Below are 270312 nucleotides of genomic sequence, written 5' to 3'. Positions count from 1 at the left end.
GTGCTGGAGAGGAATGCAATCAAACCCCTCCTCGCTAGAGATTAAGAAAATTGCTTCAGTATCACACCACTTCTTCACCTGCGGATCAAAAGAGTCATGATTTTTGTTGTCTTGAAGTTGTGGTGGTTGTGCTATCAAACCAAGCTAGCGGCAGTCATATTAAGTGCTAATGTGCATTGTTGAAAACTGGAGGCTGCAACAACCAGATAGTTCAGTAAGAGAGAAAAAAGACAACCACCCTTCTGAGACAATAAAGTGAACTTCTGCTTACCCCTGCAATTCATTGGTAGGAGGGAACCCTATTATTTACATTTGAGTGGTATACCAATTTTTTTTCTTTTTAAAACGGCAGAGGACCAAGTAAAAGCTCCTAAAAGGCATATATTCTCTGGAGTGCTGACCTAGTTTTTGCACGCTGATGAACATTCTGAAATGTTTTTGTTACAGATATATTGTAACAACAAAAATCATCTAGTGAGCCTTGCAATATTTGGGTTTTTTAAGTCATGCAAAATTACTGCTTAGCAACTGCACATCAGACCTGGAAAGCTTATGTAATACAAGAGAATGAGGGTAGGAAATATGTTGCGGATTACAATGATTGCTAAGCAAACAGGTATGAAGAGGAGTTCATTATGCTTAGGTAATATGCTATAGTTGCAGGAATGTAACAACTACCACCACAAAAAGGAAAATTTGTGTATGACCAGACTAACAGTAAGCTTCTTACGGTGCTTTCTGTTGTAATGACAGAAAACCTCCAAGTGATCTTCATTGTACGCACACTGAATGCTCCAGGGTTTGTTTATTTAATTTTTAATCAAACTCAAGTCTTTAAAGTATGCTTATTGGGGTTTAGATGATGTAAAATTAGTGCTTCATACTCACCTGATCTGCACCTTGTGGGGCAAATCCTGACTTGTCTTCCATGGCCACAGCAGCAGAATGAGGGCAGGATTTGGGAGGTTCATAAAGGAGGTCTGTACCCCTGTGCACCATGGATCCTAGCTATGCGCACATTAAGATCTCTAGTCACTCTTCTGTAAATACTGGAGATCTTTGTAACAGCAGGAGCTGAGCTTGTTTTGATATGCACCGCTCTTACACATAGCATACCTGGATATGTTTCTTTGCATTATGTAAGATTCTAATTACTAAATCTGATTCACTTTGGTTTATGATTAAAGTTAAAACTAGAACAAGATTTTAACTGTTAAGCAGTTAACACTGCTGCTCAGTAAGCACAAATCAAGTCTCAGTTTGCTTCCGATCACAGAAGAACTCAAATTAGACTGCTCTCCAGAGTTCTTATAAAGTCTGCTTTATTTCCTACCTATGGCATCTCAACCCCTCCCTTGTTTTATGTGGACAACATTGACATAGACCCCATACTGTAACTCACTCTTCTTGATACAAGTATTCTGACAAGAGATCCATAAACTGCTCCAATCAATATTACTGATTCTACTTTTACAGAACTGAATCTCCTAATTTGTTTCTCTCAGGAGAGATACCAGTACACTGCTCAAGGAATTTAAGGACTCTGTTTAATTTCTCTATCCTTTTGTATTACTCACGTGTATTTTGTCTCAAAGATAGATTCAACTCCCTCTCATATTCTCTAGATCACTGTGTTAGTCAGGTCTTTATTTTCGGAATACCGGTATATCTACTTTATCTCCATGGATTGAAGCAAATGGTTTTCAAGCTTTTGGGATCCTTTGATTCATGCTTTCCCTGAGGCTACTGGGGATTGTTTTTGAAAAATACACTTGGCAGCCAAGAAGGATTTACTTTTTAACTATTAAGTGAGCTCTTTTTTTTCCCCTCCTTATGGTTTCTGGGATTTTGATTTTGAGTTTTTGTTGTGTGTGTATCTGAGGTTTTATAATTTAGTAAAAGTGCCAGTTACCCAAATAGGATTGTCCAAGGCCATTTTGGTTATCCAGATTGTAAGAGTATTCGTTACCATAATGCACTATCATGAAGCTCACTTTAAGGATCCCTTCACTAAACCCGAAAGAATATAGCAAAGTATTAACACATTCATACATTGTTGGTTGTTGCTTTTCTGCTGTGTCTGTTCTGTAAAGAAGGGCTTTCATCATTTTTGTGCACCTGCCCCCTTCCCTGTTTAACTACTTTGGCTACAGACTTATCTGCCAACATTATTATATGAGCTATACTGTGCAATATAATTCATGTAATGTAGATTCTTCTTCAAGTGATGGTCCCTATTTGGTATTCCACATGTGGATGTGCATGTGCGCCAAGCACCTGAGTCTGGAAGTGTTTCTTAGCAGTGTCCATTGTCCCGCATGTGTGTAGTGCGTCCCTCATGCTCGCAGACGAGAGTATAATGGGCAGTGCGGATCGCCACCTCTCCAGTTCCCTCTTACCGCTGCTTCGCCTGAGTCAGAACCCTTGTTTCTGTGTGCTCTTAGTTTTTACTAAGGCTACGTCTACACTACAGACCTTACAGCAGCACAGCTGTAAGTCTCCTATGTAGCCGCTCTATGTCGATGAGAGAGAGCTCTGCCGTCAGCACAGTTAAGCCAGCCCCAACAAGCAGTAGTAGCTATGTCATCAGGAGCGCGTCTCCCACTGACATAGTATGGTCCACACTGGCACTTTTGTTGGTGAAACTTATGTCGCTCGGGGGGTGTTGTTTTCACACAGACAAAAGTTTTACCAACGAAAGTTCTAGTGTAGACGTAGCCTAAGAGAGTGACTACTGTTCACTTGCTCTAGATAGTTGTATATAGTTATAGATAGTAGTTTTAGAGTAGATAGTTGAGTTAGCAAAGTTCTTTCCTCATTTGAGGACTACTCCCCCCCACCCACATGGGGACTATGCCCCAGATTCTGGGATTTAAAAACTGTGTCTCCTGCCCGTGCTTGTTCTCCAAGCAGTGACTAGCAGCAGAGGCGCCTTCATTGCCTCGGTGAGGCTCGCATCACAGCTCACTGTTCCATTTGCAAGTCCTTCCCGCCCCAAACCTGGGAAGCTTGGGAGCTCTGCCTCCATACTTTTTTAATGGAGGAAGCTATGCGACCGTGTGCACAGTTGGATCTGGGACCATCGGACCCCCCCCTGTACAGCAGCCATCACTGGCAGTCACCACAGTTGCTTCCTCTTTGCCAGATGAGGTGCTTATTTCCCTCTCGCACTCTCTGCCCGATGACCACCGTCAATACCAGGACTTGCTCCAGTGGACTGGGGACTCCTCTGGAGGAGGTTCAGGCCCAGCACAATACGCTCCTAGACATTCTCCAAGCTCAAGGGCCCTCCAGGGTGGCACTGCCTATTAACAAGGCCGTTCTCCAACCAGCGTGGGCAGTGTGGCACTCCCCTGCCTCCTGTGCCCCCACACCTAACCGGGCGGAGAGGAGGTATTTTGTACCTGATAAGGGGGTGGATTTTATTTTTTCTCCTCCAGCTCCTCCTCCAGCTCTCTTGTCATCCAAGCAGCTGCAGAGCAGCCACACCAGCACTCGCAGAAGTCGGCCCCTCTGGACAGGACAGCGAAGCATATGACCCTGTCAGGGAGGAAAGTATATTCCTTGGCAGCCCTACAGTTCCTTCCAAATCGTGAACTGTCAGACTCTGCTAGCTCAGTATGATTTTAATAACTACACTAGACTAGCAGCGTTCAGGGACAAGCTGTCGCCGGACCAACAACAGCAGTTTCAGGCACCGGTAGATGAGGGGTGCCTGGTCACCAAGGTGGGCCTCCAGGCGGCTGTGGATACAGCTGACATGTCTTCGCTCGCGCGTGCACAACGGGGTCGTCATGCGCTGGGACTCATGGCTCCAGTCATCCAGCTTCCCCAGGGAAGTCCAAAATATGATAGAGGACCTCCCCTTTGATGAGGTCCTCTGGCAAGACGGACAAATCCCTTCACTTGTTGAAGGACTTGAGACACATTATAGTCCCTCAGAATATATACCTCCGCCCTGCAATGCAGATAAGAGAGGTAGCCGTTCTATCTGCACCCACACAGTCCCTACCCAGCCTACTACCAACACCAGCAGGAGGCTCCATGAAGATGGCACCGCTGTCAATGACCTCACTTCCCTGCATCTGCCACAACCATCTCCTCGACCCTTTTCCAGAAGCAGCCAAACCTCCCCCAATGCCACCCACACCGCCCCATATTGTCTTTGGGGACCGTCTTTCCCCAGTCGCCCACAACTGGGGCAAGATCTCCATGAACAGTTGGGTACTAGAGATCATCCACCATGGATACTCCATAGAATTTCTGTCATTCCTGCCACATCAGCCCCCTTTTCCCCCCACCCAGGTCCCCCTTGGGGACTCTTTCCATCAACACATTCTCCAACAAGAAGCAGACACTGTCCTCCTCAAGGGGGACAAAGACCATGTCCCACATCACTACATGGGATGAGGCTTCTACTCCCCATACTCCCTCATCCTGAAGAAAGAGGGAGGGCATTGCCTCATTCTTGATCTTTGTGTGCTGAACATCAGAAAGTCCAAAATTCTGTATGGTGACGCTGGCATCAATTATCCCATCCCTCCAGCGGGGAGCCTGGTTTGTGACTCGACATGAAGGATGCCTACTTCCACATGTTTCAGAGTAGCAGCCGTGTTAGTCTGTATTCGCAAAAAGAAAAGGAGGACTTGTGGCACCTTAGAGACTAACCAATTTATTAGAGCATAAGCTTTCGTGAGCTACAGCTCACTTCCACATGGACATTCACCCAGCCCACGGCAAGTTTCTCTGTTTTTGGGTAGGACACCAACACTACCACAGAGATTGCTGCTGAGTCTTTTAGGTACCCCTAACACTCCTCTGATTCAATGCAGCAAACTCAGTGAGGATCAACAAACAAAGAATTAAAGTCAACCCATGAACCTAGTGCAAGACCATCATAAAACATACATTAAAGAATAATGTTTCAAACAGGCTGCATTTTCTAAGTGAGATAAGCTATAGTTTTCAAATCCCTTCACCCCTCCTGCAGAGCTGTAGGAAGTAGTGCTCTTCCGGCAGCATGAAGCGTTGCTATTCCTTACATGGCAGCTGCATGTTGTATTTTGGGGGAAAGACATTGTTTTCAACGTTGTTACAATAAACATTATCATGGTAACAGAAAGTTTGCAGGTATGGGGTTTAGATCGCGAAAAACTGGTTTGCAGAAGCTGTAGAGGTGCTTTTTAAAGTCAGCTCTTTTCAAAGAACTCTACTTTGATACAAAGTCCACCTCTAAAGGAGGCCATGTCAGCAAACTCAAATATCACTTGGCATGTGAATGAGTAATCCACTCCCTTGATAATAGGGAGCGGGAAAAATCACCTACTTCTGCCAACCAGTTTAAAGAGCTGTTGATCAGCTTTAAATTGCATCCTGACCTTGGCTAGACATTAGTGGGTCTTCCATAGGTCTTCATTGGGAAAAGAGGTGTGGAGAACTCAGGGCCTGATTCTGATCTCCTTTATCGCGGTCACTGGAGTTACACAAAGGTCACTGACATCATCTGTAATGTAAATGACTCACTGGAGAAGCTGGGAACATAACTGCTCATGTGGGAGGCTTGGGGTGGTTTATTAGATGTTCCATTCTTATGTGTGAGTGTTTTTATCAGCAGCCTGTATTTTCCTTAGCTTAGGGGTCTTAATCTCTTTGCTCTGCTCTGTGACCTGGTGGGAGGAAAAAAAACCTGTTGTTTTAACCAAGGTGTGTTTTCCATCTTTAGGGGACAACCTGTCCACTAAAATGATTGTTTAAAATTGATGATGGTGGCACTGGTATGAAATGGAAGAAATAGCCACCCTGCACTTTGTGAGGACAGCTGACATCTACAGCCATGTCTCTCATTGTTGCAAATAATTCCAATAGGGAGCCTATCTCAAATCTTTATCCCAAAGGTTGCTCTTGCTCTAGAGTCATAGACTCTTTTCAGTATGATGAATTAAGTGGTAAATACATTGAGGGGGGAAATACTTTGCTTCTTTCATCAACAAATGCCACTTTACAAATGCATAAAGCTACTTGTTATGGGTATGTTTATTATACTGTAACTGGGGTCCAAAAGAGGCCACTCATGTGGGGTCTTTATGCTGTTGGATGTTTAAATGCACATTTAAAATGCAAGTATTATCTTCAAATATCTGCTTACAGTTAGCTGAAACCTCTTGCAAATATTCCATCTTCTCTCTCCACTCTTTTCATGTACACAATTGTCCCCTTTGCATAATCTTTTACAAGCAACCATCACTGCCCATGATGATTTCTAGCATTTTTACTATAATTTTATTACAAAATAAAATCTAACCAAATTTTAAAAAAATAACTTATTGCAACAATCTCCTTAGTGGTTAATCTTATGTGAAACCCTCTCAGGATTACTATGTTACGGTTTGATTAACTGTAGGATTTGACCTCTCTCATAGTTGTCTCATGATATAAGGGCTTGTCTACACACAAACTTGCATTGGTTTAGTTAAACCAGGGCAGCCCCTTGTGTGGGTACACTTATATCAATTTAAATCTAATTGATATAGATTCAACTTCCTCTGTTAACATACCAGTGTAAGCTGATTTAAATCAGTGAGGGTGTCCACACACAAAGTTCCGCAATGTAATTAAATTGGTTTAAAATCACTCTGGTTGAAGCAGTTCCACTTTGTGTGTTCCACAGGACCTAAATGGATGTGCTCTTGTGCTTTTACCATCCCTTCAAAAATCCCCAAAATAGCAAAGGATGGGAGAGAATGTTCTCTACACCACTCTGTAGTGATCTTCTCTGGTAGATGTCCTACCCAGCGCTGCTGGGATCCAAATAGGGTAACCAGATGTCCTGATTTTATTGGGACCGTCCCGATATTAGGGGCTTTGTCTTCTGTAGGACCTTATTGCCCCCATCCCGATTTTTCGCCCTGGATATGTGATCCAAAGGGAGCTGCAGCCATCCCTCCTCATTAAAAGGAGGGACATCACAATGTGATGGAAGTTTTGTGGAGAAAAAGGAAAGAGGGATCCTTCAAGATATTCCCTAAAAAGGTTCTTCATGTCCAATAACTGGCCAGATTACATTGTAATAATTTTTCCTAAATGGAGAATTAATTCCAAAAGATTTTAACACATTCAGACAAATTATCATAATAATAGAAAATAGAGATAGTAAAGACCTTTTAGATCACTGAGTCCACTGTTCTGGAAAAGCAGGGTATATAGAAGCCCCTGAGAGAAGAGGTGTTATATATTAAATTCCTGTGTGTTAATTTTCACTGAAACACTCCATATCTGCCAGGAAGATGAGACAAATATCTGAAAAAATGCATTAGTCATTTTAAAACGATAAAAAGCCTCTGCTCTTTGTTTTGATGCTGACTTATCTTTCACTTATATTGCCTTATTGGCCTGTGATGGGGCATCTGCCTCACACTGGCCCATAAGGGGTTAATAGAACCCTAGGGAAGTTGTGTAGGAGGCAGCCAATTAGAGAGGGGCTGTGAGGACCATCCAATCAAGGCAGGGCTGGTCCATATAAGAAGAGCTGCAGGGCAGAGCAGTTTCAGTTGCTCACAGGAGCTTAAGGAGGGAGAACTGGCTGCCTTGCAGGTAGAAGAAAGCTAGCACCTTTGACAGAGTGATGGGCAGGATCAGGGGAGTAAGAGTGAGCTCCTGGCTGACTGCTAAGACTGGCATGCTGAGGCCCTGAGATAAGGGCGGAGAAGGTGTGGGGGCTGCAGGGAAGTGGCCAGGGAAATAGACTGTGAGGTTGGAGGGGACGCAGCATGTGGCTACCATCTACGGGGTCCCTGGGCCAAGACCCAGAGTAGTGGGTGGTCCCAGGTTCCCCCCACTCACCACTGAGGAAGTGGCCAGACAATGGGCTGAGGGAAGTGGCTGGACAGCAGACTGCAGTTCCCCCGGAAGTCAGGAGTGCAGAGTGTGGCACAGCCGGAGAACTGTGTCCTGAAGAAGACGGCATGATCCTTGGAACGACACAGGTCCAGGAGCAGAAGTGACGATGGCAAGACATCACCAGAAGAAGGCACACTGGCTAATAGAGCTAATCCCCAGAACAGCCAGCAGGAGGTGCTGCAGTAGTGAGTCGCATCTCATCAAATGACTATATTATGGCTATATCTACTAATCTATTCCCAATAACTGTCTTCAACTGAGGGAATTTAGCTGTGAGAACATGTGTGTAAGGTAGATTTAAGGTTGCTGCAACACCACAGAGCCGCCTTCTTCCCATGCCAAAACCCAGGTATTAGAAAACGGGGCAATAAATGTTAATGTTACAAGAAAACACAAGCCACAAACTCATAAAAATAAGGAAAATCACCACTAGGGTGTGCTTCACGCACAACACAACCACCAAGTCTTGCCTCCAGTGCTTCATTTGTACCAGGGCTTGCCAGGTTCTGAGCTCGGGAACCTCTAGGTTTGGCAGTCCGCAGCCCCAGTATCTCTGGGCTTGCTGTGTCAGTTATGAAAGTAAAAAATATTGCTTAAGCCTCAGCACCTCTCTCATTACAAATTAAGCACTGCTTTCCTCTGCATTCATAGTGATCGTTATGGGGACCGGGAGCATCACAGTACCTTATCCCCATCTGCAAAGTGCACTTCTAAAACTGTTTTTTAATTCCATAATAAGGAGCTTTTGGGCCTGTCTTTGAGTTTTTATTAGTTATGGATCAGCAGCAATTTGTTCGATGTTATATAAGAAGCCATGATCTTTGCTGCAAGGATCTTACAATCTGGTTAAACCACAAAACAAACAGTTCAGAATGCGCTGGGTGATCGTACTCTACTACCATTAAAAAGTCCATATTTACCACTCGTTACCAGCAGAATGTTGAGCCCATATTGGTAAAGTTCCTGAAATAAGCAGGAAAAACACATGCTTTGGTGTGAAGCCAGGCACTAATGAATTGTGTGCTGAGAAATTCAAATATAGTTTGTCACATGGAGAGATGAAATCAGTTCCTGGGACTGTAAAATACATTTACAGTATTTCCTGTTCTGACCAGAGAGAAATACTGTGGTATCTCAGATAGCACAGTGAGGTGAATGTTGACTTTTAAATGGCAAAGGTTGTAGCCTTAGGTGAGGTGAGGTTCAGACCAGGGGTGGCAGAGCCTTCCCAAAAGTGTGGGGGGGGGACCCAGGGGCCCCTGCTCCCTCCCCCTCCATGGCCCTGCTCCACACCTTCTGCCCCAGGCCCATCCCTGGCCAAGCCAGAAGTCAGACCGGTCTGGAAGCCGTGGACCCTCCAGCTGCCTGGGATGGGGGGCTGAGAGCAGCCCCCAGCCTGTATCCCTGCCCCGTGCCCTTCTCCTGGCACGGGGATGGGGCCTCAGAGCTGCAGCCTGGCCATGGAAAGAGCTGCGTGGCCAGATAGCTGTGGGGACTCGGGGCACAGACCTTCCACCTGCTCTGGGTGGGGGGCCCAGTGGCGGTGACATGGGCCGGGGGCTGCTCTTTGTCTCCCAACCCTGGACAGGTGGAGGGTCTGTGGCACAGCGCCCCATGCTGCCCAGGCTCCCCATCTGGGGTCCAGCTTCCAGCCTGGCCAGGGGAGCAGGACCTCAGGGGGGAGGAGGAGGGGTGGGGAGGTCTGTGGTGAAAAGTGGACAGGTCCAGGCCCATCCACTTTCAAAAAATGGGAGTGCCTTGGCCCACCTCGTTCCAGTGCCCTTGGTTCAGACACTTTGCAGAGGTCATTGTTAGATCATTTCATTCAATAAGCAAGGACTTAAAGAGAAGACCTACCGTGTGTGAAGAAAAAGATGGAGCTAGTTCTAACCCTAAGTGCCATCTTGTATATTTTCAAAATATATTTTTAAAAGCTGAAATAACCTAATCTCTGCAAATGAATCCAGTAGTAAAAGAGCCAGTACTGTATAGCTAGCTGTTCTGGGGATCTATCAGAGTTACAAAAGCATTTCCAAGGTTATGTATGTTTATTTTGGTTGCCCAGTGCTCTCTTAGTCCAGATGTGATGCACAGTGATTTAACAAGTCTATCTTTTACTTTGATGAGAGCATTTCACTGGAGGCAGACAACCTCCCGATGTATGTTTGAGTTTTCAAATCCATAGCTCAGATTATTTGTGGAATAAGTCATGTAGCGCTTGACATGCCAGTGAGTTAAGACCTGTTATTGGTTTTGGTAGCCATGATGTTGAAAAAGGGGTTGTAGTTAGGGCTGTCAATTAATGGCAGTTAACTCACATGATAAACTCAAAAAAATTAATCGCGATTAAAAAAAATTAATTGTAATTAAGCGCAGTTTTATTCACACTGTTAAACAAGAGACTAACAATTGAAATTTATTAAATATTTTGCATGTTTTTCTACATTTTCTTATATAGTATTCTGTGTTGCAATTGAAATTAAAGTGTATATTTTTATTACAAATATTTGCACTGTAAAAATGATGAACAAAAGAAATAGTATTTTTCAATTCACCTCATACAAGTACTGTAGTGCAATCTCTTTGTCATGAAAGTGCAATTTACAAATGTAGATTTTTTTTGTTACATAGCTGCGCTCAAAAACAAAACAAAGTAAAACTTCAGAGCCTACAAGTCCACTCAATCCTACTTCTTCTTCAGCCAATCGCAAAGCAAACAAGTTTGTTTACATTTACAGAAGATAATCCTGCCCTCTTCTTATTTACAATGTCACCAGAAAATGAGAACAGGCATTTGCATGGCACTTTTGTAGCCGGCATTGCAAGGTATTTACATGCCAGATATGCTAAACATTCTTATGTCCCTTCATGTTTTGGCCACCATTCCAGAGGACATGTTTCCATGCTGATAACGCTTGTTAAAAAAATAATGCGTTAATTAAATTTGTGACTGAACTCCTTGGGGGAGAATTGTATGTCCTCTGCTCTGTTTTACCTGCATTCTGCCATATATTTGATGACCTCGCACATGTTGTTCATTTTAAGAACACTTTCACTGCAGATTTGACAAAACAAAAAGAAGATACAAATGTGAGATTTCCAAAGATAACTACAGCACTCAACCCAAGGTTTAAAAATCTGAAGCGCCTTCCAAAATCTGAGGGGGATGAGGTGCGGAGCATGCTTTCAAAAGTCTTAAAAGAGCAACACTCCAATGCGGAAACTACAGAACTCAAACAGTGGCAATAGAACCTACATGGCCAGATTTCAAGCTTTAACCACTTAGCCCATGCTGTGTGGGAAATTTAATTTTCTATGGCCATACTTTTGTGCCTTGCAAATCTCATCCATCTATGTAAAGAGGAACATATTGCCTGCCTGTTATACAAACAGCTCAAAACAAGCTGCTCTAGCAATTCTACTGATGCTGAAAGGGCCTGGGCAGTGGATCTAGCCAAAACCAATGGGGAAATGTTTAGATACACACTAGGCCTGCACCAGGTCACCATAGTGGCCAAAGTATCCTTAAAATCCCAGAGCAGTTTGGATGCCTTTTACAATGAATTAGCCAGGACTGTGTGATCCAACATGGTGCACTTGTCTGTTAGAATGGGCGTCTATTGGGCAGCCCTCCCATGAGTGCAGTGCTGAATGATTTCTGATTTCAAATATGGAGTTTCATGAATGCCAGCTAGGATTGGATTTACCTTTCTCAGTCATAATAGTGAGTCATAAATGCTCTACCTGGTACATGTCTTACCACAGAAAAATCAATAGCCGTCTGTATCAAGCTAGCAGCTGAAACAATGGACTCTGTTTTCATGGATTGACCTGCTGGGAAGGTATTAAGTGTGTTTTACTAACTCTCTGATGCAGGTGGCTCATTAGTCTGTACAGATATAAGGGAGATGGGCCTAGCTACCTTGAGAGAGAAGACTGGATCCAACAGTGCAAAGCAGGCTACCTGAGGATTCCCTCAATGCAGGAGAATTTCCAAGAAGGAAAAGCCCTGTTGTAGCTAGCTGTAATCCCTTTTCACTCTTCAAAGTAGGAAGCATGGCCGGGGAAACAGCTGGAGTACTGCCATGCCAGAATTCTCCCTTGGGAACTGGAGGTAGGTGCAAGCGAGAGCAACCCTTACAAACTGGGGTTTTGACAACTTTCCCCCCCAACCCAACTAGGGTCTAACCCTGGGTGCAATTCAGCTAGCACCAGAGTTAAACCCTAGTCCTGAAATAGGAACCCTAGAAGCAGCCGAGTCTAAGAAGATGGCTTGAGATGAATTTGGTATCTCATTGTTAATTTCTTTATTAATAATCAAAACTCCAGAAAGGGGGCAGACTTTTGATTCTACATAGTTTTACACAAGAGGGCTGAGCCATGTCTGATATGAAAACTCCAACTTTTGAATTTCCTGATGTTGGCTAATTGAATTAGCCCATAATATTGCACTAAAATAGGCATTTGCGTGAATTAATGCAGTCACCCCCAAATATTTTTGTCTGCGTCCCCCCTTATCTGGTCCGTAGTCCCCCAGGAACCACGCTCTAGAGCTGGGGCTGGGAACAGGGCCGCAGTCAGGAGCGGAGCCAGCGCTGCAGCTGGGGCCTCCGCTAAGAACAGGGCCAGGAGCTGGGGGCCGCGGCCAGAAGCTGGCCCAGAGCTGTGGCTGGGGCAGGCGGTGAGGCCAAAGTGGAGCTGGGGGCAGAGCAGGGCTGGGTGGCACTCCCTCCCCACCCCCCATGGGGACTGGTCCGGGCCCTAGTGGGCCCACTGGAATGTTCCTTTGCAGCCCCCTAGGGGTCCCACCCCACAGTTTAGGGACCACTGAATTAATGTTTAGTCCTTGTGCTGTTCTTAAAAATACATTGGAAGGAATGTGAAAAGTGCATTCCGATGGGATCTCAAGGTTGTTAATTCTTTGACTGCGTCTCCTGTTGAAAATCTGTATTTCCTCTGTTTTGGTTTTCCTGGTGATTGTTTGTGATAGTTATCTCTTAAATACCATTGATGTGCCCACTGCATCTTTTCTAACCATCTGTTGCCACCTGCTGGTGATATTATTGAGTTGCCAGACTAGAGTGTGATGGTTTCCAGCAGAAAAGGTATGCCATACTGTATATAACTAGGGGCAATCTGGTATCAAACACATGGCAAATGTACAAATTACTTTTCAAACAATCTGCCTTCTGTTATCAGAGAGCGCCATAATCTACTGTCACCAACAATGCCATTTTTCGCATATCAAACTGAATTAAACACTGTTAAGGTGTTCTTGGTTTACAATTATATATGAAGTAAACAAGCTTCTATTATTTATTTCTCAGCTCTTATCCCCCTTCATTCTCGTGACGGTATAGCCAGTTACACTGGCTTAATGCTTTTATACACAAACACATGCACTGAATACCCACCCCCACCCCCCGTCTCTTAAATGATGGATTGCACTGCAGATCCATGTGAATTAAATAGCCTGAGTTAAACCATGTAATAGAAGTGGTTTGGAGACAAAGAAACCTACCCGCCCCTTTTCCCTGCCCTGTTTGAAATTATCTTTATTCCTTTTTTTATTTCATTTCTGGTTCTCATGTCAACAAGTGACATAGATGAAGCTGCCATTTCGCCTCGTCTTTCTGTACCATTTCTTCTCCTCCATCTCCCACTATAGTTCAGGAAGTGACTACCTGCAATGTGCGTATGAATTTTTAATGTTTTCTAAGTCAAAGTCCGTGTTCTCCAGCATTCCACCAGAAACATTTAATAATCAGGCTGAAACCAGTTTAACTTGTAAACTGATTGTTTACATTATGCTGGCGCCCTTCTGCAGTGAAGATTTACCTTCAATACCATCAGTTCATTGTGGGGGTTTTGAACTCAGGCCTGCTATTATTCACAAATTCAGATAAAAATGTAAAATCCTAAATTCAGACAATATTGAGTTAAAATTCTTCTTTATAGCCTGCCTGGATGGGAGCCATCACTCCATTCTATTCACTTGCGTGGTTAAAGCACCCTAGGCCATGGCTCCATCTGAGATTGGGGAGGCAGTGCTGAGGGACCAATGTCTCAGAGACCAAAAGGCTGAGGTTAGGTGGAAATAAGTCAGAGCAGGATTTAGCTGTCTTCTATTAGCAAATGATTTTTGTAAAGCATCTTGAGGCTTTGAAGCTGAAAACAGTTTTCTTAGCAAACTATGGAAACCAGGTGTTGTATTGCATCTCTGTAAATCCAGATAAATTCCCACCACTGCTCTTTTCACTCCTGTCTGTTTAGTTTCACCAAGACAATAACTAGTCATACTACATTGTTAACAACAAACAACTTTCATTTCTCTCAGTGCATATTTAAAATTCAGAGTTCAGCTGGCCTGAGCTTCTGGAGGGGAATTTTTTGAATCCAGACACTCTGCCAGCTAAACTCCACCCCCCTTCCATTCAGGCTGTGGGTCCCTATAGGTCTTTTTTGAGAAAACTACTCTTGCAACATCCTTCAGATGTGGACCTCTGACTTTCAACCAGTAAGTTATAGCTAGCTATCCCACGTACAGCAGTTTGCTCCAGAAATAAGGACTCTGTTTTGAGGTCTACACAGCTGCATGAAAAGTAAGCCATGCTGAGCGCACAAATTTTCTGCACCACTTACACATTCCATGTCTGGCTGATTCCAAACAGAACACAATAGTATAGCTAGGCTTTTTGGAATGGTTGAACCTTATGTTATCCCAGACCTATAATAGGCATAAGACAATGGTAATTTTTTGACTGCCTCTGTTTGGGACTGAACCTGCCATTCCTAGCTTGGATATGCAAGGAATGCTGGGACAGACAAAATGTGCATCTCTGAAGCTGCGTGGTTAAGATTCCAGTGATATCATCATGAATTTGTATCTTTGTGCAGTGTTACGCTGGGGGTTGGGTGAAACTTGGCTGAAGCTGGTGGGTATAATGGCCACCTTTCATTTGGAAGAAGCAGTTAATAATCATAGAGGCATAGAGTTTAAGACCAAAAGGGACCACAAGATCATCAGGTTTGACTTCCTGTATGTCACAGTCCACCATTACCATCCAGTACCTACACATTAAATCCAACAATGGAAATGAGACCAAAGGAAATGAGACCCATAAGAGACTAGACTACTATGTGCCACAGGCAGATTATAGAAGGAACTGGGTGTCTGAGGGCCCTGCAATGGCAGGGAAATGATTAAGTGAGATATTCACAAATAATCCTGGTAAGAGACCCACATCCACACACTGCCAATCTGAGCTGGGGGAAATTCCTTCCTGAACCAACATATGGCAATGAGTTAGGTACCCTGAGCATGTGAACCAGAGCAGCCAGCCAAGCACCTGAGTGAGAATACTCGGTGCCACCTCAGAGCCCTGGCCTGCCCTGCCCTGTGTCCCATCTCCAGTCATGACCACCCCTGATGCTTCAGAGGAGAGAGGTAAAAAAACCCCTTCCATTGAGGAAAAAATCCGCAGTTAAGCTTCTTTTGGAGTAAGAGAGCTAAAACAATAGGAGCCACCAGCCAAAACACAGGCCGAACACAAGGCCAGTCAGCACCTGAGCTATGTGGGCAGAGGGCTTTCACTGAGGCTGAATGCAAACACACACAGCTGGGTATTGTTTTGGTGGAGCTCTGTGTGAGATCAGATGCAGTGAGAAACACCACAGAAACAAGCAGGAAGGCAAAAGTAAGCACCAGAGATGTGCTTGTAGCCTGGGAGAAAGCTAAGTGAGAGAACTTTTTGGTAGAATGCTGGCTGGAAAAAGAATCTTGAAATACTGAGCAAGGAAACTGTCTCCTGTTGTTTGATTCCTACTTTGTACAAAATCCTGTGTCCTTGAACATTCTTTGTAAATAGGATTGCATCAAAGAATATCTGACTCCAGCACCAATTTCTCCTCCTCGCTGAAACTGACAAGACCCCAAATTCAGCTAACCACTCAGGTCAAAAAAGATTATGTGCAGCTGAGGGTTTTTTTAGGTTGGGAGTATTCTAGTTAATCCTTACTTGGACGCTAAGTTACTTTACAAACAATCTTCCTTTTACCATGGAATGTGTTATGCTTAGAAAAAAATATCCCACTGTAAACCAGAGAAGATGTTTGACTGGGCAAATATAGCATGTTGCTGTTCCTGCACTCTCAGCTGTCATTCCCATAAGCAGGTGGTGTAAAACAATAGCTCAGCAGTCACATTTTCCAAGCTGTGTATCAGGAAGCAGCAGAACCCTCCTCAGTGCGAGACTGTGAAGACTTTGAGGTCCCCGCTAGTCTGTGTGTCTAGCAGAGACAAAAGGCCACACAATGAAGTTCCACTACACACCCCTCCTCTTCTTTTGCTCAGGTAAGCTCATTTCAACAGTTGGTTCATTTTTGGTTTGGTTCATTGCTTAATGTGTGGCCCACTGCTCCTTGTGTATAACGTGAACTGTGTTAATAAAGCTTTATGAACTTGCAAGGATGACATACAAAATTAATAAAATACTGGCTTCTAAGTGCAATGATATCAGTTTATTCACATTTGAAGACTGAACAAGTGGAGAAATATTCAGATGATTTAATCACAGTATGCACTGGGTTCAAAAGGCGAGCTGCTTTCTCCCCTCTACATTTGCTGCTTTTTTTCTGCCATGTGCCATGTTTTAGCACAGAACAAAAAAGACTTTGAAATCTTTGGGGATTTTTAGCAAATATGGCTTGAAATGCAATATACTTAACAAACATTTTCATTTATTTGTGGGGAATACTGATAAGGATACTGAATTGATTGGCAGCTGCATGTGTTGTGCTGGGACCTATTAATAATTCCAATTGAACTGTCCCCTAAGAGATTAAGTATTTTGTAATCTTAAATATTTTTCACCAAATTAAAAAAATTGCTATATTCCTACCAAGACCTATTAGAATAGAACTGTAGGAAGGATTTTGTTAATTGGATTAATAGAAACCAGTGTAACTGTTGACCTAAATATGACTCTGTGATCATAACATACCGTCTGAAACATGACACCCAATACTGCCCTTCCTGTCAGTGGAAACAGGAGCTGTTTGTCTGCAGCAGAATGTGATGTAAACTTCCATGTTTTGCCATCCAAGCATCTTAATAGCAAGAGTTGTGTCATTTCAGTAAATCTGATCCATTTGGAGAAAAGAATTTCATACAGTACAAAGCAGCTGAGACCCAGGAGCAGATTACAGCTGGATCCTCAGATTCCCAGCTCAACTATCTTAAAGGACCTGAGAGTAAATCAATTAGAAACCGAGCAAAATCCTGGCCCCACTTTAGTCAATGGCAACACTCCAATGGACTTAAATGAGCCAAGATTTTGCCCTAAGAACCTGTTCAAGAGTCTGAGCTCAGAAAAAGGATTTTCAGAAGTGCTAACCTCTGACCTAAATCTGCTCCCATCACAGTCCATTCCTGTTGCTGGATGAAAAGATCACTGGGAGCAAAACAGGCGGCTCTGCAGAGCCAGCTTCGCCTTCTATGCTGCTACCTTTGATACTGAGTACAAGGAAACATGTTGTGCCCTTGTAACACTGCATTAGCCAGGCTGCAGTATGGTCCCTTGTAGGTAGTGGAATTTAATTTAACGCTTTCTCAATCACATGACACACCCCACCTATTTTCACAAGTAGTTTTATTATGTGTACTCTGCCAGTGTGAAGAGAATGAACTGACTTGTAAAAATACGTTGTTATTGAAAATGTCAAGTTGATAGCAGCTTCTAGATGTAGCAAAGGGCTTTAGCATTGTATGTTATCCCTCTCCTAACTTGTGAGGATTTGGGTTTCCACATTATGCAAAATCTGCAAGGGCCATTTTTACATACCAACTGTTCGCTTTCACTATGACCTGAAGCAGATGTACACAACCACTTTCTAAAGAAAAGATGAAAGTATGTAGGAATAAGACTGCAAGATGACCGATCCCTTGTGGCTCTCTCAAAAATGAAATGGGAACTCATCATGAGGGTATGCGATTGATCAAAATAATTTCTAAAGCAGATTTTTTTCTGTATATGTCTGCTCACTGAAAGCATGAGTGAGCAAGATATGGGAAGAGGAAATGGAATCAACATTAAATAAAGATAAAGTGTTAGGTCTATCTTGTCTGAAGTCACACGAGCCTTTTAATTAAGAGGGAAAGCCTGTTTCCTTTTCCATGTGGATTTGAAATGACTGTCTTGCATGCTGTTGCACTTGAAATTCAGATATAAAACAAGATGAAGCTGGATCAGTCAACAGATGTACACAGGGAGCAGATTGCAGGAACATAGCGTTAATGTCTTCTTAACCACACAGCCATGCTGAGAATCACTCCCAACAATTCCCAGCATTCAAAGCTTAGCATAAGCTTACATAAATAAAAAACAACCAACAAGCCACAAGGTGGCACTTTTAGCTAAACATACTAACATTATTTGTGCATATTCTTTAAACCTCCCGTGTTATGGGCAAGGACAAGAATGTGGATCCAAGAAAAAAGATGCAAGAAATGCCTGGCAATGAGTCTTCAGTTTGCCTAACTATCCAAAAATGCAGGGTGAGATAGGTTTTAGGAGTTTCATGAAGCCTGATTCCAACTTTGATGGTGGGAGTTCTTGATGTTTGTTGGTCTCCTGGATGGAACTGTATGTGTTTTGAATGATACTTACTCTTGCAAGCAAATATTACTCAGAATCAGAATTGGTTATCATCCCTGATGACTATGAAACAGCCTAAGACATGGTCTACAAATAAAAAGAAGCAATGAAATAGTAAATAAGCTTTGTTATGGTTAGAGTCCCTCACTAAACTGGCACAAGACTTTGTATCAGTAATATTTGCAGGATGTCCTTACCAAGATTGCAATATACTCTATCACTGTCTTACGGATGACATATTTGCTGTTCTGTAGCTGGTCTGATCCTGTGCTCTGAACATGAAACTCGTCTAGTTGAAGATTTATTCAAGAACTACAACAAAGTAGTGCGCCCAGTGGAAGATCATCGTGAGGCTGTTGTAGTCACAGTTGGGCTGCAGCTTATTCAGCTTATTAATGTGGTACAGTATGAATGATGATGTTTAACTGTGTTTATTTATATGAGCTCATCAAACGTTTCTTCTGAATAAGCTTTTTCCCTAAACTTTCTGTTTGTTTTTTGAAGGATGAAGTAAATCAGATTGTAACAACCAATGTACGCCTGAAACAGGTAACCTCTGAATCTCATTATTCTTGCTATTCCAAAGCAAACCAATGCCCTGGACCTAATCAGGAATGTGCTACTCTCCAGACATAAATATTACACGTACAACATTTTCTGTTATGGTTTCCTGAAGCAGCTTAGGCAGATGGCAGAACTGATTGATGATTTCTTTATACAGTCCTGGAACCTTGAAGTTCCATTGAACAACATGGAGCTCCTGAAAAAAGACACTTTGCATTTGACAAGATGTCCTTCTCTGATATTGTTTCAAACAGCAGATTTGTGTTACAGTTATTTTAGATTATTGAGGTAATCATCATGTATTGTTTGAACATATATAAGAAAGCAGCATTGGTAGAAGGACACATACAGTACTTTTGTGCCTATCTACATGTATCAATGGTATGACAGTCAGTAGATCTTGGAAATATTTTATTTAGTTCCAGCAATACCAATAACAGATTTCCACTAGCTAAAATTCTTCTTATAGCAATGGACGGATGTCAACCTAAAATGGAATCCAGAAGAATATGGTGGGCTGAAAAAAATTCGTATCCCATCTGAGATAATCTGGCATCCCGATCTTGTTCTTTATAACAAGTAAGTAGTGCTAATGGTACAAAAACTCTGCATAGAGCCTCATATAACAAAAAAATACAGAATCTGAAGTAGAGGAAGGGGACCAATGATCAGCCTGGTGTTTTTTCAATACCTATTTGAACACTTCATATGTGTCTGAATGGCTAGCCGAGCGTCACTTGGATTAGTAAATGGAAAAGATCGGGAGAGAGAACGTCTAAAACAGGGTCTGAGAGAGTTATAGTAAATCCAGTGCAGGACAGAAAACCTGTCCATCTTTTGAACATCAAGACCAAATTCTTGGCACGCACGCCTCCTCATAACCTAATGACAGGGGAGTTACACCCTGATATTTCAGATCTGAATTTGACCCATAGGTTTTATATTCAATGAGCCAAATTCTCCACGCAGTTACTTCAGAGCAACCCCTTTACCCAGTATATACCCTTTCCAAGTTTCCTTCAGATAGATACTGTATTATATGTATGTCAGTTATGCTATCCATGTCACTGTTAATTTCCTCTTCCTTTTGCAGTGCAGATGGTGAGTTTGCTATTGATCAATTCACCAAAGTTCTTTTAGAACATACAGGCAAGATCATCTGGACACCACCAGCAATTTTTAAAAGTTACTGTGAAATTATAGTCACACACTTTCCATTTGACCAGCAGAACTGCAGTATGAAGTTGGGCACTTGGACGTATGATGGTACAGTGGTTATCATAAATCCGGTATGAATCAACTTTTTAAACTAGTAGACATTGAATATTTTAACCTGAATTCTTTTTTCACACACCTTTTTTCTTTCTTTTTTTTTAAAGTCTCAGGTTTAAATGTTAATTGTAAACTGCTCTGATTGAAAAATAAACAGGTACTAAATTACTGAAATTATTAATTACTGATGCCAAAATATAGAGTGTACTACCAGCAGTATTCAGCACTACCGGTCTTCTAGAGCTATTCTGCACACATTTAGTGCATAAACTTCATTGTCAACAGCATGGCTAAAACTCAGAGAGCCAACTCCTCAAATTGACACAGTTCCATTGACTTCAGTACAGCTATGGCAACTCTTTGTTAGCTGTAGTAGTATTAAGGCTTAGTATTAGGATACAGCCACTAGATTGTGATTACACATGTATCAGGATCTCACTCCTGGAACAAAGAGTTCCCTCAATCATATACATTGTTTGTCTCTCTTTCTCCCTCTCTCTCATTTTCTACGATTTATTGGTCAGTAGCTCTAATATTGAAATATACTATTTATACTGTCAGGAGAGTGATCGCCCAGATATGAGCAACTTTATGGAGAGCGGCGAGTGGGTGATGAAAGATTACCGGAGCTGGAAGCACTTCGTTTACTATGCCTGTTGCCCTGACACCCCATATCTGGATATTACCTACCACTTCCTTATGCAGCGCTTGCCTCTCTACTTCATTGTCAATGTCATCATTCCCTGTCTGCTCTTCTCGTTTTTAACTGGGTTAGTGTTTTATCTGCCCACTGATTCAGGTATGTGCATTTATTACATTACTGTAATAAACTCCTGATTCCTCAAAGGAAAGAGCAATAACTAACAATTAAGTCAATGGGACCTGTCAGGATCAGCCCCTAAAGTGATGGACGCTATAAACCTAGCTGAGAAACAGTTTAAACTCTAAAACTGCTATTATATAGGCCTGACCCAGCTCCCTTGGAAATCAGTGGTAAATCATTCATTCAGTTTCACTGGGAGCAAGGTTCAGCTGATTGGTTTTGTGCCTTTGAAATTAATGTATTGAATATGTTAATAAACAATCAAAGGGTGACACTGGAAACCCTGATATAGCATGTTTGGTTAGGGGATTGTTTTAGCCATTAGCTTCTGTGATGGCATGAATAAATATATTAAGCAGCCCTGGGCTCTTTCTGTGCTCTCTAATCTGAGAAAAGCACCTATTCACTGCAACCATTTCCTGGTGCTTAATTTGTTTTTAATCCATGCCAGAATTTTGTCCCTTATCCTTGGTTGTTTTTTTCCTTCAATTTCCTTTTATGTAAGGTCTTATCCGGAGCTTTTTTTAAAAAAATGCTTGCCACTGGACTGAACAGAACAAAATGAATGTTCATTGTGCTTTGTGGTTCAGTTTTGTCATCCTGAGTTCTAAATAGGGTTGCCAACCCTCCAGGATTGTCCTGGAGTGTCTAGTAATTAAAGATTAATCTTTAATTAAAGATTATGTCATGTGATGAAACTTCCAGGAATACGTCCAACCAAATAGGCAACCTTAGTCCTAAAGGAAGTCTCAAATACCGACTGAGCTCTAAGGCCGTGTGCTCTCTTGTCCATTCAATCAGCCCCCGGTAAGGCTGCCATTTATCCAGAGCAAAAAACAAAGCCACCCAATGGAGCTGAGGAAATCAACCCAAAGGCGCAAGCCCTGATTAGAGGCTGAGTTTACTCACTTAACTCCTGCAGCACATACTCATGCTCATAGCAAGTGAGTTGTCAGTACCTTCAGCCTGTCCCCAGTCCCAGTTTTGTCCCGGAAAACTCCAACTTGATGCTGGGGGCTTGATCCTAATTTGATCCCTCCACAGTGGCAGAAGAACATGAATGACCAGCCAGGTTTGCTGCTTCTTGTGATGCAGGGAGATATAAAAGTAGTCCTGATGTATAGGTATACATTCAAGTATCCAAAATGTACCAACAACCAATCATCCATGAAATCACACTCTATTTCTCTCCCTGATTAACACCCTCTGCACTGTACCACATTAATGGCAGTGTTGTTGTTTTGTTCTGTGTGGCAGGTGAGAAGATGACTCTGAGCATTTCTGTTTTGCTGTCTTTGACTGTGTTCCTTCTGGTCATTGTGGAGCTGATTCCTTCTACTTCAAGTGCAGTGCCCTTGATAGGCAAATACATGTTATTTACCATGGTGTTTGTCATAGCATCAATCATCATTACCGTCATTGTAATCAACACCCACCATCGCTCCCCAAGTACCCATATTATGCCACAGTGGGTGAGGAAGGTGAGAAGGATTATTTGTGAATTTCTCTGCTTGAGCAGCGCCTTAAATATTTCACTCTGAGGTTTATGTGTTAAAAATCTCAAGATGTTGGGAGGAATTTCCTAATCCAGATAAATCTCAGGGCTCCCTGGCTGGGCTGCAGAATCACTCCTTTAAGTAGCAAAATTGCCTGTTGTTGGGTAGACTATCAGAGGGAAAAGCCAACACCTGGAGGCAGATGAGGCAAAACAAAGTGGCAGCTGTGGACAGAGAAGGAATTAGGTAGGTTGCTTATATAGCTGTTTATGGGAACTGACAGATTATCAGGCTGCATGACTCCTGGCCCAGCAAGTGGCCAACTCCATCAGCCAGCTGCCTGCTCGGGTGTTCATTGTGGATCCACAGAGTGGAGCTCAACTGGGGCTCCCATGACAACTCCTCATCCCATTCCCTACTCTTCTATGAACCAGCATTATTCCACAGCTGTTGGGAAGGGAGGGAAATCTTCCTCTCCAACTTAAATGATGGCCACCAGACCTTACCAAGACTCATGGCAAAGTTGTGGGTATGTCTCCACCAGGGGAACCCAGACCATCTGTGGCCACTCCTGCTAGTCTTTCCATTACCCAGCTTGCATGAACTGGCATTAAACTATGTAGGCCAGACCTACCACATACAGACCTATATCTTTAAAATTGCTCCTGTGTTGCAGTAGAAATTCTTTTTTTTTTTAATGGAACTTTAAAAAATATTATTTTATCAAATCCCTGCAAGGCAGAAAATCCCCTGCAGAAAGTGAGGAATTTTAAAAGGCCATGTCTGTACATGCTGTGTGATCAGGAAGAAAAACCTCCACTGATTTAAAGAAGGTAGTGAAAATCTGTGTTTATGTAAGTGAAACAGGATAGCCAACAAGAAGAAGGGACAAGCAAAAGCAGGCCAAAAGGATTTCTCTGCAACAATTCTAGACAGTGTGGGCCAGATCCTCATTTGGTGTGTATCAGCATAGCTCCATTAAAGTCAGTCAAGTTACGCCAGTTTATGCCAGTTGAAGTTCTGGTCCTGGGTGTTATACTCTGGTTATGGTTGGATCCTGTTAAATCAGTATACATTTTATATAGCAGCAAGAAATTGTTTCTTGAAAATGTGTGAGAGGCGTGTGTATGATTCAGTAAGCTCCAGGGCCTCAGATTTATACAGGACAAGTAAAGTGTGACTAAGGCTTGGGCTGTGACATACTTTCAAACAGGGAATTTCTGGCAAATCCAGGAGAGGAGATTATTTGGTAGTTAAGAATGTTGTGCCTGCTTTTGTTTGTTGTAATGCCACATCAGTGAGACAATCTCCCTAAACTAATACAATTTCTTTTTTCAGGTCTTTATTGACACAATCCCAAATGTTATGTTTTTTTCAACAATGAAACGACCATCCAGGGATAAACAAGAGAGAAGGATTTTTACAGAAGACATTGATATTTCGGAAATCTCTGGAAAACCATGTCCTGCTGCCGTCAACTTCCACTCCCCACTTACCAAAAACCCAGATGTGAAAAGTGCCATAGAGGGAATCAAATACATTGCTGAAACCATGAAATCAGACCAAGAATCCAGTAATGTAAGGCATTTTTTATGTGTGATTCATCCTTCGCTTTTAAAATAAGACACTTTATTTTCTGGGAATAATAAATCTTTCCATTTCTCACAAGTACACCCCAAACATAGTTTCTGCTGTATCAAAGAGCCCTGTTATTCCCTGATGCAATCTGTAAAGAATGATAAATAAAAGTTACAGATGACAATTGAGTCTTTGAAAAAAATTATGCACTAAGATTTTCCAAGTGTAGTACATGAACTCAGAGAGGAGTGAGTACGGATAATTAGAATGGTTTCAAGGAAATTAACAATATTCCCAAACAGATTCCTAATGTATTTCATGCAGGACATTTTCCTAATATAATAGGCAGTTTGCAGTACACTCAAAGCTGGGAAATAAACCTTAACAAAACTCCATGCTAACAAGAAACATTTTGATTTCACCACCTCAGATCTTACATGTGATATGCAAATGTTAATTCCAATTTTGGTAAGCTTTGATTTTGTGGACTCAGTGCTCCAAATAATTCCTATAGGGGGGCACATAATAAGCATCTTTTAGAACCAACTGGCCTTTTCTACTGTACCACCGAAATGAAGGCTTAGACAGCATTTCCCAGGAAAAGCTAGCTTTGCCCCTCTTCTGTAGAAAGTTAAGTATAACTTAGTGCTAAAACCCTTATTTATAACGCCTGGTTATATACTTCTGTCCTGAGTCGTTTCTAATATTTGGAGGTTAACTTTAATACTAATACAGCACTTATCATTTTGAAGGATCCCAGAGACTTCTCAATTATATACAAAAAGCACCACTGAGATGCAGATGTTTCTGGATGGGTGGCGGCAGCAGCTTGAGCTTGGGGCTTGTTGATGAGAGAATTATTTTGGGCACCCCCAATTTAACTAATTCATTTTGAGCCACAATATGAAAAAAAAAGCACAAAATTCTCACCTGAATGTTCGACTGCAACGGAAATGCTGGCTCAGCTGAGATAGTTAGAGGTTCAGTCAAATACTCCAGTTTGCATCTGAGTTCATTTTGTGGGTGAAAACTGCACCTGAAAAAAGGGAGGCCCGACCTCAGCTCTTTTGAAGATTTGCACCTCATTTGTAAAAAAGGCTCTTTGAGTCATTGCCAGCCTTTTGAAGTGGAGCTCAGCTGTCTGTGTGGTCTGTGCATCATTTCTAACATTTACAAAAGGTTTCCAAGGCAAATTGCAAAACCAAGCCAGGGGTTGTAGCCATTCTGGTGAAATGTAGCACTTATGAAGTACTTGAAAATAGTAAGTGATTATCACAGTCCCACTGGGAACTAGGTAAATCTAATAGTCAGTTTTACAGATGGGGAAACTCAGACAGAAAGGTTGGAAAAGCCTTAGGTTACAGAGAGTCATTGTCATAGGCAGTATTAGACTGTATGATTCCTATGTGCCCACTCCCATGCTTGGCACACTACTCTGTGCTCACTCACACTGCTTGTCTCCCCACAGAAGTTGCTTAGCAAAAGCCCCAGCTCTGAGCAAGTAGCTTGGAGGTTCTTGTACTGACAAAGCCAGCTTGGGCACCATTGTCCCCCACAACTCTGAACTGAGTTTGGCTCCCCACAAAAATCCAGGGGCCTATAGAAAAGGGTGTTGTGTCCCAAAGGTTGCTGGGTGGACAAAATGGGGACCATGAATAACCTAAAACCTTTAGGAAAAATGGTGACTGGTTTTGAACAGTCACAATTGGCATACACTTTTAAGGCTCATTTTGCAGTCTAAAGGGTATTGAGGTTGATTTTCAAAAGAGCCTGAGGGATTTAGGAGCACGTGTTCCATTAAAAGCCAATTGGAAGGCGCTTTGAAAATCTTCTTTATTTAAATTAAAACCCAGGCTAGCTTTGATATTTATAAGTCCCCACAATCAGGAGTAAGCCTGTGGCCAAATGTTTGCAGTGCTCTGAAATGCCCACTTTGGCAGCTGTCCGCACACGGCAGAGTGGTGTGTGGGAAGGGGGTGGGTGTTCAAGAGTCTTGGCTGAAAACACCACGGCAAATCTCTGCTCTTACAAAATGAGCAATATGATCTTTTAACCACTGTAGATCACACAGGACCTCTGTTCTTAAGGCCGCTGTTGAAAGGAAGGTTGAATCATCCCTTAATTTGAATTTGTGAGTCCGGCTAGCATAGGCATCGCAGACCACTAACTTGTCACTTCAAAGAAAGTGAATATTTTTCCATAATAATATTAGAAGCCAGAGAAAAGCTTTCCTTTGCACAAGACAGTAATTGCCCACACTTCCATATCCTGCCTTGTAAGGAATATAGCTCTCGGGAGGTTCTAACTGTCTCCTCTTTCTTTCATGTCCAGGCTGCAGAAGAATGGAAGTTTGTTGCAATGGTAATTGACCATCTTCTCCTTGGTATCTTCATGCTGGTTTGCATTATTGGAACATTGGCCGTGTTTGCTGGTCGTCTTATTGAATTAAATCAAGAAGGATGAACATTAAATCTAAAATGTGTACTATCCCTGGCCAGGGTTAGCACATCTTTATTCACTTCGTAGGCTTTTATTGAATACATTTCATTGTTCTACCTGTTGTGTTCTTCCCAGCTGTCTGAAGGTTGCACAGCTAAGAATCACTTCCCATGGGGAACAAATAAAGGAAAAATTAAAATGATTTTTCCACACTTGGCATTTCTGAGCCACTTCCTGGTGATGTCTCTTTTGTCAAAAGAAAAAGATCTGTGCCACTGACAATGTGAAAATGCTATGGAAATGGCTGTAAACCAGGTTCTGACCCTTTTTAATAATCTTAAAAAACATTAATGTATAAATAGAATGTTTAACTTTGAAACATATTAAGGGCCAGATTGTGCCCCAGCTGCAGCCCATGTCAATAAAGTCTAACTGATTATAGGATTCTTCACTTCATGTTTTATCTGTGCTTTAGATCATTATCTAAACTTAGCTTTCAAGCTGGTTTTAAATCTCTGATATGTGGTTTCTGTATTGGCCATGTCACAAATGACCCTTCCATTAGCAAGAGAGGTGCCACCAGCAGAGGGCTCTAAAATTCCATTCTTAAGTGTGACTTTCAACTACAGGTGACTGTGTGAAAAGTGCTTCTGCCCCTGGAAACTCTGCTTGGCTCAGCAAGAAGGGGGCAACTTTCTTTTCAGGTGTTGTTGGTGGAATCCAGCTCAGTACAGGTGATCCGCACAAGACCTCCTTGCTGCCAAGTCCTCAAGGAGCCACGTGCAGGAAGTTTCACAGGTAGAGCAACTGTGCAGAGGTAATGTGCACCCAGTGTTCACAGAGCAGGTCTCTGTGCCTGTCCCAAATAGCCTGCACAAAAGGAAGCTGTTGGAAGCACACCAGGAGCCAGGTCAGTGTTTAAAGTGGTGATTCTAAACCACTTTAAACTAAACCACCAGGGCGTGGCCACTTTTGGCTGAAATAATGGGTGTGGAGAGGCTGCTCACGGGCTGGTGTCAAGGATTCCTTCCCTTGCCCCACCATAGAGTTTCCTGAGAAACTAGGTGTAGTAAGATCTATTCCTTGGTCCCAGATCTCCTGTCCCCCTGCATGCTCACTCCCCCCTTCCAACCTCAGCCTTCTTTCTAAGAGTGTATCTCTACTTCGAGCTGCGGGTGTGATTCCCAGCTCGAGGCGACATACCCGCACTAGCTCTGATTGACTGAATACATTAAAAATACTGGGTGGCTGGGGCAGTGCGAGAGAAGTATGTACCCGTCCAAGGCAACAGGCATGTACTCAAGGCTAACCCCTCCTGCCATATGCACTGCTACGGCTATGTGCTGGTTTTAGCACACTATCTCGATCAGAGCTAGTGTAAATTTCCTCCATCTGGAAATCACCCCCACCCCCAGCTATAAGTGTCAATGTACTCCAAGATGTAGTCATGCTGAGGAGGTAACTTATGTGCTTGTAGCCCCTTTGTGTCTGTGATTTCTCCAATTAATTCTTGGCCTGTAGATTGTTCCCCATATTCAAAATTCCAGCTGTGTTGACACACCCATGGGTAACATGGAATTGTTTCTGTTCCTTTACTGTATGAGAGCCATTCTTAGAAGCAGATTGTGGATACTTATATTTCTGAAATCAACATTTGCTCTCAATGAACATGCTCTAATGTTGGCCTAAAATGTTGTGCCATTCCTGCCTTTAATATGTTAACTGGCATATTCTCTGAAACTAACACAAAAGGAGTGTGCACACAGGGGAAGGAAATCCAGTTTCTTTTTGGATCAGGTAGTCACAGCATGTGTTTTGATGTTTCCACACAGCTGTGTTGCCAAAATAAGAACAATACTTCACTGTGGAGAATGGGAGCAGGTTAGCCCATGGCACTAGGCTACAGAACCTCTCAGCTTTAGGTCGCTGGTTGAAATCTAGATCAATTGTGTAGTGACTTATTCATTAGCATATGGTGGCTGTTGTTTGGCCTGTGTACAGGCCCAGCTTTGTAATTTTGGGGGGTGAGCATGATCCTGGGAGGGGAATCAGGCCATGATTTTGCTTCCCCTTGTAGTCCTGGTGCTAAATAAGGAGATAGGGCCAGCTGGTAAATTGCCGAGCTACAGCAGGATGTCAAGGTGCTATGCAGCCTCCTTTTTCTCCTTGTGCTTAACCCCAGCATTGTATTTTTGTGAAATGTTATTCTCCCTTAAATATGTTTTCTAAGGGAAAAATACTCAAGCAGGCCATTTACAAAGTTAACGTTAAAGAAGCAAGACGTGTGTGATGTACTACTAAAATCACCAATGCTGTCATTATTAGTTCATTTGCTCAAGGCTTGTGATATGGGAAAACCCTTGGACCGAATTATCATTCTACCCCTGTTCCTACTAGGTCAGGAATAAGGCAAATTGGCATGGGAACTTGCTTTGCCACTATACTGATCGTACTTGGTCTCTGGATAGACAGAGGACTCGTGCTTCTCACTGAAGCGAGCTTGAGAACACTGGAGACTAAGTCACATTAGACTGCTCAGTATCTCTATATACAGCCTGAAGATGTTTCTTTGTAAAATGTATCTCGGAGGAGACTTTAATATAATATTAAGTGACAAAATGGTGAAATAAAAATACACCATTTTGAATAACAATAATAAACCAGAGCAAACGTGCTACTACTCAGATAAGTTAGACAGCAGCTCCATCCTGTGGTAAGACTGAGTACTGTTGCTTTAGTGAATGTGAGCCATTTCCGAAATATTTCCTATTGTAGGGATTTTTTTACTCAACGTTGAACTGATGTCGGCAACAAGCATCTGTTCACTAGTTTTGGTGATACACTATTAGGCTTGAAATTCTCCCTCTGCAGCCTATTTCTCCTGAATAATGAATAGAAATGAAGGGGAAAGGACTGATATTAATTACTATTCATTCAAGACAGCGGCCAGGCAGGTAGTATTGCTATCTTAATGGTGCTGAAGAATTTGCTGCAACTTTAACAAAACAACTCTGAATGTTCTATTGCTCTGCAAGAGTTATATTGTGTGTTTGCACGGTATAGACATTTGCAATATACTGTGGACTAAATTCCTCCCTGCTTTAATATGTAAATCTCTGCCAAACAAGAGGTGGTGGAAGCTCAACCCGAAGGGGGAGGGCGAGGTTTGGGTATGGGGATCTGAGCGGAGGAGGGTGCTGCGCAGAGGGAGCTCAGGTTCTGGCAGTGACAGGGGGCGGGGAGAGAAAGGGGTAAACACTCACCTTGACCTTGGAGGTGCACAGCCAGCCTAGGAAGCAGCACACTCAGGCACCTGCCGCAGAATGATGTCCACACTCCCTGTCCCAGAGCAACCGCCCATCTAGCTTCCCATGCTGGCTGCTGCTTTTATACAACTGGCAGAGGCTTCTGCCCTGGAGGGGAAACAGGCCTCCCCCATACCCAAAATGACTCAGCTCAGCCTAGCTGTCCCTTCCAAGCCCAACCCAGCTGCACCCCCACCTCCAGGGACTACCTCTCCCTGTCAGTGAGCAGCCTGGGCCAGAGGAGGAGCAGGACCCACGCTGCCCTGTCTTGTGCCCTCCCAAGTACAGAGGAAATATTGCATCACCCCCCACAATGTTTCCCTCACTAGCCCCCACTCAGTTCTGCTGCCCCAGTGCCAAACTGTATGCTCAGTGTTTTCTGGCTGACTGTTGTTTTGGTGAGCTACGGCCCCAAAACACAACTAAATAAGCTTGCTGTCTGGACTAGAGTCCTGCTATTTGCAATACTCCACCAAGAGTTTTCACTACCTGCTCTTCCCTATTGAAATTATTTGAGAAGGAAGGGAAACTCCCAAGTCACATCTTGTCATTCTCCCACTCCGTGGTACCATTGAGTCTCTTAGCCCTATAAACCACCCCTGAGAGTTAAGTATCAAGGTGAGGTAGGTCTCTGGTGGCATGGTAATAGGGCTAGCTGTACTTCTGACCTCTCTGTGGTCACTGAGTATGTCTTCACAGGTCTCAGGCAAAGTACACAGGGTACTGTAGTCGAACAGCCAGTCTATCTAGTCCAGTGCTTATCCAGCAGGTCTGACTAGATTGGGTACCTGCAGCATTCTTCCCTTTGAGAGCTTGTGACCAGCAGTGAAAACAGTGACCAGACAGCCTTCTTAAAACATTGTTTGTTCTTAGCAGTAGGAACAAAGCATTAAACCTAAAAAAAAAGGAGGATTTTAATATAGCAAAAGGTCTACACATCTATCTGACCTTGAATCAAGCCATCCTCTTGATGGGGACCCCAGCATGTCTAACTTCTCCCAGACTCTCCCACAGCAGGCTGTAGGTTCTCAGTCTCAAAAGGCTGGCTCTTGCTTTGAGGGAGTGTGTGTCTCTTGAGTCTTTTGACCCCTTCACAGACACCGATTTATTCCTGGGGGAAACCTGTCTGGCAAACCAGCAGGAGGTTGCACCAGAGCATCAAAACAAATAGCTCTTGCATTGTCTCATGAATGTGTGCTGAGAAATATACATCAGGGTTCACCTTCCCCTTCCTGGGTGCATTTCCTGACAATCCTGTAACTGAATTACCACAATATATGCATGCAGCAGACATCACAAAAACCCCACACAATATTCATAAATTATGACAAGCAGTGCCAAATCATCACAGCTGGTATTAGTGATTCCACATCCTCCCTTGGTGGCTTGTACCACTGCCCACGGGTTTGCTTCTGTTGGCAGACGCAGGGCACAGAGCTCAGTTTATAGTCACAGACTAACCCAGAGTAGGGTGTGGCAATTCAAAGCTGCCACAGCCAGGTAGCCCTGTCTCAGAAGCAAGCAGTGCCAGCCATTGGTTACGCGCCTGTTGAGGGATCTATTCTTTTTCCATTTTAGATTAAATACGTTCTTCTAACTCTAACCAAAGAAGGGGGCACCCCAATTCTCTTAAGATGCGCCTTGCTAGGAATGAGTTATACTTTGTTCCCCCAAAAGTCCCTAGAGGATATTGAGGCTATAGGAAAGTGTCCAGTTTGTACACCCAAAGAGGCAGTGATGGGCTCTGAGCTAGTCTCCCTGGTACAAAGGGGCCATCTCCACCATGGTCTGAGGAAGTAGACTCCTCATCAGCCTCTGAGGTTGGATGATATGTATCCTGACCTGAGCATGCCCAGCAGCCCAGCGGGGTGCCTGCCCATTGCCTCCCACTGCTAAAAGGTGGAGAGAAGATATTATGTCCCTTCACAGGGATTTGAGCACTTCTATAACCATGCTCCTCCAGGCTCCCTGGTAGTTGCTGCTGCTAATGAAAAAAAGAGACAGGACACCAGGCCTCTACCCCCCCCCAAAAAAGCAAAAAAAAACAGACTTATTCAGCAGGAAGGCTTATTCCACAGGGAGTTTACAGCTTGTGATCATGAACCAGCTGACTCTGCTGGGTTGATAGGATTTATGTCTGTGGGATAATATCCTGAAGTTCAAAGCCAAGCGCCCTGATCAGGCAAAGAAGGAGTTCACTGCTATGGTAGATGAGAGCAAATTTGTTGCCAAAACAGCACTGCAAGCGAGCTTGGATGTGGTGGACTTTATGGGCTCAAGCTCTGGCTTCTGCCATCACTGTGCAGTGTTCATCTTGGCTGCAGTTGTCAGGTCTTCCCTGGGAGGCAACAAATGATTCAAGACCTCTCATTTGAAGGCCCCTGGTTCTTTCCCAATAAGACAAATGAGACCCTTCATAGTGTTAAGGTTTCCAGGGCGACCATCTTAGGATTTATACATCAGCTGCAAAAGAAAATCATTCTACCCACAACAGTCCCAGCTGTTTCAGCCCTTCTTGCTGCATACCTTGGACTTATCTAAAAAGAGGAGCAGAAGTTACAAGACTGTCGTCCTCCTCTCCTACAGCTGTCAGTTCTTCTAGGCAAACTAGTTCCTTCAAACTATCATTTTTGACCTGTTGGTTGAGAGCAGTTTACCACTCACCAAAGTACCATCTTTCCCCACGCCAATTTTTGCCAACTGCCTAGCCCGCTTCCTGAGTGCTTGGACCTCCATCACCATGGATCTGTGGGTCTTAAGCACAGTGGAGCTGGGACATACCCTTCAACTTACTTCTATCCCCCCATTGCCCCATCCCTCTACAGAGACCCCTCTCTTGGGAGAGTAATACTTCAGGAGCTCTAGGCTCTTCTCCTCCTGGGGGTCATAGAGGATGTTCCCATGTCATTCAGAGGGAAGGGATTTTATTCCCATTACTTCCTAATCCTAGTCCTGAATACAAAGGGGAAGTAGTGGCATGAGGCGCTCATGCTGCCCCAACGGGTACTGCTGAGAGGAAACTCTCCAACAACTGAGCACAAGGTGCACACACCCTACAGTGCAACACATCTCAAACAACAGGTAAAGAAAAATCGGTAACTGTTTTATCTGACTCTCCAGACTAACAAGAGTGCCGATCTTCTGAGTAAGAAGGTGCCATTTGCACAGTGAGGAGTACTGTAAGTTAACTGACCTGCACTTTTCATTTTCATCCTCTTGCTTATTAAACTGTTATTGTTCCCTTTAATCCTTTGCTTGTAGTACTCCTTCATGTGCTTTTGACGTTACTCTTCCATATTGTCAAGGCTGAATCCCCACTCTGTCACTCCAAGTACAGAAGGTGAGGGCCTGCAAGGATTCTAAAAATTAATACTGGCCACTCCAGGCTTGTATTAAACTCCTAAGATTACAGCTTTTCTCTGACCTTGGCTTGGTAAACACTGCCACCACCCAAATGCAAAAAAAAACCAAAAAACCCTTTGAACCTAGGAAGGAGCACTTGGGAATTCCTTCCTGGGGGGTACCCTCAAGCCCTTTCACCCCCCTCTCTCCTCCAGGGAAGAGCTGAGAAAGAAAACAAAGGAAATTAGCTGTTGCCGCCAGCTAGTCAAACAGCATGTGAACAAATCTGTTAGGACACCAAAAATCCAATCCTGTTCTTAAAAAAGGTAAATTTTATTAAAAATAAAAAGAAAGAAAATACATCTGGAACTTAGGTTTTTGCTAGATTTTAAAAGAGCAATTCCAAAAATCAAGCACCCAAAATAGCTTTCTTGGGGGTTCAGCTTAAAGGTTACAAGAAAACAAAAGCATCTGGGGTGAGCACCGAGGAATCCACGAGCCAATAAAGAATAAAAGAAATAACCCTAATCGTGTCTTTCTAGACATTCCCTAATTTTACTTACATATCTGAGGCTTCAGATAAGTAGGTTCGAGGTCTGAATTGATAATCTATAATTATACCTGGTTTAAAGCTGCTTACTGCATTGCTGCTTCACCCCTGCAGCCCAGAGAACAACAGACAAAGGGAAAGTTTCTTTCCCAATTTTAAAAAGTTCTACCTTCCTATTGGCTCTTTTGGTCAGATGCCCACTTTTTTTTTTTCTTCTCTACCTGGGGGACTTTTTAACCCTTTACAGGTAAAGCAAGTAAAGAACAGCTACCAAAAGGAGTTTTACAGCCAACTGGCTGGCTGGGTGTCCATCAAAGGGAGCTATCCCCCCACTTTATTTATCACACATCCTTAATTCAGCATCCCCTTGTCACTTTTCTAGTCTACCTTATTTTTGGTATGATTCTTTTTCTACTTTCAAAGGCTCTTTTAACCATATTGGCCACTAACTCTTTCCCCTATGCACTTAGATTACTTTCTAATGGTGCTTTCTTGGATATTTTGCCCCCAGAAATTTCCAGCCATCCTGAATGTGTCTTCTTCTTCAGCAATTATTCTGTCCAAGGGACCTGACCCATTAACTTGAGGGGTTTTTTAAAGTCTACATCTTAAAAAGGCCATTAAAGAGTTCCAGAGGATCATTTCCAGTGCTGCTTGTGCCTGGAAGCAGCAATCAGAATGGGCTGCTGCTCTTAATATTCACAGTGCAAATAAGCTAAATTTGACGGCCTTATTTAACTTCCTCAGCCAGTTGTACCTCAGCCATGTGACATGCAGCTGAGTTGAAGTGGATATGGCAGAATGAGCAGGGAAACAACAGCAGCCTACTCTAAAAGCCTGCTTATGAGCTCAGATATGCCAAAGGTTGGAAATATTTCCTTCTGAGCACTCACCCGGGACCAGTGATTGGAAAAGCTTACTGGTCCTGAAAGCATTCGTCCAGGTCCTGCCAAAGTGGTTCTGGCTCTGTCAGGTCATGAGCTATTAAACATTAGACATTAAAAGACAGGTGTCACTTGATAATCTGAACACAGTGCAATACATTGGTTTTGAATATTAGTGTCTTAAACATTCTCAGCATTCCCCCAAAGCTTAAGATTCTATTTGTTCCTTTGCTGTGGTTGCCTGAGAGGCAATCTGAGTCTCATGATGTTGCTGAGTAAGCAGTTTCTGTTTCCACATTTAAAAGGAGCCACAGAGACGTACTGAAATTAAATGGAGAAAATACTGGATTTAAGGATGGGGGTGGGGAGTGGAGGGAGATAATGGGACTTTAAGAGGGACGTATGTGGTGCATAAGCATTGAGCTGGTTCTCTGCCTGGCGGGGAATTTCACCACTAAAGAATTTGTTTTCAGATGTGGTGATCTTTACAATATCAGACTTCACAGCTGTCGTTGGTCTCTCGCATTAGCACTGCTTTTGATATTGGTCCAGAATTTAAGATAGCAAGACCCAGGTCTGAGTAATTTTTGATCACCAGATAGCCACACATGTATCATCAACACATAGATTTGTGTAGGAATCTGAGCAGTGCTCAGTAACTCACTGCGATCCTGACACCCTAAATATATGCTTTGAGACAGCTAGCCATCCTCCACATTTGTGCCTGGTGTTACAACCCTGGAGGAGTTCCCCATGGTGGACACTCACCAGGTTGCTGTACTTGGATTCATTCACTGGACCCATGTGCTCTTAGGCAGTTGGGGATGGATAGAGTCTAGGAACAGTTTCTGGCTCTGGGCCTCTAGGGATGCAGATATTCTGGCTAGCACTCCCTTTCTGAGAGATAAGGACTCCACAGTCCAACTATCCAGACTCCAAAACTAGAACCAGCTCTTCCAAGCCTTCCCACCAAACCTGTGGACCCTCTGGGTTACTTTGCTTTCACTGCCAGTCCCAAAGAGAGAAAGGAACACAACAGATTTTGCAAAGGAATTTCTAAACCAATCACACTTTACTCCTAGACAAAGCACAGGAGATATGCAGATCTATGGCAAAATAACAAACACCTGCACACAAAACCCTGCAATGTCTTCACTACTTCTACAGCCCTTTGGGTTTTGGTCTGTACATTCAAGAGTCCCGGACCACCACCACCACCACCTCCTCCTCCTCCTCCTCCTCCTCCTCCTGCTGCTGCTGCTGCTCGCCTTACAGTTCTAGTCTTCTCTCAAAACAGCCAGGGAGAGAGCCTTTTTTTAATACATTTTCAGTCCCCCTCACACCACTCCAGATGACTTGCCTCAGTAGCATCAAGTCTCTCATTAGCTGCTCCATTTCTTGGTTACAAGTCTATCTGGGAGAACTGGTTCCTTTGAGCAGCAGCAAGCTTATTGTCCTAGGGTGCCTTAATTTGAATGGGAGACCCTCCAGGTTAATGACACTTGATTGCTCTGCATTGTGAGTCATCTGCTAAGTCCTCCTGGAATCCTAGTCTAAGATGGAGGTAAAAAGGCAACACTGAAGGCACAGAGCAGCATACACTCAAAAGGGCATTCACAAAACAAAATGAAGTTTGTAGTTTGATATAGACATGGACAGACATAATCTGTCACATGTCATGTGACTAAACAGAGAGGATCTTAGTCTTACACCCATTATTCATGTAGCCTCCTTTCCTGTCCCCCTTTCATAGGTATGGAGGGCGTTACATGCATCAGAATCAGTGCAGATCTGCTGATGGTAGGGGGAGGTTTTGTGGAGCCCACTTAGAGCAGGCACACCATAGAGCCCGGCTTTGTGGGTGAGGCTATATTCATAGGTACATGCAGTGTGTCTGAGGGGTGGGCATATGGTGAAACTGGGACAGGCTAATGAAATTTGCGACTGTTTGGATTGACCAGACACTGACCATGCAGAGAAGTGCACAAGGGCTGTCTATGTAGGCTACTCAAGCCTTGTGAACCTGGGATAGTGGCTTCAGAGCTGCATAAGAGGGTGAATTCTTTCCCATTCCCTCTCCCTGTGGATTCACATTTCCTCCAGCCCAAGTACTTAGGCTGGGTGCTGGGAACAAGATTTTCACCAGAGTCTCAAATGAGTTGATCTGAAAAAAAGTATCTTGATGTAATTTACTCCATACACATTGTGGAATAAACATCTCATGAGTTCCCTCACATGGACAGTCCATAGGGAACAATTTACCTACATCAGTTTTAAACTGCTTTGAGCTAACTCAGTGACCCAAATGCAAAATCTGGTACTCAGGAGCCTCATGTGGATTTGTGACCCTCTTTAGCGGTCCTTGTGTTTGTGAACCCCGAATGGCTGTAAACACGTATCTGCTTTTTTCACTTGTGAGCTTTGTAATATGGATAATGTTCTTCATGTGTGAATTAATCCAACTATAAATGGGGAAAATAGACTTTTCTCTGTTTAAACGTTGCAGAGCACTATGTGTGTAATGATACAACAGCATAGAAATGGCTTATAAACGTGTTTGAGGGCTTTGCAACATTATATAGCAATACTATTCCACTAAGTGAGGTGATACTGCTTTGGTTTGATAGGAATGCAGCATGCCACATGATAGTGCAGCCCTCAATACTGTCTTGGGGTAACTACTAATCTCTTGGTGAAAGCATGAGCGTAAGACATAACTGGTTTGTTCAGGAACCAGAATACCCAATCTTTGGTCTCATAGTTCTATGAACTTTTGGGCATACATAGTCCTGAGGAATCCAGAATGTATTCAGATTTCTTATTTCCCTGTATGTCTTTCGGCAGAAGCCATGGCTATGCCTTTTTGATGAGGTGTCCACCCCACACAAGGCCTAAAGAGGTTTAGGTGGCTAGATGGGGCAATTAACTGCCCAGGCTGCACCTGGAGGAGGACCCAGGGAGTAGGAATTAATTAGCGAGGAGGCTCAGCTGGTCAGGAACAGGAGTGGCCTGTATGAAGCCCAGGAGCTGAGAGCAGAAAGGGGGCTACAGGGAATTAGTTTGCAGATATTCCCTGGGTGAAGGGAAGTGTATTTGGGACTCTAGAGGGTTGTCTGCATCTACAATTTCTTCCAGGGGGAGGGAATTTGGGCTGGCAAAGCTAGGCAGGGAAAGGGCAGTTCTCCTACCAGACACTGGGAAAGCAGCACAGACCAGGCAGTGGAGAGCAGACTGCCTGGGACAGTTTGCCCTGAAAGACTTTGATAGCCTGTAAGAGGAGGACCATAGTGACCTGGCCAGAGGGCTAAGTCATGAAGAGGAAGCTGTAGCTCCTGGAGCAAGAGGGGCTGCAGGGTGAGAGAGGTTCATGGGTAGAGAGACTGCCAGAGAAGGGCACAGCACCTGGAAGGAGCTAACCTGCAGAGTGGCCAGGAGGAGGTGTCACAAGTGGTGAGTGGACCTGTGATAGTCTCATATAATACCATTTGCAGTTGCTGAGGTGGCCAGGGTTTGTACAGGGATCAAATGAGACAGGTCAGTTAAAAAAAGGAAGTCTACAGCTTGTTGTACATGTAATGTGCATAAATGGAAAATAATTCTCAGAACAAAGGTATATTGGAACAATCATAGAAGATTAGGGTTGGAAGAGACCTCAGGAGGCCATCTAGTCCACCCCCCCCCCCTGCTCAAAGTAGGACCAACCCCAACTAAATCATCCCAGCCAGGGCTTTGTCAAGCTGGATCTTAAAAACCTCTAAGGATGAAGATTCCACCACCTTCCGAGGTAACCCATTCCAGTGCTTCATCACTCTCCTAGTGAAATAATTTTTCCTAATATCCAACCTAGACCTCCCCCACTGCAACTTAAGCCCATTGCTCCTTGTTCGGTCATCTGCCACCAGTGATAACAGCCTAGCTCCATCCTCTTTGGAACCCCCCCTTCAGGTAGTTGAAGGCTGCTATCAAATCCCCTCTCACTCTTTTCTTCTGCAGACTAAATAAGCCCAGTTCCCTCAGCCTCTCCTCATAAGTCATGTGCCCAAGCCCATTAATCATTTTTGTTGCCCTCTGCTGAACTCTCTTCAATTTGTCCACATCCCTTCTGTAGTGGGGAGACCAAAACTAGACTCAATACTTCAGATATGGCCTCACCAGTGCCAAATAGAAGGGAATAAATCACTTCCTAGATCTGCTGGCAATGCTCCTACTAATGCAGCCCAGTATGTCATTAGCCTTCTTGGCAACAAGGGCACACTATTGACTCCTATCCAGCTTCTCATCCACTGTAATCCCCAGGTCTATTTCTGCAGAACTGCTACTTAGCCAGTCGGTCTCCAGCCTGTAGCAGTGCATGGGATTCTTCCGTCTTAAGTGCAGGACACTGCACTTGTCCTTGTTGAACTACATCAGATTTCTTTTGGCCCAATCCTCTAATTTGTCTAGGTCACTCTAGACCCTATCCCTCACGGACGCTGACTTCCCCTCTGCCCTGTGGGTGCTCATTGCCCAGCCCCTGTAGCACCCTCGCCCTGCCCCAATTCCACCCCCTTCCCCCAAGTCCTCGCCCTTGCCCCGCCTCTTTACTGCCACTTCCCCTGAGCGAGCCGCATCCCCACTCCTCCTGCTTCCTCCTAAATGCCGCCAAACAGCTGTTAGGCACCAGGCGGGAAGTGCTGGAAGGGGGAGTAGCAGGGACTTGGTTCCTCCCGGGGAGGAGGAGGTGAGAATGGGGTGGGGGGAGCTTGGCTGCCAGTGGGCGTGGAGCACCCACTAATTTTTCCCCATGGGTGCTCCAGCCCTGCAGCACCCACAGAGTCGGTGCCTATGCTATCCCTACCCTCCAGCATATCTGCCTCTCCCCCCCAGCTTAGTGTCCTCTGCAAATTTGCTGAAGGTGCAATCCATCCTATCATCCAGATCATTAACGAAGATGTTGAACAAAACCGACCCTGGGGCACTCTGCTTGATACCAGCTGCCAACTAGACATCGAGCCATTGATTACTACCTGTTGAGCCTGACAATCTAGCCAGCTTTTCTATCCACCTTATAGCCCATTCATCCAATCCATACTTTAACTTGCTGGCAAGAATACGGTGTCAAAACTTTGCTAAAGTCAAGATCTATCATATCCACCACTTTCCCCATATCCACAGAGCCAGTTATCTCATTATAGAAGGCAATCAGGTTTGTCAGGCATGACCTGCCCTTGGTGAATCCATGTTGACTGTTCCTGATCACCTTCCTCTCCACCATGATTTTTCCAGGGACTGAGGTGAGGCTGACCGGTCTGTAGTTTCCCAGATTCTCCTTCTTCTCTTTTTTAAAGATGGGCACTACATTAGCCTTTTTCCAATCGTCTTGGACCTCCCACAATCGCCATGAGTTTTCAAAGATAATGGCCCATGGCTCTGCTATCACATCAGCCAACTCCCTCAGCACCCTGGGATGCATTAGATCTGGCTTCATGGACTTGTGCATGGCCAGCTTTTCTAAATAGTCTTTAACCTGTTCTTTCACCACTGAGGGCTGCTCATCTCATCCCCATACTGCGCTGCCCAGTGCAGCAGTCTGGGAGCTGACCTTGTCTGTGAAGACCGAGGCAAAAAAAGCATTGAGTTCTTCAGCTTTTTCCACATCCTCTGTCACTAGGTTGCCTCCCCCATTCAGTAAGGGTCCCACATTTTCCCTGACCACCCTCTTGTTGCTGTAGAAACCCTTCTTGTTACCCTTCACACCCCTTGCTAGCTGCAACTCCAATTGTGCTTTGGCCTTCCTGATTACACCCCTCAGCGCTGGCTCTAGGCACCAGCAAAACAAGCAGGTGCTTGGGGTGGCACAGTCCTAGGGGCGGCATTCCGGCGCCGGCCCTGCCGCCCCTAGAAATGTGCCCCCGCCGCCCCAGCTCGCCTCCACTCCGCTTCTGCCCCCTCCCTCCCAGGCTTGCCATGCACAAAACAGCTGTTTGGCGCAGCAAGCCTGGGAGGGAGGGGGAGAAGCCGGTGTGCTTGGGGGAGGCGGCGGTGGTGGAGCGGAGGTGAGCTGGGGTGGGGAGCTGTTCCTCTGCCCCCCCTGCCCCCCGTTACTTTCTGCACTTCCCCTGCTCACCTCCACTCCACCTGCTTCCCTGAACACGCTGCCTCTCCCTCGCCTGAGAGGGAGGGGGGAGAAGCAGAGCGGCGGCGTGTTCAGGGAAGCAGGTGGAGGGGAGGTGAGCTAGGGCGGGGGATTGCATGGTGGGGAGCCACAGGAAGCAAAGGGCGGGGGGAATGTGGCATGCCCGGGGAGGAGGTGGGGCTGGGGATTTGGGGAAGGGTTTGGGAAGGGGCGGAGTTGGGGTGGAGCCGGGGGCGGGGAGGGCACAAAAAAAAGCGGGGGTGGCCAAAAATTTTTTTGCTTGGGGCAGCAAAAATCCTAGAGCCGGCCCTGACACCCCTGCATGCTTGAGCAATATGTTTATACTCCTCCCTAGTCATCTGTCCGAGTTTCCACTTCTTGTAAGCTTCCTTTCTGTGTTTAAGCTCACCAAAGATTCCTCTGTTAAGCCAAGCTGCCATTTTTGCTATTCTTTCTACATATCGGGACGGCTTGTTCCTGCACCGTCAATAAGGCTTCTTTAAAATACAGCCAGCTCTGTATTGGGCTCAGAGGGACAGTAGCGCACAAAGGAGAGTCCTTCTCACCCTTCTACCCACAACAGCTAAAAAGTGGTGCCCTGGATAAACCCTGCTAAGCTACTACGTCACCAGCACTTTTGTTTTGAGAACTATTTTATTCAGGTACTCAGCACTGGGCTATGAGGCATTATTAACAGAAGTTTCCTTTCTAGAAAACTGGAGGAAGCCTAGGTTAAAGGAAGAAGAATCTGTTGCTTGCCTGCCAAAGCAATTTCTATATGAACAAGTTAATTGAGGTAAGACGACAAATCCTGCTCAGAGGCCTCATGTGGAGAGGGGTAATTGACCTCCCCACATATCTCCTTCCCACTGTTTAATTATGTTTGTTTTTTCTGCTGCCTGCCTCTCTGCCTGCAGCATCATGTCTCCAGAGCTGCACTACTCTCCCCTGCTGCCTGATCTCAAAGCTATCCGAGGCAGGCAAGGCCTGGGGTTGAAAGACCATTCTGTTGGGAGGGCTGGAACTATCTTTCAACCCTGATTCAGATATGCTGCTATTCTACCTGGAAGGTCAGGGCAATGCTAAACTGACTGAGATAGCATGTAGCACTTTCACTTTGCCAGTGGAACTAATGGCCACATAATAGCACTGAGGCCAAGAACCCAGCAGGATTCACCAAGTGATCATCCTGTCTGGATAAGAAGTACTTCCTGAGTTCAAGGGGGGAATCTAAAAAAATAACAGAGATTTGGAAGGGATGTAAGCCCTCCTGCTTCAGGCCATAACCTCCCTCTAACAATTGGGGGTTAGGAATAAACTTTCTCTGGGAGCAGGCTACCCTGTAACCACTTACTGGGGAGTTTTTTGTACCTGCCTCTGAAGTATCTGGTGCCACTCCTGGAGACAATTGGTCTGATCTAGTCTGACCATTCCTATGCATTTATGATGGCAGGAAATAAGTTGGCTTGTTCTTGTGACCTGGTTATAACTGGCTTTCTCCTCTTGATTCTCATACTCTGTTTGACTCCCATGCATGGTGTTACTGGGGTGGAGTAGTGAGTGTTGCTGGAAGAGTGTGCTGAATGCTACTCTTCACCTTATAAGCTTTTTCATTCTTTTTTATCTGCCTGCCCACTCTCTAGTTACTTCTAAGATATACCAGTTTTTCCCAAACTTTTCTCCCCCTATCGCTACCCAAATCCCCTATTTACCTGTGAAAGGACACTTTATAAACAAAGGTTTCAGAGTAGCAGCCGTGTTAGTCTGTATCCACAAAAAGAAAAGGAGTACTTGTGGCACCTTAGAGACTAACAAATTTATTTGAGCATAAGCTTTTGTGCTCAAATAAACTTGTTAGTCTCTAAGGTGCCACAAGTACTCCTTTTCTTTTTATAAACAAAGAGGATATATTAGATGATGTACAGTGCCTCAAAATGGGCCTGTATCCCTCTTAACTTCTGAGAATTAAATATATGGCTAAAGGTTTTTATATGCCTCAGAAAATGCCTTAATTATACAATGTGTCGCTATAAATTCTATGGGATTTTAATATAACCCCTGGAGTTTGTGAATGCTGACCCCTGTCATAGGACAAGGATAATCACTTTTGAATGCTGACTGGATCATGTGATGGCGGGGGTCATGAAGAAAGTTCACTTTTATATTGGCATCTCTGTGTGTGTGACCTTTATTTAACAAGATCCTTTAGAAAATGCCTACCCTCCTGTTTGCATCCCTGGTCTATGTGAGTGCACACTCTGAGATGTGCTATGCATGTAATGCCTTTCCTTCAAACTTCTGTCCCTGATCCATTGTAGGGCACGAGAGGTGTAGTACAGCCTACACCAGCAGCTGTGCAACCGCCTGTGTTCATACACACTCCATAAGAGAACTCATCTGAGGGGTGTTGTTTGGCTGTGTGCCTGTTCCCCCTGTGTGATGCCCCAGCCCTGCACAGACAGCTGGCATGGCAGACCTTGAGCGAACTACCAATGTCTTAGTCTTTCTTCCTACTACATTCCCCTGCTTTTTGTCTTTTTAGGGAGAGGATGTTTACCCTTTGTCCTGGAAAAGTATAATGCATCGACTGAAGATGGATACTCTTCCAAAAATGATTAACTACCTGCTTTTTTCCCTTGGCCTATAGCAAGGGCACCCTCTTTCATCTGATTTCTTCTTTGTCCAGTTTGTAGACAGTCTTTGGAATGAGAACAGCCGCTCCTCGGCAAGCAGGTTAAGAGTGAGGGGCAGGATGTGTGAACCCCGTCTATTTATTATCTATATGGGGGATAGCTGTGATGGTGCATGGGTTGCCCGGGGGCTGAGAGTCACCTGGATACCCCCTGCCTCCCTTGAGAGAGAATTGCTTGCGTTTAACTGGGTGTCACCTCTGGCCACCACCAGCCCGTTAAGAGCCCAGGGGGGAGAGATTGGGTAACTACCAGATCTTACAGGCCGCCAGTTTAAAAAAATCAAATCTATTAATAAAACACTGTTCAACTGATAGGCGGGTCAGGCAAAGTGAAATTCAGCGTTTCATTTTAATGGCGGGGAAATGTGGATTTTATGGGGGTTTTTGTGGGAGAAGTTTGTTGTTAATCACAGAAAACAGGCGCGCCTTGCTGATGATACTGAAGGATGGAGGGGAGGAAATACAGCTCCCGCTGTTTAGAGTCCAAAACACAGAACACTTCCTTTTTAGAAAGTTAAGGGGCAGCCGTTTTAAGACCGTAACATTTCTTCAGCGGAGCCGAGGCTCGAACCCCCGTTGCTCGCTCCTCCTGCGGGTCTGGTCCCCAGCTCCTGCCCTTGCAACAACGGGGCTGGGCTTCCCGGGCAGCGGAGCTTGCGAGGAGCCGCTCCGTGCCAAGGGCAGGCGGTGGGCATCGGCCCTGCCGGCGCGTCACTCGGCTAATGGGCATGTGCAGACACGTCGCACATGCTCATTCGGACCAGCTCCGGAGTCGGGACATGTGCAGAAGCAAAGAGGGCTCCCTGGGCAGGTTCTGCTCTGGCTGCTCCGGGGGCTTTTCCTGCGGCTGCCCAGCCGCTCACGGGCTCTATAAATAGTTTCCCGCCCCAAAATGCTCCGGCCGCTACAGCGGCTGGCTAAGAGGCGGGCGCTGCCTCCCTCGCCCGGGGCGTAGGGAGCCCGGAGGGATCCAGGCGGAGTGCGGTAAGGGGGACGCGGGGGCGGGAGCGTTGTCTCTGGGTGGGGCTGGCAGCGCGGGGCGCCTCGCTCCTTGCCCGGGGGGTAAATACAGGGCAGCAGCTGGAGCGCGGCGCTGCCGAGTTGCCCGAGGCGGCGGAGGGCTCGGGTGCGGGTCGGAGCGGGAGCAGGGGAAGCTGCCGGCTGGGTTCGGGGCTTGTTTACTGCAGCGGAGTCCTGGGGGTGCTCGGGGTGCTCAGAGCCGCGCTAATGAGCCCCGTCCCTCACCCGCCGCCCACCCCCGCGCGGATCGCCGCAGAGCCTTGCGCCGCTTGCCCCTGGCTCCCGTCCCCGGGCCAGGAGCTGCCTCCCGCCCCGTGCCTGCCCCCAGGCACCGGGGACCCGCCTCGCTCCCAGCCCCCAGGCCGGCCGGGGCGGGCAGCCTGCTGGCTCTGGCCCGGAGGCGCAGCCTTTCGGGAAGCGCTTGAGCTGGGCTGCTCGTCCAAAGTTTGCGCGCCGGGGGAAAGGTCCCTGCCTGCCTGTCACAGCACCACGCCGCCGAGCCGTGTCTGGCGGAGCCGCGGAAGGAGGCGGGCTGGCCTGGCCAGGCTGCGAGTCGGGGACTTCCTTGTGAAAGGAGCGAGCGAGCGAAACGGCGCCTGTCTTACTGCGATGACACTGAAGCTGAATTCTTGCCTATTTCTGTTTTCCAGACCTGTCTGTCTAACCCTTGGATAAGCTCCCTGCATTCTGAAGCAGCTCCCGTTCTTCCCGGCCGTCTCCATAGACTGTGTGCCCTTTTATTGCCACCCTTTTCTGATTTTCCTTTCCTTGTGCTCTACCTTCTGGACTGCTGCCGTTGGGGTATTTTTGGAGGGGCGGCTGGATGGAGCATGGTTGGACTGTCTATTCCAGGGGTAGGCAACTTATGGCACACGTGCCAAAGGCGGCGGGAGAGCTGATTTTTCAGTGGCACTCACGCTGCCCAGGTTCTGGCCACCATTCCTGGGGGCTCTGCATTTTAATTTAATTTTAAATGAAGCTTTTTAAACATTTTAAAAACCTTATTTACTTTACATACAACAATAGTTTAGTTCTATATTAAAGACTTATAGAAAGAGACCTTCTAAAAACGTTAAAATATATTACGGGCACGTGAAACTTTAAATTAGAGTGAATAAATGAAGATTCGACACACCGCTTGTGAAAGGTTGCCGACCTCTGGTCTATTTTGTTAGTAAGCTGTGGGGCCAAATGCTGCCCTTCCTTAAACGCCATAATTCTGCCCTACCCTAAGTAGATGTGTTCCAGCTAACATCAAAATGCCTGTTCCTGCCCCTGTAAGTCCCATGCAGCCAGATCAAACTGGAGGAATTGGGGGAGGCCGGGACACATTAAGCTCCTTCCGTTTGTGACACCAAACTAAGATGCTGTCTCTGTAGATTGTGCAGATCTAAGAAAAAAAGAGGGATGCCCATCTTATGAAGTGCTTTGATCAGTAGTTAAATGGTATATGCTGGTATTTTAAATTGTCTAATTAGGCTTCAGAGTTAATACCCCATGGAGATTGATGGAGCAATTCACCTTTCTGAGCTATTTTTTCAGGCTTGCTTGCTTTATTTATTTGTAGACTCAAGCAGAAATCACTAAATCAGTTTACGTTCTCTTCAGAATCTGAAGTGTGTTGTGTGTTTTGTCTTTTGTTTCTGCATTTGTCATTTGTGTACAACCAATTGAGCCAAGGTTGGAGCAGAATTTGGCCCTGTGACTTTGGGTAAGAGAGGTTCAGATTTCCAAAGCATGAAACTTCTTGTTATCCCTTTTTTTAATTTTTAAATGTTGCTTGAGAAGGGGGAATACATTTGGCTAGAGCCAGGCATACAGGAGTGATGTGCAAGATTCTCCCATGATGCTCTGCCAACTTGCCTCTCTCCTGACCTCCTGCCCCCCCTTGCCATATCTTTCCTCGGCAGAGTCTGAAGGTTTTGGAGATCAGACATTCACCAGGGAGCCAAAGTGACCATCAGACTCCTTTCAGGTGTTGCCTAGATAGGTGATTTTTGTGTGTGTTTTTTTTTTTTTTTCATCTTCTCTAGAAATGGAAGGCTATTGCTGAGCTGAGGCAAACAACAGCCTGCAGGCCTAAGGGTCAGAGGAAAGCTACACAGGAAAAATAACTTTTTTTTTTTTTTTTACAGAAAACCCTCCAGCAGAAGCCTGGTAGGTATGTGCTTTCCTTGTAGGATGGTTAGCTATTTTTGACAGTCTCTGTGGTTATTCTTCTTCCATTCTTTCTGTCTCCAGCTGCTGCTGTTTTTTTTTATCCTGCCAGTACTTTGGGTATATCTATAGTACAGTGGTACTGATGCAGCTACACTGCTATAGTCCTGTAGTGTAGACACTTCCTACAGGAAGGAAAGGGGTTGGTCTGTCACTGTAGTAAATCCACCCCCTCGAGAGGTGGTAGCTAGGTTGACAGAAGAACTATTCCATCTACCTAGCAGTGCCTATACCGGGGCTAAGGTTAGCTTAACTACATCTCTCAGGGGTGTGAATTTTTCACATCCCTCAGCATGTAGACAGATCAACCTACATTTTAGATGTAAGCCAGGCTTTTGTCTCTTCCCCACTTCTCTCTGCTGCTGCTTTTCTGCTCCATGTTATCTTCTTCCCATGGAGTTCATTGGGATATTGGCCCTTAATGTGTGTCTGTCTCTTGCATAGGTCCTTGAGTTACAACTTAAATCACTATGTTGTCCAGTCTCTCTTCCAAAATCAGTAAAAACGAATGTACTAGGAATATTATGTGACACACACTAAAGCAACCTGTTTGGCTGTCTTCTCTTCAGAGTGGAAACTCTCTGGGGCAGGGTCTGTATGAAACATAGAATAGTTAGTTTAGCACAGTGAGGGGCCTCATTCTTGGATTCAGTTGGCAACTAACCACAACCATAATAAATGGTCATACCTCAGTTATTCCTTTTCAGATGCACACACTCTGTATAGCTAACTTGAAACTAAAGGTGGCGAGAACCAACAGTTCTGCAGCTTTTTGTTGTTTGTTTTGCAAATCTTTTCGTAATGCTCTGGATACAGCGTAACATTTTCGTTCAGTATTTACCATCCCATCTGCCTTGAAATGGGAATTACAAGCACTTAAGTTATCTTGGTGCACTCCAGTATTTCTTTAATAACTTGAATGTCCTCTACTGAAATGTAACTTTCTACAGTAACACACCACTCATTGAATGGCAGCAGATATCCTTATGTCTCCTGTAGGAATGAAACTCCAAGGGACTATTCTTCCTTTTTCACCCCTAAAGTACTCACACCAGGATCCCATAGCTGCATCTGGATTCTGGACTCTAGCCCTCTTACTTACACAGTTGCTTCTGCGCTTAGTGTAGACCCAAAGAAAATCTGAACTGTATTGGAAGCAAGCCATTACCTCTGGCAGATTGTGCTCTTCCATTCCCCCCAGCCCCTGCAGCCTCACGTAAGACAAAAATAAGACCCTAAATGTAAGATACCAGAGGGGCTAATGACAGGTGGGTGCTATCCTAGCCTCTTTGTGAAGGCTGCTCATTAAAAGACGGTGTAGTAGGACTGCCGGCAAGACTGAATCTCCATGAGACGAAACTTAAAAGGGAAATGACCTGGCTGAGTCACTCCCATGTTTGCCCAGGTGCTCTGACCGACCTCACCGAGGTCAGCTAAAAGAACACCCTGGAGTACAGCGACAATGGCTACCAGTCATACTGCACTGTCTGCTGCCAAAAGGCAATGAGCTGCTGCTGTGTAGCAATGCAGTACCACGTCTGCCAGCACCCAGGAGACATGCGGTGATGGTGAGCTGAGCGGGCTCCATGCTTGCTGTGGTATGGCGTCTGCACAGGTAACCCAGGAAAAAAGGCATGAAACGATTTCCTGCCGTTGCTTTCATGGAGGGAGGAAGGAAAGGGGGAGCCTGAGGATATGTACCCAGAACCACCTGCAAAAATGTTTTTGCCCCATCAGGCATTGGGATTTCTACCTAGAATTCCAATGGGCAGCGGAGACTGCGGGAACTGTGGGATAGCTACCCACAGTGCTACGCTCCGGAAGTCGATGGTTGCCTCAGTACTGTGGATGCACTCCGCCAACTAAATGCACTTAGAGCATTTGTGTGGGGACACACACAATCAACTGTATAAAAACACTTTCTACAAAACTGACTTCTATAAATTCGACCTAATTTCGTAGTGTAGACAGCCTCAGCCTGCAACATCCCTTCTTTATTGTCCCTTACCATTATCTCACTGAAATTCTTACATCTACCACGTTGTTTCTCTGTTTGTAAAAATTGCCATGCTTTCTTGGAAGCAGAAAAGACTGTACCTTTTGGCTGGTGGTATAGTAGCAACACAGAAACAATAATCCATAAGTCTCCCCAAGGAACAGAGCTCTTCCTTAAAGGCACATACACTATCTCCAGTTACATCATAGTGGTGCCCTTGCATTACAACTCAAAAATCACTTCAGTCTTGACTAAATTGAATATCTGGACCTTTGAGTTACTGTTTGGAAACAATGAGAAAAGATATTGCGCCTCCCCCCCCCCCCAAAAAAAAGGGGGGGTGGGGGGAGAAAACTTGTCTAAAGAATTTGTGAAATGGGCAACACATGTATCCAAAGCCTAACAATGAGCTGCTGTGAAATGGTGTAAAACTTCCATTCTGATTAAAAGTGGGTGTTCTCACTGATTTCTCTTCTTCTTCTTGATAACTTGACACCTCAGGACTAATTTAGACACTTTCTCCTTTGTGACTTCATTCCTGCATGTGGTGTAGTTTTAACTTTTTAAGCACTGGATCTGGTGTAATATGTATTTGTGTCTTGGTTCACAACTGCTCAATAAGTCTCCGTACGTTTGAGAGAAATTTCAAATAAGCATTGCTGTTATAAGTTGCAAACAAGTCTCCTATTTTGGGTAGGATAGCTTTTATACTTGGCAATATTAAAGGGAAAATACTAGAACTGGCTTTAAATAATAGGTCTTGAAGATATACATCGTATTGCATCAAGCGCATATCAAAGTGTTCACATTCTTCTATTTGATGTTTCTTCTTTCAAAGAGGATCATGAATCATCTGTCAGTTAATCAGCCATGCAAGTTGCTAACTTATACTAGTTATCAAATAGCCCAGGGAAATGCATTATAAAAAACCTAATTTAACGAAGTTGTCTAGGACGCTGCTTTGTAGGGCACATATTGTTGAACAAAAATAATGAAATATTGATGGATTTTTGCAGTAGCCATTCCTCTTGCAATATCAGTTTGATGCTCTGAGCTGTAACATTGACACTGTGTAGATTAAGGCTGAACATGAGATACAGTTTGGCCACTAGCATGCGGCATGATAGATACAGCATACGAAATCTGCAGAACTATTTCAAGAAAGCAGCAATAAATATATTTTTTTTTCTGTGTGGAATTATTAGCAAAGTACTGGATAGTTCTTGCATGTTTTCTACATCTAGATACTTTTTTTCCAAGAAAACATACAATGAAATCAGTGTCTGGACCACAGTACTCCAGTGTTAGGGGTTGGATAATTAAATAATAGAGATGGTCTCCGCAGCATTTAAAGCTAGAAGAATAAAAACCGACTGCTGTTGAGTCTTAAGATTTGAACCTTTAAAGGATGCTACAGAGCATTCGACATGGGGGTTTTGCAAGATGAGGAGACTAAAGACCCATGCCTATAACAGAATGACATACAAAGGCCTGAAAGAGCTGCTCTCTCCAGGCCCAATCCAACTGCCATGGAAGGCTGCCTGCCACTGACTTGGAGGGTGTCAAAATTATATCTGGTAATATCGACCTCCTCTCTTGTGGGTGCAGGTTAAACCAAATTTGAGAGAGTAATGAAGTTGAGAGTAGTAGAAAGTTTGCCTAGCTCTAGTAGGAGATAAATTGGAAACACATCAAATAGCTTGACCTGCCTGTTTTATAAAGTGGATTATTAACACTGTGTCAAGTTATGATGCCTGTCTAGGATGTATTTCAGCATTTGGTTCTAATTACAGATAACTAAAATTTGGATTTAAAACTCCTAATTTTGTAGCTAAATTACCTTCCTGAGATAAACTCAAAGATTCCTTTGGCTTATTAAGATGTTTATACAAGACTTGCCTTCTTGAATCTTTCCATAGCGTGTATACACTATCCTGCTCCTCTTAGGGCTTGTGTCCTTTGAAGACTACCCACCCTCCACACCATTATTACATCGTTTTATTTTTGTTTAGTGCAAACTTTAACATGCATCTAACCATAGAGAAAATACAGGATGTTCTCTGTACTGTGGAAAAGAAAAGAGGCTAAACAAATAGCCAATTGCATACTAGACCTAGGTGCCTTTCTTAGCATTTTTTCTTCTGGCTTCAAATGTCTTGTTGCACATGCCACTATACGTACATTTTCTGAAGGGGTGGGGCGGGGGTCTCTCTCCTTTCAAATATTTTTGATTAATTTAATGGTGATTAAAGGTGTGAGATTGAGATCACCCTGGAATGCGAAGTACTCTGACAGCTGTATAGGTACAATGTAGGAGCAGCAGAGCTGACTTCTCCACTAATATTCTTCAGCCTTGACCTGGAGGGGAGAACTTCTAGTCTTGAGAGGGGAGTAAAACTTATGTGCCCATTCAATCTTTGGCCTCTCTTTGCTGAGACTGCTATTAGGGACCTAGCTGCCATGTGGAAAGGTGGCCACTAGGAACTGGACTGGTGGTAGACACTGTACAGATTCCTAGAAAGACCATCCCTACCTCCAAATAGTTTAGACTCCTAAACAGAGAAGCCTTCCAAAGAGATTGGGGGGGGGGGAGGGAATACAGAAGCACCGAGAGGTGAGGTGATTTTCCTAAGGTAATACAGCAAGTTTTGTGACAAAACTGGGAATGCAACCTAGATCTCTCGACTCCCAGGCTAGTGGATTATTCACTAAACTACACTGCTTCTCAACATAAGGCTATCGCCTCCCACTGCTCAACTTTATAAATCAGTGAACAGCAGGGGTTAGTCCACTTTATTGATCTTATATTGGTTACTCATCTGTCATGCTCTATTATTATGTTTTAATGTTTTTAAAAGTCATCCACAGAATCAGTTTAAAACTTGCATTTTAAAAAATAAAATCTCAAGAAGTCTTTTTTTAATGTAAAAATTGTTTAGAAGTAAACAGAGCAGCATATGCAAGGGAGCCTTTTGGGAATTAAGCCTGCAGAGTTAACTGTGTCTCTGTTTCGAATTCCAAATGCTCTGAACAAGGGCCCATTCAGCTCTTTGGTTATAAGTTATGCTGAATTGTATCAAGAAGAGAGAAAGTGAATCATAGAGAGAAGCTTCAACTTAGTGTTTAATTCTGTTGCTTTTATTTCAGTAGCTCATTTTTTGGGTGATGAGGCAGGATTCTACTTTCTTTCCTGTTTCATTGGCAAAATTATTTGCCTAGAACGTAACTTGTGCAGGTCATCTGCTAATTGCTAGCATCTGTGAAACTCTACTAGGTTATATAAGCATAGCTAAAAAGTCAGTAAAACCTTGCATCGTTCAGATTTGTCCATTTTATACTCCATAATAAGAGCTTGACTTTGTGATTAACTCGCAACGGATAGCAAAATCTTAAGAGGGCAGAGGTATGAACTGAAAGCTGTGAAATCCTTTAAGTCACAGAAATGATATAATAATGTGTCATTTTATTGTCAATACAAGTGTTATAAAGATCAGACAAAGTATTGTGGTGCTATATTGTAAGGAGAGTTGTGTGTCAAGAGTTACTCTAGCAGCTGAGTCTGCCAGATAAATAAAGCTGAATTGTCCCTTAGCCAGACTGCAATGTTAGTGATAAACCAAAAGGCTTGTGCTCTAAAATGTATCGCAGATTAGACACTCTCAGTGACAGAGCAAGCTGAACTATTCAATCTTTTCTAAAAGATGAGCCCTCAAATGGGACACATGTACAGTAGAAATAGTTGACTAGAGAAATATCCCTCCATGTGAGAGATCGTCCAGGGCTCACTGATCCAAGTTGGTTAAAGTCCCAATGTTTATAATGCTCAATATGTCTGAGACTTCTGTTTACCAACATCAGCCACTAATTACTGATACCTAAGGGAACAGTACTTGTATCCGATGAAGTGGGTTTTAGCCCACGAAAGGTTACGCCCAAATAAAGTCTTTAAGGTGCCACTGGACTCCTTGTTGTTTTTGTGGGTATAGACTAACACGGCTACCCCCTGATACTAAGGGAACACAGTCAACTTGAAATCTAATGAGTCAAAATTTTAGTTGTAGATCATGTCCTCTCAGTCTCCCTGCTGACTTGTGTTATACAATCACATTTTCCAGCTTTGTGGTGTTTCCCCTTTGCTGGCTAACAGACCCTCACAGACAGAGGAGACCATGGAAATGACTGCATACAAAGTGCAGTCAAATGTGCAAAACAACCAGAAAAATATTTTGTTTTTTGTAACAGTTCTCTTAAGTGTTTAATTGTAGCAATTGAAGGGGAAAGGGATTTCAAAGAAATGTGACTTCAGTTGGGTGTCCATTTTTAAACCAAAGGTCCTGCACTAATAGATTAGAACTGTGTGCTCTGGCTTCACACTCGGACTACTAAAAGGAAAGGAGGACTTGTGGCACCTTAGAGACTAACCAATTTATTTGAGCATGAGCTTTCGGGTATTTTTTCATGCTTTGTGTGTATAAAAAGATCTTCTACACTTTCCACAGTATGCATCTGATGAAGTGAGCTGTAGCTCACGAAAGCTTATGCTCAAATAAATTGGTTAGTCTCTAAGGTGCCACAATTACTCCTTTTCTTTTTGCGAATACAGACTAACACGGCCATTACTCTGAAACTCAGACTACTAAATCTTTAAGCCCTATAAAGCCAGCAGATCCAGCCACCTGAGATTTTCCCTGCCTAGGAGAATCCCCTGGGTAGCACAGAGCCTTTGTAGTGGCTCCTACACTACTGCCCTCTATTCATTGATGAAGGGTGTCCCGCTTGGGGCAAGGGGCCATGGCTGGGACATTCCTAGACCCTGGCAATCCCCAGCTCCTAGAATGGCCTTCTAGAGCCATGGAAGATGGATGTAAATTACAGCAGCTTTTTGCCCCCCTTCTGGTCTTGTACTGAGTGAAATGTGCGTGAGCTGAAGATCTGAGCCAGGGCCTTGGCATCCATAACCTGTTTTCAGCTGAATTCAAGATGATACTTTTTCAGCTCCCATTAGCGCAGAGAACAGTTCATTCAAATCAATAGATGTGTGGCTTCTGATGAGAACTTCCCATGAGTGCAGGAAGATCCTTCCTTTTTGTAGGTAACCCAACCTGAAATCTAGCAGGTTTCATATCTGGTGTCTGCTTTCTTTAATACTTGAGAGAGGTGGGAGAAGAGAATGACCCTCTCTCCTCCTTTTGCTTAAAAAAAAGACTCAACCCCCAAAAGCTAGTAGTAGTCTGTTGTGAAAATGTATTTTCTGACCAAATTTACTGGACTGATCAGCATTTGATCTGTATGGACAAGGTCAACAATTAAATATTTAGCTCTTGTCTCTTTCAAATCACTTTACAAACATTAACTAATCCTCCCAACTTGAGCACTGTGACCACTATCATTTTGGCATCCTGATAGCCACATTGCACAAGCAACATTAATGCTGGTATTTCCTTACTTTTCTGAGTGCTTGACTTTGTGACCTGAATGTTCTTCTAATGTAGTTGTTTGGATCTAATTTCCTACAGTGTTTGCCTTTTAAAAAAAAGAGAGAACCTGAAAAACATCATGTGGAACATTCTGATTCACCTTTAGATCCACCAACTTCTGCCACTTGAGTTAACAGGGTAACTGATAACAATAGTAGGTTATCATCCTCTTTATGGGTAGCCACTAGAGGGAGACAATACAGGCTACATTTTTTTCTCAGTGGGTTTCACAGAGAGTTGCTGACAGCAGATGAATGGTGGGACTCGGGAATCCTGAGCTCTATTCATGCTTCTGAGAGGGGAGTATATCTAGTGATTTATTGTCCCACTTCACCCTCCCCGACTCCGCTCCATGTCCCCCTTTCTCCCAGTCCACCTCCTCACCCTTCTCCATTCTAGCTGCCTCCTCCTGTTCCACACTGCTTGGGTACCATCCAAGGGGGAGCTTTGAGGCATGGGAGAGACAGTCTTCCTTCTCTCAGTCCCTGTGTGTGACACCATAGTGACCCATGGCAATTGCAGGGGAAAGTGTCTCAGTCCCTGCAGTCCTGGGCTGGAGTATGTTCAATGCAGACTGAATCTTCAGCTACCAAACTCTATCAAGTCTCTCCTGAGCATAATTTGGGCTGATTTGCACAGGGACAGCAAAAGCACATCCCTGACATTAGGGTGGCTTCTCCCTGCCAAATTTCAAGCCGTTGTTCCAAAGCATGGAAGCGCGAGAATCTCTCAGTGAAATGATAGTAAGAGTATTTTAACGTGGGCGAAACAATGTATTTTTTTCAGAACTAGGTCAAGAAAATGGCTGAACCACTTTGGATGAACTATTCCTTTTTAAAAAAATCGTCCTGAGGCAGTCACCCAGCATGGAAAATTTCAACACAAATAATAGTTTGGCCCAGTTATAAGCAACTGAAAACAGGGTCTTATAATGGGAAGCGTCAGGCAACCTTAACCATGGGCATCGCTACCTGTACTACCTATTACAAAACCTTTAAAATGACCTCGAACCACAGAGCGGGGAAAATAGCTAGTCTATAACTCCATGTTCTTATTGCTGTTACACTCATGCTCCTTCTGTTTCTTACACTCACTTGTTACAATCTAATTTAAGACTAGATACAACCTCTGTGGGACAGAGGCTGTGTTTGTACAATAGGGCTCTGATCAAGAAGCACCGGAAGCTCCCTAAAATCGGGGGTCCACCAGTGCCTGGACTGTGGACCTGCACCCCACTCTGCCCCTTCTCCCCCGAGGCCCCACCTGCACTCATCACACCCCATACCGTTTGTTTCCCCTCAGGCCCTGCTCGCTTCTCTCTGCCCTACGCCCCCCCGATTGCACACCCTTAAGGCAAGGGGGAAGTCCGTCCCCCCCACTTCTTCTGACACCCCTGCTCTGATCCTAATTGTGAGCTATGGCAATTCAAATAGTAACACCCTAGTGAGGTAGGTTATAAAAGTATTCCTGTTCTGATCTTACACATAGTGAAATCAAGGGAGAGGTGAGGGGAAGCACCCCAAGGCCTCAGAGAGTGTGCACATCAGAACCTGGTCTAGAAGTCTGTAGCTTCTAATACTTGCTCAGAACACCTAAGACCCTTACTGTTTGGCCTCAGAGTGTTAATATATTTGCTAAAACAACATGCAGCTGTGCCAAACAATTGCTCAAATTGTATCTAACACCATAAAGCTACAAAGGAAAACAGACCGCTCCCAGCATTTTGCTTCTCTAAGAAGAAGCCACAAACCACATTGCAATGGCCACCCTGAGGACCCTGCTTCTGTGTTCTCAAATCAAAGCTCGGTGTTTGTTCTAAACAGGTGACTCTGGGTAGGGTGGAAAATAAAGGAGTTATTTTTGTTTTATAGCAAAACTCATTTTAGAAGTTCTTTGGATGGGCTGGGCTGGCATTCTAGTGGCATCACAACATATTATCTTGTGGAGAGTCAAGTTCTGAGTCATTTTTCATTTGGGGGAGCATGTCAGGTCTCCAGGAGCAGCATGGATGCTCTCTGAAGTGAGCGGATTTAGCCCTCCTTTGCTAAAAGTGGGACTGTAACTCAAGTGAAGAAAATGAAGGGGCTCTTTGAGGTTTCAAGAAGGGTTTGGAGGAACCCCTAAAAGAGGTAATTTGATTGAAACGGTGAGTGTAATTTTTTTAATTTTCTCTCTTTCGAATTCCCCAGTATGGTGCACTTCAAAGTGAAGAATATAAGGCCACATGCTTCCTTGTACCCCCGAGACACCTAAAGTAGATAAAATGGGGTCAGAGCAATAACTAGAAGTGTCCTGGTTAATAGGTAGAGCCCACCTACCACTCCCAATCAGAACCCTGCATAGTCAGGCCCTCTGAGATTTGGCATGGTCTCTCTTTCGTTAGCATGTCCTGAATGTGAGTGTCTGTATATTCTGACTAAAGTGAAGAGGAAGACAAACTACCCCACTGTTATGGGGAACTAGAATGTGAAGTGTTCCATGACTGACAAACAGCACAAGATGACTGGAAAAGTTCCTTTTTTATTTATCTAAAATGAGAAATTGCATGGTAGAACATCTGCGCTCTCACAAGTGCATTGCAGGGTAAAAAGCTGTTGATGCATGTCCGTGTGAAGGCATGTTAGAGCCCAGACTATAATATTGTAGGCAATTCACAATATCTTGATGATAAATTCTCCTCTTAGGAGAGGCAATGGTGATTTGAATTGCTTACAGTTGGATTGGTGCAAGACAACGCCATTCTTAAACTGAAACGACTTGGTTTTTGGCTAAGATCTCCCTTCAGTGCTGATTCCCAGAAGTTTGTGTTGCTAAGGGATTCTGTATGGCATAATGCCAGCTATAAAATTAGAGGAATTTTGTTGTTGAAAGCATAGTTGTACAGGGGGTACTATTTGCTTTGGGAGCATCAGACACAAATAGGCAGTCAAGAATCTTCAAAACTAGTATTCGCAATGGCAATTGATTTTAAAAATACTTCTACATGGGACTTTTGCTTAATTGGGAGAATAACTTTGGACAATTACTAAACGCATCAAAGAGTTAATGTAAATCTAAGTTATTAACATATCAGAAGTAAGCTTGGCAGAATTCAGTTTTATTTCTTTTCTGTGGATTCAGCTGTTAATATTGATGATTTTTATCAATTCTAATAATTTTTTTCAGTTTTCCAGCCAGGGCTGCCTACTACTCTCTGTAGCGCCAGGGGCACTGGATCTTTGCAAGCTCAAAGTATGGGGAAGGCTGTGGTCCTGGTGGGGTAGAGCAGAGACCCCTGGCCAGGACTGGAAGGAGGACAAACTGCTGGACATGGGGGAGGCCATTCTTCTGCTGAATGGTTCCTGCCAGGGGACAGCTTGTGAGTGAGTGGGGCCATGGCAGCAGTACTGCAAAGGGCTCCCTGCGTGGCCCCAGAGCCGGGATACTGTATCCTTGTGGGCGTGGGCTACACTCAAGGACTGCTATGAATGGATATTGTTTTCACATATTTCTGTATGTCCGGTGAAATCAAAATTGACTGATGATTGCCAACTTAAATTGAATGTGCCAAGCCTATATGTAACCCGGTAGCTATAAACATACTGTCTAACAGCTGGTTTAGCACAGTCCTCTGCTGGTAATAACAGGGAAATGGATGAAGTAACATTCTAATCTCCTGTAGCACGTGGTAATGCTTGGAGGCATGCCCACAATACTGACAGCATACCTGCCAGTCAGTCCAAAGAGCACCGTACCTATGCCTCTTATGCCTTAAGGAATCTGACCCTTAGAAAACTCAAACAATGAGGGAGAGAGGGTTGGCATAGAAAGAACCTCCATAAAAACTGTGAGTCTTGCACCTCAGTGCCTTTCCCACTCCCGGGGCACCCTACCTTGTAAAGGAGAGGGGATGTTTAGCACTATCCCTTGGCTGATACTCTATTCTCTATGCTCTAGGTTTACAAGTATAGTACAGCCCTGAGGGAAGTAATCTTAGTTAAGATGAGTTTTGGAAATTGGATTATAGTATATTTTTACTCTATAAGTAATAACCTAACAGAAATCTTCAGACAGCCTACTTTCAAAATATACAGTGATAAGGGTCCTCACTGCCCCAAGATAACATTGTTCGAGCATATATCCATCTGCTCAAGCACAAATTCAATATTTCCTTTCTCCACTGAGGACCTAACCGTCTACTGTTTATTTTTTCATCTTTGAATAATCAGATGCTTACTGTCTTTTACACTTAGCTGCATTATTCCACGGAACTCCTGCTGACTTGACATTGGTGCCAGATTGCTTGAAGCCAGAACACCAGATGAGTGCCTTATATTTCACTCTTAGGCTGCATTTTAAGGGGCTCCTCCTGCTTGCCAAATTCAGTATGGAGCCCAGTCTATCCAACCCACTACAGCCCCTGTCTAGTGTTGGTAACTCTTTCCTTCTATTTATGTAATGGATAAAATTCCACACACTTCTCTGTTAAGATAGAGAGGTGGTCCCCTAAAACTTTTTCAGGTTTAATTCACTAAAAAATTGGTTGAAGGGGGGGGATTTGGAGCCAAGCACTGATAATGGGCAGTGAGCCTTTTGCTTCTAGATTAGCAGTTTGAATCTCAGCCAGGTTAATTGTAACTGAACATCATTGCCATATAATGTCTTTTGGATGGTCTACGTGAAATGAAACACAAGGTGGGTGAGCTCATATCTCTTGTTGGACCAACTTCTGTTTTGGTGAGAGAATGAGTGAGTTGTCTCACATCTATTTCCAGTGGGACAGGTGCCCGCGTCAGAAGAGATGCTAGCTAGCTTTCATGTTGAAAGGCATGAGGTGGTCAACGACTGAATCCGCATAAGTCTAAACTGCTCCCTCAGCCAAAGCAAACGTCCATTTCAGGACAGGGCATGTGCACACTGGGCATGGTGATCTGAGGAAATTTACATGCATGCAGCCAGTGCTACATCCCTAGGGCTTAAGTGGGATTTCAGTGATGCATAGGCCTTGAGCCTGCCCTCTGTATGTGCCCTCTCTGAATAAAATGGATCACATCAGTCTCCAAGGCTAATTAATAGCAATCATTTTTTAAAAGCTAGTGGAAACCGACTGTGATCTTGCATTCCTCACTCAGCCAAAGCTTCTATTCATGTGAAATTGCTAGCAGTTTTACATAAGAAAGGAGCAGAGGATGCTATCCGTAACTCATCAGAGGTGCAAGTCACTATTTTGTTAGCAGACGGTCACACTGAGATACACACGCTGCAATCTGAGGTGCGATATGAAGCTCAGGTAGACATATCCACAGCTATTAGGAGAGATACACAGGTGTGGGTTTTCGCGCAGGCTGTACAAGCATGCCAGGGACCCTGGGTACCTACTCACATTTTGTCGAAGCCTGCACTGCCGCATATACACTACAATTTTTAGCCATGCTAGTTTGGGTGTGTCTACAGTGTAGATGTCCTCTCTGGTTCCGACTGGTGATAGCACAAGTGGGAATTTGTGTGTGTGTGTGACTCACCCCGGGTCCAAATTCAGGCGGGGTTCAGATAGAAACAAATTCATATGGCAGTGTCCTTCTCTTCCTCGACCACTGTTGTCATCTTCTTTCTTCTCTTGAGGGGCACTCCAACCCTGTGAACCAGGTTGCAACACCCGGAGTGGGCAGCTAGGCCCATCCCAGTGGCAGAGAAGCTGCTGCTGTGGGGTAAGCTTGCTCTCCACTTTTCCCTTTGCCCCAGGCCTGAGACCCACCTAGAACCTTCTTGTGCCCCACTAGAGGGTCACAGTCCTTTTTTTTTTTTTTTTTTTTTGGGAAACACTGCGCTAGATGATCAGTAATATCCCTTCTGGCCTTAAAATCTTTGCCTCTGTGAAAGTTACATTAGCGCACAAATTCTAAGGGCATGTATGGGGGAGAATGTATATAACTTTGTTAATACATATTTTTAAAGTAAAAAAACTGGACTAAAATGAATATAAAATATTTTGTAATTCAAGAATTTGGAAAAGAGAACTATGTTAATCTGTTCTAGCTGAATGGTGGGTCTCATCTAAGGTCAATGGGAGTTCTGATTTTGTAAAGAATGCTGCATCCAAGTATGCAAGCTACAGAAACTCTTGAGATCACATCATATGGTTTCTGGTATGAATAATCTTTAGAACTCATGATGTCTGCTAATAAGGAATTGCTGCTGCTGTACTAAACTTCTTCCTTTTACCATCACCACAATCTAAAGGCAATGTAGCAGAAGGATAAGTAGCTAGCAAATATGCCACTAGCAACCCAATATTCTAGAAAAATGTTGGAGGGATTCCACTCTAATGCTTCCCAGAAGGTGAGTGTGGCACAAATTCTGATTTCACTTCCAAGGGTTTTATACTAGTCTGTACAATGAAGTCAATGTAGTTAGACCCCTGATTTGCATTGGAATAAAGGAGAGAAGTGTATGGCCCTATATTTGTCTGTAGTAAAAGTGGCCAATTTTTGGGTGGGGGGGGAAATGACTAAAAATAACCAGAACTATTTTTTTTTTAAATGCTGCTGGGTCACTAACTCCCAGTCTTTTGGATCATATCTTAGGGCATGGCTACACTGGAAGCAGCAGCGCTTTGAAGTGCGAGTGTGGTTGCGCACGAGCACTGGGAGAGAGGTCTCCCAGCGCTCCTGGTAATCCACCTCCATGAGGGCATTAGCTCTAAGTGCTGGGAGCCTGGCTCCCAGCACTCGGAGCCTGTTTACACTAGCGCTTTAAAGCACTCTGACTTGCTGCACTCAGGGGGGTGATTTTTCACCCCCCCTGAGCCAGCAAGTTAGAGCGCTATAACATGTAAGTGTAGCCAAGCACTAACTCTCTATTCAGGTGTGGAGTACTGTCTATAGAAATGCTGCAGACTCAGAAATCAAATACTATGTGGATATGAACAGCCACCAATTCAGCTAATCATAATAGAAGTCCTTTGTCTGTCTGAGAATCATAGAATATCAGGGTTGGAAGGGACCCCAGAAGGTCATCTAGTCCAACCCCCTGCTCGAAGCAGGACCAATTCCCAGTTAAATCATCCCAGCCAGGGCTTTGTCAAGCCTGACCTTAAAAACCTCTAAGGAAGGAGATTCTACCACCTCCCTAGGTAACGCATTCCAGTGTTTCACCACCCTCTTAGTGAAAAAGTTTTTCCTAATATCCAATCTAAACCTCCCCCACTGCAACTTGAGACCATTACTCCTCGTTCTGTCATCTGCTACCATTGAGAACAGTCTAGAGCCATCCTCTTTGGAACCCCCTTTCAGGTAGTTGAAAGCAGCTATCAAATCCCCCCTCATTCTTCTCTTCTGCAGGCTAAACAATCCCAGCTCCCTCAGCCTCTCCTCATAAGTCATGTGTTCCAGACCCCTAATCATTTTTGTTGCCCTTCGCTGGACTCTCTCCAATTTATCCACATCCTTCTTGTAGTGTGGGGCCCAAAACTGGACACAGTACTCCAGATGAGGCCTCACCAATGTCGAATAGAGGGGGACGATCACGTCCCTCGATATGCTCGCTATGCCCCTACTTATACATCCCAAAATGCCATTGGCCTTCTTGGCAACAAGGGCACACTGCTGACTCATATCCAGCTTCTCGTCCACTGTCACCCCTAGGTCCTTTTCCGCAGAACTGCTGCCGAGCCATTCGGTCCCTAGTCTGTAGCTGTGCATTGGGTTCTTCCATCCTAAGTGCAGGACCCTGCACTTATCCTTATTGAACCTCATCAGATTTCTTTTGGCCCAATCCTCCAATTTGTCTAGGTCCTTCTGTATCCTATCCCTCCCCTCCAGCGTATCTACCACTCCTCCCAGTTTAGTATCATCCGCAAATTTGCTGAGAGTGCAATCCACACCATCCTCCAGATCATTTACGAAGATATTGAACAAAACCGGCCCCAGGACCGACCCTTGGGGCACTCCACTTGATACCGGCTGCCAACTAGACATGGAGCCATTGATCACAACCTGTTGAGCCCGACAATCTAGCCAGCTTTCTACCCACCTTATAGTGTATTCATCCAGCCCATACTTCCTTAACTTGCTGACAAGAATACTGTGGGAGACCATGTCAAAAGCTTTGCTAAAGTCAAGAAACAATACATCCACTGCTTTCCCTTCATCCACAGAACCAGTAATCTCATCATAAAAGGCAATTAGATTAGTCAGGCATGACCTTCCCTTGGTGAATCCATGCTGGCTGTTCCTGATCACTTTCCTCTCATGCAAGTGCTTCAGGATTGATTCTTTGAGGACCTGCTCCATGATTTTTCCAATTCTAATTCTTGATTTCTAATTCTTGAGATTAGACTAAAATTCTGAGTTATCTAATCCAACATAGGATTTCCACAGCTATCTAGATCTTTTGGCAGCAGTAGGTAATGTGATTACTGGATCATAATAACAAAAAAATGTACAGAACTTCTTCAGGAGTTTACTGATATTCATGATATTTCCTTTTTTTTCGAGCCAAACAAGTAGCATTTCCAGAGCACTATTTGTCAGTTTAGCAACTATTACTCACTTAAAGTATGTGGGAAAGCTTACAAGCTTCTCGATCTCTTCATGGTACCAAGCAAAGATTTAGCCATATGACTGGGCGTCCTGTAGCTAAAACAGTGGGCGGAAACTTGAAAACGTAGTCTCCTCTTTGCATATGCCTCTTAGCTGTTATAACTTTAGGTGCAAACCTCTAAAGAGCTTGACGTTTACGTTGGAAAAGCATTCAAAATTTGCTTATCTGAACCTTTTATGAGCTCTCCATATTAGGTTTTGATGCAAGACTCCTGGTTTCACAGAAATGGCATGAGAACAATGTCTTTTGTTTTTGTGATGTTTCAGTTCTTCCAAATGATATCAGCAGAGATGAGTGAAAACTTTCTTTCTAAAGGAAGTTACCTGAAAATTTTTGGCCCTCAAAGGTTCAGTTCAGGTTCTTTTTGACTCGGTTCACTCATCGTTCTACCATGTAAGGAATGGGAAAATGTGCTTATATTTGATATTTGTGAAGGAGCCTCTTGGGCATCCATTAAATATTTAAATCTCACTACAAACCATTGATGCCAACAGGACACCTAGCCCTATATCACACATGCTCTAGTTCACCCCAATACCAAACTCCCACTGTTTACTAATCTACAGCCCCCATCTGTGCTGATAATGAACAAGAGGAAATGGAAACAGCAGGGATTATAAACTATTGAAGTCCCAATTTCCATGCCTGAACATAACTCTCTCAGCATATATTGCCTATCATATGCCTGCTTTGAAGTTTGAACACCTCTCTATTAGTGTCCCAATTCTTGTGATATTGGAAGATTACTGTTGAATATTAAAACACAAAAACGTTAAGAGAACCTGTCCTTAAAATATCTGTGTATATGTTGGCCTTTGAGTGTTAAAGCAAAGCAGTATGTTAAGTTGTTAAGGTTGCTATTGAATTAAGAATGGAAGTAGGAGGTTATTTAGCCCCAATATGAAAATGCTGTCCTTTTAAGAACCTCCTCACAGGATCATTGTAAATATTTTTATATGGAAAAATGCTTTATTTTAAAAATGAAATAGCTTTTAAGATAGATCGACAAATGGCTTTGCAAGCATTTTAAACAATTTTCTGTCAGTAATTCTGACTTCAATCCCAAATTGCTTCAGACAAGAGGATGAAATGAATCGTGGAAATAAGATATAACACTACTTACTATATTCTGAAGTTCCTCAGAAATATCTATGCACATATCTCTATATTGTTCTTTACTTAACTGTTAGCAGTTCCACATACTGTAGTGTTCCTGCATTCATTTATATCTTGCTTGTTAAAGTTCAGGACCAGTTATGGCTGTGATTGGAACATTAGAAATAGAAAATATTTCTCACAATATTTCACTAATCAGTGTGTATCCAGACTGTCATATTAGTTAAGTATATGTGAATTTCCACATAACAAATATGCCTGGTCCAGTTCTCTGAGGCGGGCACTAGATCTGGCATATTTACCACAAGTAAACTCTGGGGCTAAGTATTCCCCTTTTGTGCATATTGCATTGTCCAATATACTTGCAAGTGTTTTCGTAAACTAGTGGTGCACTTGTTTTCAAGTCAGAAACCTCAAACACTCTATGATTTTTCATTCCACACTCTCAACCCATCTGGGACAACAAACACTGGTATAACTTGTCACTATGGCCACGGGTATTAGCATCTTACAGTAGCATATCTGCTTGTGTTTATAATGGATGGTACACAGTACTGGTACCTATGCTAATAAGCTGCACGGTGACCTTTGGCTCAAAGGTTCAATCAGCCTCTTAAGTGTGCTGGTGTGGCAGAGCATCATAATATGACATTGCTACCACGGTTCTCATTGGTGTGTATCACAGTCCTCTGTGCTACATCCACGATTCACTCCTAATAGGGGTAGTCTCTTTTTCAATTGTAAGCTACTGTAGTATCAGTGAGGGAAATATCAGGACCAACTGTAAAAATCTGTCCTTTCCTGTAACTTACTGTCTTGTTACTGCATATACCACCCCTTCTTTGGTTATATGGGTGCGCACCAGGAGGAACTTAGTTATGTCCTGCCCTCAAAAGAGGAAGGGATGACTTTGTTTCACAGTGTACATAGGACACACCGCATTAGTTATAAATGATTAGCTCACCTCATAATGTGTTGGGTAACCATAGGGAATCCACTGCGAGGGACAGCAGTACTCCCAGATCTGCCAGAGTACAGCTTCCACATTGCTGGCGTGGAGGGACAATATGATGAGAGAGGAGAAACAAATAGTTTGTCTGTAGCAGATGGGCCTAATGGCCTTCAGATGCATGTTTCCTTCCATATTTTGGAGATGTGAGGATGGACCTGACAGACAACAGGATAGATCCTTAGGCTACAGTGGTGGCTCAAAGCACCCAGAAACCAGCAGATCCAGCTAGATGGGAAGTGTAGTAAATTCCCCTGATGGCACAGGAGTGGCATAGCTAGAGCTCCATCACCACCTCAGAACAGGGAGAGTAATGCTGGAGTGCTGCTGCACGCCGATCTGTGGCTGTGGCATGGCTCCTTGGGAACAACTGTGGCCAGGCATAATTGTAAAGCAGCTCTGAGGTTGCTGTAAGTCAGGGGAGGACAAACTTTTTGGCCTGAGGGACACACTGGGGTTCCAAAACTGTATGGAGGGCTGGGTAGGGAAGGCTGTGCCTCCCCAAGCAGCCTGGCCCCCGCCCCCTGTCTGCCCCCTCAGAACCTCCCATCCATCCAACCCCCACTGTTCCCTGCCCCCTGACTGCCCCGACTCCTATCCACACCCCCACCCCCTGACAGGCCCCCTGGGAATCCCATGCCCATCCAACCCCCCATCCCCTGACCGCCCCCGTCCCCTGACTGCCCCCTGGGACCTCCTGCCCCTTATCCAACCCCCCCGTTCTCTGCCCCCTTACTATGCCGCTCAGAGCAGCATGTCTGGCAGCCGTGCCACCCAGCCAGAACCAGCCACACCCCCATGCTGCCGGGCAGGAGCTCGCAGCCCCACTGCCCAGAGCGCTGGCGGCAGGGCATGCTGAGGCTGCGGGGAAGGGGGAATAGCGGGGGCGGGGCCAGGGGCTAGCCTCCCCGAGCGGGAGCTCAAGGGCCAGGCAGGACGGTCCCATGGGCCGGATGTGACCCGCGGGCCATCGTTTGCCCACCTCCGCTCTAAGTTATGCTGAGGACAACCTGTTACCCAGAAGATGGGAGTACAGAGCTACGTATGCGGTCCCCTCTCCTACACCTGCCAGCTGCACCAAGCAGAGCTCTGGCACAACTGAGGATCGAGCTTTCTATCTCTAACGAGCAGTTCCCATGTTAAATGTGCCACTATAAATGGAGCCCTTTTTCATGTGATTAAAAAAAAAATCACCACTTGTCAGCAGTGACTGTTACTCTTGAAAAACTTCTAAAGGATCGGTTTAAGCTGAAGATGAGTACAATGGAGCAGTGTGTTGTGAACAAACATACAGCAAGTTCATGAACTTTTCAATTTCCCCTTACTCCTCTAGTGCTGAAGCATACAGAGCAGAATGTCTCTGCATGCTCACAGAGAAAGATTATTTTAAACGAAGGCATTTCATAGTGTGCTAAATCATCTTCCAATATAAGTAATACTGGGCCCTTTATTTGGGCCCAAATTTTCGATTGTGGGTGTAGCAAGGGCGTCTGCATGCGCATAGTACAACCACAGGAACTTGCAGGTGCATGCACAAACAGGCACTCGTGGACCCAAAATGGGAATCTCATGCGCAAGTACCCATTTTGCAGGCAGGTGCCTATTTTCCAGTCACACTTACACACACATTTTTGTGGGTGTAGTTGTGCCCTCTTCTTGAAAAATATAATTCTCTCCGCTTTCATGGAGGATTGTTTACATAACATCCAGGGGCCACATTTTTTTAAGTTTTGAATTGGCATTGCTTTCCCAGTTAGAATGGATCTGTTTCTTTCTGAACTCCTCCTTTTATACCACAACAACTGATACCAGTTTTGGGCAATTTTCCTAGTGATAAGATCACAGGGTTAGGAGGCAGATCTGTTTCCCAGTCACTCACTTTACGACATGAGGCAAGTTGTCTGTACATAATTTTTGCCATCAGTAAAATGGGTTTAATACTTGCCCATTTGAGGTAAAGTGTTTTGAAGTCTTCAGATGAAAGGCTTATTATGTAAGTATGTGGACATAGCACCCACCTCATGAGGACAGACCGTACAAAAGGAACTAGAAATGGCTTTTTGTGGAACTGGGGAGGGGTCGATCATCTCTTTTAGATGAATGATTCCTTCCACGTTTCAGAGCTCTTTGGGCAGCCAGAATATATCTATTAAGAAATTACACTGCATTGTTGCCCCTTTTAGCCTGAGCAGTTAGCCAATATTTGGGACCTTGTCAGATTGCATCAATTTCTCCTGCTAACAGAAACAATGAGTCAGCTATTTCAGTTCTTGTTAATTTAGCCTCCCCCCCCCCCCAAAAAAATGCAAAAAGTGTGGTTTCCCTGAACATAGTAGAAACAAACAGGAAGCAGTTTCCTCATCCAGAAATCCAAGTCTGCCTTCTCTGCAAGTATTGTGCCCAAGCTCACGCTCTGGACTTCCTCCTAGGCCATGCTCCCATTGCTTCTCTCTCTGTTTGCACACTTTTTCTCCTTGCTTTCTGGTGTCTTTCGCATACATAGATACATGCAGCTGCAGAGCAGTGCCCTAGCCCCTGTATTTGCAGTGAGGCTCTAGGGAAACCCCTTAGTCCACATGGCTTAGTTTCTACTCAGGCCTTGCCATGCTGGAACTTGCCTTCAGTGGTGGCTTCTGTTGTTTCCGTTGTCACAAAAAAAAAAGACACATTTAATTATTCCTTTAGTTAAGCCTAAATGAAGGATGCTTAGGATACCTATCTTTTCTTACCAGGTCTGTGATTGATGGCCACTCTTAACACCTTCCAGCATAACAATATTTTGTTTCTCCTCTTTCCATGCCTTCTCTGCTCCTTTTGTGATGGCAGTTTTTGATACTCTTTCTCTCAAAAACATCTGTCTCTCCTTCCATGGTGCCACTTAGGACTGAAATGCTCTTTCAAATCCAATTCTTAGGTCTCTATCTTGACTTCAAATCACGACTGAAAACACACTTCAAAAACACTAACTACTGAGTAACCATGTAATCATATCCAGGACTTTCACCATCCTCCCCGTACCCGTTGTATGTTCTATCCCAGCTTGTTTGTCAAGTCCATCGTTAGATGGAGTTACTTTGGATGTAGACTGCTGTAAATGAGAGGAGAGTTTGGCTCTATATTTTCAAAGCACTTTATAAGCATTAAATAATTACTCCTACAGCAGCCCTTTGAAATAAGTAAATTATGTTGATGGAATGATGTGTGTGTCTTAGTCTGTACTGAAGACAATTATTTTCCCAAAAAACAAATTTCTACTACATACTGCCTCTATGCAAAATGAATACTTCAAGCCTAAATACTACCACTCTGAAAAGCCTATGAGCAGATATATTCAGATGGAAATTTCCCATACCCATGTGCTATTGCATTAGTGCAAATCTACCTAATTACTGCCTGATGAGGCCATTCATGCTTCCTTTAAGAAAAAAAAGCCAGCTAATGATATTGTAACAGCACCATAATATTCTAAGTGCAGCATTAATATAAATGAGCAGCATACAGTGATCCATTCAGTCCTTTGGAAGCAGCCCCCAAAAGAAATGTACTGGGTGTCTTTCTGGCTATGCAGAAATGTATGAACTGTTCATCTTGACATTGTGGTTACAGTATGTTTGTAGTTCTTCATATGCTTCTGCCAAGTAACTGAGGCAAGTTTAACAAGGTGCGGTGAGGAAGTGTGATGTCACATGCAGCTCTTACAGGAAACAAGCTAGAAGATATTTAGGGGAACTTCAGAATTTGGTGATTTCCAACGGATTAAACAACAGGTTAGTCTTTCTGAAATGGCTGTTTCTACCCGCTCTAAAGATGTGTAATATGCATTTTTAAAGGTCCCTTTTAACAGTTGATTAGGAGGGCTTTAGCAGAAAACTTATGTTAGTAGCTGTTTGTAAGCATGACCTATTACAGGAACAAACATGGAGACTATTATGAGCATGAAAAAGTAGCATTTAGCATGGCTTGCTGTATTGGGATGGTGCAGACTTGAATTGTTTAAAAAAATATGAACTTATTAAATTAGATTTACACTGTGGAAATACTCCTACTATCTGTTTTTGTTTGTTTGTTTGTTTTGTCGTGGAGGGGTCTTTTTAGATTCTTTATATTGAACAAAGGAATCGATTTTATAAAACGAAAGTTCAGGTGCTAATAAATACAGTAAAGTACTTTTCAAAAGGTAGATACAAATTGTCAGCTAGTGTAAGAAATTTTGATATTAAATGGAGAAAATCTACAATTCCTTTTCTTTTAACATACATAAATTCTTGTTTAGTCACTTAGTGCAGGATTCTTATTTTTCCTTCTCTCCATTCTGCTCTTTTCCCACACCCACCCTAGATTTCCTATGGAGATTCTTTCTCAATCTTTCCTCTACTTTGAGTTTCCCGTGCTTGGAAATCTGTAAGTGTCTAAAATGAAACTGAACCAATATCTTTCATGTTCCACCTGGAATACACAGGCAAATAAGTAGACAGAATGAGATCTTCTTCTTTCTAAATTTTAAATCCAGACTAAATTTTTCTTTTAAGCGGTCAAAAGATATGTAAAATTTTAAACATTACTAGAGCATTGTATTTTAAAAAACCAAAAGGTTTTTGAAAGTCAGAAAACTCAGCATGAAAGTTAAAAATAAAAGAAACCTCTGAAAGGTAGGAAATAGAATGTTGTACTAGTACTTCTAAAAAATCTAAGCAGAGATCCTGAAATCAAGATAGAGACATATTCTTAATTGAGTTATTGCATTCTTACCCAAAAAAAAAAAAAAAAAGAGGAGTCCTTGTGGCACCTTAGAGACTAACAAATTTATTTGGGCATAAGCTTTCGGGTTTTAGCCATGAGTATAAAATCATTCAGCAGCATGTCAAGGACCATGCTGTCCCTTGCCAGGCTGTTCCTCCTACTTGCCCCTGGATAGTAACACAAGATCCTCCTACAATGGCTGTTCCTGTGCTACTGCTCCTCTCCTCATCCTAGCAGCACATGAAAGCTCCTTGCATTGGTCCTACATGGAGCTTTGAAACTCTGCAAGGCAGAAGCTCCTGCAGAAGTCCAGCTTCTGTCAATCCTTACTTGAGTAACTCTCAAGGTCTGCAGAGTTTATAAACCCAGGAGGCTGCAAGCAAAAGCTGTCCGATTCAGGTCTGAGAAGTTTTGTACGCTTTGTTAAAAAGGCTCTTAGCCCTAGCTGAGTTTCCCTGATCCTGCAGAACTCAAGTTTTGCAAGCTCCCAAACTCATTAAGAATCTCTGCTCCAGTGGAGTATATAGTCTTTACCAGGACACTGTGGACTCTCTAAAACCCAGGTACTTCTCAGAGGTTCACCAATAAAATTAAAATGAGCACCCCTCTTCTTGCAAAAAATAAATAAAGGCATTACTCCTCATTGAGGATGGAAGAATAATCTGAATGATGAAATTTCTTTGAATTATAACATACTCCAAAAAGATAGGAAACCTCTCTTTTAAAAAATAAAACTCTTTGATTAGTTTTCAAATGCCTTGTCATGTTACTGACTAGACTTTCAAAAATCACCACTTCTGACAGGGGACTAAACAAGAGACATTGACGGCAGATTGGTGTAGCAAGAGGACAGGTAAAAATTGGGCATATAATGTAAACTTAGTCACAGTATAAACTATAAAGAAGTAACCATCTCTCCATGATAGCTAATGCGTGAGTTTCATGGGATTGCCGTATAGCTAATTGTTCCGATATTACATTGTGAGGGGAAATAGTAAACAAAAGTAAAGTATAAGAATGGCCATAATGGGTCAGACCAAAGGTCCATCTAGCCCAGGATTCTGTCTTCTGACAGTGGCCAGTGCCAGGTGCCCCAAAGGGAATGAACAGGTAATCATCAAGTGACCCATCCCCTATTGTCCATTCCCAGCTTCTGGCAAACAGAGGCTAGGGACACCATCCAATTTTCCATTTTCAGACTGTGTTATTTTAGTTAAAATCCCAGCTCCTGGAATCATATATATACTGAGAATTTCAGCTTTCAGTGGAAGAAGGAAAAAAAAAGTAAGATTCTACCCATCATGGTCACAGAGAAAAGATAGACACATGAAGCCTAAAGGCTCAAAATCAAAAGGCAAATAAAAGACCCAGAAAGCTGGTGTGTAAGTCAATCTCTCACTTTTTGAATGCATGGACTTGGCAATACTGGAAAATGTTAAAATAAAAATGTTAAAATAAAACTTTCAGTCCATAGGAACAGTGACATTTGCATGGTGTGTGTTCTGTTAGTCAGAGATCGTATGCTTGTCTCCATCAGCTGGGACTCTTATTTCTGTGCAGTTCTTCGTAGTGGGCACATCAGTGGCTGGCAGCTTTTTTGTTAAATATGATACAAATGTGATTAAATCATGAGGTCTTCCCAACCGTCCCCATCGTCCGTCCGTGTCCCTGTCCCCCCCACCGCTGCTGCCATGCTCCTTTTGTGCTCAGTGTGAGGCTTAGGTTTTGTCTACATGGAGAGCTGCACCAGTTTAACTCAAGGTGTGACTCTAAAATGATTTAGTTAAAACAGTGCAAACCCTGGTTGGACATTATTTCAGTTTAATAGTGGTTTAGCATAAATCAATTAGGAATTAATGTAAACTAAATCAAAATATGCTACTCTTAATCCAAAATAAGTGTGATCCACACTGGAGTTTGCAGCTGGTATTTAAATCAGTTTAAAAATGAATTTTGTTAAGCGACTGCAACTTTCTCATGTAGTCAAGGCCTAAGTTTCATTCTGCCACCAAGAGTGAAGGCAAATGACCAGAACAATTAGAAGAAGTACAAAAGAAGGGGAGCTAGGAGAATCAAAAATCAGAAAGCAAACAATGGGGTCAGGAAACTTTTTCTATAAAACAGGCTACTGTGTCAGTCTCTTATATAGAAAAGGGGAAAGAATATTAATTTTTCAGACAAATTAAAAAGGAGGGCTGCAAAAAGAGAATAGAATATAAAATGGATCTCGAGGGAGAGAGAAACTAAAACAAAATATAAAAATAGAACCAGATGGGGACAAATTCTGTGCTCAGATAAATATGCATCTTCCACTGAAGTTGATGAAGGGGGGCCAGGGGTATTCTTACATCTGTCTAAGGGTATTATTTGATCCTTAGCTTGTAAAGTAGAGAATTTGATTTGTTTGTGTTTCTATCTATGTTCTGGTTGAATTCTGCAGGGAAGAAAGCACACAACTCTGTAAGTTTGTGGTAGTTTAGAAGTGACCTGCAAATAATAATTAGGGCTGTCAAGTGATTAAAAAAATTAATCATGTGATTAATCGCACTATTAATAATAGAATACCATTTATTTAAATATTTTGGATGTTTTGTACATTTTCAAATATCCTGATTTCAATTACAACACAGAATACAAAGTGTACAGTGCTCACTTTTTATTTATATTTGATTACAAGTATTTGCACTGTAAAAAAAACAAAAGAAATAGTATTTTTCAATTCACCTAATACAAGTACTATAGTGCAATTTCTTTGTCATGAAAGTTTAACTTACAAATGTAGAATTATGTACAAAAATCTGTTTTATTTTTTAATGCAATGTGAAATTTTAGAGCCTGCAAGTCCACTCAGTACTATTTCTTGTTCAGCTAATCGCTAAGACAAACAAATTTGTTTACATTTTCAGGAGATAATGCTGCCCGCTTCTTGTTTACAATGTCACCTGAAAGTGAGAACACGTGTTCTCATGGCACTGTTATAGCCAGCGTTGCAAGATCTTTATGTGCCAGATGCGCTAAAGATTCATGTGTTCCTGATGCTTCAACCACCATTCCAGAGGACATTCTTCCATACTAATGATGGATTCTGCTCGATAACAAAGTAGTGCGGACTGACGTATGTTCATTTTCATTATCTGAGACAGAAGCCACCAGCAGAAGGTTAATTTTCTTGTTTGGTGGTTCAGGTTCTGTAGTTTCTGCATAGGGGTGTTGCTCTTTTAAGACTTCTGAAAACATGCTCCACATCTCATCCCTCTCAGATTTTGGAAGGCACTTCAGATTCTTAAACCTTGGGTCGAGTGCTATAGCTATTTTTGGAAATCTCACATTGGTACCTTCTTTGCATTTTGTCAAATCTGCTGTGAAAGTGTTCTTAAAACGACATGTCCTGGCTCATCATCCAAGACTGCTATAACATGAAATATATGGCAGAATGTGGGTAAAACAGAGCAGGAGACATACAATTTCCTCTGGAATGGTGGCCGAAGCAAGAAGGGGCATACAAACTTTTAGCATATCTGGCATGTAAATACCTTGCAATGCCGGCTAGAAAAGTGCCATGTGAATGCCTGTTCTCACTTTCTGGTGACATTGTAAATAAGAAGAGGGCAGCATTATCTCCTGTAAATGTAAACAAACTTGTTTGTTTTAGCGATTGGCTGAACAAGAAGTAGAACTGAGTGGACTTTGTTTTGTTTTTAGTGCAGTTATGTAACAAAAAAATCTACATTTTGTAAGTTGCACTTTCACGACAAAGAGATTGCACTACAGTACTTGTATGAGGTGAATTGAAAAATACTATTTCTTTTCTTTATCATTTTTACAGTGCAAATACTTGTAATAAAAAATGTACACCTTGATTTCAATTACAACACAGAATACAGTATATATGAAAATGTAGAAAAACATACAAAATATTTAACAAATTTAAATTGGTATTCTATTGTTTAACAATACAATTAAAACTGATTAATGGTGAATAATTTTTTAAATCGTGATTACTTTTTTTTAATTGTATGAGTTAACTGCGATTAATCGACAATCGTAATAATAAAGTTTAAGAAATTCCAGATTTAGAAATGTGCTGAATTTTCCCCACAAAAAGGAGTAATAGGAGTGTTTAGCACAGGGGTGGACAAACTTTCTGGCCTGAGAGCCACATCGGGGTTCCAAAACTGTGTGGAGGGCTGGTGTAGTGTATTAAATTGCTCCCCGTAGGAATATGCTACTTACGGTGTACTACTTATGGCTCTCGCAGCCTTGCTGCCCCGCAGGAGCATGCAGCCCCACTGCCCAGAGTGCTGGCAGCATGGTGAGCTGAGGTGCCGCGGGCTAGCTTCCCTAGCCGAGAGCTCAAGGACCAAGCAGGACAGTCCCGTGGGCCGTAGTTTGCCCACCTTTGGTTTAGCACAACACTTATTCACTCACCAATTCCTGCTGTGTCTGAATCCAGCTTGCATTGTGCTGGTGACTTCACACCTGTCACAGAACAAACTGCTATGGCTTGAAGCTGACCCATCCTACAGGGTCTGATGAGTGAACAAAAATGCATAGCATTGTAACTAATATGTATCTGAACCTAATAGGCTAGAGTCCGAGATTAGAGCAAGCTTCCAATGTGCATTTCACTTGATTAGTATAGTTCACCCAGGGACATCAGATGGAGCAGGAGTTAGTCTGGATGTTTGACATAAAAATATAGGTAAGTTTTATAAGTTGTTAACCTGCTGAATGATCCCCTTATCCTACCCGGAGGGGCATTCACTACGCTATTCCAGAGTCACTGGATTTTTAAAAAGACAATTTTCAGATCTTTTTTTAAAGCCGTTTCATTGCCTATAGCAATGTGCCCCATCTGCTGAGTTGGCCAACAGTATCTTTTGCCTGTTGTGGTATTTGCAGTACTTCCCTCACATGCCTTGGTCCCCTCCCCTTGTTTGAATTCAAGTTCTGCAAATCATTTCTGTAAGCGGCTGTTCAGGGTGGCTGGAGGGCGTGGGGGTTGGTTTCAGCTTTTGCAGGCATTTTTCTATAGTATTAAACTTCAGAAAAGCCTGTTTATTATTAACCTATTCACTGAGTCTTGGTTCCTTCAGGGGGGCAACTGCAGAAGCACCATTCAGTCTCCTCAGAACATAACCACCCGCACATGCTTGTTGTGTCCGATTCTGCTTTCACTTATGTTGGTTTTTACACTGGTGTAAGTCCACTGACAGACTTACATTCATGTGGGACTAAAATCAAGCTCTTGCCTTATTAGAGTCAAGTATTGCCTCTGAGTGCGCACACAGCATCTTTGTGCCTTCACCAATTTGCCCAAAGAAAAGGGGGAGCATCCCCTTGGCACAACTGCCAGAGTTTCCTGTACAAATTCTCACTGCCCTGAGCAAATGCATTTCCTCCCTGGTGGCAAAAATAGATGCATGTATAAGTTCAGGGGCTTCTGATAATTTGGCCCTCTGTAGATACCAGTTCCATGCTTTTGTCCTGTTAAACCACTCGACTTTGGCAATGTCAACATTCTCTTTAACACAGAGCCCCTGGTATGTGTGGGAGGCTTGGGATCTGTGGCGTGGGGGTACATAGAGCCTGAGGTGGTGGGGAGAGTTGCAGCGAGTCCTTGAAAGATAGAGGGGTTAGGTAGGGTGGCATAGAGGGAGCTTGTGGGCGAGAGTAGAGGGGTGCAAGGTGACAGTAAGTTCAGATACAGAAATAACAAAGTGTGTGTGACCTACTAGTCATTACTTTTTAGAAGGTTCCTTATTGCACCAAAAAAAAAAAATTGGAAGGATTTTCCTGGGGAAGAATTAATGGCGATGTTGGCGGGTTGTTTGAAATCCTTCTGATGTGGCAGTTTTCTTTCCTGGTGCCACAGGAATTATTTAAATTCTGGCTGTTCCAAGGTTAAATGTATCAGATCCTGAGCCAGACCCACAAGCAAATTGGCATGCACAGTATGTTTTTCCAAAGTTAACTGCGTCTTAGAGCTGTAAGATTGTATCAGCAGCAGATCAGGAGCTCACAGAAGGGCTTGCTTTGACCAAGCATCATGAATTTCTACTTGTCCTAACTCCTGAATTTGTATAAACAATTATTTTGCAAGTTTGCATATTTGGATCCATAACTATAGCTGTACTATGAAGCTACATCTTAAGATTGGACTGGGCTTTTTTACCAAAGAAAAACCACCTTCTCCAGTTAATGCTTCTGTGGTAGAAGGCTTGATGGAGGTGCAGTTTAATGGACTATGATATGCAGGAGGTCAGAGGACTAGATGATCGAATTGTGCCGTGTCTATAAACTCTCTACAGATTCACAGCTGGTTGGCTAACTTAGCTTGATGTAAAGGTGATGCATTCTTTCCATGGGTCTTTACCAATAAATACAACAATCAGTAAGTGTCTGTTTTCAAATTCATTTTGAGTAGGTGCTAGTGGGAGCTTGGCATTATTCCAGGGATCCACAAATATGGACAAAAGTGAAATTTTATGTATTTCTTCCTTTTGTGCCATCAGTGGCAGAATTCACCCTTTTGCTGAAAAAGTGGCAGGGATTTAGTAGGATTCCCTGTTGAGCCACGCTGCTATCAAAAGGGTGCCATCCCCCCCCTCTAGTGCTGCATCTTTCCTTGATTTGGGATGCCTTCATAGTTTCCAAGATCAGAAGGTACCACTGTGATCACCTAGTCTGACCACCTGTGTAGCGCAGGCCAGAGAACATCCCCAAAATAATTCCTAGAGCAGATCTTTTAGAAAAACATCCAATGGCAAAGACTTAAGATTTTGTCAGTGATTGGGATTTTTATTCTCCATGGTCATGTTGCATGCCTGTGTTTATAAGACCCATCAAACACAGGCCTTTAGCAGACTTTCTGCTTTACCTTGGCAGGAAAGTCACTGTCTCAAGGGCAGAGATGATGAACAAGTTCTTGGAAAGAGCTAGAAAAGAGAGCACATCTGTAAGTTTGTATGGCTGCAGCTATTTATTATGAAATACCAGGTCAATACTGTCAATATGTCCAAACTCGTGCGTTCAGGAAACTGAATGTTTTTATAAGAACACTTGCATTTCTCCCGAATTAGTGGCGATGTGTGCTGTAACGGAAAGTTTAGTGCTGTATGAGGGAGGAGTAACACTGATGCATTGTCTTACACTGGTCCTATTCCAACTTCACAGTGTATGGCTAATTTCAGAGTCTCTGTATTGACAGCTTACTTTGACATTGCTCCAGCTACTAATGAAAGCTGATGGATTTATTTTTAAAGTGTGGGGAAACAGCAAACTTTATATTACTAGAAAGGCAATGAGAACTTTCAAATGTATGGTACAATAGTATATTCAATGCTAAAACATTTCAGAAAGTGTAACTGACATGTTATTGCTAGGTTCCTCCTGAAGATTTGACTCTCCTAGTTTGAAGTCATCAGATGCATTGGGTTTGTTGTGTTATGCATTGTGACAGAGTATGGAGGTACTATCCATCACCAGCACCCAAAGGGTTAACTCTAGGTCTCTGCTATACACAGATGTTCATAGCAAGGTAACAAAGCAGGCCTAGAAATTGCAAGCCAGAGGCAGCAGTTAATTCTATGCCCTGAGCCAGGACCCAGACACTAAGAACTAATATTTACACTGAATTTCTGGCTGTGTAAAACCAGTTTGTTTTGTTGTAAATAGAGCTTCCTAAAGAATAACAAGTTAATGAGGAACATAGGTGGCATGAAGTGCTGTGGTGTAAGTGGATGGAATCTTTTTCACCTTCCACTGGCTTTGTCCATTGTGGTCCTTTTCCCCTCTATAATTTCTCACCATTGCTGCTCTAAACCGGATTAGATGAACAGCACCTTGCCTACATTACACTAATGAAGCTACACTAGTGGTAGCAATAGCAGGAAATCTGAAGGTGAAAGAAAAGCTAATGTAGACACAGCCTGTGAGTCACTCTGGTTGATTAAAAGCACCTTGACGAATTCAATAATTGCGAAGTCCAAATCTTGCAAGGTCTTTCTGTCTCTTGCAAGATCACCATCCTGGGCTGCAGTGTTAGGGTAACATTTGCTCTCTTGAGAATAATGCTTTCATGACTGAACAAAGGACCACAAAAGCCCCCTGCTAGTTATAGAGTTGACCTAGACACAAAGCTAGAGATGGGTCTGGGGTTCCTCCATCCCACTTGAAGGTTTGGGGGCTCAGGTTTGAGGTGGTTCTTCATTTCTATACCTGTATCTAATTCAGAGATTTGAGGAACTGGGCTTCAGTCCACATATTCTAAACTCCATTTCCAAACCCATTTAAATTAAACCCAATTTATCTTTGTCCATGCTGTCCAGTCAATCATGGTTTAACCAGAGTTAATCTGCACAGGTTTTAAACTATACATTTTAAACGTGCTGAGCAAATCTGGGACCCAACACCGTGCTGCTGCTTGCCATTCCCGTTATAAAGAGGAAACTGAAGGGAAGACTAGCTGCCATTCCTTGAGTTCCTCCAATTTAGGGACTACAACACAAAACATGCCACAGTCAATCTGTAAATCACTTTCTCTTGTTGCGAGGGGATATTTCTTTATGCTGTTGAACTTCAATGTGTTAGTAATGATTGAGATGTTAAACACTGGTCACGAAATTCAATTGTTTCCCTCACTATTTGTAACACCTCTTCCTTGAGCATAGTAAGTACTTTGCACAGGTACTGAAATGTGCATTTAAGAGTATATAATGTATTACAGTGTGTATATAGAAAAGGAGTACTTGTGGCACCTTAGAGACTAACCAATTTATTTGAGCATGAGCTTTCGTGAGCTACAGCTCACTTCATCGGATGTGTGTATATATAGGTATATATAATGTACTACAGTGTGTATATATAGGTGAGTTTGCATGTGGCTTCATGTGTGCTGGGGTTCTGTCTCCTTCAAAATGTGCAAAATTATAAATAGATGATTGGAGGAGGCCCCAGGAGACAAGGGCTCAGTGTGCCTGGTGGCCGGAAATGCCACCGAAAGTGTCAGAGACCTTAAATTAGGGGACTCAAACTCAAGTTACCTTAGGGCCAGTCCTCAAATCCTCCCAGCGGGCCAATAATGTCACTGAAGATTAGAAAAGAAAAGATTTGATTAGATTCAGAAAAGAAAACGTTTATATTGTATTTTTTATTTCAAATTTCTTAGAAATAATAAAACTGCCATACAACTTTATACAATTCGTCACCTGCCAGAGAGTTTTCAGTGTTTGCCAGACACCTGGCATCGCTTCAGTTCTGTCGGTTTGTTGATGTTTGGCCTCCGTGACTGAGCAGTTGAAACCTTCAGGATTGCAGCAAGGTGGGCATCAGATAGTTTAACTGGCTTGCTGTCTGGAGCAGAGTGTATTGTGCTTATGTGTAGTAGACGGAGCTCCCTCTCCATTGTACAACCACTGCCGATGAATTTCACTGATCTTGAACAATTATTTTTAAACCTAATTTCTCATCTGGAAGTTTTACTGAGCTTCTCTTTGGGCTCTGAGAACACACTTGAGATACTTTAGCTCAAAGGAGGACTTCCTTCAGCTATTCTGAATGCCTGAGAACATGTGAATTCATGTGTGCTGCGATTCTGTGTCCTTCAGAGTGTGCAAAATTACAGAGTAAATCTGTAATGAAAGTGCCTCCTCAACCATGCAGAAATTAGTAGTGCTCAGGAGCACTAAATGAATTTTCATATATTCCACTTTATTTCTCACTCAGCTTGTGAAATTGACTGATTTAGTGAACCTTTCAGAGTGTCTACGCTGCAGCTGGGAGTGAGTCTCCTAGCCTGGGTAATAAATTTGTTAGTCTCTAAGGTGTCACGAGTACTCCTTTTCTTTTAGCCTGGGTATACAGACTTGTGCTAGCAGGGCTCAAGCTAGCATGCTAAAAATAGCAATGCGGATGTTCCAGCTCAGACAGAAGCGTGGGCTGTGAAGTCCACCTGACCTCTTAGGCTTAGGAGCCAAAGCTGGAATGACCACATCACTACTTTTAATGTACTAGCTCTAGGGTTACCATTTGTCCATATTTTCCTAGACATGTCCGGCTTTTTAGTTCTTAAATCACTGTCTGGGAGGAATTTTTAGATATCTAAAACGTCTGGGATTTTGCCACATCGGTCGGGGATGCCTTTTGTCCCAATATCTGGGACCGCTCACCTCACCGCGCGCACCAAAGTCCTGGGGCAGCTCCTGGTGCCGACCTCCAGCAGGAGCATGCAGTGTGGGTGGCCCCTAGGCACAGAGGTGGAGGGGGGTCTCCGTGTGCTGCACCGGCTCCCTCCTGCCCAGTCAGAGCTGGGGGGGTGGAGCTTGCAGGCACCAGTAGAGAGCCCTCCCCCACCCCCCACCCCCCACCCCCCGACCCGACCCTAGGAGGAACCAGAGGGACCTGCCGGATGCTTCCCAGGAGCCGCCCCAGGTAAGCATCACTGGGACTCCCCACCTCGCCCTCTGGCAGGTCCCTCTGGCTCTTAGGGTCAGGGCGGAGGGCTCTTTGCACGCTGCCGGCGCCTGCAAGCCCCGCTCCGCAGCTCTGGCACGGAGCTTGTGCTTGTGGCGGGTGCAGCACGTGGAGATTCCTCGGCTGCCCTGATCCTAGGAGGCAGAGGGACCTGTGGCAGCATGGCTGAGTAGGCGACTGGGGTGGGGTGAAGAGGCAAGTGGTGAGCCAGCAGTGGGTGGAGGGGGGAGAGTAGGTGAGCGAGGGGGGGCCAGTGGCTGGCGGGCGGGCGGGCAAGGAGGCAAGTGGCGGACGGGGAGGGTGAAGAGGCGAGCGGTGAGGGAGCCAGCAGCGGGTGGGGTCCAATGGGGCAGGGAGGGGGTGGAGTTGGGGCAGGGCTGGGGGGCATGAGCAAATACCCCCCCCATGGAGTGTCCTCTTTTTTGAATATTCCAATAGGGTAACCCTAGCTAGCTCAAACCCTGTTAGCACAAGTTTATTGGCCTAGGCTACGATGCTCGCCCCAGCTGCAGTATAAACATATCCTTATAGTTGGGTCCTGCATTTCTGAGAAACCACCTCTTTCCATGTTTTAGACCAGCAGCTGAGATCATGTGGGATGCTCAAGCTGATAAACCCAAAATTTACACACTTGGTGAGCCTTGATGCTGGATCTTGTTTCCTCCTTTGGTCTGGCAGAATTGTGTGTTGACCATCCCCTCCCAGCATGTTGTAGGGCTATCAATTCATGGAGGTCTATAATTCATCATTCTTTGCAGCTTCCAACAATCCTCATTCACTAGTCAAATACTTAGTTTTCTGCAGCTTGCATAAAACATTTCTGAAATGAACCGTGCTATGAACTGGAGCCGTAAAGGTGCACTTCTGTAACCTCAGCATGGGAAAGTCTCTCTTGACGTTCTTGCTGTGCCTTAAGTAGTATATTTGATGCCCCAACATGTGGGCCCCCTGCTTGCCTATGCTCATGTGTTTGTCAATGGCACCCAACTCATCTAATTTAAAACTGGCTGACCACCTTATATCTGCTGTGAAAAGGTTCAGATGGGCAGGCTGACTGATGCTGCAAGTGTTCTGGGTTCTGTAATAAATCCCTCTGCTGGGCCAGCAATGCTGTATTATGTGACAGAAGAGAACCGTACTGAAGCTCTCTCCAAGACAAACCTTTGAAAGCAGTGCCTTAAAACTATGAGTTTGTTTAAATTTAGGTGCCCAAGTTCAAAAAATTTGGTGTGGATCTATAGGTGAATGTGCTAAATGTTTCTGGAAGAAAATGATGGAGTTCTGTAGATTTCAGACACACACACACACAGCAGGAATAGAATACGGTTCCTCTCCATACGCAGAATGGGGGCTTTAATCTGGCAAATCGAGTTGACAGTGTGACTTAACTTCCACCTAACGTTAGCACTGCTATGAACTGAAGAGGAATTACTTGTTTAATGAAAAATTTAAAAGTACCGCATAAAACTGATGGAAAACAGAGACTCTACTTGGTTATCTGCTGCAGCAATAAGGGGAGGAACATCTTTCTGGTGTGTCTTTTTATTTCATAAATGCAGTGTTTAGAAACCTACTTTAATTATGGGACTTCTAAAGGGACAGTAAAATTGTTAGATTAAATGGGGGTGGCTTAATAGGCTGTCCAAATTTGTGGTGTTTATGCAGCTGCATTAATTGTCAACTTAAAGTGAGCATTTCTGTAACTATGTGCGAATTTCATTGGCCAAATGCCAAGTTCAGCCATCCCATTAACGTGCCCACATTTTAAAAACTGGGCTCTGTATTTTAATCTTCTCTCATCTCTCTTGGGGCCAAATTCAGTAAATACAGTGCTCCGCCCACTTACATTTTTGAGCAAGACCCAGAAAATACATAATTATGGGCTTGCCCAGCCTTGCCAAGTTGAAGTTTTGTTGAATCTGAACTTCCATGAGTGAAATAAAATATATTTTGATCATATTTACACTATTAAAAGCTAAGTGGAAATTAAGCCAGTGAAGAACAAAGTATATTTGCATTAATGAGACTTTACTGTATGAATCAATTTATAAAACATTTATGAAAAATGTGTTTAAAAAGTTCACCTCTCTTTTCCAAGTGCCTTATGATGTGATATTTCTTTTTTTCCAAAGAGCAGCCCTGGAAATACTACATACAAGACTGAATGTTTTCTATTACTCAGGGTTATTTTCCAGAATGGCCTGGAAGGAAATATTGGGTGATGGGAACAGCAAACGAGCATTGATGGCTAAACTACCTGCATAAGGATAAAATATCAAATGCAAGTACTGAAGGCTAAACCAGAGGTTTGGGGTCCTCTGCGGGGCCGCGAACAGGTTTCAGGGGGGCCGCCAAGCAAGGCCAGCATTAGACTCACTAGGGCCCCGGGCACAAAGCTGAAGTCCCAGCGCATGAGGCTGAAGTCCAGGGCCCTGAGCCCTGCCACCCAGGGCTGAAGCCAAAGCCTAAGCAATGTAGCTTTGTGGGGGCACCTGCAGCATGGGGCCCCAGGCAGTTGCCCTGTTTGCTACCCCCTAATGCGAGCCCTGGCTTTTATATGCAGAAAACCAGTTATTGTTGCACAGATGGGCCGTGGAGTTTTTATAGCATGTTGTGAGAGGGGCTCAGAAAGAAAACTGTTGAGAGCCCCTAAGCTGTAGTGTCCTTATTCAGTGCATTAGAGGTGAATCCGTGGACTTCCAGCTGCTATTCCATCAGATAGGCTGGAATAGCAGTCACTTGGAGGTATTTTGGAGGCAAATACAGACTAACACGGCTGTTACTCTGAAACTTACCCTTCTGAGTCTCCTGTGTAGGAATTTCTGGATAGAGCCACTGGATCTATGTAATCACAAATCCAGTGGTCCCATCCCTAATCTGTTCCAATGGCTTGTGGCTGGTGTGGCACACCCTTCACAGTGCACAGGGTATGGAGGAACCCCCATTCAGCCATTCCACCTGCAATACTGCATGCTTTTACAGGGATACCACTGGGGCTTCTGCAGGCCCCCACAAAGCTGTTCATTTTACCTGACGTGCATTGTCTGCAGAACAACATGTAGACATGGAGGGCACACCCATGCTTCCTGGGTTTATCGACTGGGGCCTAGATCCACAAAGGGACTTAGCCATTGTGATGCTGAGCTTTGCAGAGCCTAACTTTCAGGTGCCTAGAAAATCATGGAACAACACTGTGATTGACAATGCCGGAGTTAGATGCTCAGGCTCCTGTACAATGAATGGGGGGAGAGAGGCACTTTAGACTGTGATCCACAAAACCAGCATGCTAGCTGGGGAGCCACCTAAGCTAATCAATGGGAGAGGGGGCATGAGCTGAGTTGAGCCCTGTCCCCACTCAGAGATAGATGCCTGAACTGGGGCTGCAGGAAGGTGCCTATCTCTGCTTGCAGTCCTTGAACGGTGGAAAGCTAGGTGTTCATGCACTAGGCTATAGAGTCATTCTAACTCTCTCTGGCCCAGTTAATATTTAATTATCTAAATGAGGGAGAGATTTAGGGATACACACATTAGAATAGCCCAGTGGTCAAGGCACTCACCTGAGACATGGCAGATCCCTGTTCAAATCTCTCCTTCCCTTCAGAAGGATGGGGGAGTTGAACCAATGGCCTCCCACATCCTAGCTGAGTACCTTATCCTCTAGACTAAAGCAGCTTATCTGGCTCCTCTGTCCATTTGTGTGAACTCACCTGAGGGGGCCCAATCCAGTAGGCATCCTCTGAGCACACATGCCAGAGTGGACCCTGTGACTGACAGTGCAGGGAGTGAACCAGTGAGCCTGCACTCTGATCACTTAGATGTTAATCAGTTCCCCTTGAGAAAACTGACAAGGGTAATTAGACAATCTGGATGGATGGAATAAGGAGCCAATTACCTCCTCCACCCCAGGTTGATAAAGAGGCAGGAGGGAAGTGCCGAGAGGGGAGCAAGAGGGGAACAGGGCTAGTTGAGCTTAGTAACATGAAGGCTCAAGGGAGGGAGAACTCTGTTTCTCTCAGGTCCTGGGGAAGGGCCAGAAGGTGCTGCTGGCGCTGTAAATAGACTATGGCACAGGGATTGTTGTGGAAATGATGGAGGGAACTTAAAAGAAAAAGGACAGGGTGAAGGCACAACTCCTGGAGTTCATGCAGTTTCCACGGGGAAGAAAGCGGGAGAGCCACACCCTGTGACCAGGGTTGGCTCCAGGCACCAGCTTTCGAAGGAGGTGCTTGGGGCGGCAGTTCATGTCCCACGGCGGCAATTTGACAGCAGCTCTGCCGATCTTCCCACTACTGTGGCTTTCGACAGCGGCAGCAATTCAGCAGTGACTGCTTGGGGCAGCAAAATTGGTAGAGCAGCCCCTGCCTGTGACACGCCCACACATGCAACCGAGCTGGCCAAACACTTATCTCCCTTGGTTTGTGAATCACTGTGGAGCTTAGGAAGGAGACAGGCATTCAGTCATAGAGGGACACAGAGTGTGCGTGCTCAAGGGCAGAAACATAGGCACCAAAGAGATGTCACTGCAAAAATATAGGCACTGAGCACCTTTAGGCACCTACAGGGTAAGATGGCAGCCGAGTGGGAATTTTGTGGATCACAGTGGTGCCTAAAAACAGGACTTGGCCACCTAAGTATGTTTGTGGATTGCACCCTATATAATTACTCCATATAAAATATTGCCACTCTGGAATAGTCTTTCTCCTCCAGAATCCTACCTCTGACAGTGGCAAGTGCCAGATATTCAGAACAAGGCATAAAAACCTATAATGCATTCAGCTGTTCAGTGTTATACCTGGGGGAGAGAATTTCTCCTGACCCCAGCTAATAATCTACTTGTCCCCTGAAGTTTAAACTGATAGCCCTTGTAATTTTATTATAGCTTCTGTAACTGAAGACTTTGGACCAGATCCTCAGGTAATGTAAATCTGTGTAAGTCCATTGACTTCGATGGAGCTATGCCAATTCAAATCAGCTGAGGATCTGGTCTTCTATTTTTATTTATTAAGCTGTTTGCCAGATGTTTATTAAGACAATGAGATAATATAGGTAATGAAATACATGGGATAAAAGCTACATTTTAATAGTGAAAAGCTGTTTGGACTTTTTTAAGTAAATTGGATGTATGTAATATGGATTTTTGACCAATATTTAAAAACACCAGTTGTGATGCTAGACCTATTTAAATTGGAGTTAGCTGAACCATTTGTTTGGCTTGAGCCACCTACTGATATTTTGGAACTGTATTTTTGTTTGATGGATTTTTTTTTTAACAGCATCATCGGCATATTGCTTCCTTCATGCATTTCTCTGAAAAAGCTTACAGCAGAAGTTCCTGCTGGACAAATGTCAGGCAAGCCAGCTGATGGTGAAAGAACATAGCTGGTAAACTCTTGATTTTTTTTTCTTTTCGTGGCTTAAAATTATATCTCATTTGCTGATATTGCTATGGAATTAGGTGACGAAGCAAATTAAATTTTAGTAGAGTTCAGAGTCCAGTTTTTAAAACCAACCCCTTCAAACAAAAACAAAAAATCTAGGTCAGGATATTTAGAGTTGAGATTAAACCCTTGCATTTGAGTCACCCTGTGGGGTTGTTCAGGATGTTTGCTTGTTTGTTTGGGGTTTTTTTAGTATTGCAGTTCACATTGTATGTGTGATCACACCTCCAACCGTAGTACCGAAGAACCGCAGGGTCAGCTGTGGACAGTTTGAGGCTTAATTCTGCTCTAGTTGATTAAAGCAGATCCTCAATTTATTTTAGATGCCTTTTGCATGGGAACTTCCTCTTTTTTCCCTCTCTCTTTAATTTTAGGTTTAAAACCGCTTCTGAAAATTTGTTTAATTTGTTGGACGTTCTAAAATATTTACTGAAACTGTAGTGGCATCTCCAAATTTAAAAATGTGCTGTAAAATTAAAGGTAAAATCCAGATGAGGCTAAACTTTAGAGGGCAGAGACTTAGTTCAACCAGGCAAAAATGTGTAAGCACAGTTACTTTAACTGCTCATGCACAGGGATATATTGTCTCTCGTCTCTGTGCACATACAGTTATTCAATCTACATGCACATGTGCACAAGCATCTATGACATACAGACCTCTGACTCCTTCTATAAAAATAAATGTGGGCCAGAGAATTACCCAAGGGCATACTTTATTTTTAGAGGCTCTTTTGGAAGGAGGGCACTTGATAAAATGCCATTTAAAAACAAACAAACAAACAAAAAAAGCTTTCAGCATGCAAACATTAATAGTGTAATTTGGACTAATTTGCACTTCAATAGGTAAAGCTTTATTTTTAACTGAAATTTTGCATTGTTTATAAACTTGTATTTGGTTTCTATCAGTTATTTATATTTAGTAGTTTTTGCCTTTTGAAGTCTGTGGATATCTGGGAGCATGAGAAATGCAGGCATATGCCCAAAACATGTCTTCGCTTAGTATGACATCAGTTCACAAGCCCAAATCATCACTACTTGTGTGCAGGAGCACAGAGGAAAAGTCACAGGAAGTTCTTCATCTGGCCCCAGCCCTTCCATGCAACTGGCAGCACGTGTTGCAGGTTGCTCTCCCCAACCCCAAGAGGCAAGGTGCCAGCTGTGCTGAACGGGACAGAGGTTATATTTGAGCAGATTGTGAGTGTGGCCCCCAACCATCACCTTTCCTCCCCAGCAAGACAACCAGCACTGAGGGAGCACAAGACATACCTTTACTAATAAGGAGTAGTAGTGGATGCTGGTTAGTATATTCCCCTAATTTAGTATAGTGTTTGTGCATGCAGATGTATAGCTTGATGCCTTATCAACAATCTGTGTGCACAATCACAATTTAGTGACTCAACACAGTTATCTTTGCGCACCTGATCCCAAACATTTTGAGCCCCAGCTTCAATATCCTAAACATGCCATGAGCCTGAGCAAACTGCCACTAAAGTCAATGGGAGTCTATCCATTGCCTCTGAGAGTTGGATTAGACCCTACATCACTGCTTTCAGGGAGTTATGGGTGCTTACCACTTTGCAGGATCAGGCCCTATGTATATCTCTGTACTTTAGAACATGAAATACAATTTTAGCTATCTACATATCAATTCATTGTCTCCCCATACTCCAGAAAATTGACTGATATGGACTTCCACATCACAGACTTGTAAAGTACTTGGATTATAATGTTCTGGTACCATGGCAATCTTACTTAGTTGGAATTTTCCACATACACAACTCTCCTGGATTTCCACGATGGAATTCTTGGTTGCCTCGGGCTGGTGGGGAACAACTGTTGTGGACCAATAAAATGTTACTGTGTTGGTGACAGCTATCACTCAGCACATATCTGCTCTCATACTGGTTCTTTACATGCAATTTTGTTTTGCCTTTACTTTCTTCTGAACTAATGTACTTTGTTTTATTGGATCTGTTCTGGGGTCCTGTGCGTGATTTGTTACTAAGTACATTGAAATTTTTGAGAGATTTGGAGAGGGTAAGGAATTTTTCAGCAGGATAATTAGGGTTAGTGTTACCAGAAAGAGTTCACTGGGTTCTGCTGGCTCAACAGTTATAAAAGAAATGGGTCTAATTCTCTAGGAGAAGATCTGAGAGGAGCCTTAAGAGCAATCATGCTCGGGGGCCAGTATGAGCTGAACGTTATCTTATTGTTGGGGGGAGGGGGTTTATTAGAGGATAAACATCCAGGAAGGGTGAGTTTGGACTCCATAGCATGCCTAGATTATTTGAACAGATATCTAATCTACCTCGCCCTACACATAAGAATGTAGACACATCCTACCCATTCTTGCATTTTTTTTCAAGAACAAAAGTTTTGAGTTTTATTTCCTATTGTGTTTTGTTTTTCTTTTTTTATGCTTGTCCATGAACCATCAAATACTTGTGGTTTCTATGTGTCTCAGTTCATGCTGCTGTTTGCAAGAGGAAAAGGATTAAAACATGGATTAAAATGTTGTCATGTTCAAAATTTAAGCTGTGACTCTGAAAGAAATGAACATGTCTCTCTGCAGTCTGACTGGGTCTGGAAAAACACTTACCTTGACATTGGTTTTGCATTCGCATATTTCCGAAGACTTCCCCACACACTGTTGTTAAAGATCTCTAGTAGCCTGCTTTCCTACTCCCTACTTTTGGATGCCTGTAAAAGCTCCAATGTTGTGTGAAACGGGCTACCCTGGTCAGTACTGAATTGTTCTGTTTTGTAAGGGTGAAATTCACTCCCATGCAAAGGGGCTACACAAGACCTGTGTGCCATTTAAATCACATTAAGCCCTGTTTTGAGGCCTTAAGTGTATAGATGTATAGGCCTTGTTTGGTTCTCTGCACAGGGGTGAGAGAAGGGGAGCTCTGAGTTGGGTCCCAGAAATGAAAGCAGATGCTCAGTATGAGTGTCAATCCCTCTCTTACTTCGTTGGCTCAGACTGCTTCCTTAGCCTTTCAGTGGTACTGGAATTTTACAGAGGCGGTGGCGTGTTTGGGATCAGGTCTCCAGCCAGACAATACCACCCCTCTTTGGGAACTGCCTCTGCTTTCAAATAAAGTCCAAAAGTCCCAGAATAAATGAACTTCCCCTTTCTGGAACTGTCTTCTCCCCAGAATTTCCCTGTGTCTCTTGTGTCTATGGTAACTTCCCTTTCTGTAGCTATCCAGTTCTTTACAAGGCCTTTTAAAAGGCGAAATGTCTACATCTCTTGTTCCTTCCCCAGCTTTCCCTGTAGTGCAGGTTAGTAATATTTTTTTTCCTCTCCTCTCTTTTCCAGGATAATTTGCTGTGAAAGCCTTTAATGCTCCAGTGTTCTTCCGGACTACGAGTCTGGTATGCCTTGCAGCAGGAGCGGGACAGACTAATGCTAGACCCCAGGCCTTCCTTTTAAAGGTACATAAACTTTGTTCATATGTACAAAGTTATTGAGGGTAAACTATCACTTTCCCTTTACTGAGCTGCCATGTTTTCCATGGAAGATTATTTTATTTTATATTTTGCCCCCAAACCAATTTTTTTTTTTTGGCCTGAAGGCTGAAATATTTCAATTTGGATATGCTGCCCTCATGGCAGCTGTCCCCATTCTCCTCTGTATGCCAGGCCCCCTGGCCAGACTGCATCTTCAAGGATGCACTTTTATGGTGCAGCTCTCTCACCAGGAAGGGTCACTGATGCATTGTGTGGGAGCTGGAGTTTGACCAGGGTCTCTGGTCAACAGAGGAGAGCGGGGACATGAAGCACCACAGCAGCATTTCTATAGTTGAATTTTTGCTGAACAAATCTCAGTTTCCCATGGAAAATTGAGATGAAAATGAATCTTTTTTTCCCACGTGCATGGACGTTATCCATGGTGAGGAAAGCCCGTTTTCTGACCCACTCTAGTTCTGAGTTGTGTTTTAATTGTGATGTTGTAACTCTGAGGCTTGCTCTGCCTGAAGGTAGCGACATTATCAAAGTTGTGGCTCATATTACCCGCTTTCCTCTAACACAGCACTTTTTGTGTTCCTTTCCTCTGTCATTAGCAAAAACCGTTGGGGATTTTAACAGTCCCAAATCAGTGCTACTTTGGAAATTAGGCTCCTTTTCACAGAATAAGGAAAGTCTTGAGAGGGACAATCAACGGTTTTGACTGGTGACTTCATTTTTTTCCCCTCTTAAGTGCCATATTATTTTCTACAGTTTGTTGTTTGTTCCTTCCTCTTTCTCTGTTTGGAAATTAATCATACAGGAAATGATTAACCACAGCTAGCTCTCTGTCTGCCTGTCTCTGACTTAATGTGTCATATTAAGAGAGAGGCCTGAAAGTGAGTTAAAATGGATGGCTAGATGCACACAACATGCTTTTGTACAGACTTACAATCCAGTTGTTCACTTTGGCCATCCCACACAACTAGTCATCCGTTTAGTTTTAGTAGAATAAGATGTTTGTTAAAAATAACTTAGAACTACAAAGTTAGAATCTGAAATTGCCAAAGTTTGGGGATCCAGGGTCTCAGCGGGCCCATTTCTACTTAATTCCCTTGCAGCTTTCCTTTGTAGAGTGTGATGTCTATAAGAGAAGTCTTACTTCTACCTTTAGATTTTTAAATGAGATTTTTGTTGTTGTTATGACATGCTGCATATCATGACTGTTTTTTATTCTATTGTTGGAAATGATATGATGGCTGTCTAACCAATAGCTGGTGGACTTAATTAGCACAACAGTCAGGCACATTTAATTACTCCTGGGGGAATTCTGCAACTTGGCGCATGTGCGGAATTTATGTCCCCCGCAAATTTCTTTGCTTCCCCGCAGAAAAAATTGACTTTCTGACAGAGAAGCAAAGGGAAGCCACAAGGGTGGTCATGCAACTCTTCTCAGCAGTATGTTTCAGGTTCCCAGGGCAGCCAGCAGAGAGGTAAATCACTGTGGGGCAGGGGGCGGGACTGGTGAAGAGAAGACCCGGCTGATGGCTCCTACCCTCTGCCTGTCTCCGCTGCTATTCACAGCTGGGCTAGAAAGGAGGGGACTTCCTCTTCCCCTGCATGGCACCTGGGGCCTGTTCAGACCCATGCCAAGATTTCTCCCCCTGCTGCAGGAAGCTCTGTAAACCCCCCCCACACACACACACACACACTCTCCGTTGCAGGGAGAGGTATCCCTGTACAGGGAGCTGCTCCCCCATACACCCACACCCCATGCATCCAGACCCCTCATACTCAGACCCTCCCGCCAAGCTTCACCCCCTTCCACATGCAGGAAACCGCCCCCCCCATGAGCCCCACTTCCCCTGCACCCTGGACTACCCCACCAAGCCCCAACCAGCTGCACCTGGATCCCCACCCCATGCTCCCAGCATCTAGACCCCGCTGAGCCCCAACCACCATCGTCTGGACCCACTTGAAGAGTCCCATTACTGTTGCACCCAGAACCTCCAACAAGCTCCTGTGCATCCAGATCTCCCTGCACCCAGACCCGCACTGAGTTGCCCGTACCCAGATTGCCCCATAAAGAACCCTCTCAACCCACACCTGGATCCCCCCATGTTAAGCCCCTCCACACTTGGATCCTGTCTGTGACGGGTTTGGTCAGAGAGACACCCCCCACCCCCCTTGGGACTCTTACCTGACATACTGGAATTACCTCTGAGCCCGTTTTCCACTGCCAGCTTGGGACTCCAGAACCCTGCCTCGTTGAGCCAGACATGCTAGCCTGCTGCAACACAGACCCAGGTTTGGTCTACGCCCCCAAAACTGCAGACTTTAACCAAAAACTGCGCAGCAAGTCACCTATCTCCAGCACCCAGACACCCAGCTCCCAATGGGATTCAAACCCCAAATAAATCCATTTTACTCTCTATAAATACAGTGTAAACTCATAAATTGTCCACCCTCTATAACACTGATAGAGAGATATGCACAGCTGTTTGCTCCCCCAGGTATGAATCACTTTGGGTTAATTAATAAACAAAAAGTGATTTTATTAAGTATAAAAAGTAGGATTTATGTGGTTTTAAGTAATAACAGACAGAACAAAGTAAGTTACCAAGGAAAATAGAACAAAACACGCAAGTCTAAGCCTAATTCAGTAAGAAACTGAATAGAGGTAAATCTCACCTTCGGAGATGTTCCAATAAGCTTCTTTCACAGACTAGACTCCTTCTTAGTATGGGCCTGATCCTTTCCCCTGGTACGGTTCTTGTTAGTTCCAGCTCAGGTGGTAACTAGGGGATTTCTCATAACTGGCAGCCCCCTTTGTTCTGCTCCACCCCCTTTTATATCTTTGGCACATGGCGGGAATAATTTCTCTCTCTGGGTTCCCACCCTTCCTTCTGAATGGAAAAGCACCAGGTTTAAGATGGATTCCAGTTCAAGTGATACGGTCACGTGTCCTGTGAGATCCCAAACCTCCATTCTTTCTGGCCTGAGTCACAGGAAGGCTTACAAGTAAACAGAGCCTTTTACAACCAATTGTTCTAGTTAATGGGAGCCATCAAGATCCTAAGCCACCATTAATGGCTCACACTTTGCATAATTACAATAGGACCTCAGAGTAATACTTCATATTTCTAGTTTTAGATACAAGAATGATACATTCATACAAATAGGATGAACACATTCAGTAGATTATAAGCTTTGTAGTGATACCTTACAAGAGACCTTTTGCATAAAGCATATTCCAGTTACATTATATTCACACTCATTAGCATATTTCCATAAAATATATGGAGTGCAATGTCACACTGCCTTGCTGGGCCTACCTGCCCACACAGAGGAGCAGGGCCCTGGGGTGTTTCTGGGACAGGCCAGGTCCTTGCGCTGTGTTGGCGTTGGGTGCAGCCTCACTGCTGAGTCTGTGTCGGGTGGGGGGAGGAGGGGGCTGCACAGTAATCTCCCACCTCTGTGTAGCCAGTGGCATGTGCTCCCCAATGCCATGCTAGAGCCTCCACATTTACTTGACAAACAAAATTTTCAGAATTTTTGTAAAGGATTTTGGTGCAGAATTTTAAAATTTTTGGTGCAGAATGCCCTTGGGAGTAACATTTGGTAATTTGCAAAATAACTTAAATTAAGATCACAGCCTCCCTGCACTGGTCCTTAGTGTGCAAGATATGTGAGTTTTAGTGCAGTTTTTAGTTGTTATCACCACCTAGTGACTGGAATAAATGCCTTGAAAGAGGATGAAAACATATAATGCTGCGTTCTAATCCTCCTCTAGGTGACTTTGTAGCGTAGATGCTTTTGGATTTGAGAGTTTTTAGTTTTAGTCTCAGCAGAGGCAGATTCCTCAAACCAATCTGTGATGGAATCCCTGGGATGGTCTGTCTGATATTAGTAACACTAACCTGATGGATTATAAACCTCAACAGGTTTGGAGGGTTTTTTTGTTTTTCTTTGCTTTAAGAAAGGGAAGAGTTGGAGAAGCCCAAAGAAAATGGAGAAAGTCTATCAATATTCTAAGGTATATTTAAAAGGCATAGTTATACTGTGGTAGCTTCTTATCATTCCAGTCCTTGATGAAAGGTGCCAGCAACATTTTCAGCAATCCTAGAGACAGCACTCGGGTATTTCTGTTATTACTTTGCACATGGCCCATGATTTTGATTGTGGAGTCATCATAATGTATTGGATTTGTCTGTGAGGTTGCCTCACAACTGTTGCCCTGTCAGCTATGGAAAATTCTTCTTTTAGCACAGATACAGACCTTTTTTTGGAGCTTAAGGACCGGGTTTCTAGTCTTGGATGAGATGTGTGTATTAGGTTCCTGTTATTGTATCTCTTGTCTACAGCACAGGATTCACATTACAGTGTGTGCTCAGATACTGGCCCTTTTAATTTTTATATATAAAATAGCGGTAATATACAGTACTTTCCCGAAATAAAATGCAAAGAAATTAACCTTGGATTGCAAAGATCTATGGTCCTAAAGTGTCAAAGCCAGAGACCCTCATCCTTTTGATTTGTAATGTGGTGCTTTGTCTCACTGTTCATTAGTGTTACAAGCACCTTCACTGTTTGCAACTACAGTAGGTACATTTATTATTGCACCAACAGAAGTTAACATAAGAAGGGCCATGCTGGGTCAGACCAATGGTCTGTCTAGTCCAGTATCCTGTTTTCTACCAGTGGCCGTTGCCAGATGCTTCAGAGAGAATGAACAAAGGAGGGCAATTTATCAAGTGATCCATCCTCTATCACCCAGTTCCAGCTTCTGGCAGTCAGAGGTTTAGGGACACCCAGAACATAGGGTTGCATTCCTGACCATCTTGGCTAATAGCCATTGATGGACCTATCCTTCATGAATTTATCTAATTCTTGTTTGAACACACTTATGCTTTTGGCATTCACAACATTCCCTGGCAATCCACAGGTTGATTGTGCGTTGTGAAGATGTACTTTCTTTTGTTTGTTTTAAACCCGCAGCCTATTAATTTAATTGGGTGGTCCCGGGTTCTTGTGTTAAGTGAAGGAGTAAATAAGACTTCCTTATTCGCTTTCTCCACACCTTTCATGATTTTATAGACCTGTATCATATGTACATCCCCCTTAGTCATCTCTTTTTCTAAGCTGAACAGCCTTGATCTTTTTAGTCTTTCCTCATTTGGAAGCCATTCCATACCCTTGATCATTTTTGTTGCCTTTCTCAGAGCTTTTTCCAGTTCCAGTATATCCTGGACAAAGTATTCAACATGTAGGCGCACCATGGATTTATGTATTGGCATTATGATATTTTCTGTCATATTATCTATCCCTTTCCTAATGGTTCCTGACGTTGTTGGGGTTTTTTGACAGCTGCTGCACGTTGAGAACTATCCACAAGGACTCCAATATCTCTTTCTTAAGTGGTAACAGCTGATTTAGACCCCATCATTTTGTATGTATAGTGGATCTGCTGTTTTCCAATTTGCATTACTTTGCATTTATCAACATTGAGTTTCATCTTCAATTTTTTTGCCCAATCTCACAGTTTTGAGATCCCTTTAACTTTTTGTAGTCTGCTTTGGTCATAACTATCTTGAGTAATTTTGTATTATCTGTAAACTTTGCCACCTTACTGTTTATCCCTTTTTCCAGATCATTTATGAATATGTTGAACAGCATTGGTCCCAGTACAGTCTTGGGGAACCCCTCTATTCTCTCCACTGTGGGAGAAAATGACCATTTATTCCTACCCTTTGTATCCTATTTTTTTTAACCAGTTACTGATCCATAAGAGGACCTTCCCTCTTATCACATGACTGCTTAGATTCCTTGAGATTCCTTGAGTGACCTTGTCAAAGGCTTTCTGAAAATCCAAGTACATCTTATCGACTGCATCACACTAATCCACATGCTTACCATCACCCTCAAATAATTGTAATAGAATGGTGAGGCATGACCTCCATTTACAAAAGTCATGTTGACTCTTCTGCAATATCATGTTTATATATGTGTCTGATCATTTTGTTCTTTACTATGGTTTCAACCAGTTTGCCTGGTATTGAAGTTAGGCTTACTGGGCTGTAATTGCCAAGATCACCCCTGGAGCCTTATTTGAAAATTGGCATTATATTAGCTACACTCCAGGACAGGATTACTGGACTAGATGGACCTTTGGTCTAACCCTGTATGGCCGTTCTTATGTTCTCAGTAGGATTTTACTTCTGATTTTTAAAAGATGTCTTTTTGTCTCTATCTATCTCTTTTCCTCTTTTATTTAGCCATGGTGACACTTTATTGGTCCTCTTGCTGTTTTTGTTTTGTTTGGGGTGTACATATAGTTTGAACCTCTTTTATGGTGGTTTAAATTAGTTTCCATGCAGCTTGCAGGCATTTCACTCTTGGGACTGTTCCTTTTAATTTCCATTTAATTAGCCACTTCCTTTTTTGTGTAGTTCCCCTTTTTGAAGTTAAATGCTACTGTGGCGTGTTTTTTTGGTATTTTTCCCTCCCTACAAGGATGTTGCATTTAATTAATTACGGTCATCGCTTTTACTCAGCAGTTCAGCTATATTCATCTCTCAGACCAGACCCTGTGTTGCCACTTAGGACTAAATTAAGAATTGCCTCTCTGCATGTGGGTCCCAGGACTAGCGTCTCCAAGCAGTCATTAGTGATGTCTCTAAAGTTTATCTCTGCATCCCATCCTGAGGTGACATGTGCCCAGTCAATATGGGGATATTTGAAATCCCCCATTATTATTGGGTTTTCTGTCCTTTGTGACCTCTCTAATCTCCCTGAGCATTTCACGAGCACTATCACGTCATGGTCAGGTGATTGGTAGTATATTCCTACTGCTATACTCTTATTATTCAAGCATGGAATTTCTATACACAAAGATTCTACGGTACAGTTTGATTCATTTAAGATTTTTATTATATTTGACTCTAAGCTTTCTTTCACATACAGTGTGCTCCCCCACCAGTATGACCTACTCTGTCATTCCTATGTATTTTGTACCATCGTATTACCATGTCCCATTGATCACCATTGTTCCACCAAGTTTCTATGATACCTATCTTATCAATATCCTCATTTAATACCAGGCACTCAAACTCACCCATCTTAGTATTTAAACTTCTTACATTTGCGAACAAGCACTTATAAAATTTGACAGTATTTAGTTGTTTGCCTTTGTTGTATGATTGAATGAGACTCGTTTGTTTGATAGTTTCTCTTCAGCTCCTACCTGTACTTTGTCAACTTCTATCCTCTTCACTATACTAGTATATAAAGTTTTCCTTTTAATAAATTGTCCCCTATTGGATGTGTCTGTCCAAACTATGCACCTGTTGGCCTCCCCCAGCCCTTCGTTTAAAACTGCTATATGACCTTTTTAATTTTACATGCCACCAATCTGGTTCCATTTTGGTTTAGGTAGAACCCATCTTTCCACTATAGGCTCCTCCTGTCCCAAAAGGTTCCCTGTTCCTAATAAACCTAAATCCTTCCTTTTGAACACCGTCTCATTCACGCATTGAGACCCAGCAGTTCTGCCTGTGTAACTGGCTCTGCACAGGGAACTGGAAGCCTGTTGGAGAATGCTACCATGGAGGTCCTGGACTTCAATCTCTTACCTAGCAGCCTAAATTTGGTCTTCAACGCACCTTTCCCTGTGTCATTGATACACACATGTGCCACAACCACCAGCTCCCGCCCGGTTCTGCCTGTCCACCTGTCTAGACGTCTTGAGAGCTCTGCCACCTCCACACCTGGCAGGCAATTCACCATGTGGTTCTCCTGGTCATCACAAACCCAACTATCTGTCTTTCTAATAATTGAATCCCCCATTACAGTTACCTGTGTCTTCCTGCTAACTTGGTTTCCTTCCCCTACCCCAGAGGTATCCTCAGTTCAAGAGGATACCATGACATCATCTGGAAGGAGGGTCCCAACTATGGGATCATTTCCTCTCTGTTCCAGCTTGATGTTCTCACTGATTTTATCCTTTCCCTTTTACCACTGATGTTCACTGATTTTATCTTTGAGCTGCCTAGATGCATGCATTTTATATGTAGTGTCATTAATTTGCAATGACTTACCCAAACTGCCTTCGTTAGCTTTTTGCCATAGCATTTACATGAAGACAACAAATTATTTCCCATTTAACTCAGTTGAAGGAGTTAAGATTTTCTTATAAGTGAATAGCATGACTATTCCCTCCCGCCCCTCTTGGTATGATGACATAGTAATTGTGCAGGCAACTGCAGCTATGAAAAGACTGTATTAAGAAACAGGATGGTTATGGTTTGCTGTCAGAACTAATTTTCCTGTTGACTTTTTTTTTTTTAAACAGGAAATTGAAGAACAAAGCTGCATATGTCTTAATTAGCTCTTCTGTTAAATTTCAAATTTTAAATATTGAATTTTAGTATAAGAAGATTGGGAATGGATAGTATTTTGTTCACAATTTTATTTGATGATCATAAGAGTTGGAAATATGCAAAACTCTGAAAAGAAATGCCCAGAACTGACTGGGATAGTGTCAATTAACGCCTACTTCTGTCTGGAAATATTTCACCTGCTAATATTAGAGGTAACTCCTACAACTACAAAGATCAAAGAGCATTTCTATCAGTTTGGTTTGACAGCGCTGCGTGTAGACTCAGTAAGTTAGTCAGCTTCTCCTTTCATTTGCATTTGTGTCTCACAGAGCAACAGGAGAGAAACTTTTTTTAAAGGAAAATATTAACCTACAAACATTAGGAGAAAGACTCCAAGGCAAAAGTAGTGCCTGAAACCATTTTGAACTCCATTTTCTCCCCCAGTTAGTTAGATTTCAAGATGTGGTGTGTTCTCCCCCTTTCTTCTCCCTGTTGAAGACTTTAGGCAGTATTGATTATGGTCCCATTTCAGGAAATTACTTACACACATCAATGGGACTGAAGCACATCTTTAAAGTTAAGCGCATTCCGAAGTGCTTTCTTGAACTGCAGCCTATGTAAATTCCTTCTCTCCTCTCCTCTCCTCTCCTTTCCTCTGTGTAGCATGGATTTTGTTTTAAGTGTATTTGGAATGCTTTTTATGACTTTACAAATAACTAGGAAAATAAGTTGTTTTTCCTCTTTGAAACACACTAGCATCTTAAGATCTCTATTTCTCTAATAGAAATCTCTATTTCTAAGCAAGATTTTTTCCTAACACACCTAAACCTTCTTGTCATTTCTGAGATATTACAGAATTGCAAAGTGGTGACTCGAATCCAGACTAACAGCTCAGATAATTAAATTTCCCTTTTCTAGCATTAATCTGATTTTAATCCATGTATGCTATCTAGCATGAGGTAGAGCTGAAGTGAGTAGAATGTGTTTTATGCAAGTCTTGTTTTGAGACTTCAAAAATAAGTGTGGAAAAAATAAGCTTTGTGTATTCCTCTGAATAACTACTGTGGGTAATATTGCTGTCAGCACGGAAGCCTGGAGGGTAACTTTTATGCCCACTCCCATGACTTTTTACCTGTTCTGCATAGGTATGTTTTGAGTGACCGACAGTGGCACCTTCTTCTAATGCCTGTTTATTTGAACAGGCAAAAGAAAAATATATGGGAAAAGGAGGCATCTTAAATAACAAACTAGCTTCCTGTTCCAGAAACCACTTCCTTTTAAATGTGTGCTTGTTACCTCCACTTACCTATGGCAGTGAGGCAGGCAAGTGTATAATGTTCCCATCTGTGGTGATCTCTTCTTTCCTGCTGCTGCAGCTTCTGGCCCAGGAATTTGGTCTTTCCTTCATTCAGCAGCAGTCAGCATGTTGACCCCATCCTGCTTCCCCCTCCTTGTCTAGTACTCAATGGCTAGGCTTCTCCGGAAAGGAGCAGCTGATTATAGAGGTAGCACTTTCTTTGCACTACCAATTCCCTTCGTCTTCCCACTCCACCCTCTGCACCATAGGACTTGCTGGCAGTCTGTGGGACCTTCAGCCCTAGTTGGCGAATCATTGATCTTAAGGATACCTCTAAGCTAATGCTTCTGAATGCAGCTGTGAAAAAACAAATAGAAAAGTTCTAGCACTTCTGTTCCAAAATGCCATCTGTCAACACTGGACTTGCACAGAACCTTTTTTTTTTGCTTCTTAAAGTCTGACCTACACTTTCGCCTTAATGAGATCTGCAAAAAACCCAAGGTTGAACGTTTTACTTCCATCTCTTCGAATTATCCAAGCATGAGATTTCAGATCACGGGAATGATGGGAAATCTGTAGTGTGTTTTCCTCAGAAGCTGAAACACTCGGGGGTAGATCTACACGTACGGTGGCGTGTTGAGTACAGACACTGCACATCCAACTAGCAAGGGTACAAATATCAGCATAAATGGTGAGGCGCAGCTAAGGCGAGTAGACGGCCCTCCACACTGGGGCCCCCATGTGTGTACCTCATACAACCCAAGCAGTGCCACCTACCTCTGCCCTGCCATTTTTAGCAGTGCAGTGTCCTGCTGCCTGCCTGCTGCGAGAGCCTATCTTCACTGCAGTGAAAGGCTCTGGCAGGAGGGAGGAAGCTTCTGGAGCCTTTCGCTGCAGCATGTAGCTACACATGTAATGCCTATACTCCGCACACCACCATAAGTGTAGACATAGCCTAGGAGAGGCTGCAGAGGGGTAGTCTATTCTCTCTCAGTTGGGCAATTTTGTGCAATTCTCTTCCCCCCTCCGTGTTTATTCATGAAAGTGTCATTTGTGCCTGTCGCTGATAACTTGCTGTCACAGTATTTGGTAGGAAATCTTGCTCTCTTCCACACCCACTCAGTCTGTTCCTATACCAAGCTGAGATTTTTCTTTTTAAAGTACGTTGTACTGTGAGGTCTGGGTTTCTGCTACAATAATACTTTGCATTAATATGGTGCTTTTCATCCTTGCAGATCCCCAAATGCTTTGGGCTAAACTGCCCCTTACCCGGCCATGTGCGGAAGTAAGGCACCTTCAGCATGGCCAGGTAAGGGCAGCACTGACTGCAGCTCCAGTGGAGTGAGGGAGAGAGTGGGCTGCTTGCCTGATGCTCCCTCGGTGAGGAAGCAGGTGGGCAGTGAGAGGAGCCGTGGCTGGGCATACTACTGGCCCGCCAGAGTAGCTGGCTAGGCACACCGCAGGGAGTAAGGTGCTCCCAAAGAGAAATTAAGTAACATACTTTCCCTCCCCCATACCAGTCACGTAGGGTAAATAGGGAGCAGAGAAGAGGCACAACTATTTCCTGGCGAAGCTAAACGTTTCCTTAAGTCAGGGATGGGCATGAGCATGAGCCTAGTGTTTCACTGTAGCCCTTGATAAAATACAAGTTGTAGATGTAGCAGTACTTGCAAGCTCCATCGTTTAAATGGCTCTTAGGGGACTGCATCCTTTTTTAAGTATGAATTTAAAAGTTCTAATAGCCATGGGTGTTTTTTCAAAGTGATGCTTGGAGATTTAGCTGTGTGACAATCCCTGAGACTTATCCTGCAGTGCTTGCTCAGGAGAAAATCTCATGGGATTCCATGGGAACTTTGCCTGAGCATTATTTATTATTGCACGTTCTAAAATGCCTGCCACCAGAGCGAGTAGTGCAGAATAAGGGCCATCAACAGGAAATGCACAACTGAATCCTCACACACTGCATATACATTGTGGTGGTATTGCCCAGTAATAAGACATCTTTACCTGATCTCACCTGGAATTATCATAGCTGCAAGCCACTGAAATCTTGTGTGAACCCCCAGTTTATGTATGTCACTACTGCTAATACTTGTAGCTGTTTCTTGTCAAAGTTTAAAATATGAAATATTCTCCTAACACTGATTTATGCTCAGAAAATGTAGCTGCTAAATCTGTTAGCTAAGCAGGTGGTTCGGCAGTCAGGATAAAGTGTGAATACAAAGATTATAGATTGGTTACTTTACTGTATCTCATTGTTGTTGACAGGTTTCATAGCAATATCGGGAAAAGTTCCACGATAGACCATGCCTGTCCCTCCCCCTCCAGCTCCTCCACCTCCCCCAACTCTTGCACTGGTAAGTTTCAACTTAGAAGTAGTCACATGAAATATAAATGTAAAATATTTGTTGTTACAGTGCACCATGTGGGTCCTATTTAAAGGGGCAAATTCTGGACCTTTGTGCACAGTCATGTATCTCGGACTCGGGTGAGGGATTCCCTCAGTGGTTGGAGAATGTACGCTTTGCAGGAATACAATCAGTGCTGCTACTCCTTCCCCCTGACTGACTGCATTACTGTCCGCACCTGCTCTGCATCCCCTTGCTCCCTCCATACAGGTCGGTTAGTCTAATATACGGTTTCTCAACCTGGGGATCATGGCCATGTTTCAGGAGGTTGTGACCACCTTCTCTATCATTACAGCTACATGGGAGGAGGTTCGTGAGACTTTTTCTCTGTTGTAACATGAGGCCATCCTATGGAGAAGGCTGAGAACCATTAGGCTAATGGATTGTCCTATTCGATGAACCAGTGGCTTTGATCCATCCCTGCCCCACTTCCCCTTTATGCTGCCGCTGAAAGCTATGCCACACAAAGGGTGCAGAGGCGTTCTGCTGTCCCCACTTCCTGGGAAACGTCCATGTTACTGAGCTGGCAAATCAGGAAACCATTTCAATGATCATTAAATGATCTCAAAACAAATTAGGTTTTGGGATCTTTTCTCAGCTGCGGTTTTGCAACGAAATGGATCAAAGAAGGGGAGAAACCTAATGCAACAAATTGAGTCTGAATGAGTAACATGTGTTTTCCGTCAATCATGAGAGGCTTTAGAAACGTCTGGAAAGTTGGAACTCTTATTTTGTATACCAATACAAAACATTTCTTCTCTTTTTCTAAACTTGTCATTACCCTTTCTGAATGCTGAGGTAATGCAAAAGTTACACTCTGAAAAGACAAAGCAGATGCAACTGAGGTTGGGAATCTTAAAACCTTGACTGGAAATCAGAAAGGCCTGTGATTTTTGAAGTGGAGGATCAACATTTTCCAGATAGATTTTAATGAAGAGAAAACAGTAGCCAAATGCTTAATTTCCATCCGTGGCATCCAGTGTTTGGATATGATGTACTTCAGTATGATTTTTTTTTTTCAAAAACTTCAATTTTTCTGTGCAAGTCCGTGGTGTGTATGGTTTGCTCTTGTTCATTCTCCAAAATAGCAACCTTTTTATTTTCTTCCATCTTTTCAATTATATTTTTAAATTGAGATTTCTAAAAAAGACAGATCTATCTTGGCTTCATATGTATCAAACATGGACTCTGAATGCTGGGTGGAAGAGAGGACTGTTTCAAATTAGACCAGTAGTGTGGCAATGGATCTTGAGTGCTGAAACAGAAGTAGATTTTTGGGGACCAGAATCTTTGTTTGCAAGGATAACTGCTTTTAGTGCCACGTTTGCAAGAAGGAGACTGTGACACGAAACTCATTTTGACTGCTTTGGGGTTAAAAACAGAGGTATCCATTTCTCCCCTTACTTCAGCAGGTTGCTGCAGTTTTATTCATATCTTTATTTATTGTTTCATTTTGCAGGCAAATACCGAAAAGCCTTCCTTAAACAGGTCTGAACAAGCAGGGCGAAATGCTCTCTTATCTGATATTAGCAAAGGAAAAAAGCTAAAGAAGGCTGTTACTAATGATAGAAGTGCCCCTATCCTAGATAGTAAGTACAATTCTGTTTATTTTAATGTATTTAATGAATGATGAGTTAATATGCAAAATTAGAGTAGTTTTTATAATCAAGAGGTGAAGAGATGCAGGGTGGTCAAGCAAAATAAATTATTGTAAAATGGTCAAATAATTTGCTATATTAATTCATGTATTAAATCACTTGAGATATCCATTACTGTTTATAAAGTGTGTATATTAATTTGTGTGCTAACTCTGGTAAGTCTATAGCAAAATGTAATTGGCACAACTAAGTGTAGTGGTGGGGAATGGGGGAAAAAAGTGTCTTCCTTTCGAGTTTCGCAGTACATGCTTATTTTAAAGGCAGACTGCAGTGATTTTTTTAAGTACTTCTTTAGATGGCTATAGAAAAATATTCTTAATTTCAAAGCCGTATCTAAAAATATCTTCACCCACCACTGATATGAAATGGTCGGCTGTTTTAATAATTACAAAAGGAACCGCATCTTGATGTCAGGACAGGATGATGAGAGCTGCTGGTATACAGATAAATGCAGATAACTGGCTCTGTGGATGAAGGGAAAGCAGTGGACGTGTTGTTCCTTGACTTTAGCAAAGCTTTTGACGCAGTCTCCCACAATATTCTTGCCAGCAAGTTAACGAAGTATGGGCTAGATGAATGGACTATAAGGTGGATAGAAAGCTGGCTAGATTGTCGGGCTCAACAGGTAGTGATCAATGGCTCCATGTCTAGTTGGCAGCCGGTATCAAGTGGAGTGCCCCAAGGGTCGGTCTTCGGGCTGGTTTTGTTCAGTATCTTCATAAATGATCTGGAGAATGGTGTGGATTGCACCCTCAGCAAGTTTGCAGATGACACTAAACTGGGAGGAGAGGTAGATATGCTGGAGGGTAGAGATAGGATACAGAGGGACCTAGACAAATTGGAGGATTGGGCCAAAAGAAATCTGATGAGGTTCAACAAGGACAAGTGCAGAGTCCTGCACTTAGGACGGAAGAATCCAATGCACCGCTACAGACTAGGGACCGAATGGCTCGGCAGCAGTTCTGCAGAAAAGGACCTAGGGGTTACAGTGGAAGAGAAGCTGGATATGAGTCAACAGTGTGCCCTTGTTGCCAAGAAGGCCAATGGCATTTTGGGATGTATAAGTAGGGGCACAGCGAGCAGATCGAGGGACGTGATCGTCCCCCTCTATTCGACATTAGTGAGGCCTCATCTGGAGTACAGTATCCAGTTTTGGGCCCCACACTACAAGAAGAATGTGGAAAAATTGGAAAGAGTCCAGCGGAGGGCAACAAAAATGATTAGGGGACTGGAACACGTGACTTAGGAGGAGAGGCTGAGGGAACTGGGGATGTTTAGTCTGCGGAAGAGAAGAATGAGGGGGATTTGATAGCGGCTTTCAACTACCTGAAAGGGAGTTCCAAAGAGGATGGCTCTAGTCTGTTCTCAGTGATAGCAGATGACAGAACAAGGAGTAATGGTCTCAAGTTGCAGTGGGGGAGATTTAGTTTCGATATTAGGAAAAACTTTTTCACTAGGAGGGTGGTGAAACACTGGAATGCGTTACCTAGGGAGGTGGTGGAATCTCCTTCATAGAAGTTTTTAAGGTCAGGGTTGACAAAGCCCTGGCTGGGATGATTTAATTGGGGATCGGTCCTGCTTTCAGCAGGGGGTTGGACTAGATGACCTCCTGAGGTCCCTTCCAACCCTGATATTCTATGATTCTATACACCCAGGATGGGTGGTAGAAGCAGTCTGCATTCCACAGGTACCACTGGCCCTTTGGCTCTGACTAGGTGTCTGTATTATATGGATGGAAACACTAAACCAAAGAGAAGATCCAGAAAAATATTTAATTTGCCTAAAAATATCTGGTAAAAGCATGTACTTTTCCCTGAATCTCTGATCTTCCTGTTACAATGCTTTAAAATCTAATCAGTCTGATAACATTTAATATGAAACAATTACATATTTATGTACAAGTTATCTTAAAAATATCTCCTGAATTATTTAATAATGTTCTACTTTTGATCAAGTGCATGGAAATGCTCTTTAAATCCCATTACAGTCTTTCTGTAATGCACTAAAAGTCTCTGCACAACAAGACAAAAATATGTGCAGTGTTGGGATAGTGCCCAAGTTGAGTCCTTATTTATGAATTGACCTTAGTATCTCTAAGCAAAATCTTAGCCAAACTTCCGAATCCGAACCTGGGAAGTGTCGCTCTGATGCGTGCAGTTGCATCATGCTGAGGTGACTCCTATGACTTACCTAGCTAGACATTTTTGTTCCATGCATGCAGAGGTGCTAACAGGCTACTTCACCTTGAATAAATATGTGCTAACAATATGTGTTCGCATCTGTTCCACCTTGTATTTTGTTGGGATGCTCTGAGTATCTGTCCCAAATCTGAAGAAAAGCTCTGTGTAGCTTGTTCGCTTGTCTCTCTCACCGACAGAAGTTGGTCCAATAAAAGACATTACTTCTTTCCAGTCTGGGGACAGAAATGCTGTGTGGCTCAACCTGCTAGATAGTGTTCTGATGCACTGTAGCAACTCAGTTGCATGACGGGCTACCTGTGCTGGAAGAGGTGCTCCATCCAGTTGAGCTGCTGCAGTGCATCAGAACTCCACTTGGCAGATGCAGAGGAGCCTGGAAAAGCACCATTCCTAAGGACTCTGGGAAGGTAGGAGAGAAACAGGAAAGAGGATCAAGGGAAACAAAAGCCCGTCCCTTTAGTAGGTCATGGGGCCACTGTCTGATGACAGAAGGCATTTCACAGCCAGATCAGCTGATGGGAAACACATTGACAGACACTCAATCCGGACTTCCAAGGTGGGGGTGTAGAAAAATACAGCCTCGGCTAGCCCAGCATGTTTTAACCCTGGATTTTAACGGGAAGATGACTGAAGAACACCAAAGCACTAAAAGGAATGAGATCTCATAAAAGTGAACCAGAAAAAACAAGCAAAGCAGATCTAGGGCCGTATTCAGCAGGGTGCCTAATTTTAAGCAAGTGTGTATTCCCACTGAAAGCTAGACACATGTTTCACTACGCTGCTGAATTGGAGCTATCATGGCAAGGCAATCAATGGGGATGAAAGGTAGATTAAATAGTAATGTTAAAGGTGATGGGATCTATTTTCTTGTTTGCATGAGTTAGTAAACTATGAAAGATTAAAGTCTTATAGCATCCGATGAAGTGAGCTATAGCTCACGAAAGCTTATGCTCAAATAAATTTGTTAGTCTCTAAGGTGCCACAAGTACTCCTAGTCTTATAGCAGGAACTCTCCAGAGGTTTACACCCTAAGCGAGTCAGAGCTGAATTTGGCCCAGTGTGCCTAACAAAGGGGAAGGGTGCAAGTGAGCATTTCTCCATAAATGCATCTTTTCTCTTTAAGAGAGAGACTACTGAATAGTGTGTCTCATTCACAGACCTGAAAACCCTTTACAAAAGATGGGAAATACCATTTTCCCCTTTTTAAAAAAATTGTGGAAACTGAGGTGCAGAGAAATGACTTGCTCAGGTTCACATGGTATCAGTGACAGAGCAGGGAACAGAACCTAGGTCTCCTGATTTCCCCATCCTGTGCCCTGCTCATTGCACCATGCTGCTCTAAAGTAGTCCCTTGCCTTTATTTAGCCCCAGGAAAATACTTTCATGTGCCATTTCAGTTACTGTGTCAATATTTGTCATGGTCAGAGTAGAGAGAAGCATTTTTATATTATGACCTGTTCCGCCTGTTAGAAAAACAAGCTAAAATCCATTCCTAGGCCTTCCCAAAACTATCTAAAAACAAATCACTGATCCCTTGAGGGGCTTTGTTCAATATGTATTTGTGGCAGCAACCCCATTGGTGACTGAGGTTTGTGCAAATTCCAAGCCTCCAGATTGGACAGACCACCACCAGGAAGGACAGGTCTTCCATCTATAACCAAGCCTATAAATCTGGGGAAGGTGGAGAAGGATTAGGGACCAACGGCGTGGGGAAAAATGGAAGCCCAACATTAAAAGTGTGGCTGAATACCACGTGGAATTCTCAACACCCCAACCTATTCTAGTCCCAACTTCTGCTTTGTGCCTACTTCATAATCCTGTGGTCCAAGACAGCTACAAGGAGAAGGAGAGGCTATGAAAAATACTGGCTATGTTTTAAAATTTCTGATTTTTGTTTCAACAGAACCCAAAGGATCTGGTGGCGGCGGCAGTGGTGGAGGAAGTGGCGGAGGAGGAGGTGGTGGCGGTGGTGGCTATGGCGGAGGTGGACCACCTGGCTTAGGAGGCCTGTTTCAGTCAGGAATGCCAAAGCTCAGATCTGCAGCAAATCGAGATACAGGTAAGGAGGATTTCCCAGATCTGTGAATTCAGTCAAGAATCTTAAAAGCTTTCTAAACGATAAATTTACAAAAACTTTCATACAAGAGTAATAAAATAATGCAAGAGTTCTTTGGCTTAGGGAATACCTCCAAACATATGTAAACAAAATACAACTAAAATATCATTAAGGGGTTAACTTTAAACTCTCACACACAGTAAACTCTGAGGAAAACCAGCATTCGCTCTTGTGCCTCAGTATTTCAGTCTCTATAGCAGGTACGGTCATCCATTGAGTAACTAGGGACAAGGAAGGGAGTTAAAAAAAACAAACACAGTTTCAGACTTAAATTTGGCTTTGTGTGTTTCATTCTTAGTGCTATGTTTTATAGGGATATTTGTGGGGGAGAAGTTAAATTCCTTCCTTCCCCCACTCCTGAAGGTATTACTGAGAAATAAAAATCTCGGGGATTGAGACCTCACCTGTGGTGTACAGTAATAAGGGCCAGATCCAGTCCCTTACTCTGTGTGTGCGCACCCTCAAAGTGTAGTATCCAGAGGATCCCAAGCTCGAACTCCCTTAAGCCCTAGAGAAACTGGCCTCCTCTTAAACTGGAGAGCCCATTTAACCCCATGGGGGCATAATTTACCTGTTAAGGTATGTGTCAAACATCCCATCTGGCTGCAATGCAAGCTGTCAGCAGCAGCATAGAATCATAGAATATCAGAGTTGGAAGGGACCTCAGGAGGTCATCTAGTCCAACCCCCTGCTCAAAGCAGGACTAATCCCCAATTTTTTCCCCAGATCCCTAAATGGCCCCCTCAAGGATAGAACTCACAACCCTGGGTTTAGCATGCATGCATTAGCTGGATATACACACTTTTTTGCGTTTCACAGGTTTTCAAAGGAGTTGCCCCATGGAACAAAGCAGATTCTTCGGCGGGCAACATTTATAAAATTGGGGATTTGCCAATTGTTGAGGAAGGTTGGGCCCTAGTGATTATTGACATGAGAGGATATAATGGCTCCACCTAAATGTGTACTTAGGATGCTGTTAATGGCCTATGCTCATTATAGATCTAACTTAATCTTTCAGCACATGTTGACACAAACACAGACTTTCAGAGGTGGTTTTATCTATGTTAGCCTGTGCTGGGAACTCTTCTTAATCCAAAGGTTCCCGGCATAATAGGCCAGTGTTTCTTCAATTGCAAAACTCCTCTTCCAGAGAAACACAAGCAAATCCATAAAAAATAGATATTGGAAGAAGGGAGAAATGGGAGAGTTTTTTTCTGGATTACTTTCAAGTCCTCTTCCTTTTGCTGAATTCTAGTGATCAAATATTGATTGAAAGTTAAGACGCTTCTGCTCACATGTTGAAAACCCTAAATCATTGTTCTTCACGGTTTTTCCAAGGAGAATTTCTTCCCTCTATGCTGTTAATGTTTGCATCAGGGAAGCCTGAAAATAAATCCTATTATATCATTAGCAATGGTCCATAATAGCTCTAGTCCAGTGGTTCTCAACCAGGAGTATGTGTACCACTGGAAGTACATCAACTCATCTAGATTTTGCCTAGTTTTACAACAGGCTACATAAAAAGCACTAGTGAAGGCAATACAAACTAAAATTTCATACAGATAATGACTTGTTTATACTGCTCTATGTACTTACATTTCAGTGTATAGTACAATATTTATATTCCAGTTGATTTATTTTATAATTATGTGGTAAAAAATGAGAAAGTAAGCAATTTTTCAGTAACAGTGTGCTGGGACACTTTTCTGATTTTTTGTCTGATTTTTGTAAGCAAGTAGCTTTTAAGTGAGGTACAACTTGAGGGTACGCAAGACAAATCAGACTCCTGAAAGGGGTACAGTCATTTGGAAAGGATGAGAGCCTCTGCTCTAGTCTATCATAAGTATCCTTTCTATGCAATCCTGCTGTGATAGAACATAATGGCTACATTGGAGCTGTTGCTACAAATGCTTTTAAATTATCTACTGAGTAGCCTTATGGGGACAAATCCAGTCACGTGGCTGGCGGGGGGCGGGGCAGCAGCCGCTCCACCCCCCGAGCAGAAATGGCACCTTTTTAACTCTTCGGCACCTTTGAAATTTTTACTCACTCGGCGGCGCTCCGGGTCTTCGGCAGCGGGTCAGGGGGAGCGGAGGTAAAAAAGGCACCACTCCCTGATACTCACCCGGCGGCGCTCCAGGTCTTCAGCAGCATTTCGGCATCTGGTCCTTCACTCGCTCCGGTCTTCAGCAGCATTGTGGTGGTCTTTCAGTGCAGAAGACCGGAGCGCGTAAAGGACCCACTGGGTGAGTACCGGGGGGGTGGTGCCTTTTTTTATCTCAGCTCCCCCTGTTTTTTCCGCCTGGCTACGCCACTGGACAAATCCTGAAGACTTCAGTCAGTCCTTACAACCAGTGCAAAACTCCCAGTGCATTCAAGTAACGACTTGAAAATTTGGCCCATTCTCACAGTGTGTTTTACCTTTTCTTGCCTATTGCCTAGCCCTTTACCCTGATGTGGATAGTATTTACTTCTCTGTTTCCAGATTCTGGAGGAAACAGACCTCCCATGCTGCCACCAGGAGGAAGAACAACATCTGCCAAGCCTTTTTCACTTCCAAGTGCCGCTGGGAGATTTCCAGGGCCTTCTTTGGGGCAAAGAAGTACCGCTCCCGAACCACAGAGAAACCGAATGCCACCTCCGAGACCTGATTTTGGTTCCAAACCAGATACAGGACCTCCTCCAGTGCCAAATACTCCAAGACCCATTCCATCAGGTTTACACAACAGAGTATCCCCTCCTGTGCCAGGAGTAAACAGGCAAACCAACGCAGGGCCTATCCCTCCATCTTTCCCAGGAAACAGAAATACAGGATTCGGAGGATCTATTCGCCAGTCGACTGCAAGTTCCTCGCCTTCTTTCTCTAACAGACCTCCCCTTCCTCCTGCGCCTGGCAAGTCAACAGATGACAAGCCGCCGCCGCCACCACCTCCAACAGGAAACAGGGCACCCACCAACCGGGAACCTTCCTTTCCACCTCCACCGCCTCAAAACAATAAACCTCCCATTCCTTCCACGCCTCGGCCATCCACTGTCTCACAGGCTCCACCCCTGCCTCCAGGCAGGCCAGGCCCACCTCCAGTTCCACCCATTTCCAGTGGAAATGATGACATGCCACGTCTTCCACAAAGGAATCTGTCTCTAGGTTCTCTTGCACCTCCCAGCTTGCCTGGGACAGGTCGATCTGTCCCTCTTCCTCCCCCTCCAAATGAGCGGCCTCCTCCTCCAGTAAGAGATCCACCTAGCAGATCAGGTATGGCAGTGTGCATTTTTTCAGCTCTCCAGACCACCCCTTGTAATGACTAAACTAATTGTTATTCGCGTGGTTTCAGTGACATAGTTGAATTTACCTCCAATACCAATTTCCTTTATGCTTTTCAGAATGTAATATGAGCTGTAGCTTTAAATTGATTGACATGCTTTGCTGCTGTTTGCCATATAAATTGAAGCTATAGACCAAAATGCCAATCAGTTTTAAAAATTGAAGCCCTCCTTTCACTGAAAGAGTGTGACTGACTGGTTTAATCAGTTACATCTTTAAAAATCGCTATTCAGACTTGAATTAACTATCATGACCTGAGTTTGATTTGCAAGTTATTTTTGCAGAAACATGGGTCATGTAGTTGCCACTTTGTGTAATACTACCTTTCTTCAGTTGGGCTGATTTCAAGCACCGTGCCACTCAAGTCATTTTTAGTAGTAGTAGTAATTATGAGGTAGTATTTACACATTCATTATTATTATCATAGTTAATAGCAACTACAAACACTATGTTTGATCATTATATTCTTTGGTGCAACAAACTTGTTTTATCTGTGAGTCCAACTAGATGAGTAATCTTTACTCCCGGGAGTAATACAATTTGTCGGTGGCAATGTTCACAAGTAAAGGTTTGCAGAAATAGGCCCTGTGCATGTTAAACATCATGTACACTTATGGTAGTATTTAAGTTATTTTAACAAGATGTATACAACAGTCGTTAGCATAACAAGTGTCATTATATTTATGAATCAACTTTGTCATTTAGCATATGCAGATTTCTAATGAGACAGAAAATAATATTGTTTCCATGGTGATATTTCATAATATACTTTGATAATATAGTAAATAGAAGGGGACCTTGTGTTTGCTTCTTAATCCATATCCTTCCAATATTTACGCTGTTTTTAGTTGGAATAATTTCTCTCATTATCTTAAAGTTACTAAAATGAATAAACTCTCACTACTGGAGCACCATTCCAGGATTGCAAGCTGTAGTAGCAAGTAAATGTAAACCACAAAGTACGTAGGATTTCTTGTGACACATTTTTGCTTTTGGATAGTGGCACAATATCTGCTGATTTATTTTTAATAAATGTATCTGTAATACATCTTTAATAGATGTAACTAGATTTCTTTGAGCTGAGGGAATACTTGTAATAAAAAAATGACTTAATCAACACAATTAAATTCTCCTAATTGCCCCACATTATGTGTAATATATTTCACGCTGGTTCTAGGCATGTTACCGCGACAGTTGCTCAAATATACCGACATTGGAAATGTTAAAATCTGTGTGTGAGGTCTGTTTCTAATTTACAGACAGATTGATGTACTGCAACCACAGCAGAGCCTGGCATGCAGCAAATATTTGTGTCAGAGAGAGAACTGATCCCACACTGCTTAACATTGCCATTACTGAGCTGAATTCTCCTTTACATGATACCACTGGCAGAATCTGGTCCTAACACCCAGCATGGTATAGGAAAGGGAGTGAAGAGTAAAGTGCCAACGTTTGCTGACAATACAAAATTATTCAGGATAGTTCAGTCCAAAGCTGTCTGTGAAGAGCTACAAAGGGATTTCACAAAACTGGATGACTGAGCAACAAAGGGGCAGATGAAACCCAATATTGATAAGTGAAAAGTAATGCACATTGGAAAAAAGTAATCTCAACTATACGTATATAATGGTAGATTCTAAATTAGCTGTTTCCATCCAAGAAAGAGATTTTGGCGTCCCCATAGATTGTCAAAAAGGCTAACAGAGTGTTAGGCGCTATTGGGAAGGAGATAGAAAATATGACAGAAAAATATTATAATACTACTATATAAAGCCATGGTGCGCCCACACCTTCAATACAGTGTCCTGTTCTGGTTGCCTTATCTCAAAAAGGATACAGTAAAACTAGAAAAGGTTCAGGGAAAGGCAACAAAGATAATCAAGGGTATGGAATGGCTTCCATATGAGGAGAGACTAAAAAGATTTGGGCTGTTCAGCTTAGAAAAGGGATGACTAAGGGGAGATACGATAGAGGCTTATAAAATCATGAATGGTGTGGAAAAAGTGAATAGAGAAGTGTGTTTTACCCTTTCCCACAATATAAATATCAGGCATCACCCGACTGAAATTAATAGTCCGTTGGTTTAAGGAAGTACTTTTTCACATAATGCTTAATTAACCTGTGAAACTCATTGCCATGGGATGTTGTGATGGCCAAATGTATAACTGGATTTGAAAAAACTAGATAAGTTCATGGAGGATAAGTCCATCAATGGCTATTAGCCAAGATGATCAGGGTGACCCTAAAGCTCTGATTGTCAGAAGCCAAGAGTGGAAGCCAGGGGTTGGTCACTCCAAAATTGCCCTGTTCAGTACACTCTCCCTGAAGCTATGGTACTGGCCACAGTTGGAGGCAGGATCCTGGGCTAGGTGGACTATTGGTCTGGCCAGGTATGGCCGCTCTTATGTTCTTTTGGTTCAGTGAGCTCTTACACCACTTCCCATCCCTTTACCTTAAAAGAAGGTGTGGCTGAAGGAAATGGGATATGGCCAGGACCCTCTGTGCTGCCCTGATGCTCCATTGTGGTTTCAGCTGTTTGTGACCATTCGCAGCCAGCATAAGTTAGAGTATCTTTAGGGCTGCATTAACATGGAAGGAAGAGACCAGCCCTGCACAGAGAATATATGAGGCAAAGGGAGTGGAAAGGTGACATTTAACCCTCCTTTCTGTATAAACATGCCCCTTGAACCTGCACTCTGTGCAGATCAGCCACACCAAGGGGAGGGTGGATCAGGAAAGAGGTGTCAAACCCTGCATTACTATTATCCCTCCCTCTGGCTGAAGGAGGCAGACAACTCTCCCCATTTCTTTTGGATCCCATCAAAGCTTGTGTCCTATCTGACACCCTTCAGAGCGATGTAAGACAATAATGCTCAGAGCTGATAGAATAGCGGTAGGTTTTATGGTACAATAGATTACTGATTTGTTTCTGTCTTGATTCAGGACCCCTTCCACCTCCTCCTCCTGTAAACAGAAATGGCAGCATTTCACGGGCATTGCCTGCTACTCCACAGCTGCCTTCCAGGGCAGGATTAGAAAACCAGAGAGGTGGACCAAGGCCTCCACTTCCTCCTGACAGACCTGGTTCCGGAGCTCCTCCACCACCACCTCCTGCACCATCATCAGCAATCAGAAATGGCTTCCAGGACTCATCATTTGAAGGTGAGCTGTGTTTTCAGACATACTCAGCATATTACTCTCTCCTCACTCAGAAGCTTTGCTTAAGTAAAGCTATCGGTGTTTGGCCCCACAAACGTTAAATGAGATACTTCACAGATGCTTTGGTTCTGATTCTGAGCTCTCCCTAGTTTTGCACCGGAGTTATTCCTGACTGTCCCAGGTGTAACTTGGGTCTAAAAAGGCCTGCCATATGGAGTTATCTAAATATTTTAATGCAGAAAACAGAAGTGCAAAGTTAACAGGACTGACATGAACATACTAGCATGCCAGTGGGACTTTAGCAAGCACTGGACCTCAGAAATAACCATTCAAAGGTAACCTAAAAAGAGGAAATGTGTGTGTGCCATTCTTTGCTGCTTTATGCTGTATAAAGAAGGCCTGAAGGATTTTTTTTTCCAGTGTTAAAAATTCAGGTCTCCTCTGCCCTGAAACCCTTGGGATGATTGAAGTAGTGGAATTATGACATCACAGGAAACAAAGTAAAAGTGGTAGAGAAGGAAACTCTCTACCCAAAGTCAAACTGCTTAAAACTTTGAGTTTTTCCATTTTGGCCACGAAACAGTGGGGATAAAGGATATATATGTGCATTAAAGATGAATCAGTCCTTTCCTTTCAATTAAGGCATGAGCTGACAATATACATTTGAGTCTCCCAACAAAATCAGGAAAGACCAGACTTGACATTCCTGATATTTCTAAGATAAAAAGCAAGCAGAAAATAAAACTATAAAGTAATCCTTCTGAGCTTTCTTGATGCATCATAAGAGACCAAACTGAATGCAACCATTTTTTTTCTGTGCAAATCGCCTTTACGAGACAGAACCTACATAGTTCCTGTACAAGCAGAACTCTAATTGAAATCAGGGTGCGTCTTGCTTGCCTCAGGAATGCAAATCTGGGCCCCAAAATAATCAATCCTGTGGTCAGTTGTTGGTGAAGTTCACTCAGGTCGTAGCTGGATGACATTATACAAAAACCTACATTACAAGAGTGTTACGGTTGCAAAGTGCTGGAAATGACAAAAAACGAAGTTGACTGTGTGCCCTTATTCTACCCCTTGAACATCTGCATTCAGATACAGGACAGTGTAATATGAGCATGGGCTATTTTTTCCAGGATTTTGATTTGCTATTAATATGTCACTGGAATCTGACCCCTCTTTTGTTGTACAGGGAAACGTGGGTCTCTAGTGGTTGAAGAAATACTGATACCTTTAGCTTTATCGTCACACTTTTTACAAAAGATGCACATTTCTCCTTGATTATGCATTTTCTCACAGGTCTGCTAATTTTTCTTTTTTCTTTGAACATTGAATTTTATTGGATGCTGTAGTGGTTCTAGTTGTTTGGATGCTTTGTACATCAATGAGGTCTAAATACCTGTAATGCAAATTCAGCACCCTGAATCCTACTACGCATTTCTATCGTAGGAGGTAAAATTAATTTAATATAGAATATGTAGGGACAAATTTATTTTATGCCTAAGTGGGTGCAATATTGATGTCACCAGCAGGTGACCTAGAATCGGGAAACCACCTAGACTGAGATCCTCCCACCAGCTTCAGGCCCTTTACACTGCGTTCAAGGGCCAGAGTGATGTAAAGAGACTCTCTAAAAGCTTCATAGCTGACTATGGGAGGATCCCCCCAGCACAGGCACTGTGAAAAGACAGTCATAAGGCTGCCCTTCAAGGACTACCCCTTACAAGCCATAGCATGGGGGTCATGCCCGGGTTGGACAAAGGGCAGAAGGGGCCCCAGCACACAGCACTGCAGAGATTCAAGGCAGCGCTATGACCTGTAGGGCAGCCCAGGGGTAAATACCATAATTTAGCTTAGGCAGCCTTTGGAGGCCTATCTATGCCAAGGCTTGAAGCCACCGTCCCCTTGGTCGGGGCATCTAATCTCAGCCCTGAGGGCTATGTTCTTCTGCACAGAACATAAGGTGGGTGGAACATACTGAGTCTTCATACAACATTCTGAGTCACAGTATTAGGATTCCTGTGGACGTCAATGGACTCCTGTTTGGATTATTTTTCTTAGTTTGTTTTTAATGGAGCATTGTAAAACAATAAGACAAGGCAGGTGCGATGACATAAACGATCAATGAATGATTAACTGAATTCAGGCTAATTTGGGCCATCTTTTTGTTCTGTGTTTGTTTAGCATCTAGCATAGTGGGGTTCTGGTTTATGACTTGGGCTTCTAGGAGGTATTGCAATACAGAATGTGTAATAAGATCAGTACTACGCAACTCTTCTATTAAGGATTGTTACTTTTTAAATTTTCCTGTAATGGTTTATTTTTCCCCAGATGAGTGGGAAAGCAGATTTTCCTTCCATCCGATATCTGACCTGCCACCTCCAGAGCCATATGTACCAATGAACAAAAGTTACCCCAGTAAACTAGCAAGGAATGAAAGCAGAAGTAAGTTGTTTCTTTGTTGGGTTTTTATTTATTTATTTATTGCCAAATATTGTTAATTTTGAAAGATAATAGTCAGGCCTTCAGATGGCCTAGTGATGGATCTGGTGAAAGAACCTATACAGATTAGTGGAGGATAGGTATATTTATAACTGGGAACAATTTGCATCTGTATGTATCTGCTTTCCCTTAGTAGACTGAGTTTACTAATTTCTCTGCTAATTACCATTATCCCTTTTCTGTTAGCTATTGGCTATGCACACCATCCAACCTAAAAACTCATAATTCTGCCTTCAGACATGCAAAAACAACTCCCATTCGGATTGTAAAGGTGTTGAAGGGCAGAATAGGGCCTAATAGATCTACCAACATTTTTGTTGTTGTTGACTTGAAGAAATTTAATGGTTGAGTTCTCATGTATACAAATAGTGTAGGTGTTACCTGTGCAAGTCCCTCTTCTGTTGTTGAGAATAGACTCTCTAGACACGAAAATATGTAAAATGTCTGGGGAAAAAAATGGGAGAAACCAATGTCCTCTTAATAATTTAAGATTTATAAGTCTAAGGGCCTGATCTTGCACCCTGTCCATGCAGGAAACACTGAAAGATTGTTTGCAGGATCAAGTCCTATGAAACTTGTTACTTTTTTTTTAAATGGGGGGAGGGCCTGGGACTGTATACCCTTCTCAAATTTAATTTGCTTAGTTTTCGGATGAAAATTTTCTTACGGAGAAATGGTGCTTTGAGATTTTATCACACTTAAACTGTAGAACTTCAGTGTTTTTATTAAAAAGAAAAGGAGTACTTGTGGCACCTTAGAGACTAACCAATTTATTTGAGCATAAGCCTTCGTGAGCGACAGCTCACTTCATCATGAATGCATCCGATGAAGTGAGCTGTAGCTCACGAAAGCTTATGCTCAAATAAATTGGTTAGTCTCTAAGGTGCCACAAGTACTCCTTTTCTTTTTGCGAATACAGACTAACACGGCTGCTACTCTGAAACCAGTTTTTTTATTACAATTTGCATTTGTTTTAAAGTCACAGTAGGACTTAATGCCCTTGTAGAAGTGATAACTCTTATTAATGCTAACAAGAGTTATAGATGTGTCTCAAGAGGAGAAAAGAGCCTAAAGGCAGAAAAACCACATGCTTTCCAGGCATTTGTGGCATTAAATATATACTTAATAGGAATTATGCTGTACATCATTTATATTTTTTATCTTGGTAAATAAATCATCCAATAAACTACACACAACTGCTCATAAAATGGATAATACAGGTACTTAAAATGTGTAGTTCTTCACATATCGTTTCATGAGGAGCTTGGGCATGCGTTTCTGTGTAAAAGGAATATATCATGATGAACACAGCCATCTCTTTCTTCTGTTTCTAGATGGCTCTGGCCGAAGAGAAAGAGGTGTCCCACCGCTCCCGCCTATACCGAGGTGAAGTGGGTTTCCAGCCCTTCTGAGGGTGACTGCTGTTTTTAAATGTTTCTTGAATTACTTCTCATGCCCATGTCATTGGAAAGTTGCCTCTTCTGCTTTATTTCCACTTTTGGCTTGTGATTAGGGGTAATTTGAGTATCTGTTAGAGAAGTAAGGTACAGTTTATGAACCATAGTTGCTTAAAACTGTAGATTTTACTTGCTTATATAGCAGGCTGCCATGAAAGGCATTTTGGGGACCATATATAACAATATATATATTCTTACTGTGTCCCATCCTGTTCCCAGTGATCTTGGTGGGAGTTTTGCCATTGAATTCAACAAGAGCAGGCGTAAGCCCATTGACTAGTTTTGGGTGAAGTAGTTGTAACATTTCAACTACAAATTCCAATAATTTACTGCTGTCTGTCTGGAAACTAATCACATGGGGACAGCACACAGATGAGATTCCCTTGGATCTTTTTTTGCATGCTTCCACGCCCTATCCCGCTTCTGCATGCTACTGCCCAACTTTTATGTGAGTCTGCAAGTTAATAGTTCAACGCAAATTCTTTTGACCATAGTTTAGCCTGTCAGAAGCGTGTGTTTATGCTACAGATAGCCTTCCCTGAGGGTGACAACTAAATGGCATAATCTTCTGACACCCCACGAGCACTGGGCTCCAGCAGAGGCTATCTCCTGCCTTCATTCTCCAGGGGAAAGGTTGCCATGACATGAAGGAGAATCCTCAAAAGAAGAGAGAAAATTGAGAATTCAGCAGTGTAATAGTGTCCTGTATGGCCCTGATGCCTTGTTTTGTAATAGTTTTATGTTGTTAATCTCTACTTGTCCTTTCCATTTGGACATGGATCATGCTGCAGTTATCCATGCCCTCAAAATTGGATTACTGTAATGCTCTTTGTCGGACTACACCTGAAGACTACTCAAACTATGACTAGTACAAAATGCAGCAGCCCCCTTAATTATATGCTCCTTCTGTGAAGCCTGCTAACACCTATGTGCCACAGATTGCATTGGCTTCCCATTTGGTTCTGGGTATAATTCAAGATGTTTTTGACTAATGAAGCTCTGTGTGGTTTGGCTGCTCGAGAAAGTGCTTCTCCCTTGTGTTGCATGGCAATTGAGATCAACTGAGTGCTTGAGTGAATGGCCCTCACTTTTAAATAGGAGAGATCTAGTGGAAGGGCATTTTCTAGTGAAAGCCATAAACTCTGGTACTTTCTGTCCATGCTGGTTCAACAGGGGTGGAGTGTATTGACCTTCTGAGCTTGCTCTATGGCCTACCTGGGTCCAAACTTTTGTTTGAGAGGGTATCAGGAGGATCTGAAGGAAATTCCCTTATTGGGAGAAAGCAAGCCTTTTTTAGGCATTGTGGTGATTGGTGAAATTGCAGAACTGCTTTTAAATATTGTACGTAAGCAAAGAGTGTTTGTTTAGTTTATTTTATAAACTGATATAAACAAGTGGAAAAAGACATTTGGAAATCATAGGAGGACTTTGATTCTGGATTTGAGCGTGGCTGATGAATGTATCTCTGTCAGCTGGACTTCTGAAAGTTAGCTTTGAAGAATAACTATCCGTCACCTCCCCACCAATCTCTGACTCTCTCAACGTGCTCATTGGAGTCCCCAGGAAGTCCTCACTGATGGAATTGTTTCATACTGTGTTGCTCATTAAATCAGAGGAAGAAGCCATGCAGGTTAGAAATATATTGGGCTAAATGCCTCTCCCCGCCCAGCAGTGGAAAACATGATTCCTGATTCAGCTCTGCAGGTTTTGTTACGGTATGATACTTTTGAGCCCAGCACTTGAATATCTGCAGGGGGGTGGGTTGGCAGAAGAGACTCTTCAAAATGAACATTGAACCCTAGGGAAACATGTCCAGTAGGACCTTCTCCATTATGTGACTGTGCAGTGGCAGAGCCCACCCTGCCTTACAATCTGTGCAATCCTGTTGACAACAGGGTAGGATTTGAACATGATAAATACAGCTTTGCCTTTCCAGTATGTTTGTTTACAAAGTCCCGTTTGGATTTTTTTACCTATGATGGTATTTGATAAAATACATATTTTTACATTTTGATATCTCTGGGCCTAATTCTGAGATGTGTTCCACGGACCTGATCCTACACTGAAATCCACCCAGCAGCGCGCGTGCGCACATGCAGAGCTGCAGGATCAGAGCCATGTGAGCTTCTTGCACAGATTTCAGAAGAAGCTCCCCCTGTGAAATGTATCTTTGGATCAAGCCCATGTGATCAGTAAATATACTAACATCACTTGTAAGAATGGCACTTAAAAAAAAAACAAAAAACATACGGGCTATGAATATTGAAAGTCTGTATGTGGCTCACTATTGTGTGAGTCTAAAGTCCAAAGAAGATTTAAAACACCTAGTGATATTTATAGGATAAATGATTGTATTCACGCTGTTTAAACTAAAGCACTTATGGCTTTCTGAGGAATGACATCATGGACTTGAGAATACAATATTTTAATGCATCACCCTGCCAAAGTCTTAATAAAATATGAATAGTTATGGAGTGTAACAACTGAGAGCCACTCCAGATGTTATACATTTTTGTAACTTATCTGCATATAGCAAAACAGTTTTACTTTGGCTGTGTCGATGAAAATGCTGTATTTCATTCCTGTAGCTGACTGCACCATCCAAAATACTCCACAATTCGCTTCCTGAGCAGAATTTCTCTATAATAATAACCAAAGCCATAACAAATTAGCGTAAATCTAATTTTAAACTGTGATGTGGGCTTCAGTGAGGGAAGCAAAGAAATCTAATCTGTTTGGAACTGTCTGATTCTTAGCACTTTCGAGTAGAAATTTTTTCAATATGTATACGCTAAGCATCCATAAAACACCTTTGAGAAATGAAAGTATTCATTTTTCCCTCAGATAGTAATAACTGTATATCTTTTGATTGTAAAATTCACCAAATATATTCAAAAAACAGTGCATCATTTTAACATTGAGTATATCATTTTGTATACAAGTAGATATTTGCAATAAGATCAGTATTACAGTATTTATTTCACTATGCATAATGTTTAAAAAAGATACGCATGAAACAAAACTGGTTAATCCAAGGGTGCCTTACTATATTTTAACAAACTTTTGATGTCAAAATAGCAATTACTGCCTTTTTATAAACATTTTAGATGTTTTGCTTTGATGTCTAATGTAAAATACAAAACAGTGCTTATTGAGTGATAATACAATGTTTGAGCTAAGTGTTTGCATTTGTAACATGCTTGATCCACTAATTTCAAAGCGAGTGAAATGTTTGAAAAGACTGCTGGATCAGGCCTTTAATTGGGGTATGAATGGAAGTTTGCTTAATTCCAAATCAATTTCTGGTGTTAATGCATTTGGAAATTAAGCGCATTTACCCCACAGGTTTACAGTCATTGGACCAATGTATCTCTTCTGTTATACTTGTACAATCCAATTAACTTCAGTGGGGCTGTGCAAGTGTATTAGAGGACCACTGACTGACCGTGTTTAGGATTTAGTATGTTTATTTTGGTGGCATGGCATTTTAAACATGCACTCCTTAAACTATCTGTATGTCACCACCTGAGACTCAAATTGTGACAAAGATGACCACTGAAACTCATTTCTATGCAAATCAACCAGATAAATAAAATCAGAGCTTTCTGTGTGAGATGGCCATTTTTATTTATATTTTCTAGTCAGTATTTTTTGATGAAGACCACATGCTATATATCTGTTGGAGTAACTTTCTTGATGCTTTATGACTTTATTCTAGCCACTCTGTTTAGGGATAAGAATTGGACTAAAATTAGACTAGCTTCTGTTCACAGGAATAACTGTTTTACATGTCTGTGGTGAAGTTTGCATCCTATTTATGAGGAAGGTGTGGGGAACTAATTTCCACTTGGGTTTGGGTGTCTTAGTACTATAATTTTGCTATGCAAAAAAATGCAATTAGAAACTACACTTTTCTCCTTTTAGAGTCAAGAATTCTGAGTCTTATGAGCAAACTTATAATTTTAATTCAAACAAAATATTATGTAATGAGAAACCTTGACATAGTCTTTATGGCAACAGAATCTTAGAAAGAGGAAGGAAGAATTTGTGTGCATGGGATTACATAAAAAATGGACTAAATATTGCTATAACAGTTCAAAACAAGACTTATATGTGCTTTTTCAATGTCACATTGTAGTATTGCGAATGTTGATGTCTTACTGTCCAGTAGGAACAAAATCTACTCTGGCATTACATTGGGTGTATAGTTTTCCAAACTGTACTCAACCAGGAAATAATGAGAATACATTGCATGAAATAGTCATTAAAAGAAAAACTGCTAAGGAAAATGTCTCTTCAAGTGAAAAGAGAGGAGGTGAGAAAGCCCTTTAGGCTCCAAAGCATCTAAAGTGAAATCTTCTAGGTTGTTTAATTAGTGTTTAGACCTGCGCAATTGCCGACAAAGGGGAGGTTTTGCAGGTGTTCAATGGGAGCAGCTCGGGCTTATATAAGTTTTTAGTTCCCAAGCGCGTGCAATGGCTATGCAAGTCAAAGAGGAGGAAATGAAGACTATGTGTTCAGAGAAAAAGAATAATGAATCTAATCGAGTATGTTTGAAATACTGTTTAACTTGGTGCACTGATGACAGGCCTGTAATGTAAAGTAATATAAAATGTGCTAAAGGCAACACTTGACATCTGGACTTGCGAAGCCACACAAGACTGTAACAGAGGAAGGAATAGAGCTCAAAATGGTTCCTGAAGAACAAATGAAGCATTTCTCTGAAAGAAATGTGTCAAGTGCAGCTGACAGCCTGCTGTGCTGAGAGAAGATTCTGGTAAATGTGAAGTCTTTGGGAAGCTTAACCAAAATTATCCAGAGCTGAGCTTGGAGCTAAACTCGCTGGGCTTTTCATAAAATGTTAGTCATTGAGCAGAACAAAAATAACATTTATTTTGTTTGTGATTCTTTTTTTCTATTTTCTGCCCTATGTTAAATAATTTTTTTGCTTTTATTTAAGATAATGAATTGATTGTGGAGACTTACTTTAATTTAGGAACAAACCCTATCAGGTCCTTCAGGAGAGAGGAAGCTGACTACTGATCTTAAAGGGAAGCGGAAGTGTAATAATTAACCTGGACACTCGCTCAAGACTTGCAAAACTTCTTCCCAAATTGGTATATGCCACTTCCTCGCAGCACAGAGTGGGACTAAAAGGATGTCAAGCTTGGTTACAATGATTTTTATATACACTAATTTAATACTTAAATTAGCCTGTTAATTTTGGTTAATGAATGTTACAAATTTACATTGTATCTTATGATACTATACTTATAGGTAGGTATTATTTTAGGGCCAGATCCTACAGACATAGCTGAATAAAGACTTCAGGATTTAGTTCTAAGCAAGACGCACACAAATTTTAAAGTGAGGTGTAATGCCAAACAAAATTGTATACGCGAGGAAAGTGTTATGCATCAAATGTCTCCACTAAACAGGGAGAAGCAAATATTTTGCCTTTTGGAATGCAAACTATCAGGCACTTCCACATTTCCCCAAAGAAGTGTCCTTTCACTCCTCTCAATTCTGCTCTCACTCCTGGTCTTTAGACTTTTCCTATACTTTAGTCCAATTGGAGCCAGTATATAGGGTTAGCACCCCCTAGTCAATGTCTGAAAATACAAGCTGGGCTTCAAGTCTCATTCTCCCTTCAACCTCTCCTCAGAAGTAGAAGGATTATTTAACCCTAGTTAGGATAGTTCACAGCAATAACCCTAAAGCAGCCAATAAGTAGAACCACAAAAATTGGCAGGTGTCTGAATGCCTGAAACTAATTTTAACCGTGTTCTTAAAGTGACTGGATTTCAAGTTAATGGTGTCTCCTTATCACAGTTTATTATTTGTATTCCAGTAGTTCCTAGAGCTCCCAACTGAACATGGAGCTCCATTGTGCTACGTAGCGAACACCTAGTGCGAAAGAGCCCTGACCCCAAGAGCTTGCACTATAAGAAGGGAGAAGGAGAGGAAATATGATTGACAATGATGATGTCTGTGACAAATGTTCTTTTGATGATCAGATCCTTTTGTGAAAGAAGTCCATATAGTACTGCATCTCAATTTACCATCATAAAAATGCAATGGGCTCACCTAATTATTTTTTCCACAGATGGTGAAATTGATGTAATCAGTATAATGGTGCATTCTGAGATGGCCAAACTGTTAAATTCAGGGTACATGCAGAATATAGTCTTTAAAAACACCCATTTTGATGATGGGCAGTTCTCTGGGTTTTTTATTTGCAATTAGTTAAGAGTTGTGTAAGTTCAGCTTCTATAGAAAACCAGGCATAGAATAATCTTGGAAAGGAAGCCACAAAAGATAACTTTGTAAATGTTTAAAATACAGAGGGTAAATTTCATTGCATTCCCATAGGAAACTGCTGCTAATGCTCTCCTTGACTTGTATACCTTCAACAATATTTGTGTGCTAGATCAAAATCTTTTGTCTCAGTTCCTTGGTAAAAAGGTGCAAACAAGGTGCAAACTATTTATAGAAGAAATAGTTCCAGACCAAAGGACATGCTGTTAAACCCCTCCTTGGAAACTTGGAATACTTGAAGGGATTATGATTTCAAAATGGAAATCAAGTGAATAATTTAAATAAAATATTATAAAGGGAGATTGGCGAGAAGTAGAGGAGCTGGGGCCTTGTGTTCCTTAAACTACACTGTCACTGAAAGAAGCTAATTAAGATCAGATGAGTTCATGTTAATATTACAGCTCACATCCATGGTGCACACAGTCTGGTTGACTCTCATACTTTTCAACTGTAAAGTCCTTGGGTAAGAATTTTAAATAAGAGAGGCCAGAAAACTAGGTCAGCAACCATTTTCTTTATTCAGCTGCAACCAAGCATCTGCCTGCCAGCTCCTAAACTTCTTAGTCAGTGAGATGGGGCTAAAACTAAACACAGTAACAGTAACAGCAGTGCACACAGTAACACAGTCACTCCTACTAATGCTCTTCTCCCAGTACATTATCATTTACCCTCTGCCAGACCACATGGATAGTCATGACATTTGCCCCATGTCTCTGACAGCAAGGAAGTCAAATCTTCAACTTCTAATGCAGTTTATTCAGTGGATTTGGAGCCTAGAAGAAGCTTCCTCACAAATTTCGAGAAGCAAGCCTTCAGGAATGAGGTGTGGCTGTAACCTGGCTGGCTGTGAGCATAAAAAGGACAAGAAGGGGAAGCCTTAATGTGAGAACCAGTGAAAGGTTGTAATAATGGTTACCATATTAGTTGCATTCCAGTAGCACCTAGAGGCCCCAGCTGAGAGATGGGGTCCATTGTGCAATACGATGAACTAAAACATAGTCTTTTTCCCAAGGAGGATAATTTAAAGAGAGAAGACAAAGGGTGGGAGAATGATTTTTTTTTTTAATTTTAAGTTCTTCTGCAGAAGCCAACTTAACAATAAAGAATAGTAAATATTGCCTGTAATCACAGTATGTGGTGGATTGTCTAAATAATGTATACAGAGTATAAGATAACATGAGTGAGTTCTACAGAACTCAGCCTGCTGGGCTCTTATATTGTTTTGGTTTCATCATTGCCTTTTATTTTTATAACCACTTAATTTCCTTTAAATGCCCCTCTCTATCTTTACATCATTCATTTTTTTTCTTCCTCAGCTGAAACAAATAACATTTTTATTTCAGAAGTGCTGATACTAGTTCCTGTGAGTGCCTTCCTCATTTTGAATCTTAAACTATTTCTTGTTACTTTCTCCTGTATTAGTTAGTTCTGTTAGCACTCATAATGTGCTCTGCGAAAAGAATACATCATCCCTGCCCAAGTAGCCTGTAATCTAAAGCAAGACAAACAAACAGACACAGGGTTTGGGAAAGGGGTCCAACATGCACGCAACTGAATTATATTTTAAGTAGGGAGCATCGCTTTTCAGGGCTAACCTGTGCTCAAAAATAGGAACGTCTGGTATTTGATGGCAGTAGTTTTTACGAACAAATGTTTTAAGCTGTTGGGACTCCGTTTTCAAAAACAGCCTCTAATAATACAAGCGCAACTCTGTCAGTCTATGTTTTCATGCATGAAATTAGTCAAATCAAGTGTGTGTGCACGGAAATCAAATTTGTGTGCAAAGCATACCAGCTCATACATACACACATCAGGTAATTAGCTATCAAACTGATTTTCTTATGGAAATCTAAGGTTTTGTATGCATCATTCTGATTTGAAAATGTGAGCCTTTATACATACATAGCACTGTGCAAATGATAAGTTCCCCCTCCACCCCCGTTTGCACCAATATTTTGCCATTTATTGCAGAGTGCAACTTTTGATAAACACAAAAACAGTTACCATTAATCTGTCAAACATGATGCATTCCTTGTACTTTCTAATGTGTTGCAGTTTTTTTCTTTGGATAGCAGAGGGCCAAAGGCATCACATGCAATTAAAAATCGATGTGTAAGCCATTTCCTAAGAAGGGAAGGGTATGTGTGGATGAGGAAGAGGTAGCTGAAGTGTTCAGACTATGACAAGAGCTCCGTAAAAGGAAGTGGCTCTGCATGTAAGATACAGCAGCTGTGAAAGCAGTGCACACATTAGTGTCTAGTGTGCAGTCTTATTTCTACTGGGCCAGTTGTCAAAAGGTTGTGGAAAGTGTTGTTTTGTTATACTATCTATAAACCAGCACTTTATTGCTGGAGTCTTGTGAAATCTTTCTGTAGCCTTACTGAAAATAGAAGCTTTCACTTCTGCTATCTTGCAAGTTACTTGCATTACTATGAAAGCAGTGAGACAAGGAAGATGTTTTATTTGAGAATACACAAGTGCATCTATAAGATTCTAAAAAAACCGAGGAGTCCTGGTGGCACCTTAGAGACAAACAAATTTATTTGGGCATAAGCTTTCATGGGCTAGAACCCACTTCATTGGATGCATGGAGTGGAAAATACAGGAGCAGGTATAAATACATGAAAAGATGTGAGTTGCCTTACCAAGTGTGAGGTCAGTCTAATGAGACAATTTACTTAACAGCAGGATACCAAGGGAGGAAAAATAACTTTTGAAGTGGTAATGAGAGTGGCCCATTTCAGACAGTTGACAAGAAGGTGTGAGGGGGAAATTAGTATTGGGGAAATTAGGTTTAGGTTTTGTAATGACCTAGATTTTCTAGTGGCCCTGTTCTTCTTTCTGGCTGATTTCATGGAACACCTTTCCTGAGTCTGCCTGCCTGACCCCTCCCCTTTCTTCATTCAAATTCCTCCTTCAGACTCATTTTTGCTCTACTACCTCCCACAAGTGAATTATTACATATTTAAAAATAAAATAATGCCCAGGTGCCCAAATAACCACATCATTTTATTGCTGGGACCCTCATCCTGCCTGTGCATCTTGAACAAGACTGTAAATTCTTCAGGGTAGGGACCATCTCTTTTTATTTGTCCTGCAAAGTGTCCCACAAACTTGGGGAAAGGGGGCTATAAAAATAATTTTATTGATTAAAAACATTCAAAATTATTTAAAATGTCTGTAGTTGATGGAACAGGTATGGACACACAAGTACATATAACACAATATGAGAGGCCTGCGTATATAGCTCAGTGGTTTGAGCATTGGCGCGCTAAACCCAGGGTTGCGAGTTCAAGTCTTGAGGGGGCCATTTAGGGATCTAGGGCAAAAATTGGGGATTGGTCCTGCTTAGAGTAGGGGGTTTGACTAGATGACCTCCTGAGGTCCCTTCCAACTCGGATATTCTATGTGCACCTCAGGGGCGAGCAAAGTTTTTGGCCCGAGGGCCACATCTGGGTATAGAAATTGTATGGCAGGCCATGAATGCTCACAAAGTTGGGGCTGGGGTGCGGGGGGGGGGGTGGTGAGGGCTCTGGCTGGGAGTGTAGGCTCAGGGGCGGCCAGAAATGAGGAGTTCAGGGTGTGGGAGGGGGCTCCGTGCTAGGGCATGGGATTGGGGCAGGGGACCGGGTGAGGGCTCTGGCTGGGGGTGCGGATGAGGTATTTAGGGTGCAGGAAGGTGCTCTGGGCTCGGACTGAGGGGTTTGGAGGGCAGGAGGGGGTGGGAGCACGGGGAGGTGGCTCAGGAGTACAGGCTCCAGATGGTGCCTACCTCAAGCAGCTCCCGGAAGCAGCGGCATGTCCCCACTCCAGCTCCTACGTGGCGGCGCAGCCAGGTGGCTCTGCACGCTGCCCTGTCCACAGGTGCCGCCCCTGAAGCTCCCATTGGGTGCGATTCCCAGCCAATATGAGCTGCTGGGGCAGCGCTTGGAGTGGGGGCAGCATGCGGAGGAGAGCCCCCTGGCTGCCCCTATGTGCAGGAGATGGGGGGGGCATGCCACTGCTTCCAGGAGCCAAGTGGAGGGGCCCCAACCCTGCTCCCCAGCTGGAGCGCCAGAGCAGGGCAAGCCCCAGACCCCATCCTCCAGCAGGAGCTCGAGGGCTGGAGTAAAACAATTGGTGGGCCAGATGCGGCCCACAGGCAGTAGTTTGCCCACCCCTGGTATAGCTTCATGTTTAATAAGCAGGAAAAGCATATCTACCTAGACTGGATACTCTCCGCCACCTTCCTGGGAGCATACTGTGTACATGCTGCATATGAATTTCCAGTTGATGGAAATCACAAGTAGTGATAACAAGTAGTGTGCATCTGAAAATGCCCTCGGAGAGACAATTCACCAAACAGCTAATTTCAGTGTTTCAAGCAATTAAAGAGGTTTACACAGTATATTGTGCAAGTGGCATAACATAGCATGGCATATTATAGCAGTAAGTCACTAAAAAGGACATTCAAAAAAATAGTGGCCCAATTTTTGCATTAAATTATTCTGCTGTATCCATAATGTTACTCTAGATTTACACTGGTATAACTCAGCACAGAAATTGGCCCATTTTAAAAAAAAAAATCTATTCCCTCAGTCTGGTTTCACTGATAGCTTATGTCTCATTGCAATTTTTATCTTAAATATATATATTTGAGACCTTTCTCTTTCTCCATCTTTTTTATTTTTGGTAGGTGGATTCATATTTTCCCTCCAGTGGAATTAAGTTACCTTTTAAGAATCCCTTAAGTTTTAAAAAACAAAAGATAGTTTCTAAGCCCTACAATCCTGCAATTTACTGAGCCCTATTGAAATAAATTGGTGAGATACTTGCTACACTGAAGTCCTTGGCAAAATGCCCATGGACTTCAGTGGGACAAGGCTTCATGTGGCTCAGGGGTCTGCACGCCCAGCATCACTAATAGGATTGTGGGTTTTGTTCCTTAGGTACATTTCAGAATATTTCCTCTTGGTTTACAATGTGATCTGTAATTATGTTGGCTCCGTACCAATTTGGATTCCAATTTGCAAAGAAAAAAAGTGTCTACTAGCTTGTTGTCAGTAGACAACACCTTGACTTTCTGAATTTTGGCATTAAATCTCAGATTTCTGCAAAAATTGTGTTTTTTCCCCAGAATGTTCTTTACTTAAGAAAGCAAAGATGGTGTTTTCCAAAAGAGCACTAGGTGGCGCTTATGATTTGTTCACATAAACCTTTGCATTGCAATCATAAGGGACTACAACATCTATAAGGTCATAGTCAAATTATGAAATTATATAATTTATAAATTACTTTTGATCAATATTTTACTTCATGTGAGAACAAAATGTATTTTTATATTTTAAGGTATATTCCCAACTCACAAAATATTTTGTTTTTAACCTCTTTGAGCAGAACTATAGCTATGAAAATTTAAAGTTAGTGACAACAGTACCTTTCTATCTTTTGCCTGCTGGTACAGCAACTTGTAAAATGACTCACGTATAATCTAGACAGGGCCTGATTCTCCACTCAGTCACACAAGTTTTATGTCAGTGTAACTCCATCAACCAACCTAAACCTGGTGTAACAAAGTGGAGAATCAGCTCCATAATTTTGTTACAAGAACGGATTCAGAGGGAAGGCAGGTTACTATTAGCATTTTAAAATATAAATAAAAAACCCCACATCCATTATTATAGCTAAACTGATAGAAGCAGAACAGAAGTTGAGAATTTAAACACTGTTCAGAAAGAATAAAGGAAGAAGGGAGGGCTGCCATCACTGAAAATATTCAGATCTAGAAACAGATACCCATCTCTTAAGGACCTTTAAGAATAATTAAATCAGTTCTGTGATCCAAAGATCTGGCACACGTGATCCATTTGAGGTCTCTTGCAACCCAAATGTGACAGTGTGTACCCACCCACACTGGTTCAGCAAGGATAAACCACACTCTGTGGCTGAGGAGGCCTAGGTATAAAAGAGAGTAGCTCAGCTCACTCTGGACTGGCTGCTGAAGGGAGTACATGTGTTTGCAGTCTCCTGCGAAGAGCCTACCAGAGCACCAAGACACAGGAGCCAGCCGAGTCTCCAGCCGACCCGCAGCTGCACACCACCACCAACAGAGGAGAGACAACAGAAGCCTCAAAACTACCAGTCTCGGAAGAAAGGGTAGGAAGTAGCCCAGAGGAACTAGACAATGATCTGGTTATGGAATCAGAGCTATACTCTGTGTGTTTTGGAAGGACCCCGGCTGAGTCTATGCTGGATTTTCCCCCACCTACTCCCCCAGACAGGGCCCTGAGTTGGGACCTGGTGGAGTAGGGAGGGCCCGACTGCTACCCACCCCAGTGGCAGCCCACTCTACTCTGGCCATGGGGCCGTGCAGTCCCACAGAGGAGGGCAGTCTTACTGACACTGGCCACTAGGCTGTGCTCTCTTGGGAGTCAGGGCTGTGGTGTGGGCAATTAGGTTACTCGGGCTGCCAACCCCCTACTTTAATTCCCCCACAAACCAGCACTCCTCTGATGAGGGTACTTACCCCACAACATCAAATGATTCTAAAAACTTGAAGGGTTAAAATAAAATGCAAAATCATTAAATATGAGAAGCAATGGGGGAGAGGAAGGAAGAGGAACTGTGAAGCATGTGCAGAGCAGTGGAGAAGACGAAGCATGAAGGCATGTGCAAGAGCACAGGAGAAGGATGTACCAGTAGCATGTACGCAGGAGTGCAGGAACAACAAGGGACATGGTAGCATGTGTATGGAACAGAGGAACAAAAGATTTGGAATTAGGAGGGGGAGATGAAATGAACAACAAAAAGAACTGGTCTGATGGGGTTTTCTACCCGAAACAGACAACACAAAAAAAGATACAGTAATTGCAATGTAATGTTTAACTGCACGTGTACAAATTCATTAAATGAGAGACGTGCTTTCCGAAACGTTGTAAGCTGCTGTTGTTTCCATAGGGATATACTGTGCTCACAAACAGAATCATGATAAGCAGGGGAGATCGTTCGATTAAGGTCTGACCAACAGTGAAAAGGTTTCAACATACACCATTCAAAAACTCATGCATGATATGTAGGTGTCAAAAGTGGCTTTGGTTTTCCAAATGAATTAGTTTGTCACCAGCTGGCATGCTAGTCAAGTCTTGCAGATTTCTTATCAAAAAGACAGTTTATTTTATGCAACTTATCTGAGTGCAAGTTTCCTTAGCAAAGTCAGAGAGGGCTTGCAAGCAGTGTTTGACAACTGGAGTTACAACTGCTAATCTCATTCCATTTCTTTCTTTTGATAGAATCAAAATGAATTTAATTTTCTCACAATGACCATGGATAACAACTCTTAAATGAGTGCAGACGTGATGGAAGGAAATGACAGTCACAATACCAGTAACTGTCTTTATACAGTCAAGTGAATGAAAGTGGCTTCACATGGAAACTAGCCACAACTCACATTTCATTACATCATGTGGTGGTTCCTCAGCTAATTCAAAGCAAACATATACAATGTATAATAACTTCAATGTCTATATACTGTACACTGTATAAACTAATGCTACTCAAATATACAGCTATTTCTAAATCATAACATAAAACTGGAAGACAAAAACTTTTTAATTTCAAATAACAAATCCCCTAGATTAACCACTCATAAAGCAAAAAGAAAAGGAGGACTTGTGGCACCTTAGAGACTAACCAATTTATTAGAGCATAAGCTTTCGTGAGCTACAGCTCACTTCCTCAGATGCATATCGTGGAAACTGTATGTTAGAACAGTGAAGTTTAGAATTCTACTTGATAGGGCCACTATTTCTTTTGGCATTTTTTTACCCTGCAGTTTGACACGTTCACACAGTATTGAAGGGCAGTCTAGGGTTTGTACTTTGACTTGTCAGACTGATTTGTTTGCTGTGCTAGCTTTCCAGAAGCTGTCATCTCTGTGCCAATGATCACGCTGCTTTTTTCACAATATCTTTGCATCGCTTTGTCTGTCTCCCTCATAAATTTTTAGGCCAAATCCTGGTCCTACTGAAATCATTGGGAGTTTTGCTACTGACTTCACTGAGACCTCTCTGTGGATCCTTATACATTATACTCTGCAAGGGGGGTGAATTTCACCCTGTATAACTTTGTCTTTTGGTGCCTAGTGCCTTACAAGAAGAGGATGTTTCCATTTCAGTAAAGCTGTCCTTGCAGAAGCATTGCTGCCATTCTGGTTTGCAGAATTTCATAAAGATTTGTCTCTTATCATTTGACATGGAAGGTTGAAGATTATAACTATGACATTTTTCTTCTCTTTGATACGCCAGTGCTGATAAGCAGCCACCTCACAGAACCCCCTGGTGACCTCAGAGTAGTCCTGCACATAGCGTCTCACCTCAGTTTCACTTCTTGGATCCCCAAATAAACTCCACAGAGTTTTACCAGCCCTCTTTAGGGTCTGATTTATTACCTTAAAGTTCAAAAGTAAACAACCCCCACGCCCAGTACAGTCCAAACTTCCCATGTTCAGACAGAGACCTTCCTGCCTCAGCAGGCTTCTCTTGCCCCTTCCTTGCTGGAGCAATTTCTCTGCTCTCAGAGTATTCCTTTGAGAAGCCTCTATCACTCTCTCTAGTCTCACTAAAGCCCCTCCACCACCTTACTGTGGGCTCCTTCTGCTCTTCATAGGAAAGTGCTTCATTCCTCTCAGGTGCGGCTCATTCTGCAATCAGCCTTGGCTTGGCCTCAGACTCTCCAGGGCAAACAACCCGATTACATCCAGCAACATATGCCCATGTTTCAGATATAAAATAAGGTGGAAGTTATCATAGGCTGTAAACATGGACTTCAAGCTTTTGTGTGATACTGTGATGGTTCCAGATTTGATGTTCCAATCTTCCCTACAGAAAATACCAATTTGGTTCTGGTACCCAATTTAGACACCACAATGACTGGTACTATTGTAAAATGCTAGACAAGCAGATGGGTAACTTGATCAATGAGGAAGATGTTTGACAAAGGTAAGAGAAGGTAATTGAAGATGCAAATTTACTTTGTTGTGTTTGAGGTCATTGGTGTGATGCTAGGTCTTATAAGCTTATGAGTTATGTTGTTCCAGTTTAGCTGTTATGTTTTGGTTTTTTTCAGCTGAGTAGTATAACTGTCTTGGCAAAACTATAGGTGATAAACTGGATGTCATATGGCATATGTGCAATAAGAGCATTGTCATCCACATAGAGAAGTTCCTATGCAATATCTTCATTTACTTTTGGTACGTGTGTTCCATTGCCACATTCCCCCCTGCAATTGGTAGTATTTTGGTGAGATGAAGAGAAATTTCAAGAAGTCTTTCAATCTGTTCATTTTAAAGCACTTGCCAGAAGTTGTTCAATGTTTAATACAAATGCCTGGTATGACATTTCAGGTGGCATCATCAATCTGTTGCTGTACAGAAGAAACCAAAGAAACTTCATATCAAAACATATCCCTGCTACATTCCATTTGCTATTACAAAATGGATCCATGAGAATTTGGTCTACAATTACTCCAGCTTATTCTATCATGCAGTTGGAGAGTGACATGCATTAATATTTCTGGACAGGAATTTCCACAGTCAGCGTTGTAAAGTTAGCAGTGACAGCATACAGGTCCCGGTCTTGTTCACTATATTTTTCTTGTAAGCAACAAGCAGCGTGATAGTAGTGCTTCTTTTTGATTTAAAGTTACAAGCCCCAACTCTCTGCTGGCATAAACCCATTGACTTCAACAAGTTTTCACAGAACATTGGGGTTCTGTCAATAACAAAGAAGCACTTGAGTAAGTATTTTTCATGAGTAAGTAACAGAGAGAAAGGAGATTACGTAAAAGGTGCTATTCTCTTCTTTCAATTGTGTCTACAATTGCTAACAATGGTTGTATCCATAAGTCTCTAAGTGTTCCATGTTGTTCTAAAATAAATGAACAGCTGGCTGGAAATTACACTGCTACTATATTGGTAGAACTCAAGGTGTATTTCATCCTGATTCATTTGTGTGTACCATAATTACCTCTGCCTGCTCATCTCCTTCCAAAAGTAGTGATACCCCTGTCTTCCTGCAAAGGTCAATCATTGTCACATTCTACTGGGAGCTTATTTTGTGATGTTCAGTGGTGTTTAAGGCAGGGGTAGCTGCACTGCCTATTATTAAGATTGCCTGACACTACTATCAGATTCGGCAGCAGGTAGCTAAGGCTAGAGGTGGCTCCAGTCAACCTAAATCCAGCTCCACTGGTGAAACCCAGATGTGCACTATGTGATGCTGTGATGGGCTCCTCAAGCTGCCTCCTAGCAAGCCAATGGGCCAGAACAGGGAGCCAGGCCTAGGCCAGCACCAGGGGACAGGAGCAGAGCCGCCACTGCCCAGGGTGAGTGCTGGATGGGCCCATACCCCAGGCCTCCCCTCTGCACCAGGCTGGGATAGATCTGCGCACGGACCCCCCCACAAACAATATTTTCATCCTTCACCTGTGATTAGAGATCCCTGCTTTCAGCTACTTAGAACTTCAAACTTTAGATGTTTGCCTGGAGTTTTCCGTGCTGGGTGTCCGCCTCAGGCTGCAATTTTATTTTTATTTTTTAAATTTCAGCCAAAACTGTTGAGCAAGTTCTGAGAATGAGGCTAGGGGAAAACACATTGTTTTGCCAATATTAAAATGTTTTTGAAACTTTCTTTGAAAAGCTCTAGGGCCTTTGACCGCTCCAGCATTGCTCCAAACTTTTACAGGGTGCAGGTAAATATAACTCTGATGTTCTCTTATGAATGCTACGTCCTCATCACACAATGATTCAACACATTCCAGCTCTGAGTTACCAGGACTCAAAAGGGCTTCCCTGTAATAGCTGCTCCAGGCTGGGGTGGGACCAGGCACTGGAACTGACAACAAAGAGCTTGTCTCTCCTTTGCTCTTGATGACACTCTTGTCCCTACCCCCAGGCTCAGGCAGAGTGGAGGAAGCTGTCTGATTGGATGCAGAGGAGACAAAAGCCAGTCCTGGGGTGAGGAGAGGAAAAGGAGAAGATTGGGACAAGGCTTCTGGTGAGAATGGGATGAGTAGGAGGGTGCAGAGAAGAAGTGTGCCTGGGAGGTGGAGTAGGAGAGCCAGTGTGGGATGAAGGGGAGAGATAGATCAGACAAGGAGCCAGGAGGGAGGAACTCCTGACTTACAGCTAGGCAAAGGATTTGGGGCCGGAGAGGGAGACTAGGAGTGGTTGTGTAAGGAGACTGGATCTGGGATGAGAAGCCTGAGTAGTGGAGACTGGGGGACTCGGTAGGCAAAGAGAAGGGGACTGGGACAAGGAGCCAGGAGGAGAGGGGAAAAAGAGCAGGATTTGGACAAGGACAGATTGGAGGGGACGAAGTAGAGGGAGTCAAGTTTGGTGTCATGGGCAGAAATATCTGTGACCATTACAGCACACTCCCCTCCAGATCAGTTATTCCTTTGGCTCAAGTGGCAGAGGTCTGTATAGTGGATCTAAAGGTTTCAGATCTGCTGATGAACCAGGTGGGTCTCACTATGATGCTATATGATAGAATTTTGAGGAGGGGAGGGGAGTTCACTTTGCTTTTTTAAAACTTGGGATATTACCCACCCATCCACATACACAAAATTGTAAGTGAAAGAACTAGGGCTGTCCATTAATTGCAATTAACTCATGTGATTAACTCAAAAAAATTAACCGCAATTAAAAACATTAATCGCGATTAATCACACTGTTAAACAATAGAACACCAATTGAAATTATTAAATATTTTTGGAAGTTTTTCTACATTTTCAAATATATTGATTTCTGTTACAACACAGAATACAAAGTGTATAATGCTTACTTTATATTATTATTTTTATTAGAAATATTGGCACTGTAAAAAACAAAAGAAATAGCATTTTTCAGTTCACTTCATACAAGTACTATAGTGCAATCTCTTTATCATGAAAGTGTAACTTACAAATGTAGATTTTTTTTATTACAGAACTGCACTCAAAAACAAAACAATGTAAAACTTTAGAGCCTACAAGTCCACTCAGTCCTACTTCTTGTTCAGCCAATTGCAAAGACAAACAAATTTGTTTACATTTACGGAAGATACTGCTGCCTGCTTCTTAATTATAATGTCACCTGAAAGTGAGAACAGGCGTTCGCATGGCACTTTTGTAGCCAGTATTGCAAGGTATTTATGTGCCAGATCTGCTAAACATTCATATGCCTCTTCATGCTTGACCACCATTCCAGAGGACATGTTTCCATGCTGATAATGCTTATTAAAAAAAATAATGAGCTAATTAAATTTGTGACTGGACTTCTTGGGGGGAATTGAATCATAGAATATCAGGGTTGGAAGGGACCTCAGGAGGTTATCTAGTCCAACCCCCTGCTCAAAGCAGGACCAATACCCAACTAAATCATCCCAGCCAGGGCTTTGTCAAGCCTGAACTCAAAAACCTCTAAGGGAGGAGATTCCACCACCTCCCTAGGTAACCCATTCCAGTACTTCACCACACTCCTAGTGAAAAAGTTTTTCCCTAATATCCAACCTAAACCTCCCCCACTGCAACTTGATACCATTATTCCTAGTTCTGTCATATGGTACCACTGAGAACAATCTAGATCCATCCTCTTTGGAACCCCCTTTCAGGTAGTTGAAAGCAGCTATCAAATCCCCCCTCATTCTTCTCTTCTGCAGACTAAATAATTCCAGCTCCCTCAGCCTCTCCTCATAAGTCATGTGCTCCAGCCCCCTAATCATTTTTGTTGCCCTCCGCTGGACTCTTTCTAATTTTTCCACATCCTTCTTGTAGTGTGGGGCCCAAAACCGGACACAGTATCCCAGATGTGGCCTCACTGATGCCGAATAGAGGGGAACGATCACGTCCCTTGATCTGCTGGCAATGCTCCTACTTATACAGCCCAAAATGCCATTAGCTTTCTTAGCAACAAGGGCACACTGTTGACTCATATCCAGCTTCTCATCCACTGTATAGGAAGAGCCCCTGTGTGGCAATACCTCAGAGGGCAGGATGATGACCTGTTATATTATTTCTTTTCTTTCTATATGGGGTGGTATGAAGGGGTGTACCTGGCCCTTTGAGGCCCCCTGCTGGAGGCCTTGCGATGCTACCTTATCCTGTCCCAGATAAGGGGGGGTCCTCTGGGCCTACCTAGAAAGACTGCAGAGAAGCAGCCAATCAGCGTGCAGCAGATTCAAATAAAAGGAGTTGCAGGGCCTGAGCAGCTCAGTTGCTGGCTGGGAACAGATGGGCTAGGAGACAGCAAAACTCTCCAAGCAAGGAAGCCTCGGAGAGACCGTGCTCAAGCAGGGATAGGACAGAGACAACCCAAGGATTATAAGCCTAAGGTAACATGTGAAGATGGTGGGACTGAGTGGGAAGCAGCGAGGGGGAATGCAGCAGCAACTATTCAGGGAAGCAGTACATGGCCACTGGTGCAGGATCCCTGAGTTGAGACCTGGAGTAGTGGGCAGGCCTGGAGTAGTGGGCAGACCACCACCACCAGCCACCAGTGCTGGAAAGGCCGAAGCCCTGGAAAGGGGACATGGCTAATTTAAAAGCCCAAGAAAAAAGGCTAGATTTAAAAGGGCCCAGAGACAGGACTGAAGACCCCAGAGAAGGCCAACCATGTGTTGAACCTTGATACCCCAAAAGGACACTAAACTTGGGAGGTGACCTGGATGGAGAACTGGGGCAATGAGAACTGGTGAAAACAAAGAGTTTCAAGGGAGAAAGCCCTGGGGGCAGTGCTCTATAACAGTTAGCCTAGAAGGGGTTCATCCATTGTTGACTGAGTGACTTAGCCGGAGGGCTGAGCCACTTAAGATCCACCCGATGAGGTTATCAACCTACCGGGGGCACCAGGTGAAAAAGAAAACTGCAGCACCACACTCAGCTGACAGGAGGCACTCACAAGAGTGGGTTCATCGATTCCAAGGCCAGAAGGGACCATTGTGATTATCTAGTCTAACCTCCTGTGTAACACAGGCCATAGAACTTCCCAAAAATAGATCCCGGAGCAGATCTTTTTAGACAAACATCCAATCTTGATTTTAAAATTGTAAGAGATGGAGAATCCATCAAAAACTTTGGTAGATTGTTCAAATCGCTAATTACTCTCACTTTAAAACATACTTTATTTCCAGTCTTAATTTTCATACCTTCAACTTCCAGCCATTGGATTGTGTTATACCTTTTTCTGCTAGAGTGAAGAGCCCATCATCAACTATTTGTTCCCCATGTAGGTACTTACAGACTAACGTTGTCTTTATTAAGCTAAATTATTAATTTCCTTTAATCTTACTATAAGGCATGTTGGCTAAGAATTCTTTTGGTTCTTCTGTGAACCCTCTCCAATTTATTAACATCCTTCTGGAAGCGTGGATACTAGAACTGGACACACAATTCCAGCAGCCGTTGCGCCAGTACCAAATACAGAGATACAATAACTGCTCTAATCCTACTGAGTTTCCCCTGTTTATGCATCCAAGGATCACAGTAGTCCTTTTGGCCACAGCATTGTACTGAGAGCTGATGTTCAGCTGATTATCCACCACGGCCCCCAGATCTTTTTCAGAGTCACTGCTTCCCAGGATAGAGGTCCCCATCCTGTAAGTATGGCCTACGTTCTTTGTTCCTAGTGATGTATATTTACTTATAGCAGTATTAAAACATACACTGTTGGCTTTGCACAGCTTATCAAGCAATTCAGATCGCTCTATATCAGTGTGTGACGCTTTCTCAGTGTGCAGAGTGGTAAAGTCACTCTGTTACCCATTTGCCTCAGCATAAAAGGGAACTGCTGGGGCTAAACTGAGTCACAACTCTTTGTCACTCCAGTTTGCTAGTCAGCCCCACAGAGTCCTCAGGACTCCACCAGTCCTAACTTTGCCTTGCAGGTTAATCCTTGGTGCATTCAGCTCCCAGACTCTCCAGAAGCATCTCCCTGCAGCATCCAGCCCCTGTCACTGGACACCCACAGAAATGACCAAGTCTGCTGTCTCCAAAGAGACAGGATACACAGCCGCCTGTTGGCTTAGCTGAGGATTCACACTTTATTTCAACACACTGCATTGGGATGAACTTACAGTGCAAGGAAACATAAGTTTATTAATAAAGAACAGAAATTCAACTGATACTAAGCAAAGGTAACAGAGAGAGAGAAATAGTTAAAAATAAAACTAAAGGATAACATGCTTCTAAGTGACTAAAACTTAACTAACCAAAATTCTTGGCTAAAATAAGATTCTTACCTAAATCGGCCTTTCAGTGTCACCCACCCACATGTTAGGGGATCCACTGTGCAAAAATACAAAGAGCACTGGCCTCTTTGTCCCCTAAGTGATGGGTAACCAAAGGTCATTTTGCTGCCCCTTATATTCCCCAAAGTTTATTGTCTCTGACACCAGAATCAGGATGAATCCCTGGGGTTCAGACTCCAATGTCTTCCCAGGCTGATTTCACATCCTCATGTTAATTTGTTGCCCCTGTGTATCTCCAATGCAAATGAACTGCCTACTGTCTCTGGCATCACCTTGCTCAATTCCCATTAGAGACATGGGGATAACTATATTCCCTCTTGTCTGGAAGACAACTCGTTTCTCCCTTAGTTTGGTTACAGACTTAAAGCATAATATCAGTAATTCCTCATATAGTGTAATAAATACATTTTTCAATTATATTAATGGCCAGTGTGTCACCAGCTTTCATTTGGTACTCATACAACATTCTTTATAGATTGATATCATGACAGCAATGTGATAGGTGTAATGAGTTTGTCAAGCTTGATAGGAGTTGCTGAGTAGTGAAATACCAGTGGGCCTCTGTGTCACACAGTGACCATAGGATTAGATAGGTAAATAAAAGGGTTTTAGCAGCCATGGGAAGACCTTGGAAATAATGTGCTTAAAGTTAAAAAAAAAAAAATGTAACTGGAGAGAAGTTGTAAAAATGCTGAGCTCAGAATGTGGATGATAAGAAAAGAGGGGCCTCTAATTATCCCGGATGGTTCCAACTAGTTTGAACAATAAAGAAGGGTTGTGCATGTTGAGTCAGAAGTAACTTTAACATACCAATGTTACCTTGGAGCTGTACCCGGTTATACACAAGCTTCAGCTAAAGAAGTATTGGTCAGCAGCTAGGAAGAAGTATGGTAAAGATTTAAAAAATAAAATAAAAAAAGACTTGGAAAAAGGGAACCCAGTCAGCAATCTTATCTACTTCAGGCCTAAGAACAGGGTCTAGCCCTAAACTGCTAAAGTTAGTAATTGGCAATGACATAACTTTTTTGTTAAAGGGTAGAAAAGGGTGAGCTCTTAAATGGCTCATCACTAGTACCTGGCTGACCAAATTGGAGCCAGTCAGCATAGGTTTGACCACCCCTGGGTCTCATCCTTTGTAAGTATTTGATCATTACTTATAAACGTTTGTTGTTGTATAGCTGTAGTAACTGCTTATCATTTAGGCTTTTAAACATGTTTAGAGCAATTACATAAATACTTGAATTTAATGAAGGAATTTATGGTTAAATCAGTGTCTGGCAGGACCCTATATTAGTATCCACAACAATTCCAGTAGTGACCTGTCCTCTTTATTATTTACCACTCACCCAATTTTTATGTCATTCAAAAACTTTCAGTGTTTATTTTTATTATTATTATTCCAGGTCATTGATGACAATGCCTAATGTAAGACCAAGAACAGATCCCTGTTGGACCCCACTAGAAACACCCATTCAATGATGATTACATTTTGAGACCTATCAGTTAGCCAGAGTTTAAACCATTTAATGTGTGCCATGTTAATTTTATATCATTCTAGTTTTTAAATCAAATTGTTACCATGTCAAATGCTTTACAGAAGTCTATTACCTCAACACAACTATCTTTATCAATTAAACTTGTAATCTCATCTAAAAAAAGATATTAGTTTGACAGCATCTAGTTTCCACATCAAGCCCTGTATCTTGCCTAAGACCAATGTCTTACTGACAAACCTATAGTTACCCAGGTCATCTCATTTACCCTTTTTAAATATGGGCACATTACCTTTCTTCCAGTTTTCTGGAACTTCCCAAGTGTTCCAAGACACATTGAAAATCAACATTAATGGCCCAGCAAGCTCTTTTGCCAGCTCTTCTAAAGCTCTTGGATGAAAGGTATCTGGACCTACTGATTTTAAACATGCTTAAGTGTTGTAGCTGTTTTTTAATATTGTCCCAATGTAGTGGAACAGAGAGTGCTATCACATCATATGATATGACCACGGGATAGCTCAGTGGTTTGAGCATTGGCCTGCTAAACCCAGGATTGTGAGTTCAATCCTTGAGGGGGCCATTTACATATCTGGGGCAAAAATTGGGGATTGGCCCTGCTTTAAGCAGGGGGTTGGACTAGATGACCTCCTGAGGTCCCTTCCAACCCTGATATTCTATGATTCTATGTTACTATTTTCCCCCCCAAATAGAGAACATAAATATTTATTGAATACTTCTGCCTCTTCTGTGTTATTATTGATAATTCTACCATTTTCATCCAGTACTGGTACAAAACCATTGTTAGGATATTTTTTTGTCCCTAATATATTTTAAAAACTTGTATTGTCCTTATCTCTGTTGGCCACAGAGTCCTCCTTGTTTCCCTTTGCTTCCCTTATCAATTTTCTACAATTCCTAGCTTCTGTTTTATATTCATTACTATCAACTTCCCCTTTCTTCAATTTGTTTATTTTTTATAGATGCGTTCAATTCCCCTCTAAACCAGGTTCATTTTTAAACCAATATAGCAGAATTCCTTGTTTGTGGATTTTTGAACATCTAGTAAAGTGTTCTTAAACAATTCCCAATTATTCACATTTCCCTGATTAAATTCTTCCTGAGAGCTGATGTGGCTCACAATTGTTTTCACCTTTGTGAAATATGGTACTCTTAAATTTCTCTGTGTGTGTGTATACAATGTATTTTTCTGGTCTGGACTTTATTCTGTTTGCACATTATAAATATGATCAAGTCATGATGATGGACTTATTATTGCAAGATCACTTTCACTGAAGGTGCCTTCCACCTTCAAATTCTCAACTAGTTCTGCCCTATTTGTCAATTAAATCTAGAACAGCCTCTCCCCTTCTCCAGTTTCTGTAATAAAAAGTTGTCTGACGCGGGCTCCCCTGGGGCCTGATATAGCAAACACATGGGTGTGGGCATCCATTGATAGAGTTGTGTACATGTGTCAGGGGGAGGAGAAACTAACAAAGAAGCAACAGAAAGCCAAGGACAGCCAGAACAAGCTCTAGGAACCTGAGAAAAGCCTAGAGAGATTTTGGGCTAAATGCTAACCGGAAAAGCACCTGGAACTGTGAGCAAAAAAACTGTTTGCCTACTGAGTTCAGGAAAGCAGGACTTTGTAAATAAAGAGGAATGCATCAGAGAAATAGCTGACTCCAAATCAACTTTTCCACCTGATTGAAGCAACCCACTAGACCCTGAATTTTGGCTAACAGCTCAAGTAAAAAAAGGGATGACAATATTCTCTGTCCCGTAGTACTTTCTTCTACATTATTGACATCAGTGATACGGTGGTCATCTGTACAGTATTTAATTAGTATTGTACTGAGGACCGTGTGGTTATTTTTCTCAATGTGTATTCTATAATTAGTTGAGTTAAAGAACTAGTTTAATATGTTAAAGGCATGCTGCCTTGTCTACATGAGGTTGTTAACATGTGCTTAGCTAACATCTTTCAAGTCCTAGTCTAGACAAGGCGTTTCTAGGCTAGGGAGCATGGGTTTGAGTATGATCCTTAAACAATGTTCCCACTAGTGCAGCTAACTCACCCCCCCCCCCGCCACCTTTTTTGCGGGTTTTTTTGTGTTTTGTTATTCCCTTTCCACTTTTTTCCATTTGTGAGCATCTATTCTAAGTTTATTGTTCTCTCATTAGCTTCTCCTTTTTGTTGTCCTGCCTCTCCATTTTTTTATCTTCTTTCCATTTCTGTTTCTCCCCTTTTCTGTTTTGTTTTTTCTCCCCCAGGCTGGTCATGCACATAGCACTAGTCTAGAAAAAGGAACAGAATGAAATTGATGTGATCCTAGGCTGTTTCACTCTGCTGCTACTGTTGGAGATGCTCTGTGTGTGGGAGCATCAATGACACAGGCCAATACAATTATCTACTGTTGGGAACAGAGGAAAGATAGACAAGCAGTGTCCTCAAAATCAGTACTGAACCAGTCACCTAGCATGGTGCAATGGAGCACTACATTGCCGAAGGTGCTCTTCTGGGACAAACTGTACTTAATGGGAGATTTCACAGCACTTTACACAAGACTAAGGGTCCTAAGACTGGTGTCCTGTCCACTGGTTTATGTTCTACCTAAACTCTCCTATAGTTTCAAATTGAGAAATTACTTTTCACTTTCTGTTGTGTGGTGTTCCTGACTCAGAATATCTACCATGTTTCATCCTAGAAGTGGTGCATTTGTCACTATACCACTTAGTCTGTAAAGAGTTTTCAGTCCAGTCAGGAAGAAAGGTGTTTTATAAGTGCAAATAATTATTTCTTGTATGTCCTTATTCTTTATCTTTCTGTAGTTGATATTCAAAGGGTAACAATCATAAAATACTTGTTTTCATAACATTCTGTATTCTAAGTAGAAATTTGATTTCCCCCCCATTTCATTTATTCTTTTCTCCTCTCTTGATTATCTTTTTTTCTTTTTTCTTTCAGTGGTGCTTAAGACTGGAACTTCCCAGAAGAATTGTGTTCAACCTTTTTACCAACTTGTGATCTCTTAATGAACTTTAAAATATGAAAATTGAAGTTATATTACTATCAATGTTTTTACCTCCATTCTTCCCTTAATGGTGTTCCCCACAATACCCCAAAACCAGAATTGTAAGTATCAGGATAGGAGCACTTTTCTGGATCTAGGGATGTGCATCTGACTACCATGCTCAAGAAGGAACACCCAACCTAGGGTGACCAGATGTCTAGATTTTATAGGGACAGTCCTGATTTTTGGGTCTTTTTCTTATATAGGCTCCTATTACCCCCCAACCCCTGTCTCAATTTTTCACACTTGCTGTCTGGTCACCCTACCGCCACCACTCTGACAATCCCTTACGGTAGCTACTAGTGAGGTGGGAAAGATTACACGGTGCTCCTTTAAAGTTTCCTACAATCCCTTTTCCAAACATTTTTGTTCCTTCAGTGCCCCCTTCTGTTTTGGTTAAGGGCTTTTATATCTCTTTTTATATAAACCTTTTCATTATCCTTGCCCTAAGTATCCTGTTCATGTTGTTTCTCCCCCCACCCCACCCCTTCTTAAAATATAACATCCTATTTGTTCCCTTCAACTTCCCTTTGGATTTGATAGATTCAGGGGTATAAGAGCCAAGATTGACCCATTTTGGGGAGAGAATGTTTGACAAAAAATAAAGTTTCTTTTTAAGTTGTCTGTCACCTGTCCATCCTTTTTCCTCTGCAATTGTTGGTTCTCAGTCTCTTTTTTTTGTTGTTGTTTTTCTTTCCAGTTTATCTACATGCTGAAAGCTTGTATTAAGTCTTTTTCTTGTGTGTGAGATTCTTGTTTACTTAGTTGAAGGCCCCAGGTTTGGTTTGATTTTTTAATTGACTTCCTAAAGAAACTATGAAAATTCCCCTGCCTGTAAGTTCCACTGTAAGTTCCACAATACGAGGGGTTATTGGCACAGGTATGTGTGCTCCAAGTGTTCAGAACACGGAAAACACGCTGTTTTGGGCTTTGAGCTTTTGAAGGTCCTACACACAGAGACTGAAAGGGAAGGTATACAAAGAAAGCATTTTACAGTTGTCCCCCCTTCAGACAGACGGCAGTGAGATCAGAGCGGAAGCAACACATGACTTAGTTCCTTCCTGCTCAGCCACCACCAAGACTGATGGAAAATGGGTAAGTCATGACCTGATTTCTCCTTCCTTCAATAGTGGGTTAAGAAGAGGCAACTTAAAGTCTGATTCTCCTTTGCAGCAGCAAGAGAATCATGACTATTGATTCTAAATACCCAACTTAAGTTATCAAGTAAGGCATAGTTAATTATAAGGCCAGCCTTTGCAGGTTATATATTAACACAGTTTGGAAACTCAGCCTCCAACTAAATTAGTAGGCTAAACATGTTACAACAAATATAGAAAACTATCACCTCCTGACTACTCTCTCTTAATTCTATGATAATTTGCTCTTTCTGTTATTGTGGAGCATTACATGGGTAATGTTTAATTTCTAGTTTTAGTTCTAGTTTACTTAAAAAAGAAACAAAATAGCAAATTAAAAGCTTCCACCTTTATGCCCTGCTGTTAGTGTTTAAAGCTTTAGAGATGAGGCTCCTTGCATCTAAATTTTATGCACCCACTGGCCCTATCCATGGCTGTATATACACAGATTCTATAGGCATCTAGCCCCTGAGCCTTTGTGACGAGGATCTGGGGGCTTACAGAGCCAAACATTTGTGGGCCTGAGATCCGGTTCATGATGTGAAATGCTTCACCTGCTCATGCAGAACAGTGACACTATTAAGGGAGTGATACAGCAAGTTTCTCAGAGAAAGGCCCAAGCCCTACTCTTTCAGGCTCCCAAGAAGAGATTCCAAATGCTGTTGAGAACTAATCCCCAAAGATGGGAGTCTTTCTCAGCATAGGGAGAACAGGGGGCCAGATTCTACAACCCTTCTCTCCTCCCAAGGAGTGAGGCTGGGAGCAGCTCTGTTCCTACTAACAATGAAAAGCAACTCTGGCTCATTTAGGGGAGGTCATCTTTCTGCTCTGTGAGGTCACAGGGAATGGGGTGGGGGGGGGGTGAGGGCAGGTCTTGTGACCACCTTTCCCCTTCCTCGAGACAGGATTTCTGAAAGGGTGGGGGGATCTGTCATAGCCCTTGTCAGGAACAAGACTTGGGATCAGATCTATAGTCTCCTCCCCCGCCAAGGAAATGCGGGGTTAAGGTCTGAGGCCTCCCTTTCCCTCTCCAAGAGGAGTAGGGCTGCATGATAAACTCCCAGCCTGAGGAAACTTGGGGACACATCCAAAGCCCCCCGTTAGTAAGGAGATGAAGGGATAGCTCTGCAGCCCCTTCATAAGGAGAGAGGGGAATAAGTCTATAACCCCTCCCTCCAACAGGCATACGGGGGAGATAGACCCACACCCCAAGGAGCTGGAGGGGTGAGAGTGTGCCACATACCCCCATCCGAGAGAGGAGCTGGAGGCAGCTCTGTGCGCCCCCGGGTAAGGAACGGTGCTCTCCACCCCCACAAGCTACTCCCTGAGAGGGGGCGGGGTCAAGCGGCTGCATCTAGCACGGACTTGGGGCCCAAGCCCACCGAGCGCCGCCATCTTGAGGGCCGGCCTCCCCACCCCTGCCCTTCCTCGCCGCGTCAGCGACTGACTAGCTCCCTCCACGCTCCCGGCTCAGCAGCGGCGATGCGCGCCCAGCTCCCGCGGCTGGGGCTAGCGCCTGGCTGCACCCGACGCAGGGCGGGCACTTAGACTCGGGCGCCTCCTCTGTGGGGCTGGGCCCTACCGCGCGTGGGAGCTGCCGAGGGACCCAGGGCGGCAGCGCTGCGCCTAGCCTCCCGCTCCATGGGGCTGAGCTGGAGACCGGCCCCAGCCTGCGGCGGCCAAGTCCTGCGCCAGGCAGAGGCGGCGAAGGGCACCTCGGAGAGCAGAGAAGGCCTGGGGGAGCGGCCGGTGGCCGGGCACTGAGAGGGCCCCAGCACTCAGGGGCTCCGGAGCCGGCATGTGCGCTCCCGCGTTGGGGCTGTGACCGTCGCGGGGAGATCTCCTGAAATCTGTATGTTATTGGGGGCGGTACGGCGTGTGTGCCGGGGGGATGTCAGCCGGTCCCTGCTCCAGGCTGTGCCTTACGTAAGGCTGCGCTGGACACGGTGTGGATGTTTCTTCTCTCACTGCTGGTTTGCAGCGAGATCTTCTGTGCAGATGCCCGGGCTGTCTCCTCCTCGGAGGCGCTCAGCCTGCCCACGGGAAGGGGATTTTTTACTTAGCTGCCTACCGTTTGCGACACCCTAACGACTGTGACTTCAGTAGGCGCTTAGCAGGTGTGTGTGTGTGTGTAAATTTACCCTTTAATACTCACTTCAAGCTATCCAACAACACATCTTACTTACTGATAAACATGATCTCATTCCAAAACTATAGTGTTGGTTACACCGTGTTTTCAGTATGATTGTAAACACCTCTGGTACAGTTTGCCACTGACTGAAAAAATCAATTTTCATCAGTCTTAGCATTGACTTGTTTGTTTTTTTTGCACCAATTATTTTCGTACTTGTCAAACTAGACAAAGTGAAGCATCTGCTGTGTATATCTGTTATAATATATTCAAGTAGATTTAGTTTAAACACACCACCAAACTAAACAATTAGGAAACCCACCTAGCCTTCCTTTTCATCTTCCAGCTTTTCCCTCAAGTCTTCTGTTACGCAGCACATTGCAATTAGTTTTGTACTTGTCAGACACAGACATTTCCCAATCATGAATGTGGTTACTCATACACAGAAGGAGCATAGTAGGCACTCATAGAAAATAAATATGAAGTACTAATCATAGGGCTTTACTTTTCACTGTATGTTTAAAAGAATTTAATAAGAGTGAGTGATTAGGTCTTAGCTGATTTTACAAATGGGAAAACTGAGGCACTGAGGGGTTTTTTGTTTTAAAGGGATGTTGAATCTAAAAATCACACTTCAGTGTGTAAAATATTTTACTGACTGTAGCATCAAAGATCACATCTACAAATAAAACATAACATTACTATAACTAAAAGAGAGTAGGGGAAATATTTTTCCTTTTCAGTTTGTTTACTTTGTGCAATTGGCAACACTTCTCATATTGTTAGGGCTTTTCTACACACCGAATTTACACCCATTTAACTTACTTAGTTGGAAGCCACGCCTTTTAGTTATATCAGTGCCATTTTGTATGTAGACCAGGGCCTTCATTTCACTGCTTCTTTTGTGTAGTCAGTTTTCTTAGTTGTTGTTGTTTCTGTGGAATCTAGGCACTTTCACACAGCAAAAGTGTGGGGAAAAAATTAAAAATAGGAAATATTTTAAAACCCTAAACAGTGTGGAGGGAAACAAAGAAGAAGGGTTGGTACCTGAAACTACTTTTGGAATTGACTAGAGTTCAGACTAATGGCGTCCCTTTTCGGTGATTTCCCCAAGGTTACACCGTTACTCTTCATTTACTCTCCCAAGGCTAGAAGACCGAATGGCAGTGTACAGGAGTGGAATCTGTACCAATCACTTCTCACCACTACAGTATCTTTTAATTTAAAGCACTAAGGTGATGCAATTAACTTCCTCTTTTTGGTGGTTTTATTACTCTAGACAATTTTAAAAGCAGACAAACCCATTCAGTATGTTATTCCTCTAATGTGAGCACCTGAGATGCAGAGCTCTTTCATGGGAGATATTGCCCCTTCTGTCAAGGTTTCCACTTAAATGAGTTTGTCCAACAGAACTATAATGTGTTTATCACCAGCAGGATATTGTTATATTGCATCATGTTGTAAATGAGGTGATCTGCTTTGTGAAAGTGATCTCAGGATCCATTAACAATTTACAGAATCTCTTCAACAAAATCAGCATGTTTCTGGTAGAAAGTCCCCTCAGAATTTTGGGGAGGGTCAGTAAGAAGAATTTTTGTGGAACTCCAAACTTAATTTATCTTCCATTAAAAGTGGAGGGGAGAGTGAAGAGGGTCTTCATGCAGGAGAGGTGGAACCCAGCTGCTTGTGCTGGGGTTTACGCATAGTTGCCAGTATTTAGAAGAGTGTTCAAGAAATAGTACTCTGATCAAAGCAGGGATCTGGGAGTTCTCGAACTCCTAGCAACTGGAGAGTTTGGTTTGTGTTTTAGTGCTTTACAAATATTAATCAGTACACCCACCACTCATGTGAAGTAAGTAACTAAGTAAGTATTATTGTCTGAGTTTTACAGATAGGGTACTAAGTTAGTGTTGGAGTTGGGGTTATAGAATGCAGTAGGTCCTTATACTCTGGTGCTTTTTAGTCTACTACTAGACCAGACTTCCTCTTGTTGTTGAGCTATCCCTCCTTGAGACCAGTAGCTACAATGTTTGCCTGGCAGAGGAGCTAGCTTAGCAGCTGTCCTTAGCACAAATGGCAGCCTAGGCAGCACTGTCTCTAAAAGTCATGAATTAGTCGTTAGTCCCCCCAGAATAAATGCATCTGTGACTAACTTCTCCCTCTCCCTTCTCTGGAATAAGGGAAAAAAGTGGGAGGCCAGGTCTACACTACAAACTTTTTAGATGGTGTAGTTAACGCCAGTCGGGCTTGATTTGTGACTGACAGCTGTGCTAGGAGAAGCTCAAAGGGTAGCTGCACTTACCTACTGGTAAAACTGTGCTTTTGCACAGATAGCTTATGTCATTTGAGTGGGTATAGTGGAGGAGGGAGGTCCTAGACTAAGCTACATGAGCAAAAACGCAGTTTTGCTGGTATAAGCTGGGTCCACAGTAGGAGTGCTTTACCAGCACAATACACCCTTGTAGCTATATAGCTATGCCAGCAAGGCTTTATAAGTATAGGCCTGGCCTCAGTTCCTGATCTGTAAGATGGGGATAGTAATATTTCTCTACCTCACAAGGATGTTGTGAGGATAAATATATTCAAGATTGTGAGGCGGTCAGATCTATGTCACTAGAGGGCCATATAAGTATATTAGGCCAGGTCTACACTAGAAAAGGTTTGCTGGTGTAACTATAATGGCACCCCCCCGCCACCACCTCCCAGCTGTAGATGCAACTTATACTGGCAACAGTATCATTTATACCAATTCCCTGAGGAAAATAAGCTACACCAGCGAGAGCACTTTTATGCTGGTATAACTACATCTACATTAGGGCTTTTGCTGGCATCAAAGTTTTTTTTTTTTTTTTTTTTTGGCAGGGGCAGGAATCGCACCCTTAACCAATTGGTTTACTGTTGAAAGCGTTCTAGTGTAGATGGGGGTCTTATATAGGAAGGCACGGGACACAGGCTGCTGCTGTGGATCAGAACAAAGCCTTTGGGTGAAGGAGCCAGACACTGAGGTTATCGCTAGGAAGGCCCCAGAGTAGGCCAGGGAAAAGGCCAAGTTTTTAGTGCTCCTGAGAGCCTGGCCTCTGTAACTCTGCCTCATGTTCATTTAGGGTTTACTACCTGCAGAAGCCAAAATATACACCCTTCTCAGGTGTGGTTATGCAATTGTATCCTGCTTGGGACTGTTTGAGTGCAGAAGGAAGGGCTGAGAGTTTATTATTGCGCTGATTCTGTGCTGCAATCTATACTATGCAAAAGGGACCTAAAAACTAGCTTGGAAAAGTGCTTTCCACTAATAAATTAGTGGGAAATAGTCAAATACAGATGTTCATTGGAAAGGAAAAACTGGGAAGCAGCGATGCTGAAAGAGCCTTGGGGGTGAGAATGAGCAGTAAGTTAGACCTGAGTTTGCAATGTGATATCAGAGTGAAAAAGCCAATGTAACTTTGGGCTACAACTAGCTGTGCTATGTATTAGGGAGGTAATAATTTCTATGTGGGTCTCGTGCAACCATACCTGAGATATCTGTGTTCAGTTCTGGGTACCTTCTCATCAGAAGAATATTGAAAGCTCTGAGTGAGCAAGAAAAATAACCTGTGGGCTGGAAGAAAGTTTAAGCACTAAATGTGTATGGCTGAGCTAAACATCAGTTAAACTGAAGAGGGGACGTACTCTCTATCCAAATAGTTGAAAGGTGAAAACACTAGGGAGGAAGAGAAATTCAAGAAGTTGATACATGGAGGCCTATGTCAGCAGTCTCTTGGTGTGGTCTTTCGAGGGGCCCCAGTTTCTCCTGGCTGACTCTCCTTAGCTTGTCTTCAATCAGGTGAGTTCCTGGACCTTTACCTCTAATTAAGGCTATCAGCCTCACAGTCTGCTTCACTCTCTTGATTACTTTCCTGAAAGCAGCCTGGTGTCTGCCCTTTGCTGTCCCATGCCTTTTTGCCTCCTCTTCCATCTGTCTTGGCTACCTGGAGGCCTTGTTTCCTCTATTAGTTGCAGCTGTGGGCATCTGTCTCCATGATCGGTAGCTCTGGCAGCTGTGTGGGAGTGTGATCAAGCTGAAGAGATGGTTCTCTCCCCCCTCTGTCTATGCTCAGTGTGGGGTTTGTAGACCTGATTACAAGGGCATAACTTGGAGTAATGGGGTAAAATTTAGTTAGATCATCAGGAAAAACTAACTGATAGTGAAGTGTGTTGCATTCTCGCAAGAGAACTGCTGAATCCATGTTGTTTGGGAGATTTACAGCGTAGAGTGGACACAACATTGGAAAATGTACTGTATGGGATAAGGATGGACTGGTTGACCTAAAATAGGCTATTTTCATCCCAGTTGATCAAATGTGGTAAATGTACACAATGCTGCAAGGTGGGTAAGGTTGTCAAATATTTAGTCTGTGTCCCAAAGAACTTGCATTCTAAATGCATGTACGATATAAAATATAACAAATGTGGGCAGGGAAGGAGCTCTCTATAAGAACACTCGTATACATTGGTGCTCTGGATTAACGGTGTAATGTTTTATAATTCAATTGGGTTAGGAAAACTTTCTTTAAAAACTTCAAAGCTTTGTTTGTATCATTTAATAGGCTGACTTTTTAATGTGCAGTTAAATTGGAGAAGAGTTCCTATCACTGATACTAGTGCATATGTCACACTTGCCACAAAGTAATCAAGATGTGAAGGTTGTCTTCATGTTCTTTATGTATATAAATCTCCCCACTGTATTTTCCACTGAATGCATCCGATGAAGTGAGCTGTAGCTCACGAAAGCTTATGCTCAAATAAACTTGTTAGTCGCTAAGGTGCCACAAGTCCTCCTTTTCTTTTTTGCGAATACAGACTAACATGGCTGCTACTCTGAAACCTGTCTTTATAACCAGGGGAGAAACAAACTGTATATTGTTTTTTGTTTTTTTGTTTTTTTAAAGTAGGTAACACATTTGTGACTTTCTGTTGTCCATGTTTCCATAGCAACTGCAGAAATTAGAAAGGTCATCTCTATCTCAGTCTGAAATGGGGCACAGGAAAAAAAGCAGAATCTCTGTGGCCATGTCTACATTAGCATTTTTCTTAAAATCTCCAACTCTTAATCCAGCATCAATGCAGCATCACTATTGCTTGTAACAGTGGGAATGTTAGTGTAGACCACCAATTGGTATCTTTACCACTGTGTTGTGTACCTAAATTAAAGAATGCCTGTGTTGTGTCAATGCACATTCTGCTGCGGTTTTTCTATCGCGGCGGGACGGGGGGGGATGTTACCCTCTTTTACCCGCTCTTTTAGACGAAATTCAGAGTCCTACGGGTGATTTCAGTTGGAAGGAGAAATTGATGATGAAGGCAGGCATGTCTTTCATACAAACCTGTTTGCTTACCAAGAATGTACAAAGTCCTGTTTCCTTGAACATAGGAGGAATCAAACAACAAGAGAGTGTTTCTTTGCTCAGAGTTCCACGCCCCTTTCGGCCACCACTCAGCCCAGAATGTTCCCTCTCTGGGTTGTTGTTTTTCCCCCAGGGCCATGGTCCCAGGGTTTGCTTAGGCTATGTTCTTGGCTACTTTGGTCTCTGTTCTGGTGCTTCCATTCTGTCTCTCTCTCACACCCAGCTGCCCTTCCCCAGTTCCTGGCCAGCCTCTGTGATTATCACTCTTCAGGGAAACCCCTTGGCCAGTGTGGCCCAGGCTTACCAGGCTGATCTATTCCTTGAATGGTGGTTTCCATTGTTTTTTAGTACTAAACAAAGTTCCATTTTTCTAATGGCTCCCTCATAGGTACTTACCAGATCTGTGATCCCTGCAGCCACCAGCACCTCTCAGCATAAATATAAGACTTTGTCTTAAGTTCTTAACCAGATGAATGATGCAGAAAGTCTGGCTGGTTAGAAAGGATAATTGGCTTAGAATGGTGGTCTGATTTTTTTTTTTTTTTGCTTGGTGTGGTAGCAGTGGACATGATTTCTTCTGTGGCCACTGGAATTTATTCTTAATTAGAATAGGAATTCTCCTCTATTGTAGCATCCTCTCTTCTATTGTAGCATCTTATTGAGTATCCTTAGGCAATGGTGATGAAATACAGAGAGCTCTCTTTATTTAGTTTTAAATTAACAAGTTGGTAAGATGCCCCGTCCACTCCAAAATATCCCAGAGGTCAGGCAGAGAATAGAGCCAGTGGGAAAAGGGAGGAGGCTAGTTTCTTATTTTCTAGTCTGCTTGGCACTACTCTTCATTTTAATGCCATAAATGTACGAAAGAAAGCAGTTCACTCCAAAATATGTATTAATATATGAAACTGAAGTGTGCTTTCCCTGCTCTTGGACAGGAGGCCCAGCACTTGATAGCATTAAAAGCCACGTTACCATTAGCCAATTTTTAAAGGTTGTGGAAAACATTTTAACTATCTGAATAACTGAAAGAATATTTCCCCTCTTTTTACATTCAGAACTTGCATTCTTCTTATCAAATGATGTCATTTGTTCTTTCAAATGAACAGAACATCAAGGTGTGTGATGGGTACATACACCCACATGTTTTTCTGGTCATGCAGTCAGCAATCAGATGGTTCACAGAGGGGGCATTATGAAAGAAGCACATCAACTTAAAAATCACAATTTTGTCTGACAATGTTACTCCCCACCATTCAGAAGCAACGGTGTAACCAAATAAGATTAGACTGAATCAGATTGTTCACTCTGCATTTGACAGCATTCTCTGTTGAGTCAGTTAAACTGCTTCCTCAGCAGAATCAGTCATTTGCCCATTTGGATTGGTGTCTTATGCAGCATCATCAGAGATGGGGGGGAGGGGAATCTTTTAAAATTATATAAATATGGTTGTATAACAATAAAAATTGACTGAGGAACTTCGGAGCAGGCATGGGATCTGAAACTGCTTGTAACTCCTTGTTTGAAATAGTTTAGATTTCAGATTTGACAGGAGGGTATCATGCATGGGTAAAGCTCACGGGTTTTTTTTAAGCAGACTCCCTCCCCCATCTACATTACAACTGTAATTTAGTAATGAGACCATGTGACAGGATCTATCAGTCCTTCTCTGTTCGTTGCTGGAGGCATTAGAGCCCTGACATCCCCTGTTCAATGACCAGACCAGGCTACAAAAAAGACTTAGTCCTCCAGTGGCCTAGAATGGCTAGGAGGAGACTTTGACCAATCAGGACCCAGCATGCCAGTTAAAAAGGCTTGTCCCCTTTTTCTCAGGGCAGCGCTTCTGGATGAGAGTGGGACCGATCAGGAGCTCTGCTTGCCCAGAACCTCAGGGTCTTGCTTTCAAGCATTGCAACTAAGTGCTTGTCTTTGAGGTTCATTTATTTAAAGGTGCAGACAGCCAAATTCTGAGTTTATTTTTATTTAACTGTTTAGATACTGAAGTCAAGCTTGTGGCACAGACTACCCTCCTGCAAGCAGGTAGCCAAAACTTGTGGACTAAGCCGGGGGCGCCTGGAGTACCACCCAAACAGTCCCACCTGTGACATACCCAAATGCGGCACCTTTTTCCCCAAGCCTCGTTACAGCACCATTACAAGTTGTAATGTATATAGGACCTAACTGCATGGATTGTAACAGTGAGCTTCTTTTTTACTCTACAGCTTCTAATGGTGTTGTAATGGGATCTCCTGACTTGATTAGAGTTTTAGTATGTATGGAACTTCCCTCTTTCTGGCCCTGCTCACATTCACTTTTCATGACGTTAGGAAACAGTTTCTTAAAGAAAGCTCTTAAATATGATTTCAGCTAAAATGATGCTGCCAGTTGGTGTACATGAAACATAACTTACTTAAAAGTTTGTTTTTAAAAACAATGTTGTGTACACTGGCTATGGATATGGCCCTGCTAAGTGAAACCAGTTTTCAGACCTGGCCCAACAAGACAAATGCCTTAGCTTTACTTTTGTGATTGATTTATTTTTCATTAAATCAGAAGAGCTGAAAGTGCCTTTATTTATTTTAAATAAATGTTTAGATTCCAGAGTCTACAGTAGAAAATCCTCAAGTCATGTCACTTTCCATGCCAGCAGATTTCATTGTTTCAGCTCTTGAGTTACATTTAGATTTAATTTTCACTCGACATACATGCTAGAATTAAAGTTGAAACCCAAGTGGGTTTTAGGACCTGTACTAATTGTAAAGCTGTGCTGTTGGTGAATTGTGTGCACTTGCCACTATCCGCAGGAGAGAGAAATAGCTAAGGAGGGAAGAATGTGTATTTGGGATCCACCCAAATGATTTTACAGTTTTCTATTTTATCAGTTTTGTTTCTTTCTCTCTCCCCCTCTCAGTAGCTGCCATTATCTGGCTGGGTGATGGACAGAAGTGCTTGTGGGAGGGATTTGGAACTGCATTTTAAAATAATCAGAGAGACACACTCCCACTCAGAAGTTGAATAACACTGTTTCGTTCTTTTATTTTTACAGATCAGAACATCACATGCTCCGTTTTTAAAACGAGCAGAGAGAAAAGATGGATACTTTCTCAGACTTTATCGCAAAGAACCTCTCCTCTTCAGCCAATATGTCGCATTCCCTGCCCAGCAAGTTGGACTACCAATTCAATGTTACCAGCCGTTCTCCTTCCATGTCAATAAGCAGGCTTTTCCCAGCACTGCTACAATGCTTTGGCATCATCCTCTGTGGATATATAGCTGGAAGAGCCAACATCATCACATCAACTCAGGCCAAAGGACTGGGAAATTTTGTCTCCTGTTTTGCGCTTCCAGCTTTGCTATTCAAAAACATGGTGGTACTTAATTTTTCCAATGTGAACTGGTCCTTCCTTTGCAGCATCCTGGTTGCCAAAGCTTCTGTATTTTTCTTAGTCTGCATTTTAACATTATTGGTAGCCAGTCCTGAAAGTCGATTTGGCAAAGCAGGACTGTTCCCTATTTTTGCTACACAAAGCAATGACTTTGCACTGGGATATCCTATAGGTAAGAAACCACTTATGCTCTCTTGTTTTTGTTAACTTTATTTTTTTAACATTATTTTTCCTTGTCCTAGGCATTTACTGTATGCTGTGATTATACAGTCTTGTGTTCTTGTGCTTCTAAATTAGAACTGTTTTACATTCTGCTGAATTGAAATCTTAGGCTGTATAAAACAGTTGTCAACAAACAAACATACGTTTACTTGTACAGAGACATGTTTATGACTTCAAATGTGTTGACTGGATGGCTCTGGGAATCAGGGTGGATTTGATTTAAATCAAATTGATTGAAATTGTAATATAAATCACTAGTCAGGAAGACTCAATTTAATCATGGATTTGTACATAAAAGTGCATTCTTGTTGGTTGTTACAACCTTAATACATATTCTTCACAATTCAGAAATAGATGTAGGTTTCATTTTTAGAAGGTTCACACTATACATTTTTAAGTAATTTGTTTTGAAAACTTTTCTGATTAGTTTTACAGCTATATCAAAAAATGAATGATTGTTTGGTTATTTCATTTACCAAAGGTAATCAAAGCAGATATTTATGAGGTCATTGGGAGGCGAACTATCTCCAATTCAACAGGTTAATCATTAATATTTAGAGGATTTTCTTGCCATGCTGTATTAGGAGGAGCGCATCACCAGACAGACATTTTAAATTGTTTTATTTAACTAAAACACCGACATTATGTATTCTGGATTTTTTTCTTCAACAGCAAACATATGATATTTTAACAAAACAAGCATATGAATTTTTGAATTTAGTTAAACATTCAACTTTTTAAAATTGGGTTTGTTTTTGTTAAAATTGTTTTTAACTAAAATGGTTAAATGAAATACTTTTTATAAAAAAAACAAAAATTAAATCGACTGTGTCAGCCAGGTCAACATGAAAAACTTAAAATATAGGCTTCTGCAGCTAACTCAGTCGTCTTCACCTTCATTTTCCTGTTTGTTCGTAATCTGAAAAGAAAAACAAGCTTTCCTGCTTTTTCAGGTCCCAAATAATTTCTCAATTTGGAATGAATTAGTCCAAAGGAAGAAACTATTCTTTCTGCACCATCAGAAGAAGCTACTGCTGTTAAAAGTGAGATTATCACTTCAACAGTCTCCGAATCCAAGTGCTTAAGTGACTTCCACTAAGTCACTGGTGTGACTTTCTTTAAAACATCATCAGCAAACATATATTTCTTGAATGATTTCACCCTTAGCTCTGAACTTTATTATAGTTGGCATTATGGAGGGATGAGTGCTGGATGTCCATGTCATAGCCAACTCCTCTTCTTCAATAGTTAAGGTTTGACCCTGGTAACGAGTATTGAGAATATTTGCAAAAAAATGAGCTGGAGATAGTGCTTGTCCCATTTGTTTTTTTAATTCTTGTAATTTAACTCTGTCATTGCATAGTTCTTTTTTTAAGACCTCACTCAATTCCTTCCAAATTTCAACAGCATCAGTAATAAAACAGCTATTTTCCCTGCATTTTATTCAAGGCTACAGAAATAGGCTTCAGGGGACTTGGGGTGTGTTCAACGTTTCTCTGAAGCCCAATGGTGAGAACTTTGGCTGTGACAGGGCCATCTATTTTTTCACAATTTTGTTCACAAACTGTCATCAGATTAAGCCAGTTCTTGATAATTGTGCTGAAAATAGTCCACTACTGAGTTCCATCACACGTCTTGTGGGAGAGTTAGCTTGGTTCCTCCCACTGTTTTCAGAGCAGCTGCTGCAGAATGGTTGTTACAGAAGTATATTGCAATTTCAACAACATTAGTCTTTATTTCTGGAACACTGAAGTCTTTGGCTAGGAGGTGCATCAAATAAGCACTGCAACCTTATGGTATTAGCTTGGGACTCGCTTCTAAATTTCTTCTCATCTTGGGTACATTTGCAGCAGTGTCTGTGACCAAGCTGCGTACTAGACATTTTAATTTTTTTTCACAGTTTGTTATAGCTTTTACTGCTACGTCTTGTAAGTATTCTGTTGTGTGTGCATTTCCTGATGTATATCAGTTGTTTCTGAAGACATTCTCTTCTTCTGTTGTGTCACAAGCACATACAATAGGATCATTGTGAACATTGCTCCACCCATCAAGACTCAGGTTAACAATTTTACCTTCTAGACCTTTTGCACAGTGCTCAATTTCTCTTTCTTACAGTTTATCCAACAATTTGCCTATGACATCTGCTTTGTTGGGTGGACTGTATCCTGGTCTTAATGACTGAACCATGTTAATGAAGTGTGGGTTCTCAATCATATGGAAAGGAGTTGGTTGCATAAACAAACGGGGCAATTTTTCCATCAATTACCTCTCTTTGTAATCTGCTGGTTCTTATCACAAACTTATATATGATTGTTTCTGGATGATGGGATGGATTCTCCTAAACAAAATAAGTCAATGCAGTTATTTAATTATTATTACCATACTGCTCATTTAGTTTTTCTCATTGCATTCACTAACACTCAGTACTATTTTAAAAGGTGAAATTGTAAAAGGAAGATCTGCCTATTTCAGCTATTTATTTTTTTATCACAACTGCATCGAAAATGATAGTACCACAGAGTAACAACTATATTTTTTGCTCAAACATGAGAATTCAAGAATAGTCCAGAAGGAAGACAGGCAGTCCTTAAGAAAGAAGTATGAAATAAAAAAGTTTACCAACCTGAAGATCCTGCATGTTCAAATATGTTCCTTTCATCATCTTCAATGCAGCTTCCTCCTGAAAAGGAACACTTTTCACGATGTTGTTTCATTTGGGCAACCGGGCCTTGCATTTATTTGTTGCACTGTTGCATTTTGCACGCATGCCTGTCTTACCCACAGGTAGAGGAACTTCATTAAAATATTCCCAAACTGGGTCTCTTTTATGGCCTGCTGCCATTATAGGTTTTCCCTTCTAGTGAGAGAATGGTCTGGTAGATCTCAAATCTACGAAGGCTGCACTCAGAAAGACCTCAAGACTTCTGGAATATGCTGCTCAAACAGTTTCACTTTTGTTTCTACTGCCTGTCCCTCCCTTCTCACATTTATCTCCAGACTTCTTCTTCTTGTCCAGATCTATTCCTCCTCCAACAATCTTCTATTCATTGAACTTTTTGAAACTTTGTGCTTTTAGAGAGAGGTAAGGGATTGACTTTGTTTACACAGATTTGCAGAGGGACAATAGGGTTGAAGTCTGTTATTTATCACCGCTATATATTTATTTATTTAAAACATTTTTGCTGTTAACAAGCATGTTATCTCGGATGACACAAATCCACAGTTTGAGACTCGCAAAACTAAGCATCCCTGATGGCATCTTTTAGACTGAGCACTGAGTCACATTGGGTAGATAGAAAGATTAACCTAAATCTATACAGAAGACCCTGGAATCCCATAAGATTGAGTCCATAATCCATGAATTATTGGAACTCATTTACAAAACTTTTCTTAAACATTATGTGAATTCATTGTCTCATACTATAGAATTTGAATTTATAATCCCTATTCCATGATGAGATCTCTTTGAGCTATAATGTATCTTAATTAAAACCATCTTTAGATAGTTTTTTTTTCTCAAAAAGCATTTTATCAAAAAAATCTGATTTAAATTTAAAAAATCTGATTTTTTTTTTTAAAGCATTATTTTTATCCACCCTGCTGGGAGCAGAGAATAGGATACAGAGTCTTTCAGCTGCAATTTGTCACTGTGCATCTACACCAGATATATGGGGACAAGAAGTTGCTACCATCTGTTAGCTATTCAGAGGTCTTCATATAATGAGCTTAGTTTGGTTTTCAGTGGACTGATGTCCACATCCATGGTGGCAGTGTCTGCAGAGAAACCAAGAAATAAGTAGACTGGACTACCATGTCACGCACATGAGCGAGTCCGCTAAGTCTGTGTTGAGGCACGTTAGTCAGAGGAATTTTTTGTTGCTGCTGCTGCTTGTCCTTGTGACAATTTAGTCCTTCTGTACATAAAGAGAGTACTTAATTCTCCAGAGGTATCAATCTGACGACAGTTGTGAGCAATAAACGCCCCTAAAATATTTTTTTTTAAATAGTCAAAATTTTTAGCTTTGTGTGAAAACTTGCAAAACTGTCCTAAAACTAGAAATATTTACTGTGTGGAAGATTTGTAAAGCAGTATACATTGCAGTACAGAACTCCTACAAAGATCTGACATCCCTCCCCTGTCCCGAAAACCAACAGACTTCACACACAATTCTAGATGAAGTGCGCTGTAGCTCACAAAACTTAGGCTCAAATAAATTTGTTAGTCTCTAAGGTGCCACAGGTATTCCTTTTCTTTTTGCGGATACAGACTAACACAGCTGCTACTCTGAGTTCTAGAAGACTTGACTAAGATGTTGCTCTCCTGTAGTTGTGTTGCTTGTTGCACTGCTGTCACAGAGTTATGCGTGACTGCGAAACTCATCATTTGTAATGTTAGTTTTCTTTTTGTTTCAGAACGGTTTAGTGCTTCCAGAAATTGCAGTCAGAATAAAATTCTTACTATGAGTGTCTAATTAGGGGTTTACTGCTCGCCTGGAAAACATGCTGATTTCCAATCCGGGCTACCCGAGTCTCCCCAAACTTTAAAATTCTGAGGTTGCAGCTTAATTGTACATTTTCATAACATTTCAGGAGCTGCAATGGATGAGTTGCCTTGTACCTTCTTGGCTTTAGCTCTTGACCTAACATAAGGAAACCATCTAATGTGCATGTTTCCATCTATTGGGGAGTTTGTTCAAGAAGATTTAAAAGTGCTCAAAACAGAATTTAACTATCTATTTGTTGGCATGCTGGCATCTTAATTTCTGTAGCAGGTGATGGAGGAAAGTTGCATCTTTTGGACTCAGTTCTAATATGTGATCATCAAGCATGCATTGTCATATGTTCTGTGGGGGAAATGTCGCTTTGTATGTACACAGGATTTTGCATAGCCCATGGTAGTGTGTGACCATATATTTCAAATCTGAGCTTCTTGGGACTTTTTCTATGCCTTCAGCATAGAGTGTAACAAGAAATCTCTTTTCTGATAGGGATCTAAAAAAAAAAAATCCTATTTCCTTGAAGAATAAAACTTTTATTCTGTCAACTTTTTTGTTATTGCATCCCTATTTTTAATTTCAAACAATATAAAAACGTAGCGCACTCCTTCTCCTTAATTTTTGGTAGACAGGCTTTTTATAATTGTTTTCGTTGTTGGTTTGCTAATGTGCATTTAGTCACTTACAAAACTATTTACTGTGTATCGCAGCCCAAACATATCTGGAAAACTGGATTGTACAAATAATACTATGTGTGTGGTGTGTGTTTAATTAGTGACCTGCAATGTGGTTTTAAAATTAACAGGAAAAACTGTGGCCATTTAAACAGCACTTACTTAAAAGGTAAAAAGCACAATTTAAAAACCATGCACTTACAGCTGAAGTTGTTTTTTTTTAAGGAGTTGGTATGCCTGCACTTTACAATAGCAACTACTTAAAAGAACCCATTCAACATGAGCTCTGGTCAGTTTTAAAAATGAATCAAAAGCTACCTGTGGTTATAAAAATTAAAAAAATGTGGAAATTCACATTTTCCTATTTTGTAAATGTTTTTTTTCTCCCTTGCTTTTGTACGAAAGACACACACACACAGGAAAAAGTGACAGACTGTACAGAAGAAACAGTGAAGCTGACTAGATACAAAGTCCTTTCAAAATGCACTATGCAAACATACTTATTTTTGCCACCTAAACTCTCATTTATAATATGGTAGATGTTGCTTTCTTTTAACAGTAAGTTTAAAAAAAAATCAAACGTAAGTGTAATGTATGTTTTTAAGTTAATGGTAACTACTTACATTTTCATAGAGCCTTTTTATGATACCTTGCGGTGCTCTACAATAAGCTTGAAATTAAAAATGAAATCCGTCTTGCCACTCTTTACTTAGAAGCCAAAGATACCAAATGTCTACGTTCCTTGCACAGGAAAAGATATTCTTCATATCAGTAGGTTCAAGAGTACAACAGAGCAGTTTGCAAGCATGCACACAATTGGAGAATCTGTCTGACAGAATGTCAGACTTGGGCATCTAGAGCAAGTAATGTGTTGGGGGTGTGTGTGATATATATATAAAAAATCTTGATTTTTAGTGAGGCTTTTGGCATAGTCCCACATGACATTCTCATGAGCAAATTAGGGAAATGTGGGCTAGATGAAATTACTGTAAGGTGGGTGCACAACTGGTTGAAAGACCATACTCAAAGAATAGCTATCAATGGTTTGCTGTCAAATTGGGAGAACATATCTAGTGGGGTCTCTCAGAGTCAGTCCTGGGTCTGGAACTATTCAATATTGTCATTAGTAACTTTGATAATGGAGTAGTGTGAGTGCTTATGAAATTTGTGGATGACACCTAGCTGGGAGGAGTTGCAAGCACTTTGGATGACAGTATTAGAATTTGACAAATGGACAAATGACTTTGACAAATTGGAGAATTGATCTGAAATCAACAAAATGAAATTCGATAAAGGTCAAGTGCAAAGTAATTCACTTAGGAAGGAAAAATCAAATGCACCACTAAAAATGGGGAATAACTGGCTAGGTGGTAGTACTGCTGAAAAGCATCTGTGGGTTTTAGTGGATCACAAATTGAATATGACAATGTGATGTATTTGCTAAAAAGGCTAATATCTCTGGGGTATATTAACAAGAGTGTCATATGTAAGACATGAAAGGTAATTGTCCCACTCTACTTGGTTCTGTAAGGCCTCAGCTGGAGTGCTATGTCCAATTCTAGACACTACATTTTAGGGCTGAACCAATTGGAGAGTCCAGAGCAGAGCAACAAAAATGAGAAAAGGTTAAGAAAATCTGACCTGTGAGGAAAGGCTAAAAAAACTGGGCATGTTTATGAGAAAAGATTGAGGGGGAACCTGGTAAGTCTTCAAATATGTTAAGGGCTGTCTGTTATGGAGAACAATTGATCACTTTATGTCCACAGCAGGTATAACAAGAAGTAATGGTCTTAATCTTCAGCCGGGAAGATTTAGGTTAGATATTAGGAAAACATTTCTAACTATAAGGGTAGTTAACTCAGGAATAGGCTTCCAAGGGAGATTGTGGAATCTCCATCTCCATTCATTCATTCATTCATTCATTCACTCACACACATACAAAATGAGTACATACACACAGTCTTAGTGAACCTATTTCTCGCTTCCCTTTTCACCAAACCTTAAAACTTCAAGTTGCATGAATATGGAAGAATTAATAATAGAACGTACAATTAAAATGCTTGCAAATCAAGTAAGAATATGACAGGTTTCAGAGTAGCAGCCGTGTTAGTCTGTATTCGGAAAAAGAAAAGGAGTACTTGTGGCACATTAGACTAACCAATTTATTTGAGCATAAGCTTTCGTGAGCTACAGCTCACTTCATCGGATGCCACTAGTACTCCTTTTTTCAAGTAAGAATATGTTCTTTGATGCAGTGATATTGGCACCCTCTACTGCAGATGCAGGAAAGCAAATCCTTGTTAGACTGGCCTTTGGTATTTTCAGTATTCAACTGGGACAGGTAAACTAAGAATCTCTAAAGGTGTTGCAGTCTAATAATATGTTGACTTAGCAAATCCAGATGGTTTCTGGCTTCCATTATTAAAATATAGAAATAGGGCATAACGGAGTCCTTATAACTTGCCCTTTTAACACTACTGATTACATAAGTACTGTGAGTAATGCTAAGTATGCTGAGTTAATAAGCTGTAAACAGAAATTAAGTGTTTTACCAATGACTGAACAATGAGTCTTATAGGTGTGTGTTCATTTAGAGCCAGAAAGTCCTATTTTTTAATATTGCCTCACCCCCCTCCTCAGCAATAGTCTGATCCTTTGACCTTGAAGGTGCTAGTCTGTCCATAAAAATCAGACATCTCCCTCCCCTGACTCAGCCTCTCTGAACAGGAGGTTGTCACTATCCCTTATGAAATTCCCTTTGCATATTTTAAAGTCTTTTACTATTATAATCAATACTATTGAGCAGTCAGGTTGGGGCTCCCACTCTTCCCTCCTCTGTACCTTAATTTCTCCAAATACTACTTTGAAGGTAGATCCACACAAGTGGGAGCTTTCAGCCTACATTTGCAATCCCCTGCCTTCTGGATTGGTTCTTGATATTAGAAGAGGTCCCTTTTAGAGATACTAATTGACCTATATTATAATATTTGCTTTCCCTAACCAAAGGGATAGCCTAGCAAACAGCTAGTTGTCTGCTGTGCCCTTGAGGCTAAAGAGATGGGGTTCATGTAATTTGTAGATTTCTTGCAAAACTAATTCTACTTTATATCAAATATGAAATGTGCAAATAGATTTTAATCTATCATATTTGGTACTAATTCAGCTTCTCTCAGCACTCCTTTCTGGCTAGCACATTAAATAGTACTAGCTAATTGCTGGGTGTCTTTTGTTGGCCTTTTCAGGTGGGACACAGGTAAAAAGGCTGCCAACAGAAACAAGGATTAATGTTTATTTCAGAAGGTGTAACTTTCCTGGACTTGTTGGGAGGCACTAGGAAAGGGGTAAGATATAAGAATAAGTTATATCACAGTATCCGTGAATGTTCATTACTGACCACTGGATCATCATGGTTTTATAACTTGGGAAACAAAATGTTGCTGGTATGGTTGTTGTCAACTGTGGAGTGTAGTACAGGCCTTTTTAAAAAAAAAAAAAAAAAAATCCACTTGCTTCTTAGAAATGGGAAGCTTTACCAAGCAAGTTGAGGGGCCAATTCCTTTAATGTCTGCAAAGTGGAATTGTAATTTACTTAAAATATATAAGGGCTAGAGTTGTGCCGGTAACTTCCCAAATGTGAATGGATTAAAAGGACATAATGTCTTTGTTCCGAGAGCTCCCGTAACTTATAGGTTTGCAAAATAGAAGTAGAACAAATTAAGAAAACCTCTAATTGTTTTCATTGCTGCTGCAGGTAGTAGTGAAATTGTCAAGAGTTGTCAATTTATGCAGCAGCTGCTTCGTAAAATTTATGAACAGCAGTGGAGGCACTCTCAGGGAGCTATTCACAAGGGAGGCTGAGGGGGGAGGGCAGATAAGAGTAGCTGGCATTTTTTTTCTCACAGCCTTTGAACCAGGCAGGAAGTTGGTGGAAATGTAAAGTAGTGGAGCCTCTCCTCTCTTGCCTTTCACAGCAGCTAAGAAGTTCTGACATGCTGCAGGGAGGGGAGAGAGAGAGCAAGCTTCTGGCTACTGCAGGGAGGTGCTGGCATTTCAAATATGATGCAGCTGGTGTACAAGATGGTGCCAAAGACAGCCCTCTCCCACTTAATTGCAGGGTTGGGCTTCTCACTGGGGATGTGTCCCTGGATCTCATTTTTGGAGCTCCCAACCCTCCTTCTGGCTAGCAGGTCTAATCCTTCCATTAGCAGATGTCTAAAAGGTTTTTCAAGTCCTAGGCCAGGTCTATATTAGGAGCACTTTGCTGCGATAGCTATACTGCTATGCTATACTATAGACTTTGACTGGCACAGCTGTGTTCATCACAAATCATAGCCCATCACATTGTGGCTGACATAGCTATGCCAGCAAAAGTTTGTAGGGTAGACCTGGCCCTAGTTAAGTGTCAGTTTGCACCAACCTCTAATTTATCCTTGCTTTGGCTTACTAAGGCCTGGTCTACACTTAATTAGTTTGACCTACCTGCATTGCTCAGGGATGTGAAAAATTTCACACCCTGTGTGTCAAAATTAGGTTCACTTAACCCCCGTTGTAGACAGAGCTAGGTTGGCAGAAGAATTCTTCTGTCAGTGTAGCTACCACCTGTTGGAGAGGTGGAGTAACTACATAGATGGAAACAACCCTTACATCGATGTAGGAAGTGTCTACACTATGGCTACAGTGGTAGCGCAGTATATCCCAATAACTTGCACTTATTTCGCTACTTTCATCCAAGGTTCTGAAAGTATTTTACTGGTTATTTTACTGTGCCTAGAAGTGCGCTAGGCATCTGCAGAGCATATAGAAGCTACAGACGCTGCCCTGAAGATGTGACATAATAAAAGGGGTGGGAAGGATTATTAAAGCTACAGGGTTTGTGAACCTTTAACTAATTTAGCAGCAGTCCTGTGAGGATATATATCATACACCCTTTTTATTGATGTGTGAAGTGAGTCACAAAGTGGCTAATGGCCTGATCTTTAGAATTCAATGACAGCTATGTGTGGTCAGTACCTTTGAAGTGGAAGCCCTAAGTGGTTTACTCAAGGTCACAAAACCAAATTGTTGTCAGTGGAAACAACCTAAAATGCCTAAATCCCAGCTCCTGACCTGAGTAGTCCCAGAACATGAACACTGCTTATTTATTCTGCACTAATTTTTCTTTTAATTTATTATATAGAGTGCCATAAAGGGATCATAAATACAGGATGATGAATTACACCTGTCATACACACTGGTTATATTTCAGAGAGATCTAAAAGACTTGTAAGAAGAAAAACAATTTGCAAATTGGACTCTTACACAAACTGTGCTATTAATGTGCAGTGACTCTCCCATGATTGTGGAATGTGCTGCAAAAACAATTTCCTTTATCTGAAATGCTGAACAATCTACAATAGAGGGCATATGGTATTATTATTTTGTTGTTGTACAGCAATATTAGAATGATTCATTTTGAAACAGGGTTCTATCAGCTGGCCCTTGGGGTATTCATAGTATAGTAAAGCAACATGGGTTAGTTAATCTTCTATCATTTTTATTATTTTCAGTGCATATCTATGGTCTAATGACAATTAACCATGCATTTCTTTATATTTTCACTGTCATCTTGCGCTAGTTGTAAGTATTCAACTGTTAATTAGGCTGATATGGTTAGTATGAAGAACATCTTTTTGTATATTTGAGAGACAATCATTCATTTTAATATTAAATCATATATTTTTGTTAAAGTATTGTCAATAATCACTTTCTATTTCCTGTTTTCTAGTTGAAGCTTTATATCAAACCACTTACCCAGAATATCTCCAGTACATTTACTTAGTGGCTCCAATATCTCTTATGATGCTAAACCCTCTTGGGTTTATCTTCTGTGAAATCCAGAAAGGGCGAGATAATCGCAGTATGTCGCACAACAAAATGAAAATAGTGGGACTTGGGCTTCTTCGAGTGTTGCAGAACCCAATAGTATTCATGGTCTTCATAGGAATTGCCTCAAATTTTATTCTTGGACAGAAGATACCAGTGTATCTTGAAAACTTCCTTGATGGACTAGCCAGTTCATTTTCTGGCTCAGCACTCTTTTACCTTGGACTCAGCATGGTGGGACAAATAAAAAAACTGACGAAGAATGCGTTTGTTGCACTGATTCTTCTCATCACAGCTAAACTGTAAGTTTGATGTGTTTACTTTTGTATTTACATGTTTCAGTATTTTTTGTATATTGCAACATTTAGAAAAGCATTAAATGGACAGTCAGTATTACTAATACTTATCCATATCTCTCACAACTAATGTATTATTAAAACAGATCTCATTTTTAACAAGTTTACTTTTCATTCCAAACTGCTTGGTTAGTTTTTGCATTTTGCTTAGCTTAGACAATGAAACTAAACTGGTGAGTTTTATTTGTTCCTATTTGCTTTTGAGTCATTTTAACTTCTTGTGCTGCAATGTTTAAATTCCCCAAATAATTTTGGATTATTTTTAAAACCCACTTCTGTTCACATTAGACTGTAAAATGATTTATTTAAATCTAAATTTTGAGTATCAGTAGATGATAGTTTCCCTTTAAAGTTCAGCCAATTTGCCAGTGAATTAACTTCTGCCATCGCATTGCTTGGACTAAATAAAGATAAATGTTCTTATTGATGAACTGTGCACTCTTTCTTGCTGTGAAGCTACAATTCACATCACAGTATTACTGCTCTGATATAGTCAAAGAAATATAAACCTTATATGAAGAAGAGCTTGGATGTTGGCAGAGTAAAAATAATTAACATGCATAACCCAGATCAGTGATGGTGAAGTTGTGAATTGGACACATGAAAAGAATATGAAAGAAAACTAATTGATTGTTCATGCTATTTTTTGTTTAATACTAGGCCTATATACATCTGTGTGGACTTTTTGCTCCCATTCCCTTCCCTCACCCCCCCCGCCCCATCCAAAAATGATGCTGTCTTGACACAGCATTAATAGGGGAAACTTTTTTTTTTTTTTTCCCTTGCTTGGAAATCATGTCTAATATTTCCCAACCTAGATGCCTAAAGATAGGGACTTGCCTAACTTTCAAAGGTGGTGAGTGAGCACCTGCAACTACCAATGACTTCAGGTGGCATTTGTGGATGCTCATCACCTCTGAAAATCAAGTAAATTTTATTTACATACCTTAACAAGGAGTTAGGAGACTAACTTGAGGCAACCACCTTTGGTCTTTGACTTAGCACAAAAAGCAGCTCAGCATATTATGACAAAATAGGCTTATATCCTAAATCAGTGGTCTCCAAACTTTTTATGGCCAAATCACTTTTTGAATCTAAGGGCAATTCAGGATCTACCCCGCCCCTTCGCTGAGGGCTCCACCCCTCCCCCACCCTCACTCGCTTTTACTGGGCTGGGGCAGGAGGTTGGGGTTCAGGAGGGCGTGCGGGCTCTGGGCTGGGGCAGAGGGGTCCGCAGTCTGAGAGGGGACTCTGGGCTGAGCCTGGGGCAGGGTTTAGGGTGCAGGAGCAGGCTCCGGGTTGGGTCAGAGTGTTGGTGTGCAGGAGGGGGTGCAGGGTGCAGACTGAGAGGGAGTTTGGGTGCAGGAGGAGGCTCTGGGCTGAGGCACAGTGTTGGGGTGCAGGAGGGGGTACAGTGTTCTGGCTCTGGGAGGGGGTTCAGGTGCCGGAGGGGGTTTGGGGTGCACTTACGTGTGGTGGCTTTCGCTTGGCCGTGGGTACAGCAAGGCTATGGCAGGCTCCCTGCCTACCCCAGCCCCATGCTGCTCCTGGAAGGGGCCAATGTGCCCCTGCAGTCCCTGGGGTGGGGGGAGGGGAGGGGGCACATGGCTCTGTATGCTGCCCCTATCTGCAAGCACCATCCCCACAGCTCTCCCGGCCAATGGGAGCTGTGGGGGCGGTGCTTGCAGGCAGGAGCAGTGAGCAGAGGGAGACCCCTGCCCCGCCTGTGGGGCTGCATTGGCCACTTCCGGGAGCGGTGTGAGGCTGGGGTAGGCAGAGAGTCTGCCTTAGCTGCAGCCACATTGCACTGCTGCTGGAGATCACGATCGACTGGGAGATCCTCGAGGGTCAACCAGTCAATCGCGATTGTCCTAAAGAGTCACTGTCCTAAAGAGGTTCTAGTTCTCAGTGCAACTTATAAAAAAAATTATTTGAGAGTTTGTCAGTTTTAAATTGTCTCTGATGTTTGGTGACTAAGTAGGAAGGTTTACTGTGTAGTCCATGAATGCTGTTTCAGTTTTGCAAGAAGAACTCTAAGATTCTTTGCTCACCTCACCTCATAAAAGATTTTCCCACTTACAGTAGATGCTTGCTGTTTGGCTTGTTCTTTTTAAGAAGGGACAGGATACCCCAAATTGTTTAACTTGAATATTTGTAGCTTTGTTTTGTTCACCACTGGACTCTTACAGCAAGCTGTTCAAACATGCGTGATTGCCCACTTCTTTATTCTGTAGCCTGTGGAGTTTCCCCAGTTCTAATACAGATTGCCCCCAGGAGCAGCTGTCACGATATGGTATCTTTCCTTCAGATAGCAGAGCAAAGTATATGTAGGCTTTCTCAGAGCCTACTGCAATTTTGCTGATCTATGGACTGTTTGGAAGATGACAAAGATGCTAAAAATAGCAGAACTCCCACTATATCTTGCCTCAGTGACACAGTATCTCCAAAATCATGCCAGGAGCTAGATTGTTTTTCAGATGCTCCATCTGGCTGCCTGACATGTGGAAAGTTTTTTTGTTTGTTTTTTTTTTTCCTGAATTAGTTATCTCAAACAAGATTCTGGACCAGATTCTGATCTCGGTTGTGCTGGTATAAAACTTGAATTGACTGGCCTGAAAACCAGAGTAAATTGTTTTAAAGGATTTATATGGTGATTGGAATCTATTTCTGTCTGTATTAGTTCATGTTGCAGTAGTTAGCAGGTATCTAAACTTACTGTTGGAGTTCTGTTATATATTTATTTGAACATGATTTTGTGTATACATACCACTGTACCTAGGGAAGCAGTTACTGAAAGTGAGGTCCCTCTTTTCTTTGTATATTTAATACTGTTGTTCAGAGAAGCCTGAAATTTTGCCTTTTAAGCTGAAAGCAATGCAGGGAAATGTCACTTAAGAGAGTAAGTATGTATTCATTTTTTCTTTCCTTTTCAGACTGATGATGCCACTTTTCTGTAGAGAGATGGTGGAATTGTTGGACAAGAATGACAGCTTAGTCAACCACACCAGTTTATCAAACTATGCATTTCTCTATGGAGTCTTTCCAGCAGCACCTGGCGTGGCTATCTTTGCAAACCAGTTCAATATGGAAGTAGAGATTGTATGTGCCTGACATTAGCAAACTCAGCACTAATTTTGATTTTAATTTTATTGATAAAATATTTTTAATACAAACTTTTGAGAAAGTTAGCTTTTCATAATATAGACACATCTGGGTCTCTTATGCTCTCTAGGGATCAAAATATGAATTACAATTCAAATTAACAATTAAACCATGCAGTTTTTTTTCTGCTTTCTGTTTCAAGTGTTCACATAATACAGATTTTTTTTTAAACCTAAGATCCTATTCCTAGAGCCTAGATTAAGAAAAATATGTGGACTCAAATAACTTAAAGCAGAAGGAAAATTCTATATGTTCCTGTTGAAGCCAATGAAAGTTTTATCACTTGCTTCAGTGGGAGCTGAATTAGGTCACTGCTATGAACTTTTTTGAAAATCCCACCTTGAGTGACTCTCTCCCCTTTACAGGTGCCGACTTCTTCTAGCTCAAGTGGGTGCTTGACCCCCCTCTACCCCTGGCCCCATCCCGACTCCACCCCGTCCTGCCCCCATTCCAACCCCTTCCTCAAATCCCTGCCCCAGCCCCACCTCTTCCCTGCCTCCTCCCTTGAGGGCGCCATGTTCCCGCTTCTCCCCGCTCCCTCTCGGAGCTTGCTACAGCTGTTTGGTGGCAGCAAGCGCTGGGAGATAGGCAAAGGAGTGGGGACACAGCGTGCTCAGGGGAGGAGGCAGAGGAGGAGGTGAGACGGGGCTGGGAGCTTGACTATCGGTGGGTGCAGAGCACCCACTAATTTTTCCCTGTGGGTGCTCCAGCCCCTGAGCACCCACAGAGTCGGCGCCTATGCTCCCCTTCGGTTAAACCTTATGATAAAAAACCATGTAGTTCTTGTTTCTTATCCAGAGGACACTGCTCCAACTTCACTATTGGATTTATTACAAATAACTCTTAAACAGAAGAGATGTTTTATGAAGTGAGCCAAATTCTTACAGGCATTCTGCATACACTTCAGGGTGGAAAGTCCAAGTATCCAGGGTGCATCATGTTTATTACCGGACCCAGCAAGTGGCTCCTATCCACAGCTTCCCATATAAATTATTCGAGATGCTGCGAGAAAGAGACTCTGGGGAATAGACAATATGTGGAGCTGCTGCTGCCTTGAATATGGGCACACATTGATGCTGTTTTTTTAGCAGCATTTTGGAGTGGCATTTCACATAGTTCCAGAATCTGGCCCTATATACATGTGCATCTGTAACTGTTTGATTTTCTTTCAATATTCCTTCTAGGCAAAATAATAAAACATTTGTCATAATTTTTTAGAAGAATTACACAGATTTTTTTTGCAAAAATATACAAGAAAGATACAATAACGAAGCATTGTAGCTTAATTTTGTGTCTAACCAACCTTGGCAATGTCCCTTTATTAGTCAGAGGGCTGGTGTGTGTAGAATCTCTGCTGCTGTTGAATTCCGAAAGCGAGGAAGCCAGGGAAAACCAAAATATAAGTAACACGTAAACACATCCAGGCTTTTTTTCATCCTTGAATTTGTATGACAGAAAATGCACATCTGCACAAACAAATTTTATTTGTTTAATGTAAAATATAAAGCTGTGCATTGGAGGGAGAGACTAAGCTGTGACATTCCGCATTGTAGTATGTTCGCCCAGTCCTGTACTGGAGTCATTGGGATTACTAATGTGAGAAAGCACTGTTAATGTAGAGAATTTGCAGAGAGGGCTCCCAAAGGGATGTTGTTTTTGATTACGCTTGTTACAAGATGTTCATCTTCTTCTTAACTGTCTGCAAAAAATGGATGTATTTCCTACAATTCATAGCCCAAATTCTGGTTGATCTTCTAACCATGCAATACATTGACTTCAGTAGAATTCCATATGGTATTTAAGACCAGGGTAGAATTTTGCCCATAGTATATTTCCTAAAAACAGATAATATAACAAGAAATGTAATATCTTCTCCGCTTTCTCCTCTTGATTTCTGTTTGCAGATTACCTCAGGAATGGTGATAAGCACATTTGTGTCTGCTCCTATCTTGTATGTTTCTGCTTGGCTATTGACCATTCCATCTATGGATCCAAACCCATTGGCATCTGCAATCCAAAATGTTAGCTTTGATATAAGTATTGTCAGTCTCGTCTCCCTGGTAAGTATTGATAATACAGTAAGGTAAAGGAAATACCCAAACCACATTAAATGGCAGTAAGGTAGTGACAAACAGCAAGCCAGGTAATTGAAAGACAAAATTGTCATTTCATCACTCTTACCCTCTTGTAGGAGAGGGGAGGAGAGAAGAGAGAGAGGGGCTCTCCAATGTAGGGTAAATGGTCCACCGTAAAGCTAACATGAACGAAGTAGTTGTAAAAAAGGAATGGTCTGGTGGTAAGGGTATTAAGCAAAGGACTTTGGAGATCCAGGTTCAGTTCCCTGCTCTTGCACAAACTGCCTGTGTTGACTTGGGGCAAGCCATTTGGGTGCTCTGTGCTTCAGTTCCTATCAGTAAAAATGAGGATAATTGCACTTCCCTTTCTGACGGGGGGTTTTGAGGACAAATACATTACAAATTGTGAGATGCTTAAATACTAGGCCTATACACATCTCTGTGGATATTTTTGCCCACTGGCCCCCACTCTTACATCCAAAAAAGGTGCTGGCAGGGGCTACTGCAGTAGCAAAGATAGAAGTTAAAGCTGAGGCATCTCTCTGAGCTGAATGCCTCCACAGTCTTGGCTAGTGAGAGCAGTTAGCATGGAAGTTATTTAGCATTAAAATGTTTGGGAAATTATTTTCCTGGCAACAACCTCTGGTTGCCTGGTTCATAAAATAGGTTGTGACATCCCAGAATGCATCATTTGCCATCATTACACTGCCATGGATAGGTTTGTTTGTTTTTTTTTTAACGTAAGTTAAAATATCCATGCTGAATGGTTCCCACAGCCTTATAAGCTGGTCCATTCAGCACAGTTTCCGAGTTTCACTCCATTTTTAGCTTTGGAGTTCATCTTTCCAGAAGCTATCTCAGACTTACATTTGCATTTTATACCTTTTGTCAGAGTGCTGCTTTTTGATATTTCTAATAAAAGGCGGGAAAGTTTTATGTTGAGATATGAAATATGTGATGATAAATGTAAAGAAACTGGTGTGATTAACTGGTTAAATTCTTGTGTTGTAAGCAGTTGAATACTCCCTAAAGTTTTATTAATTTAAAGGAAAGGATAAATGTCACGCAGTTTAAAAATAGAATTAAAAATAAAATGCATGTAAATTAGTCCTTCATAATAAGCAAAATTTTTCTCCTTACTTATTATCAATTTTGTGTAGGAAGATAAACTTCTCAATGTAGCTCATGGGTACCTTTTTGAAGAAGTGTGAATATTGTTAACCTGGATCATTAAATATCTCAACAAAACCTTGAAAGAGTTGACAAAACAGAAGAATATAGAGTGGGGCACTGACTGTGACATTGAGGAGAAATGGAAGGACAGCCACAACTAGGACTTGCATCTTGGCAATCAACAAGCCTTTGTGGGGATTGTAAGAGAGGAATGGGTAGAAGCTGTGTCTTAAACTAAAAAAAGAGAGAGAGAGTGAGAGAGGGCGTGCACCAGATCCACCTAGCCTGAGCACCCCTAAGGAGGCATGGGTGGCTCTTCAGCATTTTTTCCACCCCTTTGTTTGTGAGGGGCAAGCAGCCTCCAGCTTGATATGACATGAATAGAGCAGCTTTAACTTGCCCCAGCAACAGCAGTCCCCTAAAAGTCACACCATCCCAAGCACACAGAAGAACTGCACTGTGGCTATGCCTCCTATGGCAAGGGGACTGGGAGCTGGTGGCATAGAGTTGATGCTTCCGGCTTTGTTATCTAAAAACAAAAGGAAGTGGCTTGTTGGATGTTTAATTCCTGTATGTTAAGCCTGAGTGCTCATCTTAATTTTTAAAAGTCCTAAATTGAACTCTTATTTCTTTTGTGTATTTCAGATCTGGTCTCTTACTGTTATTCTTTTGAGTAAGAAATATAAACAGCTTCCTCATATGCTGACGACAAACTTACTCATTGCTCAGGTCAGTACCAGGTAGAATATAAAAATCTTTAGATACAAACTTTTTTTTTTTCTGAGAAATCGCTGTGTGGAAAGCTTACTTTATAGATATATGATGAAGAGAAAAAAGATCTAACACATTACTTTCTAAATAGCTTCAGTGTTACTGTGCCTCAGATTTTGTGTAGTAGACTGTATAGTATTTACTGTACAGAACAATCATTTGTGATTCTGTTGGAATAAATGATTATAACATTAAAGTCTCTCTGATAGAACTGTTTTTAGAGTAGCAGCCGTGTTAGTCTGTATTCACAAAAAGAAAAGGAGTACTTGTGGCACCTTAGAGACTAACCAATTTATTTGAGCATAAGCTTTCGTGAGCTAGGAATGCATCCGATGAAGTGAGCTGTAGCTCACGAAAGTATATGCTCAAATAAATTGGTTAGTCTCTAAGGTGCCACAAGTACTCCTTTTCTTTCTGATAAAACTGTGTCTCAAGCTGAGAAATAGAGGAAATTCAGAGGGAAAGCTCAGATTTGGAATACATTCTTTTCTCAATTTTATATGTGTAATTCTAAGTGGTGATAATCATATCTCTAAAAATAGCATATATCTTTTCATCCCAAAATGCTTCCCAATCTACATATACAGTAAGCACATATACATATACATGAAGCCATCTTCATTTGGTTGCTGTCAGCCACTTGAGGACATCTGGTACACAGCAGATGGCGCAACAGTGAGAGGGAAATGTTGGCTAAGGACACCGGAGCAAAACCCTGTATTTGAGAAAAGAGCCATGGAAGCTTTAAGGTCCAGACTTGACAGAAAAGATTTGGATTTATAAGTTCTCTGCTGCAAGACTTGCGTAAATGGAGTAAATTGCATGAGAATGCCACGTGTACTGAGAGAAAAGACTGAACCACCCTTTGCTCACTGGAATCTGTGTGTGTGCTGCTTTTTCCCCATGCTTTGCAAATGTTACTCTTGCCTATCATATAGATAGGATCATAAACACGCAGCATAAATTCATACAGTAGTTGCGGGACTGTTCTCTCAATACACATCTGTAATTCCCGTTGATACAAGTAGGAGTGAGTTACATGTGCCTAGCATTGGGAGAAAAGACCATATAAGACCTTCTTCCCTGGAAGTCAACTGCAAAACTGCCATGGAGTTCAGTAGGAGGATGATGGCGCCTGTTGTGTGCATATGCAGCAGACCTTTTTCTTAAGTATAATATTGATAGAAATATATAGTACATGATATTAAAACCAGCGAGGGTCCGTTGACTATTATGGAGTCCATCCTTTTCAAATATGGTTTGTTTAAATTAGACACTTCTTTTTTATAACTGCAAGTTAACTTCAACTGTAAAGGTTATTTTTCTTAAATTTGTATTCTAGTAATTTATCTGGGCCTCTTCACTACTAAGATTATCCTTGGACAGGTTGTGTCCCCAAGTGTGAATTATTTACCCGATAATTCTCCCAGATATCCAAACCTCAATCAGCCTCAGGTTTTTTTCAGTGCCCCTAAAACACTTCAGACAAAAAGGGTATGTAATGCATTTTATGAAATTTGTTTTCTGAACCCTCTTACTTCAGGTTTCTCTAACTCTAGAGTATGTTTGTTGTCAAAAATAGAAAATCCCTGAAAAACAAATGCTTATGTCAGTGACGTAGCCTTAACTTTGAGAGCACTATTGCACTGCTTTAATGCTGTGAAAACTCCTTTTTAAATATCTGAGAATTCATAAATTCAAACAAAATTCAGTTGTCTGGCTGCAGATCGTGGATTTTTGATAACTGTTGTATCTGTGCTACACTATTTATTTTTCCCCTCATATTTTAATTTCAATATTCAAATGATTGCAGCTTCACTCTCCTTTCACAGGTTGTTGCCTGCATTGGAATGGTGATGTGGAATTTCATTATTAGAGAGAGAAACATCACTCTGAAGATTCTGGTGTTCATCTTGTTATACAGCTCGCTTTATAGTACTTATTTGTGGACAGGTAAGTTGGAATGTGAATAACTTCTGCTTTCATGTGGTAAAAATAAGTATTGTAGTGTGCAATTAATGTTCGAGAGTAATTGATTGTACTCTGGAGAGTCATCTTTCCTCACATTGTATGTTAATCGTTTATTTAATACTATAAATGTGCACAGTTCTGTACAGTGGTAGGTCATTGCCAAACAGAAACACTGCCTGCACTGGGGAGCTTACAGTCTAAGGCCCTGATCCTGCATTTGGTAGCTTGTGGATACATTGCTGTGCCTATGCAGAGCTCCATTGACTTGAGTGCAGTTCTGCATAGATGCAGCAGCCTGCTTGTACTGAACAAATTGCAGGAATATGCCTTAAAGGCAAAAGCAAACACAGAGTGAACAGTGGGGTGTAGCCTTTTAACATGTCATAAATTGTGGGGGGGTTTTCTGTAGGTTCTTAGGGATGGAGACAGTGGTAGATTGCTGTATAATAGCAGAGCTTTGGGGAAGTTATACTAGGCATATGAGGGGGCATGGAAGTGTACAAAACAGACCAAAAGAGGTGGAAGGAAAACTTGGGTAGCCTTATGTGAGTGTGACGGGATGTACCAAACCTGCACGGGGCCAACAGGGTCCAAGAGGCCTTGCCCCTGCTGCGCATGCTCAAGGTGGAAGGGACAGATAAAAGGAAGCAGCCCAGCTCAGTCTGGGCTGGCTGAGGAGGAGGAAGGATGTGTGCTGCAGGCTCCTGCAGAGACGCCTATGACTCTCCAAACGGTGGGATCTGTGGACCTGGACTACGCTGTGGATGACCAGCCAACTGCGGAGCCTGACTGGCATGTCGAGCTGCTGCCGGCTGGGGAGAGGCCTGAAATGCACCTTGCGGGAGAAAGGACCCAGGGAATGTTGATAGAAGCTGATGCTTAAACTCTTAACAGGGAATTTGCCTGGGTTCCCTCCTTTCCTTTCCCCCACCCCCCTGCTTGCCAGTAGGTGTGGCTACTGCTTGTTTGCTCTGCCCTGCCCAGGTGCTACAGACTGACTGTTTGTTAGCCTGCTATTACCTGCCTCAGCCAGGAGGCCCATGGGCCATAGTCTGTTGTCTGCTTGGCCCCGCCAGGGGTCCCGAGCCCTCCTTGTTGTAATTACCTGATCCCACAGGGAGTCCCAATGACCACGTGATGGGATGTACCAACCCCACATTGGGTCAATGGGGACGGCCCCACTCAACACACAAGATCCCCCGTGACAGTGAGGGTGACCATGTGGTTATTTGAGTTTTCCTACATCATGTAGATTATGGGTTTTTAGCTTTTTATTGGCCTTTGATGAGGAAACATGAACAGGCACAGACAAGGTTTCTTGTGAGGAAACTTTAGCCCGGCTTGAAAAGGCCTCTCGCACCTCCTGTACTACTCAGTCACACGTGTCTCAGGACCAGTTTTAAGTGGGCAGCCTCTTTGCACTTGCATTTCATTCACTCATACCCACATACAGTTAGCCCCATAAAGGCAAGGCATTTCCCAGTGGGAGTAGCTGGTTGAAAATCAGGCCCCTTATTTAGACACCTAATTATGGACTTAGGACCCCAGCTTTGGTTGACCATTTTTAAAAATCTTATCCAGTTTTTTTCATAAATATGGAAGTATGTAGTTTGCTAACTTCCTGAGTTGTGAGGGACTGATAATAGAATTTGGAAGTCCAGCTCAAAGACACTGTTGTGCGTATGTAAAAGAGTGCAGAGTTTCTGATTATGTTCATATTTAGCTATCTAAAATAGATCAATAATGAATCTATAATTGTTATAGTATTCAACTGGTCAATACGTTGATATAAAACCTGCTACTAATGAGCAACTATAAAAACAAACTGCTCATGTCTAACATCCATATATGACATCTACTAAATGTTTATTAATCCATTAGAAACCATTTGTAAATGGAACCTTACTGTACAGTGAGCCCAAGTTTATTTAACATTTTAAATACCTATTTAGAATGTAACTTTTGAAGGTAATAGTTTTTGTATAATTTTGTCATAGAAGAACTAGGAAAAAAACATAGTAGCTTGTAGCTTTTGACTTAATATATTGAGGCACTAGAAAGAAAGTCTTACCAGCTGTGTGATATTGGATACCAGTTGTAGTGTATCTAGACTCTTCAATTGTTACCTTTTTTTTTAATGAAAAGTAATAAAGCAGACATTTCTATTGTTTTCTTAGGTTTCCTCTCTCTGACTTTGCTGCTGTTAAAGAAAAGAGACGTAATAAAGATACCTGTTGGCTTTATCATCATAGCTGGATGGGGGTAAGTCGGCAGAAGTTTCCTGCAGAATAAGTGGGAAAATGCAAAATAATTATTTTCTTGACACACTTTGTATTTTGCTGTTGCAGCATCCCAACACTTCTAGTGGGAATCTTACTAATAACTGGTGAACGTAACCCTGACAGCATTGACTCAGCTTTTTTTTATGGAAAATATCAGGTATGAATGTTTCTCTTCACCCCTTTTGACACTTGCCTTTCACAGTATGTTACTGAGAAACTGTTTGTTTTCACTCTTTGCTTTACATATAACTAAAGAGCTTTCTTCCAAGTACAGTTTACAAGTACTGGCAATGCAAATACTAGGGATCAAATAGCCACTACTCAGCTTGGAGGCTGTGGTATTAAAATGTTTTTCTGTAACAAACAGTTATGAAAGACTGTTTGAACAGGGAGCCTTTTTGGCAACACTGACAAAAAGAAAGCAGAGACTGAATAGCCTGGGAGTGATGATGGGCAGTAAATCCCTCATCCTCTAGGTCAATGGTTCCCAAACTTTTTACTAAGGCAACCCACCAACTGCATTTTGATTTGTTTACTTTTTAACCCACCTGGAGTCCAAATTCGTTGGGGGCACAAAATCATAGGCCAGCATCCTTCTTTCTCCTCCCCTGCTGCCTTGCCCTGCCAAGGGGCAGTGGCACCCTCTGCCCCAATGCTGCAACCATAATTCTAGCCCGATGCAGAAGGGGGGTAAAGTTATAGAATGAGCCACGCTCACCTTATAGTCCCCCTGTAGCAATGGCTCCTGTCCCATGAGACTGGACTTGGCTCCCCACTTCAGGCATTGCTGCCTGTTGCACAGGGTTGCAGCGTCCCTCAAGTTTGGCCCAGCCATCCTTCTTTCATGAGGGAAAGGCGGCCGAGCCAAATTTGAGTGCGTGCCCCATGTGGCACGTCTCAATGCTTGGCGTGGGGGAACTGGGCTCTGACTCAAGGGACAGGAGCTGCCACTGCACAGTGGATGCAGGGCAGGTTTGCTTTCTAAACCCCTGATCCTGAGGCTTCCCCTCTGCATTGGGTCTGCAACCCATCTACAGTTTTCCTGCAACCCTCTGGTGGGTTGCGACCCACCACTTGGGAAACACTGTTCTAGGTTACCGGTTTGAATCCAGCTTAGCTTGGTAGTTAGCTAAAGTTGTTACCATCTAATGGCTGATCAGTGGTCTTGATCAAGGTCCTATAGACAGGTGTCCACGCTACTAGAACATTACACCAAGTGGCAATAACTAGCATCCTCGTTGGGAGTCTTGGCAGAGAAACGAAGGACTGAAAGCGCCTGGAGTCTGAACTACACTCTTACTGATAAATTGTTCATTCATCTCTGGCATGACATACACAGCTGGGGCAATGTGAGCTCCCCTTGTGGTTTTACTTTCCCAGTGGATCTAGAGGACGTGAGTATGCAGGGTTGTCAATCTGGTACCTGTCACAAGTACTAACAATCTCCAAATTGATACTGTGTGTTGATGGCAGATCTGTCAGACAGGCTAATTGGACTTGCAGAAGGAGAGGGGGTGGAAAATGGAGCCCTGCAAAAGGAGGAAAAGAGAGTGCACTTGTCCTTGGAGTAAGAATCACAGAAGAAGGAGAAATGGGGGGAAAGGACAGGAAGTAGCTGAGAGCTGTCATTGCCTGGAGAGAAGGGTTCCTACAGAACAAAAGCCAAAGAAAAAGAACCCTCTGTGAGTTATCCAGGCTGGGAAGATCAGCTCAGCCAAGCATGCTGAGTGGACTTTTAGCTGCTGTTATGTCTTGTGGCATACATATAGAAATACATTTTGGTTTGTTCAGATTTAGGTGCTCCTCGACGGTTGGATTCTAGAAAGTACTGGTATTCAATGTGTCAGAAAACAAGCTTTTACATTTTCTTATGTTAAGGTGGCATATTTTTTTCTCTTGATTTTCCTCTGACAGATGGTTACCACAGCAGTGACTCTATTCATCAGCATTCTGATATCGGGTATCTCACTTCTGTGTATGAACAGAAATGAACAGGAGACTGACTATGAGATATTGAACCCATATTCACATAATGGCCAGAGGGAGAACTCTGAAAGGGAAGGGAATGAGGAGAATCCGACGTCAAGCAGTGGCTCTCCACCTTTCGCAGAATCCACTGCAGAAAGAGGTACAGTGTCTGGCTGTGCAAAAAACTGGGAGCTGGGGATAAACCATAATTCTGTGCATGAGTTTAACCTCTACTTGCTGGAAAGAGGAGCGGGAGGAGGGGAAAAGCTTGTCTTTCTCAATTCTTGAGAAATGCTAAGCTGCTATGGTGATGCGTGAAAATATAACCTTAATAGCGCACTTTCTCTCAGTTATTTTAATATGATGATTTAAGGGAGGTTTCTTAGTTATCACTATACCTAGTACTGTGGGCGTATGTGAAAGATCTCATTAATCAGGCATCTCTGACTGTTTCATCTGCACCCTGCCCACTAACCCAGCTCTTTCAGGACAGTCAAACTATTCCTTGTCCTCCTCATTTGGATTTAGTGTGCTTAGTTATGCCAGTGCTCCCTTACGTTGTTTATATAGCCAAGAGCACCTACATTGCTCCCATAGTGTAATGCTGTGTTTTGAAAACTTTTTAGTATATTAGGTGTCTGAAAAAGACCCTCTCTGAATGGAAGCTGGAAGAGAGTTGTCACACCCTTCTCCTTTAGGCAGTCAGTAATTCGTATAAAAACAACAAGGAGTCTGGTGCATCTGAAGAAGTGGTGTTTTGCCCACGAAAGCTTATGCCCAAATAAATCTGTTAGCCTTTAAGGTGCCACCAGACTCCTTGTTGTTTTTGTGGATACAGACTCACATGGCTACCCCCTGATACTTGGCACTAATTTCTTGACACTAATTTGTATATTTTCAGATGTACAGTAAATGTTCTTCTTTTAGAATATTATAGAATAATTTTGTTTTCCCATCACATTACTGTAAATCAGGGAAACTATAACTATCCCTTTAATACTTAATATTTTTAATAGGTTGCTGTTCATGTCAAACAATAAATGGTGAGTTATGCTGCTCTGGAGAGGGAGAGCCAGTGTCAAATGCCACCTCTAATGATAGCTGTACTCCTCCCACCGAGACAGGTACGAGAATAATGTATTCCCATATAATATTCCATCTGTTGCACTGACTAATTTAGTTTTGCTACAATAGCAGTAAAAATTAAATTGGGAGATGTCATCACTTTAACTGTTCTACTTGGACATCCTGAACTTCTAATTAAAATAGAAAGCTTTTGCCATCATGTAACTTCTTATAGTTTACACTCTGCCATCAGAAAAAATACTACAACTGTCTTATTGTCCAGAACTATTAATTTGTAACAGACCATTTAGAAAGCTGCACAGAATGCAACCCTTTTAAGGGGATTTGTCCTCGGAACTTTCAGCACTAGTCTTCACACAGGGGATGGGACTTTCAAGGTATAGGGCACCTCTATCTGTTCATAAATTCCTGGTCCTAAACTGTTGGAGTTTGCATCAAGGGCCTGATCCAAGGTCTATAGAAGTCTTTCTATTGATTTCAGTGGGCTCTGGATCTAACCCTGTAGATTGTATTTTGCCCTCGTATGGAACGTTCCCTTCCAAGTGTATTTGTTTTGAGGGGGCCCAAAGAGCCATGGAAATTGAAGAATAGTTCACAATGAACTTTGTGCACCCTGCAAGAACCCTTGGTCCAGCCCATGCAGATGTTTACTTCTCAGTAGCCAGCAAAGTGATGGTGCACACCGCAGCCTTCCTTAGCTGCACACTTTACAGGCAGCTCCATTCCATATGTACTGCATGCACAACATGTAACTTTCAACAGGTCCAAACTCTTTGGAACCCAAGCCATTTCTCACTGCAACACTTAATCAGGTCTCCTCAGTGAGGGCTATTTCCACACAGGAAGTTATAAGCAATTGAAAATGGGGTTACAATGGAAGCTCATGTAACCTTTACTTTAGCAGTTGATCGTGCTTCCCACTGTTACACCGAACTGCAGTGACACATACCCTGTTTTGTGTGTAGTACGTATTACTTCGTGCAGTTCTTTTCTTGCCATCTAGTGGCAGGTATGGAGAACTTTTAAATAACCACTACTAAACTTTGCGCTAGTATAGAGCTGTAATTTAGGCAGCAAAAGGTTTTGTTGTGTAAAGTTTTCCTGGTTAGAGAGAGAGCAACCATCTCCACCAGAAATCAACCAGTCCGCTTTGGGACAGATGTCTGAAAAATTTATAGTTAAAGCTAACATTAAAATTTCCCTTTTTGTGCATACATCCTCAGCACAGAAATTAAAATTGATATTATATATGCAAATTTCAGAAGTAGTAATAGGGTATTCGTGCATGGACTTGGAGCCAGGAACTCCTGAGTTGTTCAAGACTGCAGTATGTGTCAGCACTGATTAAATCAGTCATTTCAGCACTGAATAATGGGGAAGAGACACTGCACTGTGTAGATCCCAAACATGAAGAAAGCTGTGTGTGTGGACATTCCTGTTCACTTCCTCCTCCCATCTCTCCCCAATACTTCCTCTTCCTCACTGCTTCTAAAGGATTGTTGTAAGATTGTGGCTTTTGACTGGGTGTTGTACAAGCTGTCTAGCAGGGTCAGAATCATCAGACTCTGTAAGTTAAAAAGCCTAATTATAAATTCTGGTTAATGTTTTGCAGCAAATCAGTGTGAGAGTCATTGCAGTTCTGAAAACTGCATATTGGCACAGGAAGAACAACGTCTGCAGAGTGGAGACAAACAACTGGCTAGACATGTGTTGCTGTGTTTACTTCTCATTGTGGGCCTGTTTGCTGTAAATATTTCCTATTTCTGACATTGATTAGATCAGTGGTTTGACACTTTTTCAGGAAATCTGTATTGGCAGACCAGTAAAAATCTTGTAGTTCCCCATTTTTCTGGGTCAGTGTCAGTTCAGTCTGCACTATATTAAATGAATTGTGTGTATCTCAGTTCTGTCTCTCGTTAGAAGAGTACGTCACAAAATTAAATGTGCTAACTGTACCATTAACACTGCTGATGGCAATGAACAAGTCAGGGCTGACAACACTATGGGGAGGGCCAAAATTTGAATTCTCATTGGTCTGCCGGTTCATCAGACTTTTTTCAGGGATATTTTTCTTCACTACACGATAGTCAGCTTTTAAAAAGTGCAGTAGTTCTTTGAAGAGGGACTACCTAAAAATGGCTCCTTCTTATCGAACAGCTCTGTGTGGATTCAGAATCCAAGTTCCTTTAGCGATGACAAATACAATAGTGATGAGCATGGTATAAGAACCTATATAAATAAAACAGACAAATCTATTTGTGCTATTTATATTAGCACTGTGGACTCCACACCGCCACGCAGTGGGCTGGATTCTATTCCTTTGCTGCATCATTAACAGATTTATTTACTACCTTCCAGTTAGAGCTAATCAGTGACTCCAGTGAGATACTGTTGAAGACTCCAGTCTGCTTGCTGGAGTGTAACTAAGTCAAGATTTGACCTGCAGAAACTCTATTGCTGGTGGTGATACAGAAGAAGGAAACAACCCAGTCTGACTTTCAGAGCCCAAGTAGAGTTTGTCAGGCTGACAAAAAAACATACATTTTTACTTGTAAAAAATGTATAATTGATATAGAAACCAAGAGGACGCAGTGAACCCCACAGTGCCATTATTAGTCAAAGCAAAACTGTTTTTTAACTAGATCAGTGGTTCTCAAACTTCATTGCACCGTGACTCCCTTCTGACAACAAAAATTACTGCACGATCCCAGGAGGGAGGGACCAAAGCCTGAGCCGGCCCAAACCCCGCTGCCCTGGGCTTCAGGGGGGCCTATAACCTGAGCCCCGCTGCCCTGGGCTTCAGGGGGGCCTATAACCTGAGCCCCGCTGCCCCGGGCAATGGGGCTTATGCTTTGGCTTTGGCCCTGGGCAGTGGGGCTCAGGCTTTAGCCCCGAGCCTCAGCAAGTCTAACACCAGCCCTGGCACCCCATTAAAATGGGGTCGCAACCCACTTTGGGGTCCTGACCCACAGTTTGAGAACCGCTGAAGTAGGTCATTGGAAGCAAGTTTTCCTTTTTTTCTAAATATCATATATCAGACATTTCAAATAATTATAAATACATTTTTGTGGTGGCCCGCAAGATAAAAAGGTACCTGAAATTTTGTCCCCAGTTTTATCTATAAGTCAGTTATCAGATTTTTAGTTGCAGAAACTATTAAATGAACTATGAACCCCTTGCTACTCAAAAATGATTTCACCTTTATGCCCACATGAGCTAGCATTTTTTTCCAGATTATGTTCCGCTGAAGTGCATACCAGCACCATTTCAGCTGCTGCTGAGCTTCCATAAAAGCAAGAAACCATGTAGAAAATGCTGGTGTGGAGCTCAGTAGGAATGTTTGCTGTTTGCCTTGTGAAATATTGGCTCAGACAGGTTTGCTACTTATTGATTACCTAAGTATGCATAGAGTTTAACATAGAAGAACAAGGTCCTTCTTTGTTTAGGGTATTAAAGGATCAGGCCCTCAGCACTGATGGTACATTTCACCCTTAAAATCGATCACACTATGTGGGTCCCATTTACAGCTACTGAACCTCACAAGGAATGTAGCAGGTTACTTTTCAGTGACTGTTTTTGTTCTAGGTGACTTATTGCATAAAGAGAATAAATGAGTTTTTTGTTATCTTCTGTGAAGAAGAGAGAATTTTCTAATAAATTTATATTTTTAACAGAATCTGTCCAGCTGTTTGTGGTGGTTGTTCAACCAAGAACCTGGAAGGCTCTACGTGGAATTGCAGTTCTTTTGTGCTGTATTTAATTTTGGTCAGGTACTTCACAATGTTTCCTTTGAAATTGCGTATTTCTCTTGGGTGCTGACGCCGGTAATCAGCAGTGATAGGAAAGAACATGCTGAGACTTTCAGTGGAGGGCTGATAAAATGTGAGGTGTATCAAGTTTTCTAGAAAGGGGCAGTGATTCATTTAAACAGGTCGCTCATCCATTTTCTGCTTTACAGGTTGTTCATGCTCTGCCTCCTGTTTGCAAGTTTTGTATGATGGGCAAGTGTTCCAGAAGTAAATTGCTATCAGCTTATTCTTCTCTTTATTTTAGCTGGTCTTACCATGCAAATAGCTCTGGAAAGATGTCATTGTGTTTGTAATATCAGATGAGATGTCGATCTCTACATGAATAAATTTACCAAACCCCTTTCTGGAGAAGTTATTTGACAGCCTATTGCATACCTGTGTCTGTCTGTCTCTTTAGGGTCCAAAATTTAAAGGATCCTTAATCCTATTTATTCTTTGAAATAGTGTCCAGGCCACAAAATTCAGTCCTGATGGCACTAAATTCAGTGGATTATTTTAATTTTCTTTTCTTTCCTGGGTCTGAAATAATGTCTTTTCTAGGTTTATAATACTGATATTTCTGTGTTGTGGGTTTTTTTTCCTAGGGCTTCATATCCTTTGGTATATTTGGTTTGGATAAACATTTAATCATTCTGCCATTCAAAAGAAGGTAAATCTAATCTTTCAACACTTACCTAGGAAGGTTTAATGCTAAGGATAGCTATTAATAATGTTATTGGTCTTTTAAACCTCTACTTCCATCGCTGCTCCTACCTCCTCTCCTGCCTATGCTCCTTCCAGGGTGCCGCTCCTGAATGCCTCTTTGGTATTAGATTGGTACGGACACATGCAGTGAGCTGCACCCTTTTGGCCATGCCTTAATGTCACCACTGCTGGCTAATCAGAGTCAGTGGGTGCCAAACTGAAAATCTGGTGGGACGTAAAAGTTCAGCTGAAACTGCATTTAAACCTTAGCTTGCAAATGAGCAATTGCTGTTGGTACAAGTGAAACTGCCAAAGCTACTGCTGCTTCCCCAAACCCAGGGAAGCTGAATATGTCACTTACGTGGGGGAGTTGGGACTCCTAAGTCCCACACTGCCCCAAGCTGTGGGAAGAACTTAAGTTGTGGCTGGAGCTTGGGAGAGGACTGCCACCCACGGTCAACCTTAAATTGCACAGGGTCCAGGCAGTTCTGAATCAAGGAGGCACACCTAGTTCCTTGCCTCCTCTCTGTGTTAGCTAGAATCAAGCTTTTGAGTGTTCAAAGGCAAACAGTATATGGGCTAGGAAGTTCTATCATGAGTAGCTGGTGTATGCACTATATTATAACAGAATTGGTGACAGAAATGATGCAGAATTTTCCCCTGAGTTCGGTAATATTTTTCCAGCTTTCCTTTTAAATTGCCAGTTTCTTTGTTGATTTCTTGGTTAATTATTTTTCAGGTTTGAATTCCTCTGGGGTAGTAGAGAAGCAGCAGAACGTGCAGAGTCTTCTGTACCTGAGGAAATCAGGATGACATGTCAACAATTTGTTCATTATCACAGAGATGCCTGTGTCAGAAGCATTGTCAAAGACAGAAGGTGGGGCTCTGTTCCTTTACAGAGGTTCATTTAAACTGCAGTAAGCTGTTCAGAGATCACAGGCTGGGAATAAAAATATAGCACTTCCATTAGTGTTTACAGCCGTGGCAAATGTCTTCTAATTGCAGTATACATCAGTGTGAAAGATGAGTATTTAGCAGCTTGTTCAGGTAACTTGTCTTCAGTGGAAACATCAAACCTCATTTTTTTGTGACTAAAAGTATTTGCATGAGAAAAGTTTTGGGGGCCTAATCCTGCATCTTGTACTTACATGCATTTGCTATGGCTACATCTGTAAAGACTGCTCATGTGATTCTGGATTTGTAGGTCCTTGTCCCTTACAAGTTCATTCTTGTTGCTGATTTTTCATTTGAAGTTATAATCATCTTGTGATGTCACACAAGATTTCAGAAACAAATCGATGCCCTAAATTGAAGATTATGGTTTCAAGTTTGTGTTTGAGGTGGGAGGTGGGGGAGAAAGAGCAGCAGGAGCAGAATAACTTAAAAAACCTTCTGCTTGTTTTGCAAATACCCATGGTATAAAGAAAAGGCAGCAATGATTTTTCTAATCAGAATGCTTCAGATTCAGTAATTCTTTAAAGAAGGATGAAGTAAGGCAATCTGTGACATTACACAGGGTATAATCTGGACTAAGGAACAGCTCTGTCCCCTCAGTTCTCCAATGTGGAGTGGTTTTTACACAGCTTTGCTGTGAGAGCTGTCACTCCTGGTCTGCTCCCACACAACCTCCAGCATGTAACTTATTATCAACTATATTGTATGAGTGCTATAGCCAGCCATTTGTGAATTACACTGCAGAGCAACACCAGCAAATTCCCAGTCCCAAAGTTTCCCAGAAATGTACGTCTTGTACTGCCCAGCTCTCTGCTGGACAATACAAGCTCATAGAAAGTTCGTTATTTTATTAATAGAAAATGATATGCACAAATCCTGTTATCCCAAATGGAGTTTCCCAAATAACTCAATCCAAACACACTGGTTTAGGTGAAACAAATTTATTAACTATAGCTAGCTAGCTAGATTAGATTGATTTTCAGTGACTACAAGTAATGAGGCATAAGTGTCAGAATTGGTTACAAGAAAATAAAAGTACAATACAACTAATGCTTACCTTAAGCTAAAGTAAATTCAAAGCAAAGGTCTGTCTCACCACATGGTTCAGCAGACTTACTGGCTGAATTCCCTTCAGTCAGGATCCCTCCCCCAGTCCAGTGCTGCTTTCTTTGTTCTTCAGGTGTTGTTGATGCTGTGGATAAAGAGAAAGGAGAGATCATTTGGGGTGTCTGCTCTCCCTTCTTCTTCAAGAATCATTTCCAGATGAGGTTCAGGAGACGGAAAGTCTGTGTGTATGGGAACCCCAGGCTGTTTCTTTGTCAAGATGTAGACTTTTCACTCTCACCTTTTTTCCTGCCAAAGACACCTCGTTGAGGCATTGGCTAGCTTTTTGTCTCTGGGAAACTGGTTTGTGACTGCTCCCCAGATTTGGAACATGTTTTAATAATCTCATATAGTAGAATCTTAGAACTTTACACACAATGTTGCCACACACATTTTACCAGGACAATGTCAGCAAATTGAGTTTTCAAATGATACCTCACAAGGCATATTTTGTACAAAATTTATCATAATCTTGCAAAAGGGGTGAACATAGGGTACAGACATCCCACAGTTCACATAGCAGGCTTCCTACCACATAAGCAAGCATGGCACATCAGGAAGTATTTTTACGAAGTAGACGGGTGCAGTTTGTACCTACATGGTGCATGGTATAGGCACCAACTCTGTGGGTGCTCCGGGGCTGGAGCACCCATGGGGAAAAAATGGTGGGTACTGAGCACTCACTGGCAGCCTCCATCAGCGTTTTCCCCCTCCCCCCGGTGCCTTCTGCCCACCAGCGGGCCCTGCCGATCAGCGCCCATGCCTCCCGTCCATTGCGATCAGCTGTTCTGCATTGTGCAGGAGGCTCTTCGGGGGAGACAAGAGGAGCAAGGACGCAGCACACTCAGGGGAGGGGGTGGAACAGGGCTGGAAGATGCAGGGCAGGGGCGGAAAGCAGTGGTGGCCTTGAGGGAAGGAGTGGAGTGGGGGTGGGGCCTGGGGCAGAGCAAGGGGTTGAGCACCCCCGGCACAATGAAAAGTCGGGGCTTGTGATGCATGGCATTTTATTCCCCCTACTGTTTCTTTGCTTTTATTGTTTCTGTTTCCTTTGAGAACTAATCAGACTTAGAGTGAAACATAAGCTTGTACATATATTTTGGGTCTCTGTATTTAAAAAATATCAATTTCTGATCTCAAATATTTGTATTTTATATTTGAATATTATGTACTGTGCAGCATTTCTTTCCCACCTTATTTCCATTTGTGAGAAAATGTGTGCAATCCCTTTATCCCTTATTTAAATATTCATCTAATTTCTCCTTAATTTAATAATACTGTGTCTGATATGATTTTGGTTCTTTGTTTTGTTGCTCCACTAATATAAGCTAACATTTGCTCTCATTTTTACTGCTTGTTTTAATTAAAATATAAAGAAGTTCCTTGGTGATTGCTGTCTTGTGTAGCTGTTAATCATCTTTGTTTGCTCAAACTTCAGAAATCCTGCAGTTAGGTTCCATAGAGCAGATTTTAGATAACCAGAAATATTCATTACCACAAATACATTTCTGAGTGATAGTTTCCTAACACTGACTAGAAGGTAGTAGTATTGCCTCATCACTAAGTCAAAACAAACAAAACAAAACACTTCCATCTTGCATCAGTGTCATATTGTTCTCAGTTGTTCCCTCTAGTAAATAAAGATTCAGTAAGATAAGCACATTAAATGACTTATCTACAATATACACAACTATTCAAACTTGAAGAAAAGGTGAGCATTAAAGTGCAGCCCAAGTACCTAATGCTTCTGGCATTTTACCTTTCATTAAATCAGGTATTTTGTTACAGAAGTGGTCATGCTAATGAATACATTTGAAGTAAGTACCCAATAATTTGTATATGTACGTGTGTTGTAGTCGGATTGCTGTGTAGGTTCTATAAAGTTTATTTTACAGGCATAACAGAACTTTGCATGCATTTTGCTTTTCATCCAGACGTTTAGGAAAAGGTAACGAAATGTGCATGCCCTTAACATACAGAATTAATAGGTTCTCTTCTAACATACTTTTAACTTTCATGCTGTCTTTCCTTGTTTTCCCTGTATTTTTCCTTGCCTTCCCCCATCATGCAGTGGTGATAGCAGATTTACAGAACATATGGGTGAATCATTCCTTTGACATACAGGTGTGGTGCAAAGACCTCGACTGGCATCTTCTTTGGCTGTGAGCTGGTGAACTGGCTTATCCAAGTTGGCCTTGCTTCTGACCGTGGTGAAGCTCTGATGTACGGAGACAAACTGGCAAAAGGAGGAGTCATCCAGCATATTACCAATGAATTTGAATTTCAGGATGAGTACTTGTACTACCGTTTTATTCATAAGAGATCCACAGTGACTGAAAGCCACTGAACTGGGCATGTATTCAGAGCGTAGGCAACAAAGGGCAAGTTTGTCCTTCTCACCTGCCCTCACCACTGAAATCTAAAGCATTTTCTTTCTTATGACACTTATCGAATTGGGTGTTCTCACTTGTAATGCTGATGAAATTTGGTGGTTCTTGTTCCACCAAAAGAAAATGTGTAGCAAATGGCCTGCTTTGAATGCTCACTAATGAAAAAATCTCTGAAGTAGGACGCTCACAGTTCAGTTATTTTTCCAGTTTGAGCATAAGCAATATAAAATGATTCCCCACCCCCAATAAAACTGCACTTAGCTGCTGATGACGCATACAAAACTTCAAAGCATTCTATGTTAAGAATATTTCCTTCTCCTGGAGAAATCCTGAGCTCCCATTTAAGTTAATGGGAGTTTTTTCCTTTGACTTAATGGGAGCAGCATTCGCCCCTGTTACTTAGGACCCTTGCGTAAAACCAGGAACTCTGTGTTCAAATTTTAACTTCTCAGTTTATGCTGCTTACTCCTCCCTTGAAGAGAAAATCCTCTGATTGTAATGACGTTAATTGCTGTGAAGATGATCATGATGTCAAGGGATTAGAACTCAGGCATGAGCAGATGAACAATTAACAAAGATCCTGGTTTTATACAAGTTTACCAAGTCTTAAAGAGAGGTTTTTTAAAAAAACAACCAAGCCAAACAAAACCCTAGAAACATCACAGAATATAATGAATTCTAAGTCGTTTGTTTTCCAAAGATTTTCTCTTAGGTGTTAGTACAGGGGTGGGCAAACTTTCTGACCTGAGGGCCACATCTGGGTGGGGAAATTGCATGCAGGACCATGAATGTAGGGGGTTGGAGTGCAGGAGGGAGTGCAGTGCCCAGGAAGGGGCTCAGGGCAAGGGGTTGGGGCAGAGGAGGGGTGCAGGGTGTATGAGGGGGCTCAGGGAAGAGGGTTGGGGTGAGGTTGGGATGTGCCCTGCGGGAGGGGGCTCAGGGCTGGGATGCGGCCTGTGGGAGGGGGCCCAGGGCAGGGGTGCAGGGAGGAGTGCGGGAGGGGGCTCAGGGCAGGGGGTTGGGGTGCGAGGTGCAGCAGGGGGCTCAGGGCAGGGGGTTGAGGTGCGAGGTGCAGCAGGAGGCTCAGGGCAGGGGGTTGGGGTGCAGGAAGGGTGTGAGGTGCAGCAGGGGGATCAGGACAGGGGGTTGGGGTGCAGGAGGGGTTCGGGGTTTGGGCTCCGGCCCAGCACCGCTTACCTGGAGCAGCTCCAGGGGGGCAGTGGCATGCACTGGGGCCAGGGCAGTCTCCCTCTGTGCGCTGCCCTCACCTGTGGGTACCTCCTCCGAAGCTCCCAATGGCCGTGGTTCCCCATTCCCGGCAAATGGGAGCTGCAGGGGGAGGTACCCGCAGGTGAGGGCAGCACACAGAGCCACTCCCCTCTTCCCCCCCTCCCCCCGGGCCACAGGACTTGCTGCCAGCCGCTTCTGGGAGAGGCATGGGGCCCACAGCACCATGGGGGTGGCAATCCCATGGGCCAGATCCAAAGCCCTGAGGGGCCGGATCTGGCCCGCGGGCTGTAGATTGCCCACCCCTGCATTAGTAACTCTGCACACAGTAATTAGCAAATTATACCTTCATCTTCAAATCCTAGAAGCAACTGCAACTCTTGGTGGGGTGGTAGATATTTAGTACCTTTCCAAATCAAACCCAAAACTTTGAACAAAGCATAAAACCTTTAAACTAGGTGTAATGACTTTGATCCAAAGAATGATCCAAAGAATCCTTGTTGAATTTCTGAATTTGGTTTTAGAATATCTAAGGATTTTAAAATTACATTGTCTTTATCAAAGCTTTATCTCATGGGTACAAGATAATCAAATTCTAGTAACCTCCCTAAAATGTTCAAATAGTTACTCAAGTACTGTATGTTATATTCATATCTAACTTGAATGCACCAAAAGGAGAGTTTGAGTCCATGTTATCTGTAATAGTTTGAAATTGCTAAAGCAGAATCCTGGAGTATGGAATAGCCCGTTTTACTGCCCTTTTAAAACTGCAACAAGAGCGCTAAGTTGCCATAAAATTCTAATCATTAGTGTAATTGAAAAAACAGGAACAAAATCTGCTTTGTTTCCTCATCTGGAGTAGCTACATGTATACATCAATTTTCCTCAGCCCTTTTATTTTTAAAGACACAGATTTTACTTTACCTTTTTATGTGGCCATTATCTGCTAGTAGTAAGAATAAAGACATTTTAACAGCATAAACCACAATACTTGAGGAAGTGGCTTTACAGTAGCTACAATTTGGATGTTGCACCAAATGCATGCAAGACTGATGCTGAGAAAGCAATTCCTTTTTGCTGTCAAATATATACAGTAGTCTTATTGCACGTTAGTCTGCTGTGTGCATTGATGCAGACAGTGTCCTACTGTATGCTATACAAACTGATGTTTTCTTTTTCCACAACAAAGAAACTGACATTTGTAGCAGGCAGTGGATTGGCATTATCCATGAGTGAAGTGGATGGTATACTTTTGTTACACTGAAACAGCTGAAAACAGCTGTGTCAAGCTATTTTGGATGAATTATAGATGTGTGTATGTTAAGAGTAGAAGCAATTAATATCTCTGGCTTCTGAATGTTGCTACTTCTCAATAAATCTATAGTTATTTTATCTTGTGGTTCTGAATTTTTATTTATTGTAATTTCATGGGTTACCTCAAGAGGCCAAACTCTGTAGGGAATACTTTTATCTCTTTGTGAGGGGCTTCTCTTCCTAACACTAGAGACTTGGGAATCCTAATTTTTGCCATCTTTTAATTCCACCAATGCTGCTCTTTAATTGGCTGGAGGGTTTGCTGGTGACTGTTAATTGATTTCTTTCAAGTGGAGACTATTGTTCTGTTCTCCTACCTGAGTTAATGAGGTGGCCAGTCTAGCTGTGAAATATTTTAAGTGACTCAACTCCTGTTTATTGGCTTCCTAGATTTGGTGAGTTCTCCATTCAAGAAATTGGCCTGTTAAAGTACTGAATATGCCCATTATCAGCTTAATAACATGGCGTCTGTTAGACTCTTTTGTATTTAAGCTTAGTTAATTATGGGTGAACATCCGTTTTGGCAGTATCCATACATAATTTGGCAGAAGTTGGACCAAATTGCAGAAGGATAATTCAAATATTCCATAGAATGAAGCACTGAGCTCTAACTTTTTTCTTGTATGTTTGTAGCCCTTACCAAAGGAAGCAGTGGAGAAATGGGGCATTTGTACTAGGTTTCACAATAGAAAAATATTAGATAATGTTTTTCAGTGAATTGTTTGTAAATAATCTTCTGCCCCTAAAGTTTGAAAATTAAAGTGAGTGTGTGGGGGGAGGGGTCTCTAAACCAAATATGTGCAGAGGTTGCCCTCTAGCGGACACTCTAGCTTTCAGTTGAATATAGTTCCTTTTCTCCTTCCCTTATATTTTGGCCAGAATCTTGTCTGAAAGAACTAAATCCTAGGGTCCATGACAGCAAAATATAATAATATCACTTCACCCACCTCCAGAATCTAGCACACCATCTACACTATATATCACTTTAGGCCAGGAAGGGGAAAGCATGTTAGAAAATACAGGGGAATAGCTGAAACGTCACTGCCCTGTTGGACTCTCGGCTGCACACATAACAGGACATCTCCACTCATTATGATCAAGTAGGAAAGTAATCCAATTTATGACTTGGTATAATGTAGTGGTGAATCAAGCACTATAATGTGAAAAAGTACAGTTCTTACTTCACAATCCTACCCACCACAGTCTTGGTGACTTAGGCTTGAGCTAAGTTCTGACCCAACAGCTTTTTTCAGCACCTGAGTTTTATCATTAAGCTGCCCATTCAAGTGCCCTTCTGGGAGGTGTGACAAGATCACAGCCCAAAGTGGTACGGCTGCCAAATGGCTCGCTGTCGAAAACAGACATTCAGTAGGAGCTGAGGTGGAACACAGCAAATCACTTTATTCAAAAATATCCTCTGACAGTTTATGAACATTCTTTGTATTACTGAACCTTCAGGAAATCTTGTGTTTTCTATGTCTGTGCTAGCAGAGTCACTGTCACCTTAATCAAACTTCTATAGAAAATGTTTTACCTACTGGCATTACTCTTAACATCTGTGATTGCTAAACCTAAAAGTCTGCATGTAAAACTTATCTTTTCAGTTTGCTTTGTATACTTGGCAGCACTCCACTCAGTTTCAATTTCAACTTTTGTTTGTGGGCTCTTTCACACAATGATGATGGAAAGGATATAGTTTACAAAAGAGCAACACTAGATTTGTAAAACTACAAATCAAGGTGTCTGGCAGGTGGAGTATCTGAAATAACTTAGTTCTTGAAATTGACTACATAAAGATGATCACTTTGATGGAGGCAGGGGTGATACAAAGTTGCTAGAGTTCTATAGCTCTTTGTATAACTACTACATACTGGATTCTTGATTTCATACGAAAAGGTGAGGACTCTAAGGCCTTGTCTACAATGCCAAGTTTTTTTTGACAAAAGGCAACTCAGAAGGCCTTGAATAGACGTATGTAGAGACCAAAGAAGGAATAAGGGTAACATGATGCACCCAGTACTTCACTCTGTTGACATTACTAGTGTGTGATAAAACAAATCAGTATAGAGCCATTGGAGGGAGAGGTGACCTACTCTCGGGACCAGTATGCATTATACATCAGATGTAGCCCCTACACTCTCAAAAAAACTGCGTAATCACCTGATCAACATCCTATACAGCAAACAAGAAAGATTAAGAGTGAGCTCTCAAAACTGGATACTCTCATAAATTTCTCCTGCTGATAATAGCCCACCTAAATGGATTTGTCTCGTTACAGTTAGTATGGTAACCCCCATCTTTTCATGTTCTCTGTGTGTGTATATATATCTTCATACTATATTTTCCACTCCATGCGTCTGATGAAGGGGGTTTTAGCCAACGAAAGCTTATGCCCAAATAAATTTGTTAGTCTCTAAGGTGTCACAGGTACTCATTCTTTTTGCTGATACAGACTAACACGGCTGCCACTCTGATACAAAACTATTGTAAGGCTTTCTGGAGGGTCTGTCATAGCCAGAATCCTGATCACAATTTCAGACCCTCTGTTTAATTTCTAGGATTATAAAAAGTGTGTTGATCACTTTCAACAGCTTCTTGCCATGGAAGTGGTGTTATTTCAAATACTTCACATTGTGGGGGAAGGCTCAAGTCGTGTCCGCCCCCCCCCCCCCCCAACACACAAACACTTAGCAGGTGGTATTCACAGTAGTTGTAGGATAAGAGGGTTTCCTCTGCTTGGATTTTTCATGCCACTACTAGTGGCTTTTCCTCCTAACACAGGGAAATATTACAAGAATGTTTTCTCACAGTATTTTGCTGACTAAAGTAGGTGTTGGTTGCTAAATAATTAGATGTTAGTCTATCTCTATACAATTTTAATATAGATGAAGAATTGCAATTGGAAGTGTGACCTGCACTCTATTTCTATTACACAGACTAAGTTATAGGCACAGAAAAGCAACAGTTTTAAATGGAGAAAATATACAAATGGGTAGAGTTCTTCAAATTTACCCAGGAAAAGTGTTTGGTTTTTTTTAAAAAAAATACTTGTATAAATCGATCTGATTTCTGTGCTAATACGGATTGCCTGATGTATTTAATGTGTTATTACCTGCACTTACTAACCAGTTACAGAAAATTTAAACTGATTTTTAGTATGCCAGTAGTATCACCAGTTATTTTATACATTCTATACTTCAGATACTTTTAAGTACTTTCTCTTTTACAAGTCTTCCTTACCTTTAGCTTGATTCTGTATGAATGAAGTCAGAATCCTGCATTTATCCTTCCAGTCTCTTGCCATGAATACAAAGGTAATGTTACAAATTGATCATGACTTTAATATAGGATCAAGGATTTAGCTTTGCTTAAATCACGCTTTAATAAATTAGCAGCTTTGGCAAGACAAGTTATGAATAACAAGGCATTCATCTAAAGAAGAAAAGTTTAGTCTCTCTTTTTAAAACTGTCATGCTGTAAGAGTAGGCACACTTCAGATCTTTAAATACTCAGACCTATTATTCATTGTACTTGTGTGTTTTAAACAGATGATTCAATAAAATGATTGTTACGAAAAACAGTCCAGTGCTGTCTTGAAAAGTGCACTGGCAGAATTAATTTCAAAGTAATCAGAGAGTAGTACATAAAACCAAAACACTTCTTTCTAAATAAAGGTTAGCAAACATATAAGGATGCTAAATCTTAAATGTTTTGTGGTAACTGGCAGGACATTTTGTATTGCTAAGATACCAAACACTCATTACCTTAATGGAACTTGAAAGTCAAAGCCATTTTAACACATTTCAGTCCAACTTACTTATTGGAAAGTTGAAGCTGTAATTTGGTTTTAAAATGGCAGATTACTTTAGACACACTCCTACTCAATGTGTTAATTTGAAGGTTAACTTGTCATTCATGCATTGCCACTTGCACAATTAAGTGTAAAGTACATATATCCTATTAAAGTAATACTAGATAGACTATAGCTCAATCCTAGCGTACAACTGTCATGAAAACTCTTACTGCTGACAAGTAAAATATTTTTCTTAGTGTGGCAATTGTACAACTGGAGGATTATTAGCAGAGCGTTAAAATAAGTATTGGTGCTGCGATATTTGTTTTACAGGAATAAATTAACCTCAAAGGATAATGATACATAATAGTGGCTTCTCCATTTCAGAGAGTTCTCGCTTGTCCATTTTAATTCAGGGAGTGAAATTATGCTGTGATGATCAACTTGAGTAACACTTTTTGAGTATAAAATCTACATGCATATTCATAGAGTGAGTTGTTCAAAACCAAGATGCACCGAATGAAAATCTTAATCATAAAATAACCAAGAATTTCAATACCTACTAGGCATTTTAATATTTAATTGTTAATCAAGTTGGTTCTTACTGGCATTTCACCTAGTTGTCATATTCTTTATCTACAGCCAAGTGTCATTTAAAGGCAAAACTATTCCCTACCTTTGAAAACATTACTTATTTGATCATTATCAAAAGCCCGTAGGCCAGCATATATAAGATGCTAAACACCTAATCATCAATGGAAAATGACTTGTCCAAAATAAGATTTGATCCCTAGAGCCATACAACTACAAGGGATCATGATCACCAGGACCAAATTCCACTGCATTTGATTTATACTCTTAAGCATATGTGTTGATTTCCTCTTCCACACACTGTGAAAAAAGGTTAACAGCTTGGTTAACATCAAGACATCCATTTTGCAGGATTGATTCCATCTTGCTAATTTTCTCTTTCTCCAACTTCCGTATCTGTTCCAGCATCTCTTTACCTTTATCCTACAAAAACAAAAGAACACATTTTCGAATGAAACTCTAACAGCTCTGTACAGTTTAAAACAAAGTCTTGCTATAGTCAATCATCTTTCTACTTAAGCTCTTATACCTGTGCCCATAACAACAATTTGTGATAGTAGTGGGAATCAGTGCTGTCCAGTTTGTGTAGGTTACATAGTGTTCTTGCTCAGATGCTCTGTCCCTTATACAGTATTTGTCTCATCTACCTACAAGTTCCAAACCTTTTGTGCGAGGGGCTTGAATGGTAAAAATGAAAAGTTCTTCAGTGCTTTCAGCAGCAAAACGTATTTGTGCAGAAGTGCCTTTTTAGAAATGGGTGTGTGTGTGTGTAGATTCTGAATAGCCCTGTCTTTGGATGGCATCTATTTTTGGACCAAAAGTTTAAATAAATTCTAGGCTCTACTTCAACAAAACCAGTGACCTTTTAGAAGTCAGCAACTAGCCTCCTTGCTCCACAAAAAATAGGCAATTCTGCTGATGAGGAAAACTAGGGCCTGTAATTCTCGAAGGTAGTTCCAAAAAGGAAAGCTGTAATGTAAACGAGGATTGTGTTTTCACATCATAGTCTTGACTCACTCTGAGCAGCCTTAAATAAAACAGTGATAAAAGCTTGAGCCCTGTCTAGGCTACTGTCTTGCCCATTGTTGTCATCAGCTTATCTGTGCTGATGGAAATTAGGGCTCCCACTCTAAACACAGCCACAGTGTGGCAGAGCTGTATGTTGTACTAATGCAGTAAGCATGCTTTGAAATCCTCATCTGTGGTTGGTGTGCTGTACTGCTCCGCTGCTTCAAGTTTCTTCGGAGGATGCATTAGTGGGACACTGTCTCCAGGAGCTACAACTGGAGCCTGACTAGAGATGGTATGAAAAGGAAGGGAAGACAACTGGGCTTAGGAGTTAAAAACACCAAAGAGAGGAAACAGAAGAGTCAGGACATTCAGAAAAATGCTTGGCCTGATGTGACATCCTTGGGAGTTAGACCAAAGGAGCTGGCAGGAGTGATAGGGAGGGCCCACCCAGAGAGAAGCCAATCACACTACTCTTGGTAATAAATACTCCAGGATTTCTATATTTAGCATCTATTTTCCAATAATACTTGGTGAAAACTAGAGGTCTTCATCTCCCTCAGAATCAAAACATCCCATAATATTCACCCCCCCTTCATCATTTTAGTCGAATTAGCTAAGGTAGCAACACCTGCAGTGTCTTCCCACAGAGGGGGCTGGACTAACTCATCGACCACCTATAACCTCTAAAATCATGTTCTCTCTCCCACTTACCCTGCTTTCAGTTTGAGTGGGATATTAGAAGCAGAGCAGTGGTCAGAGGAATGTAGTGCTTCCTAACTCTGTATTTACACAAAACTGGCCTCCCTGCAGCTCCTCTCCACTCCCCTGCCATGTCCACTGTGCTACCTAGCTACAGCTTCTCCCATAATCTGGCCTGCATTGCTGCAGCTGCTCAGCATGTGCCTGCTCGGTAGCTGCAATTTTAAAACCTCCTTCCCACCCATCTACCTGTTGCTGCTCCCATATACATTGCTCCAAGGAGTGCACCAACCCAGTGTACTTTAGACCTGGTTCTATCGGTTACAGGGCTTTATACTGAAATCCTTCCGGTGAGTCTAAGCAGACTCCAAACCTCAGCCTTTTGGTAACTGGTGAGCCTCATATTGGCCTACATATACCATTGGTCACAGCCATTTATGAAAAATACGCTAATATTTATTACAGCAAGTGCATGGTACCACTAGCTAATTTAAACTAAAATCCTCATCATTCAACATGCAATCTGGAGCTCAGGCAGTACCATCGCAAGCTATTATGATATTAACTCAAAACAGTGCTGAGCACATTGATGCACTTAATCACTGGTGTCCAACGTGGGGCATTCCAAGGAGACTTACGAAGAAAAGTCTGTGACTTTTAAACTGAAGTGTTTGAATCAATCCTGTCGCTACAAGGAAGTGGTAACAGGCACCCCAACCCCTCCCTTCAGACCCAAGAGCAGCACTTGTGATTGCTGGGAGTGCTCTGACCAGGGGCCATTCCTTCCATGCTGGGGCTGTTCAGTAGTACCCCCAAGGTCTGGCTGGTGCAATTATAGGAGTTGAAAAAAGAGTAGTCTGGCCTGCTCCATTCCAGGCTTTGAGAACCCTAGGCTTAGCAGGACAGAAGTTTGACTGGCTGTGCCTGAGCCTAGGGAAATAGTTGAGGGATTGATGGTGGCTCTTTGGCATTTCTGAAACGTGTGCATACGAGAGGCTGAACAGATTGCCCACTGGTGCACTACATAAATATTCTTTACCATCCAACAAACTGGAGCCTTAAACAGTATCACATCTGCAAACCATGAGTGGAGTGAATAACCCAAATCACCACCTTGCACTGAAATCGAACATACCTTGAAGGTTTCCATAACCACAGCAGCACTTTCATGTTGCTTATAGAGCTCATGTCTTCGATCTGGCTTAGTCAGAAACCGTGGTTTCTTCTTCACTGGATCATCATGACCAAATGTTGGTGAGCTGGTTTTTAGTAACTGAGTAATATTTGGCACAAAAATAAAAGGCTTAAAAACAGATCTAGGGAGAGGAAACAGAACACAGATTCATTGATATAGTTTTATTAAAGGTACAAGCAGAACGCAATGCATCATTGTATTTTCCTTCCATTTATCCCCTCTACTTCCACTGGAGAAAGGCTTCAAATAACTCTTAGCCTTGTTTTAATTACTCAGATAAAATGTGTATGAAGTCTCCCCACATTTTCATCGATGTTATGTATGTACGTAAAGGAGTAATGAACCCCTAAATTATGACATGCATTTGGCTCTCACTACATTTTGGGACTTGTTTTAAAATAATAAAATGAAACTAATAAGCAAGTAAATGACACCATCTTATAACTTAGAAAACATTCGCTAACTTTTCATTTTAATTAGTTATTGTATCACCTGTCAGGGTCTGGAGTTCCTGTAAAGAAATGAATACAAGGGAAATTAGGCTCCTGAGGTAGAACGGAGACCATACTTCCAGTTGTCATAAATCCTCCTTCCATATTAATGCCACTCTCTTTATCCCGAAGAATTTCCATCATTGTTTCAGAAGTTATATTGCCTGTTTAAGATACAAAACAATGAATTTACAAACAAGACTAGTAGCGACTAAATACCAGCTACTCTAGAACTGCATGCTTTACTCCTCACATTTTTTCAAAGGTAATGTTCATGTTAATATGCTGTGTTGGCAAAAAGACCAACTGGTGCAAAACAAGGGATATCAGACTAGCTTCTTACACGGTAGTTAAAAACATGAGAGGGACACTTTTTAGCTCTGTCATGAAAGCAATCAATCCTTCAGCCCACATACATAGTGGAATAAGCCACATGTTTAAAATAGCAAATAAGATTACTGTTTTATTTTTATCTTTTCTGATAAGTAAATGACAATGAGATATTGCATTTATGACTCAAGTGCTATAACAAATGTATTTTGGACTTCCAAAGTATATGACAAATAATAAGCCCAGCAAACAGTTCAGATAAAATAACTTTTCAGATGAAAATTCATAGTTCAAGATTAAAGACTAAACTTCCTAAATGCTGTGTGGGAGTTAAGCAGACAAATCACAGTATTGCTTACTGGTATTATCTATGTACAAATCCCACTAGACTGCTTTGAAAATGTAAAACTAATGACAACTGTATGTGGATTTCCTGTGCACTGCTTTGAAAATGCAACTCGAAGAGATTAAACTGTTCCTTACTATTTTACTTCCCAGGTAATTTATATTTCAAGATGACCAGCTGAAATGATGCACTAGAGAACAATCAGTTTTATATCTTGAATGGAATGGAACCACACTAACGTAGCCATTTGTGAAGGGCTATGTAATACTGATCAGCAAGCACCAAACTAAAAAAGGCAAACTTGAGTTCAGCATCCTTGTGAAAATAATTTTCTTTCTGAGACAGGGTGAATGGAACCCCTTCATTGGTATTGGCTGTTCTTGTGAAAATTCTAAAAGTAAATTATTTTAAAGTAGTTAATGTTCAAATGCTGTCTCTGTTTTTTATATACTGTAGTGGTTTATGTGAATGCCTAGTGATGTACTGCCAATATTTTAACAAGGGCACCTACAGACATTTTTCCTCCAAATGCAGTACAACAGGTGAGCAAATGCTAATATAAAAGAGAGGAACCGCTAATCTATTAATTGTTTTTTCCATTTTAAAGGGATATTGGCAACTCAAAACCTCCTACTCTTGCTATGTTTTCCTCATACCATCTCTCAGTGGATTAGGATTTCTAGTTTAAATGGCCTTGCCATTTCTAGTTGAACTAAGAAAATCATGAAGACTGCTGCTCAGTGAGAAAACTTAAGCTGACTTGTCTAAGTTTCCCTGTAAATGATGCAAGTTGCAACCCATGTTGCGCTTCAAGTATTGCACATGGTTAATTAACCATGTGCACTCTTCTCCACTGTATGGGCGCAACAGGCTGAAGGAAGCCAGCAGGAGGGATTCATCACAGTAAATGAAGGAAACGAAAGAGAGGAGGCAGTTTTCATATTTGGTCAAGGTCAGTCATTGCAAACCAAGATTAAGTGCAGGTCAGCAGCTTGTCCAGTAGGCACAATGTATTAAATTTCTCTTGTCTAGATCAGGTTTTTGATTCTCCTGGGTTCCCCATATAGTCTCTCAGTAGCTACTTTTAAAATAGCTATGATATTTATATTTGTAAAGTTTCTCCACACACCGAAGATCAGTAGACTGGAAGACTTTTTTTTTTTTTTAAGCTATTGGGAGAAAAAGCTTGGAAGGGTAGAGTATGATAACTATGCCTTTGTTTCTGCTCTAAATTAAATAGCTTTTAAGGCATGGATTTTTAAAAAAATCTAAAGGAAATGAAACTATACCAGGCTGATAATTTGAATACCTAGGGTGATTTAAAAATGGCTGAGGTGAATGCCTGAAAATGGGGATTTCAGTGAAAATGCTGACAGAACCTTAAAACTTCTATAATACAGGTATTAAGTATTCAGAACCTGCAATTCCCAAAATGGATGCAGGATTTACATGATCACCAGAGTAAGATATCTATAGATAATTCACTAGCACGCAGTGAATAAGTGCTAAAGCTGGGGTGACCGAGCTCAAAAAAACAAAAAGCACCCAGGGATGCAATTTGATTTCCGTTTAGATTAATCATTTCAAATGCAACAGTGAATCCAGATGCTATTTTGAGATATATGCAACACAGTTAAAAGCTGCCAAATAGAAGCAGTTGGAAGAGAAGTAGTAGTTTCTCTCTGCATAAACGTGAAAAAAGTCATGTGAATAAGTTGGTAACTAAGAATTTCTTCTGATAATGCTGTAAATTCCTTTATCCTGCTTTCAGATAGGGTGTTTTACTGGACTATATAATTTTAACAGTAACATTTTTTAAATCTATGTTTTTAATATGAGTATCTTCAAGTCCAACCAAAAAAAGGTTAGATTAGGCAGAATGACTTCATATTCATATGACAATAGTGTTCAGAGGTGGGTTCAGTTAGGCACTTGTACTAATATAGGCCTTCCCCCAAGCTCTCCCAAGCTTGTATAAATGGCAGTGAATTTTTGGAAGTCTGCTTTTTTTCTGCCAAGTAGGTGGATGGAAAATAACCCATCAAATATTCCAGAACTAGTCAGTCATCAGTCCTTGCTGAGCACAGAACAAGATAGCCCTCGCTTGGTAAGCCTATAGCAGGGGTGGGCAAACTACAGCCCACGGGCCACGTCAGGTCCGTCAGATGTTTTAATCTGGCCCTTGAGCTCCTGCGGGGGAGCAGGGTCTGGGGCTTGCACCACTTCAGCTGAGAAGTGGGGTCAGGGCTCCAGGCAGCTCCCGGAAGCAGTGGCATGTCCTCCCTCCAGCTCTTAGGTGTAGGGGCAGCCAGGGGGCTCTGCACGCTGGCCCCGCCCCAAACGCCACCCCTGAAGCTCCCATTGGCCGGGAACTGCAGCCAATGGAAGCTGTAGGGGTGGCACGCAGAGCCACCTGGCTTCGCCTCCACATAGCAGCCAGAGGGGGAGACATGCCGCTGCTTCCGGGAGCTGCCTGAGGTAAGCGCCACCCGGAGCCTGCACTCCTTACCTCCTCCCATGCCCCAACCTTCTGCCCCAGCCCTGATCCCCCTCCCACCATCCAAACCCCTCGGTCCCAGCCCGAAGTACACTCCAAACCCCTCATCCCCAGCCCCACCCCAGAGCCCACCCTGCCAGCTGGAGCCCCCCAACCACCTGCCCAAGCCCAGAGCCCCTTCCCATACCCTGAACTCCTCATTTCTGGCTCCACCCCAGAGCCTGCACCCCCAGCCAGAGCCCTCACCCTCTCCTGCACCCTAACCCCAATTTCACGAGCATTCCTGGCCTCCCATATAATTTCCATACCCAGATGTGACCCTCGGGCAAAAAAGTTTGCCCACCCCTGGCCTATAGGTATGGCTGCAGTATTAAATGTTTAATATATAAAATTTGTTTGATTTCTCCCCACCCAATTGAGAAAAATGCAAAAAATATTAGAAAACTTAAAAATAGTGAACAGCCCTTAAAAATCCAATCACTCTAATACTGTCTTCAATTGAATTATTATTGAATTAACCCAGTGTATGTACCACAGCAGACATTTTAATCGCTTGAATTAAATGGACACTGCATACTAAATACTTTGTTTGATTTGCTATAGTCAAATAATAATGGGTACCTTTGTGTTTATTCAGTAGCTTATAGCCTTCACAGTATCTGCCCCTTGAAGTTGTCATTCTGGCAGTATTTACGTAGGAATATATGGCAGCAAAATCAAATTCTTTTTCACCATCCCACCAGCCTTTGCTCTTAGCATAATCTCTCATTTCAGGATGTTCCCGATCGATCTTGGTTGTTATGGAGAGCTGGTTGGAGATATTCCGCACACCCTCTGTTTGTAAAGTGGGGAAAGAGATCATTTAGTGCCTTTTATGCAGTGATTTATCCAGTATTTTATTTGTTTACATTTAGCTTACTGAAATGTATTTTATATTTTACAGCTTTTTTGAAGTTCTCATGTAACCTGCTGAGTTCCCCTGCAGACCTGGGAATTTTTTGGCTTCTCTCTCTTTCTCCCCCACATCACACACATCCAGGCCATATCCAAATTCTGCTACTGCTTCATTCTCTGCAGCTCTGATATTCATTTTTATTTCCATTCCCACAGCCAAGTGTTTTGTTCAGGTCCTCGTTATATTCCAGCTCAACTACAATACCGGCCTCCCAAACAATCATCTTTCTGCCCATCAATTTGATCCGCTCACTCCTCTTTGAATCCTTCCCGTGGCTCCATGTCTATTATCGCATCAGTTTTTAAACATCTTTTCACCATCCTTAAAGCTCTGCATAATTCTGCCATTCTCTTGTCATGCTTTACATTGCCCATGTTCTCTCCTCCATCAGTGTTTGCTTGCACGTTCACCTCTGTGGCCCGCATATATAGTACAACCTCCTTGAGCTCATCCGTAAGCCCCTACTCTGCCTACAATTAAGTCCCTTCTAAAGACTGATTTCTGCTATTGACATGAAAGCAGCGTGGTACACACGTACCCAGAAGCTAGCTGGATCCCCCACATCCTAATGAAGCAGTTAGTATATGAAAAGCAGGGAATTACTAATGCTGTTGCAGTGGGAAGATTTAAAATCCTAATGAAGAATGTTACCCTACCTTCTATTTTCTCTGCTGCCCAGTATTTTCCTGAAGTCTCTAGTACCCAAGCCTCCTTTCTATCAGCTATCAGAAAACTGTTATGGTAGGTAAATGCCATGTGACTCTCCATACAGTTTCCTCCTTGTCCATATTTTTCTAGCAAGTCAACCATGACAGTGAGGGCATTTTCAGCTGTATCCGCTCTTTCGAGTCCAAGTCTAAAACAAAATTAAGATGTTACCTTTTGTACTTATCTTGTTTTAGAAGAATTCTTAAACATCAATATTAAAGTTCAATCTGAACAGTGAATACTGTGGTGGGATGTGTCCCTGTCTAAACCAGAAAGGGATCAGACCCCTTCACTGGGAAGAAAGGAGGAACCTACCTGAGCTCCTTGTTAAGCTGCTGGACTGTATATCTGATTGGCTGTGCCTCCTTCCTGGGAGAGGATGCAATAAAATGGAAGTGTGCAAGGGAGGAAGAAGGGTCCTAGGAGGTGTCCTCATTCACCCCCCATTCCCAGGTGGGAATTAACTGCCTGCTCTGAACTAAGAAAGAAGGGTTTAACTATTGGCAGAGACTTCTACCATACTAAGACTAGTTTGTTCTTAATTGCTTGTTTCTGGCCAACTGGAAATTGGCAAAAAAAGAAGCTGGCCTTTCTTTGTTTTTGTACATTTGTTTTATTTGAGGATCTGTGGCCAAAACTGTGACAGAAAAAGATTTGGGGAAGAATAATTACAAGGTATGACCCAGACCCCTCAAACTGCAATTGTGTGCTTGTGAGAATTTCAATTCATAATTATTCTTTAAAATAATTCTAGTAGTACTGATAAAACAATTTCTAATATCTTCATTTGCACGGTCCATGTTAATGCTTCATCCACCTCAAAGATTCACAATGACTTTAACAGCAGTTGGAGCTGGCCTTTCTTCCTAGAAGTGTTCATATTTTAACCAAGAACAGAACAGCAGAGAAGGCAGGGTCCTTGCCTTCAGAGATATGTTCGTTTCTATATAAAAAAATGTATCTGGGTTATAACCTGAAACCAAATTCAACATAGTATATTTATCTAAATACAACTAGAGTATGTGCCAACCTGAGAAGGTCCATGCCTAGGAGTGCTTCATTATCACAGACTTCTTCTCGTCCCCACACTGCTTCATTCCCAATGCAAACTCCATGTTCATTGGCTCCCATTTCAGCACCCCATATCCAAGATGGACGACTCAAAACAACCGCATATGTTTTTTCTGCTTGCTCAATTTCTATATAAGTGCACTGCAACATAAACCAGGGCATGGGAAGTGTAATAAAAAATCAAAATGCTACTTAATGAATGCAGGGCCTGAAAGTTCTCATTCTGCTAGATTTCCTTTGTGACAGGAGCTTCCAACAATAACTAACAAAATCATATCTCTAAATTCCCCCTCTTCTCCTTATCCCACAAAACCGTAGACTATCATTAAAACCCCCAAATTCAATAGAAATACATGTATATACTATGTAAGTGAAGTAGTATAATTAATAAAAACAAGCTCTCTTTAAGGGTTCTCCATTCCTAATTTGCATTGGAAGACAAAATATCTGGTTTCCTATTCAAGTGATTAAAGGGATACCTGCACATACTTTGGATCCCCAAACTCTATCTATTTTAAAATAGCTCTCCAATCAAGGTCACAGGGTTGTTAAACATAGCGAGGGAGGCAGTTTAGCTACACATTTCAAAAGGCCCGCAAACTAACTTCTATGCTGCAGGTAGATAAGGGTCTAGATTCTCTGCTGTAGGAGATGTTGGGTATCTATAAAATAAACTAATGTGCTATTACCAGCAACCTTCATTACAAAAGGCCAAGCATTACTTACAATGGGACCCACAAAAAGTGGGTTTACAGTGAGTCAAATAAAAGAGGGTCCTCAAAAGCAGAATCTGAAGGGGTGCACTGAGCTGACACTCACTGCACTAAGTCAGTCGGTATTTCTGATGGAGGGTTATGATCCTGCTGTGCTAGTACACAGCAATACAAAACTTACACTATTTTACGTCTTGTGCTTGGCCAAACATAGGAGATTTTTTAAAACTAATGTTTAATTCTTTACTATTTTTATTGTATGGTGGGCAAGCACCCTTAGTTTCTGTTCAAGAACACTTTGCTCTTACCTCAAGCTTGTCTCCTGCCTTATGAGAAGCAGCAGGGAAATAGACTACCTCTTGCACTTCATCAGAGGGTCTATCTGAATTTTTTCCAAAAACAACCCGGCTGCCAACTGTTGCTGGAGGCAGCGCCACAAATGTGTCACAGGAGCGAGGTGCAGTGGTTCTTGAAGCCATCCTTGAAATAAATAATAACGTACAGGAATGCACTTAAAATTCAGAGCTGGGGGTGCTTCCCAGACAGGAACAGGGGCCCGAGCGCAATGACGGCATTTCACCGAGGCGTGGAGGCTGTCACACAGGTAGCTGAACGATTACTTTTTTCTGGAATAGGTCCCCGAAACACAGACTTAGAATCCACCCCCTGGGCAAGAGCGGACGTGCAGAATGGTAACTAGGGAGCCGCTCTCTTGCGGTACCGGGACGTGAGGCCGCGTTCCCTGCCCCGGGGCTAGCAGCAGCCCCCCCGCCCCATCGCTACGGCAGCGCGGGACGCTACTGCAGCCCCAGCCGGTCTCGCTGTTTCCCTCAAGAGGGGGCGGGGAACCGGGATCCCGTAGGGCCAGGCGCGCCCAGCGGGCAGGGGTGTGGGGGGGAGGGGCAATACAGGGATCCCGAAGGGGACCCCCGGGGCGGGGCTACGGGCTGTCAGGCCTGGGCGGGCGGGCTCAGCGCAGGTCTCACCTGGCGCACGCGGGCCGCCGCCCGACTCCGTGTGGGGGCAGGTGTCAGCCCGCCCCGCCGCCCGCAGGAAGTCCCGCCCCCTGCCCCGGAAGCTCGGGCCCGGCCTGGGGCAGCCGAGCGACTGGGGCTAGAGGCCTGAGGAGGCCGCGCCGGCGCCGCCGCCGCCATGGGGAAATCCTTCGCCAACTTCATGTGCAAGAAAGACTTTCACCCCGCCTCCAAATCCAACATCAAAAAGGTGAGCGAGCGGGGCCGGGCCCCCAGCACAACGCCCCGGTACCGCCCTGGCCGGAGCCACTGACCCCCGGCACAGCGCCCCCGGTACCGCCCCGGCCGCAGCCACTGACCCCCGGCAGAGCGCCCCCACCCCATCCCCGGTACCGCCCCGGCCGGAGCCACTGACCCCCGGCACAGCGCCCCCGGTACCGCCCCGGCCGGAGCCACTGACCCCCGGCACAGCGCCCCCGGTACCGCCCCGGCCGGAGCCACTGACCCCCGGCACAGCGCCCCCGGTACCGCCCCGGCCGGAGCCACTGACCCCCGGCACAGCGCCCCCGGTACCGCCCCGGCCGCAGCCACTGACCCCCGGCACAGCGCCCCCGGTACCGCCCCGGCCGCAGCCACTGACCCCCGGCACAGCGCCCCCGGTACCGCCCCGGCCGCAGCCACTGACCCCCGGCACAGCGCCCCCGGTACCGCCCCGGCCGCAGCCACTGACCCCCGGCACAGCGCCCCCGGTACCGCCCCGGCCGCAGCCACTGACCCCCGGCACAGCGCCCCCGGTACCGCCCCGGCCGCAGCCACTGACCCCCGGCACAGCGCCCCCGGTACCGCCCCGGCCGCAGCCACTGACCCCCGGCACAGCGCCCCCGGTACCGCCCCGGCCGCAGCCACTGACCCCCGGCACAGCGCCCCCGGTACCGCCCCGGCCGCAGCCACTGACCCCCGGCACAGCGCCCCCGGTACCGCCCCGGCCGCAGCCACTGACCCCCGGCACAGCGCCCCCGGTACCGCCCCGGCCGCAGCCACTGACCCCCGGCACAGCGCCCCCGGTACCGCCCCGGCCGCAGCCACTGACCCCCGGCACAGCGCCCCCGGTACCGCCCCGGCCGCAGCCACTGACCCCCGGCACAGCGCCCCCGGTACCGCCCCGGCCGCAGCCACTGACCCCCGGCACAGCGCCCCCGGTACCGCCCCGGCCGCAGCCACTGACCCCCGGCACAGCGCCCCCGGTACCGCCCCGGCCGCAGCCACTGACCCCCGGCACAGCGCCCCCGGTACCGCCCCGGCCGCAGCCACTGACCCCCGGCACAGCGCCCCCGGTACCGCCCCGGCCGCAGCCACTGACCCCCGGCACAGCGCCCCCGGTACCGCCCCGGCCGCAGCCACTGACCCCCGGCACAGCGCCCCCGGTACCGCCCCGGCCGCAGCCACTGACCCCCGGCACAGCGCCCCCGGTACCGCCCCGGCCGCAGCCACTGACCCCCGGCACAGCGCCCCTCTCCCTATATTGCCCCGCCTGGAGCAACTGATTCCCGTCCAACCCCCTGGTATCGGTCTGGCCAGAGACACTGACCTCAATACGTTTCTTCCCCATCCTCGCCTCGAACCCTTCTGGTAAATTTGGGCTATATATTTTTTCTCCAAAAGAAGTCCTAATTTTGATGGGGTTTGGCTATATCATGCTGGTTATTGACCTGAAGCAACTTTGAGTTTGACAGTTTTAGAGTGCAGCAACTTTGTTCTAGAAAACAAAATGTCTGAAACTGGCTATCTTAGACTTGTAGAGAGTGGTGAGACAGCATTCAGGAGAGTTTGGGGAATAGTCGGGCTGCTGCATGACCCTGGGGGAAGTTTTATGAAACCTTCCTTGCGCTTGCCCTAAGTAACCATGTAATCTTACTGATGTCACCTCTGCCATTCCTCCATATATACCTTGTCCACTGTTTTGTTTTGCTTTGCATCAATTCTGAAATTAAATTGTAAACATTTTGGAGCTGGGGCCCTGTATTTGAATGCGACTCCATGCAGATCCAGTTACTGGATTCAGGGATTCACTGGCAGAAATGGGTTTCAATCTGTATTGTGAGGTGCAAACCACACTTTGGGCACAGTAAAATATGGGCACCATGGTCAAGAGGGCACCGGGAGGCAGCGCAGAGGTGTGCCTTGTCGCTATAGAGTCAGAAGCTTCTCCTGGCTGGCAGGGGAGTGCTGGGTGATGGGGTGCCCAAATTTCTCACTGCTTCCTCCTGGTGGAGGAACATTGGGGGGTGAGCAGTGATGCACAGATGCTGCTCACCCCACAACATTCCTCCATGACCCCAGGGGACTGTGGGGGAGTGAGGAGCAACACCAAGTGTCCTGTGTGTCCAGGTCACTTCCCCCACCTGTGCTGTGCTGTGGGGTGAGCATCAGGAGCTGCTGCTCTGCTGCCTTCCCCTTATGCAGTCCCTGGTGGCAGAAGTGACCAGGATGCAGGGAGCCCTGACCTCTCTCCTCATCTCACAACCTCCTAGGGGTGTGTTGTAGGAGCAGCATTGGAGAGGGGAGTGAGCAGCAATATCAGCTGCTCCATACATCCAGGTCAGTTTCCCTGCGTGGGTGCAGGGGTTGGGGAGCCCACAGGAGCCAGGGCAATGGGGGAGGTCACACGCCCAGGGAGGACAGGGGTGCCAAAATACAAGCTCGCCCAGGATACCATTTTCCCTACAGCTGGCCTGTAAAAAGACAGGAAGTGGGAAATTTCTTGCTCAACTTTTCCAGATTCACATTATTTGATTGTCATGAGAAGTGAGTGTATTGTCAAAGTATTTAATAAATAAATAAAAATAAAAAAAGAGGCGAGAGCCATCCTGGCTGTCAGAGGCAAGTACAATACATCAAGCAGCTGCCCAGGATAGTTTTTCACACTGGAGCTATGTCAACAGTAGGCACACTTTACCTGTGAAGGATACCAGTATACTAAACTGGCAAAGTGCTCCTAGGGTGGATGCAGCTTATACTGACAAAGCTGTGCTTTGTATCTGTTTAGTAAAACCACTCTCTATGACTGAAACAAACTACACTGCCAAAAACAGCTTTGCCGGTGTGCCTACACTATACTACATATACACTATATAGCTGTATCTGCACTATACACCACTCACTGACTTCGTTGTGCTGGCAGAGGTCTGGAGTGTAGATCTTTCCCAGGTTTGTCTAGGCTAAAGCTTTTTAGGGCTTCTCTATACATGAAAATTACTCTGGATTGAGGTAGGGTTTGAATTTTAAGAAGAATATTGCAAAATAACTCCAGGTGTGGCCACTTGTGTTCTGGAATAAGAATGCCTTTTCCTGATTTAGCTTAATCCACAATAAGGTCTGGTACACTAGGAAATTAGGTTACACTAGGAAATTAGTGTACACTAGGAAATTAGGTTGACATAACTAAATCGCTCAGGGATGTGAAAAATCGACACCTCTGAGCAATGCAGTTAATCCAACCTAACCTTTGATGTAGTCAGTGCTAGGTCAACAGGAGATTTCTGTCAACCTAGCTACTGCCTCTTGGGGAGGTCAATTATCTACACCAATGGGAGAACCTCTCCAGTCAGCATAGTAGTGTCTTCACTGTAGAACTACAATGATGCAGCTGTAGTTGTGTTTTAAGTGTAGGCAAGCCATAAGAGTTATCACACATGGCCGTAGCTAGCTATTCCAGAATAAATCCATGTGTAGACAAACCCTTACCTTGTTTGCCAATTAACTCCAGGCAGCTAAGGGGTTTGTAAAGGCTATTCAAGATATTTTTTTATTCAATATCTTCATAAATGATCTGGAGGATGGTGTGGATTGCACTCTCAGCAAATTTGCGGATGATACTAAACTGGGAGGAGTGGTAGATACGTTGGAGGGGAGGGATAGGATACAGAAGGACCTAGACCAATTGGAAGATTGGGCCAAAAGGAATCTGATGAGGTTCAATAAGGATAAGTGCAGGGTCCTGCACTTAGGACGGAAGAACCCAATGCACAGCTACAGACTAGGGACCGAATGGCTAGGCAGCAGTTCTGCGGAAAAGGACCTAGGGGTGACAGTGGACGAGAAGCTGGATATGAGTCAGCAGTGTGCCCTTGTTGCCAAGAAGGCCAATGGCATTTTGGGATGTATAAGTAGGGGCATAGCGAGCAGATCGAGGGACGTGATCGTCCCCCTCTATTCGACATTGGTGAGGCCTCATCTGGAGTACTGTGTCCAGTTTTGGGCCCCACACTTCAAGAAGGATGTGGATAAATTGGAGAGAGTCCAGCGAAGGGCAACAAAAATGATTAGGGGACTGGAACACATGAGTTATGAGGAGAGGCTGAGGGAGCTGGGATTGTTTAGCCTGCAGAAGAGAAGAATGAGGGGGGATTTGATAGCTGCTTTCAACTACCTGAAAGGGGGTTCCAAAGAGGATGGCTCTAGACTGTTCTCAATGGTAGCAGATGACAGAACGAGGAGTAATGGTCTCAAGTTGCAGTGGGGGAGGTTTAGATTGGATATTAGGAAAAACTTTTTCACTAAGAGGGTGGTGAAACACTGGAATGCGTTACCTAGGGAGGTGGTGGAATCTCCTTCCTTAGAGGTTTTTAAGGTCAGGCTTGACAAAGCCCTGGCTGGGATGATTTAACTGGGAATTGGTCCTGCTTTGAGCAGGGGGTTGGACTAGATGACCTTCTGGGGTCCCTTCCAACCCTGATATTCTATGATTCTATGATTCTATTCTAGACATCTGTATTTGTAGCAAACATTTGGGGAGCATCCAGACTAACCTTTACAAGTATGTTAAGTACCTTCAGTTAATCAGGAGGGAGGGAAATCTCTAGGGTAGACAAAGGGGGAGTGGGGGCTGGTTATAGCACATAAGGTCCTAATCTTGGCTCTAATTTGGAAACAGATATGGTATGGCCACATTAGTACGTATTTCAGAGTAGCAGCCATGGCAGTCTGTATTGTATGGCAACTTCCAACTTATCTGTATGTATATATATTTCTTCTTACTATATGTTCCATTCTAGGCATCCGATGAAGTGGGCTATAGCCCACGAAAGCTTATGCTCTAATAAATTTGTTAGTCTCTAAGGTGCTACAAGTACTCCTGTTCTTTTTATTAGTACATATATTTGCATGATCAGGTCCCTTATTTTAAGAGTCACCTGCATTGACATATGGAAGTTGGAAATATGTTCTTGATTTCTGCATTTTTAAACATGAGATTGTGACTTAACTGCATTTTCAATTAACAAATTATTGGTAGCTAATTACTGCTTCATTGAAAGAAGGACTGTATTTAAGATTTTGCTGAGAGATTGATTAATCTGCACCTAAAAATCAATGTATGAGGAGTATAAAATAACTGGATTTCACAGCCCATCTGAAGTGCGACCTTTTACTTTGCCTCTAATATACAATGTAAGTCATGAAGATGAGACAATTGTATACTCAAGCTTACAGCCACAAGATAGAAAATTGCACCAATAACAAATGAGGGCCCTGGATTCATTGACAGAAGTGAGCATAGACCCTGACAGAAGGTGCATCTTCAGGGAAAAGGTTTGTTTAGGGGATCAGGGCAGTACAAGGGAGCCCTGACCTCCGGTCCCAGTGGTGAGCAGTGCTGGCTGGAGAGAGTGTGTATGGCCAGAGCAGTTGGACGATATGTGCCTTCATTATATCCCTTAATCAGCTTCAGTCAGAGTTGCCCCACCACCTGACTGGCAGAAGTCCTGGGAAAGGGAAGAAACACTATCTGACCTTCCCTGAGGCCAGAATGGTGCAGAGGGGGGTACTTTGGCTTTGTTCTAGTTTATATAGGTTTTTATACTGCCCTCATCACTGTAGCGTTGATGTGTTTTCTCGGTAGTGTCCATTGAAAGTGTAACCCTGAGCTCAGGCAATGACTGGTATATTTTGTAACTGCTTTGAGCTCACCATTGTGCAAATCTGTACATGTAAATGCATATGTGCAGTTTTTGTTATTAAATGACTTAATAGTTTGTAAAGGCTCAAAGTGCTGCTAGGTGATTATCACGTGATTATCCTTATCCAGGGTGGGTGTGATTTATTCTGCTGTTCAGAAACCTACATTTAGGCTGCAGTCTTGATCCACAGAGCCAGGGGCGATGGAAGGTCCCTAAAATTGACAGGGCCGTGGGCACCTGAACCACAGCTGTGCTCCCTTGCTTTGCTCTTTTTCCCTGAGGCCCTGCCCCCTTGAGCTGTCCCTCTCTGACACCTCCCCCCATCACTTGCACTTGTGGCTGGTAAAAAGTGGAGGAGCAATGGACCCCCTGGCTTCCCCTATTCTAGTGCTCCTGCACAGAGCTGTTGTAGCACTGCAGCAAGCTCTGGACTGACTGTTTTTCCTACTCTGCTGAGATGTTTATTTCCAGCAGCCCATCCCAGTCCAGGTGACCTTCCTCCTCCTGCCGCATGTGAGATAAAGCTATAATTTGATAATTCATTTTTTATAATTTCTATGGCATCTCCATAGAGGAAAATAACCTAAAGTTGGATTATGGTAGTATTGCTTCATCTTATTCTCCTCTTATACAGTTCATTTAATCTTATTTGCTTCATTTCTGTGGGTTAAAATGCCTTAAGTCTTATCTTATTACAGTCCAACTTTTGATTTTAGCTATTTTTGATTATGTGCACATCTGTAGAAAAATGACCTCGGAATGATACCTCACTTATCTACATCACTTCGCAATATGATGGTTTGCTGCATATACAGACATAGTTGGACATTATTTTATAGCATATAATTTTGTACAGGCATCCTTTTATTCTATTTTGTTTATATGAACATTTGTAGATGTTTGATCAGAAGCAGCAAATCACAATTCTAATCATGTTAATATTAGGGCTGTCGATTAATCGCAGTTAACTAAAAAAACTTAATTGTGATTAAAAAATTAATTGCTATTAATCACGCTGTTAAACAATAGAATACCAATTGAAATTTATTAAATATTTTTGAATGTTTTTCTTCATTTTCAAATATATCAGTTATAACACAGAATACAAAGTGCTTACTTCATATTATTTTTGATTACAAATATTTGCACTGTAAAAATGATAAGAAATGGTATTTTTCAGTTCACCTCATACAAATACTGTTGCAGTTTCTTTATCATGAAAGTGCAACTTACAAATGTAGGGGAGTTTTGTTACATAATTGCACTCAAACAAAACAATGTAAAACTTTAGAGCCTACAAGTCCACTCAGTCCTACTTCTGTTCAACCAATTGCTCAGAAAAACAAGTTTGTTTACATTTACAGGAGATAATGCTGCCCACTTCTTAATTACGTCACCTGAAAGTGAGAACAGGCGTTTGCATGGCACTGTTGTAGCAGGCGTCGCAAGATATTTACATGCCAAATGCGCTAAAGATTCGTATGTCTCTTCATGCTTTGGCCATCGTTCCAGAGGACATGCTTCCCATGCTGATGACGCTCCTTAAAAAAATAATGCGTTAATTAAATTAGTGAATGAACTCCTTGGGAGAGAATTGTTTGTCTCCTGCTCTGTTTTACCCGCATTCTGCCAACAGTCTTGAATGATGACCCAGCACATGTTGTTCGTTTTAAGAACACTTTCACTGCAAATTTGACAAAATGCAAAGATGATACCAATGTGAAATTTCTTAAGATAGCTACAGCTCTCAACCCAAGGTTTAAGAATCTGAAATGTCTTCTAAAATCTGAGAGGGACGAGGCGTGGAGCATGCTTTCTGAAGTCTTAAAAGAATAACACTCTGATGCAGAAACTACAGAACCCAAACCACCAAAAAAAGAAAATCAACCTTCTGTTGGTGCAATCTGTCTCAGATGATGAAAATGAACATTTCAGTCTGCACTGTTTTGGATAGTTTTCGAGCAGAAACCGCCGTCAGCATGGACGCATGTCCTCTGGAATAGTGGTTGAAGAATCAAGGGACATATGACTCTTCAGTGCATCTGGCACGTAAATATCTTGTGACGCTGGCTACAACAGTGCCATGCAAAAGCCTGTGCTCACTTTCAAGTGACATTGAAAACAAGAAGCAGGCAGCATTATCTTCTGCATGTAAACAAACCTGTTTGTCTGAGCGATTGGCTGAACAAGGACTTGTAGGCTCTAAAGTTTTACATTGTTTTATTTTTGAATGCAGGTTTTTATGGTACATAATTCTACATTTGTAAGTTCAACTTTCATGATAAAGAGATTGCACTACAGTACATGTAGTAGGTCAATTGAAAAATATTATTTCTTTTGTTTTTTACAGTGCAAATATTTGTAATAAAAATAAATATAAAGTGAGCACTATACATTTTGTATTCTGTGTTGTAATTGAAATCAATATATTTGAAAATGTAGAAAACATCCAAAAATATTTAAATGAATAGTACTCTATTCAACAGTGCGATTACTTTTTTAATCACTTGACAGCCCTAGTTAATATATAAGTAGACTGTGAGATTATATTGTTTTATGTGCATCTATGCTATAATAGGATTTTACTTACTGGTAATTAACATTTAAGATTTAAAATTAACATTTTAATTTTTAACTAGTATGTGTTTTAAATAGGTATGGATGGCAGAACAGAAAATATCGTATGATAAGAAGAAACAAGAAGAACTAATGCAACAATACCTTAAAGAACAGGAATCTTATGATAATAGGTGAGAACTTCTGTAGTATTAATGAAAGCTAAATTTTCCTCCCTCTCTGTATTCTATGGTATCAAGAAATAGCCCACATTCAGGTACTTGAAGTTGCATCACCACCTGGTTTCCATAAGTCCTATAGTCCTAAAAGTTTTTCATAATTTTGAACAGTGATTCATAAATTTGAGTCTACTTAAGCAAGGGTCATATGGATTTTGGTCCTTCCTTTTTGTTTTGGACCATCATTTTTCTGCTTGCTCTACTAATACTCCAAAAGTTTTATGAGTATTCATTTGATTCATATAAATGCAATACTACAATCTCTGCTTGGAGCAGCAAGTTACCAAAGATTGCTGCAAATGTGTGTGTTGCAAATGTACCAGCCAGGGTCTGTTTTTCATAATGCTGCTAGCACAGAAGTGAGATAGGTATCTTCTGAAACATTCATGTATTGTGTTATGTAGCAGTGCCTGCAAAACCATTGACCAATCTCTATATTCTTTTAATATTTAATCTGTAATATTAACACTAACAAATGAAAAATGTGAATTATTGTCACAATTCCCTTGTGTGCTTTTCATGTCTATTTTAAAATAACTCTTTTAGTAAATAATGTAAATTTGTATTTCCCGTGATATGTCCTAAACTCTGTTCTTTTAATTTAGATTGCTTATGGGTGATGAGCGTGTCAAGAATGGTCTTAATTTTATGTATGAGGCCCCACCAGGAGCAAAGAAAGGTACTTCTGATTTCTTAACATCTTGTGGGAAATTTGATTTAAATATATTGTGCACTCGCATAAAAAACTGTTGTTAACCTTAAGGTTGCAAAGTCAAGCTCAAAAGTTAGGAAACATCATACTTAATGTTGGCCAGGCAACTTTTGTGCACTTGCAGTAAGAGATATGCAGTCTTTTATGACATGACCTCATACTATTGTTTCTACAGGAAAACTGTTTCTCAGTGTTCTCTGGAATGAGAAACTTTTTTTTTTTAAAGTAAAAATATTTTTACAAGGTCAGCAGAAGGTACATCCCTGACAAAGATGATCTCTGTTTCCCCTGCCAAATTTCAAGCCTTTGCTCCAAAGCATGGTGGTACTAGAGCGTCTCACTGAAATGGTTGTAAAGATTTATTTATTTATTTTATCCTGGGCAAAACAACATATTTTACCCTAATAGTGTTCTCAGAAACGCCTTAAGCTTTTTGCTGAAACTTAAAAAACATCTCAGCCTGAGGCAGAAACCTGGCATGGGAAATTTCAACCCAAATGATTGAAGTTTGGGAAAGTTGTTATAAGTGACTGAAACAGGGTCTTATAATGGGAAGTGTAAGGCAACCTTTCTCATAGGATCTGCCTGTAATAGTGTTTGGTAGATATATAGAACACTAGCAGTTTTTTTCTTTGTTGTTAAAAGTGAGTGTCTAGTATGAATAAGGTAGTACTTTAATGAGTCTAACGTAACATGCTAAGATTTTCTTCTGATTACAAGAGAGTACATCGCTAAAAAGCATATAACATTTAATCAGAATAAACAAATAGCCCACATCTTGTCAGTATGAACAGAGGGAATCTGAATCCACATTAGAAGCCCTTGGAATGAGACAGCTTCCTTGTTGTAAAGTACGTTCTGTAATTTAACTTAAAAGCTCTTAAACTGGTTTTTTAAAAAGACTGTCAAGTTAAACAATCTTAGACACAAATGTAATCTTTTAGCTTTACTATTGTTACGTAACCCTTAAAATGACTACCTCTGAAATACAGGACATTTTGTTTTCCTTTAGTTTTTGTGTTAGTTTACTTGGTGTGTCTGACAGCATTTTGTGTATAGTTGGATTGTCTCTCTCCCCGCTATAGTCAATAGGTTTTCCCTGTTTTCTAATTTCCCCTGTAGTGAGAAACATTTCTTTTAAGTTACGATTATTGTAAAACTACAAAAATAAGCAAGGGACTAAGGGACAGGCATAGTACCTGAAATAACATTTTGTTTTGTTTTAATGACTACATTTCTAGTTGGTTTTTATGGTACTTTTAACCAAATAAATTAATATAACTAGAACTTGACTTACAATAACAATGAAACTGATTTCCAGTGGTTTCTAAAGAGAAAACTGATTGATTTAGTTCCTCTTCATGTCAGCAACCTGTGCCCCTGCTAGGAAGTACAGCAGAACCTTACTAATGACACTGATGGTGAATTACCACATTTTGTAAATTAACAAGTAAGAATAGTCCTTTGTCACAAAATGTGTTCATTTATCTTGACAAGTACAGTTTAGGTTTAATTATTTATTTTATTTCATAGTCTAGTAGTAAATGTAGGTGAGTATATTTGTAAAAGTAATGATAACTAGTAATATGAGATCTCACTACAGCACTATTGTTCAATTACTAGAAAGTTGAGTGAGGCTGATAGAGTTTATGTAAGAATAATCAGATTTGTGGTTAGCTAAGTGAGAATTAATGAGGTTCTACTGTATCATTGAGAGAGCAACCTCTGCAGAGAGACGCTGAATAGTTATCCAGGAATAAAAACGTATTTAGAAAAATCTAATAAATCCTTAATGTTGTAGCATTTGCAGATAGTTACTTAAAGCAGTGGTTCTCAGCCAGGGGTATGCATACCCTGGGGGTACACAAAGGTCTTCCAGGGGGGTACATCAACTGATGTAGCTTTTGACTAGTTTTACAACGGGCTACATAAAAAGCACTAGCGAAGTCAATACAAACTAAAAGTTCATACAGGTGCTCTATATACTGTACACTGAAATGTAAGTACAATATTTATATTCGATTTGATTTATTTTATAATTATATGGTAAAAGTGAGAATGTAAGCAATTTTTCAGTAATAGTATGCTATGATGCTTTTGTATTTTTATGTCTGATTTTGTAAGCAAGCACTTTTTAAGTGAGGTGAAACTTGGGATACTTGTGGGTACACAAGACAAATTAGACTCTTGAAAGGGGTACAGTAGTCTGGAAAGATTGAGAGTCTCTGACTTAAACTTTAAATCTTAAAGGATCTGTGCCTATCTGTGCCTATATAACTGTTGTATCTAACTCACTGTAATGTATCAGTGGAGTTTTCCTTAAGTCAAAATCTTTGTATGATAAACATGAATTTCATTTTGTGTAATAATGATTCACTATGAAATCTTCTTTTAAATATTTTCTCAAGAATTGAAAATGTAGGCCCCAATCCTGTAAACACATAAGCACATGCCTGACTTTACTAGAATACTTAGCCCTGTGGAAATCTATGAGACTACTCACAGTAGTGAAGTTAAACTTATGCATAAGTGTTAGGAGGATCAAGGCCCTGGATACTGGCACATTAGGTTGTTTGGTTACTCTGAACTTCACTTGTATTTACTACTAATGAATGCAGAGCTCAACACCAAGTTGCAAAAGGGCTATATAACTTCAGCTATGTCCTCCTGCTTCTTTGTTGTGTTAGTTTGAAAAGTCTGAGGGGAGGAAATGTTATACCTATGTTTCAAGGCACTATTACAATATTATAAACCATTAAAATGTTCTGCTTTCAATGTAGATATCCACAACAGCCTATATCTGTGATTAATGTCTTGTCTTATTTTTTTTCATGCTTTTCTTTTCTTCAAAGAAGAAACCAAAGAGGTAATCCAACACATCAATTCTTAACACTTTCTTTACAATTACATAATATAACTTTCAAACTTGATGTGAGATTTTCAACATTCTTGTATTTTATGTTTTACAGCAAGAGGGAGAGACTGAGTACAAATTTGAATGGCAGAAAGTAGCCCCACGAGAAAAGTAAGAACTATTTATTTATCTGGATAGAAATCCACTCTTTTTGGAGCTAGTTTCCATTTTGTTGGGCTTTCTTTCCTTCTGTTACCTTTCAGGCAGGTGGTTTCTCTTATTCTGTCATGGCCTCATGGCTGGTTAGTCAAGCTTTTAAAACAGAGGAGTTTGTGTGTTCTAATCAGCTATTTTTCTCTTGGTTTTTGTTCTGGGTGCATATTTGAAAACACCTGTTTTAGTATGAATACTTAAGTACACCTTTAAGTTATTTGCAGTTCCTCCGACTTGTGTGTTTTGTTTGAGTTACTTTGATTTTGGAATAGATATGCATCCTGTACATGTAACAATGAGATGTTCTGTAGTAGTTTTGTATATGATAGTTTGAAAAACTTTTCTGGTTATTTTATTGTATTAATCTTAAGACTTTAATCTGTTTCTTTTTGCATGTAACAGATATGCTAAGGATGACATGAACATCAGAGATCAGCCATTTGGTATCCAGGCAAGTTATATTTACCTTTGTGAGAGTCTTTGGTGTATTTCAAATATTTGTCTAACTACATGACATTCACATTAATCGTATCTTATTCAGTAAGTTAAAACAGCTCCTTAGACTTAAGAACATAACAAATTACTAGAAGACATGAAATTCTGCTGTTAACTCAATTATGTCTATGCTGTTTATTCGTCAGGTGCGAAATGTGAGGTGTATTAAGTGCCACAAGTGGGGTCATGTAAACACTGACCGAGAATGCCCTTTGTTTGGTCTTTCTGGAATTAATGCAAGTTCAGTTTCCAATGATGGATCAGGTAGGCACTAGAAATGTATTTAAAATGATTTGTAATTGTCTGTCTCAGAAAGGACTGACCATAAATCTTGAAAGCATTTCTTAGATCTAAATGTTGAATGTACAGATACATCATGTTTCAAATGGTAGATGAAATAGGAAACAAGAATCCTCAATTCTAAATGTTGTAATTTCTAGATCATGTCTTAGATAATTAGATCTTTGGAATCTAAGTAGTAAGTATCTAAGTAGTAAAATCCCCTGAACATTGTCCTGGTGACATTGCTTTTCCCCTTTATGTAGGCATCTAGTTCTGATGCAGCCTTGTGATGTCTACTTCAGTTCTGAATGGAAAAAAAGATGCTTCCATGTTGATAAACTAATCAGTTAAATGGACCATCAAAATAAAGTAACCACAATTCAGACTCAAACCATAAGGGCATGAGAAGTAGGAAACACCAATTCATACTGGTGACATAGTTTGTCTTAATTTCTTAGATCTCTGAAGTGCCTAAATAAATTAATCAACAAGTAATTGAGGCTTAGTTTTCTAAATGCCACATTTTCCCCTCGTGTTAAGTTTTCACTTCTTCAAGAAGAGTGATTTTGCTCTGCCATCTTTCTTGTTGACTAGAAACACACTGCATTTTATTTTTAGAGCATACTGTCCTTTAATCAGACGCATATGTGATTAATACATAGCACGCTATATTTACTTTGAATGCTTGAAGTGGAATTCAGTTTTTGTCTTCAGTAATTTGACCCACGACTGTGACACTTCCATAGTCATAATGAAGTATCTAAGAGTGATTCTAGTTGCTCTGAAGAGGTGTGTTACAAAAACATGAAGGAGTCTTCATGCTGTGGCACATTCCACTGCAGATTATAGAGAATTTTATAGTCTGAGAATGAAATGTATTCTCAAGTCATTTCTTTGGGAACGCCATTACAATTGGCACCCTGGTTAACTTTCTGAGCAGAGAGGCCAAGGATAGAAGCTAAACTATGTCACTTTCATGTAATAACTATTAGTTCTTTTTGCATAGTCCGCCTATTGACGATCTGCCTTATCTAAAGGGACTAATTCAAAAAGTTATTTGATGTTCCTTTATTGAAGGGAAGTGCCATAAAGCTTTACTTCAAGAAACAGTATATCATGCTGCTTTGCTTTTAAGCACTGTCAGAAGATCATACCATCATAATAGCAACTGTATAGTTGTAGATGAGATGGCAGTCTTTCTGAGCCTCTGTATTCAATGGCTTATAATGTTGTTTACAGCTTAGAAGAAATTTTGATTGGAAAGATTTTTACTGGTGTAGGGGGGTGGGGAAATATACTTTACAGCTATTATTAGTGAGACATGCTTTTATACTCAGAAAATTCAATTTGTGCTGAAATCAATCTTGACACATATAATCCTCAAATACTCTCTTGTGAAATTAAAAAACACTTGTAAATAAGCGTTCTCACACATCGTATTGTACTTATTCGTCTTCCCATTCATAACTGCACCAAGGCCACTTTTCAGTGTCTGTTTGTTGAAAACCTAACTAGTTTTTCATCAACCCTAAGTAATCTCTGAGTGTGCCAGGCCTTTTCCTAGTCAGGTACCGGTCCCCAGGGCATCTTCCCAAGCAACTGCTAAGAGCATAGTGAAAGGGATTTAGTACATCTGACATACCTTCTGTTTGAACATAAGCACTATAAATTCCACAGTTTGTGTGCTCTGAAGCTAAGCACCTTCTAGTACAATCACTTCTTGAAATTTTCAGCTTTAGACCCGAAAAGAAAGTGTGTGATCCTGAGCAACTCCTGATGCCTTTTTAAAATAGGAGCGAGTGTAGAGGGATGACTGGTCAGGTTTGGGGCAAATCTAGAGTGCATATTTTAAATTTGTTTGCATGTGTGATCTCTTGAATTAAATATAAGACACAGTGGTACTTTTACTTTTTTTTTTTTTTTTTTAAAGGAAATTAAATGCAAAGCACTATAGTTGGGATTTTCAGAGGCTCTCAGCATTGGTTTAATTCTGTTCCCATTAATTTAATAGGGGGAGAATTAGGCCTTCCTGGAGCATTTTTGAAAATTCCCTCTATGTAAATGCAACATTTAATGTGAAAGATAAATTACAGAAGTTAAGAAATTCATCTAGTCCCACAGCAGCCATAATTCAGTCACATTGCACATGTACCAGTGTATTAAAGCTAATGCTGTATACAAGAAAAACAGGATAATACGAACCAAATCCTGAGCTCAGGGCATAGCCCAAATAATTGAGATCTGGGAGAAAGTAATTGCTTTTCCCCATAGTAGCAGAGCCACCACTGTAGAGCTACAATCCAGCTATTACGGTAGCCTCAGAGCTGCAGTAGCCCTTGCTGCTGAACCTCCCTAAGAAGAAAGTGAGTTTGGTTCATGAATCTATGCAGTAGCAGATTTAACCTTCTTTGAGTGCTTGCTCATGTCCATTCCAATGTAGGTATGTGCTCGTCCCAGAAAGATTTTTCCCTTAGTGGTATCCATCAGGTTGTCTCTGGTGCCCCCTGGAGTTGTGCTCTCACATGGATGGTATAAAGGGCCCTGCTAAATTCCTTTTTACTGCCCATAACAGTTGTTGGCACTTGAGCTCGTCCTTGCGTTTTCCCGCAAGTACATCTCTGTGGACTTTGTTTCTATTACTGTATATAGTTATTTGTAGTGGTTAAGTTTTAGTTAGCGGACCCCGCTTTGCGGGGTTAGCCCTTCCACAGCACCAGGGCATGCCACAGTTTCTGGGGTTTAAGCTGTGTGTGTCATGCCATAAGCCCATGCCTGTTAGTTGAGGCAGCTGGAATGGGGGTCACTGTCTGGGGGAGGCCCACATGCAGGAGTGTTGCAGGATCTGCAAGGGGTTCAGGCCCTGTACTGAGAAGGACAGAGACATCAGACTCAAGTTCTTCCTCATGGAGGCTCCTCGGGGCCAAGCCAGGCCAACTCGGCACCGGAGTACTTTGGCTTCAGTAAGAAGCACCCCAGCAGCTCTAAGAGAGACTGAGCACAGTTCTGCTTCTCCCGTGCCAAGGAAGGACTCTTCTGTTTCCCGAGACTCCTAGCACCAACAGTCACCCTGGTGCCAAAGAAAACCACTCCTACATGGATTCTCAGCACACTTCTTGAGAAACAAGCAGAGGAAAACTGACTGCAGGCGATCCCCAACCCCAAGGTCTGTTCGACACAGAGATGCTAGGCAGAGTGCGACCTATGCCGGGCCACTCAGAGATACTAGCTGTGTGGACAGTACCATTGACTCTGGCCCCTGGAAGGGTGCCATTAAGTTCAGCACCTTTGGACTCTCCACCAAGAGAGAGCCATCACAGTGCAAATACTCTGGCATTACCATTCACACCAGAGGCATTTGAGTCAGCGAGGGAATCACGGTCACTCCCGGTACCTCCATCCTCTGCCATTCTGGAGCTATCAGCGGTGGCACCAGAGATAAGAGCCACGTGGCACCAAGACCCCAGGCGCCATCAAAAGGGAAACCTCCTATGATGACACAGCACCGATCTCCTCCCTCCTGGCACTGCTCGCCAGCACCGGTCAGTGCTACTCCACCCTGGTTGCCAAGAAGTGACTCTTCGGAGTCAGACTCGGAGGCAGAGGTGTTCCCCAGTGGTCGACAGGTGCCAAAGCATTCCACTGGTGGCCTGGCCACCAGTGCAGTGGCAGATGCCACTACAGTGGCTGTTTTGGAACCCCCGGACTTTTCCACCAGTCCAGGGATCACAGTCCAGAAGGTTCTACTCTGTTTTATCAGAATCTAGAGCTCCACCACCATCTCCCTTAGAACAGGGACCGGGCCCCAGTACCAAGCCTGGTGCCAAATTTGAAATCCTGGCACTGAAGACCCATCCGGTGCAGAGGGCGAGGAACAATGCTCCTTGTCTGTGTAGGCTGCTTCCTCCTCCTCTCCTGATGAGGCGGTTTCAGGAACAAGTGTAGTGCCCTCCCAAGATGATTATAGGGTGCATCAGGAGTTCCTCAAGAGGGGAGCTCAAAACCTGGGGATCCAGGTGGAGGAGATCACAGAATCCTCCCATGCCCTGGTGGACATTCTAGTGCCATTTGCCCTTCAATGAAGCCATTTTGGACCCCATCAAAGCCTTATGGCAGATCCCTGCAACCAACAGCGAAGAGGATGGAGAAAAAGTACAGTACTTTGTTCCCACTCAAGGGTATGAATTTCTGTACACTCATCCTTCACCGGATTTGCTGGTGGTTTCAGCAGCTAATGAGCGGGAGCAGCAAGGGCCAACTCCCAACACCAAAGATGCAGAAATCTAGATCTTTTTGGCAGGAAGGGTCTACTCAACTGTTGGCCTCCAGCTCAGGATCGTGAACTAGCAAGTGCTCCTGACCCATTATGATTTTATTTCCTGAAACGCAATGGCAAAATTTAAGGAACTATTGCCACAGGAGTCCAGGGGTGAATTCTCGGCCCTAGTTGAGAAAGGAAAATTGGTGGCAAGGGTGTCCCTTCAGGCAGCCTTGGACACAGCTGACTCTGCAACCTGATCCATGGCTTCAGCTGTAGTTATGAGGAAAAACTCATGGCTTCAGTCCTCTGTTACCCTATGAGGTGCAGCAGACATTGCCGGACCTTCCCTTTGAAGGCACATCACTCTTCTCGGAGCAAACAGATGTCAAGCTACATAATCTGAAGACTCAAGCCACCCTGAAATCCCTAGTGTTACATACTCCAGCTCCTTCTAGGAACATTATAAGCCCCAACTGGTGGCTTGCTTCTACCTGCCACAGTCAAGACAAGACTACAATAAGAGAAAGTAGAGGCTATAAAAGGAGGCCTCCATCCCAGTCCATGTCAGCCTCCATGCCTGCACCCCCTAGGGTAATTGGCAGGGTCTAAGCAGGCCTTTTGATGGAATGTTTGGTGGTGATGTACCAGGACATTTGGATCCAATTTCCCTAATTTGTGTGGACCAGCTGTCCCACTTCTATCAGGCGAGGGCTTGTATTACCTCAGATTGCTCGGTGCTACGCACAATAGCACTGGAATACACCCTTCAACTCAGTTGTTCCCCTCCTTTCCACCTTCCCTCTCTCTCCCTCTTTAGGCACCCTTCTCAAGAGCAATGTCTAGCCCAGGAGGTACAGTCACTCCTAAGGGCAGGAGCAGTGGAGAAGGTTCCACCGGAGTTAAGGGGCTTGGGGTTCTGCTTCCGTTGTTTCCTAATCCTGAAAGCCAATGGCGATCTCAGACTGAACCTGGACATGCAGAACCTCAACAGCTTAATGAAGAAGTTGAAATTTTGCATGGTCTCCTTGGCCTCCATTATCTCTTTTCTGGATCCAGGGAACTTGTACTCCACCCTTGATTTGAAGGACACTTATTCTCACGTTTCAATTTTTCAGGTTCACAGACGGTTCCTGTGATTCATCGTGAACCACGTGCACGATCAATTTTCTGTTCTCCCATTCGGCTTGTCAGCGGTCCCTCGTATGTTCAGAAAGTGAATGGCAGTCATCGCAGCCTTCCAGAGGAGGCAGGGGGTTCAGGTCTACCTTTACTTCAATGACTTGCTGTTCAGAGGTCAGACTAAGGCCTAAGTGGAGGCAAATGTAAAGTTAATCAACTTTCCAGGACCTGGGGCTCTTGATAAATATGCAGAAGTGTACCTTCTCCCTGGTTCAAAGGATGGAATTAATCGGGTCAATCCTCAACTCGGTCCAGGCCAGAGCCTTCCTCCCAGAAACCTGATCCCAAGCTGTTAGGGGTGCTCAGAGAGAGCCTGAAAATCACCCCATTACCACAGGAAGAAACTGCCTGATGCTCTGGGGCCTGTGGCATCATGTTCCTATGTAATGCAACATGCAAGATTACGGCTCATATCTCTTCAGACTTGGCTGGCATCGGTATATGCGCCAGGCTGAAACCATTTGGACATGGTGGTCTCACTTCCCCCTTCGGGATCATCACCCTTCTTTGCTGGCTGGACCTGTGGGCAGTATGTACAGGAGTCCCATTCTTGAGCCGCCAACCATCAATGTATCTCATTACAGACTTGTTGGCAATGGGATGGGGGACTCACTTGGGGTCCCTCAGGTCCTCCGGTCTCCAGAAGAGCTCCCTCAACATATCAACATGAGGAAACTCAGATCATTGTGCCTAGCCTGCCAGGTGTTTCAATCCCACTTGCAGGGCAAGTGTGTGTCAGTCCTTACAGACAACATGACAGCAGTGTTTTATATAAACAGGCAGGGTGGCGTGCACTCCTCTCTCCTATGCCAGGAAGCTCTTTGACTGTGGGAATTCTGCAAAACCCACTTACTCCACCTCGAAGCCTCCTATCTCGCAGGGTTGAAGAACAAGCTAACAGATCATCTAGCAGATCCTTCTCCAACCACCATGAATGGTCCATCCATCCAGATGTTGTGAAAGGCATTTTCCAGAAGTGGGGGACTTCCTAGCTAGATCTGTTTGTGACGAAGCACAACAAGGAGTGTCTTCAGTTCTGCTCCTGCCTCGGTCACAGCCTGGGCTTGCTCACAGATGTCTTTCTCCTCCCTTGGAAGGGCCATCTCTTCTTTGCATTCTCTCCCTTTCCCTTCATACACAAGGTACTGCTGAAGGTCAGAAGGGATGGGTTGCATCTTAACCTGATTGGCCTGGTCTGGCCCTGTCAGCACTGGTTCATCACCCTCCTGGACCTCTCAGTGGAACCGGCAATCTCCCTTTCTCTGTTTCCAGAACTGATCTCCCAGGACTACAGCTACCTGTGTCATCTAAACCTAGAGTCCCTTTCACTCACAGCTTGGAAGCTCCATGGCTGAACCTTGCACAACTAGCATGCTCCAGGCCTATTCGCGAGGTGCTGTTAGGGAGCAGAAAACCATCCACTTTCCTGGCAAAGTATTCTCAATATGGTCTGCACAGAAAGGGGTTTTGCCTACACAGTCAATGCTACCTTTCATTCTAGATTATTTAGTACACTTGAAACAGCTAACAGTTTCATCTATTAGGGTCCAGTCTCGGCTTTTCACTCATGGGTGAGCAGCCGGTCTGTCTTCTCAAAATCGATCTGTGGTCATTTTCTTAAGGGCCTTGGAGTGATTATACCCCCAGGTACTCAGCCACTCCCTCATTGTGACCTCAGCTTGCTGCTTGTAAGTCTAACAGGATCTCCATTTGAACTGCTGGCAATGTGCTCACTGCTCTACCTGTCATGGAAAGTGGCCTTCTTAGTGGCCATTACTTCTGCCAGAAGGATCTCAGAGATTTGAGCCCTTACTTTGGAGCCACCTTACACGGTCTTCTTCAAGGACAAGTTTCAGCTGTGACCACACCCGGCCTTCCTGCCAAAGGTGGTCTCGCAATTCCCTAGTAACCAGGATATCTTCCTACCGGTCGTCTATCCAAAACCACATGCTAATAGGGACGGACGGAGACTCTACTGTCTGGATGGTAGGCATGAATTAGCCTTTTACATAGAAAGGACTTTTCGAATATTTAGTCAGCTGTGTCTAGCCATTGCAGATAAGATGAAAGGCCTTCCAGTTTTGGCCCAGATAATTTTATCATGGATTGCTTCCTGTATCTGCACATGCTACAACAAGGAAGCAGGTCCTTTGGAATGGTGGCCGAAGCATGAAGGGGAGCATATGAATGTTTAACATATCTGGTATGCAAATACGTTGCAATGCCAGCTACAAAAGTGCCATGCAAATACCTGTTCTTGCTTTCTGGTGACATTGTTAATAAGAAGTGGGCAGCATTATCTCCCGTAAATGTAAACAAACTTGTTTGTCTTCACGATTGGCTGAACAAGAAGTAGGACTGGGTGGATTTGTAGGCTCTGAAGTTTTACATTGTTTTGTTTTTGAGTGCAGTTAGGTAACCAAAAAAAATCTACATTTGTAAGTTGCACTTTCACAACAGAGATTGCACTACAGTACTTGTATGAGGTGAATTGAAAAATACTATTTATTTATCATTTTTACAGCGCAAATATTTAATCAAAAATAATATACACTTTGATTTCAATTACAACACAGAATAAAATATATATGAAAATGTAGAAAAAACATCCAAAATATTTAATAAATTTCAATTGGTATTCTATTGTTTAACAGTGTGATTAAAACTGCGATTAATCGACAGCCCTAATTATTTGCAACACACGGGTTGCAGATCCCCTGATTGATTCCCTGTATTTTTCCCTGTGCCCCAAACATTTGTCCATCTCCCATCCACAGACGAATACACCTGGTTTCTACTGCATTCTGGGCTTTCCTTGTCCATAATAGAGAAGGAATGCTTTACACCTACATATGCAAATGGCGCTTAAGTTAGTTGCTATGAGTGACCATCAATGAATTTCCTGATTCTTGAATTCTTGAGTCTTTGTATTTGATATCACTAGTTATATGCTCTGTAGCTTTAATACAGTCTCTAAATGGTTAATTACTAGTGTACATACATGGGCTAAACTGGAATCCATGACAGTTGCTGTTTTTCCCCATTGGTTTGCTTACTTTTTTTCCTCTGCTAGTCCTTGCCTATCTGTTGACAATTGTACTGTCTTTCCTGCTGCCCAGGCACGTAATTTCGGTGTCCTCTTTGATTCCTCTTTCTTCCCACAAATGCAGGTGCTCAATACATCCTGTCACTACTTTCTTTATATCATCTGAAAAATTAATGAAGAGAGCATTAGTTAAAAATCCAAGTGCTTGTGACTTTTCAGTACACAGCAAATAAATGTTCTCTATGTATAATTTTAGAAAGCTGGCAGAAATCCATATAAAACACAAATAATCCAAAGCACTTCCATTTGTTTTGGCTGTTAACCCCAGCCCTAAATGAGAATTGTGATGTGGGATGGGATTTTGTGGGTGGGGGATGTTAATACCGAGATTTTGTAAAGTTCTAGACCAGTTGTTCTCAACACATGGGCTGCTTGCGGCCCAATCAGCACACAGCTGCGGCCCATGTGACATCCTCAGCGCCATACAGGGTCTGTGTGTGTGTGTGTGTATCTATATATAAAAATTGATTGATTGTGTGGAAGCAGCCCAAATAACACAGAGAGAGCTGCATGTGCGGACCATTGTTCTAGACACCAGGGACTAGATTCACAGAAGGACTTAAACACCTAACTACTGCTTTAGGTGCCTAAATCCCAGAATCAGGCCCTGCTGGGATTCGCAAAGCCTCCACTTACCTACCTTCAAATTCTGTAAACTCACCTGGTGCCCAAATTTTTGCAGTAAAAGTTCCCTAAGTGCCTGTGCATCTGCCTCTGAGCACGCACACTGCAGCCCCATGCCAGGCGTCTAAGATTCAGAGTGATGCGTGAACCAGGGGAAGATACGCATTGCTTTTCCTAATGTGCCTGCAATTCCTGATCCAGTAAATGTGCTCAGACCTTGTCTATCTGATTGGATCTTACAGAGAAGCTTATACAAAAAGCCAGGGAAGGAAGAGGCGGAGGACCTCCTTCCCTAACCACTGAGCTAAAAGTTATGTACACACTTGGAATGGGTTTCAGAGTAGCAGCCATGTTAGTCTGTATCCGCAAAAAGAAAAGGAGGACTTGGGTACCTTAGAGATTAACAAATTTATTTGAGCATAAGCTTTCGTGAGCTATAGCTCACTTCATCGGATGCATTCAGTGGGAAGATTTATATACACATTTTTTTATATATATATATGTGTGTGTGTGTGTGTGTGTAATATATATATAAATCTTCCCACTGTATTTTCCACTGAATGCATCCAATGAAGTGAGCTGTAGCTCACGAAAGCTTATGCTCAAATAAATTTGTTAGTCTCTAAGGTGCCACTTGGAATGGGGAGACTCTTGGTGCAAGTTTGCCCTCCATCTGAAGGGGAGGAGGGTTTTGAACGAGGATCTGCCACCTCTCGGGTCAGTGTCCTAGCCACTGTATAAGATCATAGAATATCAGGGTTGGAAGGGACCTCAGGAGGTCACCTAGTCCAACCCCCTGCTCAAAGCAGGACCAATCCCCAACTAAATTATCCCAGCCAAGGCTTTGTGAAGCCTGATCTTAAAAATCTCAAAGGAAGGAGATTCCACCACCACCTTAGGTAACGCATTCCAGTGCTTCACCACCCTCCTAGTGAAAAAGTTTTTCCTAATATCCAACCTAAACCTCCCCCACTGCAACTTGAGACCCTTACTCAGTTCTCAGTCTCTTCTGTTGAAGCTGTTCCCCTCTGGGTAAATAATTAAAAACATAAAATAAGTATTTGGAGCAGGCAAAGTAGATTCTGTGTCCCCTGCCTCCCTGCTGAGTGCTCTAACCACCGGCTAGAGTTACTGTCATACTTGGTCTCTGGCCCCACGTTGAAGCTCTTGCACTTTGAATAAATAATGAAAGAATCATTGGGCCAAAGAGAGAAAATACTAGTGTCACTCTGTAGCCTGGTGGGTTAGCACTCACATGGGAGGCAGGAGACTCCCAGTTTAAGTCCCCTCTCCACCAGTTTGCAGCAGAGCTAGATTGTGTAAATCTACATGCGCTGGGAAATGCACCTCCCAGCTCAAATGTAGACGTACCTTGGGTTTATGGGAAGACAAGCGATGCCCTGCCTTGTCCTGTCTATCAAGTAGATCAGTAGTGTTAATCTGTTTACAGCCTGCTCAGAAGAAGGGTTGAAATATACTACAACCACATGATTAGCAACCATGTGATAATCATGTTGCTGTGTATGAAATCAATCATGTTATAACCTAGTCCTAAAGTCTTTAAAGTTCTGCAGAGTATAAGGGCTCTTAAACACAGGACAAATATTTCCTTTCCAGGCCAGCTGTGTCAGATAAAGTGGTAGCAATATATCACTACCAAACTTTTACCGGATGGACATAGTGATGGTGCTTGCCTTATTTAAGAGAAATTTTGAACACTGCACTTGCTCAAAGGTTTGTCCTTATTGGGAAACCAAGCAGAGATGAGTATTTGATGACTAGACTACCATGTTAAGATGCCCCTCAGCTTTAATGGAGGACTGTCTGTTTTTGTTTCAAATATCATGTTCTTTGAAATGTTAGTTCTATGTCTGATAAAGTCTAAGGGTAAAATTTTGAAAAGTGTCTAATGCTTCTAAATCTCACTGAAAGCCAAAATTATTTATTTACAATTTAAATACTGCAAAAATTTTCATCAGGCGGTGCTGGGTGGATCTTGTTGAAGAGACTGAGGCAAGGAGATGAGCAGAACTATAAATGCTATACTTCATGATGATCTGCTGTCAAGCATAATTTCTCACATTTCAGCTATTTCTGATGTCTTGTTGACAATTTTAGGGTAGTCTGCTGCTAGAAGTTTCTTTTTAAAATCCTCCTCACTTTGTTCTTTAGATGTTTAAGGACAGTGCATGTAACTTTTAATTGCCTGTACTGAATTTTGTGTGTGTGTATAAATAACTTTTCTAGAATGTTGCTTTTTGTTGAGCGCGCAACAAAATGGTTTTACCATTAATTAGTTTAGGTGGGACTGTGTGGTGGGATGGATCACTCGATAATTGCCATGTTCTGTTCGTTCCCTCTGAACCGTCAGGTGCCGGCCACTGTCAGAAGACAGGACATTGAGCTAGATGGACCATTGGTCTGACCCAGTATGGCCATTCTTATATTCTTATGTCTAAACAGGCTCATGAGAAATTTCTGGTTTTCGTTTTAGGTATTTTGTACAGTGTTAACTTTTTCTTTTTTTTTTTTTTAATTGTTTCCTCTGCCCCATCCCCAAAATAGGTGAATGGGAATTTCACATCTCATCCCCAATCCTCCGCCCCAGCTGCCCCTTCACAGTAAAACCCTAAAAAGCTTCTCCTCTAGGCTGAGACTATTTTCAGCCTCAAAGAGAATTTTCGAGTTGCAAGTGAATGAAAAGGAGATTATGACTATGTGGTCAAGTCATTTAAAATCTTTGCTTCAGTTTCCCCATCGATATAGAACTGGGATCCTATTTACCTAGCTCATAGTGGTGTTGTGAGGACTGATTCAATAATGTTTGGAAAACATTTTGTACATGAGAAGCACTATGCAAGTGTGACGTATTAAGTTGCAATTCAACAACAATAACTATCGCTCTAGTAAAAACTGAAATTGTTTTAATAGTTAACAAAAAAACATTTGGGCCTTTGGTAGTGGTATGTTAAGGAACATACCACTTATTGGACTTATCTTGCTCTTTACATATAAACAGACTTGCATTGCTCTTTCGGACTGGATACCATATCTGCTCCATGTACGGACTTCCCATTGACTTGAGTGAGGATTTCACATGTGGAATTGGTGCAGGATTGGGCCTATACAGATTAAAGCACATGTCTACTGCTAATCAGAGTCCTGGTCTGTGAGGGGAGACAGCTGTTTCTCAAGATCCAAAATGTAGGGCTACACTGCAGCAAACAAGAAAACAATAACCCAGTACTAAGTTAGTTTCATTTTATTTTTCTTTGTGTACAGACCATTGTACATACTCAGTTGGTGATTCAAGATTAAAAAAAAAAGAGCTTAAAAACTTTAAAAAAAATCACCTATTGAATAATATTTCACCAGTGAATAGAGATTATTTTTGCAATAAGGCAATTTCAGTGGATGTGGTTATCATGGGATAATCACACCCCTGGGGTACAGCCTTATCTGTAATCTCCCAGGAGTGTAATTATTTCATGGTAACTGCACCCCCTGATGTTGCATTATTTCCATTATGAAATTCTTAGTTTGATATATAAAGTAACTTACTTTGATCACTGGAAACGGCAAGGTAGTGTTAGAATGTTCCAGCTGTGAGGTTTACAGAGACCAACTATAAGATTTACTACTCCTTTACAAAGTTAAATTAGGCAATCAAAATGCTTCTTCAGGCTAGTCTGGTTTAGAATATTTTTACTGATACAAGCATAACTTCTAAGGTTCATAATCAAGATAAGGTAAAAATTATATGCAATATAATATATATCAGTTGTGATTACAAATTGGTATTCTGTGTGTATATGTATTTGTATTTAATAATTATACACAAAAGTACAGCTAGCCGCCAAAAGTTTGCTTGATTTTATACAACCCTTATTTTTCTAATTAGCTACCAGCATCTGTCAATTATTTGTTCTTTTGATGCTTTATGGAGTTCAAACAGCAGCTTTTAATTTCTGAATACATCAGTGGTCTGTTCAAAATCCTGGAACTATTTCATAATGTTTTAATATTTGTTCATTCCAAAATGTCACTTACAGAAAGTGGTACACACAGATTTAAAATATGCCATATAAATTCAGTAATGGAATTTACTTTTAGAGGAACAAGAGGTTATAATAAAACACCAGAGTTAGTTTCATATTTGGATGACTCCAAGGCTGTGGTCATGGCATGTAATATAAATTAGCATTTAATTTCATTGGAAAAAATGGGTGCCTTCACACACCTGCGATAGGGTAATAATAAGTTTTGGAATGAAAATGGTTAGAGATATGAGGAAGGATCACGACTGGCTCAATTTCTTCAAAAAATGTAGAAGCATCATTAGAGAAGTGAAACTCTGAGTGCTCCAGAAAGCAGTGAACAACATGGTGCTTTTAATACCCAATTTTTGTTTCCTAGCAGATAAAAATCAGTTAGCATGCAATAGGAAAGCAGAACTTAATTCTGTGCTCTACTTAATCTAGGATAGAGTTTTATTAAGAAGAAGTTGTTTAATGTGACTATCACGAAAATTCGTGTAAATAGTCATCTGTATTTAGGTACCATCAGAAAATGCATAGCAAATAAAACCCTCCTTAAAGATCTGCAGCTGAGAGCACTTTGATTGTAAACAGTAGGATCCCACCAAAATTTTCACTTAGCCTGGGCACCAATCAGATTTTAGATTAATCCCAAATTCATGCTTCAAAATTCTCAATATTATGGTTTATGGGTATTAAATATACTTTGCTTTTATAAAAGCATGGGTGAATTCACTGAAGGCATGTTTATTGTTAAATACAATAACAGAACTTTATGTCAATAAGACCATTTCCTTCCCCCTCAAAAAAGAGAAACCTTGAATATCCTCCCAAATATAGTGTTTGGCAAAAGCACGGCTGATTATATTGGCCTTGTACTCTTGTCAAACCAACCTGGGGGAGAAGTGAGCAGTGTAGAGGTTCCCTCATTGAAAATACCATGTCTTTAGTCTTTAAATCAAGGGGATTGTTAGCTCAAGTGCCTCAGCTGATCTCAGCTGCCATAATATAATGTAAGGATGGGTAGTCACTCAGGTAACCAGGACTCCGACCCAAGCCATGCAGACCACTGGTTTAACCTCCTCATTATCTTGGTTACTGTTTTGTAAGATAGCAAATATCCTCTCTCCCCAAGCCCAACAGTTCTCTACTGCTTGGTTCTGATAATGTTTCATTTGTCAGGTGTGTCGTCCTGTCACACACACCCCCCCCCCCGATAACTGGCGTTACACTGATCACAGTTTGAAAACAACCAAACCATTGCTGTCAATTGCATCCAGAAGCAAATTTGAAGCCAGTGAGAAGCACCACTAAGTGGGCAGCCACGTTTCATATTGGATGAAATCTGAGAGAAAGAGTTAAGGGAAGCTTTGTTGATAAATAATCGATTCTAGAGATGACATACTCATGGATCATCATGGCAAGGTCTGCATCAGAATGGAAAAAACTGTCTCAGAAAGTAGATGACAATTAGTACTTCTGACCATAGCTGTTACCTGGCCTTATAAAAGCAGTCAGAGATCAAACGGGGCTTCACCCACCCAGTTTGTGTCTTTATGACAAAAGGTGAGCAAATCCCCTCTCTTTCAAGAAATCAACTCTGTCATCTCCTGGATGTTTCCTCCAGTCAGCCACCATCTTCTGTGAATTGAGCCTCATCAAGGACCCAATCTCAGACATACGCTGAGAGAGCTGAGCCAATGCCCTGTTGAGGTCTGATATTAAAAAGACGGACTGAGTGTAATTAGCAGTTTGGTGTCATCGCAGCGCAAACCTTCTTGCTATAGGAGTGATTTTACTTGTACATTGAACAGGAAACCTAACAGGCTAGAATCTTCAGCACCCCATGCAAGAGAATGCTTGGGACAGAGGAACAATTGCCCAGTGTATTATCTGGGCCTTCTCTGAGAGAAGGGAATAGAGCAGTGGTGGGCAAACTACGGCCCGGGGGCCAGATGCAGCCCTTCATACATTTAAATCCGGCCCTCGAGCTCCTGCCGGGGAGCAGGGTCCAGGGCTTGCTCCACTCCACATGTGTCGTGGCTCCACGCTGCTCATGGCGGCAGCAGCAGCATGTCCCTCCTCCGGCTCCTACGTGTAGGGGCAGCCAGGGGGCTCCACACACTGCCCCCTCCCCAAGCACCGCCTCCGCAGCTCTCATTGGCCGGCAACCACAGCCAATGGGAGCTGCAGGGGCAGCGCCTGCAGATGGGGCAACTCGCAGAGCCTCCTGGCTGCACCTCCACGTAGGAGCCATAGGGGAGACATGCTGCTGTTTCACGGAGCTGCTTGAGGTAAGCGCTGCCCAGAGCCTACACTCCTGACCCCTTCCAGTGCCCCGACCCTTCTGCCCTAGCTCTGATCCCCTCCTGCTCTCTGATCCCCTCGGTCCCACCCTCCTGCACCCCCAGCTGGAGCCTTCACCCCCCCCACCCGCACCCCTGCCCCAGCCCGGAGCCCCCTCCTGCACCCTGAACTCCTCATTTCTGGTTCCACCCCAGAGCCCGCACCCCTAGCCAGAGTCCTCACCCCCTCCCACACCCCAACCCCCAATTTCATGAGCATTCATGGCCCGCCATACAACTTCCATACTCAGATGTGGCCGTCAGGCCAAATCATTTGCCCACCCCTGGAATAGAGGATGGGATTTTCAAAAGTGAGTTAAAAACATATGTCCCATTGACTTTTCTCTACCTGACTCCACAGTCTCCACAGATATTTCATCTTCGTCTATTGCCAGGAGGAAAATCCTCAGAGTTGCCTCCGTAACTTAGCCACATCTAAAACCACTTTGAAGGATTCCATGGTATCAGAATACTCCGGGTATTGGCAAATCTGTTTGGCCAAAACCTTCACAGTAATCTTTCCCAAAAAAGGAAGGTGAGACAGGGCAATTATTGTCAAGATTATCTGCATCAAGAGACAGTTTCTTAAACAATAGCCCCCTAATAATTGCTTATTGAAGAAATTTTGCCATTCTGCTCTCCCCCAAAGAAGCACTGACTAGCTCCACCAATAATAGTGTCAGTATCATCCCACTCAGTTTAACCACCCATGAGAGACACTGACCCAAATAGAGGCCCTAATCTGAAGTTCATGAAGCACTTTCAGGACTGCAAAGGATAAAACTAATTTAAAGTCAAGGATAGAAGATGTTGCACTTACTATTTTCCCCCACAGTGGGTATGAAAATTACTCCATCAAAGTGCATATCTCATCTGAACTCAATCAGTCTTCTCTGGGAAGTAGTAGAAAAGTTGAGTGAGAAATGCTCAACTTTGTATTAGAGGAAGTAGCCGAGATACATTAGGTTGTCTTGACATGGAATGTTTTCGCTGACTGGGACTTCATTGTCCTTGTGGTGGAGTGAAAAAGAGCTCTGCTTTTATCTCAATCACAGCCATGACCTAAATTCAAAAAGTCTGTCCTGTGATCAAGCTCAGTTTCTGATTTCCACCACTGGTGCTCAACTTTCTTCTTTCTCCAGTGACACAAAGGGAGGGGGACATTTGAGAGTATTTAATGGTAGAGACTGAAAAAGTGTGTTCCAAAAAGCTGTTGGGTAGAATAATTCATTGGTTTTTATAGTATACTTCCTCCAAGAATTTTAAAATCTAGCTAATTTTCTTTCATATCCAAGGACAGACCAATTAAACAGGTCTTCCACCTCAAACTGTGAGCCCTGACCGCCAACCATAGGAAGCAGTGTTCTGGATCTCTAATTCAAACTCCAAAATAAATCCACTGTGGGGCCAACTAGGTATATTTAGTGAAAGCCCACCAAAGAGACAGCCCTTGGTTGTTAAGAGCTCTTGAGTCAATCTTGCCTTCATAGTCGATTAAGGTTTCAGAGTAGCAGCCGTGTTAGTCTGTATCCGCAAAAAGAAAAGGAGTACTTGTGGCACCTTAGAGTCTAACAAATTTATTTGAGCATAAGCTTTCATGAGATACAGTTGCATCCGAAGAAGTGAGCTGTAGCTCATGAAAGTTTATGCTCAAATAAATTTGTTAGTCTCTAAGGTGCCACAAGTACTCCTTTTCTTTTAGTCAATTAAGTCACCCAGAACAGCAAGACTTTGTGACTTCAGATCTGAAAATAATATGATCAGCTCATCCTGGTGACCTGCACAACTAAATACTTCTTCCCATTGCAATCCAGTCCAGGGACTCCTACGCTTTGCTATGTAGTTTTTGACCAGTAGGATTGTCTGGTTTGTAAACATAGGTTGCAGAGTTTACATTGAATAGGTAATCCAGTAAATCCCTTGTCTTTTCTTTAGAAGTTGCTGGAGGGACCAGGTCTAAAGCTTGATTGATGATAGTTATCAGTTTCCCTCGGTGAAATATAAGAGCATGTTCTTAGAATCACTGCTGCATAGGAAGCAAAGTAGAACAGTGCTGTAGGTTTATTCCATCTGAAAAATACAATTTTGGAAATATTACAGTAGCATGTAATCTCAGGTCCTCTTTGGATAGGAGAGAGTAGACAGTTTGCTTTTTGCCAAACGTTATTCCAAAAATAATGCATTATTCAAACGATACCATCTCGTAGATCCATCAGCATATATCTGTGGAGGCTCTATAATGATGGATCTTAGGGTTGTTCCTTTTAGAGTAAAAAGAACACACATTTAAACTAGAAACTGTCCCAAACCAGAACCCCCATTCCAGCTCCCTTCACCTGTGTGAAGTCAGCATTGCCACACTAGTCTGTTTCTAGTTCGGCACTCTGGATCTGTACAACTTCCACTCCGAAACTTGAGGAAGGGTTTGGATCTGAATTTCATGGTCTAATCTAAACAATCTGTGCTTTGGTAAAACCTGCATTATATGCAAACAACTAGGGTGCACTAAAATGTGGCTAATGTTAGAAAAGTGACTGTAAAAATGACACCTGTTAGCCTATGGTCAGTGACTTCCCTATCAAATTGTCTGTTCTGAATCAAAACAAGATTCAGTAAATGCCACTACTATGCAAGCATAACATGATGTCTGAAAATCAGTTACTGTATTCTGCCCCTGCCTCTGATGGGAATGAGTTATGCTTTCACTGCCTCTTACCTCAACACTTTCAATAGGTAGTCTAGAATCAAAACTTAGTTGGTAACTTAATTGATTGCATGTAGCAGAACAATTCAGCTTGGTCTTCTGCAGTGCTGGCAGAAATGAAAGCTTTTGTCAGTAAACTAAGCAGGTATTATCAAGACAATGCATCAGGAGCAGATAGGAGAAATAACAAAGTGCTGTTTTGGTAGTCACTAGTGACCAGAAGATTGATTTTGTCCATGCTACAGTTTGGACTATTCTAGCAACCACTATATTTTATTTAATTTTCCACCACCATTGGGGAGAATTTGAAAACTATGTTTTAGACCACTTAAATGTAGGCCTACACTTTAGCCAGCATTATTCTAATAAAAAAGAAATCCTTGTCCACATTTGTTAGTGGAAACCATGATAGCAATTACTATGTACTAAATACAGTTGTTGGCTCTGTGACTTCAGCCATAGTGTGGACAAGACCTAAAAGGAAATAGTTTCAGACGTAACTTCCAGTCTTCTTGTGTATGGAAGGGGAGAGGCCTAAATGGGGAATGAGAGAACTTGTAATTTAGACCTGTAGCAAGTGAAATACAGGATTTTTTTTTTACCTTTGTTGTTTAATAGAGATCATCAGATTGAAGTACAATCTGAGTGCAACCATAACAACAGAGCATTCAGATTTCTTCTGATATTTAATTGAGATCAATTTAACTGAATTAATTGGGACTAAAATCTCTCATTTCACACTTTATTAAATGATTTCAGTTTCCACATTTAATACTCTTTTTCTGGGCCAACTGAATTGTCTGTATTTTTTTTCTCAAATAGTAACTTTAGTAGAAGAAACATTTCAGAAATAAGCCCATTTTGAAATTTCACCTGAAATGTTTTCACGCTGCACTAGCTTTATCGCAGTAGCCCCAAACTTCACACATTCACATGACAGCTCAGATGTAGGCCACACTGTATGTTTTATTTTAAAATGTTTGAGTTATTTCTCTTATTTGCCATAACCGGCTGCTTGAGCCCTACAAAGAAAAGCTGATAGAACTGTCAAGTTCCCCCAGCTATTTCCATTCTTTGCTGCTGCTGGCCTGCCTCCATGACTCACCGGTTAGGCAGGCTGAGCAACCATTGAGGTATTCTAAGATAGGCTGGAGGAGGCAGAGAGCAAAGCAGAGCTATCGGGGTCAATGTAGCTTTGGACCCCATCTGAGGACATGCTCACAACCTAGGTTCCCCTGCACTCAGTAACCCTTTACCTCGCCCTTTCCATGGGAGGGTCACTCTGACACATCACAGGAGACTTAACTGTGCAAGGAGAAACTATTTCTAGCTATTAGGACCATGAAAAAAATAAGGGTCTTGTGTTGGATCTCTGGATGCATCTTAAACTATGGAGCCTCTTCTGTGTGACTCCATAATGTAATTTTAATTATGCATAAAGGTGAACTGTTTAGCCAATTGTCATCATATAGAGGAAAAAAGTCTGGTACCATTCTGCAATGACCTGCTTGCTATATGAAGACAATCGCTTTTATGGCGATACAGACCTTTATAGAAATTTACAATTTTTATTTCTTAAATGGGTGTCTTCAAAAGTTTTTATGTAACTTATCTCTGTTAAGATGTAGATTCCAGACAACAAGCTGTTTGCCCAGTTCAATAATAGTTTAGGTACTGTAATTGCTTTGTTTTAAGAAGAATAAAAAATGGCAATGATGAAACAGATCATTGTTTGATGTTATTTTCAATTTTGCTGATAGATGAACGTTGAGTGATTATTGAAAAAGGGTCTTAGCAATCAGCTCTTTTTATAGGATTTTTATGTCTAACTTTCCATAAACTGGTGACACACAGGACCTTTTCACCCAACTTCCATGCCAACTTCCTCCAAAGTGGTCATTTGTATCCAGATTTTTGATATAGTTTGAGGAGTTGCTGATGTCAGTCTCTGGTTTGCAAACATCAAATATATTTTAAATTGCTGATTTAAGTGAAACTTTTCCAAGTTGATTATCACTAAGGATGGCCAAATTCAAATGTAATTGGATCAAGTTGCAGGGCTCCAAAATAGCTTTTACACTGGACTTGTCCAAAGTCCTTGGGGGAAGATGTTGCAAGGAGGAGTGAGCAAAGCTTGCCAACCATAAGAATCAAGGGTAAAGCTGACACCCCTAGTCTTTCAGATCAACAAGCTACTTGAGGAATAAGAGTGACGTCGCAGATCCTATAAGGCCAGTAACTTTGATGAGATGAAGTCACAAGCACCAACAAAGAGGCCACTCCGGCCTTTGATCAGTCTCCCTGCACCCAAAGAAGGTCTGCTAGCGAGAAGCACTGTGCTAGCAAAATATCACTGCTTGGCTACTTAACTGTAGATTCGGCTCCTTTTCAGAGAGTCAGATAGCCCATAAAGTCCACCTGGGGAAGGTGTCTGGCAACAGCCCTAACTTTTGTCTCATTAAATTACTCATGAGAGTGTGGTTGATGTTTTAAAAATCCTGAGACTTGAGATTGTCACCTGTAACTTCTGGTAGTTTCAAACTTTTCCTTATCAAGAGTGTATTGTTAAAGTCTGTATTCTAATATCTTCAGGCAGGAGTAGAGGGGAGAAGGGCAGAAAGGGTGAGCCAGCTCACAGAAATTTAAAATCTAAGGAGGAAGCTTTTTAATTGTCTCTGACTGTTCCAGACACTAGAGAACAATTTGCTTTCAGTATTAAGCTTCTTAACCACTCAAATTATAAACCTGATAGACATTGGTTAGATTCTTTAGTTGGGATTTATAACCAAACAGCCACCTTCTCGGACTCTGTCTTAGAATTTGTAAGGATGGATGATTTAACTGCAGTCCAATATTGAGGCCAGTTTGTTAATTTTGATATTGATTTGATAGTTGTATTGCTTTATTATTTTTTTATGTATTACTGTAGCTCCCAGGAACCCTAGTTATGGACCAGGACTCCATTGTGCTTGGCACTGTGCAAACATATATCCTAGTTCATTTAATATTATTCAAAATAGTTTAGTTTTGGTTACATTTTATTTTTGTGTTTTAATAAAATTTATAAAACTGATGCTGAATCACATTTCTTTCAGTTAGCAACCTGTGTCCAGAATCTTTGAGGACCTGGCTGGATACCTGCCAGTCAACCCAAAAGCCTGACAAGCTCCACTTAATTAGTCTTTGGTTCTCACAGCTACAATTACTAAATAAATACACCACCAACACCTGAACTAGAACCAAGTCTACAGATCCAAAAATCATAGGCCTCTACCTTTTTAAGACAGAAAAATCTCTCCATTATCTGGCAACTACAGCGAGGATTCTTACACACACTGCAACCAGCCATTATTAGGTAACATACTGTGAATAGGTGAGGTTCCTACACTGCCTCCCCCACAACACAGTACACTTGCACAGCAGGGGCTTGTTGAGAATTTACTCCTGTTCCTGGGGTGTGCTTTTATTTTGCAGCTTTAGAAATGTAATATGTATAAGAAAACTTCAAGGCAGGAGTCTATTTACAGTTTTCCATTAACCCTCATTCAAACTTCTTTTCACTGTTTTATCCCTAGGGCTTCCCCCGACAAGATTTCGTGTCCTCCTCTTAGCTCTATCATTTTAAAGAATCTCAGCTTTTTTTTCTTCCTTAGTTGATTCTAATGAAATTCACCTCATCTAGCTACAAGCTAAATCAGCAAAATAGTTCTGCATTTCCATCCAGGGTCATAACATCCGGCATCCTGTTTCACTCTATCTGTCATACACATGCCATAACCTTTCATCAGAAATATAACCATCATTAGTGATGTTTTTGTAATTTCAGAGCAGTTTCTTCAAATGTAACCTGAGCAGAAGTTTGCAGTAGATTTAAATATATGGGAATTTTCAAGGGGTACTAACCAGATATTTCTGAGCTAATGGAATCTAGAACACAGTTACATTTGTCAAAATTCCAAATTAATAATTTTTTACAGACTTATAACTAGTTTGACCAGTTTTCTTCAAAGTTTGCAGAAAATTCTCCTTTGTCTTCAGAGCAAACCTGTCAATTTCAGGTTAAGCTAGTTTCACTAACCAGAATTATGTAGAATCGCAAAATAAGAATCATGTTTATTTTATATGTTTCAATTTACACAGACTAAAAAAAGGGAACCTTTCCATATGCTGTAGGCACCTTTGATATAACTTCAGTGTAACATACCTATAGATCTAATGTTGCTTACCTCCTTTAAGCGCTGATAATTATAGTAGAACCTGGTTCCAATCTAAAATATTACAGATTGGTGGAGCTATGAGCATGGCTCCATAGTTTCTTTTAAAAAAAGTAGAATCTCATACTAGTCTAATTCATTTTCTTTTCAAGTTTACCTTCCACGGGTTCTTACTTTTCCCAGCAAAGTTAATAACTTGCTGAATACAGTTAGTTTTCTTATGCTTTTAGAGAACAGAGATGTTTAAATACACTTTTGGGTTTATCTGATTCTGAGCAGTCACTCAAGTAACAACTCTGGCCTTAAATTCCAACCAAAGTCAATTGGAGCTTTGTACAAAAATCAGCATAAGGATATATTCCCATAAGCTTTTTATGCAAAGAAGAATCATAGAATATCAGGGTTGGAAGGGACCTCAGGAGGTCTAGTCCAACCCCCTGCTCAAAGCAGGACCGATCCTCAATTAAATCATCCCAGCCAGGGCTTTGTCAAGCCTGACCTTAAAAACTTCTAAGGAAGGAGATTCCACCACCTCCCTAGGTAACGCATTCCAGTGTTTCACCACCCTCCTAGTGAAAAAGTTTTTCCTAATATCCAATCTAAATCTCCCCCACTGCAGCTTGAGACCATTACTCCTTGTTCTGTCATCTGCTACAACTGAGAACAGTCTAGAGCCATCCTCTTTGGAACCCCCTTTCAGGTAGTTGAAAACAGCTATCAAATCCCCCCTCATTCTTCTCTTCCGTAGACTAAACATCCCCAGTTCCCTCAGCCTCTCCTCATAACTCATGTGTTTCAGTCCCCTAATCATTTTTGTTGCCCTTCGCTGGACTCTCTCCAATTTATCCACATCCTTCTTGTAGTGTGGGGCCCAAAACTGGACACAGTACTCCAGATGAGGCCTCACCAGTGTCGAATAGAGGGGGACGATCACGTCCCTTGATCTGCTGGCAATGCCCCTACTTATATATCCCAAAATGCCATTGGCCTTCTTGGCAACAAGGGCACACGGCTGACTCATATCCAGCTTCTCGTCCACTGTAACCCCTACGTCCTTTTCTGCAGAACTGCTGCCGAGCCATTCAGTCCCTAGTCTGTAGCGGTGCATTGGATTCTTCCGTCCTAAGTGCAGGACTCTGCACTTGTCCTTGTTGAGCCTCATCAGATTTCTTTTGGCCCAATCCTCCAATTTGTCTAGGTCCCTCTGTATCCTATCCCTACCCTCCAGCGTATCTACCTCTCCTCCCAGTTTAGTGTCATCTGCAAACTTGCTGAGGGTTCAATCCACACCATCCTCCAGATCATTTATGAAGATATTGAACAAAACCAGCCCCAGGACCGACCCTTGGGGCACTCCACTTGATACCGGCTGCCAACTAGACAAAAGAAGAAAACAGTGTAATTTTTTTAAAATTATTATATGCAAAGAAGGCCAGAGATCTTTTAAAACTAAACAAGTTTAATCCTGGAAGACTCTGGCCCCAGTTCTGAACTGTACCTCTTTACTCCTTGGGGAATTCTGCACCAAAAAATTCAAAATTCTGCAGACAAAATTTGAAAAACTCTATAAAATTCTGCCTATTTTATTTGTCAAAATAACACAATATAATCACACCAGTTTCGATTATTTTGGTAATTTATTTCAAAATACCGGTCAGCAAGTATGTCTGTCACAGTGCAAGTAAAGTAAAAAAAAGGTGCAAGTAATGTTTTTTTGACAAATAGATTCCTTACTAGGCATATTAATACAGAACTTTGAGTAATTCATTTGAACTACAATACAGAAACATATTTCCTGCACTCCTCAGAAGCAGTGCAAAGGCTTGTGGGAGTTGGGGGTAATGGAGGACCTGAGGGAGAGGGAAGGATTGTGGGAGTGAACCTGGAGGGTTGCTGGGTGTGGGTGGGAGAAGTATGGAACAGGATTTTTTGCAGGGGAAGGGAGGAATTATTAGGTAGTTGGTGAGCCTCCCCACATCCCGAGCCTCTCCCATTCAGTCAGGCACATCTGCCCATGTCCCTGCACCCCACCCACCCCCATGTGGCCCTTCAGCCCCCCTCCCATTCAGCCCCTGGCTCAATGCTGTCACCCCACTAGCTCATGAGTGCACTCCCCATTTGTTTCCCCGCCACTAGCCCTTCTGAACCCCAGCAGCCCTGTGTGCCCCACTCTGTCTGTCCTAAGCTGGCTCTGTGGGCAGGGTGCTGTGATGAATGCAGCTGGCTGCTGGCTGTTCTGGGGCCACAGCGGCCTGTGGTGGGTGAAAGGTAGAACTTCAGCACTTCTTGGGCAGAATGTATATTTTGCTTGAAAAATTTTTTTTGCACCAGACATGAATTCTGCACATGTTCAGTGGTGCAGAGGTCCCTCAGGAGTACCTCTTAGAAGGTACAGCCTAAGCAAAGAGATCAAGGAGATGAGAGGGAAAGGGGGCTGTAATTCTCTCTTGCACCTCTCAGATCCTGAGCATACCTGTAGCCTAAGACAGCTACCCCCCAAAGACTGCTCTGATTAATGGCAATTTTGAACAACCTCCTATGGGCCACTCTGCCAGTCTAGAGAATAGTTGGAGTGCTTTGAGCTCAGCCACATTCCCCTGCCCCCCATGTCTGACGTGCCCCTGTGCCACAGGCATCATGCCACCAGGTCAGTGCTGCCAGAAAAGCCCCTTAAGAGAATATTCCTTGGTGGGGTCAGATAAACCAGTTCTTTGGCCACTTTACAGCAGCTGAGCCAACAAAAACAGAGCTATAGCAGGCTGCTTTATGGATGGCTAGGTAACTAACAAAATCATGATATCACAAGTACCAAGAGAAATACAGTGATTTAGTCAGATTGTTCAAAACTGGATTTTTTTTTTGCCTTTTTTCCCTTAACACCTATTTAACTTCAAATACCAGGTGAGCAATTGGGAGAAGAGATCTCTTTGCAAAAGGCTGAATACCCTATGTAGCCCATGAATGGAAGGCTCAGAGAGCTCCACTCTAGCTCTACTCCACTCTAGCTCATTAGTTCTCCAGCAAAAATAGGAAAGACAAAGATTTGAAATTGCTGATATTTTTACAGCAAAAGAAGGAAAACAAGGAAAAAATCTTAAGAATCTTTCAGACTCCTTTATATAATAAAAAACAAATTAGCGCATGCATTTATTCTCTCTCCCTCCCCCCCGCTTGGGGAAAATTTGGACAAGTTACCTATATTTGCTGTGCCTCAGTTTCTCCTATCTGCTGACTGGGGATAACTTGTTTTAATTAATTTAATGTGTGTAAAATGCTGTGAGATTCTGAAGAGGGCAGGAGTTCTAGAATTACTATTTTATTCTGTCAGTTGGTGTATCTCTTCCATAGCCACATTTCATGTTTGCTAGCTTAGAAGTGTCCTTCTGAGCTTTGGTCTGATTAAACATTTTGATTTCTCTGCTATGGTGAAATCTGCCATCTGCCTTTTCATGTCTGTTGCGCTAGTGTGTGTGCCTTTCTCTCACCCATTCTGAGGTCATTGTTTTGCCCTGTTTAGGCTATTGTAATGCCCTTTTTGTTTGTTTCCCTGTATGCATCATTAAAACTTCAGCTGGTACCAAATTCTGTTGCTAGGTTTCCATCTAGTGTAAGCAGGTACCAAGATTATGCATCAGGAGCAGATATGGATAAGCAGAGCAAGGTTACAGCAGCAGTTCTGACTCGGTTACACTCTCTCTGCCTGTCACATTCAGAATCAGACTCAAGATGCTGCTCTTGACCTATAAATCCCTTCCGAATCTTGACCAGATTATGCTCTCTCTGGGCTGCTCACACCTACCCTTCCTAGGGCTGGCTCTGAGGTCATTATCTGCTGGCCTGTTTATCTCACTGGCACCTAATTATGCTGCAGAGTATGTCTGCCATTTCAGTTATTACATCTCTCTGAAAATGCCAGTCAAAAGGTATCCAGCATAGACACCGTTTCAGACAAAACCGAAGAGTAAAATCTTTCCCCTTTGCATCCAATTGTTAATGTGGCATTACAAGTTGTGTAATTAAAATATATTACAATATTAGTAAGTTTCTTTAAGGTTTGATGGCATACTGAGATGCTACGTATGTTGAATTTCTGGTGAATGGCTTATATCAGTATGATTAATCTATCTTTTACCTAATAAATCAGAACAGCTCTTTCACAGACAATAGTTGCATGTTTTGTTTGCAGATGTACATAGCCTTTTTGGTATTGCATACTCACCATGGCTCTGATCTGTACAGTGACAAGCATGCACAGAAATGTTGAGGAGTTAGAACTCATGTTGATGTTTCCCGCCTCTCCTCAGTCAGTATTTAAAACAAAAAACAAAACTGAAAGAAAATGTAAACAAGATGATCAGTACATGCATATTATGTACCTCTGGTCTCAATTATATTTTAGAAGAAAAACAGTCTTTGGTATATAATTCGTTCTTTAAAAATCATTTCAGAGAAGTCCAATTACAAAATAATAAAAATGTACGTGAAAGTTTTAAAATGTGTATTGTATGGTTATGAAAAATGCTATAATATTCTCTTAAAAGTGTGGTTTCTTATTGCTTTTGGAGAGAGGAAGTATTAAAAAGTCTTTAAGTTAATATGTCTGTTCTAGGCTTCCTATATTTTTTTTGTACTACAGTCAAAAGCATACAACCCGACAATACCTAAATATATTGTTTTCAACATGACAAAGTTACATAAGAAGAGAATCCCCTTGCACTTAAAGAAAAATGCAATTATTTTCTATTCTGAATCTCCAGACTGCTGTTTTAAAAAATCATATCTGATTATTTGCTCAGCAGAAGATTATTGAGTTGATTTAGCTGTGATTTTACTTAACAAAATTTCAACTGAATTCCTACTGTGGAGTCCAAAAAAGGTAGAGATATAAATGATACATTCAAACTGTGATTTTTGTGAACAGGGCCATCAATGCACCCCTCAGAGCTAATAGCGGAGATGAGAAACAGTGGGTTTGCACTGAAACAAAATGTACTGGGGAGAAACTTGACCGCAAATGATCCATCACAGGTAATGATCTTTTTATCAGTAAGCTGAAAATGTCTGTAAATCTAAATGTGATTGCTTGTGAATTGCGACTTAACATTTTTTCCAATATGCATATCCATAGGAAAGCTGGATAGATCTAGCAGTGGAAAATACCTTGAAATGTATTGTGTTTTGCTGCTTAGTTTTAGCCAAAGTGACAAATCTGAAATGATTTTTTTAAGGCCACAGTTTAATAAATTAAATGTCTCCTCTGGATGACTAGAAACTGAATATGTCCCAGAAGGGATGATTTGCGCTCCTGCAACATGCATCTGATGTGATACGTGCTGCCTGCAGGCTTACCCCTGAACTGGCTTTGGATGAAACCAGAGGAAAGCATGCAAAAAATAACTCTCTCTATTTAAAGCTTTTTATGTTAATTTAGTTTTATTATATAATTTTTATTTACAAGACTTTAAATATGTAATTGTACTTCTTTAGACTTTCACATAGTGCCTATTTCAGACTTGTAGGTGCCTTAACAAAAATGTGAAATGCATAATTTATATACACTATCCAAAATAGCAAGCCCACCATAAAGCCACCTCACTCATATAGCAAGATAACTGAACTACCAGGCAACCAAGTACGGGGGGCGGGATGACTTGCGAATCAGGGACTGGACCGTACCTTGCAACCCTTCCTAAAAAGCCTGAGTAAACAGACAACTGCTTATGTTCCTTTTTATGCACATACGCAGCACTCTTTGCCTTTACAGGAAATTATGTACTCAGGAGACAATCTAGTTTATGAGATTAGTGTTAAATGTGTTGCAAAGTTCTCACCGGTTTTTTAGAAAAGTCGCATATGGAGAACTTATGTCCTAGTTTCTGCCCTGTTGTTGCTCATGAGTTAAAATTAAAAATGTGAAGCGTAAGAAATTGGGTATTCCAGATGCATGTAATTCGAAAGGAAGGGGGTCTTAAGAATTCCTAAATTTAAATCTGACCTGATTTTTAGTACTGTGTTGTCGTTGTGGGTAGAAAATACAGTTGCAACATATTGTATTTGTATAGCACTTTACAGACAATAATTTAAGCATTATGGCACACTTGTGAGGTGGATGGGTATAACACCCATTTTTCAGTGAGTAAGCTCATGTAGAAAAAGGTTAAGTGATCTGCCTAAATTTCTTTGTGGTTCAGTGGGACTTGCAGTTTCCCATCCACCAACCAATGCTTCCATCTCTTACACTAGACAGAACTCAGGACAGCTTTCCCTAAATGGCTTAGCCTGTGGAAACATTATAGTGTTCACATTATGGTGCTATATGGTTCCTGTACTCTGACACCCAACTCCTTTTAAACCCAATATAGATTCCCTCTTTGTAGCAAGCTAACTGCTTATTTTCTCAAGGTTGCTATTGGGGGTGTATGTGTGTGTGTTCATATACATAAAATCAAATTCTCACACACCTTTTAATGTTCATAATATTTTAATACAGGAATCATTAATTTGAAATGCCACCTTATTTTTATTTAAGGATATGGTATCTTATTACTTTTTCTCTTTATAGGAATTTGTTGCAAGTGAAGGAGAAGATGACCCAGAAGTTGAATTTTTAAAATCGCTGTCAACTAAACAAAAACAGAAACTTCTGAGGTAATTTTATCGCAGTTGCATGGCACTTATTCCTATGAGTTTAGCAATATATAGCCAATAGCTTTTAACTACAGTTTTCCATCTACTGAAAAAAAATCAATTTAAATTAATCTACACTTGACTACCACACTTCGTATTATGCAGCATGCTTATTCATCATTTTGTAATCCAATTGTAATGCAGTTTTAATGGCTTTATTTTCACTTCATATTTAACTTTGAATGCTGTGACACACACACTAACTTTGTATATGCATCAGCTCACAGAGGACAATGTCAATTGCTATTTTAAAATATTTTACACTCCATTGTTTACCATGCTCTCTTCCAAGATTGAAAATTACATTTCTTTCCTTATTGATTTTGCACTTGGCAAAGCTTGACGTACTTCCTTTGTTCCTAAGGGAGCTAAACTTAACCTTTCTTCTGTGTATCAGCAGTGGTGTTACAGTTTACCATAGCCCTAGAATTAGGATTAGCCAGCAGAGGGAGTGCAGGATATTTTTGTGGTTTCCGAACAAAGTTTGTTTTTTCTCTGCTGCTGCCTTGTTGCTTTCATATGCTGAAGGGGAAAGAAGGTTTTACATTTCTTCTCTAATTTTGTGTGTCCTTATTAACCAATTTTGAATCACTGGCTGATAGATGACACAGACATCACTCTTATTTATTTAAATATAATAACTTAAAGAAAAGTTAAAGGAGCACTCTGTGAGCATTGTGAGGTCCAAAAGTGTAATTAACTTTAAATAAGGAAAACAGTTTACACTATTTATGAGGGATAATTGTGTGTGTGTGTGTGTGTGTGTGTGTGTGTGTATATTACACACACACACACTCTCTCTCTCTATATATATATATATGCATGCATGTGGTTTCAGTAATTTAACCTTTAATAATTTTGTTTGGATTTCTAATGTCCCAAACACAGTTTAAATTACTGTATATTTTTAAATGCTTCAGTTTAGCTAAGTGTTTAGGTCCTCAGTGATTTTAAGCTTCTTAATTTGTTTTAAATCCAATGAAGGCAGTCTAGGTAGCATGTCAAATGTAGTGGCTGACTCATTGATAAGAATTAACAAAATAAGAGTGACCAAGGGCTTAAAATTACAAAACTGGGCAAAAGCAGTTGAAATGAAAATAAATGTGTTTGCTTGCCTGATAGAACAGTGTACTGTTGACTAGACATTTTACACCTCTGTTTATGACTGATAAGAACAGCTTTCTGGAGAACTAACATTGGGGGAAGATTCTGAAAGGCACATGTAGCAGATAGGCTCCTAACTTCCACTGAGGGCCATTGGGAGTTGGGCGCCTAACTGCTATTTGTGCCTTTGAAAATTTTCCTTGTTATATTACAGAGTCAAACCAACAGAGCCAGCTCAAAAACATCAACTGGTTGCACTACCAGTTGTAAGGCCCAGGTTCACATTTCTTACCCTCACCTTCCTAAATGTGGTCCATTAAAAATTACTTCTTTGTAGTTCTGAGGGATGGCTAAATGGGAGCTACATTTTAAATACTTCAGTTTAGTTTGAGATCAGAAATTTAAAGCCAAAAGTTCAACATGCTTCGTAAAAAAATGTTGCGTGTTTACTGCGTACTGTCGTTTTAAGTATTGACTGCACAAGAAGGCAGTGGTGCTACATTTTACCTATCTTTAAATGCTTGATTGATCTTTTTTATTTTCAAAATAAAAGGAAATTGGATCGTCTGGAGAAGAAAAAGAGGAAAGACAGAAAGAAGAAAAAGCAGCAAAAGAAGAAAAGCAAACGTAAACACAAGAAACATAAGATCAGCTCCTCTTCCTCCTCCTCCAGTGAGACTTCAGTAAGCAGCAGTGATAGTGAGACTGACAGCAAAGCCATACAAAAGAAGATGTATTCTAAGAAAAGAAAAAAAGACAAGTTTTCAGGGGCTAACAGCAGTGATTCAGAAGGGAAGACAAAGACTAAGAAGGAAAAACTTTATGAACAACCCTCCAGTAGTCACGGTAACAAGGACAAAGATAGGGAGAAGTGTAGACTTTTAAAGCAAGATAGTTCTGGGGAGAACAACAAATGGAGCTCCTGTGAGAGTGAAAGAAAGTCCAAAAGCAGAAACCACAGCACAGACAAGAGAGAAACTGAAAGAAATGAGAGGGATAGCAGAAGCCAAAGCAAGGATGAGAGGAGCGGGAGAAGCTCTTGCACAAGTCACAGCAATTACAAGCAAAGGCAGATAAGAAGACGACAAAGTCGAAGCCCCAGTGAAGAGCAGCACAGGAAAAATGAAACCAGAAGCCACAGCACAGATGCGTACAGAGAGAAAAAATGTAGAGAGAGCGGTGGAGACAGGTGCAATAAAGTAGACCATAAGGAAAGAGGCAGAAACAGCAGAAGCAGAGAGAGAAAATATAAATAGTGTGGGTGACTGGTGCAAACATATCTTCCTTTTGGTTGAGTACCTTTAACCAGGGTTCAGTCAGGCATTGCTTTCTTTTTAAGAAGTTACTTTTCATTTTCCAATTCTTGTAAATTGTCATGTCCTGCAAAACAGCACCAAATCCATTCATTATTTGGGGATATTTGTAAGTTAGATATAAATATTATGGTATTTTTGTAGATATATTTTTGTTGGTGAATGTTTCTTGTATTTGTGTAACAAGCCCTAGACTTTTTGTAAATTATACTTCCTTTGTTCAGAAATATTTTTAAAATACCAGTACATGATGTGTTAACGTTTTGTAGAGTATTATTTCTTCTTGCTTCTGAGATGTAACACTTTTGGAGGAGCATGGGGTAATTTTGGAAGAGTCCCAGGATTTGTATAACAATGCCAAACATTATTTGACATAATTCAGGATAAAAATCACTGCTTCATACTAGATTATTTTTGTACTGAAACTTTTTCAGAGGTTTCACATAAGAGGGCAATTTCACCAGTTAAAATAACAGACAGACATATTTCCACATAAGTGTATAGCCAACATTTTTTGACCTCCTGCAGTATCTAACTTAATCAGGGCTATCTAAACATCTTGAATCCCTGTTGGTAGATGCTAGTACAGTGTTGTTATTGTTCAAGAATTTCTCAAGACATGAAAAGAATATTCACCCTTTCAGCTGTTTCCAAGGTATCTCATTGTGTGCAATAGAAAGTTAAGGCAAATGCTCATTCTTGTGTTGTCATGCAGCAGTTTACTTAACAGTTGTGGGATTTCCCCCCCCCCCCATATGTCATGAGGATGAACTACCTTAATAAACTGTTACTTTCTATAACCAGTATGAATTGCCTAATTTTCCAGAGTCCCTAAGTCATTTCAAAGGCACAGGCAGGAAAACCACATGTTTTTCTGCTGCAAGGAGAATGTCTTTACGGTTTTTAAGAACATGGAAAATGGTTGAGTTAGCAGTAAAATGGTGCAATCAGGCTCAGGCAAGTAAGTTTTCCCCCTCTTCACTACAAATGGAGGGTTGTAGTTCTTTAGCTGTCCCACCTGCACATTTTAAAACTGCCAGGCAAAAGCTTTAAATATCATATGGAGTTAAAATGCTGTAGAAGTGATTTGACCTTTTAAACACGTTTGAAAGTTTTCACCCTTTCAAACATGTCAGGCTTTTCTTCTTTAAATACTTGCACCAGCTTGCCCCTTAGGCCCTTGGCAGTGCTGATATTAATGGGAATTGAGGGCACTCAGCACTTGGAAGGATTGGGCCCTAAATTGATCCATAGTATTTGCTTGTAAAAGCTGTCATTTAAAAGGGACAAGAGGCAAATTTGATAAACTTGGGGGGAATCTTTAACAAATAAACCAAACTGTTGGGAGAAATGTTGGGACTCACTCCGACTGCCCAGTGGTAAGATGTAACCTTTTAAAGCACATTCCATTTGACTCACAGAATATTAACAAAGTACTCTCAGGCATATCCACCTAAATATTGGGGGTGAGGCACCAACAGAATCAGGCACCTTTGCTACCACGTGGCATTTATTTTGTTTCAAAAGGTCTGTAAAACACTGTGCACCAGTCTGGAAAAAACACACAGCAGCCTGGATACAAGGTAGAAGCCAGGGTTGCTCTCTCCAATGTTTGGGTAGTTGGGGAAATGGCCTGTTTTGGTATCCCATTGATTCATTTTAAACTGTGTGTTTTGAACCCAGTTTGAAAGGGCACAAGGAATAACAACCAGCAGGATGTGATGCTCTTCTCTCTGAAGAGCTCAGTCTGTCTCTCCATGAATGTGCAGTGTATTTTGTTGCACATGACAGACACAGGGCCTTGGATCTGCACTAGTGGCTTGCCAGCCTTGCAGCTTGGCTGTAATACAGCTACTAACTTTCTGGTGCAGACAGAAGGAGGAAGGGCTCAGCCTTTGGATCTGCACTAGTGGCTTGCCAGCCTCTGTTTGTAGTAGGCATTTGTGTATGCTGTGTGTGTTTGATTTCTGTTTGCAGGCACTTCGTAAAGTGTATGAGCATCTGACACTGCCTTTGTGCCTGCAAGGAGGAGGTATTAGTCTGTGGTTAAGTGGTGTGTATCTGTTCTGCTGGCTGGCTGTTCCCTGTCTGCAACCTGGAAAAGACAGAAACAAGCAATGTAATCTTGGAAATATATGGGTAAGAGGCAACATCGGGCAGGCTGATAAATCCAGTATTTTTGTTAGTTACCTGCTCTTCTGCCTTCAGCAGCAAGCGGAGGCAGCTTTGGGAAAGGATTCACACTGGGTCAGGCGAAGAGCCTTGTTGCCCTTAACATTTTCTTTAGCTCAGTTCAAACTGACAACCCAAGGGAGGGGCTGGGAGCAGCCCCAGCTCCCTGTTTGGCAAAGCTGCTCTTGAGAAGGGCCTGATTTGCTTACCTGAGGCTACAGAGCTTTTAAAGGAGGGCAACCAGGGTGCCTCAAACCTAGCGCAAAGGGGCCAGGATTCCAGAGCGGCCTGTTGTCAAAAGCCTCGAGGGAGCAGCTTGAGCTTGGCCTCCAACCCCGTCGTTGTTCCTGCTCAGAGCGGAGGGAGCGCGCTGGCGCGCCGGCCCTTGGCGCCCACGGCACCTTCTACTCCCGCCCCAGAGCTCCAGACACACACAGCGCGCGGGGGCCCCTGGCGCCGCGCATTGGCTCTTCCACGCAGCCCGCCCGAGGCCGCCGAGCCGGCCTGCGCGCCCCGGGAAGCGTCGCCCCACGGCTACTGCGCGCGCAGGGGATGGTGGAAACGGCGCCATTTGACACTAGCGAGTGAGCTCCGGGAGGAGGTGCTGTTGGCTCACGAATGGCCGGGGACGTCGTCTCCCGTTTGCAGCGGGACGGGATTAACCCTGAGGCCGGGCGCAGGATGAATGGCTGGTCGGTAAGTCCCCAGCCCTCGGGAGCCACTCGGGCACAAACCGGCAGCGGATTTGCTTAACCCGCAACGTTGAAGGCAGCTCCCCTGCGAGGCAGGGGCTCTGCAGGCTGCGGAGACGCTCTCGCTACGTGAACTCTGGGCTGGGAGTAACTCGGCTCCGTGCTAGGAGCAGGGGGCCTGGGGACTCGCCAGCCCCGAGGTCATCGCCCGCTCGTGAGCGGACCGCATGGAGGAGGGGGAATGAACAATGCCTGTGGCACTGGCGCTGCGGGGCCAAAGGCCGAGTCTCCCGCTGGCTCCCCTCACCGGGGAGGGGTGTTAGCCGGGGCCGGTCGTGTCTGGGAGTCCCCGCCCCCACGCCTGGGGCGGGGTGCTAGACGGGGCCCGGCGCTGCAGGCTGCGAGCAGACCGCGCCTTGCCCCGCCTCAGGGAAAGTTGTGGGAAGTTCGGGGCCGCAAGGCGCTGCTGTAAACAGGCGAGTTCGTGCGGGGAGGGGACCCCTCTGCTTGCAGCAAGGCCGGGCAGCAGGGCACCGTGCAGGGGAAGGTCCCCAGAGGGCGCGGTGTTAATGGGAGCTGTAGTGGTCAGGCAGGAGCCCCTTTGTCATCAGCCAGAGCGGGAGCCCGGGCCGCTGTGACCCTGCGGGGCAGCCCCAGGGCTGCCAGAGGAGGGGCCGCCGCTCCAGAGACTGGGGGCGGAGGGGTGTCAGACCTCTGCCCCGCGCCCGACCCCCAGGACAAGAGGCCGTGCTGTCATGGCCCTGTGCTGCTGGGAACGGCCTCGGCCAAGGCTGGAGCTTCTCGGGCCACCGCTGTGCTTCCCGCGGGAGCCGAGCCAAGCCAAGGTGTAAAGTGCCCCACGAAGAGAATATTAGTCTCCTCCTCATAGGCCCCCGGGCCGCAGCCCTGTCAGCTCGCAGGGCTCCAGCTCCCCTCCAGCTCGCTACCCCCGGCTCCCAAGGCTGCTGGGCCGGGGGGCAGAGACCGCCCCCAAGGTTGAAGCCCCTGGACAGTCTTTGCTCCTGGGAGGGGAGTTAGCCCGGGGGGGTTGTGTAGCCCCACATGCAGGGCGTAGCGAACAGGTGAGTGGCCCGGCCTGTTTCAGCTCCCCAGCTGCTCACGGGGAGGCGGCTTCCACAGGTGAAAGGCGGCTTCCGCTTTAATTTCGGCAAGTCTCCTCCTGTTTGTGCTGTAACAATGGAGAGGCTTAACTTGTCATGGAAACGTGTTAATTAGGTGCGGAATGACAGTGATCAGCAGGAAAACAGGGCGTTTTCCATTGTGCTCCCATTAGCCAGAAGTGCACATTATGGTCAAAATGAAGTCCTGGCCCTTGCCCCGGTGAAGTAACCGCAAGTGCAAGGGCGCTACTCCGCACCCTCCAAATAGGGGTCGATTTTTCTTGTAATTTTAAGATGACGATCGAGTTAGCATTGTTGGTGTTCGAGGAACTCGGAGTACCGACATCTGGATCATATTTTTCACACTGCTCCATTTTCCCTGTAGCTCTTGGCGCTTGGAAAACTGATCGCTGAAATTTATGGCGAACGAAAATAAATTACTAATTTGAAAGTAAATAAACAGGTGACTCAGATCAAATTCCTGCTTGGATCGTTACAATAAATATCCCTGAAGGAAGCTCTCTATTTATGTTGTCATTGATTAATTCTCGCTACCTCATTTGATTTCGATTTAGAACGATTTGATTCTAATTTAATTAGCATGTAATTTGGATGTACATAATTACTGTAATTATGACATTCAGGTAAGGCAGCTTTAGGCTGAAAGGCAATTTCAAATTTTCTAGCAACCTACTTTGTACTTGGAAATGGACAAGGACTTTGCGCCCTGCTATCCAAGTAGTAATTAGCACATCTCTGAAACAGGCAGGGCTGGGGATTTATATTAAAACACCAACACAAATTCAGCCGCATTACCCCGTGCAAAGGTAGCTGCATTCTACTGAGAAACATATTATTTTACTCGTCGCATGGTCACGGATGACCGAGTTCCCAAATACTAACTCCAGCCTAGCTCTGCACACGAGTCAAAGGCGGAGTGGCACCGAGGTGCAGATCCCATTGGGGATTAAGACCCAAACCCGGACATTAGGTGGACTTTTAAAAACCATACACGTTTGGACTTGAGGATAGAACTAATTGGAAAGGGCCGCTCCTGCCCACAAAGTGATTGCACTGAATTAAGGACCCCTACAGATCAGAGCAAGCGGCTCCGTTGTGTTCCCTAGCCGGTTGGTTGCCTAGCCTGGGCGCCGGGCCAGCTCAGGGGTGAAAGGGCAAGGGATCGGTGGCCCAGACCCGAGCCAGGTCCCTTCTTCAGGTGGGTGATCTCTCCAGCCTGGCTCGATTTTTCCCCCCCTAGTCTGGTAAGTTTGCTCATGAAACAATAGTTTCTAGTACTAACTTGAACACTAACTTCCCCCCGGCTGCTAAAGGCTCTGCGTGTGGCTTGAGGGTCCTGTGCCCGCTGCTGGGGGTGGTTCACCCTTGCTCTCGGGAATGGAGGGCCAGGAGGATTGCTGCGGTACCTCCATCTGCCTTGTAGGGAGTTCGAATACATTTGAAATCCAAGTCTCTGCCAGTCGGCGGAGGGTCTCTTGCTTTAGCTTTACCTGTCCAACATTTCCAACCTTGCCCAGGTAAAACATTGACTCCAGCCAGGCCCACCCCCACGCCACGTAGCGAGGGGCTGATTCCTTCTGCCAAACGAAATGAGCAGGGATCTTTCCTGCACCAGCACAAAAGTCTTAGCGGTTCGCAGCTTATGCCGTAGGGAGCGAAGCAAGTGCCGCCCTGTGCTCCTGAAGCTCTAGATGGCGCCAAAGAGCCACAGTTATAAGCATCCCTCAAAGGCATCAAGACCGACTGTCAAACATAAAAGCAAATCAGTTTTCCTTTTTTTGTTGTTAATGTGTTAAGAATGTTATTCCTTAAGAAAATTTGTAGCTAAATTATTCTCACTTAAAATAAACACTTAGTGTACCAATTACCCAAATGGGCGGGATTTCTGTAAGATTTCCTTCATCTGCATTTTGGGAGTGTGGCAGAAACATCTTAAATCAGCTAATGGCTGCAAATAAATTAGAGCTTCAATAAATAAAGTTTCCCTCTCAATTGCAAATTTTAAACAAAGGTTAAAAAATAACTGTTCATACACAAAGATGGAGTTCTATATTATCTCCTTAAACAAACATATTCATGCTACCTTTACTACTTGTATTATTATTATTTAAAGGACTATAATACACCCTAGGGGGCAGGAGCCACATCTCCGGTGAATTAGGAGCAGAGCGACATTTACCAATAGTTTGCTCTGATATTTTGTCTTTCGTCGTCTGTAAATCTTGTTTAATGGGGTTAGCTACAGGATCGAGTATGGAAACTCAGTCCCACAACGTGTACTGGTTGGAAGTAACCATGCAGGCAAAATGTAAATTACTAGTAGTCATAAAAGTCGCGTTTGAACGGGGCCACAACTGCAGAGAAACAGCAACGAAGGGTGAAAAAAAAAATCTAAATCCTCTTTCGACTTCTCTGGCTCCCTTCCCATTAGAGGGTGACACGTAAAAAAAACGTTTCTCTGTGTCCCAAGGTTATGTTTTGCCCCCGGGTTTGCAGGCTCCCACTATAGAAATGCCATTTAACTGTAATTGAAAAGAGTGAATCAGAATTATTTTTCGGTTCTCACACTGTCTGTTCTTTATCCTGTCGTACAAAAGTTCTGTAGTCCCCAGACCATATAATTATCACCAACAAGTACTAAAGAATGGTGCCATTTATTTTTTAAAAGGTTACATGGTTTCTATTTTCTTGGTTAAACGAACCGGCTCTGCGGCCCAGAGTTGCTCCCTTCTTCATTTCTGGGGAGTCTGTAAATGATGGACGTTTTCTGACCCCAAGGGGCAAAGGCAATGCAAAGAGGTCCTTGATCATTGAGCTGAGAATTGTAACCCTGGCCTGGCAGAAACTGGACCTGGATGGCTTCCTTTGATCTGTTTTATTATGGATTGAAAACAAAGCTGACTTCTGCCCAACACCCAGTGAGAATGCATTCCTCGGAAACCCCAACAACTGACAAGGAGGGGAGTCATGTCCTGCAGCTCAGCAAGCGCACTGTTTATTTTACATCTGCCCGCCAGTGTCATCCTCGCCAACTCCCATTGTCTCTCTCCCCCGCCTGCCCTAGAATAAAATACATCTAATACAGATCCTCTAGGCACTCCGGGGAAAGAGTGGTGTGGAAAAGCAAGAGGGTTTCCCTTCATCTTACAGAACGGTCTAAGTTTAAAAAGGGGGATAAAGAAAGACAAAAATAGGTCAGGAAAGGAGAAAAGAGAGTGAAGATAATCGATGCTTTTGAATAATTTAGGCCGAGGAAAAATGAACTCAGAAGATGGTTTTGAAATTGCACTCTTGCTAAGATTCCTTCCGGCAGTCCCTCAGCATCGCCGCGGAGCCACACTTGTGTGCATTTAAAACAAACGATTTAGGCACACGCTCTGTTAGTGTCTTGTGACAGGGTTGGGAAAAGTGAAATACCTTCTATTAATAGTCACAGCTGAATTTTTTATTTCAAAATCTTTGATTTGTGACTGACAGCACAATCCTTTTTCTGATTTTATTTGCATTCTCTAGCTTGTACTGGCTTAAAATGTTATTCCTCCACTCTGCACAAAATTAACTTTTTTTCTTTTTAAATAGCGCAATTATCTCATTTAACCATTTTTTTTAAAAAAAATACTGTGGCTGTTAAGTTGGTGGTCAGGAGACAAAGGGAGTGAAAATAATTTTCATTTCAATAATTGCCTTCTGGTCAATTTAACTGTGCCTTATTTTGAAAGAGCCTGTCTAAATGAGATTCCTGTCCCAAATGTGTTCCCAGGCCTTAGCCCAGCCTTTAATTATTCCTGAGGTTTTTTTTCTTCAGAATAAGACGCTGCACTGAGTAATCACAAAGAAGTCAGAGAGCATCCTTGAACCTTTTCAATAGCAGAGCCACTGATATTCAAATAACATGCAAGGACCATTTGACTGCATGGGGACATAAGCATTTCCAATTCACTATTTGCATAGATCAACTGTCTTTGAAAAGGAAAGGAGCAGTTGTCTTCCATAACATTAAAAAGCCTAGTTATCAAATCAAGTGCTTAGTTTGGGGCTTTTAAAACGTTTACATTTTATCTCAGGTTGCCCTTTACCGTTTGACATGCAAATTTGGTGCAGTTAATTTAGACAATTAAAAGGATCTTCAAGGGAGCTTTGTCACCGAGAATATTCGGAGTTGTCCCCGTGGACCAGCTGAGATAAAGTTGGCCAGAACAAATGATGTCTAGGAGATTAATTAGATATTTGATAAGACATGAATCCCTAATAAGGGAATACAAGGCACAGGGGGCTGCTATGTGCTCTAAGTCAAAATTAATAACATTTAACAAGATTTTCATTTAGCATGAAATGTCTGTTCCGGAGTAGTGACTCTAGCGGTTTATTCCCCTGAGATCATCTCCCAACCTAGGAAGCCTTGTGAGGCTAAAGACTTTTTTAAAAAACAGTTTCTTTGAACAGTTTACGTTAAATCTATTTGGGGGCATTTTCATAAAATGCGTTTCCAAAATTTGGATAGGTTTTAAACCTTTTTTATTTGGGGTCAGATCTTGGGGGGGCGGGGGAATGAGCGTTTGAATGAGGAAACACAGTTATAGGACATAACCAGATTGAAATTTGCCTTAAGATATTTGATTAATTTGGACCCTTGGCGTCAAATGCATTTCTTGTTTTTAAATCCCATTCGCTTGTATTACTGTACTAGCATTGGGAGAGGAAAAAAGAGGGTTTGCGCTAAAAGCTGCTCTGTATAAGGGCTGGGAAAAAAGAAGAAAAAACGTAAGTATATTGTTCAGAATCCTTTAATAATACCAAAATGAAAATATTAAGTCAAGATTTTTTTTCATACAGATAAACGCATTTAATTTCTTCAAATGACCTTAACTTACGTGTGTTTGAGTGAAATGTTAACTCAACATTTTAAATAGCTTTTACATATATACCGACTTCCACAAAGTGCATCAGAAATTTTTTTAAAAAAAAAACTTCCTGAATTTCAGGAATTCACCAAAAAAGACAAAAAAGAGAGACAAAAATAAACCCCCTATCAGGATCAACGCTTACAAGAAAAATAAGATAACACAATCTTTTTTGAACTCTATTTATACAGATGTTTATGGAATACAGAGGAACTGTCTCAGACTTCCACTTTAATTTCTCACCTTAAGCCTCTTTTAGGATGCTTTCCTTTTTTAAAAAAAACAAACAAAAAAAGTGTCATTGTAACTAGATTTCGTCAGGCAGGATCTGGTGTAGCTAGAGACTAGTAATCCACACCAAGGGCGGTTTTCGGTCCCGTTGGTTTCACACTGCTCAGTCTGTGCGGGCTTGGGTCTCGCTATTGCTCTGCATCAGGAAGCTGTGTCAGTGTCCTGCGGGGCTGAGGGTTGGGCTGTGTCTCTGGGGCTTGGCCCTGGACCCTGCGCTTTAGTCCAGTCGCTCCTGCAGTCTGAGCGCAGTTTGGGGGGCGGCTCCTTCGCCTCTCCCCGGCCGGGGCTTTGCAGGGGACGAGGGCGGCTGTTCCGTCCGGGCCCCCTACGAGTCGTTCGGCCCCGCGGTGGATTCCTTGCCACCGCCTCCCCGGGCAGCGGTCACCCCCTCGTGCAGGATGAGGTCGGGGGACTCAGAGCGGGGGGTCTCCAGGTTGCTGGCGTCCGTGTCGCTGTCGCTGCCCTTTTTGCCCCCGCCGCCCCCGTTGTGCGTTTTAATGTGTTTGCTCAGGTGGTCGCTGCGCATGAAGCGCTTGTTGCAGACGGGGCAGGCGAAGCGCTTCTCGCCCGTGTGAGTCCGCAGGTGCCGCTGCAGCTCGTCCGAGCGCGTGAAGCGCTTGCCGCAGAAGAGCCAGTTGCAGACGAAGGGCCGCTCGCCCGTGTGCCAGCGCAGATGCGCCTTCAGGTGCGAGGTCTTGCCGTAGACCTTGCCGCAGCCCGGGATGTGGCAGCTGTGCAGCCCCTTGCGCCGCAGGCTTGCCCCGGCCGGCCCCAGCCTCTCCGCCTCCTGGCAGTTGGGGCAGTCGCAGGTGGCCCGGCCCGAGTACCTGCGGGCGGAGCGGGCGGAGCCTCCCCCAGCCGCGGCGGCCGCGGCGCCCGTGATCATGGCGCTGGCTGCGGCCACCGCCGCGCTGGAGTCTGTGTAGGAGGGCAGCACGGGCTTGAAGCCCTCCTGGGTCAGCAGGTGCTGGCTGGTGGAGAGCAGATGCGAGGCGGCCGTGGAGCCCAGGCCCGTGGAGCTGAAGGCGGAGTGAGTGAGCGAGCTGAAGTCGGGGTTGTAGGTGCCCAGCTGGGAGTGCAGCGAGGCCTGGGGGGCGCCCGAGTGCAGCGAGCTCTGGAGCCCCCCGGCGGGGTTCTGCACCTCCAGCCAGGAGCCCGGGTTGGTGTGCACGTCCCACCACGAAGAGGCCGCCCCGTTGGCCACCTCTCCCGCCGCCAGGGTGGAGTGGAAGCCTGACTTGTACCACGATTCGTAGGGGTGCGCCATGCCCACCCGCGGGTACAGGCTCTCGGCCGCTGAGCTGTGCACTTTGGAGATGAAGGCCGACTGGCCGCCGGGCTCCTGCGGGGACACGCCCGCAGCTGCCGAGTTGGAGAAGAGGCCGCTGTAGTCGCTGCTGAAGGCCGAGGAAGTGGGCGAGGTGGAGGCCAGGCAGAAGGCACTGTTGGCGGTGCCCGTGCCGCTGGCCAGCCCGCTGGAGCCCCGGCTAGTGGCCACCGTGAAGCCCGAGAGACTGGAGCCCAGGTTACAGCTGGAGGTGGAGCGTTTCCAGGGGTGAAAGCCTCCCTTGGCGAAGGCGCTGGACTCGGGTAAAGTGGTCAGGGGGCTGGTGTTCCCGATCTTATTGCAGGTCGCAGCCAGCATGGCCAGGGGAGTTGTTCCAAATCTTGGCTCTTCCTAAGGGAGACACAAAGCAAGCCCGTGAGCCTTGGAGAGCCCAGGAGAGGCGCACACGCAAACACAGCAACGTGGCTAAATACTCTCTGCCCGAAAAGTAACACTGCAAAAGTAGCCTTTCGTTTTGGATGAAAACGCCACCCTGCCCAACTTGATGCAATGTCTATCTTGTTTTCAGGGTCCTACAGTGCTTGAATAAACGCTACAAACCAAATTAATTTAATGATACACTTCTCCATAGTCATAATGGGGACGACCGACAGTGATGTTTTAAAATGGCACAGGCGTAATTTCTTAAGAGAGTTTTGTGGCGGTTTGAGACTCTTTATGGCAATGCTTTCCTCTTTCAACGTGCGATTGTAAAGGCAAAAATCCCCAGGGAAACGAAAAAACGACGTGCTCTAAAGCCACAAGGGTTATGGCTTTAGAGCCAGCAGAAACATAAACATAATTACATTGCTACATGGCTTTGGTGCAAGCATCACGCACCAGGCTGGTTCGAGAAAATCCATTCCAATTTGGCATAACCCGCCTCGAGTTTTTTTTAAAAGCTTCATTTCTTTCAAAATAAAATAAACTTGATACTAAAGTCGTCTTGCACGTGAATGGTGCGACTGGAAATCAGTCCCGAACGCCCCCGAAACATTAATCGAGTTTGCGCTTCAATTGCAGCACATCGTCATTTATATAACGAGAAACTGCGATACAACAGCAACAGTTTTTTTTCAGGGTAACAAACCTGCCCCCAGAAACCACAACGAAAAACGTGCCGTTGGAATAAAGATGTTTCTCTGACTTACCCCAAGTATAGACGTAGCCATAGCACGTCCCTTGGCTGGGTGATGGGATCGAATGGGGGGCTCTGCTTTGCGCTCAGCCCGGAGAGGTTGCTCAATTTCCTCCTAGCTCCCCGCTTTATTCCAGTTGCACTAAGTACACTCTTGGCTCTGGAGGGCTAAACTCAGCCTAAGTGTGGGGAGCGCCTGCTTTGAAGTACCGCTGGCTGGGTCTCTCACCCAATGAGGGCGCAGAAAGAGCAGGCTGGAGCTGCCCTGCAGCCAATCAGATACTTGGAGGTGCAAGAACCAGGGCTCAGGGCGCGTGCCAGTCAAAGGCACAGGGATAAAACTCAGTGCTTTGGACTAAAGAAATTATACTGTAATTAACTTTAAAAAAAACAAAACAACCCTGGGTTTAAATATCCTTAAGGTTGTGACATAAACCAACAAAAGCTAGGAAATTCAAAGTTAGGGCTGACACTTCCTCCGTAACTAACGGTCTGTGGGAAAAGGGGGGGAAGCCACAAAGGGCAGGAGCTGAATGTCAGCATTCACTTTGAATTTTGTCAGTTTAACCATAGATTAAAATTATTCGACTGTATTATATATTCTCCATAATTACTTACCCAATCCAACATACTAGCTGGATCCAGGAAATATGTATTTCTGTTTCTTGTAAAAAGAAGGTTTATTTGCTCAACAGGCCCTTCCTTTCATTGCCATTCTAGAATCTGGTCCATCAGACAAATTGGGCAGGTGGGGCACAGTCAATGCACATCATACCTGCCCAAAAGTGATTACAAACATTTCTGTGCTAGAACAGTAAGCACATTCCAAAGTGTATTTTACTCCTCTATATTTTTGTCAAAGTACTAAGTGATTCGTCATGTTGATGCATAATATATTTGCTAGTCTCTTTGGGGAAAAATATGAAGAGGCTTTTTAGTTACATATCCCCCCAAAACAGGATATTAAACCGACACGTACTGTATCTTTCTTTTTATATTCTCATAACTGCCCAAAGGAGCCCGAGGAGCGATATTTTTTGCTGGAGAGGAAGGGTTTTATCTTAAATAACAATCCCTGGTTAAAGACTTTGAATGTCAAGTCTGTAACCTGGAGCACGTTTTTCGAGCCTTACAGAAAGCCATGAAAAACCACTGTGCTTGCTAATGGCAGCGAGCGTGCTTCCTCCTAGCTGCGCTAGGGCGCCGCTGGAATAAGCCTCCCCAGCACTCGCCTGTGGCCTCTGCACTCTACACACTCCACACGCCCAGTGAGCGACAGAGACTTTACCTGCTCTCTGCATGTGCGAAATGTAAGTCCAAACCTTGGCTCCTAAATGTATTGCAGGCTAGTCCCTTTGATTGTAATTATTAGAAGCTTCTTAAGTAATTGCATTGAACTCACCCGCACGGTGTCGCGAAAGTCAATAGACGGACAACTTTTTAAATATTGCGATTGTATCTGTAGAGCTGAGATTATGACGGTGTCCTCTTTCTCTCTCTTCCCGGGTGCAGCTAGTTACAGTTCCGAACCAGAAATCTGAGTGCATTCAGGCAACCCTAGCTACTTGTTCTGGATTGCAGTAAATATTCTCCTTTTCCTCAAATCCGCTTCAGTAATCCAGCATAAACCCCAGCACTAGATGCAAAAATACACATTGTTAAAGGACGAGGTGGAGAAAACCATGGATTAAGGTTCTTTTTCTCTTGTCTTTATTTCATTGCTAAATGTTCCAACTAGAGAAGATAGCACGTTGTTGTACATTGTAAGTAAGACCCAGTCTGCAATAACTATACCACAACGGGCAGGGATGTCAGTGGAGATTTTCTTTCATTTAAACATTTAAGGCTATTTTCAAAGGGTGTTTGCCTTTTTGACGCTGTGAATATTTAAAATGGTGAAAGTCAGGGGAAATACTGTTCTGCCCCTAATACTTTGCACATTGACTTACGCTGAACACAGGGGGCCAGCGAGTGAATTGCAATCCCTTTCTCCAAGAGGTCTGCCTGGAGCAGATCATAAACGGCAGTTTTACCCAGGAGGGCTGAAGTGCTCCTCGGATGGAGGCGATTGAAAAGGGATGGGGGGGGGGGGGAGCCTAGAGCACAGGAAAGACTAGGAGTCCGACAGGGGCACCCGGGAGCAATCGCCCAACAGGTGACTCTTTTCTACACGGGGGAGCCAGCGCTCCTGTTTGTTTAGACGATCTGCCGTTGATTTACTAATAGGGGTGATTGTTCAGTGGCAGCGAGGCGTTTCTGACCAACCCCGAGGCAGCACAGGGAGGAGAACTGGTGAGGCTTCCCCCCCCCCCGGAAAGCTGACAAAGTAATGAATAAAATAAGCTGCAAAGGGAGTTAAAAATTGTGATGTTCAAAACCCAGCCATTTAACCCAGAGGGTAAAGGCACCTACTTACTACTGGCCTTTTCACATTGTCTGTTTCCAAATCCAGTCACTTTTTTTTTTCTGTTTTTAAACACACATGGGTAGGGGTGTTACATATAGTATTAATCAATTTGATAATAACAAAAGTAACTGAAATCTACTAAAAGAAGGCACACATTTAAATAAATAAACGAATATGCAGCGAAATAGAAAACGCTCTTAAAAATCTTTAGGGGGTCAAGAATTTTCTGACAGATTTTTTTCAAACACCAAAAATCTAGTTTTTAAACAAAGATCAATGTGTTATGCTAAAGTGTTGAGCTGACTGTTAAAACATTTGGGGGGATAATGACAATGTAACAAAGGCCTGGTTTGGAGTGAATCACCACCCTTTTAAAAGTTAGAGCAATTTTCAAGAGAATAGCTTTCAGCAAACGCTTTACATTATTCAAAACGGCCAAATAATGCTCTATTATAGCGCCTGAATGCTGCCAGTCAGCCCATAAGTGCAATTTGTGCAAAGGCTCGGTGCCTTATCTCCACTTCTTTATAAAGAGGTGAATATAAAACAATTTCTTCCAAACCCAGACAGAGAGCACGAAAATTGCTTCCCTTTCTGCAATCAGGGCAATTTAACTGGAGTGCAATTAGCACTATTAAATGTCGATTCTGCATAAACAAATCTGACTAGGAAGCGAAAGTGGGGTGAGAACCTCATATAAACTGAAACTGATTTTTTAAAATTATGTATCCGGGTCCTTTACAATTGATCCGTGACGTTTTCATCTTGGAATATATTTACATCATAAATACACTATGGCTAAATCAACATAAATCTTTTTTAAGTCTCAGTGTGAGTACTAATAAAGAAGAATGGTCTAATTAAATGAAACAGGTTCACTTCCTTTGAACAAATATTGTTTCCCACCTTCCCTTTAACATGGATCTTTTGATCCGTGCAACTACTAAAGTTGCTGTCTTCAGGAGGTAAAGCTGGGAAACAATTCGTTCATTAAAGCTGATTGGAAGGCTCATGGGTTCACATTCAAGAGCGTCAGACGAAATGGTTCTTCTGTTCAAACGGGGCTCTGGAAAAAAATTGCCAAATATTTTCCAAATACATCGATTTAACAGCAGTTAAATGTGAGTTTGCTGTACTATTTCCCGGGAATCCTAGGACGGACACAGAATTTACACACGGATGCTACACGGGGGGAGGGAGGGAGGTGTAAACCTTTCCAAGTTCAGGAGAAGCAATCAGATTCTCTGCCAAACAAGAAACGTGTGGGGGAAACCCGCAAAAATGCCCATCGCTTATACAAATAATTGCATCCTGCCATTCTTTTAGCATCAGGGTTTCCATATGAACATCTCTCTCTCTCTCTCTCAATTATGCTTTTCATTTACATGATACAGACTCCACTATGGATTATGAGAACAGCGCCGAGGGGGACCAGGTGATAAATTAATAACTTTAGTTAAGAAAAGGCTTCCCCACTATTCTATGCATTCTGTGCATTATATTAAAAAGGGGGAGGCTATATAGAGAGAGTGTTAAAATACAGCCCATGGTGCCTGTTGAGTCCCTGAATTATTTCCTCTGTAGAGTTTTTCATTTGTGGGCAAAGATGAAGTGCAGCTTTTGATTAGAAGAAAATCTTTTGTAGTTCATAAAAAGGGAATGAGCACAGGGATCAAATAGATCATGGAAATTAAGTGAAAATTATGGAACTCTCCAACAGTTTGTACTTGAGCTTTCATTTTATATTTGTTACATAACTCCCTCCCTCCCACTCCCGCCCTTACCCATATAAATAAAGACCCAAAGATGGAGCAATTGATAGACGAGGCTTTAATCTTTCCTCTAGCTCTAAGGTGCCACTATTTAGAGGTACCAGGGAGATACATTTCCTCGCAGTTGTGAAATCTTCAGGATATATTGAAAAAATCCTTGTCTCTTAAGTGCTCTCCAAACATTTGAGTATAAAACTAATTTTCTTCCTCTTGATTTATTTGACCCATATATTTTAAAGCCCCCTTGTTCTATTTATCTCAAACGAAGACACGTTAACAATTAAAGGGAAGACTGCAGTGTCAAAGGAAGGAAGGTGACTGTAGACTGTATGATGATTTTAATTACTACAATTATTGGAAGATTATTCAACAAGCTTCATAGATTTGTTTACTGCATCGATAGGAAAAGCCTCAGGAACATTTTATGAGGATTTTATCATCTTGGTTCACATTCCTTACAACACTGTTACGGTATATAGATTAGACATGACAAGATCAAACCGCAGCAGGTTTGAAACTCAGCCAATGCTAGCGTTTTTAGAGCTATCTGTATTAAAATTAATGGGTTTCTAAGTAAAGGGAACTGAATTAGCAAACGATTGGACCCATATTTACAGAGCCTAAAGCTACCTTTTGCATATACGTCGGTTAAAGAAGAAGCTCTGATCTCTTCGGAAATTTGGTAGCGTTTTAAGTAGAGAAATATTGGCCATGTTTATTAGTTTTGCTTTCTAGATATACAAGCCAAAATACCAGCGGTATCATTACTTTAAGATTGCCTAACTTCCGCTCCTTCCTTTAGTAGGGCTTATTAGATGTGAGGGTAAGCATATGCATTGTATAAG

The 270312-nt window shown here is 42.5% G+C and overlaps 6 protein-coding genes and 1 long non-coding RNA gene across 13 annotated transcripts; 4 read left to right on the top strand and 3 right to left on the bottom strand.

Annotated features, from left to right (window-relative positions):
* The first annotated feature begins 16004 nt into the window (after positions 1–16004).
* Positions 16005–27110, top strand: CHRNA1 (cholinergic receptor nicotinic alpha 1 subunit). 2 transcript variants are annotated; one of them, XM_084644047.1, is made up of 9 exons: positions 16005–16249; positions 18806–18951; positions 19056–19100; positions 19585–19694; positions 20209–20404; positions 20949–21186; positions 22468–22691; positions 24045–24284; positions 26616–27110. In XM_084644047.1, exons 1-9 carry the CDS (start codon positions 16210–16212, stop codon positions 26745–26747), a joined length of 1371 nt encoding a protein of 456 aa, XP_084500173.1. In that variant the 5' UTR covers positions 16005–16209; the 3' UTR covers positions 26748–27110. The 2 variants fall into 2 exon arrangements, with proteins under 2 accessions (XP_084500173.1, XP_084500174.1); XM_084644048.1 differs by lacking the exon at positions 19585–19694 and having other exon boundaries at positions 20345–20404.
* A 17270-nt stretch (positions 27111–44380) lies between these two features.
* On the top strand, positions 44381–144339 carry WIPF1 (WAS/WASL interacting protein family member 1). 2 transcript variants are annotated; one of them, XM_084642995.1, is made up of 12 exons: positions 44381–44595; positions 46767–46792; positions 89000–89115; positions 101071–101159; positions 102670–102799; positions 106970–107125; positions 109668–110435; positions 113448–113666; positions 115995–116108; positions 117500–117551; positions 134869–134970; positions 143659–144339. In XM_084642995.1, exons 4-12 carry the CDS (start codon positions 101109–101111, stop codon positions 143666–143668), a joined length of 1602 nt encoding a protein of 533 aa, XP_084499121.1. In that variant the 5' UTR covers positions 44381–44595; positions 46767–46792; positions 89000–89115; positions 101071–101108; the 3' UTR covers positions 143669–144339. The 2 variants fall into 2 exon arrangements, with proteins under 2 accessions (XP_084499121.1, XP_084499122.1); XM_084642996.1 differs by lacking the exons at positions 46767–46792; positions 134869–134970.
* A 457-nt stretch (positions 144340–144796) lies between these two features.
* Positions 144797–191691, top strand: GPR155 (G protein-coupled receptor 155). 5 transcript variants are annotated; one of them, XM_084643664.1, is made up of 16 exons: positions 144797–144859; positions 155456–155967; positions 166952–167351; positions 170339–170504; positions 172472–172627; positions 174461–174544; positions 176419–176539; positions 178735–178819; positions 178906–178996; positions 180754–180967; positions 181824–181931; positions 183506–183639; positions 185568–185663; positions 186287–186351; positions 187126–187263; positions 190566–191691. In XM_084643664.1, the coding sequence occupies exons 2-16, from the start codon at positions 155502–155504 to the stop codon at positions 190786–190788; spliced, it is 2547 nt and encodes an 848-aa protein (XP_084499790.1). In that variant the 5' UTR covers positions 144797–144859; positions 155456–155501; the 3' UTR covers positions 190789–191691. The 5 variants fall into 5 exon arrangements, with proteins under 5 accessions (XP_084499790.1, XP_084499787.1, XP_084499788.1 ...); XM_084643661.1 differs by lacking the exon at positions 144797–144859 and adding an exon at positions 146274–146752; XM_084643662.1 differs by lacking the exon at positions 144797–144859 and adding an exon at positions 146274–147017.
* A 3057-nt stretch (positions 191692–194748) lies between these two features.
* Positions 194749–208836, bottom strand: SCRN3 (secernin 3). Its single transcript, XM_084643587.1, has 8 exons — positions 208759–208836; positions 208081–208252; positions 207019–207200; positions 205937–206136; positions 204947–205159; positions 201154–201316; positions 200602–200782; positions 194749–198179 (listed from the first exon to the last, which is right to left on the bottom strand). Exons 2-8 carry the CDS (start codon positions 208249–208251, stop codon positions 198024–198026), a joined length of 1266 nt encoding a protein of 421 aa, XP_084499713.1. The 5' UTR covers position 208252; positions 208759–208836; the 3' UTR covers positions 194749–198023.
* A 22-nt stretch (positions 208837–208858) lies between these two features.
* Positions 208859–254407, top strand: CIRSR (corepressor of RBPJ and splicing regulator). Its single transcript, XM_084643586.1, has 10 exons — positions 208859–208996; positions 217359–217453; positions 218104–218177; positions 221063–221076; positions 221180–221235; positions 221680–221728; positions 221919–222036; positions 249443–249549; positions 251084–251169; positions 252866–254407. Exons 1-10 carry the CDS (start codon positions 208925–208927, stop codon positions 253566–253568), a joined length of 1374 nt encoding a protein of 457 aa, XP_084499712.1. The 5' UTR covers positions 208859–208924; the 3' UTR covers positions 253569–254407.
* On the bottom strand, positions 239261–256105 carry LOC311528497. The gene is made up of 3 exons (XR_014713613.1): positions 256007–256105; positions 248741–248850; positions 239261–239673 (listed from the first exon to the last, which is right to left on the bottom strand). It is a non-coding gene; the product is annotated as an uncharacterized lncRNA (long non-coding RNA).
* Positions 256106–262660: 6555 nt separating this feature from the next.
* Positions 262661–265446, bottom strand: SP9 (Sp9 transcription factor). Its single transcript, XM_084643796.1, has 2 exons — positions 265302–265446; positions 262661–264501 (listed from the first exon to the last, which is right to left on the bottom strand). Exons 1-2 carry the CDS (start codon positions 265320–265322, stop codon positions 263149–263151), a joined length of 1374 nt encoding a protein of 457 aa, XP_084499922.1. The 5' UTR covers positions 265323–265446; the 3' UTR covers positions 262661–263148.
* Between the last annotated feature and the right edge of the window lie 4866 nt (positions 265447–270312).

The sequence above is a fragment of the Lepidochelys olivacea genome (genome assembly GCF_965140295.1).
Source record: "Lepidochelys olivacea isolate rLepOli2 genome assembly, chromosome: 11".
NCBI classification, from domain to species: domain Eukaryota; kingdom Metazoa; phylum Chordata; order Testudines; family Cheloniidae; genus Lepidochelys; species Lepidochelys olivacea.
This window is presented reverse-complemented; position numbering and strand designations above follow the sequence as displayed.

What these genes read in the sequence shown, in the direction of transcription:
- GPR155 (XM_084643664.1), top strand. Translation starts at nt 155,502, where the DNA reads ATGGATACTTTCTCAGACTTTATCGCAAAGAACCTCTCCTCTTCAGCC. An exon ending in ATCATCATAGCTGGATGGGG is followed by an intron (nt 178,820 to 178,905) that starts GTAAGTCGGCAG and finishes TTGCTGTTGCAG; the next exon opens with CATCCCAACACTTCTAGTGG. An exon ending in AGCATTGTCAAAGACAGAAG is followed by an intron (nt 187,264 to 190,565) that starts GTGGGGCTCTGT and finishes TTTGACATACAG; the next exon opens with GTGTGGTGCAAAGACCTCGA.
- CIRSR (XM_084643586.1), top strand. Translation starts at nt 208,925, where the DNA reads ATGGGGAAATCCTTCGCCAACTTCATGTGCAAGAAAGACTTTCACCCC. An exon ending in AAAGTAGCCCCACGAGAAAA is followed by an intron (nt 221,236 to 221,679) that starts GTAAGAACTATT and finishes TGCATGTAACAG; the next exon opens with ATATGCTAAGGATGACATGA. An exon ending in ATCAGCCATTTGGTATCCAG is followed by an intron (nt 221,729 to 221,918) that starts GCAAGTTATATT and finishes TTTATTCGTCAG; the next exon opens with GTGCGAAATGTGAGGTGTAT.
- CHRNA1 (XM_084644047.1), top strand. Translation starts at nt 16,210, where the DNA reads ATGAAGTTCCACTACACACCCCTCCTCTTCTTTTGCTCAG. An exon ending in CCAATGTACGCCTGAAACAG is followed by an intron (nt 19,101 to 19,584) that starts GTAACCTCTGAA and finishes TTCTTCTTATAG; the next exon opens with CAATGGACGGATGTCAACCT. An exon ending in TGCCACAGTGGGTGAGGAAG is followed by an intron (nt 22,692 to 24,044) that starts GTGAGAAGGATT and finishes TTCTTTTTTCAG; the next exon opens with GTCTTTATTGACACAATCCC.
- WIPF1 (XM_084642995.1), top strand. Translation starts at nt 101,109, where the DNA reads ATGCCTGTCCCTCCCCCTCCAGCTCCTCCACCTCCCCCAACTCTTGCA. An exon ending in TGCAGCAAATCGAGATACAG is followed by an intron (nt 107,126 to 109,667) that starts GTAAGGAGGATT and finishes CTCTGTTTCCAG; the next exon opens with ATTCTGGAGGAAACAGACCT. An exon ending in AGCAAGGAATGAAAGCAGAA is followed by an intron (nt 116,109 to 117,499) that starts GTAAGTTGTTTC and finishes TTCTGTTTCTAG; the next exon opens with ATGGCTCTGGCCGAAGAGAA.
- SP9 (XM_084643796.1), bottom strand. Translation starts at nt 265,322, where the DNA reads ATGGCTACGTCTATACTTGGG. An exon ending in TGGCTACGTCTATACTTGGG is followed by an intron (nt 264,502 to 265,301) that starts GTAAGTCAGAGA and finishes TGTCTCCCTTAG; the next exon opens with GAAGAGCCAAGATTTGGAAC.
- SCRN3 (XM_084643587.1), bottom strand. Translation starts at nt 208,251, where the DNA reads ATGGCTTCAAGAACCACTGCACCTCGCTCCTGTGACACATTTGTGGCG. An exon ending in CTAGGCATGGACCTTCTCAG is followed by an intron (nt 206,137 to 207,018) that starts GTTGGCACATAC and finishes ATTTTGTTTTAG; the next exon opens with ACTTGGACTCGAAAGAGCGG. An exon ending in GGCAGCAGAGAAAATAGAAG is followed by an intron (nt 205,160 to 205,936) that starts GTAGGGTAACAT and finishes CTTTACAAACAG; the next exon opens with AGGGTGTGCGGAATATCTCC.